At 40.4% G+C, this 254,695-nt stretch overlaps 5 protein-coding genes and 1 long non-coding RNA gene across 13 annotated transcripts; 2 read left to right on the forward strand and 4 right to left on the reverse strand.

Moving 5' to 3' along the window:
• Positions 1-19,628: 19,628 nt before the first annotated feature.
• Positions 19,629-24,820, forward strand: MMP7 (matrix metallopeptidase 7). Its single transcript, XM_082056700.1, has 6 exons — positions 19,629-19,884; positions 20,414-20,637; positions 20,744-20,892; positions 22,482-22,607; positions 23,131-23,292; positions 24,578-24,820. Exons 1-6 carry the CDS (start codon positions 19,777-19,779, stop codon positions 24,598-24,600), a joined length of 792 nt encoding a protein of 263 aa, XP_081912826.1. The 5' UTR covers positions 19,629-19,776; the 3' UTR covers positions 24,601-24,820.
• A 17,422-nt stretch (positions 24,821-42,242) lies between these two features.
• On the forward strand, positions 42,243-62,711 carry TMEM123 (transmembrane protein 123). Its single transcript, XM_082063572.1, has 6 exons — positions 42,243-43,495; positions 49,652-49,708; positions 51,777-51,842; positions 56,153-56,338; positions 57,774-57,927; positions 60,502-62,711. Exons 1-6 carry the CDS (start codon positions 43,420-43,422, stop codon positions 60,524-60,526), a joined length of 564 nt encoding a protein of 187 aa, XP_081919698.1. The 5' UTR covers positions 42,243-43,419; the 3' UTR covers positions 60,527-62,711.
• Positions 62,712-69,497: 6,786 nt separating this feature from the next.
• On the reverse strand, positions 69,498-80,161 carry BIRC2 (baculoviral IAP repeat containing 2). The gene is made up of 9 exons (XM_082043697.1): positions 79,914-80,161; positions 76,248-78,340; positions 76,040-76,139; positions 74,746-74,824; positions 74,107-74,155; positions 72,865-73,107; positions 71,411-71,665; positions 71,210-71,251; positions 69,498-70,362 (listed from the first exon to the last, which is right to left on the reverse strand). The coding sequence occupies exons 2-9, from the start codon at positions 77,119-77,121 to the stop codon at positions 70,169-70,171; spliced, it is 1,836 nt and encodes a 611-aa protein (XP_081899823.1). The 5' UTR covers positions 77,122-78,340; positions 79,914-80,161; the 3' UTR covers positions 69,498-70,168.
• A 1,310-nt stretch (positions 80,162-81,471) lies between these two features.
• On the reverse strand, positions 81,472-97,638 carry LOC309443636. The gene is made up of 4 exons (XR_014184836.1): positions 97,438-97,638; positions 86,374-86,777; positions 82,726-82,876; positions 81,472-82,408 (listed from the first exon to the last, which is right to left on the reverse strand). It is a non-coding gene; the product is annotated as an uncharacterized lncRNA (long non-coding RNA).
• A 17,819-nt stretch (positions 97,639-115,457) lies between these two features.
• YAP1 (Yes1 associated transcriptional regulator) lies at positions 115,458-207,242 on the reverse strand. Of its 8 annotated transcripts, none has more exons than XM_082047344.1 (9): positions 206,371-207,240; positions 203,233-203,480; positions 158,802-158,917; positions 150,753-150,866; positions 136,708-136,889; positions 135,147-135,194; positions 124,521-124,651; positions 120,195-120,307; positions 115,458-119,567 (listed from the first exon to the last, which is right to left on the reverse strand). In XM_082047344.1, the coding sequence occupies exons 1-9, from the start codon at positions 206,686-206,688 to the stop codon at positions 119,329-119,331; spliced, it is 1,509 nt and encodes a 502-aa protein (XP_081903470.1). In that variant the 5' UTR covers positions 206,689-207,240; the 3' UTR covers positions 115,458-119,328. The 8 variants fall into 8 exon arrangements, with proteins under 8 accessions (XP_081903470.1, XP_081903469.1, XP_081903474.1 ...); XM_082047343.1 differs by having other exon boundaries at positions 136,696-136,889; XM_082047348.1 differs by lacking the exon at positions 150,753-150,866 and having other exon boundaries at positions 206,371-207,242.
• Positions 207,243-207,787: 545 nt separating this feature from the next.
• On the reverse strand, positions 207,788-229,830 carry CFAP300 (cilia and flagella associated protein 300). Its single transcript, XM_082047420.1, has 7 exons — positions 229,711-229,830; positions 229,186-229,267; positions 227,463-227,535; positions 221,524-221,690; positions 219,143-219,315; positions 212,535-212,601; positions 207,788-208,194 (listed from the first exon to the last, which is right to left on the reverse strand). The coding sequence occupies exons 1-7, from the start codon at positions 229,818-229,820 to the stop codon at positions 208,063-208,065; spliced, it is 804 nt and encodes a 267-aa protein (XP_081903546.1). The 5' UTR covers positions 229,821-229,830; the 3' UTR covers positions 207,788-208,062.
• Positions 229,831-254,695: the final 24,865 nt, after the last annotated feature.

Below are 254,695 nucleotides of genomic sequence, written 5' to 3' on the forward strand. Positions count from 1 at the left end.
AGGCAGTGGGGGAAACTGGTTGTAAGAGGGAATTTCTTTTAGAAGATACAAAGTTAGTAGGTCACTTTGCTTCTTTTTGTTAAACTCTGGACTGTATTTTGCTTAGTGTTGCAACACAAGTCTAAAGGAACCATGATTTTCCCTCAGTGAAAGTAGATGCAAACCTTTTCACAGCCTGGGAGGCACCAAAGTAGAAGTGGCAGGAACTCCAGGTCCAACAAGAGTTATGTGGGTTTCCAAAAAATGCTGAAGATTTTGTGGGCCAAATCCTGATCTCAGTGCCCTGTTTAAGCTGCAGGACTCTCCAGATAGCCCAAGTCAAGTTAGTGGGAAAGGGTGGAGTAAAAAGCTGTTTATTATCGGCAAGAGTCTATCATAGTTGTGAAGCAATGCCTGTAGTCCTTACTCAGACAAACGAGATGGAAGGAGAATTTGCCTACAGCAGGTGCAGGGGCCTGAACTAGCTGCCAGGAATCAGTCTGACTCCAGCAGGTCACTTTGCTTGACTAAAAATACAGTTGAAACCCACATAAGCCAGAGGCTATGGTTGGGTTACAGAAACGAAAAAGCAGAACAAGTAACAAATGTATCAGCTTCAGTCTGAACCACTGTGACTGTATGATGAGTATTTCTAATCATCCTTTTAAATGCCGTGGTCTGATTTTGGAATATCTATTGATAACTAGTATGCAATCTTTTTAATCATTATTTTCAGGATTAACCTTAGATACTATAGTAGCCTATAAGTAGCTGGGCCTTATTAACACAGGTTGGAGGTAAGATTTTCTCTTAATCTCTACCAGACTGGCTTCTGTGTCTTCTGACACCAATACATGCCTGCTTAGGGGCAGGCCAGGTCCTGCTGGTTCCCTCCTGTACTTGCAGTGTCCTCCAACTCCCTCCAGCGCTCGTATTGAGTAAGGATGCAGCATTGTGTCTTTCAGCAAGGGCTGGAGTGGTACTGGACGGGGCTGGATGCTCAGAAAGTGACAAAGATGAACAGTGTCAATGTGGAATCCTTGAGGCAAAGACATCGCAGTTCTCTTTCCTTTTGGTTTCACATGAATGTGAGGGTTTGCTGTTTGGTGTCCTTACACACTGGCTGCACAACTAATACTGATTCCATTGCTTTAGAGATGTAGAATGGTGACACAGCAGAAAGGTGTCTTCTCTTTGATAATACCTAGAGTACCTAACTTCAATGAAAAAAATATTTAAGAAATAGAGAATCTATTCAGCAAATTGAATATGGTATTGTACTTCTGCACTGTTACTATGATTGCCATAGTTATACTCACATAACCTAACATCTTTCAAAATCTTAAAGAAACATTAACAAATACATGTTCAAAATATACCTGCACATTAATGAAGTGTGAAAAAAGAAATAACCGTGGCATACAGATGATCACTACATAGCGTGTACCTATCCTAGCCTGAGAGCAGTTTGATGCTGTCGGGCCACCACCGTGCTGGTACAGCCAGCACAGCTCTCTGCTCAGGCCTCTCTCATTCCCCAGTGCATTTGGTTCTACTTGAACTATTTTCTCAGGAATCAACCTGAGCCTCACTTCCTGGTCCTGTACTGTGAAGGCACACAAGTTCCTTTTAACACATAATATTTGAATATATGTTTTGACTTTCAGAAGTGCTGGTCAGAAGAGAGATGATTAAGCTCTAATGAGGTCTCTGTTTACTTTGTCATTGTGAAGACTTAACATGATAACATCATTTAAAACATTCATAGTGTGACAGAAGTTGCAGTTAGGCTTTTATTTTATCAGAATGAACTGAAGAATAAAACAGCATAGGTTGCAATTCAAAGGCAAGGACACTTTTGCTCAGTTAGTGCATTGATATTATTATAATCCAAAGTATATGAAATAAATCTGACCCTTTTGCTTCTACAAATGCACCATTACCTTCAGACTGCAATTAATTCATATTAAGGGAAAGGGTAAAGAAGACATTTGTGTAATTCTATTTAAACAATATCTCAAGATAGATTACAGTTACACTTCAGGATCTGATGAAGGAGGGAAAATACTTGCAGCTTCCTTATGTCTACAGACAATTTCCTGCCCAAAAGGGAATTTCCAGTGTTGATTTCTAACTGGTTTGGATGTACTCAGTACTATTGGTATGAGGTTATAAACAAAGTAGAACTTGCTAGACCAGAGAATAAAATATTTGTATATCAATACTGACTTATTTTAACTTTCCTTATATGGAATGATGCAGACCTGCACCAGGAAGAGGGGAATCAAATAGCCAAAACATCTCTAAGGAATGCAGCTGACGAGGCACCTCTGAACTCTGCGCAACTGCGAAGTGGAGAGGCTGATATCAGAATAACCACTGTTTCTAAAGGTGTTTACTTTCCCTGTGTGTTTTTGTAAATCAACTGTTCAAAAGACATTTTGAAGTGAGAGGTTTCCTTCTAAGTGATAAGAATCTTCATGCTGTGTTACCTTCTGATGCAAGCACTGCTGAGGAAGGACATTTTGTTTCAGTCAGACAGGGCATAAGCTCCAAAAGAAGTTTAAGTGGCATCTGCAGCAAAATACCAGAGCCCAAATCTAAGTGATCTAAGAAAAAGCAGTGCACAAAAGTCCTTAAATGTACATGGTATGTTTCCATTACACAGGTACCTGAAGGTGCCTGGCATTCAGCATGAATTTCATCTGTGAGTCTTCAATGCACAGTAAATGGGCATTCCATTGAACCAAGCAATTCCTACTCCCCAGGCAGTGTCCCCAGCACTCCAGCTTGGATACTGCCTCTCTTCTGCCTCCAGCTGCTGGCATCTCTCCTGCTGCGTCCTGCAGAGCAGGGAGGTCTGCAGAACCAGGCAGGCGATGCTCTGCCCTAAGTCCTTCAGATACACAGCTCACCTTCCACCCACAACGGGGGAAGAGGACAATTCAGCCTTTGTGTGATATCATGACCTTAAAAGTGCAATTCTACTAGGATAGAAAGGAATCCTCACACAAAGGAGTAGATTAATGGAAAGACATTTAAATATGTTACCTAAGTCTTGGAACTCACACAGATAGTTTTCAATATTTAGAAATACATACACGCAATACCTGTGAAATAAAACCTTTTAAAGGATTAAATTCTTACCTAACCTCAGTCTTAGTCATCTCAATCCATTGTAGTTGTGTAAGAGTTTGGTGTCTAGTCTAGACTTCATCAATGGCCACTGGATTCAGAGGGTCCTTTATCCCACCTGTTGTGGCTCCTATATTGTGATAGGATTGTTTGTTTCTTGGAAATGACTCTCCCTTTATATTTGACCATACAAAGAACCTGACGAATGAGATATGATGGATTTCAGATGACTGAAGTCTAATGACCAAGATATTTCAATTACATGTTGTGGCACTTCCAGTAGGTTCCCTTCTCTTGAACCAATTGCATTGGTTTGAATGGCACCAGGTAATCAAAATGCACATTAAGGAAAAAAAGAAGAAAGTCCTTTTGCAAATATGATTTGGCATAAAGGGGTGAGAATGAGAGAGGGACACGACATGAGCATGCTAAATCATGGTGCATTCTTGCACTAGTTGATAGGAGACAGACACCTTAGGAGGATCTATTTACCTTTGCCCTTAGAAATTAATCCCTGTTCACTCTCTGTGTTGGGGGAAAGAAGTCTTTAATTAGCCCATATAATTTTAATTCTCTGCCACCCTAGATGTTGCTCAAACCTTAGCTGGAAATATAGCACATGTTAACTTAACACATACAAGGGATTTGGAAAAAAGAAAATTTAACAGAGAAGGAAAATCCAAAGGCCAAAGGCTTTGTCGTCTGAGTTCAAAATACAGTAGCTTCTGGTCAAACTGTTTACCTGAGTACAAGAACTACGAGCTAAAATCCAATATGCATTTTGCTACAACACGGGAACTTTTTCCCATTTGATGGATGTCATTTTGTGCTAGGTCATGTATAAGAATGTGGAAGAGAGGAAATAAGAGGTGATGCTCACCAAAATGAAGAGGAAATTTGGACAATGGCCTATGTCCCACAGCTCCATCCTCTACCTCCTAGCAGTGAAACCTTTCTGCTGATTTCCACGAGCTTTGGATGCTGCCCAAAGTAATGATGTGGCAAACCAGGAAGCATGAAAATCCAAACCTGCTTGTGTGCAGTAGCTACAAACCTGCCGCTCAGCAGGCACGTTCACATTGACCTTCAGTCAAAACTGATTTTTTTTTCACCAAGGATTTTGTATTTTGATACATGTCAAAGCATTGAAGAACAATCAGTTTAGAATAATCCTTTTAAGAAGGATTTTTTACCACATCTTTCCATTTTCTACTCAGGCCAGGAACAGATTTATCTGCATGGGAGGTTTAAAGGTTTAGGATTATTGCACATTTTCTCCCTAGTCATTCATTAGTCCCTCTCAGCTCCCCATCTATAGTGCTGCTACATCTGTCCAAAAATATACATTTCCTTTGGAGTGCTCACCACTGAAACATTCTTCCTCTCAAATCCTTTTCCAGATGTGTTCCAAATTTCAGGCCAAATCTGACTTTCCCCAATGAAATTACTGCAGGGCTGGTATCCCAGGAAACTGCAGTCAAAAACATAAAAGAATTCAAGGACAAAAGTTAATGAAATTCTTTGTGCTATAAAGAAATTCAAAATAGGCTAATATAACTATACCTTATAGTCTTAGACTCCTAGGTTCCACTTGTTTTGTGTATTACAAGCTATCACAGAAGGCAGAAATTAGTCACCTGTAATACAATATCTTATGAAAACCAAACTATACTTTCAAATCTGTTGTTAAGCTTAATGAGTTTATTTTTTATTAGGATGTGATCTGTTCAGCAGGGTAGGCTGGCTCATGAATTTGACCATTCTGTTGGACAATGGCACTCCAAGGATGCAGACTCTCGCATGTTCACAATATAGACATTTTTTTAGCTCAAAAGAATTCTACCTTCCCCGTGATGTCTGAAAGCCATCCAGCCCTTGAGCAGGTTGCACTGAAACAGTCCCCATGTGAATGGCTAAACTTCAGTCCTCCCCTGTAATATATCATAGCATAATAATATTAATTTTAGTCTAAAACAGGATGAACAATTTGCTGAGGCCTGGAGGGAATAGTATAATTATAGTTAAATGGAATATATGAGTGTCCTTTAACAATATTAATCCTCATTTCAAAACAAAACAAAACAAAACAAAACAAAAAACAAAACAAAACAAAACATAGAAGTATGCTTAACTAGAGAGGAAAACATATACGTCCTTTGGAAAATTAGCTCAAGAAGAGTATCTTTCATTGCATAACATTCTGGAAGAAATCCAATTATTTTGGAATATATTTAACATATTGAACCAAAATCCATAATGCAGAAGAATGAAGAACTTATATATAGCTATTTTTGCTCCAGCCAAAAAACAAATCCTGTTGTTATGACTGCTTGCACAGTGACCTTACTGAAATCCTTTCAGTTAAGTTCATACTCAGCTTTACAATAATACTTCCTTCTGCCTCCCCTTTAGTTGAGAATGGTTACTATGTACTGTTGGAAAGGGATAGTTCAATAAACTATGTTCAATAAACCGTATGATAAGCAATGTGGCATCTCTACAAGCTGAAAGTACTGAAATTTAAAAAGATCTACAAGAATAAAACTGTATTCTGCATTTGCTCCAAGTGCCTCAGGCTTGCAAAAATATGTGAGCTCTGGCCTATTCTTTTTTAATTTTTAAGACAAACCAGTGTTTTGTCAGTGGGTTTTCATCCCTATTTCAAAGGTTTTCACACCTCTGGGATCTGACTCTGGAGGTCACCTGTCCTGGGAGCCCCCAGCACTTCAGGGCTCTCTTTAACACAGCAGGAGAGTTCTCAGCAATACGTGAATGAAGTACCTAAACTAAAGAGTCCATTTAGTTTTAGACAGGAGTTTTAGAACAAAAATGAAATTAATTATATTAATATCCCTTTAGTGATTTGCTAATTAGTAATAGTGTGGAAATAGTTACAGATTGCTTACTTGAATCAGCTGTTTCCATGAGATTTTGGTCTGGTTCTTTCAAGTAAAAATAGATATACATATTTAATTTCAGTTTTGATGAAAATCACAAAGTATTGTAAAGTAAAGAAATACAAGAGATTTTCTCTGTGATTAAAAATGCAGAAAATGCAGGATTTGAAAGAAGAGGTAGGTGGAGAATGTAATGCTGAGCCAAAGGAAAAGGTTTAAATTTTTTCACATGTACACTTCACTTTGCACAATATACCGACTTTATGAGTCAGCTATCAACACTGCCTGTAAATTACTTCCATTATGCTTGAACCAAAATCATGGTTACTTTACAACAGCTGTAGAGTCATAAAATGACATGCAAAGCCTGCTGAGACCACTAACGTGCTGCAGTCATTACTACAGAGCAAGGAAAAACAGATGTTCCTCAGCCACTTCCATTGCCTTCATGTTGGCCTGTGGTCCAGACATTCAATGCTGGCCATGGCCCAGCATACTCATTATGTTCTTAACCTCAGCAATGTTCATAGTCTTACACATAGTTCATAGGAACTATAAGGAAACAAAATTAAATAAAGATTGGGTTTTTTTCTACATTTCATTTACCTTTTTTGTCACTCTCAAGAACATGCAAATAACTATAAATATGAAAAAGTCCTGCCTGGATGTTAAAGTCCAGAGGTATCAAAAGGACACTGTCAGCCTGCAGCTGTTGATCTGAACACTGAGCACTCCTTTGCATGCATGTTGCTTTGAGCATGTGTGTATTTTATCTAGGATTTTTGGTATACTAGCACCTGCTGCGCTGCAGGAAAATGATGCATATAACGTGTATTGGGTCAAACAAGACAGTACCAGAAAAGTCCTTCACTTGCTTTTATACCACAGGTCTAAAACTCAGATACTGGAATTCTGCTCCTGTCTTCCTAAAAACCACACGGCACTTAGAAATGCAGCTCCAGTTCTCCGAGGAGGGTGGTAAATAAATGAGTGATGACTTTTTAATCTCCTGTTCTTAGAAGTTTACTGCAATGCAGATTCTGAAGCCTCACCAAACAATGTTCTGTAGCTTCAACTACCCTGGTGTTGGAGCGTTTTTCCTACCTGCAAAGCTAAATCTGTTCACAGCAGACACTTCCTTCCCCTTTGCCACTATGACCCATGTAGCTGCGGGGTGGTATCACATCTTTCTTCCACCCTCTGTTCTCCAGACTCAGCAACCACATTGCCTTGAACTTCTGCAGAACTTATGTTTTAAATAAAACTCCTGTGGCTCAATTCTGTGCTCCATTCAGTTGGTTCACACCTTCCCAGAAGCGTGGTGCACGAAACTGGATGTGAAACCAGCACCTGTTGGAACTGAATGATAATTTCATTTGGTTTACTTTTTCAAAAGAACAAAACATTTTTTTTCACTCCCATTCAGCTTGTGACCAACAATTAACTAGTTCCTTGTCTTACATGGTAATGTGCAACGTTCAGCCACAACCGCACCACATGATTTTGATTCCTTTTAAACTGTACCCTGTTTTGCTGTGTCTTGGAGGTCAAATGATATGTTTCCAACTTGAATGTGTATCACAGTCTGGTTTAACGTGCACTTGCAAATTCCAGAAGGCCTCACTGTTTCTTTCTGTGATACCTGTACTTCACATGAAATGCTTTGTTAAAAAAGTCTATAGTTGATTTAGTTTCCTAACTCACAGTATTTAATTATTTTTTTGTGTCTGTTAATCATAATTTTTATTTTCCTAGTCCACTAGGAAGATGTATGTCTTTGTGTTTATTCCAAATAAGGACTTACTAAACAATAACTTACTAGGCAAAACTTCTACAAACCAGTTACTGCCCTCCCTAGTTTCTAGCTTCCTTTGGATTATTCTGTGTAGGATGCTCATATGAAAACCCTGTTCTCCACTCCATATAGAGGTTAGGGAACTCAAGTTTGCTTCTAATAAAATGAATGAGATACTAATATAAATCATTCCAATTTTTAAAATGTGGCCAGATGGAACTTGGCTAGGTTTATTGTCTTAAAATTTGATAGTATAGATAGGTCTAGTACCACATTTGTTCATTTTAAGCATTTTCCGTAATTCTCACAACAGGACATCAGCATCAGATAAGAGCAGCATTTAAATTCACAGCATCAAACTAAGCCAAAGCACTGCGAGAGGGAATGAATGGTACTACATTGACTTGTTAACAATAGCTTGTAACATAATCATAATTAAACATAACAATAATTTAACATAACTTATAGCATAACACTAATTAAACTATTAATGGTTTCTAGAGACAAAGTAATGTGCTTTTGCTGGTAGAAGACAATGTCTATTCAGGCAAATGCCTTCATGCAGGGCACCAGTGAGTGGTATCTTTTGCTTACTCCTAAATACAATGATTATTTGTTGCGCTGGGCCAAACATTATACCTTCTGGTGTTGGACTTAATAAGCCTTAACAAAACCCATTATGAACTCTGCTTATTCTCTTTGAAAACTTTCAGGGGTCTCCTTTGCTCAAGTCAGCACAAGACACCACAGAACATCTTTACAGAGGGATGTTCATGTCTTTTACAGCCCAGGAGGAGCAGACAACCCACATTCAGCCACCAGAATCTGCAGAAGTAGCTAGACCAGCAGTAGCCATCAGCTGCAGCAATGTTGCCTTTTGGAGAGTTCTCCTCAAGACCAGGCTCGGGTCTGGAGAAGCAGCAGGTTTGCAAAGCCCAGCACTTTGTGGGCACAAGCTGCTGGTGGTCAGTCATCCCACATCTCTTCACCAGCCTCCTATGGAGCCACACGTACCCCCTGGGCCAGACGCTGAACTGCTCCTCAGCTGGGAACTGTGCCTGTGCTCTCGTCATTGGCAACGAAGGCACACAGCAGGGCTGGACTTTTACAGAAGAATGTAATCCCCGCAGAGGAGGATTTTATTTATTACACATTTTATTATCCAGTGACAAATTTGGTGGCCTGCTACAAAAGGGGCCATGGGGTTGGTGGATAACAAAAGAGCAACTGATGTCATCTACCTGGAATTGTACAAAGCATTTGACAATGTCCCACATGACATCCTTATCTCCCAATTGGAGAAATGTGGATTTCATGGATGGACCACTCAGAGAATAAGGAATTGCCTGGATGGTTGCACTGAAAGAGTTGTGGTCAACAGCTCAATGTCCAAGTGGAGACCAGAGGTGAGTGGCGTTCCTCAGGGGTTGGTACTGGGACCAGTGCAGTTTGACATCTTTGTCAGCAGAAGTCCTAATCCAAATTGCCATATTCAATTGTGTTCTCTAGATCTGATACCACCTTGAGCTGAACGGGTGGTGTTTATGGCAAAGGGTGGTGTATCAGTACCAGCTAATAAAAAATATTAGGTTTGTTTAGTTCTCTATGCTTTGTGCTAGTTCTCCTGTTCAAGGGAGGCTCAGGAAAAGTGCCACAGATCAGTGTGTCTTTCTTTTGGAAAAAGGGTTCACAGAAAAGGGCCAGATGTGATAGCATCTTAGGCAAAGCTAGAGTTTGGGTTATACATGTATATATTCTTATCTCATGTTTGCTTTCTCTCCTGCTTTCTACTGCACTCTCTCTTCTACTTGTTATAAAATTCTTGCATGCCACTTCTGTCAGAACAGTAATGCCTTGGATCTCTTATTTTCTGTCACAGTGATTTCATACCAGCTATCTGCTAATGTAGGATTTTTTTTTTTTCAGTCCCACAGGGTTGTACTTTCTAATCATTAAAAGCTAATATAACTTTACTTGTTTTTTCCATGTTACATAAAAGAAATCCAGATGTTGGGAGAAGAGGCTGGGAGCTGTAAAGTAGCTGACTAAAGTTCTAGTTTCACACCACATCACCTCTCAGTACATCACAGTCTGCAGATTTAGCAGATCTAGCCCAGCTGAGTGATGTGGACCATTTGCCCATCCTCATCCACTCTAGAGCATAGTAATGACACTATAACTGTGCTCTATTTTCAAGGTAAGCATAAATTGAGAAAAAATAGATATAAATATTCAGAATGTTGTATTTAAAAACATAAACCTAAGAATTCTAGCAACATGCACCAAATGCCACCTTACCACAAGACAGCAATTGTGCTCCTTGTGAAACTAAAGTAGGTATGTGGTTTTGAGAAAGCAGGTCTCTCAAATCCTGTTTCTATGAATCCAGAGACTTTTCTGAATATCTGGCTATCTCAGTCATGCATTTGGGAGCAGTTTTAGCTGTCTGAGAGATTCATCTGACACTAGTTACTAACCTTGGTCTGAAATTTCAACTATCTGTAACAGTGAAATGAAAGCTGAATTTTATTTTCTTTGGTACTGTTCAAAAGACATTAGTGGCCGCAATGTGGCTTTGGCTGGTACAGATAAAGTAAGCAAACCTCTCCTCCCCCATGAAGAAGATACACTGTAGTCTCATTGTATGATGTTGGCTAGAAAATTGCTGAAAAAGATACACTCATATTCAAGTGGGTTGGCTTCTCACTTCACTGGGGAAGTGGGCATAGAGCTTCCCAATCTCTGCAAGAGATAGAACATCACGAGGCCTCCACACAATTAAATTGCTAAGTCAGTAAAGTTGCATGAGATTGCATCCCTAAAATGGAAACTGGCATGTTTCAAGCAGATTCATCATCATTAGGGAAGTTTTTCTTTCCACAATTAACCATGAAATTAAGTGTAGGTATATTCAAATATTTTCTCTCAACAATTTCTGCTCCTATGTAACTCCAACCATGAAAGTGTCACTATTCATGTGTATTCACTCGTGTATTCACTCCTTAGTGTATTCATTTACTGCTTGTTCACCATCTGAAAAAGTGCATTGCCATCCTGAAATATAGTCATGTCACACTTTGTTCCATTCATAGCATTAGTTCACCCATTTCACTTACCTGTATATATAGAGTTCCTAATTATAGAACATTTTTCTATGTTCTTCCTTTATACTTACTTTGCAAGTTAATGTTATGCTACTATAAATACTACATGGGGTGAACAGCCTGCTAGCATGTATGCACTCTATAAAAAATAAGTCAATAATCATGTCTTCTGATTTGACATCTGTTTCCCTCCAGTTTAAGACAAAGCTGCAAAGAAATTAGGCCACATAAATTGATAAAAATAATATGTAGAAGTAAAATAATTGTGGGAAATTCTTACTGCAATGGAGTCAAATTCTAGAGAGGTATAAAAGATGCTATAAGCTGTCAATCAGCATGAAAACAGTTGATTAAACATTCATCCAAATACTCATTTTTAGTGCGCAAGCATGCAAACTTTGCTTTTTATGCAACACCTACAAATTTGGCTTGGTGGACACCTATAGAGCTGTTTTATGATCTGCTGAAGTTTTTGATTGGCCAGGTATGGGCTGGGTTTTTTGAAACCTGGGGACAGGTATGGCAAACCAGGGCAGAATTTCCCAGATGCTGCCTCCTGCTCACAGCCTGAGTGAAAGTAGAGCAATACGAAGTTTTTATTTCTTTACAAGAAGCCATGATAATAAGGCAAGGAATGAAGACTGCTTATTCTACAAATACTGGTGTCAATGAAAGCGTGATGTGTTTGCTCTTTTAATATGTGGCACTATTGTCTGTAGTAGCCTCAGGAAAAGCCATCCCTGCTTGATAAGAACATTCACATTATTGAAATAACTACTTTTTTCCTCAGGATTTGGGAAGCTCTTGTAATCCACAGTGTAACAGCTGTAATAGCCAATACAGGCTAATGTCCTGCTGTGACCTACACAGAGAGCACATCCCAGGTGCAACACCTCTGGTGTTGCTGTACACAAGTGATGAAATTAAACTAATTGTAAACTACAGAAAAACAGCTGGATTGGAGTAATGTAAAATATGCTGGGCTTACTTTTTTTTTTCTCTTTGTCATGGTGCGGTCGCTGATCTGTTACTAGTGCAATGAAGTCAAACTCCTTGCCTTTGCAGAGCAATAAACGACAACTACCTCCAGAGCAAGCCAGAGTAACAGCAGGCTGGGGCACGTCATGCTCAGACGGGATGCTGTAACAAATTAATTCTATCTGTAAAGGGCAGCTTATTTATAGCAAAAAAAACACCCTAGGCTAGTTCCCTCCTTAGTTTCCATAAAAATTTAAACATGCATTATGTAAAAATGAGACACAGAGCCAGGATTGGGGAGAGTCTTTCTTTAATGTGTAACCTTCTTTCGTTACACATTAGTGTAACGGATCATAAAGGATTAAAATATACAAAAGCCTATTGTTCCTGACCTGTGATCAGTAATAATCACCTGGCAGTGACAATTGCCTCTGGAGAAAACGTAATGACATCAAGCTGGTTTTGAAGGGCCAGGACACTGGGTGTGCCTCGGGCAGTGTTTCATTCCAGAACAGGTGCGTGCTTCCAAAACCAGTTGCCCCACTATCTGCACTCATTGCACTTGGGTTCACACTGGGATCAGCTGGGCATGAGCAAACTGTGTCCCTTTCAGGCAGCACATAGCCAAAAAGCACAGCACCTCATGGAAAGATGCTTAGTCATCTGGGACAGACCTGGATTTGTCTGGAGGAGCCCTTTCCCACATGGGCCTTCACTCTCCACATCCACTTTACTCCTTAATATATACATAGACTTCGGTGTTTGGAAAGAGTCTAAGCAGACTTCTCACAGTGACAAAACTGTGATGTGAAATTCCCCTTTCCTTTATTTTTTTTCCCTGAAAGCTCTCTAACTGTAGTGGGTTGATCTTGGCGGGCTGCCCGGTGCCCACCCAGCCACTCCCTCACTCCCCCTCCTCACCAGGACATGGGGAGAAAACAAGATGTAAAAGCTCGTGGGTCAAGATAAGGACAGAGAGATTGCTTATGCATGATCATTATGGGCAAACTAGACTTAACTTGGTGAAAATCAGTTTAATTTATTGCCAGTTAATAACAGAGTAGGATAGTAAGAAATAAGAACAAAACTAAAACCACCTTCTCCTTATTCCTTTTTCCTCTCAGGCTGAATTTCACTCTTTCATTCCCAACTCCTCTACTCCCTTCCTGCCAGCCCCCAAGTGGCACTGAGGGGATGGAGGCTGGACTGAGTTCACAACACTTCTCTGCCGCTCCTTCCTCCTCGTGCACTTCTCTTGCTGCAGCATGGGGTCCCTCTCATGGGATAGAGTCCTTCATGAACTTCTCCAATGTGGGTCCTTCCCACAGGCTGCAGTTCTTCACAAACTGCTCCAGCATAGGTCCTTTCCACAGGGTGCAGTCCTCCAGGAAAAGACTGCTCCAGTGTGGGTCCCCTGCAGGGTCACAAGTCCTGCCAGAAAACCTGCTCCAGTGTGGGCTCCTCTCCCCACGCTGCAGCTCCTGCCAGGAGCCTGCTCCTGCATGGGTTCTTCATGGGGACACAGCTTCCTTCAGGGCATGTCCACCTGCTTCGGTGTGGGGTCCTCCATGGCTTGCAGAGTGGATATGTGCTCCACCATGGTCCATGGGCTGCAGGGACCTTCATCATCATGGTCCGCACCACAGGCTGCAGGGGAATCTCTGCTCTGGCACCTGGAGCACCTCCTGCCCTCCTTCACTGACCCTGGTGTCTGCAGAGCTGTTTCTCTCACAATTTCTCACTCTCTCCCAGATGCTGTGCAGTGTTCTTTACCCTTTCCTAAATATGCACCACCAGCATTGCTGATGGGCTCAGCTTTGGGCAGTGGCAGGTCTATTGGAGTCCGCTGGAACCAGCTGCATCTGACATGGGGGAAGCTCCTGGTGTCTTTTCACAGAGGCCACCTTTGCAGTACCCCCAGTACCAAAACCTTGCCACATAAACCCAGTACACTAACATCTGCCTCCCTCCTGGTTTAGATGTCTTGCATGCTTCCTGGTTGTGGCCTGTGGCCTCCTCAGGAGGGTAAGAACAAAAGAAAATTAATTTCTTGGAACAAAGGAAAATGAGAAGAAGGAGAGAGGAACAAAGACAGTACTTAGTTTGAATAATGTTTTGGTAAAATGGATGTAATTTAGAGAAGAGACCTTCTGAGAAAAAAAAAAAGCCAAATTTAAATGTAAAAAAGCAGACAGGAGGGAGAAGTAAAGTATTAGATCATTAAACAAATGAAAAATAAAAATTAAAAAAAAGGTAAGAGGATGTTCCCATGCTCTATGAATCTCTTCAAGGAAGAATTTCTATATTGTTTTCATGACACAAACATTTTTAATGGCAAATTTACTATCTTTAAATTATATATTCATCATAACAGAGTAAAGGGAACAGTTAAGAGGCCTTGTGGCTATATCCGATTGCATTTCTTTTTGCAGTTTTGTGGAAAAATCTGACATAAATGCATCACAGATGGGAGTCAGGAGTACTATTAAAACATGCAGTAACAATGTTTCTTTATAACTAAGGGTGATGGTCTGTGGGGTGGGAAATAGCACACTTCAGGTGTCTGTCACATAAATACCAACATCTGAACTGCTCAGCTAAGTGCTCCCCATGGCAGTGAGCGATCAATAGGCTGTTACAAGCCACAACTAACCCAGGTGACTTTAGGAACCTAGTTACATGCAACAAAGCCCAGCGCTATCCTTCGGTTTCAGAGAAACTGAGTGAAAAACAGTTACATGAGGTTTGGTTAAGCAACCCCTCAGGTTGGTGAGCAGCTGCGTGAATGAATGTTCTAAAGTCAGTGAGGGTTCTCTGTGACTCACTCCCTGCCACCCGAATGCAAGTGGTCTTTTTGTGGTTGTGCAGCTTTTTAATGGTTGTGCTGCTTTTTAATGGTGCCCAAGTTAAAACCCACCATGTTGGAAAACTCAGCGTAACTTGTTTCGTGTGAAACAGGCTGCAACTCTGCTCTAGGAGGGAAACGTTTGGTGAAATAACATCTCAGGGGTATAACCAAGTTTACCAACAAGGTGATGTAATTGTCTTTCTACTCAGTTACTGGAAATCAGACAGAGGAGTAGAAAATGACCCATCCCACACCCAGAGGACCTGTCTGACCAGGAGGCTATCAGCTTCCAGCCGTGAATCAGTGCTGTGAATCAGGAATAATTTGAATAGAGACAAGAACATGACCATACCTGACAACTTGTACGGAAATAATGGTGTAAAAAACAATTTACCTATGTTTTCACATATTACTAATTTCAGTTTTTTGCAGTCTTCCTAGCTGTATCTCAGCTCTCTCTAATATGCATGAGGTAAATCAAGCTTCTGCACTGGTCCTATATTGACTGCATTCAAATTTAACCTCACACCTTTTACACTAGAGCATAAAACCCTGGTGGTAAGTTTTTAATTCCTCTGGAATTGCTTTACTGCATCTCAGTTTACAATGTCTACCAGCTCTCTGGTGTTTCAGGGCTGTTTACTTTTTTGATAGAAATGGGATATTGCAAATCAGACTAAATGTAAAAGTTTGGTGAAAGTTATTTATACTCCTAGCACTTTTTCCAAAGACCTATACAAGCCCATGAGGCTCAGCATGGGTAAAGGTACCAGGCAAAGCCTTGCTGTGTCTGCCCTGCCTTTCAAACCCTCCCTCCATCACCACTGAAGTCCAAACTCACTGTGCTGTTCCAGCATGTACAGACATGTGCAGATCCTCAGGACGAGTCAGGAAAACCTTCAGACATTGACTGCTCCTTAGTTTGGGCTACATTTAGTGTGGACAGATCAAGCGCAGCATGCCTCCCCATGCTACCTGTGCACCCTGCCTGCCCTGGCAGCACCATGACATGACCAGTCTGGTTTAGATGGGACTCTGCTGCTTATCACAGAGCTTTGCTGCAGGATTACAGGCAGTCTGAGGTTGCCTTAGTCCAAGTACTAATTTAAAGGTTTCCTATACAAAGGGATACAGTTTTGTCAAGATAAGATGTACACAGGGCTTTAGATTGCATCTTGACTCAGTCCTTTAAAGACAGCATTGAGTCAGACTTAGAAATGATGGGGACAGCCAGCTGCAAAAAGGGAATTCACAAAGGAAAAGTGACTATAGGAGGTGATGCTCCTGCCCAGCAAGGTTTGGATCCTCACTGCAGTGACATGCAGCCGACTGACCTCCTGTGCTCTTCCCCAGCTCCTGTACAGGAGCTTCTGGAGGGAGGAAAGACTGCATGCACCTGAAGGTTATATCTTATGACTTCAACTTAAACTGAATAAAGCAAATTATTATATGGAAAAAGCTGACAGATCCATATGTGTCTGTTAGTGGGAGGAGACTCCTGATCATTGACCAAAGGAGCAATCAAATTAAAAAATTGATGATGTCAGAACTAACACAGGTAGGTAACATTTACAGGAACGCCATTTCCCTTGTGGCTTATTGCTCAATATTATTATTGTAAAAACTTATCTCTATATTTACATACTTTTCCACCATGATGTCCCAATTAAACTGTTGCAAATATAAAGTCATTAAATGCAAAGCAACTTTAGATACCGTAAGAAGATGGTAGATCCACAAGTTGAGATATGTTAAGTTTGATTGCTTAATTATTAGTAACTTAGAGGTGTTAGTTCTTGTCACGTTTTTTGTGCTGAACCTGAATATCTAATTCCTTCGTCGGGCTTTTCCTCTAATAAGTTGTGGGACCTGAGGTAGATCCTGCTTGGAAATATCTCAATGAGCCACGATCCAGCTGAACAGGGGGGACTGGACTGCACTGCATCTCTCCAGGGATGGGCGGATGCAGCACCACAGGGCCCTGGCAGGACCTCCATGCCCATAAGAATCCACGGCTATCCGGTTTTGTAGGACCTTAAATACAATATTGCATAATTCACAAGCGACCCAAACAAAACATTTCACAGGAATTTTTGGCTGTTCTTTTTGCTTGATATTTACTGTCCTGAGTAGATCACATCCAGCAGCTAATCACCCACATAGCTGCTCACTCAGTCTCCATCCACAGTGGGATGGGTTGAGAGATTAGGAAGTGCAAAGCAGACTCATGGACTGAGATACAGACAGTTTGATGAGTGAAAGGAGACAGGCGGGAGGGAAGTGATGCAAAGGCTCACCACCTCCTGCAAGCAGATTGATATCCAGCCAGTTTCCAGGCAATGACTACCTTGGAAGAAAACCCTCACTCCACCTTCTTCTGCTGCTAGCCCAGTTTTATTGCCAGGCATGACGTTATATCATATGGAATATTCCTTTAGAGAATTTGGGTCACCTGTCCCAGCTGTGTCTCCTCCCAGACTCCTGCCCACCCATCTGCTTCCATGCACAGTGGAGGCAGAGCGTGAAACAGAGAAAGCCTTGATGCTGTGCAAACACTGTTCATCGATACCCAAAACACTGGTGTATTATCAGCACTGGTTCAGCCACAAATCCAAACACAGCACCATAGGGGTTGCTATGAAGAAAGTTAAGTCCATCCCAGCTAGACCCAGTACATTCACAAAGACATTTGAGCAGCTTCACTGTTGGCTGCATTCAGGTTGAGCAGAATCCAGCTGAGCCTTCTGTCTAAGTCAAATGACCACAAAACTGTGATCTTTCACCATTGAATCATTCAGTTCTACTTCACTTTTTCATCCCACTCATGTCCAAAAGAGGCTCAGGTTTTAGTTTCTATACATGTATTTTCCTCTAGACCACAAAAGTTCGGATGCCCATCAATGAGTTCCACATAGGACAGTTTCATGAAGCATCCTTGTTCACAACAGGGTTACTTACCTCAATAAATGTCACAGTGTCAGCATTGTGAGTCTTCTTAACAGATTTTTACACCATGGAGCACTTTCTTCTGACCTCTTTGAACATTCTCTACACAGGCCATACTTTAGCACAGGTTCTCTGCTGAATGTAAATGATATGACTATCAAGAAACTATTTATTCTGACTCCCAACAGTTTTGTCACTCCAGATCAAAAGATGAAGTTTTCAAACTTCACATAGCTAAATCTAAAAATCAGCATCCGTTTCTTTTTGCTATGGTTCTTACTAGCATTAGATTGACTCCTGATGATTTTGAGCCCAAAGAAATGAAAAGTCTTTTCACTGACAGTTTTCTATTTCAATTCAAGCCCAACATTTCTCAAAACCCTCTGTCTTTTTTGGAAAAGGATGCCTGCTCTTTCTCAGCAAGCTCTCGTGTTTAAATTCTCCTTTTCAGCTTTGCCCATAGCCTGGTCATACATGTGAGTTGCTCAATAGTTTGTCAACTGGAATGGGGCTCTGGAGGCTTTCACGTTCCTCTTGTGTGCATGGGGAAATAATCAGTACCACATGCTAGAGTCATGGAGTTCAAAGTGGTTCAAACACATCCTAATCTCCTGCTACCCAGACCCTGCTCCAGATCCTACTTGACTTACACAGTCAGACATTAAGTCAGTTCTTGAGGAAGAAAAAGATGAACCTGCTCCTAATAATAAAACAGCTTCGTAAATGGGTAGATTTCCTGTAAGCCTACCAAAATGTACAGAAATTATCACATGAGGGGTACTTGGGCTGTTTTCAGTATTAGGTGGAAGCCTCATTCCTTTAGCAACCATTTCAGGCATCATTGTGTAATGTAGTCCTCTCCTAAATAATTCAGCAGTGTTTTGGTATACATTGTCTTTTTCTGAAATGAAAGTCTTTCTCCTCACATCAGTCAGAAGTACACTGGACTTCAGTCAGTAACCCACAAATTCTTCCATACATACTCATCTGTACCCATACCAGCTGTCCTACTGTGAGAAACAGTAGTGGTCATTTCCTATTATGTGCCTTTCCTTTTGGATTAGAGGCAATACAGTCACAAAACTGCAAAAGCTGAAAAAAAACACAAGCCAGCCTGTGGACTGGTGTTTCCAGTCCTCAACTTCCAGTGGGATTTGGTGGAGTGACCTGAAACCAATGTTGGTCTCAGTGGACAAGGGAGGCTGTGGCTGCCCTGCTCAACTCTGGTTTTCTCTGCCAGTGCTTCAGGGACTCCACTACATTGCACTGGTACAGCCAGAGGTAGAAGATACCTCCACATTCGTTAGGGTAAGCTCCTCTCTTTTTTCTGGAAGGCTTCCACCTATTCTTGTAAATTATATTTTATATCTGGTTCTCCAATGTACAGAGACTCTCCTGAAAGGCCATCTCATTTAGGAGGGAAAGTACAAAGTCTTCCCACAGCCTCCCATTTGTGGAGAGCACATTGAAAGAGCTCTCTTCTGATCTCTGTAAAAACAGCAGAAACCTCTCTAACTTCACTGAACTGGATTTCTTGCAGCATAGGGTACCTCACAAGATAATTTGAATTAGAAATATTACCTAGACAGTGTTGTGTATGCTTCCTGAGAAATGCCAGTAGATTCAGTGAGACAGAGCTCCCATCCATCTCATCTCTGCCTCCACATCAACTAATACAGGCAGGCTGGCTGACCAAAAGGCTGTTGCAAAATGTCTTTGTGTATAAGGAAACTGGGGGAACTGCACTAAGAAGTGATTATACAGTAACTGTACTGATGAAATTACAGAAAGTGAACTTCCCTATGACCCTGTGGTTTCTCTACTGGAATAATATGAAAAAAAAAGAGAGCCAAAGCTGGTTGCTAGCTGTGACATGACATCAACAGGGAAGTCAAAGGAAAGATTTGTTTAATGTGCTTTCATTTACTTCTTAGAATCATGATGACATTACATTAACACCACCAAAAAGTGAGTCACGTACGTAACTGCCGCCTGGAGCTATCAGGATCTATAAAAGCATCTAAGCTCTGATCTTGGGAGACAGAAGGTCAAACACTTTCTGCTGTAGTAAAGCTCCTTGGCAAGCTGGGCACTATGCAATACCTCCTACTTTGTGCTGCCATCCTCCTACCAGAGAGCCTTGCATTTCCAACACCACGTAAGTCAGAAACATGGAGCAGCACAGGCTTTGAGAATGTCAAGGTATGTTACCAGGGGGACAACATAACTGCATTATGAATAACCTGATTTTTTATTTGGCTGCCACTTTCCTTTTCTATCATCTGTTTATATTATCTTCTTATCTTACATTAGCACAATAGTTTTTGCAGAGGGGGCATAAAACAATTTAAACTTGCTGATTAGCTTGGACACCCTCTTACAAAAGAGACAAAGTTACAAGTGGTAAATAAAGGAGAGCATGTCATTTTTAAAACATCAAAAAACATTATGTATACTACGTTGGAAGGCTGTGGATTTGAAGGCTCATTAAATTGTGCTTACTTAAAAGGACTGCTTGCTTACAGTGCTTCATTGCTATTGCAATTCTTTTTATATATATGCTAATCTATACTACAGAGAACAGCATTTGGTAAACTGAAATGGGAAGAAAAAATACATCTAAAGCTAGCCATGACTGCAGGATGACGAAACAATTCAATCAAATGAAAAATGCAATGACTAAACATCGCAGATATACATATTAATTTTTATTTTCCTTTTCTTTTTCCAGGCATATCTTGACAAATTCTTTCCTCTTTTTACAAAAACAAAACATCTCAGCTTAGAAGAGAGGATTAAAGAAATGCAGAGGTTTTTCCACCTGACTGTAACTGGAAAACTAGATGCAGAAACAGAAGCAACAATAAAACGGCCCAGATGTGGAATGCCTGATATAGCAGAATATGCGACATTTTCTGGAAGTCCAAGATGGAAAAAGACACTTTTGACTTACAAGTAAGTGATGTTTAAACCTTTATGGGGGAAAGGGTTGCTTTGTATTTAACTTTGTGGGTTTCCTTCACAACCCAAATGACAATAATCTGTTTCCTTTTGCTGTCAGGATTGTCAATTATACACCTGATCTATCCCAAAAGAGAGTGGATGATGCAATTAGAAGGGCTTTTATGGTCTGGAGTGATGTGACTCCATTGCAGTTCAAAAAAGTATTCTATGGACACGCAGACATTGTGATTGGATTTGCACGTCGTGGTGAGAATACCTGCCATTTTTAAAATGCAATTTTCCATATTTGACTTAAAGCACACATTTTTATAGCCATCAGTTTAAGAAAGAACACAGAATTTGGAATTATTCTGAAGTCCGCATAAATTTCATCTTCTCTTTATCATTACACCGAATTTATATATTATGATCTGGTTTTACTCCTGTGAAACTGTAAGAAAATCCTTTCAGAGTTACAGCTCTGAAATGGAGGGAGAATTTAGTTCCAGAATGAGACACCTAAATTTAGATGTTCAGGGCTCCGTCTGCCTTGACAAACAGTACAAACTAATAGGAACAGATCTGTAGAGCAAAACAGCTGGTTCTGAAGATCCACAGATCCAGGCAGGTTCAGGCAGGTTTACTTTGGTCTAGGTCTAGTCTGGTTCCCTGGACTGAACAGTCTTTGGCAGCTGGGATGCATTAGGTTTGGCCATAGAAAACATCTTCTGGTTGATTTTCTTCTAGAAGGTGGCCCACTAGTGCACTCCAAGATTGCATCCAAGTTGAAACCACAGCACGATAAATGCTTGTGATCCAGACTAATAACATAAATGTAGACATAGCTTTTCCTTGTGCCTGGAACCTAAACTTACTCAACTTGGCCAAACTAAAAGCCTGCTTCAAAGTTAGCTGACTTGTTCTCTCAATCCATTTACAATATTTGCTAGATCTCCACTCACTCTAAGTGAAGATCAGACACCTGGCTTACAAGTAGATGACTGCATATGAAAATCAAAATGTTCCAAGCTCATGCTTCACTGGTGGGAAGCATATTATGTTGTCATGAAGAGTCGACTAATGTGCAGGTCAAAGCGAGGATTCTGCAAGCTGGAATGGATTTTAATCCTCCATCTTGCACCAGGACTAGGTCTCTTCTGCCTGCATTAGTCCTGCCCCAAGGTCCTTCCACATGGTCTGAAGGAAAGGACACAGAATGGCATCTGAGTCCCCAAATACTCCTCTATTAAGTCAGAGGCTCACTAAGGGGTAGGGGGAAATTTTCAGAGGTGGTACAAATATACCATCCTACAGCTCTTGCACTTTAGGTAAGAAACATTAACATTCCAGGTGCACTGTGACAGAAGTAGCTAATAGACTGTACCCCAAGGCTGGGGACAAATGAACTCAGCTCTTCAGGAACATCGTTATCCATCCCAAATCACTGTCTTTCACCAAAATCAGTATAAATGAAACTGTCTACGACTAATGTTGCCCAGCACTTTCCAACACTGAAAACATTCAGGTGCTTATAATGTTGTCAAGCACTAATGATTCTGAAATAATCCCTGATTACTTCCTCAGAAACACATTTCTGACAAAGGCCCAGAAAAAATGTTAAGCTCTTTCTGAACCATGCAGCAGCCTGATTATCAAATAGAAGTTTTGCACTTAGGTCATTAATTTGGAAAGTGCTTCATAAACCTCGCTTCTTGTTTTTACAGCCTTGCTGCTATCATAGGTGGGTTTTTCTGCTAATGAACAAAACTAACACAAACAAGCAAAATGCTTCAATTTGCTGAATTTAAACATTAAACTAATGCCATCTGATGACATTTATTTCTTTCCAAATACAGCACATGGTGATGGACATCCTTTTGATGGAAGAGGTAACACACTAGCTCATGCGTTTGCACCTGGAGAAGGGCTTGGTGGAGATACCCATTTTGATGATGATGAAATATGGTCAGAGACCAATCGAGGTAAAACCCACACGTGTGTACGAAGGGGAAAAGCAAATATTGTACATTAGAAGATCACAGCCATAGGAAATGCTTTCCATAACTTTTCATGCTTCAGTACCATTTCAGTACCAACATTTCTGTTATTTTCAACTACCTAAGTAGTTGTGCTTCGTTATCATTAGCAGCTACATAATGCTTTTTCTATCCATATTTTAAATCACTTTTCAGAAGCTAAACAAGGATTATGACCTTCAGTTTTCTACATAAATTGTGAAAAGGTAAAATGACTTGCTTGTAGGAATAAAGTTGACTAAAGGCAAAGTTGGAAAGACTCAGGACCTCCAGATGCATATGCAAGGGATCAGTAATGTTTTTATTAAAACATTATAGTTACATAAGAAAGTTCAGTAATAACCAATCAAAACTCTGAGGTTTATTACACGGGAATGAAAGATATAAATTCTCCTGATACTTTGATTCTTTGCATGCTAAAAATAAATGCTATATCTTTAACATAAATTTCAATACTTCTGTTCTGCAGAAGTTAATTTGTTCCTTGTTGCTGCTCATGAATTTGGCCATTCCTTGGGACTTGATCATTCAAACGTCCGTGGAGCTCTGATGTACCCCATCTATTCATATGTGAACCCAGCAACCTTCAAACTTTCAGAAGATGATAAACGAGGAATTCAGAAGTTATACGGTAAATTCATTATGAGATTTGATTTTCAAGATAAAACCTAGTGGGGTACAGGCTTCACTACTCTCCCTGATTGCAATGGCACTTGGGTCACAACAACCCCAGGCAGTGCTACAGGCTCAGGGAAGAGTGGCTGGAAAGTGCCTGGCAGAGAAGGATCTGGGGGTGTTGATTGACAGCAGCTGAACATGAGCCAGCAGTGTGCCCAGGTGGCCAAAAAGGCCAACAGCATCCTGGCTTGTATCAGGAATAGTGTTGCCAGCAGGACCAGGGCAGTGATTATTCACACTGTACTTGGTGCCAATGAGGCCCCACCTTGAATCCTGTGTTCAGTTTTGGGCCTCTCATCACAAGAAGGACATTCAGATACAAGAGAGAGAGAGTGCAGAGGAGGTGATGAAGCTGGTGAGGGGTCTGGAGCACAAGTCTGATGAGAAGCAGCTGAGGGAGCTCGGGCTGTTCAGCCTGGAGAAAAGGAGGCTGAGGGGAGACCTTCTCACTCTCTACAACTACCAGAAAGGAGGTTGTAGCATGGAGGGTGTTGGTCTCTTCTCCCAAGTAGCAAGTGATAGGACAAGAGGAAATGTCCTCAAGTTGTGCCAGGGGAGGTTTAGGTTGGATATTAGGAAAAATTTCTTCACAAAAAGGATTGTCAGGCATTGCAACAGGCTGCCCAGGGAAGTGGTGGAGTCACCATCCCTGGAGGTGTTTAAAAGGCGTTTAGATGACGTTCTTAGGGACATGGTTTAGTGCTAGAGTCAGATTATGGTTGGACTTGATGATCCTGAGGGTCTCTTCAAATCAAAATTATTCTACGATTCTATTCTATGATTCTATATTACTGCAAAGAAAAAAAGGAGACAAACTTGGGAAAATCACATTCCTGTATAGTTTGTCCACTATGTTCCTTCTGTAGTGTGTCTCCACTGCAAACAAGAGGTGACAAAGCAGCAGTGCAGTGCTCTGGCACATGGTCTTCCTGCACAACTACATAGGGCCAAACCAAACCCATGGACCTTGCTCTGCAATTGAGCTGTTTCAGCGAGTGGGGCTACCGGCATGGACATGAGAGATACTCTGCCACTGACCGAGTCAATGGGACAGGTCAGTGAAAACAGAAACTACTCAGCAGGAGGAGTGGAGCATAACCAGAACTGACCCCACGGAGTAAACTTTGCCAGGTTTTCTTTTCTTTAGGCATGCTAGAGGAACGCTAGGAATAAAACACAGTTATCTGCATTGTCCATTTCCAGTACAGACCCTTATGTTTTGTGTTTCTTTCCCACAGGGAAAAAGTCATCAAACTCTTGAAGGAAGTCCTTGAGAAAGACCAAAGAATTCACATCTGGTTGTTTTGGTGTTCCAAAACAATTTTAATCCTCTGTCTAACTATAGTGGTAAACTCCTGGACTGCACTTTCTCTCCCTGAAATTTTATATTGATTTATTTGCACTTTATACAATTTCACTTAACAATAAAAAAAAAAAAAAAAAATCACCAAACTTTTCTAATGTGCTTTTTTCTTCTGGTATTTCACTGGGGGATTAAATAACCCCTGCATGTGTGATAGACAGAGAGACAAACATTTTTTCAAATAGAGGCATATGTACCTAAAGAGCCTATGTGCATTTCCCACTGGAGATACAAACTCTGTTCCTGTCTCATTATCAGTTCCTGTGAATGTCCTTGCCCTTCACAGTACTTACTGCTGCCTCCTCAGAATCAGTATGCTCCCCACACGGCTCACATGTGGAGGAGAAAGTCTGACAGTTCTTCCTTCAGCATGGGCTGGGATGTTTTCCCAAAGGGAACAGCTTTTCAACTTTGCGTCCTCCCTGGCTTGCCAGAGAGACAGGTTTAAGTAGTGGACTTGGATTCCTCCTTTGGAAGACTTATCCCACATTACCAGAAAACAACCACAGACAGGCATAATCCCAGAAAAGCTAGGATGACATCTGGGCTGCTGGAGCTGGTCAGTTGTCCTGGGGGCCTGCGCTGCTCCCTGCTGCAGTGTGGGATGCGGGATGCCTGTCTGCCTGCCATAACCAAGGAGCTGACACAGGAAAACACATCCACGTCGCTTGGTTCCAGGAGAAAATAGCCTTGCCTTCCTGGCTCCCTGAGCAAAACATCACCTGAGAAATTTCAAAGCCTCCACTGGGCTTAGACCTTCGAGAGGCTGGGAAGGATGTGATGATTTGTGTGTGATTATTTTGCACACAGGCAGTGGTTTACAAACAGTGGAGCTTTTTTGCATATTTAACAGGAAAAACTCTTATGGGATCAGTGATTTCTCCATTAGGAGGTTTTTATGCTGCCTGATGAGAAGAGAGGCTTCTTCTACCTCAACACATTTGCCAAATGTACACAAAGGTCTAGTCTCTCAAAAGCTTGACAGCATTTCCCGGTCTTTACTCAAAAGCCTTTTCCAGTTCCAGAACTGCTGCCTGGTGATGCAAGGACTCTGAGTCTACAGACAACTGGGAAAAAGTTTTGCCCAGTCCCAGGTTTGGTGCAGGACATCTGAGAAAAGGAAATCTAATGATCGCTAATGTGAGACAAAAGGAACTGGTGGCATGTTCTGCAATTCAAGGGCTGGGAAGGAACAGAGGAGATTTTAATCTACCTGTACTCAGAAAAATTGTGTCCTGTTCTCTCAGCCACCAAACAGACACATTTCCTAGGACAGCGTCTAAACACTAATACCCTTCCCAGGGCAGGCCTAATTTCTAGCCAAGTTTCTGGGCATCATCTGACCTCTGGGTTTTGCTGCTCCTGGCTTCCTGGAGCTGGAAGGGATGTGAAACAAGTTGTAAGGAATGAAGGTCAATCCTTCTCTGTCACGTTGGGAGACTACCTTTTCATGCTTTCCTTCTGGTCTCTTCTGGTCACTTCCTTCCTAGCTGACACTTTATCTTCAAGGTACTGCAGCAGAAAAGGGATCTTCGTCATCCATGGGATTGCCACTGCTCTGTGACTGCCTTGGAATTGCGGACAGCAACCCTCCAGCTACCTCCTCCAGAAAGACAGGGTGCAACCAGCTGAAGAGTGGAGGAGAGAGAATTAGAGCTTCTGACCTCCCAGACAGACAGCAGTTTATTCCATAAAAAAGAATTCCTGTTAGTCCAGTCCATCTAACGTAATATCTGCTGCAAAAAGCAGCAACCAGATGGTTGGATGGCTGAAATAAGTCCCTGAGTGAGACACCCAGAGTGCCAAGGATAGGGATAGGATATGAAGCATGGTTCCTTCCAGTGCTTCCCCCTCAGAAAGATTTCTCACCTCTGGTAAGACAGAAGTTTGAAACACTCCCATCAGTTACTAGCCATTTCTTCCACATAAGGCTCAAAGATGAAGAAGCAGCTAGTGCCAAGTGGTTATTGCTCTGATGGCACAGGTGTCTTGAGGTACAAGAAAAACAGGAAGTCCCAGAATAAAGGGTCAGATCCCAGACTGCATTGAAGACTACAAAGAACGGGATAACTGAGTTCCACGGTGTATGTGGATGCTCAAACAGCTTGAGTCAACCTGGAGCATCCTGGAAAGATGCAGTGTTGACAAAAAGCACCCTGTGCTCTTGGCCAAAGTCCCCACAGGGAATACAGCACAAAAGAGAGACACATCACACTCTTTATGGAGCTCAAGTCACTCACTAGTACTTCTTAAAGAGAAAACAGACATAGAAAATATCATCAGAGGAAAGACTGTGCAAAAAGAACCATTTCTAGGAATGCATGGGACAATCCATGTACCATGCTGGAGGACAACTGAGGAAAGCATGAGAACAAATGACTGGAAATAGCAGATCTATTTTCTAGTGATGAACTGGGACAAATGGGATAAAACTCCAGAGGTGTATTCCTCAGAAGACTATCCTGATGATGGGGCACAACTAGGAGACAGCCTCTAGTGAGCACAGGAGATGACTGGTCGGCAGCGAGGCCAGCACAAGGAGGGAGTGAGGCAGCCTCGTGTCTTGAAGGAGGCATCTCCAAGAGGCAGCAGCACTCAGCCGGCATCTCCACAGCATATGAAATAAAGTAGGAGCAGGCCTTTTGTCCTCAGACAGGGCAATGGTACCACTGACGGGCTGTCAGCAGCATCTTACGTCCTGCCAAGCTCCTGTTGGGCTCCCCCTCGTGTACAGGACCGCTCGCTTGGGGAAAGCCGCTCGCCACTGGCACAGCTCCCCCTGCTTACTATAATATATGTGAACTATGCAATATCTGCCTCCACCTAGTGGTACAGCTCGGCAAACCGCGCTGGCTTTACGCCCTGTTGTAAAGCACATCTCACCTGTCCACAAGCCCACAGCAGTTATTACTGTACCTCCCACCATTAGGGAGGGACAAGAGCAAATCTAGCAAGTGTGGTGCTGCCTCTTCCTTCTTCACTTTATTCTATTGCATTCTGTGTAAGTTTTTACATGCTCTCTCTGGGAGACACCTGAGGACATCTAAGTGCATCACGTCACTTAAATAACATCAGCTCTCTCCTCTTTAATCCAGAAGAAATTGGTAATCACATGGTATTTTGTTTTGGTAGGGCTTTGAATTCTTGCTTGCTTGTACTACTGCTCTTTTCAATAAAAATATATTTAAATGCCACTTTGCTGTTCCAGATAGTACAGCAAGCAGCAAATAAACTCCCAAATGCATCAACATTTCTGGTGGGTCCTTTGACCATAGACATATAAATGATAAGCTTTACTCCTGGTTTCAAAAATTCATGGTTACTACCCTAGAGAAGCTATTATTAGGACTTACCCAGTTATTCAGGTATCCTGAACCTACTCCATCAAACACAGAGTGATATTCTAAGCAGTCAAAGTCACTATATTTGTGACAGAATTGTGCACAAGAGGTGCACAGGACTTGTAGGAAAATTTTAGTTTCAATTCACACTACACTATTGATTCTACTTCATCTGTTGTCTAATAAAAGTTTAAGACAAAATACACGTTTGGATAATTTTAGTTGCACTATTCATTAATTTTTCCTTCTTTTTAGAAGTGCTTTTAAATATAATTGACTTGTATCAATTTATATCTCCATATAGATGTATGTACAGAGCTTATGCTCTAGCTCTTTTTCATTATCCAAATGAAAAAAAGTGATGAAGATTGTTATTTCCTGAGCCATCAGAAATATTGCAGGAAATCCCCATCTCTTCTCATCAGCCAAATATAGTAGAAACAGCATTTTACTCAAAACACTAGCTATTTCTACGGTTTAAATACATACCATTTTGAGGTGCACAGGGACTTACCAACTCCCTTTTTCACTGCTTTTTCCTTTCAGGTCAACCTCTTTACATAACATCCCTCCTTCTTTTTAGATATTTTTTGATATTTTGTAAATTACTGTGTCCACATTGTCTCCTGTTCTCCTTGGTGACTGTAATAGCATTTGGCTATGCTGGGGTAATGCACATTCCAACACGATCTCAGTCCTTTGTTTCAGTCTCCCATTTCTGCTGCCCAACTCAGGAGAATCATCTTTAATCCAGAGCTTCTCAGTGAAATGCGTGGCATGATGTCCTTGGGATTAATTTCTTCTAGAATCCTGGAAATGAAAACATTTAATTATACAGATAAAGCCAGGAAGAAGGTTATACTGGGCATAAAGATGCTTTCACTTATATTTTAATTTATTCATTTACCCAACAAACAGCTCACCAAAAAAAGAAACAATAGTAAAAGCGTACAGAGACAGTGCATCAGGAATGAAGTGAGATGGCTATTTTGACACTGCAAGGATGGATAAGGTAAGAAATACACCTTCGTTCTGAGTTTTCAGCTACAGGAAAATGGTCCTTCAACACATGAAGAGACAGTAAGTCCTGCTCTGAAGTTTATACAGCAGCCTGTAACTCTTCATTTTCTGTATCTCCATGTCTGAGATCAAAGGCATTAAAAATAGAGGTCATGCCACGAACAGTACATGCTCCTAGAAATTGTTTTGTTTTGCAAGGAGGTATTTCTGCACATTCTGTGTTAACAGTGACATTTGGTGGAGCTTGTTTGATTTCACCACGTGAGAATCCACTCCTGGTGCTGTAATAGTTGTAACCTTTCACTTCCAAAGGGGCCATCATTCTTGAGGAAATTCCTTTTATTTTACAGTTTAGGTACTTAAAGTTTCTATAGTTCAAATACTGTCAGACAAATTCATGGCGAAAGAAAAAAAAAGCTATTGAATGGTTCCTCTTGGACTTCCTGACCTAAAAATCACTAAAAGCTAGCATGTTTTTCTTGGGAATTACTACCGCATGTTTATCCTATTATTATGTTCTTGTCCAGGTGGTCCTTATGGGAGACCAAACACTGAGCTACACAGGCATTTTTTTGATCCAGTATAGCCATCCTTATGTTTGACTTTTTTTTTTTCCTTTCTTTGGATATATTCTTAAATCCAACCCACTTTTACAATCTTTGCAATCTGCCCAAGTGCTCTCTCTTACACTTCTTTTACAAGGTTATTCTGCCAACCACATCTTCACCTGGCTATTTAATGACTATCTCACCACTTTCTGAGTATTTCTCTTTCTCATTTGTATACAGTTCCATCCAGGGCCCATTTTCCATCTCGGATGAATAATAAAAACATGTATTTGCCTTTAATGGCTGCTGTTCCTAAGAGAAACAAGGGTACTGCCCTTAGCACCCTGTTACCTGTAATGAAAACTCAGCCATGGGGCAGCTGAGCTCCCACCCCAGCTCTGCACAGCAACTTGGCTGCGCACAAAGGCTCCTGTGGTTTCAGCTTTTAATTCTATAACGGGGCTTAATTGTTAAGTCTAGAGGAGAGCCAGTGATACGTGGTGTTAACGGGGGAATAAGATCTCTGGCGAATAAATTTAATGACATCAGCAGCAATTCCAGCCTTAGCAACGTATATTAAAGCTGCCACAGGAAAAAAACTCACAGATATATCATGGGAAAGAGCTGATGAGCTGCAAAAGTATGAAGTATGGCCTGTCACAGTACCTTCCTCTTGGCTTCTCCTTGATAGTGTTAACTGGAAATTTCATCCAATTTGAAGATGCTTTTTCTTCTGTTTTTTATAAAATTATATCTTCAACAAAACCCACCTCAAACAGGATGTTCTTAATAGTATCATAATTATGTTTTCAGTTTCAGCAATGTCAATCTGAAGTAGCTCCACTGACGTCAATGGAGTTATTTTGGATTTATCTATAAGACTAAAAATGTTAGCAAAGGACTAGAGAAAATATTTTCTGTTTTGATTATTGTTACAGCAGGAACGACCACAAGCCAGAGAACCACAGATAATCACTGTTTGTTGGAAAAGACTAAGGAAAATTATCTGGGGGCAGAAATTGTTACTGTTTTCTGTCAGCCCTAAAAATAATGTTCACAGACAATAAAACAAGAAGAATAGAGAAAAGCAGCAGGCTGCTCAGGAATATAGGACAGGGAAGCACATCCACATTAGAAAACAGAAAACAGCAGAGGCCTTCAGCTTGGCCACAAGAATGGATCTGACCGAGCTAATATACGAGCTCATCAACAACCTTTTTAATTTGTAGAACAGATATATTCCAGCAGTCATTTATAATGTCAAATAAAAAGGTGAAAAAAAAAAACAGAAAACCCTCATCAACCCCTCCTGCTCCTTTCTCAGACATCCTTATATATTTACATAAGGATTGCGCTAAACCTCACACTGCAAGATCACGTGTAACTAATTATCCACCAAGAATTCTAAGTCCTTTTCAGAATCACTGTCCCACTAACTAGGGACATCATCCTGCTCTAAAGGGCAAAAGTGATCTGTGGTATTATGATGGGCTTTCTCTAGATGGAGCTTTGCACTCAAAGCAGAGATATCCAGGAGCAAAGTGACACCGTGCCAAAAAAACACTTTGCATTCAGTGCCAATCTAGACAGTTCAGACATGAATTACAGAATACAGTGTATTGCTAAAAGCATTTGCCCATTTCATTAACTGCTGTTTGTGCAAAAATTCTAAAGATAAATTGGAGTCTCTAATGTTAGGTATCTTTTATTTTCAATTACATGACAGTGTCGTGGTGGCATTCCTGATTACATACTACTTCTCACAAATAATCACTCAGAGTTCAACCATTAATCTGAAATCAATGGTTACCTGATAAACAAACAATTTATTCTTTATGAAAATGAGTTTTGCAAAAGATCAATCACAGTGTTCTTGTCATTTGTGATTGGATGTGGGGCAGGAAGAGCCCAAACCAGGACTTTTCCATCTTCCCTTGAAGGGAATCAGCCAAATGACACAAAAAGCTAGAAATCAGTAGAGGTAAACTCTAACACAAAAATAATAAATAGAATAAATAAAGAGTGCATTTAAAGAATGAAACCAAGGATGCACTCTTTCTCTATTTGGTACTTTCTGGAGAAGTTAATTTCATCCTAATGCAGACTTCCAGCAGAAATCATATATTCACTGTTTACTGATGTCTAGAAATAGCTGAAATGAATTCTACCCCTCCAGTCCCAGAATTTTAGGTGGATTCTTGAGTTGAACACACTCCGCGTTGTTATCTTCAGGCATCACTAAAATTTATTTCTTCTACTGAAAAAAAGACTGGGTTTAGGTTGTTCCTAAGTGTTTCTCACACTGAGTTGTTTTGCTGTGGCCCTGCACTCCTCCTTGTCTGCTTGACTGAACTAACACTCTTAGACTTACTCCAAGTGTAGTCTCACATCCTTTACAAAATTTGCAATATTCAGCATTTATACAGTAAACTGAAAATAATTTACAGCTGAGTTGAGTTGGGATATATCAGTGCATAGTAACATAAGAACACGGTAAGATGGTAACATTTCTATCTTCCCCTTTTGAAGTGATAGAAACAACTCCGCAGTCTCCCCAGAACCTTTTCCATAGAGCTACCAATGGTCAAAAAATGGAGATAGAAACTGCTGGAATCTAAGTAGGGGTGAGAAGTGACAGAGCAGAGAGGAAGATCAAGAATCTTCATACTGTCAGTATGGAACGAATAACCTAGATTTATAATCAAGCACTCCAATAAAATGGAGCCTAGAATAACTCAAAATAGTCATTCCCTTAGATAAGAAGTGTCACGAAGAGACAGACTGTCACCTGGGGCTGATCCATAGGGGAATGTGAGCCACCAAGCAGCAACAAAGATCATCGCCCCAGGAAACCTTCTCCACATCCTAAAGCTAATGAGTGCCAGTAATACAAGATCTCTTTCATCATATTAGACAAGGAATCTCAGAAATCCTGGTCCTGCTAAGTGTGAGATGGGAAATCCTACAGTTAGACAGAAAAAAAGAAAATAAGCTGCTGTTGAAAACGTACATTGAGAATGTTCTCATTAAAATAATAATCTATAACTAGCAGAGCCTTTCTTTGTCATGATGGTTACAACAACAACTCAGAGCAGTTAAGGACAAAAGGGAAAATTATGGCAAAATATATTAAAAGACTGCCAGGTGTTGCTTTAACACTCCCAATGAGATTGTATTTTTTAATACTTGTGGAAAAATGCAGTATGAACTGACAGTGCTTTAAAAATCAACAGTAGAAAACTATATTAGAATGGTGCCTTTTTGTTAATTTGGCTTATCAGAAACATTTTTGACTCAAGCTTCCTTTAATATTTCCTAAAGGTTCTGAATATGAATGGAAAGAGCAGTAGAAGAGGTCAAGAAATAATCATGGTAAAGAAATGGTGTAACTTTTTTTTTCTCAAGTCATATTGTTTTCTTCATTCCTACTTTCAGGGCCAGAAATGGGAATCAGGATTGCTTCTTTGCATAAAAAGATTTAAGATTTTACCTCCTGGGAATGAGAATTTAGGTAATAATTTGAGCAGAAGTCAAAATGCTGGAATAGCACTAGTATCAGCACGATACTCTTTTAAATATGCCTTAGCTTTGCAAATAAAACTCAACCACCTAGACTTCTCTTTGAAATAATTTTCCAAACCATTAGATGATTATCTAGTCCTGATGTAAAAAGATCCCACTTTTATTTAGCAGTGAGTAAAATATCTTATAATAATAAGGAAGATACCAGTTTTTATAAGAGGCCAGAATAACCAAGAACAAAATCACTTCTCTTACTTGTGTTTGCTATGGCTACAAAGCAAAATGCTGCTATCATATCACTATTGGGCTAGTTCAAACAGCTCAGAGTTCACACACATTGCAAAACATGTTCAAGATGATAGGTAAATGTTGGTCAGTAATTTCAACTGGGCTATTTGCTCCCACAGCACATTTTCTACAGCATAGAAACACTTTGCATGTAGAACACCTTGCACATCCTCTGTATATGTGTATGTAAGCTGAGGAACGTGGCCACTTATTTAGAAGCCTCTGCCAACTGTGTGCATCTTTGCTGCCTGCTAGGTCAGTTCAATCATTTTTCCATGTCCTCTCTGACCCTCAAGCATTAGAAAAAGTCCCCACAAATTCCACCCCCCCATTACATTGCCCATCTTCATATTTTGGCCTAATGTTGGATTTTGGCAAAAACACTCTGCAGTGCTTAGGCATCCTGCATACCTGTCACTTAAAGCACTAATCCTAACCTTTGCATGCTGTCTTCTTCAGATTTTTATTGCCCTGTTATCTCTTAGCTTTAATTTCTGTTGTAAAACTTTCAGTTGTTAACTGTGTTTTCATCATGCTTATACAATATCTCAAATGACTGGCCGTCAGTTCTGTTTGTTCAGCCTCTTGGTTACTACAGAAGAGGCAGCAATATAAAATAAAATTCTCCCCTTTCCCCTACTTAACCACATGCTAGAACTTGTGAACACTTATATAAGTAGTAATCAGATTTCTGTTTTTATCTCAGGTACAAATGCTACAGACCTTAGATATCTTAATCAAAGCACCACAAGCAACAATCACTAGCAGTTTAGATGACAGCCAGGCAGTTGTCCTAGGTAGTACCTTAGCACTAGTTTATCTAACAGCCTAAAAAATCATCTAGCATGAACTTCATTGTGAATATCCTGGAAGCTCTTTGAATGAGCCCTGCTAGCTCCTGCACAAAGATGCTTTTCCCCCTTTGAAGGTGTACCCTCTTCATCACCAGCAGGCCTGATGTTGTATAAATGGACCCATGATCAAAAAACCCAACATTCTGATGGTGACACCAGGCTCAGAGCCAGATATTGACCTGCTGGGTCTTCCTGTATCTTCCCTCATCGTACCCTGCAATTTGAGGGATAGAGGAGAACACGGCTTGTGTCCCTATCAATCACCCTCGGGCTTCCTGCTACAACTTCATCACTGCCTATCTGAAAAATCAATAAGGATAATAATATGAGAGTCATAGCAGAGCAGGAAGTTTTCTCTTCAGTGAAAGAAAACATTTGCTTTTGTAGACAGGAAAGAACTGGGTTTTCTCTGCAATTTAAGTGATCTAATACAGGGGCAAGACAGTTGGTCTTTAAAGCTCATTATTTTATTCTATTTACTCACTTTAAGAAAGAAAGGATTGAGAAATGCATGGCACAAGGCTTAATTAAACCTATTATGTGTCTGTCATGATAACAGCATGGAAAGAAATCCGAACACTGTTTCAACTCTCGCTTTACAAATTCTCATGTCTAACAACAACGAAGAGTTCAAGCATGTACTTAATTTTAAGCACTTACATCATCCCTACAAAACTTCAAAAGGATCATGCAAATATTTTAAGATGAAATGTTTTGTCAGACTAGGGCCAAAGCTCTTAGCATCTTGCATCATTGAACTTAGTTGTATAAGATAAATGTTTCCATAAACAACAAATAATTATTAAAACAGCTAAAATTTAAATAACTTGTTTTTTTCCAAAGCTAAAATTAAACAAAAAGTTACAATTTGACTCACAGTTTCATTTTTTTACCATTTTCAAGTTAAAAAATGCACATTTTGCAGTTTAAAACTCTTCCTGAATCTCTTAATATAAGAAAGGACTAGATTTGCAGAAATAGATATGTGCAAGTGGTTGGAAACTTTATGTGTAAAACTGTGGCCCGCATGTTTAATCCAAGTCCTACATTCACTAAAGAGAGGATCTAATGCTAAGAAAGATGTCACCACCTTTCCTTGTGGAACTGTCCCACCTTGCACAAATATGGAGTCAACGAGATGGGAGGCAGAGTCTCCACATCCACACTAGAAGTTAGATCCCTTCCAACCATAAGATAAAATAACATCCTCAATCTTCATTTACCTGAAAGTATCAGTTGAGTGTGACACAAATTCATATTCACCTCGGGTTCACTGAACAATATTCCTCAATTAATAAACTATTTGTGAATAAAATACAACTAGTCGTATATACAACGAACTTTCCCTGCCATATACATCTGGTTTGCAGGTGTATCTTAAGCAGGTATTTCCCCCAAACAGCAACTTGGAATTATGCAGAAAATTATCCAAAACTTTTACAGTGCTAATTGCTAGTGTAGCTATTTTGGACCAATGTAGTAACAGCTGTGATGGTTTCAGAGCAAAGCAAAGCCCAACTTAGGCAGTTTTACAGGATGATCACGGACATTTTTAAAAATGAGAGTATGACTGGTTGCATTCTGATTTCTTTTCCCACTTCAGCTTGTTCTAATCTTTCTTTTATAGTTTTTAACACTGTTTAGCTTTGTGTGGTTTAGAAGGAAACGTGGCTATTGTAATGCGATCGCGCATTTTGATATACTGTATATTCTGGAACTAACATGAGAAATCAAGGTTTTTCTCATGTATAGAGGGCTGTAATTCAATCAACTATTTACAAATTAATTTTTATTAGAAAATTATAGAGTAAAGCCAACAATACGCCCCAGGCTCTCACTTTTCTTGTCATTTCTTTCAGCTGGAGGTCAAGTGGCCACCTGTTAGCCATGCTCCTGAAAAGGGAAAAGAAATCTGATGATCAGAGCCCTAAAACAAACTGTGATACCAGTTGTCACATTCTCTAACCAAGTATTTCTCTCAGGATATTTGTCTTGTCTGTAGCACAATTTTGTCAGAGCTAAATCATCTTCTCTGAGCTAAATAATTGTTTTCAGTGTGTCGGTAACATGCAGCAACAAGACCACTGTTGCAACGCTTAGAGGTCAAACATACTACCCCGGGATGAGGAAATTTTTTATAAACCTCAGTATTGCTTCCCTTACGGTGAGGTTTACATACATAAAGCACTAAAACGGGTTGATTGCCTTCCTGTACAGTGCTGAAGGGAAGTCAAGGTTGGAGGTAGAATATCTTAAATTCTGGGCCTGTCTCTCATGCTAGTATGTCTGGAAAAGAGCATGCGACATGTAGATCACATACATTTACTCAGGATCATGAACTGTTGATAACTTCTGGGGAGTGTGTTGTAGTGAAGAATTTCAAAAGCTATTAGATTTTCAGTTTCTATCCTGCTCACTAACAGCTACCAAAAACATCTCGGTCTCATCATGTATGAACACAGATATGCATAAACATGGACATAAAACATATACACAAATACCAAACCCTGCTCACACACACATAGTTGTGTAACAGATGCAGAGCATCCTGCAGATATAGAAGCAGTTTATCCCACTCTGTGCCTAAGTCTGAAGTTCTTTGTGTCCTGCTCAGTGTGGCAAAATGGTATCTGTTACAGGAAACTAGCAATGAGTGAATATATGACTGAAGAGTATCCAAGTACATAATTAAAAGACAGCATCTGGGATCACATACTGGAGTCACTTTCCCTATTAGTTGCTTCAATTTCTTTTCAAAGTCAAAAGTCCACAGAAAACCACTCTTTCCCACTAAGCATTTTATTTCTGATCCTGAGATCCTCACACAATAAAGTCAGTGGACAGTCTCACTTTTGTGTAACATATTCAAATTACAACTCAGAGCCTTATCAAGCAATGAAATGGTCTCATCTGCACTTGTAAAAAAATGTTACACACATGCAAGAACAACACCACCATTGAAGAACACTCTCTGCTTAATGTATCAACAAATGTGTTGGTGGTTAAACACTGATACTGTCCAGAATCCTTCATTTCACTGGGGTCGTTGATGATCAAACCTCCTCCCATGAAAATGTAGCGATAAGCACTTTCAATGTTGATTTCAGTTCCATTTCAAAGCCATCTTAGGAATAAAAGAAAGCAGCTCCTTGAGCTTTTTATACCCTCAGTAAGTGTGCAGATGACACCTAGTCAGGTGGGAGTGTTGATCTGCTGGAGGGTAAGAAGGCCATACAGAGGGATCTGAACCAGCTGGATCATTGGGCTGAGGCCAGCTGTCTGAGGTTTAACAAGGCCAAGTGCCAGGTCCTGCACTTGGGTCACAACAACCCCAGGCAAGAGTGGCTGGAAAGTGCCTGGCAGAGAGGGATCTGGGGGTGTTGACTGACAGCAGCTGAACATGAGCCAGCAGTGTGCCCAGGTGGCCAAAAAGGCCAACAGCATCCTGGCTTTTATCAGGAATAGTGTGGCGAGTAGGACCAGGGCAGTGATTATTCACACTGTACTCAGTGCCGATGAGGCCCCACCTTGAATCCTGCGTTCAGTTTTGGGCCCCTCATCACAAGAAGGACATTGAGGTGCTGGAAAGAGTGCAGAGCAGGGTGATGAAGCTGGTGAGGGGCCTGGAGCACAAGTCTGATGAGGAGCAGCTGAGGGAACTGGGGCTGTTCAGCCTGGAGAAAAGGAGGCTGAGGGGAGACCTTATCACTGTCTACAACTACCTGAAAGGAGGTTGTAGCATGGAAAGCGTTGGTCTCTTCTGCCAAGTGGCAAGTGATAGGACAAGAGGAAATGTCCTCAAGTTGTGCCAGGGGAGGTTTAGATTTGATTTAGGTAAAAAGTCTGCATGGAAAGGGTTGTCAGGCTTTGGAACAGGCTGCCCAGGGAAGTGGTGGAGTCACCATCCCTAGAGGTGTTTAAAAGATGTATAGATTATGTTCTTAGGGACATGGTTTAGTGCCAGAGTTAGGTTATGGTTGGACTTGATGATCTTAAGGGTCTCTTCCAATCAAAATGATTCTATGATTCTACAGTTCTAATATACCAGACTGCGGTGGGGTTCATATCTATTGCTATGAGCTCCCTCTCTTTCTCTCTGCATAGACATACAAGTCTGAATCAAATCACAGGAGCCAGCTGGGGTCAGCCTTCATTGAAACTAGGACAGACGTGTCCAAGTGCTACCTGCCAAATGCTGGAGGAAGCAACATTGTCCATGCCAAATATATAAATATCCCTGTCTAGGACAGTGTAAAATGGACAGACAACTTCACCAAGGGCTGTGCCATTAAGGTCCTGTAATGGATTTTGTCAGAAGAGTTGTTTCTTTATCCCATCAAACTGGCCAGGCTCCAAAATCACTTCTGGATCACTGAAATTCACCTGAAGTTCCAGTTAGGTTATTTTGGTTTTTGGCTTGTTTTGTTTGCTTGATTTTATTTTTTCCTAGTTTACACCATTACGAACAATTTAGTGTCACTTCTGTAAGGCAGCTGTATGGCACTCAGCCAACAACCTCCTCTTTTTGTCACAGCACAACAGCAAGACATTAGCCGTCTCACTGAGCATCCTAAACTCCCACTCACTAAAGTACCTGTGCACTTTCACTGGAAACTGAGTAGTCAAAAAGTCCGCTACACTTAATTCACTTAATTTTCATGAAGCGCCTTCATGTGTGTGGAAAAACTGCTGTATAAAAGGAAAGCATTCTATTTTTACAATTTAAATTACCCATTCAAATCAGGTCAATTATGACTGGAAGTTTTTTTTTACTTCTGATAACCACTACACTATGTGAGAAGCAGGTAGTTGTTGCAGTCAGTTTCGTATTCATCAAGTGCAAGGCAACAGGGAAAGGCAGCTAAGGACTAGGCAGGTACGCTTCCCATGTTCCTGACCATACATAGCCCAGACTCCTGAGCACACTCCATAGCAGGCCTGATCTTCCACTAGGTCCCTGGCTGAACAGGTGCTCTCCTCAGGACCTGCATACGAAACCGTGTGCCAGGCACAGCAGCCGCAGAAATACACCACTATGGAGTTAGAGTACAGAATTCACTATAGGAGTTAGTCTCGTACAGCTTATAGAACAGAAAAGTCATCAGGAGGTTCACACAGAGAGTACAATACAGTGATAAAAAATATGGTGCATGGATTGGAAAATTTAAAGCTGTTCAGGAATAGAAAGTTCATAGAGTTAAAAGCTTTTCAAACAACAGATCTTTCTGACTGAAATACTTGAATTATGGTGGATTTTCATTCAGTTATTCACTTCTGGGCCAAAGAAATGCCAGTATTCATTCACAGGGTGCTGTTGCTTAACAAAAATACGGCTAATCCTGGTAGTGCCAACATAATTTAAAACTTAATTCCTTACTCTTTAAAAAGTATGCATGTAGAAATACAAACAAATGCAGATTTGCTAATGTGCCTGATGAAGTAGATTGCCAGTTTGGTGAACCTTGGTTCTTATCTGTCCTTCTACAGAGCTCAAGTGTTAACTTTGCATTGCGAAGAAGCATGAATTAAAGCTACCCTTGCCAGTATTTCAGCAAAACATGTTGCATGTCCCTGTCTTTTTCTGATGAGAAATACTTTGCTGTTAGCTAACAGTGTTGCTTTAACTCTGATGTCTAAGAATATAAAAATGACATGACTTGTAAAGCAAGGTGTCATCTATAATTTTTGGTATAAGACATGCTGAGTGGATCGAGAGAGGTCCTCCTTCCCCTCTACTCTGCCCTGGTGAGACCCCATCTGGAATATTGTGTCCAGTTCTGGGCCCCTCAGTTCAAGAAGGACAGGGAACTGCTGAAGAGGGTCCAGCGTAGGGCAGCGAAGATGATTAAGGGAGTGGAGCATCTCCCGTGTGAGGAAAGGCTGAGGGAGCTGGGGCTCTTTAGTTTGGAGAAGAGGAGACTGAGGGGTGACCTTATTAATGTTTATAAATATATAAAGGGTGAGTGCCATGAGGATGGAGCCAGGCTCTTCTTGGTGGCAAACAATGATAGGACAAGGGGTAATGGGATCAAACTGGAACACAAGAGGTTCCACTTAAATTTGAGAAAAAACTTCTTCTCAGTGAGGGTGACAGAGCACTGGAACAGGCTGCCCAGGGAGGTTGTGGAGTCTCCTTCTCTGGAGACATTCAAAACCCGCCTGGACATGTTCCTGTGCGACCTCACCCAAGCGTTCCTGCTCCAGCAGGGGGATTGGACTGGATGATCTTTTGAGGTCCCTTCCAATCCCAAACATACTGGGATACTGTGATAAAAACTTTTTTCAAGTTGGATCCATACATGGCAGACAACAAGCTAGGTACAGGCAGGAATGGCTGTTCTGGGTGTAACCTAAATTAACGTGCCTAAGACACCTTAAGAGAGGAAGACAGCTGATAAAGTATGTCCACTAGAAGGGATCACAGCTTACAGAAGTGAACATCTGTGGAACAATGGGTTAATAGTTGATGAGCTGTATGGAAAACTACAGCGGTCATAGAACTTTCACTGAGTAAATACTGAGTCTGTTTTCAATACAGAGTGCAATTGGTATTTCTGTTTCCCAGGGTTGCCTTTACAGGTCCTTCCTGAGGATCAGGTTCCACATGTGAATAAAGAGAAGTTTTCTTATTCCAGTTGGGTGTTTCTGTTTTTTGTTGATCATCTTTGTGAGTTAACCCTGCCCTGGAGCTGTTGAATAAGACATCTCCTTGTTTCCACTGGGTGTTTCTGTTGTTTATTGGTCATCCTTGGGAATTAACTCTGCTCTGGAGCTGTTTCGGAGCCACTTCTCACTGTTCCCAGCTGGACTTCCTGCATCAGGCTCACCACCTTGACTTGTCTGAGACTGCTGGCGGACTCTGCCACCATCACCACTTCATGCTGCTCAGGTCCTGGGGGACTGTGCCCCGGTGGGCGAGCTCCTGTGGTCACCCTCAGCACCCAGCTCATCTGCACTGTGGAGCAGCTACATTCTTGCTGCTCCCATACAAAATAGGTAAAAAAAGAAGAAAAAAAAAAAACTCTCCAAACTTATTTTTCTGTAGAAATCCATACAGGAAATAATTAATTACATCATATATCAAAAGAAGATGATAACTTTCATTAAATTTTCCCAGATTGTTTCCTTCTCAGCATACAAACAACTCCCAGCCACCTCCAGACACATTGCCAGAAATTCTCCTCCCACAGAACTAGAAACAACAAATGGAACAAGATCTCAGCAAAGCAATCAACACAAGACCTTACAACACTGTTCCCTTTACGCAGTATAAGAGCCTGTACTATTTTGCAACACGTCTCAATTCCTACTAACTCATTACTTCTACGGGAGTTACATAGCTAATGCCCACAAGTCTTTGTCTTCTCCTTGTTCCATGTAACTTAACTACTCTTTTCCTGCAGATACACAAGTTGAGCAATGTTAAATAGGCTATTCCAAAATAAATTGCTTTCAGTCTGTTCTAAGCCTGATGTTCACTGAAGTTGTGCAAAAGCTGAAGGACTTACATAATTAATATCTTTATCTTCTAAATACATGTTAGCTTAATAAAAAATATTCTTTCTCCCTATAAGCTTTGCCTCTATAACCAAATGGAGGCCCTTATACTTAGTAACATATGGATTATTAGTATTTCTAAGCTTCACGGGACTTAGGCTTGCTGCAGATATTACTCCCACTGCCATCAAGAAAGAAAAGCTTTGAAGGATCATATCAGAAAATTCACAGGAAAAAGATGCACGTTGCTTTTCAGGTACCTTAGTTATAAGAACTACACAAGAAACAACACAGAACAAAGGCATAAGAAAATGTCAGAAGTATAACACAAGAACCTAATTTCAGAAAATGCAAACTATGGGGCCTAATTAGGCTAGAACAACAACAAAATCTTTATTCAGCATTTTAGTTTATCACTCGCTTGCTGAGACTTACAGAGCAAATGCGTGTAAACGGATAATTCTGTCATGAGGGAAGGGAACCAGGTTTCACACAGTACCCAAGCACAGTCTCCCAGGCTGCCCATGCGTGCCTGGGCCAGCCATGTTCCCTCTGGCTCAGACGCATCGCTTGATGTGGAAACATCAGTGCCCTGCAGCAACTTAAATGCAGTGATACAGGTTACATATTCTGCTGTGGCTTTGATGAGGATCCCACAGTTATCCACATTACAAGTATTTTTCTCTAATTTATTAGAAAGGAGTACTTATTTTCCGTTCCTTTGATAAATAATTTTCTAGTTGCTTTCATGCTTAAGAAAATATTAATAAATTCCCTTTGAAAAATAATTTTCAAACATCAACTTTATACCAGAAGTACCCAAGAAAAATGTGAAAGACTTGAACACGGTTGTTACCTTTCACTTTTCCCTAGTAGCTTTGTAGTTTATTTCACAATTAACGACATATAAAACTCTTCTAAGCGCACAGGGAAATTTCAGAATACCTCTACAGCGTTAGCTCTGGTGATTTAGCATAAAACACAACCAGACTGTATGATAATCAGCAACACTTAAGCAGAAAGTGAACATCACGATAGTTAAGAGCCTCCAGCATCATGTAACACAGACGTGCAGGGCGAGCTGCAGTCACAGGCAGCGCACCGGTAACCCGGCGTTGTTCAGGTGTTAACGAGGGGGATAATCCCGCGCTGTCGAGGCTCTGGTGGGAGATATTAAAAAGCTCTTCGGGAAACGTGCTGTCTCACACTAATGACCATGAGCGTTGTTTGCGGGCAGCGCTCCCGGGGCTCGGTCCCGTCTCCGCGGGTGCTCATGAACCCACCGGGGCGCCACTCGGGCACCACCCCCGTCGGCGCGTCGTGAAGCGCGGACTTCTCTGCTTACCGGTCCCTCCGCACGGACACCGCGACACGGTGCTGCCTGGCCTGCTGCAACACCGCCGGGAGAGAGGGGACCCCGGAGGGACACGCCGCGGACGACCACACCGAGACCCGGTCGCGGGTGCCCGGGCGGGCCCCGGCGTGCGCTGAGGGGGCGGTGCCGCGGGGCGGGGATCACGGTTGCGCCCGTAGGCGGGACCGGCAGCGGCCGCCTCCGTGCAGGACGCGCCCCTGTCCCGCCCCGCCGCGCCGGCCCGGGCAGCAGCGCCGAGCGTGTGCTCCGTGCCCGGCGGCTCCTGCGCGGCCATGCGGCTCCTCTCCGGCGCTCCCTGCGCGCTGCAGGCGGCAGCGCTGCTGCTACTGCTGTTCGTCCCCGACTCCCGTGAGTAGCGGCCGCGGGGGGACGGGCGGGCTGGACGGGCACAGCGGGCGGCGGCGCTGCCGCTGCTCCTCTCCGCCGGCACGGGGACCGCAGGCGGTCGGTCCGCTGGCTGCTGCGGCATCCCCGCCGGGCGGACCCGGGACTCGCCGTGGGGCTGGGAGCGGGGTCGGAGGTGCGGGCTGCGCCCTCGCTGCCCCGCCGGATGCCTCTTCGCTCGGGTTTCCAGCTGCGAGGAAGTTGGGAGGTTCGTTGGGTTTCTTTCTTTCCCTCTTTGAAACAAGAGCTGAGGTTGCGCCGTGCACATGGCCGGTTTCTCTAGAGCGGACCTGAGAAGCTTAATATTCAGGATGTTTTTGACGTAGAAACAATAATACTTGGAAAAAGAAAGTTTTGGAGTGTGCATGTGAATGCTTGCACACAACGGAGGGGTGCACAGACACGCCCCGCGGCCGCCCCGCGCACCCCGAAGTTCACCCGTGGCCCCTGTGCCGTGTCCCAGCGGTGCGGGCCCGCAGATGTGCCCCGAGCCCCCCGAGTGTCGCAGAGCGGGGACCGGCCCCGTCGGTGTCCGGACGAGCAGGTCACGGAGAAGCCGGGGAAGCCACGGGACCCCAGACAGGGTCAGACTGGATGGAAATGCTTTCCTTACCTTTCTTGATGCCGTTCTCCGAGGCGTGCTGTAATTGTGGCGTGTGGCTTTTAATAGCTTTGGGGTCATCGTGGTTTTGCTGTTGGGACAGATGGCGTGTTTTGTCACAGTTCTGTCAGGGATTTGCAGCAATGCCTCTTTCTAGTGACTGATACACAGCCTCCTGTTTTCTTGTGCTTTAACTCATGATAGTAGAAGAGCAGATTGCGGGGATAGTCATCAACATGCACTCAAATAAAATGAGAAATACAAAAGTCTCAGATGCCAGAGTTGCCTTTTCAGAAGAGCGAACTGACCCATACAACACCCCGCAATTTTCCAAAGTAAAGAAGCCAAAAGACAGGTACCAAAATTAATCTGTCATGAATAACATTGAGGAATATCAGTCAATGTTAATACAGTGTTAATATGCTATTGTTTAATCTGGTGAAACTATAATATACATTGATACCAAAAAAAAAAAAAAAAGTAAAATTAGGGATGTAAACAGCTTTATAATTGCCCTTCCAAAAAACACAAGCTTTTTCTGAAGAAGTTTACATATAACCTGTTTACTGCTTTATGGCCTCCATTTTACAACAATAGGCTGCCATTTCACTTGATATAAGATTGGCCTGATCTGTCTTTTATCGTGCTACTTCCTGAGTGTACATGCTGGTTTAACTCAGTCTCCAGTCAGCGCTGCCTCCTGGGGCAGGCATGATCTCATCTAACTTTTGACAGTCAAATATAGATCTTGCTTTATATATGAATTTATTGTCTAGACCCCATTTATAATATGTTGAGAGCAGTTCTGCCCTTTTAAGGCTCAGTCTAATGTATCTGTTGAAGTACCTTTTTTTTTTCTGCCCGCTTACTCGGAAACTTCCAGAAACTACTATTGAGATTTGTGTTGGTTTCAGCAAAAGTTTGTGGTTCACTAATGAACACTACAGGAGAAAGTGTGAAACACATCAAATACAATGATTTGCAAAAAGGGAAAGTGGCAGTAGCTTTGTCCTCACTCCAGCCATGATTTTGGGGCAGGCTGGTTATTTCAATATAATGCTGTTCTTTTACTCTGCTGGAGAATTAGTTTCTATGTGTTGGTCAAATCAGTGGCAGAAACATCACCAAAATGTTATTGTTTAGGAAAACTCCAGTGTAAAATCCATCTGCCTTCCTGATACCCAAGTGAGTAAGGAGAATCCATGGTCCCTGGCAGGATGCTGCTCCCAGCCCTTCCTGCTCTGTTAAGATAGCTACCAGCGTCTGCCAGGAGCTCACCTGGCTGTAAACTACTCACAGTACAAAAAGTGAGCATCAACAGCAGTCTCCAGACCTGAAAATGGGCATGGTGTTCTGATTTCAGTGTATCTCCTTCTCTTAGATTCTTGGATGATGGCAAAAGGTGTAGTATATTTTCAATCTCCAGTTGACAAGGATTGGGCAACGAAGATGATTAAGGGAGTGGAGCATCTCCCTTATGAGGAAGGGCTGAGGGAGCTGGGGCTCTTTAGCTTGGAGAAGAGGAGACTTGAGGGGTGATCTCATTAATGTTTACAGATATAAAAAGGGTGAGTGTCAGGAGGATGGAGCCAGGCTCTTCTTGGTGACAACCAATGATAGGACAAGGGCTAATGGGTTCAAACTGGAACACAAAAGGTTCCACTTAAATTTGAGAAGAAAATTCTTCTCAGTGAGGGTGACAGAACACTGGAACAGGCTGCCCAGGGAGGTTGTGGAGTCTCCTACTCTGGAGACATTCAAAACCCGCCTGGACGCCTTCCTGTGTAACCTCATCTGGGTGTTCCTGCTCCGGCAGGGGGATTGGACTGGATGATCTTTCGAGGTCCCTTCCAATCCCTAACGTTCTGTGAGTCTGTGAAAATCAGTTACTTGGGTCCATGTTATTTCCTTAAGCATATATGCAACAGTGGTTATGCTTTCCTTTGCAAGATTGTGAGGTAATTTCACAATACTAAGGCATGAGGACCTGTCCGAAAGGTTGCTGAGATAATCCTGCCTGACCTCTGTCAGGATGAAGCAATAGCCTTCTCGGTAGCTCAAGAATGTCACTTGAAAAATAGGCCCCCAAATGAATCATTGTACCAAAGGGAAAAGAAATATAATGTTTATAGATAGCAGGGGTTTGAATTTATAGTTTGTCAAAATTGCCTGGCAAATATTACAAAATGTTTGGGATCAGGCGGTTGTTTTTGTTTTAATTTTCCAGAATTTGAGTTTCATGCATTTCAACTGAGAAGAACTAGTATCCTGATGGTGGAGACTATCTAGGGAATGGTTATATTCATGTTGCTTCTCTAACATCTCTGTTGTAACTATTCCAGCACCTCAACTGTCAGCTCAGTTGGGTTGCTTAGAGGTTACTGTTCTGATGGACTGTGCATTGTCAGTGCATCTGTATTTTTTGCTTTTTAAACCAGCAAAAGTGGAATGGGGACATAAAACTCTCCTGCTTTCCTGCTATGCCTCAAACTTGAAAGGAGAAGATGCCAGACATAATTTTTATATAACTTTTGAAATGTCCCCGAAATGGATGTGTAAATGTGAGTTTATGTACCAACATCTTTCTGCAGCATAAGGTTTAGTTAGACTAGGCATAAAACCTCTGAGTCCTTAGTTCATCTTATACATGATTGTGGGAGTGGGCAGGTTGACCTTTGTCACACACAGGGAACTGAATGAGCAGTGCCAATCACCCGTATATCGTTCTTCTACCAGACTTCTTCTACAGAGAATAGTAATTTGGTGCATGCCTGAGCTGGAGACTACAGATTCCTAATGTTAAGGTTCATGGGTCTTATCCACTGTGTTGATTTTTGCAACATCTGGCAAAATCAGGTCCATTTAAAAATCTGATCCTATTCGTTTTCAACAAGTAGCAGAGCTACCCCCGTCACCTACCCTGCATCTACTTCTGTATTTAGCACAAACACTGATACTCACCTCCTGTGGCTGAACGGCACTTCTGGAAGCAGAATTCCAGCTATAAAGCTGGAGGAACTGGCCTGATTTTGCCGTTTTGAAAGTTTGCTTATCCGAATTGTCTCCAACTCATGACTTCTTACACACTGTAGCAACAAAACCGCGAGAGGCCCCGGAAGCGCAGGGGGTACCGGGCGGCGCCGTGGTGTTCCGCAGGATGCTCAGCTGCCTCCAGCCACCCACCAGCCACAGGCAGCGCTGGTTTTAGCTGCATCCGCACCTGACCTTAAGCAGGGGAAAACAGAGTCAGCTGAAAAAATGTTGTTGATCCCCTTTCCCTGCCCTTTACCAGTATTTGGTTCTTCAGTGCATTGTTTTGAGTTGGGTATTTCCTTGGTTGAGTTCTGTATCGTCATGAAAAATGAAGGTGGAGACACTTCCCCCCACATCACCTTCTCTGGGTCACAGCGGGAACAAGCATCGGCGCAGAGTTTGTCCACTCAAAACTTTTAGGCCCAACACTGCAACTAATCCCATGGCCCAAGTTGCTTTACCTCTGCTGTTGCACCGACCCTTCCACGCTGCAGCTGGCTGCTGCTCCCCCCTTGCTGCCTGCACGTGTGTCCCTTGCATAGCTGCTCTCTGGGGAACCCCTGAACCCCTCCCCGTTTGCTTTGGGCCAGTTTCACTGTGCGGTCCGTGGTCTCGAATGAGAGTCTCATCGCTGCATAAAAACACCTGCTGCTTTTCCCTTTGGCTTAAGCCAGGAGTCCCTCCTGCTTCCCTGACTGAAGTATCTTGCTGTCCCTGCAGTGATCCACGTGCCTTCAGATCCACAGCTGCAGGCTGATGTTTGGGATCAGGCGGTTGTTTTTGTTTTAATTTTCCAGAATTTGAGTTTCATGCATTTCAACTGAGAAGAACAAGTATCCTGATGGTGGAGACTATCTAGGGAATGGTTATATTCATGTTGCTTCTCTAACATCTCTGTTGTAACTATTCCAGCACCTCAACTGTCAGCTCAGTTTGAGAACAGATTGAGAATAGTATCATTTTAAGCTTTTCTTTTTCTCACCTGCCCCATTCCCATGTGGCTTACATTTATGAAGTACCCCATATTAGGATGTATTTGTATTTTGGAGCCACTGCTTGTGATCTAAATTAAGAAACTTATCAATGTTTGGGGTTTTGGGGATCTTTTTTGAGGGGGGGGAAATAAACTTGTACCTTTTAAGCTGGATGAGGTCCTTGACATCTTCGAAGACGTGCAGCCCAAGCTCATCTGAACTAGGACTAATAGAGTCCTGTCTTTCGTTCCACCTCTGGTTCCTGCCTCTTTCTTTCGTCTCATCCCACAGGGAGTCCTTTCTGCTGGTTGAGGCAGCAAAAACATCATGTGCTGTTGGGGAAGAGGGTAATGAAAGTTTTCCTTTGGCTTTGCTTCCTCAACTGCATCATTGTTAAATGTGGGGGGACTAGCTCTGGTGTCGACCACTCTCTGCAGGATTGGGTCCTTCCTGGGGAAGCTTGGTTTAGCTGTTTCCCATCCTCCTTTTTTGTTTGTTTTCCCTCCATTTCCTAATAAAACAGTCTTAACATATATCGCCTGCTGCCCTCAATCTTGATATTGCAGGGGTAAGATACAGTGAGTGGTTTTGTCATTTGTATTTGGAAACTTTACCATTCAGAGATCTTCACTAAGGTTTTGTAACTACTAGGAAAATACCCTATTTCTGTTACACTTAGTTCAGGTTACTCACTTGCCTTTAGCAGAATATTGTCACAAGTGACAAAGTACAAGTTACAAAACTAAACTGTCCTTGGCAAAGGCAGATTCCACAACTGACCCTTTTGCATGTATGTGAATGCCAGACTGTTCAGTCTGTGTGGTTTATCTTTGCATTTTACTACTTTTTTGTAGGCCAGGCCTGAGGACAGAGTATTCAGGCCTCAATTAGTCTTTAAGATGTGATGATTATTTAGCAGTGGTGTGATCCTTTTCTGTCCCACTCCCCACCTGCCAAATGCTCACTGGATGCATTAACATGCTCATAGTTCCAAACTGAGCAATGTATCTTCTCAGTGCAGCTTATTGCCTTAACCATGCTGTCCATGCAGGGGCAGAATAAGTGCTCATCTGCCCTCAAGGGCCTGGCAGACTTCAGAGGAAAATATTTATGTGAGAAGTTCTTTTCTTTCTGCTGTACATGGTGCAGGTCATATGTTACTACTGAAGGAAGGTGCCTGATTTTCTGCGTCTTTTTTTCAGTCTTCTTCATCTCAAGGAAGAAGAGAACTTGGGAAGTGATGATGGGGAAGATAAAACTGAGGATGGGACGGAGTTCCAGTTCATTTGATAGTTGGGTAGTGCAAACGTCATTTTTAATGTGCTAAGAGCAGGCTGTTGTGGCCCTGTGCTTTTATATCATCATTATACCTAACTCCTGTCCATGGTAGTTCAGTCATTTAGATGCCCAAAGCAAGTGACAGATGCTGCACTAATTTATTTTTTTTTGCTTCTTAGTAATCAAGCACCTAAAACTATCTTATTCTTCTTGTTTTTTATGTGGGAAATGAAGAGACAGACAACTCCAGCAGTCCTGCACCCTTTACTATGACTCCAGGCCTAAAGCAAGGTAATACTCTTGGCATTTCTGTTGCTGTTCCTCAGTAGCATTGAGAAAAGTAATATGTATTATTGTATGCCTTACAATCTCTAATAGTTTGCTCTTTGTTTTATTTTATTGAATTGTGAACAGCTGTAGGGCAGGAGGTACTCTGAAATATCTAGAAATTCCTGACAACATGAATTTACAGTTACAAAGAGAACCACCAGCTCAATAAGTCTGCTAGACTAAAATTCAGTGCTCTTGAGAAAAAGGCAAGGCACTTTTAAATTTGATTTTTAGTGTCAAAATGGATTCTAGGTCCACCACGCTTCAGCGCATTGCTAAAGTACATGTTTATTTCATGATATAATCCCATTTTGACTGTGTTAATCTATATACCTTTAAGCATGTGCCATGCCTGGAGTCCTTTTTGACCTATACTACTTCACTCATATAATTTGCTGTTGTCCAACAAGTGGGATGTATAGCTAGTACTCTCCTCACTGGCTCACTCTGTCTTGTGTTGGTTGCATCACTGACTCACACCCAAATTCCAGGCAGTGTACGTGGCTTCTTCTCACCTGTATGAGCATGCAGTCCATGCCAAGATGTGTTCCCAGGGCTGCAGATACGAGCACTCAGAACTTGGGGGAAACCCGGAGCTGTGTTCTGGTTACAGTGTTGGGCCAGTGTGGGAAAGGTTTAGCCCCAGGCATATCTATGGCTTACACTGGTATCAAAGTCAACTTATCCAAGAATGAATGTGTTTGTAATTGTACAATCACAGGCTGTTTCTCAAAGGCAATTAAATCTGCCACTTAATATCGCAGGTATGTCAGTGTAAGGGTTGTGCGTGCAGTACTCAATGGTGGGGCTAGTTTGCTATGACTATACCAAGGAAAAGGCAAAGTAATTCCCTTTGTAATTTTTTTTTTTTTTTCTCCCTTTTTGGTAGATAGTATGAAGGTGTAAATTTGTTACCTTTGTTCTTAAATTAGGGCTCGCTTGTAACATGTAGGCAATTGCAAAGAAGGTTGGCAAAACTGTTCTAGACTAGACTTTTCCACTGGTAAGAACAGCAGATCTGTTCAAAGAAAATAAGCCTACTCCTTGATTCTGGTAGCTGTGTTGCTGTTCTTGTTATCTCTGAGGTTATGCGCTTTGTTTTCAAGCCATGCTGAAAAGTGATAGAGCTGCTGCAAGGCGCATAGCCCTAGCAATGTGGGAGGATGCTGTGAAAGATCAGTTACTTCTGAGAAAAGAATGATCACAGAATGGGCATAGAGAACAGTGCAGAATGAAGGGAGGGAAGTATGTTGGTTTCCAGGAACCAGAGTTACTGAACAGCCCAGGAGATCTTTGACAGGAGGAAAAGACCATTAACCTGTAAGAAACATTGGGGAGCGATGCAGCAGTGAGGACAGAAGTGAGAGCGGGAGGGTGCTTGAGAAGCTAAAAGTAACAAGAGAGCTGGAAAAGAAAGTGAAAGAAAGGAGGGAAGGACATTAAGACTGAAACGTAGTTTCTAGTTTAAGTCTTTGGAAACAGGTGCATTCTTAGGACCCTTTTGTGTAGAGAGAGCACAAGCCCACAGAAGGATGTTTCATGGGGTATTGGTCTACTTGACATGACTACAGTATGTTCCAGGCATGAGCCCAGTTTGCAACACAGGCAGCAAAATTAAAGATTGAGGGATAGGAAATGGAACTGAAATAGACAAATAAAAGCTAGAAAGAACCCACCCAGCGCTAAGTCGGCCAAGAAGGTCAGTGACAGTATGGCTGATACAGCAACTGAAATATAAGGGTGACATAGAGGTAGAAGATAGCAAAAAAAGATGTAAAGAATTCAGACTCAGACCATTTGGGCACTGCTGTGCTTACAGTCTGTGTTCTTGCTGCACTGAGATCTGGAAGCATTTTGCAGAGCCGTAAAACCATCTGCTTTGGGATGGAATACTCTCTGTTCTATTCTCACCTTTAGCCTGAAAACATAGATACTCTGAGGAGAGTATTGTGTTGTGGGTACTATAATTGTAGTATGTTAACATGAAAATGAATAATATTTCTTTTCCTGTTTTCTTTTTTCCACTAAGAAAATAGCACTTCATCTGCTTCTACTGTTACATCATCCACACAATCTACGACAACATCTACAGCAGGTATGTATCTGCTCCAAACCTACCCCAGATCATACCAAATTCTAAATTAATATCCATCAAAAGTGGATATTTGAGAGAGGCATTATAATTTTAGTCCGGGAGGCAACATGTAAAACAACTCTGAAATGAAGCTATACTTTTTTTAAAAGTAGCATGCTTCATCAGTAGAAGCAATAACATTTACTGTGCCATTGAAAAGCAGGAATAAAACTTGAAGGGAGAATTGAAATAAGCTGGTCTTTTTAGTGTTCTTTGTTTGTCTCTAAGCAAACTTATTCCATTTTCATGGAGTAAAGGTTTATAGGTTGTTGTGCAAACAATGCATCTCTCCTTAATGTTATTTCACAGTAAACAGATTTAGGGCATAATGAAGTCCTGGGTGCTTGAGTTTCAAGAGTGAGACTCTGCTTCCTTTTAGATAAGAATCATGGCACCTTATACCATAGAAAATAGTCCTTATAGAGCTTATGGCACAAAAGAGTGGCGTTCAAGCAAGACACGACTGGCAGATCTGGGACAATCTGTTGCGGGTACTCTTGCATTGTTCTAGCACTATTGTCTTTCCTTCACAACTTGGAAGAAGAACTGTAGGTAAGAATGATTTCCCAAGGTAGCACTGTTGCAGTTGCGATGCTCCAACAGAAGTAACATGTTTACAAAACACAGCTTTGTAGAAAGAAGAAATAGCTGTATTAGACCAACTGGTAGAGTTTGAAAGCAGCTATTTAACCTGGGACAGAAACAAACAGTTTGTCCGCTTGGATTTGCAGTGCTTGAACCATTGGCTATGTCCATGTGAGATAATTTTTAAAAAGAAATTTAAAAAATATTTTCTGGAAGAACTTGTGCAGCCATATTTCACCACATCCATAAAGACTGGGTAAGAATTAATGTCATGCAGTTGTTCAGTCTGCGATGGACAGATAGAGGGTTGTACCTGAGAGAAGAAAAGCTGGTTCCATCCATCAACTGTGTCCCTTATGTGCTGAGAGCCAAGTGAAAGCAGGGCAGAGAGATTGTTCCCACCTTAAGATATTTTGTATATTTGTGGAGTTTTATGCTGATCATAAGGTCCCAGCTATGTTGTTCCATTTCCAGTGCAACTCTCGCTTTGTGTCTCTGTAATCTACCATGCTCAGAAGTTGCTTGTTATTCATTTAAGAATAAAATACTCAGCAGGAAAAAAAAAAAAAAAAAATCATTGTAAAGAGGCTGTAAAGCTGCCTTTGGTGCAGCTTCTCATTCCATTGCTTGCAATGTACCAGTTTAAGCATGTCTAACCTGGAAAGTGGAGAGGTTTTTGTAATCCCCGTGTTGCCTTAGGGCCTTTGCGGGGTTTTAAGCACAGGTGTTTCTCCAGCCCTGCCCATGGTCTGAGCCTTGCAGAGGTCTGAGCCCTTTGCTGTTAGGCACAGCACCAGCCTAACACGCAGCTCTGCTGTGCTTCACACAGTTTATTATTTACATCCTTTTCTTTTTTCCTTTTTTTTTTTCTTCCCCTGTTAGAAACTTCTTAGATTTTAATACAATATTTGTCCATTTTGATTATCTGTCTCAGCTTCTTCAGAATAGTGTAAGTGTACTTAATATTCCTTTAAGTCTCTGCCTTTTTTTGTTTTCTTTTCTTAGAAGCTTTTCATGGCAGAAGCAAAAGTCTGTTTCATTAAGCCATTTTCCATGCAAAGGAGAGTATTTATTTATTTTAGGAAGAACATTCAATAATAATTATTTTGTATGTTAGTAGGGTGCTTACGCAATTTCAGTTGTTGTAATTTGATTGGTGGATATAGCATAGCTATTTAATGTTTAAACGCACATAGCATACAAAATAAAATTCGTGTTTCTTTTAAAAATAAAACATCATAAATCTGAACTGTATTACTGCCATGCATCCCTTTTAAATAATAAAAATTAACCCAGACAGTTTGGGTTTGTTTAGCATAATGCCTGAGAAGCCCAGCTGGTCTTTTAGGGGGAAAGTAATTAGGCAAATAAAAGGTAAAAGGACAGATGTTGCCAGCAACTGTTCTTTCATCTTAACTCTGTTGGTAAAATAGTACAGGTAAGATTTTTCACAGACACAGCAGAACAGATTGGCGCCCATCTGCTGTCAGCCTCCCGTATTCTCCAGCTGCCTCAGCCTCCCACTGATGGGTTGAAATGACCGATGCTAAATACATCATGAAAGATAAATCTGTAGGACATTAACCAGATTTGACTCCTAATATTACATCACCAAGTGCTGTAATCTTGATAAAGTAAGAAAAAAGGATCACTAGTAGGAAAGAGAGGGGGAAAACTAATGTGCAGGTTTGCTGAAATTCCTCATGGTGGCTGCTCGGATATTTTTTGTGCTGACTCAGGTTTTCTGTAGGTTAATGTAATGCACATGGAATAACTGCCATCTTTGTGTAACATTGTTTAATAATTTTACACATGGAACAATTAGCCATTATATTGCTCAGAAACACAAGCCAGTTTGACACTCAGAAATCATGGCTAAAAACCAACCAAACAAAAAACCCCATAGAAAACTCACTGGCTGGCATTTGCGTTAGATTTGTCTTTCTTCTGGTATCTTTTATATTAGGAATGCAGTTACCAGGTGTGGTCTCATGTCACATAACTGTAGATGGTTTCCATATAGACATTTCCTACAATGAGGAAACATTTGATATTTATAGATCATTGTGCCTTTGGGGAGTTTACCTGTCAGTATTAAAATGTGCCCTGAATTTTATCTGATGTATTTTACACATGCTTCATAGAGGAACTGAATTTCCTAGTTGTAACAAGGTAAGTACATTAATATAGTACTCCAACTGTTCCATCTCAATGAATGCTCATTTCAAAGTGTTTCCGAGGGTTACGGCACAATACAATTATAACATCAAAGAACAGGAAACTAAATAACATTTACTATGGGGACTGTATTGGGCTGTTTCAGTAGTTTTAAATGTCTCTTTAAAGTATTGTCTAAGGCAGTTCCTTTTGGGATGCTTACATTGTTGTATTGTTGGGTTTTTAAGGTTTTTGTTGTTAACACTTGTATGGGAAGCAATGATACTTAAGTCTTAGCAAAGACACCATTCTGTGTGTAGCTACTCACATTTTTAACCCACTTACAGGAAGTTTATTTTATAGAAGCATTTTACATGCTGTATAAAAGAAGCAGGAATTGAATATCAGGTTTTCTGTGGAATTAAAATGAAACTACCTATTCTTCAGTTGTTCTAGTTTTAGACAATTTTCAAGAAAACATTAGACAGTTGAATGTCCATAATGAAAAGCTTTTGTGGTATTTAATATGAACCCACCTTGTGGGAGGGTCTAGAAATAATACAGAAGTAGACAGCTGCAAAGGGAGATCTTTTTCTCCCTGAAATTCCTTCATACATAAAAGATATTTGCCTCACCTTGTCTTAGAGAAATGTGTCGCTGCATGACAGGCTGCTTTCTTGTTAGTTCCTTCTTGCAAAAATAAGTAATTATTTTTAAGATCATTCTAGCTGGCTGCCTTGTAAGGTTCTAAGGGTTTTGCTATAAATATCAATCTCTATTATTCTTGAATTTTGCTTCATGGTATTTTTATTCTGAACAGTTCATTAATGCTTTCTGAGGAGGGAAGGGGAAGTGTTAAGTAAAAGCAGAGTAAAAGTTAAAGATATTAGGTGTCAATTAAACTTGTGAAACAGCATTCCAGTCTTTGTTTTAACCTTGGCAAGACAGCTCACCACTAAATGATACAAGCCAGTAGACAGACTTAGTTGAACTTCTATCACGTGGAAAACTTTTTGAACCTTAATTTTAACATATGTACAGAATTCTCTCTGTTAAGTTTAACATACAAGCAACCTTAGTAAAGCATTGAAAAGCAAATTAAAGATTAAATCATTACTAAAATGGGGAGGGCATTTTCATGCAAAATCTGTTATTATCAGAAAAGCCTGGTTATCTGACAAGTTGTGTGCTTCAAACGGAAAGTCACTCTTGATCCAGAATTTTATCACATTTTAAAATACTGTAAGTTAGGCGTGATTCTATGCTCCTTCTAAAAATTATTAGATATTATCCAGGTTTTCTGTATAGCCTTTTATTAAAACCATTCCTGATTATGAGCCCCAGACATCAGAAGTTGAGCCTTTCTGAAGGAAATGCATCATAGGAGAAGGATCTGTGTGCAAGTGGCATTTTCATTGTTACTCTGTCATTCTGTTTGGGCATGATAAATGGTATCTCATTCAGTGAGTATACAGTTTATTATTTTTATGTTCTTTTTCTGTGTGATATCACAAATAAATATTTCGCAGCTGTGTCCACCAGTACTACTCATCTGACCAGTCCCAGCCAGCCCACCAACACCACTACGCCTGTCACGACTCAGCCCACCAAAACAAGCCAGACAACAAGATCCACCACAGCTTCCTCAGTCACATCATCACAGCGCAATATTACAGTGGTGACCACTTCCAAGACTTCTTTCACTTCCGTTACAGGTGAGTTCACCTTTCAAGAAGGTTATAAAGGCTTGTATAGGTGGTGACATGTGTCGTACGATTGTAGAATTGTTAGTTTTACAGTAGTACGGTAGTACAACAAAGAAAGAAGATGTCTGCGTACTGAAACTAAAGTAAGGTGGGGTTTTATTATTAAGTTGGCTACAATAATGTTGCTCTGAGTGCTCTGCTGACTTCACTTAACCTGAGAGACCTGGCATATTTAGGACAAAAAAAAAAGCAAGTTGTCTGAACCAGCAGCCACCAGCAAGGAAATCAGCAATGTCAGGAGAAAGCCACACTATTGAATACAGCTTCTGTATTTGTTCAGCTCTCCTTCTGCAGCTGAACTTGAGCTCATCTCCACTTTTTGACAGCTGACCCGTAGCTCAGAATATGTCTACTGGCTTCACAGAACGACTGAGTTCTGTTAACTACATTTGTAGCAATGTAATTAATTTTATCACTAATGGAGGATAGAATATGGCTATGAATGAGTCACACTTTATGTAACAGTTGTCAAATACAGTTTGACAGTACCCTTTAATACAAAACCAGCAAGTGCAGAATTCAGTATGTCTTTGTGGTTAGCTGCTTGTTGACACCACTTCATGCTTGCACTTGTAAACGTATCCGGGTTGCTCACATGTCAGTGAAGTAGGTGAACCTGTCATCAGCAGAACTTTTAGTTGACCACATAACACTCCCTGTGGCAAGTACAAACAGAGATGGGCACAGAGATGGGTCTTTTGGTGGGAGCTTATAGCAGATAAAACCAGTTTTCACAGGGAAACTGCTCTGGCTTATTTGAGGTCATGTTATCTCTGACGGTCTTTGTGTTGGGCTGCAGAGCTGTTCTCAGCTTGGAGGGTGAGGGTACAATGCCATGAGACAAAGTAAAGCAATTCAACAGCTCTTCATCACCAAAAGTATTTTACTCCTGCCACGTAACTATACTGACTGACCTGGTGGTTGCTGGACTCCTGTGCAGGATGACTCTGTGCTCATCTCGCCAAAAACCACCTCCTTTTTGGCTGGATTACTTTCATGCCAGCTTAGTGAGTTAAATTGGATCATGGAGGGTATGAAAAACACTAGAACTGGCCTAAGAAGGGCAGGAGCTGCATGTGTGGAAGGAGGGGAGAGCCAGGGGAAAAGGTGGGGGAAAGAGGGAGCTGGGGAGGAGAAGGGACAGTCAGTCTTTCAGAGGCAGCGAGCAGCTGGATCAGCTGCTCCTGCGCCGCCAGAATCTGGCACCTAAGAGTGGAGCTCTAGGTTTCAGTGTGCTTGGCCGACATCTTCTGAGCTGATCTATGTTAAATTTGCCCAGCTGTGTCTTTAGATGACATGTCAATGGGGAGGGCAGGATAAAGGCGAGTCCCTCAGAACACAATTTTGCGAGCTCTATAAAAAGTGCCTTTTGTTTTCTTTTCAGCCACATCAAAATCTGAGGCTGTCATAACCAAAACCTCCAGGTTCGATCTGGGCAGTTTTGTAGGTGGCATTGTGCTGACACTTGGACTCCTAGTTATTCTCTACTTCGGATGCAAAACCTATCACTCCAGAAGAGGCATTCAGTACAGAACCATGTAAGTTCCCAAGGGATTGTCTCTTGACAGTGTATTATTTTCTTGAGGGAAGCAAGGACAAACAAAACAAGGAGAATGAACTCTGATATATACATTTGTTTAATGTGCATTATATTATTAAGAGATTTAACTGTGATATTTTGTCTTTCACCACTTTAGCTATTCCTTATTATGGCTGTCTTCTGTGTGGGCTTTTCTCTGATATATTATATAAAATTATTGTGTTTTTTTTAAAGGATCATTGTCCTTTAGCTATTCCGTGAATAGCTAATGTTTCCTTGAAAACATTTCCTTGAAATGTTTGCTGCAATTTGCAAAAATTCTGTTTTTTCCTGGCACTTTCTCCTAGGCTCTGTTTGGTTATTCACTGTTTGGCATTTTCCTCCCCTTTGCCATTAATTTTTTTGTAGTAGCTCTATTTTCCATTACCTATATGATGTCTTGCTGGAACTCTGTTAACATGTCTCTTTTGTATCACCTTTTATGTACCTTCAAGTCTAGTTTGAGCAGCCAGTTTTAAATCCAGATTTCTAATATTCCACATTCTTAAGTCAGCACTATTGAATTGATTCATTTATTTCTTGTCAGAGAAAACATTCAAAGGCAAAATGGCCATGATTCACATTTTTTAAAGCACAGTGTTTGACTGGTGTCAATCTATGAACTCAGACTTTTGCCCTACCTTGCAATTTGGGCAGGCCAACTGGCTGAGTTCTAATATTTAATTTTCTGCATTATCTTGTCTCAACTCCGGAAACGTGTCTATAAAATTGTATGTGCTTAACCTGCTATAAGTACCTCTCACAAGTCCAGGAAATGAGAAGTAGAATTCATTTAACCAAATGCTGGCATCTGCATCTGAACTACTCATCTCATTCATATTACCTTGAAGTAGGGTAAATCTGTCAGAAGAATGAGCCTATCCGTGCATTTTTATATTCACTGTGAGGGCAGCTAAGAATCCTAGATAAAGAAGTCTGTGCTGTGGATATCACAGTATCACACAGTATGTTTGGGATTGGAAGGGACCTCAAAAGATCATCTAGTCCAATCCCCCTGCTGGAGCAGGAACGCCTGGGTGAGGTCGCACAGGAACATGTCCAGGCGGGTTTTGAATGTCTCCAGAGAAGGAGACTCCACAACCTCCCTGGGCAGCCTGTTCCAGTGTCTGTCACCCTTACTGAGAAGAAGTTTTTTCTCAAATTTAAGTGGAACCTCTTGTGTTCCAGCTTGATCCCATTACCCCTTGTCCTATTATTGTTTGCCACCGAGAAGAGCCTGGCTCCATCCTCATGGCACTCACTCTTTATATATTTATAAACATTAATAAGGTCCCCCCTTAGTCTCCTCTTCTCCAAACTAAAGAGACCCAGCTCCCTCAGCCTTTCCTCATAAGGGAGATGCTCCACTCCCTTAATCATCTTCGTTGCCCTACGCTGGACCCTCTCCAGCAGTTCCCTGTCCTTCTTGAACTGAGGGGCCCAGAACTGGACACAATATTCCAGATGTGGTCTCACCAGGGCAGAGTAGAGCGGAAGGAGAACCTCTCTCAACCTACTAACCACCCCCCTTGTACAGGTACACCCCCCTTGAAAGGTACAGGCTGGTTCCCACCTCAGGTTACTTGTTTACTCTGTGTACACCAGTGACCTTGGAGCTGCTGGTATTTTCCCTGTGGAGTGTAGGTGCTGTACAGTAAATACAAGCCTATTGAGAGTAAAGTTGCTTTTCTTCATTATAATTTTAAGACCCTTTAGAAGTTTTCTGTGGACTTCAGACTGTCTGTAGACTACCAGTTCAAAAACACTGATTGAAACAGATTCTTTGCCACCAGCTTCTTCCGGGCAACTGATCTCCGTCCTTTATGATATTGGACTGGGGGACAGAAGGTACTAAGTCCAGTCTGGTCTTGGGTATGGTTCTTCTTGGTGGAGCTACTCTTTTCCTCTCGTTTGCAGCATTCATTTCTTTCATTCCATATCATCCATCTCAGTTGTGGAGCTTCATAGAATCATAGAATGATTCTAAGCTTGTTTTAAGTGAGCTGATGTTCTTAGACTTGTTGGAATGTTAGTGTTTGGCATTGTGTTTTCTCTCTGACTCCTGCTTGCTGTTAATGGAATTCAACCAGTCCCTGCTTGCACATGTTTACTCACAGTAGTGTCTGAATGGATATTCTAGAATTCAGGTCAACAGTATCTTTAAAACAAAGGAAACCTGTTGCTGAGCTTGTAAACTGGCTTTGATTCACTGTAACTACTGGATATAGGTAAGATAGATAGGATAAAAATGCCTAAGCAATAGCCGATCTAAAAATATGTACTTGAATGAAATGTGAAAGCCAAAAGGTTAATAAGGCTGGTGAGGCTGGAGGAGTGTTGACAAAATGAAATTGTTCTGCTAACTTCAGGCTCAGCTGAGAGGACTGCAATTCCCAGTTCAATGTGCCCTTACCCTGCCCAGCAAGATGGATTTGGTTCACAAAATAACCTTCTCGGCAGCAGCTGGGTGGCTGTTTGTCATGTCGACTGTTGCTTGTACTGCAGAACATTAATGACTGTGTTTCTGTTACAGTGATGAACATGATGCTATCATTTAAAGAGACTTCAGAGAAGACAGTGTTGGAAATGCATCCTATCGCAACTGTTGTAACTTCTGAAAGAATTCCTTTCATAAAGATGATCACAGTCTCTAAACCTGTCTTGGGTATGATGCTGCAAAATGTTGAGAAGCTCTTTAAACATCCTGGGTTTTTTTGCATTGGCTTTCATAAGAAGAGGAACCCAGCACTTTGTAGAGACAGTATTTTCTTTTTTCCAGTATTTGTAACCAAATTTAAAGAAATACACCTATTGAGTCATTTTAAGGTACACACAGAAGTCTCTGAAATAACTGATTACTAGCACGGTGGGTAGCATCATTGCAAGTCTAAGTTCAATTATTTCTCACATATTGCATAAATCCATTGTGTTCCATAATGGACATAGTAGGTTAAACAGGATGTTTTTGAGACCAGGCATAGGTTTTTTCAAGTAATTTTTTCCCTAATATTTTGTATTAAATTGTATTTATTTTGAAATTTGCTGTGAACTTTAGTTTAGAAATTTTGGATTTTGAACCATTCAGTTAATTTTATTAGGCTGTAAAGGGACATGGTTTGCTAACTGTATAGAAGGTGATAATGAGCAGTTTTAACTTCAGTCATTAGCTCACCAGTGACCTGCACAGACTTCCCTAAACAGGCTGTACCATGAGATGAGCTGCATGAACAGACAGGAGATACCCATCCACAACCCTCTTCTATAAATGGGTCCTTACAAGAAAACAGACTATGCGATCCATAGTTGCTTTTTTCTAGCATGTCCTTATGAAGCATGTGAATTGAATGTGTCATCATAAATGTGATAAGATAGGAACATTGCTTCTAAAAATTGGCTGTTAAAGTTGAATGTAGCAATCACTTCACTCTTAGTTTTTATTACCATGAAGCTGTATGCAATGTTTTAGCAGCATTTAATAAACATTGAAAATTACATAGAGAAGTGGAAAATTTGCAAGACAGCATTTTAGAAGAACATAGTCTGCATTTTTGCAGCTATTTTCAGAATTGGTACTGCTGGACATGTATACAGAGGTCTGGTCAAAAGCCCACTGGAGGCAAAAGGGCATCTCTCAGAAGGCCTTTTGATTAAACTGAAAGAGGGTAGATTTAGATTAGATATAAGGAAGAAATTCTTCCCCATGAGGGTGGTAAAACACTGGAACAGGCTGCCCAGAGAAGTTGTGGATGCCCTGAAGCGTTCAAGGCCAGGCTGGATGGGGCTTTGGGCAGCCTGGTCTAGTGGAAGGTGTCCCTGCCCATGGCAGAGGGGTTGGAACTTTAAGGTCCCATCCAACAAAAACAAGTTCATGATTAAAGCCCAAATACACTGGGGGTCCTGTGCAAGATGGTTGATGCTGCTCCCATATCACTTCTGCGTTTACACTGAGGTAAACCTGCTGACTTCTGTAGATGGGCTCCTGATTTACACTGGTGCAAGGAAAACTATAGCAAGGATCAAGGTCAAGAAATACAGGCCCATATCTTCTTACATCACTGAACAGTCATTCAGTCCTGCTCACGCTCCACTTGTAGACCTCTCCATGGTGAAGAGGGTCGAGGTGGTGGGACTTGACCGTCTTGGTTGCTGCTGGCATGATTCTGTCACTCAGGGCACACACAGGAGGTGGAGACAGCTGAGGAAGGTCACAATGGGAACTACATGTAGGGCAGGTCTGTCAGGGCCGGGGAGCAATGCATCGGGGTAATGACTGCAGCTCTGGCATGGGTTCATTGTTTTGTTGAGCAATAGTTTGTTCTGCCATGCAATGTTAAAATGCCCACGTGGATGTTTTTTCATTTTTCACGTGGAGCAGTAAAACTGTTGTGTCTGAGGCACAGCCGACTCCAGCAAACCATGGCAAACGCACAGTCCTTAATAGCACCAGCCATGCACCTGAAATGGGGTAGCAGGGCTGTTTTGGTTTTGCTAAGACTGAGGTACAGGGGGGAGGCGTGATTTGAAGTAACTTTTGTGATTCTTCTTAAATGCATTGTTTTGTAGAAAACCTCTGGTTTTGACTTGAAGACTTTGGAAACAATACTTTCATAGAATTGCAATTCCTTACTTTGTTAATTCCTTACTTCCTTAATTTCTAAGACAGTTAAGTGCAACTCAATTATTGGGATTGTCTCACCTCTGTTGTACAGATGAATAAATAAAATTCAATCTTTGGAGTTACTATATTAATTTCAGATGGATTTTTATTTTATTAGGTTTCGTAATTCCCTCAACCCTTTCACACATTCATAACCATTGAATAAAAGGTGTTTGCTATATCTGCTTTTCAATGCTAGAATACCAGACCTAGTGCATTTGTAATCAGTTGTAATGTATTTTCTAATGTCGTTACTACCATAAAGCAACATTATGTGCTTAAGTTTTCGGAGATGTCAGTGCAAACCTGACCTCCTTTCAGGTGTTTGGATACTAGAAAAAGTGAGGTGTAATTGATAAATTGTACCTTTACCTTTACATTTGCTTTCCAACAGTAAGTGAAAATCCCAGCTTTAAGTTACACGTATATGAAGAGGGATGAACATGACAGCTTTTCAGTGTATCGTACCACTACTAAATACATATTTAGGCTTCATTCCTGGAGGTCACTGTACAGTATTGGAACAAGCAGTGAACCTGAATTTAGCCATGTTCTGCACATGAAGAGGAGTTGGCTATATTAAAAACTGAAATAGTAATTTAGTGTTCAAAAATTAACTAACAACTGGCATTTCTAGTTTCTGTAAGGAAAGAGTATTTGAGAGTTTGCCACAGGAATCTACCCAATTTTATACCAATATGAGGCATAAAGCTGAAGTAGGAGCAAAAGACAGAAACAGGTCTTTTGTCTCATAGACTGAATTCTGGGGAATAGAATGTAGAATAGAAGAGTTGGAAAGGACCTACAATGCTCATCTAGTCCAACTGCCTGACTGACAGGCATTGTCCAAGTGCCTGTTAACAGGCTTGTGGCACTGACCACCTTTCTAAGCAGCCTGTTGCAGCATTTGACCACCCTCTCTGTAAAGAGGTGCTTCCTAAATATAATCCTTTCCTTATAAATGTCTCTTCCCACTCACTTATTTGGTTACCAGTTATTCTAAATTCAGTCATAATTTTATGATCTGTTTATATTCACTGTATGCAATAAATTTTTAGCATAAATATCTCCTTCCCTCCTATAGGTATGCTTATGCAACAGTCATTCAGCTGTTCCTTGACTGAATTTATTAACATTATAAAGATGATTCAACTGTTTATAGCTCACCCACTCAACAGGACTGCATATATTTTCTTACTCTTACTGTTGGCTGAGCAATGCAGTCCATAGTTTTGTCTTGCTTAGGAACCCCTCTGGTGACACATCACAGAACTGCATTTATAGCATCATGTTTTAAGCCCATCATCAACATTTGAGTGATTACAGCTCTTTCACACAACCCCTATACTTAATATTAATCCACAAAATCAATGGGTTTGTGCTTCATATTAAAATTTATTTCATTAGTACTGCAGGCCCGGGACATCACCCAATGCCTACGGCACAGCAGTAACTTAGGTCAGATACCATTAATGTTACTTTTGCCCTTCAAACACATCAAGATCAAATGTAAGACCACACATCAGGACTGCAGCACTCTGCCTTCCTCCCGCCTCAAAGGCCTTTCCTTTTTATAGAATCATAGGATCATTTTGGTTGGAAGAGACCCTCAAGGTCGTCAAGTCCAACCATAACCTAAATCTAGTGCTAAACCACATCCCTAAGATCCTTGTCTATGCATCTTTTAAACACCCCCAGGGATGGTGACTCCACCACTTCCCTGGGCAGCCTGTTCAATGCCTGACAACCTCTTCTGTGAAGAAATGTTTCCTAATATCCAATCTGAACATCCTCTGGCACAACCTGAGGCCATTTCCTCTCATCCTATCACTTGTTACTTGGGAGAAGAGACCAACACCCTCCATGCTACAACCTCCTTTCAGGCAGTTGCAGACAGTGATAAGGTCTCCCCTCAGCCTCCTTTTCTTCAGGCTGAACATCCCCAGCTCCCTCAGCCGCTCCTCATATGACTTGTACGCAACTGCCGTTTAGCCTGTATTCTAGTACAGAAGTACAGCCCTTCCAGTTTAATTGTTTTGATGGGGCCCTGCATCAAAGGCTTCAAAGCAGTCCAGAAGTGCTGCTGTTTCATTAAAAAAAAAAAAAAAAAAAAAAAAGACAATATTGCCAAAAGCAAAGTGGAATGGCATCAGACTGAAAATTGCCTGGATAACTCAAGGGGTTAAGAATCTAGCTGTGATACGGAAGCAGACAGAATGAGAACAGACCTGTGCAGAATGTAAACATGTTCTGTAGACAACGCTGAAGGAATCCTGATGGGTGCATGACTGACAGGAAAGTTAAATGAATTTAGGAATCTGCATTTGACAGCTCTCGCACACAACACAGACACAGAGACTGGCAGTTCCCGGTGTTGATCCTGCAGCGTCTAAGCTTTGGCTTGAATGAGAATTTCATGTTGGCTTCACTATAAACACACTACTTTGAAGACAGGGTGAATGATGAATTTTTTTCACCCCTATACTTCACAATCTCCAGTTTAGAAACTCCGAAAACTGAAAGAATAAAAGGGACTCCAAATTCTGGAGACTCTTAAGTGTCCTTTTAGAATACCACAAGGAGATACATTTTCACTCTGAAAAAATCAAAATTTTGTCTGTTAGTTGTTCTGACCTTCTCCAAAAGTTTAAAGCAGTTTGGAAACCACGGTTGTTAAACCTGGCCAGCACTGAGGTGATGGGTGCTTTAAAGTGCTGGAAGAAAAAATGTGTAACTGTTCCCTTGACAGGGTTCATAAAGAAAAGCAACGAGTGTCTGTGCAGATGGAGTGCTCTCTTCTTTGGATTGTTGCATTTAAGACAATCTTTTCTAAAGACTTTATTCTTCCCTTACACTTGAAGCTCTCCATTGGGCAAGTCACAACTCAGTATCCTATGATCCCTAAGTATTGAATATTTCATTTCTCTAGTTACCAAAATAATAGGGCATCAGTAAGTCAAGCTATACGGATCCAAACGAAAGATATTTTTGTTCTGACCAAGTCTACACCCTCTAACACGTGAGCTTAGAAGCCTTTGGCAAGTTCTCCAGCTTTTCCGTAAAAGGTTTCAGCAGGCCAACACTAACGTGAAGGCCACTGCTAGGACATTGCTCATTGTGCAAACAATTTCCTGCTGTGTTCCAGCATATTTTGATCTCTTCAAAGAGGGAAAAAAAAACCCTCACCTGTTTGTTTTTTTAAAATAGCACAGCAGGATCCGCTGCCTGGAGTTCTCCCCTTCCTTACACAGGGTGTATGTGATACCCCAAACTCTCAGGCTTAGAGGGGCCCCTGCCAGCAGCCATCAGTGAGAAAGCTGGGCTGGGGCATCAGTAATCCTTGTGAACACTCTCTCAATTAAAATAAAAGAAACAAAGGACTGGTGATTTAGCATTTAAGTTTAGTTTACTCCCTGCACTAGTAACCTCCAGAGCAAACAGTTGCATGTTAAGTAGTTCAACAGAACAGAGAATACCTTTTTGTGTTCAGAATTCACCTCCAGCCTGGCCTCACATACCTGAGGTTGGGTCACCTTAGGAATAACTAACAGCAAGAAAGCTGAAATTTGCAAATTCAGTCCACCTGCAACATTAAACACAAAACCACATACCCCAGCCTCACTACATGACAGTTGCCACAGCCCAGAATTGAAGGCAGATGAATTCATTGTTTACAATTTCATTTGCTTCTCTTCTTCTGGTGTCTTGTGAGGATTACAGTGAAGAACCAAGTTCTGACATGGTGGCACTATGCTGTTTCTGAACAACCACTAACTCTTAGTCACGAAAACCAGTAACATAAAGATTTTTCTTGTATATCATGCTAATGGAGTTCTTAGATATTTCGTAAGTGGCCACTCACAGAACACTGCTCTGTTACAATGACTGGTGGCAGTGTGATCACTTGTGGATGCCAAGACTGCACGCTGTCTTCAGTTTGAAGAGCACTGGGGTTCTTGGTCAGTGCTCAAAAGCAAACAGAAGAGAAAGAGATGCATTCAGTTAAAAAAGGAAGACACATTAAAAAAAAAAATGCAGGAAACTGCTAAATAATTACAATAAAGCTTCATGGCACTTGCTGCAGTAAACATACAGCTGCTACTTGGGAAGCCGTCAGTATCTTTCAGTATCTCAAACCAGTATCAGAAAGTGCAACTGTTCCAGGTTAGATCCTTTGCAGATGGGATAAACTTCCTTCAAGTGGAGAAATTGCTCATTTATAGAAGCTGGTTTATTGCCTCCTGTTGTCATCTTACAGCAAGGCTGACACTGAACTGCAATGATACCAAAGTTCCCATGATCTACACCTCGAGGCCGCGCACACCCACTGTGCCGGGTCTGGGCGAGCTGCAGCCGGGCAGCGCTGACGTCTGGGAACCTGAGCTGCTGCATCAGCAGCGCTGCGCAGGAAGCTGGGGGTGGGGAGGCTGTTTATGCTGTTTAACCCAGTCAAAGCTCTGGAAAATGCGTTCAAAGAAGGAAGTGGACACAGAACAAAGTGTGAACACAGTCAGCTGGTTCACAAGTAACAGAAGTCACTTGATCTCCAAATATAACGCTTCGCAGGCAATGCTGTCCATGGTTTAACATTTTGCGAGGTTTCTGTTTGCCATGTGCTGCAGACAACTAGTTTTATTATATTACAGCTTTCTTGGACTAGCACTGAGGAGAGCGTAACTGCTCGCATGTGCAGCATTGTAGATCAGGGCAACCACAACCACTATAGTGGGGCATAGTGGAAAGCCATAACTGAGACGAGACTTCCTGCCAGAATTAGGTCAGAGATTTTACCCAGTAGCTTCTAGACCAAGTTCTATTTCACAGAATCACAGAATGTTAGGGATTGGAGGGGACTCTGAAAGATCAGAAAGCAGCTGAGTTGCGTTGCCCAGCTGGAGGCAGCCAGTGTTGTCTGAAGTTGCCCAGGACATTCAAAACACCAACCAGGGCTGACAGGTGTGTTGCAGGTCCCAAGATACCCCCAGGCATCACAAATGACACTGAAGCCCTGTATAACCTGTCATCCGATCTAACTGCTATGTTAAAAAGCCCCTAGCCCCCTATGGTTCTGAAGAAAAATACATAATTGCTTAAAAAGCCTGCCCACTACTGTGTTTTCCCTCGCCTCTTCCCTGTTCTGAAATAGGGCTTACACAGTACACTGCCACTCTCTTCAGGTGAGCCTGACCTCTCCAGCTTCCCCTGCAGATTGATCTTAATCTGTAGAAAATATATTTGGTTCTAATACTGCTAATTTCTGTGTCTGAACATCAAATTTCAAGTCATGTACTTTGTTCCTTAAGAAGCTTTCATAATCTTTGACAACTTCTTGAGTTGTTACAAAAAAGAACCTTTCAAAACCATAAAGGCAGAAGTATGTTAATCAAAGCTGTTAAAACTACATGCTAGGTGTGAAACATTCACATTTTAAACATCAAAATTAAAGGGAAGAGATGTACATGTAATAAAGGTGGACAAAAGTCCACATTTAAAAGAATTACAGCAAGCCAATCTACAGTTAAATAATCCTATGTACTGCAAGGAACGTATACCAAAGCATTAATGCAATTATGGTGCCAGGATTGAACAGTGTCGCAGGAATTATGAAAGAATGGATGAAACCAAACATCAGTGTTGCTGAATTCACACTATCAATGTTTACCGACAAACCAATCCAGGTTCTGACACCCCTCCCTTGACCCCCTCACCGCTCCCCCAGACAGCAAAGCAAGACTTCTGCAAAATTAGTATATCCAGAGTTATTTCAAAAGGGATTCCAGCCCAGGAGGTGCTGCGCAGAGATACAGGGCAAAGAGAAACAGATGGTAACTAGAATGTACCTGCTTTTGCACAGTTGTGCTCACTGAATTTAGCCATCGGTACTACTACTGGAAACATCCTGAATCTGCAAACAAATCAGCCTCAGTCACACAAATAAATAAAAGTACATGTTTTGGCCCTTTTTAGCTAGTCAAAACTTTGATCCAATGTTGCAACCACAATTCTGCTGGAAGTATAACATGCTGTTCATTCTACACCATCTAAATTCCAAACTCAGTGGACAGATTTCCCAAGATGGCAGGCGATTGTAGCAGGAGACCCAGAGGCTTCTTCACAGACTTAGAGGGAACATACAGCACCTGTAAGTATGACTGACTATTTACTTGCTAGGGACAAACATTTCCCCCACTTAATACAAGCTTTGCTCTAAACACTGGGCAACCATTATACAGGGTAAGTCACAAGCTATTCTTCTTCATGTATACACTTCACCACTCCAGGGTGCTCTCTTTTTAGAAGAGATAACTCACGTAGTATAGCTACAGTCACATGTAAAGTGATGAAAGTCAGTTAAATCCACACAGCTTGCAAATATTTGCAACCTAAAACTTCAAGAAATTATATTCTCACCACAAAACCATCTTTTTGCTGGCAGGTCTTAAGACTGAGAGGTATCTACTATGCAAGGGATCCAAAGCTGAAAGGAATAAACTGAGAGTCAACCAGTAAGGAAACAGGAGTCTCCAGACTACCTGTTTACAAAACAAGACTCCAGAGGGAGCTGCAAGATCCTACTATTCAATTGCACAATCACTACAAGTCCCAAAGAGAAAAGTAGCTTTTACATTTTAAACCCTAGCATAAAAGCTGTATTGCTGTATGGCTTCCCTCTGCCACATCTAAGGTCATGAGGACCATTCCTGGCCAGGATTTCTATCCTTCCAGAAAATCAAAACAGAAGGAAGCATCAGACGCTGTTAGAGGTTTTTTGGAGGTTTGTTTTTAAAATAATGTTAATGTTCCCTACTTTACCAGAGGGAATCATGAACCAGCACAGAACCTCACTTCCCTGTTCAAAAAAATGAATGAGAGAGACACAGAATTAAGTTTTATTGTACTTTTATAGGCAACCAACCAACCTCAAACCTTTGTCAGAAGACAGAATTCCAGTCACTGCAGTCTGCAGAGAAAAGGCAACAATGGCAACAGAGTAAACAAGCACTCACTTGAGAAATATTTTAATTCAGTCTTCATATAGACTATTATTAATACACACTACACAAGTATCTAGACACAAACAAAACTTTTAAAAAGTCCTCCTGTTCCTGCAACAGTTGGCCTCTTCTCAATTCCACAAAAAAGCCAAAACAAAACCAAAATAGTAGCTGAAGGTAATTAATATTAAATATAAATAAACAGCACTCTCAATGTATTTCCTTACTTCCACATGGAGGAAACTCATGAGAAGAGTTATGCCGAACTCCATTTTAGGAACTCAACCAGAAAGTTTTTTATTCAAAGTGACACAAGGGCATACTAGTGAAACTGCTTTCCTTACTTAGAAAACTACAAAAACCTCAACATAGTATTGAGTTAGTTTTATCAACAGAAATAGTCTTTGGCAAGGAAAATCTAGCATATGGTGTTAGGTAGTGGATTAATCATCTTCTGCATCACAATTTTCCATTCTTAAGACACTGCCGGCTTAAGCCTCAGCAGTCAGATGATGACAGAAACAAAGACATTTTGCAAGTTTCCCTCTTTACGAAAGAAATGTACGAACTGTGCCCTTTATTGTCCCCCTGCAAATCGGGCACTTTCTGAGGGAGGGTGCACATTCTTTGCATACCACTAAGTGACCACATGGAATAAAAACAATAGAAACTTCTTTGTCCATGCAAACTTTACATGTTCTTTCCTCTTGCAGTCTTCTTAATTGTTCTTCCATAGGTAAACCTGGAAAACAATATTTAACTTTTAAAGATGCCTGAATGCATGCATTCTGATTAGAAAACAGCCATGTTCCATTTCACCCTGTATTTCCCTATCTGTATTCACTAAATATAGATGGCAGTGAGAAAATAAGTACATTTTCCAGAGCTCAGAAAGTGGCATGCAAGGCACCAGTCTGTACTTTCCACTTCTGTGAGATGACAAACAGCTCAGAGATTGGAGGCCAACTGCAGTTCCTCAAGACAAACCAATGTTTACATTTTAGCAAATACTGCACTTTTCTTGCTTGGATATTGGAAGCACAGAGCACAGCCTGACTGCTGGAAATAAGCTATAGTCAGGCTTGTATACTTTTCTGCAGTCTATTAACATATTAAACTACAGAACTGAGAACCAGCGCAAACTCAATCTCATGTCTGACAAGTTTTTATCTACCCAGCTGTTGATGAGTTCAAGCTAGACCTTAGGACACTTATAACCCACTCTGACAAAGGAGAGATGATGCTGTGGAATGCTAAACTACTATTTACTGTCCAGTCTTCAGCAAATGCCTGAGTGAGAGCTTGTGACCAGATCAAATCCAGTGTGTGCTTGAATTGTCAAGCTCCAGAAAGCTCTGCCTCATATAGTGAAGCACATGTCAGGATATAGTTTACAGCTGACAGATTTGCTCGCAAGTCTGCACATGCACTTCACTTAACTTTTTCAGGTAAGTCCCTCTTACCAAAGCAGAAGTAGGGAGAGAGTAAAGCATAAAACCTATTTCTTAACCAAAGTAATTTTCTTTTTTATGATGTTAGCCTTTTGCCCCACAATACCCTTTAAAGTAAGAAGGCAGAGTTTATGGTACCTGAAACATCTTCTGTGGGAACATACTTCATGTTCTTCTCCACTAAAATAAGAGAAAAAAATCCTAGTCATTTGACTGATCTATATTCAAATGGCATCTGAGTTTTCTTCATCTTTAGGTTCCTATGACAGCACTGGTTAAACTTCTAAAAATTTATAGCCTTTAAGGGAAGAAAAAAAAAAAAAAAAAAAAGAGACATACCAAATAAGTCTTTGTACAGGACAGGGTCACAATCTCGTAGACAGTTTCTGAATATGCTGGCTGCTTCATTTCCCTTCACTAAAACTGTATCTATCAGCTCCCTTGCTTGCAATGGTGTCTGAGTCTTCTGCTTAATAACATCATGCTCCAGTTCTGTTATCACTTTAGCAGATAGTAAACTCCCCAGGATTGGAAGGACACATGTTAAACGTTGGAATAAAGCCATTCGATTCTTTCGGATTAAGGACAAATCATCTGGAATGCAAAGAGGATTAGATGTTTGTTAGGAATACACTACTCCAAGTTTTTGTGCTTAAAAACAATTGATTCATTCTTTAAACTCTACTTGAAGCGTTCACTTACTACACAGCATTAATAAAGGCCTTCAGTAAGTTTTAGTGGTATGCACATAAAGAACAGACTCAAGAAAACCAGAACATAAACAGCTTCTGCGCTGAAGCCTTTTCACCAATGAAAACTCCTGCTCCCATCTCTAGGTTAAATATTCTGAGGGGATCTTGTCTAACTTCACACTAGCAAGGCTTACGTTCTCTGCAGAACTGCAAAGAAAAAACAAAGACTCTGCACAACACCAATGCTGACAACCAGCAGGTTAACTTTAGTCAGCGAGGGTCAAAATCATGTCTGAAATGTGGGCAGAATCAAGATTTTCTAAGAAGTGTCCAACAGAATTACAATATGTGCAAGAAAAACAGAAGTAGAGCACAAACAGACTTGGGAGATTTTTTTTTAAAATAGTCTATCACAAACAACAATAAAAAGTAATTTGCATTAAGATTTAATGGCTGAATCCATGTTTTGACAGAACATACAAGTAGGGAAGAAGCAGTCTTAATTCAATTTATAATCGAGAAGTTTCATTACTGCTTCACAGACTCAAAAATAGGATTGTTTTAGGCTTCAAATTTTACCCAGTATTAAAACAATAGGAAATGTTAAAGACATCAAATAAACACTGTTAAATAGCTGACCTGCATGGTTGAGCCAGACACAGAAAAGCAGATCTTTGGCCATCTTACAGAATCTAAATTTGTAAAAGTTTATGGCCTCTTCTGGGAGGTGGATATGGTGGCTCACTGATTCAAGTAGCTAAAAGAGCAGGCAAATATGGAAAAAAAAAAACAGAGTGTGCCAAATAAAGTATTTTTGTTCAGTCTATTTTGATAACAGCAATATGAAGGCACACAAATTTTAAAAATATGGCTTTGTTCCTGTGGGGAGAATCAGGTGATTCCGAACCCTTGACACCTGTATGAACCTGTTTGTGAAAGGGAACTAAATTCCCAGACTGCTACTTCTATAGAGATATCCTGACAATGCTTTTACAGAAGCTGAACGTCATAGCAATTAAACTAAATCACTAAGTGTATAAAAGCAATTATAAAACCTACACATAATACAAACCACTGCTTTTATTCACGCCTTATGCATACCTGATGCCACTTCTTCAAATTGTCTCTCTTTCTCTTCTTCCCTCTTCTCATCTTCAGCAGTGAGCAGATCAGCCACAAGATCATTAACAGTCTTGTAGTTTTCTCCAGTGGCCAAGATTTTACTTTGCACTGTTTGCTTTATTAGCCTTCTACTGAATCCCATCTCCAAGGCAGCTTTAACCACAGGCGTGTTCATCATGATTGCATCTTCTGAATGACTCTCTCCAGGCTCAAAACGGATAACTAATCAAAGAGGAAAATCACCATGTATAATATAAGTCAAATACCTATACAACTCAGAAGTTGGGCACATCGACATTACCTACACATGCATGTATATACATGAATACCTAGCATTAAAGTTTCAATGGTTAAATAGACCTTTTCAAAAAAGTAGTTAGTTTTAAAAACAGAAGCCAGTTACTTAGATTCAATTGGTAAAAACTTCAGTCCATGTCAGGCCTTCACTAAAATCTAGAATAATCTAGAGAAACCACAGAGAACTCCATTATGTCTTAGCAGCTTTTTTTACACTTAGTAATTTCTAACTTCAGCCTTGAAAAATGTCTTGGGAAGGGAAGAAGATCAAAATTCACAGTTTCTAGTACAAACAATTGCTTTGTTCCAGCTCTTGATCAGTATTTTCCATTCAACTTACTAAACACCAGACACGTGGGATTCTGACTCACTGTCCTCAACCAGCAGGGACCATGACAGTGTAACCCACTCATCCCAAGTGTCTTTCTGAGCTCAGAAAAACTTCACTTCATAAGCTCGTCCTACCCTCTCCCTGAGCAGCACTGCTCAACTCAAAGCATTCACCTAGCTATGTGCCTAAAAGTGGAGTTGCATCACTGCGTAGTCATGACACCCTCTAGCAACTGTTCTGCCAAGTTCAATACCATAGGTCATTTTAACAAATGCCAAATCAACTTGTTTTGTTTAACCCAACCACAAAACTAGAAACCACAAATGCAGATGCCAAATATTCAAAACCAAAAATCTTCATATGATCTGCTAATATGGAAACTGGGAAAATGAAAGAGCAGAACTCTTAAAGGTGTTTCCTCGAAGTTTGTCCGTATAATGCCAAAACTACCTAACTTCTATCATTAGTTAGAAAATCCTTAAAATATTGTTGTTTCCAAGAAAAATCTAAGACTTATTCAACAAATTAGCTTTGGATAGCAAATCATTAAGTTTGCAAAATACAAGTTTAAGAACATGCTTTAATATACATACTTGGGGGATCCATATTTTCATCAACAGGCATATCAGAGGTTGACAAGAGCTGAGGAACAAAAGAAAACTACATTAGTTTCAAAGTACTGCATTTCCCCCTGCATGCCTCTCTAACACACTCTTCCCTCACCAACCATGTTAAGCTCTTTATCTGAATGGCACCCATTACATATTTTACATGCAGTTACATGTCTGCAAATTTGTGCAACTCTGTAACCAATAAACAGTTAGTGCTGACCACTTCCATGGAGAAAAATTTGGCTTACTCTTGCCAGAAAAGTTACGGACAGAAATAATTCAGGCTATCCATGACTCATTTCTGAAATAACAATTACTGATCTACATTATTCACTGAAATATACATAATCAGAATTTCCCTCTCCTGACATGAAGGAGCTTATTTTACTGCCCTATAACACTTTCCATAAGTAACTGGTATATGTTAAACTCTATTAGTCCAAGTCCATTAGCCATGGTTCAGCACTGGTTTCATTTCTATGCTCATGAATGGCATTTATTGTGTTAGAAACCCAGCAGAAATACATGCAGAAATGAGGCAGAAGGATGGACTGAACTCCCAAAAAGAACATAGCACTCTGCAACAAGGGAAAAACAAAGTTATAGAAGAGTAAAGTTTACCTGTTCAAGAAGATGGGGGAACCTGGCCTGAATTTGACTTACAAACTCTCCTCCTTTTACACGAAGCAGATACTCGCACCTGAAATATTGACAAAAGTGTACTAAATCATACCTTCTACTTGTCAAATTAAAAAAAATACAGAAGAATGAAACAGTTTACAATAACACACCATAACTTAAATACATGTTTCTCTTTCTTCAGAAGGGAAGGTTCTCTTAAATGGAAGTTTGATGTAGCCCAGGGGCCTAGACACTTCGATAAAGCTTTACCATGATGTTCAGCAGTCAGGAGGTTTACACATATAAATGCAGCAGTTCTAAATTCTACTAGCACTTCTAATGAAAATGGCATGTCATGAGAAATGATACCCTCTCAGCATCACTACAAACTGCAGTGATAAACTGTTTCCATCTTGCATCTCACCATTGTCATCTTCTACTCAAATCATTCAAAATAAGTTAACAAAATTGAACACCACTATCAAAGCCAGATCTGCTTCATTAATGCAGAGTTTTCTCTCTTAAGTACATTTTCTGGAAAGCATAACACCAAAGGGAAAAAAGGTATCATTTAACTCTACACACATCATGTAGTCCAACAGTACCTAATATATTGCCCATGAAAAAGACTAGCTGGAGATCTATGATGTGAAGAATTACTATTAGCTTTCCTGAAACTAAGTGAAGCTATTTCTGTCATTGATGGAGATTTCGACAAACACAGATAGCAATGAGGTATGCAATTGCCATTTCATTATGGGGGACATTTAAAGAAGTTACTTCTGTCATTTTTCCAAGAGATGTGTTAAACAACCGCTGAAACCCTCTTCACAAGCCTTTCCACACCTAAGAAACTAAACCACACCTGCTGAAAAACTGGTTCAAGAGCATTCAGTGTGGGCACAGAACTAGACCAAGGCAGCCAGATATTCCTTCTACTTCATTTCTCAGCAGCTTTTTCTCTCCTCAGTCTGCTTTCTGACTGCTTCTCTCAGGGAAGTATGCTCATTAACAATGCAGCCTCACTCGCTAATAGCAATTCGGGGATGCACACAGCTTTCGAGTATGAAACAGAAGGCATTAAATATCATGCTTAATGAAGGAATATTTTAATTAAAGCCACCTTAGCTCTTCAGAGCTTTTAAATAGAGGTACATGAAATACATCTAAATGAAAGAGTGAGTTTGTACATCATATGGTGAAGTTAAACAAAACCATTAAGTGCAATATATATCTGTCAAAATTAGAAGTATTTAAGGATGTATATGAATTATGATAAAGATTTGCAAGCTACCTTGGAAACCACTTTGCATGCTCAATCCATGGATCATCTCCAGATTCCCAGCACCTCAACCCACCATCACAGCAAAAACACTTGACATCATCATTGCGTCCTTTAAAAAAAACAAGGCAAAATATTTAGCAAACACTCACACAACTTACTTTGAAGTAAATGCTGACATAGCACTATGAATAAAACTGGAGATGTCTGTTTTTCTTACCTACATAGTAAAAGCCAGCATCTGCAAGCTGTTCAGGCTGAACTGGAATTCTAGTTGGCCAATTTATGAATGTTTTAACACGTGCTTCATGGGTTTGCATGCTCACATTTGAGACATTGAAACATGGTTGGTCACGGGTAAGGTTTTCCACAAAAGGGCAGTTAGGAAAGTGTCTCCGATGCTCTGACACAGCATTGTCTTTTGGTTCCCAGTTACTCAGCCGACCACCACAGGTGAAACAAGCAACTTTGTCTGCTGTCCCCAAGTAATAAAGTCCAGCCTTTGCCAGATCAGTAGGTGACAGAAACGTCAGTGGCCACGAGTGAAATGTGCGTAGTCTAGCATCTTCTGTACTCATAGAAGGATTGTGAAGCTTAGGTCTCAAGAATGAAAGGTCTTCAGCTGCCCTAGTAGTTACTGGGTCTTGAGGAAAACTGGAATACGAGCCACTGAAATAACCAACTTGATCTAAACTTGGAGGAAGTGTTACGGAATGCAGAGCTGGTGAGAGACTGTTTGCGACCAGAGGTGAAAAGGCCGAATGAGAGGACAGTCCAAGGTTGTTAACTGAAAGCATGTTTTGAACAAAACTGCAGCTAGGATACAGCTGTTTATGTTTTTCCATAGCATTATCTCCTGGTTGCCAGGTGTCCAATGTTAAGCCACAACTGAAGCACTTCACTTTATCTTGCACACCAGTGTAATAAAACCCAGCCCGGGCAAGACTCCGTTCTGACACTGGCACGTTAACAGGGAAAGTAGAAAATGTCGACATTCTGTAGAGTTCACAGGATAAATCATACTTCAGCTCACCACAGAAAGCACTCTGCTTCATGATGCTAGCCAAGAAAGGGCTGTTCTCCATTATGTTCATAATGGACTACTTTTGGATGAATGGGACAAGTCTTCCTCTGGGAGGTAGTTGTGTGCATTAAAGGCAATTTGGAATAACCCCTGCCTGTACAAAAGTAAGAACCTGAAAATGAAATACTTTAATGTGCAACTTTGAATTCATATGTGAATAGAATCAGCCTCAGGATCAACAGCCTTTAAACATTTGAGAAGTTCTTGTACTTAAGTTTATGCAACTGCTTTCAGGACAAAAGCTGCCCCATCCCAGTTTTACAATTGAAGGAAGCATGTAAAAAAGGACTTTCCCTTGAATCATATTGGCATCACATGCTTTTCCTTGTACTGTACATCTGGGAGAGCAGCATCAATTTGACAGGCTAGTGGAGGTGGGATCCAGAGGGGAAAAATCTCAAATGGGCTTATCAAAATCCTTTGTCAATAAAGAAACTAAAATGGGGGGCAACTAAAACCACATCATTTTCAACCAGAATATATGTTAAGTGATTTAAGAACTATTTCACCCTAGACAGCTGACAAATATGCAGCTTATACACATGTAAAGATTTTAGTTTGCAAACCTCAGTAGGAGGCTGAAAATAATGGTTTATCAAGCTCAAAGGGCATTTTAAAAAAAGAGCCTCTGAACTAACATTACTGAACTGATCTGATCTACTTGCTACCACTAGACTTCCAAAAACACCCTCAACTTCTGCATATTGTTGTAATAATTGTAAAGACTAAAGAAGTTAGTGTTTACTCAACTCCACATATATTGAGTATTGACCTATAAACAAATACACTGTCTCTGACAAGGAGGAACTGTCTTAATTAACAAGACTGGAATAGCCCTAGGCTTTTCTGTCTATAACATTGTCAGCACAGACTGAACAGAGCATTTCGATTTTAACCTGGTGCCTTAGTTACAAGTATAGAGTTATTAAATTTAACATAAATGAATTTCCTTTTGTCGGGACTTTCTAATGTTTTATACTGTTGAATTAAGTTTTTTCTGTATGCCATGTTTATGGCATACAGAAGCAAACAAAATCCTTAGATTAAAAAAAAAAAAGAGAAAATTTGATGCCTTAGTTTCTTTATTCGTGCACAGAACTACCTCCCAGAGTTCAGACTGAAGTCCCTTTTAAGGTGCCTACGCCTCCATGTTGATACTGACTGTTCGCAAGAAGAAATTGTAAGAATCTACAGTTTTAATCATTTAATTCTTTTAGGCAGAACAAAACCTGTAAGGAAGAAAGACAGGAATGTTTCAAAATATACAAAATTAGGTGCATGTTACGGCTATACGAACAGAAACTGCACAAACTGAAACACTAAAATCTCAATGTAAGCTTTTTGTAATGTTAGCTAGAAAGTTCTGGGAGTCAACTTTACATACTGTCACATGGACTGGATTTCACACACTTCATTTCCCTGTTACTGACACATATGCAAAACTGTTTAATCTACAAGCAGAACTTTTTTTGGCAGATGGATCAATCAGGCTGCTTGACCACAAGCTGTATAACTAAAGGTAAGATCTTGTACTAAAGAAGTTACATCCATTTAAATTGATTTAAGCCTGCAGGTTTTCAAACAACAAAGATCCTGTTTTGTTACACTGACTTAAATACTTGAAGTACAGGACACCAGCAAAACTGAACTTCATCAGAAATTCCAGGTAAGGGAAAAGACAAAGTTCAAAAGTTTTTAAATATATAAACTTTTATTTATTCACACTTACATATATAGCGTTCTATTTTACAGTATCAGTTCCTAAAAAGTCCCTCTACGAGAGACTCAAAACAGATATCCTTGTCGTGATGACACAGCATTAGAAAAATCAGCTACTGATTTTTCACAGCTACTGAAAAATCAGCAGAGCATTTCCTACTCAACAGCTCTTAGAAGATTTGCTCTTGATCTGGTCACACTATTACTACTGCTAGCTTCTTAAGCACTGCAGACATGAGTTACAAACACCTTACACCAACCCACTCCTTTAACACAGATGGTGAGACTAAGCTATCACATGAACCATGCCAGTCTGAGAAGTTAAGCCAGTTGACATACTGGAAAAAGAGCAAATGCTAAAAATATCAGAGCAAACTGCGATCCTGGTAATCCTAAAACATTCAGGATCAGCTAAACCTCAGATCCTGTGGTCATTTTCTGCCACTTTTCTAATATTATCCTCCACTACAGCCCTGAGTATCCTTGATTTCCAGTCACCTAACTGTTCTGAATCTCATGGGTTTTTCTTCCATTATCCTGCAGCGACATTAAGCTTAAGTCCAGAATAGTGACACTTAAAGTAGAGCAAACTCAAAGCTCTTGTGTCACAACCCAGGCAAAACAAGTTTACTTTCTGAGCACCCGTCGCTAAGTTTCCAGATCTCGAGCACCGAAATGCGCGGGTCCCACACCCCCGGCGACAGCCCCGCGTCCCCCCGCAGCCCCCGCGCTCCCCGCCCGGCTCGGCGGGGCCTCACTCCACCCCACAGCACCGCGGGCTGCCCGGCCCTGCTCCGTGACCCAGCAGGGCCGCCCCGCTCCCCTCCAGCGCGGAGGGCAAGGCCCGCGCGGGGCAGGACAGGCCCCTCAGCCCCCCGGGTCTCCCCTGCCGCCGGTCGAGCCCACCAGCCACTGGCCGGCGACGCGAGGCCGGTGACAGGTGCAGCCACCGCCTGACACGGCGCATCCCCGCCCGCCGGCCCCTCAGCCGTGCGCCGAGCCTCGACGCGGCTCTCGCAGGAGCACCTCCCGACAGGGCCCCAGCAGGCCGCGGCCCGGCCCCCGCCGCACCCCCGTACTCACGGCCTCCGGTCGGGCCCCCCGCAGCGGGCGGGCCTGGTGCGCACCCCCGCCTATATACGGTGTTTGGGAGGGGGGCGGCGGGGGAAGGTGTTTGTGGCTGGTATGGCGTCTGCCCTGGAAACTCCGAGGGGAGGCGCCGCACCGGGAAAGCCCCGGCGCCCCGGGCGCATGTGCGGCCTGGCGGTGCAGGCGGGGCCTGCCGTGCTGCGCCTGGCCCGCGGGGAGGGGGGGCTGCCGGCCGGGCCGTCCCGGCCCCTCCGGAGTGAGCGCCTTCATGTGGCAGGAGGAGCGTTCCCGTGGGCTGCCTGTGCCCCTCGGCCCCCGCGGCTCCTTCGTGCGGGCTGGCCGCCCCCTCGCTCGTTCCAGTAGCTGCGCTGCGGGGTGAGCGCGGCCGCGGCGGCAGCGGGGACGTTCGGTACTTTCCTGCCGGCCGGGGAAACCCGCCAGATGAGCAGCTTCTCCGGGGAACGGCCCGGCGGGGATTTCCAGCCCCTGCTCCGCGCCGGCGGGACGGGGAAGGGCCGGAGGGACCTGCGGGACCCGGCGCTGACAGGAGCCGCACGGCTGCCGCAGCACGGCCCTTCTCTGGCTGTGTGAGCTCGGCCGCGCTGCCCCCCGCCATGGGCCGCGCTGCCCCCCGCCATGGGCCGCGCTGCCCCCCGCCATGGGCCGCAGCCGCTCCTGCACGTCTGTCCTGAGGGGGTGGCGAGCAGGGGACTTGCTGCAACCCCCACGGTTCTACCTTTTCTCCTCGACACCAGGGTCAAACAGGGTTGTTTGGCCACATCTTCTAATATAGGCAGCTCTGCAGACTGCAAGAGGGGAAACAGAACTGGTGAAATACTTAAGTCATTAAAGTCACAGGGGAAGAACAGGAGGGAGGTGAAATAGAATATAAATTTCCACCGGAGGGGCTTAAGACAGTATGTCTGCATACAGAAACCTGAAAAACTTCCACAGCAGGTACCAGAGCAGTGACCCAAGCTCAAAATCTCCCAGTCATGGTCTGGCATTTTCTATAAGGAAACAGCAGATAGAAGATTTACAAAAAAGCCCCGTTTTGTGGTGACGGAATGGTAGTAGAGTGTGTGCACAACTGAGAACTGAAGAGTAAAAATAAAGGAAGTGTAACTGAACAGAGCATTATGACACTACTGGGTAATTTTCCGTGACAGAGTTCCAGTAAGATGAATTTGCAATAGACTCATTCTTTTCTAAAACTGTTTCCAATTTCCTGTCATATGGGGTGACATTTGTCATATATAACAATACTATCTGACAAATCTCAAGCATCTAGCTGCTGTGACAGCTAGTATACTATAGCTACTACTGTAACAATACTTAACTTGGCATAATCATAGATACAGAAATGTTTGCTGTTTCGGCAGTTGCACAAAAAAAAGGTTAAAAACTTCTTTTAAGAGGTTAAAATGGTTATCATGTCACTGATGTGTCATCTATGGAAGCTGCTGAAATGAAGAAGACAAGGCTACAAGTTCAAAAATTGAGTTGGCTCTCCAAATACCTTATGGAAAGACTAATGGGATGTGGCGTTTAGAGTTTTATTCAATACAGGGAACTGTTTAATGTCACATAAGGAACTGAGCTCTGTCTGTGTACATTTGTGTTGCTTTAATTGCAACTGCTCAAAGATTTACTTTCACAGAGCAAGGTGGGGATGCTCCCAGTTTGCAAACTTCAAGCAGGGCTCCCCAAATTGAAGTTTCATTGAATCTATTGTAACAGATTCTTGACTTTTTACCATGTGTTCTCCCAGCGCTAATTAATCCAGTGTTCCTCCTTAACTCTCCACAGCCCGCGTGGCTCCCTCCCTTGTGCCATTCCACCCCCAGCCATGGATCTGCCCTTTGCCCCTCTGTACCCTTCTCCTCCCAATCTCGCTGTATAAACTGCTCTTTCCTCCCCTCCCAGGCCTCAAGGCAGCAGTTTCAGGCCCTCCCTTTTATGCTTGGCAAGAGCTCATGTCGCAATGAGGAGGAAGGGAGGGGAAGGAACAAAAAGCAGGCTAAAATATTTGTAATAGCGGAAAAAGAGGTGTAGCTGCCCTGAGCTGCCAGGCTCTTTCTGCTTGCGTTGTCTCTACGAGTATAGTGACAGCTCCTCCCGTTCTCCATTCCCAGCAATTCCTTTGTTTTTCAGAGAAAGATAAGAGGGAACTTTCCCCACCTACTTAGCTGCAATGGTGGATAGTAATTTCCCCAAAGGACATGAAGTAAGAACGTAACTAAAGGTTTCTCCTTAGGATGGAAATTCCTGAGGAATCAGGCATTATCATCAGCATCCTGAGCCTGGCTTCTGCCTGGGACCAAAGTAACTCACCAGAGACAGAGAGGACAGCAGTGGTGCTTAAGTCCTACCCTAGCTAAATACAGGCTTTGGCTTTAGTTCTCAGGCTGTGTCACATCACGGTGGGACTGATCCTTATTCCAGCCCTTTGACCTGCTGCAGCAAGCTTCCAGGATCACAGTCTTGACCTAAAAAACAGTAGGACCGATAAACTGAAACAAGGCACTCTAGTTTGCAGACCCTGGCTCTGGAGAGGGGGAAAGAGGCTGCATTCAGATAAAGCTGTCCTCAACCCCAGGAAACTGCTTTCTTAATGAGTCCCGTCTAATCATGGGGGTCAAAGTGCTCATAAAAGTGTGGCTGCCACATTACCAGTGCTTACAGAAATAAACCTAGTGGCAGTGTTGACTGAAACAGCAAAAGCAATAGAGCAGATTTCTGGAGGTGGAGCGGCCCTGCAGTGTGAGGGCATTATTAACACCAACATCCACAGCCCTGGACGTACCTGATGTGACTGCGTGCCCAGAAGTCTTCTCCCAGAGGCCTGGTGAATGTCAGTCTCCCCATGCTGTCATCCTTCTCTGATGCCTTCTCTCAGTTACTGTCTTCCACAGAATTAAAACATCTGGCTTTAATAGTGCCTCTGTAACACACCCCTAAACATCCATGAAGCATAGAGGTAGAGACAAAGCACTGTTACTTGCCTTTCCATTGCTACTGCACTTCTCTGACATAAATATACTGTTACCTAGTTACTCACCACCATAAGTGACTGTCAGAATAGCTCACTTTTTATTTCAACCTCACTAATTACGTGCACACAACTTTAACAACCTGAGTTGCACAAATATTATCCATAACTTTTATCTTAGATGTTTTTTTGAGATAAAACCAGCTCAAAGTAGCAAATTCATCACATCAGTGCTACCAAGGAAAAGAGACAACATATTCTGCAGTTTCAGTAGTACTGCTCTGTCTTTAATCCTAGCCAAGAACATAACCTGTAGTTGTATTTCAGGGACAAAGATTAGGTTAGGTGAAGAAAAAGTATTCCCTAGAACATGAAATGTGTTACTTCAGCTGAATCTATAGCCTGTCTGGCTGTTGATATATAGAAATAATAGAAACTATCTTAGTTCCAAGCTGCTTTTGGGAGTGAGAAACAAGGCACTTCTGCAAGGCCTCACAAAGCTTCATCAGGGAGCGACGCAACTTGGCTAGTGAAGTGAGAGGTGGAAGGAAAATCCTGTATCCTCTCTCCTACAAATCTAAACCCACCTATAAAACCTGTATTCAGAAATAAAAATGGTTATCACTGGCTAGTGCCCACATTTTTCAGCTTCCCAAAGGTATCAAATGCCTCCATGGAACACGATCTACTTGTTTGGAACTTAGGAGCATTAGCTTCATTGCGAGCATCAACCCCTTTTCCAGCAGTAAAGAGGTAGGTTTTGTCTGTTAAACTGATCTAAAATGGCAATTAGCATTCCACAAAAAAACACTGACCAAATTCTATTTGGAAAATATGGCTCATTGACTGCTTCAGGACATAAGAGGAGGATAATAATGAGAGAAATAGGGGGGAAAAAAAAAGATACTAAGGAAAACGTAGGAAAAGCCATCTCGAGACAGAAAATATGAACTGTAGACAAATTTTTACTATCTATTTAATTTATAAATGAAGTCAAGTCCCAAGAGAAGAGTAGTTCTGACATCTTGTAAACTTGAGATCAGGCAAACTATGTTTTGATAATCTAGGTGGATGCAAACTGCCCACTTTGTTTTGACTAAACACAGGAACAGGGCACCTACCTCTAGAGCAGCAATAACTATTACTTCTTCTGATTTTTTTAAATTAAACTTTTAAAATTGCATTTGGGCATATAGAAAAAAAAAGAGAGTAAAAAGCTCACAAGGGATAACTATCACATCTAGACATAAAAGGCATCTATGACTCGTTGTAATAACCCAAAATGTTCAAGAAAAAACAGAAAATAATAAAATAAATAGGGAAAAAGAAAAAAAAACACCAAACCCAGAGCATACATCTTGCTGCTCCTTTACTGAAGGTCAGTACATTCACAATCTGGAAAGTTTCCATTCCCTGTGCACCCAGACAGAGTTTTGTTTTCCACACCCTCCTACACAAAGGATCACAAGTACAAATGTTAAAGTTTACCTAGATCACTTGCGGGTTTTCTTTTCTCACATTTAGTGCTCAGATAAATTCTCCCATAGCCATAAATAGTTTCAAGAACATATCAAAACCACACTAAGTAAGTTGAGGTTTTCAAGTCAATCAGAAACTCATTGTTATTTACTTGGAGAATAAAAAAGAGTTGGAATGAGTTGCAGGAAGATCTTGGTAAATGTTGAGTGCAATTCCATTTTTAGATTTGAGAATTTGCTCACTTTTCTATTTTTTATTATCTGCTTCTAGGAAGACAATTTTGTTTTCCTGATGGTATAATAAACATATCAGCAGGAGATAGGAATGTGAAGAATGCCAAAGCAGAGATGATTGGACTAAAATAAGCCATATTTAGGTTTGAAGAGGACCACCTACATATCAAGGAAATCAAAAGGTTGCTATTCAGCTGCATCAAATTCTGTACATTGAAAGCTCCACATTCCTGGTTATTCCAAAGGAGTTGTCTTTCTAAGTATCAGGTTGTCTGCTTTGACTCCAAGTTACTTCCTGCTGTCATAGTAGGAAAATTTCTCTAGATCTTCTTTCCCTCATTTATTCCCCATCATCCCTCTGCAAATTTTAGATCCTTCCTAAGGTGTTTAGTGTGAGTAGAACTAGCTGTGGCTACACCCATTCTTGAGGGATCTTCTATGTCAGTACTTGTTCCATTGAAAGAGAATCAGATGTGACACTGTTTGGTTTCCTGAGAATTAATTATACTGGAGGTTTACTACTAAGACTACTGTTAGGAAGCTGTTTGTGGATTACGCTGCATGTGACTGTTATCGCACTTTACCGAGGAACTGGTCATTGCCGTGATAAAGAGTTTCATTTAAAATGCTAACTACTTCAGAAATTAAATCGCCCATTCAGAGGTTTTAGATATGAGGTGAAGTTTCCCAAAGTACCTACAACACAGTTTCAAACGGCACGTAAGCACATGGGAATTCACTAAGTTTCAAAACCCGCGTGCGAAGAGGAGAGTAAGTCTTATGTTGCCAAATGCAAAACAAGCCCCTAATTGCAGAAGCAAAACCGGTAATCTGAGCTCTGTGCCCGAGTTCCCAGTGCAGCTCATGGGGAATCGATCTGTGGTTTACAGCAAAACTGAAAAAGCCATAAATCAACTCTGCTTCAACAATGATGGCACAAACATTTGTAGCAGACACAGGATTCAGTGACAGGAGCGGGGGCTGCTGAGGTTAATCCCGCTGCCAAATGGTAGTAAAACTGCAGCCTGAGAGAAGCTGGGCTTTTCCTTTAGCGTTCTGCTGTGCAATACTGTGTTTCTTAAGAATATTTTGAGAAATAAGAAGAATTGTAGTTGTACTGAAAATCCTTTGTCTTTTTAGCACTTACAGGAGTAAAGAAATTAAAAGTAATCTAATGTGCACTACTGAAAAAAAGTTTCCTTTAGACTTTATGTTAAATTTGGAATATTTTCATGAGAGAATATTAGAAGAAAAAACATGGTGAGAACGGGAAGAAGGGTGATGAGCCTTTGATAAGGAGTTAAGCTAGTATTTTTTGGATAGCAGCTACAAATTGAATATTAACCCACTCACCCATACCCATTGGATACACGTAATGAAGGAGTGGAAGGAGAGAGACTGGAGGAAGAGACAAGAAGTGCTGAGTGAATATGAATTGCTATTTAGTGAAAAGGTTAGAAGACTGGGTTTCCAGTGACTGGAGTTTACTGTCAAATTTTGACAAATTTGCTGTTAAATCAGTAAAACAATTGAAAAGTTATTGGGGTATAGTGGACAGACTGATACTTTCTTATAAAAAAAAATGATTGCATGAAAGAGATGCCAAAATCAGGCTAAGAAACACACATTAGATGTCATACTGGATACTCCGTTTTTTTTTAGTGGAGTAGGAAGGAAAATTGCTTCTTTCTTGGCACACTCATTCAGAGGGACCTTTACCTTAGACTTGGAAAACAAAGAATATACTGACCTGCTTTAATTCAGCATCAGCCAGTGTCTGCACTGACCTGAAATCCATCTATCCCAGTACCAGCCAGCCCAGGTAGAAGATAATGTGTTCATGCAATGGAAGCCATCTGGATCTCTAACACAACAATCTGGGCATATTATCTGTCTGAAGTTCAGTGTTAGTAATAGTGATAATCCAAAAGGTGTTTGCATCCAAAGAGAAACATTCTTGGGCCAGAAACTGAAAGTGCCAGCGAGCAGAGCTGGCTTGGGAGCAGGAGCTGGACACTGAGTTCATCACGGTGCTTCTGAGATAGAGGACACGGCGGCCTTGGAGGGGCAAAGGGTCCTTTGTGACTGTGTTGAGTAACTTCCTCAAAGAGAGACCATTTTCAGCTGGAAAGGCACTGACTGTCCTAAAGATCACTGGGATCAAAGAATATTAAGAGAAGGGACAAAATAAGATTCTCTTGCTCCTCCATTATGTGAAACTAAAGACACACCGCATTGCTAATGCACAAAAGGAATGAGAGCGTGTTTTCAACAGAAAGGAAAACCTGGTAAAATATGCTTGTACAGCATCTGGAAAATGAGGCCCCAACCTCCGAGGCTTTAAGAATTCATTCATTACTTTAGAAGACATTAATGTCATAAGTAGGCATGAGACAGATTTTGTCCTGTTCTGAAAGTAAGGCACATACTTAAAAAGGACAAGACCACCAGTTCTGAGATTCAAGGTGCTGTACCCTCTTCAGGCCTGGGTAATTAGTGGAGATTAAATTACCAGTTGAGGGCCCACACAGATGAAGTCTGTGTGTCTCGATATGAAATGTTTCAGAGCCTTAAGCATATAGCATCGTTTCTAGCACCATCTGCATGTTGAGAAGTGCAAACACAAGGGTCGGAATAAACTACCAACGTGTTGGGGTTTGATACTGGGCTTCTTGCCACTTCCTTATGACTTCCTTAGTTTTATTTTAGAAAGGGTTAACTTTCATCCTATTTTTTAAGCTCTTCCTAGTGGTTTTGAATGGATATCTAACTATGAACCTGGTCTGTGTCTGAGCTTTGTCAAACACATGCTGTAGGTCTCCAGAATTCTGCCTCCTTCACTTTGTCACTTAGTTGTAAGCATAACACAAGCTACTATGAGAACTTATCCAAAATTAAGCAGGTTATCTTCCTCTGAAAGAATATACAACAGTCTGGCATCGACCCAGGACTGTAGGAGATTTTCTGTTTTCTGCAGCTCTGTTTTTCTTACTTGGAAACAATAGTGGTATTCATGCCTCGGCAGTTCATGAGGTTACCGCCTCTGAAGCTGCGTTTCCCAATATGCAGCGATCACTATAAGAGATGCAGAATACTTCAAACCTTTGCACATTCAGTGTTACCACAGCGATCTCCCTTCCGCTGGCTCCTATAGACTAATTTAAAAATTAATTTGTTTTCAAGTGAAACTTTGCATGTACATGTGAAGCTGCTTAATCCTGCATTCAGACACGTAGGCCAAGACTCTGTATATTGAAATACATATACATTGCGAGTGCTATTCTCTTGTTTCTGGCCTTTGAAATTGCTCTTTCCCGCTCCAGTCAGTTCCTTTCTAGCCAATGCTAATCTTCTGCACACAGAAAATGAGCACATTTGTACAATATTCTGTTTTTCAGATGTTGTTTTGTCCCTTTACACAAGAGTGCTCTTCTGCTGACAAGTTGTCAGCTACATCGTTTGCAGGTTGTCAGGCCTCCCACATCACAGTATATTTGCCCAGCCCCAGCAAGAATTACTCAGGCTTTTTCATAGAGAAAGATAAGCTACAAGATTCATTGGAAACCAATTTCTTCTATTCAGTAAATATCAGAACAAAAGACAAGCCTCTGCAAAGCAAAGCATGTTTGTCTTCTGTAATATAACACCATGACAGGCACTACGGAAAGCTATAGAAGGCAGACATGCTACAACAGCGCTGAAAACAAAAAGAGCTGCTGACCAGCAAAACTCATAGGAAACACCAGAAAAGGGTGCAGAATTTGAGTGTCAGGCAAGAGAAGGCCAAAGGTTACAATAATGCAATTAGCAAGAGAGAATCATGTAGTAAAATGTAGAAGAGGTGTAGAGATAGACCTATATATCTGAGCTGGTCAGTCTTTATAGTCAAATTTGGATGTTTGTTATTGAATCCTGAAACAGGCATTTAAAATGGATTACATGCACCTCCCTGAATTGCCTTTTTCTCTCTGTTAATCACTAAGGAGGCGAGAGTGTTAAGTCACTAGTGAGCCTGTTCCAAGGCTATGAGGACAGGTAACAGAAAACAAATCAGTTTTTAATCTCACATTTCTGTAACATCACAGGAGTCTAACGTAACTGAGTGTGTGAGGGAAAATGGTAAGCAAGTTAACGCGTGCTCCAGATCTACATGCTTTTCAGTGCATGGTTTATGTATCAGAGGCAGGAACCCAACAGTTCGTCCCATGAAGCAGACCCGTGCTCTGGCTGGGACATCCTGCTGCTGTTCCTGGGAGCAGCAAAAGGTGCAAGAAATTCTACAGCAGGAAGTTATGGGTGAACACAGCAGAGCTTCAGATATGCTTGTCTTTTTGTTTCTGTCCATTTTCACTTTCGTTTCATTGAGGACAGGATTTGATAGAACTGCAGAGAAATGAAACTGAAATGTTCCCTTCTGGGGCTTGGGATCACAACCCATAAGCTTTTTTTTAAAAAAATGCACTGCTTTGGGGTGTTGGTGGGTTTTTTGGTTTGGTTCGGTTTGTTTTTTTTTTTTTTAGAAGATAATCAGGAAAGGGTCATTGTTTTACTGGAATAATTACACAGAACAAACTGTGACAATAACATATTCCTAGTAGGACACAAAAATCTATCTGTAGATGTCCCCTTGGCAGGCCTGAGCTCATAAAACACCAGTCCCGAAGGCCCAGGCTGGGCAGCCACATGTCCCAATCCCAAAGAGCCTCTTCCCAGCAGTGAGCACCTTCTCTTGGGCTGCGCTGCTCCTCCCTGCGGCTCAGGGCACCGCGGTCCCCACCTCCGCTTCTGAGCATGAAAATCCAGGTACCCACCAGTCACGGCAGCTGCATCTCACACGTCAGCAGCAGTTCTGCCATCTTATCCTCATTCTGTACATCCAACAATTCAAATGCAGTGGATGCCTGTGGCCTGATGGGTAGAGTGGGCACAGTGACAAACCGGTCATGGGGAGGCTGGTCCTGCAGAAGCGCACAGCACTGTGTCTCACACATCAGGATTTTGGAAAGCTGAGCAGTCTATGAGTGGGTTCAGACACACAGAAACTTTTAACTTTTGACACACTTACCAAGTGCCAAATTTCACAAGACAAGTAGTCCAGCTAATCAAAATGATCTGGCTGTTCCCACTGAGGGCTGCGTTTTCCAGAGTGTGATCTATCACGCAGCATGACAGTGGGATTCTATTGCCAAAGAGGCTTCAGTGGCATTCTCAGTGAGGTTTCAGATTGCTTTCTGGGGAAAAAGCCTGCCGGGGGAGCAGGAAATTTGGCAGGATTCCCCTTGGAGTTTGTGTGAATGATCTTTGAGGCTGAAGGGATGTGAGAATTCGGGGATTGAGATGGATCTCCCCAGGCTGTGGAGCCAAGGACTGGGAAGACAGAGGCACACCACCTCTGTAGAGCCACAGTGTTTCTGTGGTGATCATCTGCTTTTCCAGCAGCAGTGTATTCAGCAGGGAAAGTCCATTCCTGTGGTTCCTCAGGGTAGCTACAGTCATCATAAGCACTACAGAGCACACACCTCTGTGGAAAGCTGCTGCAAAGACACAGTGAGACACTTGCTCTTTTGCCTTCCCCTTGGCGTTCCCCTTATCCCTGAATCCCTCAACCCGTCACCTCCTTCACCCAGCCACCACAGAGCCCACAAGGCCATGCTTCCCTCATCTGTGCCGGACCAGGGAGCCGCAAGTAGCTGTCTCTGTCCCTGAAAGAGGAGAAGCCAGGATTCAGGTAAATCCATATTGCCTGGGCAGCCTGTGGACTGGAAGAGGTCCAGCCCTGGCAAGCACAGGCACTGCCTGAGTCAGTGTCACCTGCACACATCCGGTGTGGCGCTGGGTGCAGAGGACAGCTGGGTCATGTCCCTGGCATGTGGCCACACTCCTGAAGCATGAGCTGTTTCCTGGGCTCTTCACACAGAATTTAAACAGATAAGAGGTCTGTGCACATGAGCAGGTCATAAACTGTGAATTAAGCCATCAACCCCCAACACTGTTTCTTGTCACAGGAAGTTAATAAACTAAAGATTGGTATGAAGAGAGAAAACAAAGTACAGTGTTGCTTCCAAGGATTTAACTGCCCGTGTGCCAGTGAGTGCTGGAAATGCCTAGAGTGTTTTTATAAAGCCAGAGTTCAAAGATACAGTTGCAACTGTCCACACAGAGTTATATTACAAGAATTAATACAATAAATGTAATAAAATCACATACTATATTGGTTTTTCTCATCATAGAATCATAGAATAGTTTGCTTGGAAGGGACCTTCAAAGCTTATCTAGTCCAACCCCTGCCATGAGCAGGGACATCTTCGACCAGATCAGGTTGCTCAGAGCCCCGTCCAGCCGGGCCTGGGATGTCTCCAGGGATGGGGCGTCTACCACCTCTCTGGGCAACCTGGGCCGGTGTTTTACCACACTCATTGTAAAAAAACTTCTTCAGTTCTAACTGATTTTTAACTTCAGAGAACCCTCCCCTTCAAACATACTGAGCCACGTGGCATTTTGTGCATGTTGACTCTGACAGTCAGGGTTAGGAAACTTTTCTGGCTACTCAAATCCTGATCCTTCGTGCTTTGTGCCACTCCACATGGGCTCTGCTCTGGATGCTTAGGCTTGGGTTCATCTCACCTGCCTGTAAATACCCAGGGGCAGCACACAAGGCAATTCAGATTTGGGGCAGGCTGAATTCCCATCCAGGTGCCTGAGTCCTGACCTAGAAGCCTGGACACAGCACTGGCATTCAAGTAAATGTAAAAGCTCAACCCGTTGTTCTAAAGACCCTTTCAGTGAGGTTGGCACCACTGCATCCCTTGTCCAAGCTGCCCCATGGGCAGTTACTCTGCCCAGAGAAGGGGAGAGAACCCCAACAGCCAGTTCATCTGGAACTGGAGGTACTTTCATACCACTCCAAACACACAGCCTTTCCCAGCAGGACATCTCCTTTAGTGATACACACTAGCTTAAAAGTAATTGAACCCGTAGAGAGTTGTGTGTTTCAGATTAAACTTTAGGGTTTTTTTCACCCATCTTTTTCTTATCAGTTGTTTGACAGAAAAAAAGTATTTTTCCAACAGACCTTGCCTAGCAGTGTCAATTCTTCTCAGTCAGCAATTGTTGAAAACAAAAGTAGTTTTGGTAGTGATGTTACCCCCTTCACTTTTTCTCTGAAAACAGCACAGAATCCTGAATTAATTAAATTATAATCAACATTAGAGAAAAATATCATGGGCTTGCTAATCTTTCCCTATGAAATTAGGCACGACAAGTCTTTTGTGTGGCTTATCTCTATTCCATTGGAATTGAAGAGCCAAGGTACACAGCAGAGAGCTGGGGAGCTAATTAGGTTTCCTGATTGTTGGCTTTGCAGAGGTAGTTCTTTAAACCAGTGACATGAACATCCCCCAAAGAGCACAGACATGGTCTGCCTGACACAGGCAGTGAGAAAATGCCCAAAAAGGGCTGGTGTTGTTTTAGCACCACCGAGTGGACAAATAAGGGAAAAAAAAGCTTTTTTTTGAGCCTGGATGCGCGGGTGTCCTGAGCAGGCCCAGGTCCCACCCTGGAGCCCCAAACTCCTCATCACCACCCATGTTCTTGTTGACAGGTATCTCAGGAAGCTTTCATACACCTTGTCAGGAAATCAAGCTTTATTGTCACACTGCACAGGGACTCAGAGGCTAGAAATTCACTCCAGAAAACATTAGATCTGTCAATACGAATGTAATATCTGTAACAAATGTAACTGTAACATAAAACCCAAACAAAATCTGTAATTTGTAATACAGAATTTCAGTTGCCTCAGCAATAACTCAGACACTTATCAGTATTTTCTGCCAGTTCTCTGCCTCCCTTGAAATCAATGCCCTGTTGGGTTCCCTAAATCACAGGAAAAAAACCCCAAATCTTTAATGTAGTGTTTCAGTGTTTCTTATAGCCCAACTGTTCTGTGGGGCTTTTGAACAGTAACTCTTGTGGGTGGCTGGATTTGAACAGCTTTTGATGCCGTTCACAGAAGATATATGATATGTAGCAGCTGTAGCTACATAAGCACTGTTTTCCCCAGCACCAGATAAGATAGTTTGTTGAACTAGGTAAAAGGACGGTCACTCCCCAGCTATATTCTCTATACTTTACTGGCATACTTCTGCCTAAGATTGGGCCACCTCTGTCATCTGTGACTTAGCTGTTATGGATCTATTATTTGGATTACACTGCAGCATAGAGAGCCCTTTGTGCTGCTCCACAAATGCACATGCCATCTCTGTACTGAAGAATTTACCGTCAACAGAGATAAGCTGGGGAGAAGAGGACAGCACAGGCCGCTGCCACAGCAGCTCTGCAGCAGGGCCACTGCCATGGCCTGCGCCCTGCACGGGGCCTTGGTGTCCTCACACACCAAGCTGGTGGAAAGCGGGCAGAGATGGCTCCTTTCCAAAAGAGGATCTGCGTGCTGGTGTAGGAGACCAGGAGAAATACATCCTATAAAAGATGTAAACTTGGATGACTGCTGATTGTCACTTGGGATCCCTGACAGCACCTCTGTAGCCAACAGAGCTTTCCTGGAACCAGCACAGGGTGGACTACACACACCCTTTCTGCAGATTCCACGTTTAACAGCGTGTTTGCTGCTTGCTTATCACATACAGCCTGCTTAATATAGAATGTCCTGAGTTGGAAGGGACCCACAAGGATCACAGAGTCCAGCTCCTGTCCCTGCTCATGACAACCCCACAGTTCACACCGTGTGTCTGAGGGTGTTGTCCAGTCTCTTCTTGAACACTGTCAGGCTTGGGGCCGTGACACCTCCCTGGGGAGCCTGTTCCAGTGTCCAGCACCCTCTGGGTGAAGAACCTTTTCCTAATGTCCAACCTAAACCTCCCCTGGCACATCTTCCTGCCATTCCCTCAGGTTCTGTTATTGGTCGCCAAAGAGCAGAGATCAGCAACTGCCCCTCCTCCTCCCCTTCCTTGTGAGGAAGCTGTAGACCTTGATGAAGTCTCCCTTCAGTCCCTTTCAGAATGAAGGAGGAAAAAGTCCCTTTCAGAGAATCAAAGGCTACTAATACTAGTTATTGCTAACCTTTGTTCTGTGTTTCTCTTCCTTCACCCCACCCACACGCCTCTGAAGGTCGAGGGAATGCTCAGAGCCAGGTCTGGTAGTAGCTTTCTCAGCAGAGCACCTAAGTCCAAAATAGTGCAGTCACCAAGGACAACTAATCATGGGTCTAAAGAAAGCAAGAACGAGCCTGGCTACCATTTTGCTTGTTATTTAGCCTAATATTTTCAAAATTTATCTTGGAGGCCTGAATTCCAGTCCCTGCCCTCATGACCATTTCTGTTGTACCTGATGGTTGTTCCTGTGTTTGATATTAAGCTGGTCTGGAAGAACTCACCTCCTGCCTGCCACTCATCTACACCTGCCGAGGCACTCACGTCTTCAGCCCAGCACTCTCTGGTCCTTGGCTGCTCCATAGCCCAAGCATTGATAGCAATATTGGTAAATGATGGTGTTATTCCAAGTTATCTATAACCTGACATGTTGGTTGTACTGGTTTAACCCTCTAGAGTAAGGAGGGAATTCACAACAGGTCCCCCACATCCTGGGCACATGAGGTGTGCAGCCAGTTAATTAGATCATGTGGGCCAGTGTGATGGCCCAGGTGCCGGGGCTGGGTCACCTCCTTCAGCTGGTGGCACGGATTTGCAGTCACTAGAGCACAACCTCTTGCTTGTACATGGGCAGTGCAGCAATTCTTGGGACTGAAGACCTAAACACATAGGGACACAGAAATTACTCAAAACCAATAGGGATATGGAATAAGCTGGTTAGATCCCATACAATATGCCCTGTCACAACTTCTACCACCTTACCTCTTCTAAAATGAGTTTGAGTCTTTCTTCCATAAAATAAATGAATTGCAAAGACAGCTGGGTGCAAGGGAAGCCTCTGAGCTCTGGACCCTAAGTGAAGCAAGGCAATGAAAGCCCTGAAAGGCAAAATTTTAATCTCTGCTTGTCCACAAACTTCTTGCTGGTTCAGTCTTAGTAGCTTCCCACATAACATCTTAGTATCAGGTAGCTCTTGCTTTACATGTTTGTCGTTTGGATCCCTTTGAGATCACCTGAGTCCTCCTCAATTTTGCATGCAGGAAAGGTGAGTGCCTAACAGAGGGTACAGTGTCCATTCCACACAGGAAGCTCCTTAAAGTCCAGCTTTGCAACCTTCAACTTGTAAGCACATAAATAATATTTTACATCTGGTTCTCAGCATCTGGCAGATGTATTACCAAGCTTGTTTAGAAAGTACATTTGATCCCAGTTCTGGCCAGAGCAGAACGTCTGCATTTCGTCTCTCCTCATCCTGCGTTGCCCAGCTGTTTGTGTACCAGCTTTCCGTGTAAACAAACCTGCTCCTGCCTGATTCATTCAACAGTTTCACAAGCCGGAATTTGTGACCTTGCCATTCTCAGGCTTCCCTCAGGCTGATTAAAGGAGAGCTTTACTACCCCACAGCTGTCCCAGTACCTCACAGTAATGGGAAAAAGGATACAGAAATGTAGGACCACGTATTCATTTGAATACAATGAAGATATTGTTCCAGCTCGTCCAGCTGTGGCAATGATATTAAGGAAACCGAAGAGGTTGTGCTATGATTTTCTTACTAGGAGTACAAAGGGTCTAAAAAGTGCAGATACGGTGTATTGCTCGAGTCTCTTTTACCCCTCTTGCCATGGGGCTGGCTCAAGCCCTCGGGCTGACTTACCCTCTGCAGTGCTTTTCAGAGATGTAGCAATGTGTTTTATTTCCCAGCGGAACTTCGATGGAAATACAGCCTGGAGAGCTAAACCCGGCTGGCTCAGCAGCACCCACTGTCTCCCTGCCCTGTCCCTGCCTCTGGCCTCTGGTTTGTCACCCTGTCCCCTCCTGACACTCTCTGGGCTCTGATCCTCCCCAGAGAAGCAATTAACCATTCTCCTTCTGAGCTGTTTTCTCACAAGCACCATTGAATAATTGAGTAACAGAAAGCAGACATGGAAATGAAACAGGACGAGACCCAGCCGAGAGCTCCCCACAACCCTGCACATCACACCACATCCCCCGAGCCCACGGTGCCACCTACCAGACCACCCAATTTCATGTGCATTCTCCAGAAGACAGTGAATGAAGAAACCAGAAAGGTAAAGCGTGTAAAGAGATAAAGAAAAATGTGAATTTCCTGCAATTCTGATCATTCTCAGTCGCCTTTCTGATGACGTCTGCAAACATCTCCGGAGCAGGATTCCACAGCTGTGCAAAGGCAAACACCTCCTCAGCGCAGTGTGCTCCCTTTGCTCCAAGACAGTGGAGAAAGAGATTTTTCACTAACAGAAAACCCAGGCAATTGCATTGATTAGTAGACTGCAAGTTAGTTTAAGAGCTAATTGTGTAAGCAAGCCTGCTGTTGAAATGCGAAACACTATTTTCAAAACAAATGTTTCTTTTTAACATCTGCAGCTGGTGGAACAGTTCTCATCCCAGTGAGGAAAACGTTTTCCTGTTGGGTAGTAGAGATGTCTATCAGTATGACTGTGATTAAATGCTGGTATTACCCAACAGTTGGGTAATTCCTCATCACAGGGATTCATCACCATCAAGAAGGCACTAACTATTTAGGTGACTTTAAGTGCTCACAAGTTACACCTGTAGTTAACTTTGGTCTGAAGCATTACAGACATAAAACCTGGGAGCTCATAACTGGGCCATCAGTGTGTGAAGTACCTAGAGGTACCATAAAATTGTGCCTGGGTACTGCTTTTCCAATAAGATTATAGTCTAGTTGAGAAACCATCAATCCAGGGAAGCCCCACAGCCTGTGTTATGCAAGATGTCAGATTAGATAACAAACCTGTCTCCTGGATTTACAGCTGTGAAAGGGCTGAATCCTCCCTACAACTGGGCAGAGTTTTAACCCCTTGGTAATCCAAGCAAGAGCTGGCTGAGCCAGCTGACATGGGGATAGTTTATCCTGTGTGGCTGGTGAGCCACATACTCTCCTAAGTGTGTCATTCATATCTACTAGCTTATTTTTAATGTTATATCTGGAGATTGCATGAATGAATCTATAAATGAGATTCAGTGTCCACAGATGGAGGTTATAGACTAGTTTTTTTTTTTCTTTTTTTGGTTGGCTTTATCTAAAGCTCATTCTTATGCTAAATTGTAAGTTAATGCTTCTTTCTTGCTTCTCACATGGAGATTTCTTTCAGCATCAGCATTTAAAAAAATAAAATAAGCATCTATCAATACTTCTGATTTTGGGACCAGACTAGATTTTACTAATGGTGTCTTTTGAAGATGGAGCTAATCTAATCTAAGATACCCACAGCTTTTTCCCACTGATTTTTTGCCTCCTTCTAATTTAAATAATGCTTCATGGTCAGGAAATAGCTTTACATAAATTGCCCAGTGAAAGTCAGTATCAGAAATGTTAATGTATCCACAATCACATGTATTTGTAGATTTTTCCTCCTTTTTATAATTCTTTTTAAAATAAACCTCAAAGATTCTGAGTAAGCCATTTCAGAGATAAATACTAGCAGAATAAGGAGAAAAGTAAAAGCAAAGTCAAGGGATCCCAGATATGTATTTAACCGAAAGCTGATGTTAGAGAGTTGATAGAAGAATACAGGAACACTGTTCCAGATGGCAGGAACTGCAGAGGAGGAAGAGCACGACTGCGAGAAGCAACGAAGGGAAGCTGATGATAGATGAAGTAGGATGAGAAACAGACACTCAGAGGCATGCATCCAATTCTTCAGTTTATGTAAAATTATCTTTACCATTTATGCACTTCCCTCCTTTTCTGAGTGATGCACATTGCCGATGGAGTTGGTAGCGCTGCTTGTAATTACCACCGCCTGACAGTTCTCATTATAAGATCCTGCTTTTGGTTGCTCATAAGTTTGTTAGATGTTACTCATCGAGGCTGAAATGTCTTCTGCCAACACTTGGCCTCAGGCTGATTCTTTCCCCCTCCATTTTCTTTTAGGGGGAGGAAAGGGAAGGGCAGTTTCAGTAAAAATGGTTCTGTGGTTTTCAGGGCAAGATTGGGCAACTGTTTATTTGAGCAAGAGCTTGAAATTTGGCAAAAGAGGGGGGAGGTCACCCTGATGCCAGAAGACGTAGCCAAGTTATAAATGTGTTTTGAGAGTCTCAGCTCATGTACTTTAGCAGAGACTTGTCAGCTTGGCAGATGAATTTGCAAAGGGCTGTGTCAGCACAGGGCACACTGCTCCCCTGCCAGCTCCCAGGCCCGGGCAGGACTGTCCCCGGCAGGCAGGACTGTCCCTGGCAGGCAAGACTGTCCCTGGTAGGCAGGACTGTCCCCGGCGGGCAAGACTGTCCCTGATAGGCAAGACTGTCCCCGGCAGGCAGGACTGTCCCCGGCAGGCAGGACTGTCCCTGGTAGGCAGGACTGTCCCCGGCGGGCAAGACTGTCCCTGATAGGCAAGACTGTCCCCAGCAGGCAGGACTGTCCCTGGTAGGCAGGACTGTCCCCGGCGGGCAGGACTGGACTGTCGCCGGTGGGCAGCGGCGCCGGACGCTGCCGGCACCCGGTGCTGCCGCTGCCAGGGGGCTCGGGGCTGGGGGTGCATGTGGGCAGGGAATGGGGCTGAGCCAGCAAGGTGAAAGGGCACTTGGTTACAAACTGGGGAGAATAAAACTGGGATGACATGAGGAACTGGAAAGGTAAATGCTAGCGCCCCAACCTGGCAAGGAGCCCAGGACTTGAAGCGGGGTGACTGGCAGGACAAGAGGAGCAGGGTGCTAAGGAGGAGGAGGAAGTAGAATGGAAAGAAGAATGAAGAAAAATATAATGGTGATTGCTACCACATCCTTTCCAGAGCCCAGAGAAGAGCTGAGGTCACCCCCTTCTTCTTTTACCAGCAGAAATCTGAACTTTGACTGGCACGTGCAGTTATTCCTACTTGCAGGGGCTTCCTGCCCTGCCTGAAAGCCTATCACTCCTGTGCCTTGGTTGTGTCAAAGGCTTCGATCCTCCAGGCAGGAGGTGCACTGGCAGTTCTCCTCGGTGGAGCACCTCAGCTTGGGATCAGGGCTGACTCCTCTGTCATCTGTCATGCAGACCCTCCGCTAATGCTGCGGGAGAGATGAGAAGCGAGACGTGGTGCGCGGCCAGACGAGCTGTCTGTGCTCCCTTCCTTGCTGCTTGGGGGGAAGAAAGAGCAGCTGTTGCCAGGCTGGGCTGCAGGGGGATGATAAAAGGCCCTGATACGATGTGTTGCTGCAGGCTCTGAAGCATAACACAGAGCAGTTACAGAGGAAGAACTTGAAGAAAGGTGAGAAGGAATGGCCACTAACCATACCCGTACTCGTATGTCCTAATGATCTGTTTATTCCCCAGCCAAGTAAACAGCCAGTCTCCCCTCACACACCCACCAGCTGCTCACCCCAATATTTTCAATCCCCACATAACTAAACCTCTGCCGCAGTGATACCAGCGTGTCCTCATTCTGCACCCAGTACCATTGAGAGCTGGAGAGGAACTTTTTACATAGGTGTGTAGTGATAGGACAAGCGGTAATGGCTTTAAACTGATGGAGGGTAGATTTAGATTAGGTGAGGAATAAATTCTTCACAATGAGGGCGGTGAGGCATTGGAACAGGTTTCTCAGAGAAGCTGTGGATGCTCCATCCCTGAAAGTGTTCAAGGCCAGGTTGGACGGGGCTTTGAGCAACCTGGTCTAGTGGAAGGTGTTTCTTCTCGTTACAGGGTGTTTGGAACTAGATGATTTTTAAGGTCTCTTCCAACCCAAACCATTGCCCCCAGTGACTGTTATCCCTCAGGCCTCTTAGCCCCAGCATCATCAGAATATCCCAGCATCCTTCTGATAACTCAACCCCAGTGACAGCACCCTGGAGCCCCTCTAGTTCTTGCATTAAACCCTGTTATTCTGTGGCCTCTACACCCTTACGCTCCTGTCATCTCCACCTGCCTCCTTCTCTCCATGTGAGGGGACCTGGACACAGACCTCACCAGCAAAATAGCACAATGCTTTCTTGTCTCTTCTAGATACAGTTGACTCATTCCTGAGAGTTGGGCTTCCTCCCAGCTGACCTTAAACACGCACATCCAACCAAGTGAGCATCAGTTTCCTCCACAGTGAATGGAGATAATTGGACACTGTTAGTACACCATTGATCTAACTCAGTTTAGACGTTTACTTTTGCTGCCCCAAAAGCACCATTATCTCTCTGATCACTGTAAGTGGAGACAGGATTAGCTCGGTTTAGATATTTCCCATGTTGACTTGTATAGTGTGTTGAGATGATTGCACCCCAAACAACATTGTGTGATTACCCTTAATTCATGCTCAGCAATGATCTTTATTTTCCTTCAAAACAGCATTTCAAGTTTCCAGGCGAGTGTCCTGTGTTATGAGTTTGCCCAGCGAGGACGGGTGGCTCAGCAGCCATCAGCACACAACCATACCATACCGTACCATACCGTACCGTGCCATACCGTACCGTACCGTGCCATACCATACTGTACCATACCGTACCATACCACACCACCTAGTGGTAAGAGTTTGGATGTCAAAGCATGGTGTAGAAAAAATTCATAACACAGTTGGGCACAGAAATGCCAGGACATTAAGTGTTATTGAAAAGCAGGAATAAAGGAAAGTTCCAGGAATAATTTTTCCATCATTTCCGTTGTTCACACAAAGTGCTGTTTTCAGCTGGGCATTGTTTAGAATACATTTAAGTGATATCTGTTGTTAAGATCAGTATGTTCCAGTTTGATCAGCTTGACCAGAATGGGTTGAAAATTATAGAGACTGGAGAATGGAGGACATTACAACATTACGCACTGGAGAAATCCAGGGTGGGCTCATGTCTGGAAATCTCTGTGCAGTTTTCTCCATTGAGAATGATAGTGTAGAAATGGGAAGGCCCCAAGGAGGTCTACAAAGGCATAGAGGTTTGGAACCAATTTCACACAGGGAGAACTTGAACAAGCTACATTTTTTCATCTCAAAAATAGAGAGGACTAAAGAGAAAAAGATGAAAGATAAATAGGAAGAAAGTCAACAGGAAACTAGTCCTCACTCTCTCTTCTGTTACAAAAATCAGATGACATGAAATGAAATTAGCAGGGACCAAGTTCAAGACAAGTAAGATACAATGGCTGTTTGCACAACCATTAATTGGGCAAAGAACAGCGTAACTCTGCCATATCACATAGTGAATACTGAAATGCTTACCACCTGTCAGGAGAGCATTCAGGGCTTCTACACCCTACTCACAGAGTGCAGCCTGTGATGATACTTCTGCACTCCGGACTTCAAACAGATCTGCACACACGTGCATCGTCCTGTGCTCACAGCTCTCTGCTGTTGGCCGTGGCTGGCAACGGGGCAGCTGCCTTGGCAGAGCTTTGCTCCAGGAAGCGGAGATGTTCCTAGGGAAACAAATAATGCGTAAGTACGAAACAAAATTCAGAAACAAAAATACAGTGTGCAAAGATAGAGGTAAATATATCTAAGATATTTTTCAGTTGATCCTGAAGAGTTGTTTTTGAAGTTTTACAGTAGAAAAACTAAAAATGATTTTTTTTCTTGTTTATTGAAATAAGAAAATCTGAAGTTACAGCCTCTTTCAAAAATTAATCTTGGCTGCGAGCTCCTTTTACATAGTATAGGTTTGTTGCTCATTCACTGAATATTTTCATTATGTGCTTCTGTAGGAAAGATGATTTGTAGCCATATTTATTTGAAGACTATATTACAAAGAATAGGAATAAATAATGTATATGAGAAGGCAGGGTAGGATTGCCTGGCAGCCTTCAACCTGTCATTCCCACGACCGCTAACTTGGCAACCTTAACATAGCTCTTTGTGTGGGACAAATTATAAACCAAATAAACCCAAGGTAAGGCTTTCATTGCCTACATGGTACCGAATGTATTTATTTTTCAATTCCATCCAAGTCCCAAGTGCTGTCAGAGTGCTGAAGTTTCAGTCAATATGTTTTTTCATACTGCAAATCTTCTTTGTTTAGTTTAAAATGGAGCTGTCCCATCTCTTGTGATCACCGGAGCAGTGTTTTTCACAAAAATATCAACAACCATTTAAACTTTTCAATGTCTCCTCAAAATTACCACCGGGAGATGAGGCTGTTGAGGTGCACTGAGGCTGACAGAGGACCTTGAACACAAGACCTATGGGGAGAGGCTGAGGGAGCTGGGGTTGTTTAGTCTGGAGAAGAGGAGGCTTAGAGGTGACCTCATCACTCTCTATAACTACCTGAAGGGAAGTTATAGCCAGGTGGGGATTGGTCTCTTCTCTCAGGCAGTCAGCAATAGGACAAGGGGGCATGGGCTTAAACTCTGCCAGGCGAAATTTAGGCTGGATATGAGAAAGGAATTATTTCCAGAGAGAGTGGTCAGGCATTGGAATGGCCTGCCCAGGGAGGTGGTGGACTCGCCGTCCCTGGAGGTTTTTAAACTGAGATTGGACATGGCACTTAGTGCCATGATCTAATAAATGGACTAGAGTTGGACCAAGGGTTGGACTCGATGATCTCTGAGGTCTTTTCCAACCCAGTCGACTCTGTGATTCTGATTCTTGTCTCCTGAGCCATTCTCTTTCAGCCTGGTGCTTTAGCAGGTGACATGGTGCCCAAGGAGAGCAGCAATGAGCACATCATGTAGCCAAGAGCCTGAAGGTCCCTGTGCAAAAGCATCACCTGAACGCCAGGGCTCTGCAGGTTTCCCTCACGTCCATCTCCAGCAACACCAAGCACGGTCACTCTTCATGGCATCTCAGCATCGACTCGTAACAGAGGAACATTACTGCTCAGCGCACATCACCTGTCTTGCAAGGTGCTTTTAAAGGCTTTTTCTCCCCTTAGTACATGGGCAGGCAGTGGTTGGCCTGGGAGCTGGGAGGGGAGTGGGTCTCCTAATCCTCTCCAGCCATTCATTCCCTCCTTCTTCTTCATATACAAGTAAACAGAGGGAGGGAAGGAGAAAACTGAGCCCGCTCCTGGGGCTGCAGCAGCTGAAAATCCAGTTTAACCTGCTAGAGAGATTTCTTCTTTATTTGCTACTACTGAAAAACAAAACAATTACCAAGGATTTGGTAAATCTATAATTAAAAAAAAAAAGCCTTCTCTTTACATCACTACAAATGACACATCCTTTTGCTATTTCAACACAAGTGGCATGGACGTTTTAACAGTTAAAAAAGCTAAAGCAACCACATTAAATTTTTAAGTATGTATCGTGAATAAAATAAAAGTAGTTTACAATGGTAGAATCCTTCCAAAGCAAACACAACCTAAAAATAATGAACCTAAGGTTAAATTTAACAGAAATCAAATATATTAAGATCCAGGAAATCTTAAACTAAAAACAAACAAACAAACAAAAAACCCAAAATACACACAAAACCAACACTTCGCTCTGACTCTTTAGAAAGTTATTTCAGGATCATGAACACTATTTAGATTTATACTGAGCTGGGATTTTTTTAATGTCTTATCTATGTATTTTCTTCTGTTTGAGAATCTGACCTTTACAAGTGTGTAACACTGGGCATTCATGAAGCAATTAAGTATTTAGAAATTAATATTCCCAACTGACTGTTATTGCTAGATTATTTTTTAGGAGGCAAAGGACTGAGGACAAACAAAATTCTTCAATTTAAGACATAATCAATTCAAAAGTTGAGCACTGCTCTGCATAAGAGAATTTTGGTCAAATAATGACATTTTTAAACAGAACTGAGAAACATATACTGCCTTTTTCTTAATACTTGGTAAAAATATCACTTAAGCACACAATTAAATGTAATATTTCATGAGAATCTCTTCTGGTTTTCAAAACATCAGCAAGAGGATATTCAGGTTGTACATTTTGGGTCCACGCTGAATGTATTTTCATAATTAGTGTTGTTGCTACCAACACTCCTCCGAAAAGCCCTGAAGTTTCTGAACTGCTGTTGGGGTATCTTATTCACCTGAGGGTCCATAGTTTGGTGGATGCATCATCTAACACTGCTGCGTAGGATGCATTTCCTTTTTTATGTAAGCAGCTGGTGCAAACTCCATCTCTTTAAATATTAGTTGTCAAGTGTTTTCTTCTTTCCTGGGAGACAGTTTTATTTATCTCAGTTTTCCATAAAAATGGGTTGAGGGAGCCATGCTGTTTGGGAGAAGGAGGGGAAAGGCTACTGTTTAGCATAGGACTGACTGCATCCATTTCTAATTTATTTGGTTTGGAAAAATTACCAGAGCTAGGCCAGAAAAACAGTGGGAAGAGCCAAAAAAGCACAAAACAACAAAAAAAAAGTTATAAGTTTTAGAGTGTTCATTTATTGCGAAGGAGAAGAGATGAAGTCCTAGCTTCTTCTGTCCAGCAGGGAGCAACTGAGATTATCCCAGCCGGTAACAGCGCAGTTCACCCCCAGTCTGGTGTTTATGAACTGTCTCCCCAGCCATCTATGAACTTAAAAGCTGCTACTCACACAAATGCCACAAAATAATGCAAATCAGCTTCAGCTGGAGAGCAACCACTCTCGTAGCCAGTTTCTTCAGCACTGATGTCATAAGGACCATGTCACCAGCAGGAGTTAGCTGGTAATTTCTCCAAACACGTCAAGTCTGTCCGCACACGCTTCTTTTCAGACCTTCCTATAACTATATGGGTATCTTAAAAAAACCAAAAAGTTCACTTGCCCAGACATAGCCCTGCCACAGAAGACCAGCTTTTTAATCATAGATTCATAGACCTTTAAAATCAAGTCCAGCCATTAACCTCACACTGTCAAGTCCACCACTAAACCACGTCCCTAAGAACCTCATCTATGCATTTTTAAACATCTTCAGGGATGGTGACTCCACCACTTCCCTGGGCAGCCTGTTCCAATGCCTGACAACCCTTTAGATGAAGAAATGTTTCCTAATATCCAGTCTAAAGCTTCCCTGATACAACTTGAGGCCATTTCCTCTTGTCCTATCACTTGTTACTTGGGAGAAGAGACCAACCCCCTCCATGCTACAACCTCCTTTCACGTAGTTGTAGACAGTGATAAGGTCTCCCCTCAGCCTCCTTTTCTCCAGGCTGAACAGCCCCAGTTCCCCCAGCTGCTCCTCATCAGACTTGCGCTGCAGACCCTTCATCAGTTTCACTGCCCTTCTCTGGGGGCACCCCTGTTGTTATTTGATTTAATGGGTTAATCCCATCAGCACAGGATCTTTCAGACACCTGAGTTTCCAAGGACTTTCTCAGACAAGGATGCTGGGACCTGAGTCACCGAATCACTGGTGGGACTGGGGATCCCAGGTTTTACATGTAGTCCCTTATGTTTTTGGGGGTCTCCGCTGAGAGGAGTACAAGGCACAGAGGCTGTTGGAGTATCTGGCTCCCTGGTAGGAACACGGGTGGTTCAAAGCATTCAGCTTACTTTTCAGTTCCTCCCAGATCTTCTAAGGCAAAGGAGGAATTTACACTGCAAAGGGAAGGTTAAAAACATAGAAGTATTCATCAAGCAAAACTGGGCTCAGTTTGTTGGAGGTCCCATACACAGATCTGTGATTTACTTTAGGCTGGAAGCAACGTTTAGAGTTCCCTGTCACAGCTCTTAATTATGTTGTGCAGAGCTCAAGCTTATTTAAAATTGTAGCAGACAAGTATAATTTGCGTGTTTACGATCAGGGTGATTCACTCAGCCACACGAAAACCTGTGGCCTGCGCTGGCATGGGGACAGCTTGAGTTCTGCTGAGAGGGGCTCTGCTGCTATCAACTTCACCTATTCTCTTACGTTATTTAAAGCCCAAACCAAGGAGCAATCTGAAGGTAATAGACTTAAGTGAATTCCTACTATGAATCAGGGAAAACAAAATCCAACAAAATGAAGAAATCGCTTTTAGAGGCTGCACCTCCTACTGCCCCCTCAGCTACGCTCCAAAGTAATTTTTTTTCCCCAGACAGAAAAATAAAATACGATCTAAACCAATAATTGCATTATTAATTTGCAGTTTATGGTATAGCAACAGCTATCCAAAAGGATGCTGGCTTAGCTGGCTCTATGCTTGCTTTTATCTGTCCATATTCTGGAAGGATGCACTTAATTCAGTGTTCTTTAAGTGTTAAGTATGATCATGCTTTGAAAATTGGCCTACGCCCTGGGAACGGGATTTCAGTAAATTTCTGACACCTGGCCATCACACCCTCCACTGAAGAATCACGGCAAAGATAATGTAATGATACTTTTGGAAATGATGTAGAGACTCCACACACCTACCGAATGGATGAATCAAGCAACTTACCTTTCAGCAAAATCATTTTAAGGCCGCTTTACAGGATTAGTAAAACTCATGGGAAATAACAGATGAATGACTGTGCTCTCATTGAAGTAATTGTACGGGGCATGACTACACGCTTGCTTACACCTTCACGGTCATTTTCTTCAGTACTGAGACTGACTTACAGATTTCTGTGTCCCTCATCTCAACAAATTAACTGTACCCGTTTCACAGGTGAGGAGGTTTGCCTAAGTCTGGGCTCTGTGACAGTTCAGGGTTTGGCTCGTGATCCTGTGCGATACCCCCACCCATCCACTCACCAGTGACTCTGTCACTAGTCAGAAGTATCAAGCGACCGAGTTTGCTGCTTGCCTTTCCACGCAAAGCGAACCAGAAAAGCTTGCTTGTATAAAAGTGACTGTATTTTCAATCTCTTTATTTTCAGTATCAAGGAATGGAGAGAATCCGTGCATTTTGTAGATCAGGCGTCTTGTTTGCTGGCATCAGGTGCAGGCCGGGCACCACACAGTTAACAACCTCAGCGGGACGGTGTGCTGAGGAGCTCTCTGCTAACCGGGCTCAAATACTTCTTGAAGAGAACAAAGTGTTCCCATCCCTCTATCCAAAAATAGAAGAGGGAGAGACAATACTTCTGCAGGCATGTGCCAAAATGATAAGGGAGACGAACAAAAGCCACTCCCAGCTCCACAGCTCTCGTCTAAGCTACCAAAACGCTGCTTCGCCTGCTCCAGCGCTGACATCGCTGATCCCAAACTCCCCAAAGTCCCACCCCATCAAGCTGGGGAGGAGAGAGGCAGCAATGCCGTCTTCTCTGCGTTTTAAAATCATTCAAGGGGGAAAAAAGAACGCTAGTGAACTTCTGAAGGAAGCGACAAACTCTTTGATGGTATCGCGAACCGGCATGCCTGGGCTCGAAACTCCACCTCTTGCATGTTGTTCAATGTAGATTTAGTTCACTAAAGTACATCTTCAGGGAGGGGCTGTCTCCTGAAAGCTTCAAGATATATTGCTTCCTGTCTCCCTAATCAGCTGTGCAACAGGGTAAATTTAGAAACAAAAGGCAGCGCAGCAGGGCTGGCAAATGGGTTTAGTGCACATTAAAACCTGTTTTGGAAAAGTTAGAACAAGTCGTGCATGTCTCCAGCTCAGGCAGAACGAGCTGGCTCTGAGCAAAATAATAAAGGACTTGCATACATTTAGCACCTTTCATCCTGAGAGAGCCTGAAATATTTTACATAATCGGGGTTATCATCGCCTACCCAGCTATGAAACAGGCACCTGTGGAAGGCAGGTGGCACGAGCCAGATGGGGCTCAAGCGTTTTAAAGAGGCAAGTGAAGACTATCATCTCCTCTACTCAAACACGCAGGAGGAATTTAGGTGGGCACATGAATTAGCCAGATTGGAATTTAGCCAGGATAGCAGCGTATGAAATAGTCCTTGCTTGGCAGTAAGTACAGTGAACTATTTAATGACTCTGAGCCAAACACAGAGCATTTTATCTTAACTTAGTGAAATTGCTTCGGAGTCCCAAACAGATTTATATTAAAAAAATCTCTTTCAAGTCTCATTAAGCTTATTTATTTAAGGGCAGAATTGCAAACAGCAGAAATTCGACTACGAGGAAGACTTTCCTCAGCAGGAAAAAAATATATATATTGTAAAGAGAAAGTTTTGAGGTGAAGGGGGTGGGAAATGTGCCACTCCCTTACGGGAAATATATACTAGTAAACAAATGATGTATAAGTCTGCAGGCCATCATTTTTACCACAGTGCTCTGCACCAGAGAACGTGCAAGAGACTGTTCCATTAGAAAAGACCACACACTTCTTCGGCTGGATTTTTTCCCCTCTTACCCAGTTTGATGCTTTTGTTTTTGCCAAGACTGGTATCTGGGCTTAGCTTCAAGATCATCAGTAGTTCCCTTAGAGTTTCAGCCAAAAATACATCTTTTCTACAAAGGCTGGATGATTTTCAGGATGATTTTACTTCTCCGCAGGAGGTTTTTCTCCTACTAAGTGGGAGCTGTGCTCAATCTATTGTATCTTGGCCACACTCAAACTCAACTAGCTGGCTTAATTCACAGACTAATTGAACACACGCAGTACATTTAGTTAGAAGACAGATAGCACTAACGTGTCCTTTACCACACTGGAAACGTTTTGTCCAGTTCATTAAAGCAGTTGAGCTTAATTAAAACAGGTAAATATTTTCAATATGAGAAAAGAGCAGGTACTAAAGGACTTCTTAAGCAAAGAACGAACCAGCGTTTGGAAACCAAACCTGGACAAACATATACAGCAAGTTTGTTTGTTTTGTTGCTTTTTCCATTTTTACACCGTTAGTGTGATCATCCGTTGTCAGGAATTACCAGATGAAGTGGTACAGTCAAAACCGCACCTTTCTGAGGTGTTTACCTTAGCTAACAACAAATTACAAGGGCAACAAGGGTTACCAGTTGAAGCACAGATGGAAGGGGTCAGCTGCTCTGAATCTCTAGGATTCTCTAACTCTCTAATCTCTAGGATTTTCTAACTAGTGCTTTAGGTCTAACAGGCCCAAATTCTTTGAGATGGTGCCCAGGAGTGGATCTCAGTGGTCGGCAAGACCACCAAGCCACTCAGCTCTGTCCCATCCGTGAGATGGTCATCTAACTTCATCTTTGAATTCTTCCATGACACAGCTACTACAACCTCCACAGGCACCCAACAAAGCACCCAGGAGAGCAAAAGGTTTTCCTAACCTAGGTTTACCTACTGCGGTGTAACCTGATGACTTCTTGTCCTGCACACCATGGATAATACATTCCTAGTAGCAGTTGCTTTCTGCTTGAGGATCAGCTTCAACTATTTAACCAGTTTTTCTCTTGATAAACAGCCGAGCTACCATACTCTTCTTCTGGCATGTCCCTCATCATCAGCACTCTCCTCTGCAGTGTCCTCAGTCCATGTCTTTCATCAATTGCTGTGCCCCAAAAGCTGCCCAGCTTCCACTGCTCACTGATACAAACCGACACAGAATTACTTTGTTGTATTCACATTTGTGCATCTCATGAGCTTATGCATTTTTATAACAGCAAAAAATGGACATATTAATCAATTTTCTTAAGTTCTCCTGAATCATAAAAGCAATTTTATCTACTCCGCAACCAGCTCCTGTTCTTCACTTCTCGTAGTTGACTGTTTCTGCCTGAGTGCATACTCATGTGCCTGTTTTTATTGGTTTGCCCTTGCTTTTTCTTCAAACACTACACTGGTTTTGTCTTACAGCACACTCACAGCCCCTCCAAATTTTGTATGTTTATTCTAACTACAATTCACAAACACATGCAAATGTATTAATATATATAAATGCATATCATGCAAACATCCCTGATCAGATCTGAGTATTTGAGTAGCATGGAAATTATATTGTACATTTTCACAAATGGCACAATGGAAAAAAAAGAAAAAAACCCTAACAGACTAATAGAGTGGCCACTGGAGTCAGTGCTAGAAGCAGCTAGAGCACTCAGTTTTGGCTGTTATGGGATATAAAAATCTCTTCATTCCAGTAGCAGACTTGGTCCTACGCAAGCACAACATACAATCCAAAGAGCTGATTCAAAACCTAAGGTCAAAGACTTCTGACTTCAAAAGCACCCTGAACTGGAATTGGCTTCAAATGCCCAGATACCAGCTCGTCATCTTATGTTCCAGTGCTACTGTTCTACCAAAGAAATAGCTAGCAACAAAGTCATAGCACAGAAATAGTTACACTCGAGTGCAGAATAAATCCACATGTTAACACGTTTGCAAACAGTCTAGGCCCACCCATGGAGGCAGCTTAAATCCTCAAAAACAAAAGAAACCCCAGCAACTGTCATGGGATCCTGGGGATGAAGAAGTAATCCAAAAACATCTTAATCTCTGCTTAAAAGAATAACTCCAGCAAGTAGCACAGTATGTGCTGTGTATCAGTGCAACATGGCATTCAGTTGTATCAGGCACCATTAGGAGTTTAATTGCTGCGTGACTAAACATTTTGCTCTGTAATATACCAGATCTCTATCTCCTTAGTCACACATACCCACCTTTGTGTGTGCACATACATGACTATGCAGTTACAGAATGTGCACGTACTACGATTCAGCGTGGATTCTGCATTAAACTTGAAGGTAAACTTCAGCATAGACAAATCTTACCTGAAGCCAACCTCCCTTCTGGCCCAGCTGAAACGCAACAGAAACACTCACAGGAGAGGAGGGACTGTCGGACTGGCAGCCCATCTCCTCTTACCCATCCCCTTTAGTTCTGGCATTTTTTGGTGTGGTTTTGTGTGTGTGTGCAAGGTGCCTTTATGTCTCAAAAAGCTGAACTAACTCACACATGGTGTGCTACGACTACGCAAGATTGGTTTCTTGAGAGGCAGCACATATACATTCACATTCTTTTGTTCTTCATTTTGGTTTTCTGATTGAAATGGTCCTACATCACACCTAAACCCCTGTAGATTTAAAAATAAACAACCATGCAGACTTTATAACTGGGATGGCACTTTTTTTTTTCCTTATGAGCCCAGAGTAAATATCATAATGCTTATGAGAACCCCAGTTATCTTTAGGCAGGAAATTAGTGTTTATATATAGCGTGTCTATATGCAGACACACACACAAATGCATGCAGCGTTACCCTTATGCATATATATATATATATGTATATATATGATGATGCAAGATTTTCCACCCTCCCACTCATAATCAGACTCAACACGAGGAAGAAATTTTCTACAACGCAGGTGGTGAAACCCTGGCCCAGGTTGCCCAGAGAGGTGGTGGATGCCCCGTCCCTGGAGACATCCCAGGCCAGGCTGGACGGGGCTCTGAGCAACCTGATCTGGGTGAAGATGTCCCTGCTCAGTGCAGGGGGGTTGGACTAGATGAGCTTTGAAGGTCCCTTCCAACCCAAACTATTCTATGATTCTGTGATAATTAATCAACATAATTTTACACCTAAAAGATTACTTTGGCTTCCCAGAAAGAAAACCAGATAAAGCTCAATAGGAAAGTTGAATCTGAAAAATAGCTAAAAACCTGTGAACACATATGCAGGCACGTCGCAAGAAGAGCCAGAGGCCACAAATGCATTGCAAAGAGCAAGTTTTATTTTAGTTACCTCTCTACTGGGGGATCTCCAAAGTGGCACCTAAGCTCCCAAGTGTCAGGTAACACAGGCGGGGACGCAGGCGCTGGTCAGTTCAGCCCTGCTGGAAGATCACCGGGCCTGCTGAGCTCGCCTGTATTTCAAGGCTTCAGGCAGGCGCAGCCTCCCGCTCTTTCTCACAACAAAGCAGGAATCTCAGACATGGTGATAAGGTGCCCAGAGCTTCTCACAGGCCTATGTTATCTAACACAAAGGTTCTACTCATCAAGCTCACAAGGTCAGCAAAACAATTAGTGCAATGCATGTGCCTTTTCTACTAACAGCTGCAAGTCACTTGAGCGTATTTACATTTAACTAACCTCCTTGCCAAATCTTCCACTACATTCCCATACAAACCCTAAGGACTTAGGCACAGAAGTTTTCAGAGAAGGAAGAACTAGTGCACATTAATCTGTCAGTGGCAACCATACACTCTTGTCTTCCACCAAACATCAGGTAACGCAAGTTATGTGGTGAGCAGAGGGTGCCTTGAGTCAGCTCACTCTTCCTATTGAGTGTCTACATGCCAGTAAAAATTATCATTTGCTGTACATTAATGTACTACCTTTCTGTAATGCATATGTGGGCTTCAGCTAGTAGAATCAGATGCGCACCTTATACTACATTGCAAAAATTACATTCCTGCGTGGTGAGGTGACTCAGTAAAAGACCCCCAGAATAGCAGAGTTTGAGAACTAATTAATAGGAAGCAGTTAAATAATGCTTTACCCTCAAAGCATTTTGCAGACATTAACCGTCCAGTTCTCCCAGGACATAAGTAAAACGGTGCCACACAGCTTTCCTGGGAAATGGCAAAACACCTCGCTTGAAGGCGACACAGAAAGTCGGCTGTGCCACTGCAAGGGGGGACAGTGCTCGTCACCCAGGGCAGTGCCCGCCCGCTGGGGTGTCCCTGCCTGCGTTTGAAAAAACACCTTTATCCTTTGTTTCAGTTGTCACCAATGCACTCACTTCAATAACGTGGTGATCTGTTAGATGGCAGCCACATTGAAAATAAAGTGCAAGCAAATGTGAAGCCGGTTACCACAAAGAGACAAGTCTACCAAACGTCTTTGTTAGAAGCCAGACATCTCCAGAAGCAGCCGAGAGACTCCGGCCTCACAGCAGCCGTACAGACCGGCCTCTGTCCTCTGCTCACGGATCTCACCACCCTTCACTACTGCATTTTCAAGGTGACGATAAAAGCAAAATCCACACACCACAACAGTAAACTTCACCGACAGAGATCACAGTTGTAAGGAACCTGAGCCTTATTCCAGCCATGCAGTTTCATGTAAAACCAGCTTATTTTCTGAGTCAGGGCCAGCACGCAGGTAAGAGGAACTCATATACTGATATTACTGTTTGGCTGACAGGTTTTCTAACATTCTTGCCACTAAGCTGCAAGAAGAAATTTCTGTTTCTCAGTGATCTGTTGGTGCATTTCACATTCAGATAATTCTGAGAGGAATCCATATCTGTATAAGGATTTCCAGATTTAATTCATCAAGTGCCTCTAAGGACTGAGCTAAATGCCTGGGGGTTAAACTCCTTGCTACTTGAATAAGAATGCTGAGAATGCAGAGAGGAATGATCTACCTCTCTCTTGCTATTTTGAACTGGAACCAGGTACATGTTTCAATGTCTAACAATAAACATGCTTTTAGGGAAAACTCTGGGGTATTTCTCCTTGTAAGCTCAGCTTTCCCTTGAACATTTCTTCATGCTCAAAAGGCTATTTTAATCTTGCACTCAAGGAAGATCTTGAAAGGCCATTAACAGGAACAAAGACCTTTAAAAGGAGAGTCATGTCTTAAGTGAAAACCCAAAATTAAGATATAGAGAAAGCCACAGTTTTACATACCAGTGTATATAAATCTAGAAGCCAGGGCTTTAAAGCAGCTGTTCAGAGGTACCTGGGATGAAGGTGGTGGCAGGTCCAGGCTGCAGCAGCAGCGGAACTTCAAGTTGTCACCTTTCGCAGACACTGAACCTGTTCTGAGCAGCTGTCTGAATCTCTCCTGCACCAAGCACAAGGCTGCCACACTGGCTTGGCCTTTGCCAGCAACTTCTTGGACTAAGCAGCCGTCCACAGCCCCTGCAGACCAGATAACACAGGTCTAACTGAAGGCATCTCACAGTTCCTACCATTTGCTGTGAGATATCACCACTTGAATCATGCAGTTTCTTAGAAGTGTGGGTCTGGGGTTTAGTCGTACACCCACACAACCAGTATCTTATTTTAACTGTGGACTCTGAAAGCTCAGAACTACAGCCAGACCTCTCTGAAGCCTCTGGGTCATGCTTCTTCAACAGCAGATGATGGGTATGAAAGGATTATATCACCTGGTGAAGTCTGAAAAGGGTCACTTGTCAGTCAACGGAGCTGAGACAATTGTATTTGCATGCCTAACAGTGAAACTATGAATGAAACACTGAATAAAACTGTCAGCTTAAGAAAAAATAAACCCAGCAGGCCGGGTGGCACAGGGCAGTGGCTGCAGAAATCAAAGTAATGCAACAGAAAAGCTGAACTTCTCCCGTGTCGGGGACCTACCATCCTTCAGAAAATTGTGTTTGCCAATAACCATCCTGTGACAGCAGCTGTGTGGCTTGTTTGCAGTCAGACGGTGATTCCTGCACAATATCACAGACTGTAAACAGGACAGCAGCTGAATTCTGGAGAGGAGGAACTCTGCTCTCCTTCGGGGACCAACAGCACCTAGTGCTGCTGCCCCTCTTCAGGGCAAGCAAAAGTCGCAGATGGTAAATAAGACAAATAATTTAAAACACACTAGAGTAGCTCGGAAATAACATATAAGGGAGGAGAAAGGGCATTTCAGGCATTTCAATTTTTATGTACCTCAATTTTGTTGCTGCATAACATTGAAGAACTATTGGGCTGCTCTAGATTCTCCCCTCTGCCCCCTTTTTTTAATTCACTTGCTAATAACAAGACAGAAAAATCCAATAAAATTACTTTGCCTTACATGTTCTAATACAAGCCAGTTTAATATAGAAAACACTATAATCAGAGTGACTAACTTCATTATCATATAGAGAAAATAATACCTGTCAATAACAGCCTACATCTGTAGCACTCACTGTTACAACTGCTGCGTTAAAGAGAGAGGAGTTATGTCAGAAGTAAAAATGGTGAGTTTTCTACAAAATCCATTAGGCAGATTTGTCAGATGTATTCGTATTTATATGTTTCTTATTCAACATGCTTCCTCAATTTTTTTTTTTCTTTAAACATACTGCCTTTTTTGTTTAAGAGCCATTAAGTACTGGATATGGTCGCTGGTACAAAGCTCTACCCTATTTCTAAAGACAATGTGGTACCTCAATGTTGGTTTTACCGTTTCACATCAACCAAGATTTCCCATGCTGCACAGATGTCATCCTATTTTGATGACATCGAAATTCTGAGGTGCGGATAACTATTGTTAGCAATAAAAAGGGGTGACAAGGGGCAAGACGCACATCCTTACTCTTCAACAGGAACATATAAACTACAGGTGCTGATGCTGTAAATAAAATTGATGGCCCCGCTTTATCTCCAAATGCATCTTCAGAACAGGAGAAGCTAAATGATAGCCTGACCCCAAATAATTATTTTGTTAACGACCCTAGGTGAAAAATGCTTTTTTAACTGGTAACTTGCACATTAGCATGGGGACGACTCAAAGCTTCCCTGGGAGAACTCTGTTTCTAGCTCTCTGAAACTAATAGTTCTTATTTTTAACTAAGTGTTGAAAATATTTCAAAAAGATTCGCCAAGCGAGCCTGAACACCTGGACCAGATCTCCTGCTGTGCTGTAACGGTCTATTTAGGGCTGCCTCAGAAGGTCACTCGTACTTCAACTACTGCTACATGTCACCACCTCATAAATGGGAGAGTGATACCAGCAAATGGAAGCGGTGCCTTGTCCCGCGCTGGCCTTCTGCCTCCAGGTGCAAGGTGTGATGTTAGGTTTAAATTTAAAGGATCTGAGTGACTAATCCTGACTATGAACTCAGGAGCAAAAGATAAACTGATAGAAGCATCGAGCCCTGGACCTGTAACTAAGAAAACATACAACTGCAATGAGTTTTACAGGGTTGAGACGTTTCAGTGCTGAACAGTAGTAACTCTGGAACTGCTAAAATGCAACTAGTGTATTACTTGAGCCATCACCAATGGCATTACGTTAAAAACACACCTTTCAGAATTTGTTTTACAGAAGGTCAAAATTAATGAATCCTGTCAGATTTCTTAAGCTAAAACCTTCAGACACTTTCAAGGTATGCCACTGTGTATTTCACAATTCATAAGTCAAAACTTGAAAATGAAAATAGTGTGTCTTTATTGATATTCTGCCACAAATTATTGTATAAACTTAGTTAGCCAAAAATGTATTTGCTACATGGGAAGATCCTGAACAATGCAAGCATATCTGCAAAAAGTGATGCTTTCTTAGAGCAAGTAACAGATGTTCTGTTACCAGCTCTCACTATAGTGCCATGCACAATTAAAATATTGTTTTACACGAACTGTACAAGGCTCAGTAGAGTCACTGTCTCTTGGTTACTGCAAACACATAGAGATGCATACGGTCACTTTACGCCTTCACTGACTTCAGTGGGACTCCTCTGTCTCTCAGGTGAGCTTGTACACAACGTTTGCAGGAGTGGAGTTTGTGACTACAAAAGCTGTGACAAGGGGGACGAGAACAGACATGCTACAACAGCAATTCCAACAATTCAAGGCATCCATGTTACTGAAGGAAACCAGTATCTTTACATACTACTGAATGTTAAAAACAAACAAAGATGTTTAAGCACAAAGTATATATTTATACCAAATAAAACAACTGAAAAAGTATTACATAAAGAAAAATAATGTAACAGATTGTACTTAGGTACCTAACTTACAGTCATGCTCATATCTAAAAGTAACATTGGTAACTAATATATATAATTTTTGACAAGGGTGCATTTAAGAGTTCTCTAACACACAACATTCTAAATGTGGAGAGTATTTTTTCCAAGATACAGAAAACAAATTATTTTACACAGGCACACCTGTTAATTTGTATAAAAAAAAACATGCTTGTAAGTGAAAAGGTCACTTTAGTACTAATTTACCAGATGTGTGAAAGCTATGTAGTGTTAATCACGTTGAAATAGTCTCTTCTCCTTTTGCATTGGTGAGCGCCAACACTGAATGGTACAACATTTGATCCGTATGGTTGCTGACGCTGCAGCCTGTTTCCAAGCAGCAGCCCGGCCCGGGTGCTGAGCAGCACACAACTGTCCAGCCCCATCTGTCTGCATGTAGTGTATTTATAACTAAAAGCTATTACAATTATTACAATGATTTCTGTTTCAATATATACATCAGTATAAAATACTACCCCAAACGCTTTTGCATTTCAAACAATTTTAACCACTTCATCAAACAATGCATTTGCAGAATTAAAAAAAAAAATTTCCAAATTAATGGTGATTGCCAACAGTACAGCATCTCTATGGTATGTTTCCTAATAAATGAGAGAACGGAAATGTATTAAAATCAGTAATTAAAATAAGTATCACAAAATGTAATTCATGTTAGAGCAGTTCAAGAATTCCCAGTTTGTCAGTATCTACCCTAAGCAGTGCTACCCAAATACAGTATAAACCATGTAGTGTTTCTACAATGAGAAGAAAACATTCAAATATTAAAGCTGTGACAAACACACAAAAGCAAGGAAAGAAAATTTGTTCTGTACTCATCCCTGTTGTAGCAAGGTACAGCATGTCAGGGGTTTGCACTCAGTGCATCGGGTGTGCTGTCACGCCTGGATACAACCGCGGAAGAACTACACTGCAATCAGCTCAGAATTTCCTTGCTGTTGTGGTTTTATGTCAGACCATTCAAGTTAGAACAACTTAGTGTCTTCTTTTCCTGAAGGGAAGAAGGGAGAAGAATTCATAATGAAATTGTAAAAATGCTACTAAAAATCCCTATCTTGGACACAATATACCGCTTTAGGAGCTACTGTGTCATTGCACAATATAAGTGGCCTATTAATCGTGGAATTATTGGTGTAGCAGAATATATTTGTTATTATGGATATGTTCTGAAAATTGATATTTTAAAACCTGCCTGTATTCCATAACAAGCCACCAAAAAAATTGTGTATTTCAAACACTAATATCCTTACATAAAGTAGTAAATGTGCATTTATAGTGGCAAATTTCAGATCTCTGCCTCTGCTGCTTCAGTTTTTAAAATGAGACTTGGTTCAGAGTTTTCATTCTTTATCCTAAAACAAAACTATTTCTGAAGAATAAAAAAATCCAAATGATAAAAATAATAACAATAATATGGGTTTTTTCCATTTTGCTGATTCATTCCTAACTTGAAAAATAATCAATGTCTTTAAAAAACCCACAAAAAATCCTCCAAAAATCTCTCCCCAGGAGAAGTCCCTGCTAGCTGAGATTTTTTTTCAAAACCAAGTTTCACACTTACAGTGTCTTTATAGTCATGTTATACACCCTTGAAAATAAAGGCTCACGTTGAGAATGGTGACAGGCCCTTCATTATAGAGGTGTTAACTGGTGACACTATTTTTCATCAGAGCCTGACAAAACTTCATAGCTTATACTGAAAGTTTGATTCATGCTCATTTTGTTCATTTAAAAATACTCTTTGGAAACTGTGTCAACTCCTGCAGACAACTTAGCGATACACCTTTTCCTGTTAAAATACAGATAATTCATAGTCACCTCTACCCCATGCTAAGCTCTACTACTAATATACACTTCATTACCTGCTCATGTCACCATCTAACACATATCTTTACATTCTTCTACGTATAGTGTCCAGGGCTTATTTTTCACCAAACAGAACTTGATAACTATTATACTTATGAGTTTTTTCTTGAGGATTTTTTTTGGTGTTCTAGCCTTTTCATTGCAACTTATAGCAGTATTAATAGTTCAGACTTTTTCCATGTTAACTTAAGAGAAACTTTTCAAAAGCTTTTTTTTTCCCGTTAAGGATTTTAAAATCAAAACTTGCTTAGTTATCAAAACTGAAAACCAGAAGAGAGATTAAATGCATCTGTCATTTTCAAATGGTTTCTGCTACTTTAAAATGCATTTAACAATTGTCCATATGACAGCTAGGATTCTAAATTTTACATTGCTGCAATCGGATTCTAATTCAAAATCTTGCAAATAAACATGAAAAATAAGCCACTGGTCATGAATTCTAAGGATTACATTCAAAGCTAGCCTTTAAAAAAATAAAAAAGTTACAGGCAAAACATACTGGTTTATGTACTCACTAGCTTATCAGGCTACAATAGGCATGTTTTAAGTATAAAAAAGCAGACAATTCAGATTTAAATAAGACTATGTGAAATCAAAAAAAAACCCCTTAGATTTCACTATTGTTTTTAAAAAAAAGAACACCTATAATTACCTCCCATCCTACAGCTACAGTTAAACCAACTAACAAAAATAATCAAACTATTTTTGACAAACAAAAGTTAGGCTAGAATATGTGGCAACAAAGTTCATATATGTTTCTATGTAAAATGACTCATGATTTACTATAACATAAAATATGAACAAGAGCACTTTGTGACTAATGAAAGAGCTACTAGTAGAAACACTTAATGCCAAACAGTCTTCAGCCCTCCTTTAAGTCATTTCTCCAAATCCGTATTGACTTCTTTTGACCAGATACATCATTTTTGGCTTGTCACCTCAGTATGTCGTGTTTTACCACTTGCCACAGGCAGCAGGAGACAACTAGCTGAGCAAACTACAAGCAGTGACATGCAGAAATTAACTCTCAAATCTGAGTATTTAGATAAAATGATATGCAAGCGCACACTAGGACAAAAGGAATGGCATTCGTCATCCAAGTAGGCTCATCATCCCTCCCCACCCCCCTTGAACAGTAGTTGCAACAGCAATAGAAAAAGATCAAGATGTCTGTTCTTCAGAGTCAACTGTGGAAAAAAGTCAGCAATATATAACAGCAGCGATGGACAAGGAAGAGCAAAATGAAATAATCTTGTTGAATATTTGTTCATTTACTTTTTCTGAACACAAGCCAAAGTGTGCCACACTGGCTTGTTCTGAACTTCAGATACAGATGTCCTATTCTCCTTAGATCCTTCACAGATTTAGAATTCAGTCTCCCTGAGGCCCCTATAACCAAGTAAGAAAACTCTCTTTATCTAGCTTGGTGGCTGCCAAGACAGATTCCATGTCATTAAGGATGTCAGAGCTCAAAGCCTCTTGCAGACTTGGCATCAGTTCTTCTCCTTCTATATTCATCCCATCTCCTTCCAGTGTCCCAAGGTCCACATTTGTCCCTGGAATGGCTTCAAGGTAGTCTGGGAAACGGTTCTGATGGGACGGTATGTTACTTTGGCTGATACTGTCACCTAGTTATAACACAAAGCAAGACAGATATTCAATATGCTTGAAGTACCAAATCCACATTTTACCAGGACAACTGGTTAAAGGTTAATTCTGAATCTCTTGCATCACACAAGCAACATGATTCATAGAAATCCATTACAAAACCCGAGGATGATTTGACTGCATGCAGAAGTACAAAAAGCATGCCTTCATTTCAAACTTTTCACCTACTGACCCATATCTCCGCAGATATTTGATGTCATTTAGTGTATTTTAATTTTTAGGCTTACAAGACAATACTGAGTCAAATATTGCTTTGGAGCAATATTAGCAACAGTGGGTGAGGTACTATTCTTAGCTCTGAACAAACAACATTACTTAAAAAAGCAAAGGGACACTCAAATTCCATATAACAACAGGAGTGATGCTATATATGAGCAAGCCCCCATCCTCCCAACAGAGTTGATTTCAAGTATGCTTTGCACAAATCTAACTATAATATCTCTATTACAGAAACAGAAGGTAGAACAACAATGTGAAAAGTATTACAGTTTCTCAGAGTTTCTTCTTTTCATTGCAAAGTAGCTGAGCATTTGATGGACACGAGTATACTTGGAAAACGTGCACTAAGGATGTAAACAGAAACAAACCTGTATCCATCTCATCAACGCTGTTCAGGAAGTCATCGGGGGTTCTGGGTACGCTATAGCTGCTCATGCTGAGTCCACTGTCTGTGCTTTCATCTCTGGAGTGATATGTTCCACTGTAATAGAAGGGATGAAAAAATGAGGGTGGGATACTGAAGAAGTTCAAATAAATGCTTGTTTTTGAACCAATTCACAGGCTTTGAAAACATCGCTGTCACGAGAAATGCTCTAATAAAAATCTGAAACCTTTGTGAGACACCCAGGTTTTATTTTATGCAGACCTTTTCCAGTTAAAACTATATTATTTAGATTCAAATTAACTTGATGAGAGCATACTTAAGCAGCTTAAAAACTGCCTACCCGTGTTCTGTGTTGTTTTAAACTTTTCACACATACTTATAGCTAAAAAAAATTAGAAGCATGTCAGAGATAGTCTCTAAAGATTATAAAAATGATAATGGCGTACCCTTTCACACTTCTATAAGGATCAGAAAAACATTTCCAAACATTTCTCCTCATTTCATCAACCACTGAAGTCTACTTTTAGGTCACTACTGTTACAGATCTGAGCTATAGTTGGAACTACCCTATAGCCGGAGCTGTGGCCCGTGGGAGGAGCCCAAGCAGGTTTGCTGGCAGGAGCCACGGCCTACATGAGCAGCTGTGGAAACAGACCATTCCCTGCCCCCACTACCTCTCTTAATATACAGACTTTGCAAAATATTTTCAAAATCTGTATTTCTTCAGGCTGTGGTAGCATTCACTGAGAATCCTTGCTGATTTTCCAGCTTGAATGCTGAATGAAGATCAACTTGACTTACTGTTCAAATTTGCACTTGAAGACAAACTGATCCTTCAAAACAGTGTGCTCATGAAATACATAGCAAATGCCTTTTTGTCAAGTATGAAGAACCAAACTGATGATGGCTGAACAGCTATTCAACATCAGATGCAAATAGAATGCCATCAATTAGGTCTCACAAAGACATCTTTGCCATCCAAGAAAGACACGACATTTCTTTATAGTTAAATCATAAATATTTATCTTCTTCTAGATTGATTTTAAAATAGTATCACCACACATGTGACAACAATCCTAATAATTACGCTATTTAAAACTTCTGTGAAAAAAATGCCGGTTTACTTTGTGGGACAATATGCAAAAACCAGAGCTGAGACTACACTGAACTAAATCACTCTAGTTGAGAAGGCTTTTTGGCTGCTGCTCTCACACTTGGAATGTCCAGCTCTTCTCTTCAAATCATTCCTTAAGACACATTTCCTCCTTTCTTCAACATGGATTTCTTCATCTGGTAGTCACATCACCCAAAATTACTGCATGCAATTGAATTGCATTACCCAAAATAGAGCGGATGCTTCTTCAACAACTACTTGTTAAAATATGTGTATACAAAAGAAGAAATCCTTATTTAGGAGTTAAACAGAGAATTACCATCACTACCAATATAAATCTAATAGAGAAAAATATATAAACAGAGTGGCAAACCAAAAGGTGAAATAACTTACTAAAGTCTGCATTGCTGCATGTCCCATTTAAAAAATAAAACATAGCACAACGATGGTAAGTACTGAAGACAGCAAGCAGAAGATTGACTATGTAAATGAAAACACCACTGCACTTTTTCCTCAAATTGCTCCAATGTAGCATTGTTTTCCAAGACTTTTTGGATGTTCTGATTATGTAGTGGAAAATACTTGCTATGTGAACTCCAGATATCTAACTTTGGTACCTAAAGTTAGGAGGACTGTCTCACCAGGAACTTTATATATTCTATAAAACCAGAAAGAAGCATTTCTTTAAGTCTGAACTTTAACATAAAGGACATAAAGGAGATCTTTATGGCAAAACTATTGGACTGCTGTATCTAATTCAGAAATAGCAAAGTGCCCTCTTTTATAGGCTGTTTAACACATGCCAGAATTAAATGCAGTGATGTACATAAAATTACCTAGAAGGGGACAAAGCTCAGATCAAAGTGGAAAGTAAGATATTCTGAACTCAAGTGAGGTACAGATTTGCCTGAAGCAAGTGCTACAAAAAAGTACAGTTAAACCTATTTGCAATGGAGCAAACAGTAACTTTTTGTATTTTACTGTAAACAGCCCTTGCTAATTCTCAACCTGCCAAAAATTACAACCATGAATTTGTCCTTTCTAGCTTTTTTCCTGTTTCTAATTAAGGGTAAAGATGCATCATTTCATGTGTGTAGATACACAAAGGACAAACTGCATTAGCCCACTGCCATGGCCATTTGAAACCTGAAGATGCGTTTCTTTCAGGTCAGAAAACAGGTTTTGAAGATGGGAGAATACCACACCACTTATAAGAACAGATTTCAAAATCTATCTGTGCTAAACATATGATGGCAAGAGTATTCTAAGCTATGGTGTTATTATAACACATCAAGGCCATTTTCTATCGACATAAGCTTCTCATGGGACAGCAGGTCAGTTTTAAGATTTCTTGTCCTTATTCCTTGGGACAGAGCCAGCACAGTTAAGACTCATACCAGATTCCAGCATGAATTCCATGGAGGAAAATCCCTCCCTCTAACAAAAAAACTTTTCTAATCAGATTTGTCTGTGTAGGAGATAAGTCTTCCTGAAGGGCTGGCCCAAGACATGGAAACACCACTTACATCCTTAGGAAGTTTATATATATACACACACACACATATATATGTAAAAAGCACTGTGTACCTTGAAAGCACAGACAATACTTCATGCAGAGGGAGAAAAAGTCTAAGAGCAACAGATGTTATTTACATCACCTAAACTATATGAATGACAACAGGTTCCACTGGCAAGATGGTGCAAGAACATACCCTTCACATCCACTGAACTTTACTAATTTTGAGAAATACAGTGAGGATAAGTATATGAAATGATGGAGAAGTCTGCTGGAAAAGGCAGAAAATGAAACAAATGTAGGCTAAGCTGATGGAATATCAATAACTGGAAAAGTTACATACAACACCAGTACATCTTTATGGATGAAGAACCTAAGTGTAAGAGATCAGCAACATCAAGTTTTTTAAAAGAATATGGGAAAGGATTTATAATTGCAGCAAAGGTTTACAAAGATTTTAACGGTTTTCAGTATCTAGAATTACAGCAGGTATTTAAACTTGCCCTACTCCACAATCATGCCAGTTTTGACATGATGTGGACTTCTTACTTGATGAGCACGTTTGAAACTGTATTGGTGGCAAAAACCATGGAAGTTAAGACTTACACTGAAAGAATCAAGATTAATTTTATGGGGTTTTCTACAAGTATATAGTGTATCATTAAAGAAGAAGATGAGTGTGTTGTAATACTTCATGAGCACTTAGAGTAAGCATCCTAAAGTTAGACTAACATTTCAAGGTAAGGCAGAAAAGTAGTGATGAATTCTGACAGAATAATTTTTTCTCTTTTATGGTAGGGGATACTGATTTGATATCAGCCTAGAATGCTGATGTCATGAAGTTCTTCCAATGAAGAACTACAAAATTAACTCCTCCGACTTAAGATCAACTACTTAATACTACTAAAATTAGAAGATTTTTACTCTGTTAATTGTAAGTTTCTGTGGCTTGGAGATTTGACTGTTTTACTGTTTTCACCTTGTCTTTCCACCACGCTAAGCAAAAAATACAGATATGACTTCTTTCAAGATGCAGCAGTTTCTCCAAAGTTATAATGGTTTATGTGAAGCATTTGCAAGCTGAAATTAGAACAGTATTTCCAACAAAACAAACACTCCAACTCAGAGGGATTAAGGAAAACATTATATGAAAAAGACCGGTCTAAACTGCAAAATTCTAAATCTTGAATGAAAAGACTCACTTTAAAACTAATACAGCATTTAAAATGAAACATGCCACTATTTGCAGACCTAACATTAACAGAGTAAAAATACTGTGAAATTAAATACCTGAAGTGGAGGGGAGGGGTGAATGGAGAAACCTTAAAATGAACCTCAAGGTGTAGTCCTGAATGGGCCTCACAGTCCATTTGATCTCATAGAAAGCTATTCACAAATTCTTCTGAGTCAGTGATTTGAAATGACTGTTAGTCAACAGATTATGCAGAGGCAAACATGTTATGACTTTGAATAAAAACCTTCCTACAAGTCTGAACAGACTACTTCCTCCCACAGGAGACAGCTTTTAATCCTCAACTTTTACTAGACTTGCCATTTAAGGAAAGATTCATTTACAGCTGTGGCTTTTGGCACAGACAGATGTTCAAAATAAACTATTACATGTACCAAACAGAATTTTAAATCAGTTTCTTCCCCCTCTAGTAGCTACCCCTACAAACCTGTTAAGAAAGGGATCAGAACTATTTGTGGTCATTGTTCTCAGTTCCTGAGACATTCCAGGAGATGACACGGGATTTTGAGATCCACCATCTTGTTCCATTGTGGGAAGCTGGCTACGGAGAGCCAATTCCTACAACAGGGGAGGGGGAGAAAGAAAGATCTTGTTAGGCATTTGAATGCACTTTTCAGACACATGAACACGTAACATTACAGGTAATTGATGCTTTTGCTGTTTCCAGTTACAAGATTTAAATGAAATTAAGTTTCTGAAGACAAAGCAAGAATTTTTACTGGCTTCAGTGACAATGAATTTTCCACCAGCCAGGCCCAGTACTACAGAGACTTCACTGTAAATGTATTTATGGATATAAATATCTGTATGTTTACATAAATCTTTTCTAGTTTGCTTCAATATCCTTTTGCTAATTCTGTTCTTAAGACCAAAAAAAGAATTGTTAACATTATCTGACCCCTAAGATACATCTGTCTAGCTCTGCTGATCAGCACTTTTTCCCCATTTCTTTTAAGTTCTGTATAAGTCCCTGGTTTCCTTTTCACCTTGCTGCTTCATTCAGCAAAGTGTCAAGTCTTTCCCTACAAGTTCGCATTCACTCTTCCTGTTTGAGTCATGTATTTTGAAATTTCCGATAGATCAGATGAGCGATTTGTCTCACACGTAAATCTTAAGGCTCTTCAAATCCCCAGTAATTCCTTAGTAAAACTAAGACACCGCACTTCTGAAATGACAAACCTAGATTACATTCATATTTTACGCATCTGCCTGTGTACCAACTTGATCAATCCATCCATAAAGCTTGTCATTACTATTTAATGAAAATAAGTTTTAACATGAAATACAGAAAATTAAAGGTGGGTGGAAATAAGCAGCATTTTATGTAATTTCCAGTGCTTCCTCTCTCCCTTTTTAAACATGAGTTACACATGTGAAAAATACAATAATTTGTTCAAGCAACTCTCTTAAAACATCATCAGTGGCTCACCAAGTCTGTGCTCTGTTAATGTTGAGACTGGTAACGAAATCTACTGCCTCTTGTTACCATTATTAGCAGTACGTGATTTCCAGGCTGTGCCTGGGAAGCTCATCTCAGGCAAAACAAATCTTGTCAGTCTTGACAATACTCAATAATTGTCACTTGTATAATATGAGGTCTTCATCCATTCTCAGTTATGAGCCTAAGGACTACTGTAGACTTTTAATATACAAAAAACAATCCTTTTCCAATTCTTTTTCAAAGTTATTTTCTTTTAAAAAATATCTAAGGTTATTTTATTTTACAGCAGATTGCACCGTATCTTGAATGCTTCCCTATCACCTGGTTTTTTTCCTTTTCTAATCAGCATATGCTTCACTCCCATTCCTGTGGATTATTATGCTGCATATTCCTTTAATACCGTTTTTAGTACTGTCTTGTACTACAAGGTTTTCTCATTCCAGTTGATTAGACCTTTGCAGAAAGAGCACAAACATACCACTGGTTTTTGTGTTGGTCACACCCAACTGCCTGCTCCAAGTAAATCCAGTCCTCTGCTCACCGCCACTCGCTTGGCCACTGTTCTAATAAACAGTAATAATACTGCTCCCCATTTTCAGATCACAGGATTATAGGCACCTTTTAATCATTTCTATAGGCTTATCCACATGATTTTCATTTGCTTATGTAATAGAACTAAGGGCAAAGACTATATAACGAGGGCTTACCCCACAGATAAGTTTACAAACTTCTGTCAGTTGCATCAGCCTTCATGCAAGGCGGCTGATACACATGCAGGAGAAAACAAAACAAATGCAATAGGGAGGAAAAAAAAGAGAATAAAAATCCCTCTGGGTCCCCTGTTGAAAAGCCAAAAAAAAAAAAAAAAAAAAACCAAAAACCACCAATTTCTCTTCCATACGTGAAGAAAATAACCAATGTGGAAGAATGGGAGTTACCTTTGTATTTTCTAAATTCTTAGAAAGTAGGTGAGATTCAAGTTTCATCACTTTATGAATATAAGTAAGTATGTAAGTATAGTAAAGATAAATGTAGCTCAGATACTAGCCAGCTAAATAAGAAAAATCACACTTCACTGAAGGCCCATTCAAAAGAAATGTATTAAACCAGGAAAGAGAATTTTATTTTGCCTATTCTTTGGCATGCAAAACACAGTGAAAAAGGGTATTTTTAATATTAGTACTACTTTGATCCTTGTTTCAACAACAACAGTGCTAAAAGTGCAAAGCGACAGCTATTTGTAACTATTCGTATGTAGCATTAATGATCGTTATTCAAGAGGCAGAACTACAGCACCTCCCCCTAGAAAGAATGTTATTTCATTACTCATTCAGGTAATAAATTCATGTCAATCTGGAAGTCTGAAAGAAAAGGAATTACCAAAAGAGACAAGCTATTCAGAAACAAATAGAGAGCAATTTTTAACCATTCCATAAGATAAACAAAGGTTTTACAAACCCTACAGAGTGTATTAAGACTATTTTTCCCAAAAGGTGCATGTAATGGAAACTAAAATTGTGTTGCTTGAAGAATGATCCTTTTGTTTCTTCTTCCTTAGAAAACTCATTGTCAATAAAAACATTATGTGCTTTCTATACTTAAAAAAGAATGTATGGGAGTGTACAAGCCTCTCCCAGCTCCAAAGAGAGCAATGTGAACTCTAGGTTTTTAGTTCACTCTTTAAAATATATCCTTTATTAGAAGTATTTAAAGTCTGGAGGCAAAAATAAAACCATGACAAAATCCTGGCTTAGACTGCTGTAAGTTGATCTTATCCTATTTTTGCATGTCACATTTTTTTTTAAGTATCTCTGGGAAAATAAAAGCTTAGCATTCCTATTGTTAACACAAAAGCTGAATTTTGGTATTTTGGTTATTGCATAAATGACCAAAATGGTCTGTCATCTCCTTAAGCAAAGGAATTTTTAAAATAAAGTCAGCAGTGTGTAAGTTATCTGCCTGGCCGTTGTTGTTTGTTTGTTTGTTTTTTATGATTGCATATACATTAAGTTTTACACGAAGTTCCAGTTCATTCATACCATGGCCAAATTAACTCTATAAAATTACTCTCTGCAGAACATTTTTATCTTCATCGTGCTGTTGAGGAAAGGTTAAAAGTCTCCATCGTGCAACTCACGTATCATATTCTTACTGTGTTAAGCATAAGATATGCTACTCAACTTAAAAAAAATAAATAAGGATATATCAGTTCAATTGGTAAATTTACTTTATAAAGGGCCAATTGTAACATTTCTGCCCCCAAACACTGCTCAACTATCCCACAATCCACAGGCTACGCCACGATGCGAGAGAAGTGTGAGGGCGAAGAGACCACGACACTTACGGGCAGTTTCAGCACCAGTTATTTCTTCAGATTAAGTATCTACCTGCTTGTTTGAAGGCCAGAAAGTTAGAGCATATGTACAAAACGCACAGCGAAAACACACGGACAGACGAAGACAAACGAATTCAGCAATGAGGAGTTGTGCAATTAGTGAAGAGTAATGGAGAAACATATAAATCATTCTGTGTGGCAATCATGAAAACCAGCAAAATTAAATTAAGAGGTGATGCTGATAGAGTGATAATTAATAATATTGTATACATTTCGCAAAAATCACAGTGCTATGCAGAGCACTGCAAGCACAGATAAGGCAGCATAAATTTGAAAAGACATTTGTTGGTAAAGTCCGGCTTCTTGTCTGGTTTTGCAGCCCTTTGCTGAGCCACCGTTTCATCCTCCTCTCGCTGCCCCTGGCCCAGCCCGGGGTCTCAGAGCACCATCGGGCAGGTACGTGCCCCGACCAGCCCCTCCACCAATTCGTGTTTGGTTCCAGCAAACGCTGCTCTTCACGGCCATCTCGTACTCAGGACAACGTGACTCGCACCTTCTGCTGACCGGTTGCTTTGGCAGCGCTCCTGTGATTAAGATTTGCAAACACAAGCAGCAGCAAGGACTCGGAAATGTGCTGCAGTGAGCTACAGCTCGTACAGACACGATGTGTCCAGAAGCAATTGAGGGCATAACAAACAGACAAAGGCAAGGAGTGCAGATCTCATTTACTCTCTAGACTTTTAGAGTATCTATCTATAAGGATCTACATTCACAAACGAGCAATAAAATTATTTTGTTAATCTGTAAAGCTCAGGTGCTGCAACTGGCATCACAGCTTCTGAATTCTCTAATTACTCATATAATACAAGTATCTTTCCTACTGTGTGTCTTCTACCTATCTATGCTCAGCATTTCCCACTTTAACCAAGTGTGAAACAAATTCTACACCTCTTGCCAGACAAACTAACGTTTCACTTAGGTCTATGGTTTTCAATAAGAAATGAAGCTATACTATTTCAGAAGCCAAGGAATATTTAAAGCACTTAGTTCCCAAGATGACTGATCATCATCAGTGTTACGGTTGCAGCAAAACTGGTTGAATTCCACATTTTTTATATTTTGATGGGAGCCAACATACCCTTCACACTCCCCAAATCCAGCCAAACAGGTCTCCCTCTCAATAGCGCTTCCTACTGATGTCCAATCAAGCAGTCTTTAAAGTACTACCTTAGTGCACTGCTCATCAGAAATACCAAAGACTTAAATAATAATTAGGTCAAGCAACATCCCTACAACTTCTACAGAAAATCCAACTCTGAGCTGAAATTCCTGATGCTTTGACAAAACTTTGTGTTTTATTTAGCAGTGTTTAGAAGCAGCAGAGTTTGTTGGTCAGGGCAGAGGAATTTGCGTCTCAATTTCTTAATCACCGAGGGTCACAACCCACGGGTAATTCCAAAGTGACTTTTTACTTATTGCTATGGATGGCGCCTCTGACTACATTTTCTTACCCTTTCATTCAGCAGGAATTCGCATTTGTATGGTCACACGCTAAGACAAGTCAGAAAACAGACCTAGCTGAAAAGTAATTTGTCTGATCGATCAGGTGTCTGATGTGTCTTGCAGTGTAGCCACACTGATGCTTCGGCTACTGGATTATGAAAAAACATTAGACACATCCTGCTGCCTTATAAATAAGGCAATCTCTGCCAAGACAGCTGAGTTTAATGTCTCAAACTGCTGCAGTTCAGTTTGCCAGAGCATATCTACCAGACTCTCAGTCAGAGGTCATTTTATTAAGAGCAAATATTCTCCTTAAAAAAAATACCACACACCTGCCCAGCTGCAGTCGTCAGCCCCAGCTCCGGACGGCCCTAGAGAGATAGCTATGTTTTCTGAATTAATTTCTAAAGTCATGGCACTGCACACGTGTGCTGCCTTACCTGTGAGCCTCATGGTGCTCGACAACAAAGCTCTGTGCAACTGATGCAGAGTAAACAGCAGGTACTTGGGAGATTATCTGAACTAACTTTTAGCTACCTAAAATCCAAATGCTTTCCTTCCTTTTCCTTTTTTTAGAGAAGTGATTGTGCCACTGTACTCAACACTGGTGAGGCCTCACCTTGAATCCTGTGTTCAGTTTTGGGTCCCTCATCATAAGACAGACATTGAGGTGCTGGAGAGAGTTCAGAGAAGGGCAATGAAGCTGGTGAGGGGTCTGGAGCTCAAGTTACACCACGGGAGGTTTATTTTGGATATCAGGAAAAAATTCTTCCTGGAAAGGGTTGTCAGGCATTGAACAGGCTGCCCAGGGAAGTGGTGGAGTCACCATCCCTGGAGGTGTTTAAAAGGCGTTTAGATGAGGTTCTTAGAGACGCGGTTTAGAGCCAGAGTTAGGTTATGGTTGGCCTCGATGATCCTGAGGGTCTCTTCCAACTGAAATGATTCTATGATTCTAAACAGATGCCTATAGAGGCAATGTGCTAAAATTTATTTTTATGTGCCAAATTTACTGCCACAGACTAAAGTCAGCTCATTAATTACAAAGATTTCTGGAAGGTTGTCCAGTGAATAACAATGGTTTGTTACCTAATGAAGTAAAATATTCCTGCTAGCAATAATATATCAACAGTTCACTGAAAACTGAGATAAATGCATACAAAATCACTTCATTTTCTGCCTACTTGGAATCTTCAAGTTACTTACAATATCATATATGCTGCTCAGCTCCTTTATCTGTGTGACAGTTCTCCAGCAATATTTTGTTATTGATTTTGGAGAATAAGAAATCAAACCCAATTTCTGTTCATTTTGCAAAAGAAACACCTAGCAGAAAACTTAAACCACGAGGCACAAAGCAAAATTTAGTATTAGTAATAAGAGTTAAGTCACTAAAACACTGCAAAAAAAATTTTACTTCAACTAAAATAAGAAGTTTGGGGTATTATTTGTGACTATTGATTAAAAAATAAACCAGAAGTAAAAATTTTAAACAGGAAGAAAACTTTGCTGGAAGGACTCTTCACTGTGTCTTAGCGAGTCATCCTCAAAACTTCTCACATAATGGATCTTTTCAGAATAAGAGATATCACAGACCATCTCCTCTATCAAATATCAAGCAGTAGGCTTCAGGAGAACGAGAGATTCAAGGGACAACACTGGGATTCACTAAGAAACTAAAATAACCCACCATTTCCACAAAGATCTGAACAAAAGTATATCTTGTTATTAAAGACATATTACAGGCAAGAGAAGGAGAGAACAGGAACAAATCGAAACCTAAGTCCTCAGTAAAACTTCCAGTTTCGCTAATTTCATGGAAGTTCAATAGTACAGAATTCGAGACTGGACTTGTTTCTAGAAAACATCACAAATTTGAGAGTAACACAGCTTTGTATTGGTGTACATGCAAAGTGAAGGAAGAAAACTTTTTTTGAAAAATAGTAATAGTGTCCTAAGAAATTAATGATTTCCTGGAACACTGGAAATCTTCTTGACTAAGCTGATGAAAGGTGTCAAACACCAACCAAGATGAACATTCTTTAAAAAAAAGGAGTCATAGGAAACAAACAATATGTCAAACACTGTAACTATTCAGTACTGCAAGAGCTTATATTTTATGAATAAGAGCAAATATATTAAAAACCAAAAAACCAAAACCAAGCGATTGAGCAAACAAGGACAGACTGGTCATGTCTTTGCAGATTCTGCACCGAGTATGGGAATTTCCAGAATGTCAAAAGTTGATAAGAAGTAAGTCTGGGACAACAGGACAGAGAATATGAGAGGTACCTCATAAAGGATAAAGGATGACAGAATGGCAACGATGAGCAGGGAGCACATTCCAGGTGTGCAGAACCACCAAGAAAGCAGCACAGAGACGAGAAAGGTAAGGGGGAAAGCACAAGGGAGCAGCGTGGCAAGGAAGCAGAGCTGCATCTCATTCCCAGACAGGGACCTCCATGCAGCGCTAGAAACAAGCAGCAGATACAGAATGAGCAAGCACACGCAGAAGAACCTACCACATAAATGGCTGTGTAATATGCTGATCTTACTAGCAAATACCCTAATATTAGCAGCAAATAAGAATCTTCCAGTCTTAGCATAAGAAAGTAGTCTGCACAACATTCAAGAATAATGTCTTCAGAGCCTCAACATTATTTGCCTTAATGTCTCTTCATTGTATACTGGAAGGTGGGAAATCTGTCACCTAACATGTAGCCCGTTTTATCATTCATGCAGAAGTTGACTGACATCTATTTTAGGTGAGACGTTGACAAGCAGATGTTAAACTGCAGGAAAATGGAAGGAGAGCTACTGGGGATGGAGAGGAAGTCAAGTCACTCAACCTCTTAACTAAGACAGGGAGGCATCTGTCAGGTGTTCACAGAAACTGATGATGATGAGGGTAAGTAACTGGACAGATGCTTGGTGTTTTCAAATTCCCTGGATGTATCCATAGCTCTTGTTTACACACTGTAAATATGGAAGCAGTCATTTTTGTTTCAAAAACCTTTGACATTTTTAGAATTACAATAAAACAAATCCTCATTTAAACAAGAAGAGTGTTTTACAGTACTTGCAACAGAAGATATAGCTGAGCAATTTCAGTCTTTCCAGGAGGTATTCAAATACTAAGGCCTCCATACATAACACTTGGAGTGTTCGTGTCACTAGAGGATACCACAGTATCATGGCAGAGAGATAAAATATTCACTGAGCACCAAAAAAACCTGACCAAAGACATCAATACAACCATGACACTGTTTCCAGGGTATGTGGACAAAAATGCCAGGAAAGAAAAGGAGGTTGAGCTGAATGGAGGATGTTGGACTAGACTTCCACCAGCCCCTTCCAACCTCTGATTCTGCGATTAAGAAAAGCTCAGAGATCCGGTTAAAAGTTAAGGAACATTTCTCAGGTTCTTTTATCCCTATAAGAAAGACACTTCATTAGAGGCCATCTTCAAGAATGCTTGTGTCATATCATTTCCTTACAAAGACTTTGACAATCTCAGATAGACTTAGTCTTCCAGAACTAAGATCGCTGAACATATGAAGGTTTTATTTTCAGTATTCCTTAAAAGAACATCTAAAATTTATCAAGATAAGCTATTATTCTTCTCCCAGGCACAGCTTTATCATCATGAAAGCAAATAATTCCTCTAAACTTCATTAATTTTATTCACAAAGAAAGGATCTGTCAGAAAGAAAAAGCTGACCAAAAAGATTTGCATCGTTTCTACGGATTTTTCACAGATTCACTAGGTTGACTATGAGCTGATAGGATGTACAAATTGGGACTTCAGTAATGGCATCATTGGAGAAGACAGACAACATTTGCTTCTTCAGTACAAGGCCTCGAGAAGTATTTGGAGAACAATTTCCAGAAGCAGTTCTCTAAGCACCTTCTTCCACATGTGGCTGCTCACCACATTATTGAAGTGACACACAAAACCACAAAAAGTACACGTAGATGATACAACACGAACAATCTAGTACTATGGAACTTCTAAGTTGACAGGATAGCCTATTTTTGTATCCGCCAGATCCCTCAGACAGTTTGACTCATCAGCAAGTGCAGACTAATAAAACTGAACCCAGGCAGGTGAGTACCCAGGTAAGCCTGGTAAACAGTTTAAATGTGACTGGAAACCTGACTTTTGCATAAATGCTTTCATCATTTCCTGTCCCAAACAAAGCAGAATGACCACTACATACACATTTAATGAATTATCAGTAAGGTCCCTTTGAGGTTTTTTTCAGTTTTTTACTGTTTTAAGCCAGAATTTTATAAGATCAGATTTTTGGAACTTCTCAAAGTATGAAACTGACCCCAGTGTTCTCCATTTGCTGCATGTTTCTGAGTTTGCAACAGGAAGAAGTTACTGTGGAAGAGCGAACAATTCTATGACAGGGCTTCAGGCACACAAGAAAACACAGAATACACTTCTGGCATTCAGTAAGGAAAACATCCCTTCTGAATAACCTCATTGTGGCAGCAGATAAGGTGTTTCCAACTGATGTGGAGGAGTGTGCTGCTCTGTTTATTCCCTTGTATACCAGGAATATTTTTCTCCTGCATAGTAGGATCTAATATTGTTCGACAAGATCATTATGTGGTTCCCGCTCTGTAACTGAATCAATTTATTAATTTCAATTAAAATGCTTCCGCTTCAGAGCGGCACTAATATTGCCAAACAAGAACATATTTTTTTTCCAGGGTATCAGTACTGTTTCTAAGGTCTGAGGTTCCTATTTTAAAGATTATATTCTCAGGGGAACTAGTAGCATACAAATTCTGCAGTACTCTTCAGAATGCAACAGTACACCAGTACTCATGGCTTCCAAACACAAGATACTTTCTTTTATTCTGTTTTTCTTGCCTAGTGCATATCATGTTTTTTCTTAGAAACACAAAGTTTCTTAGAAACACAAAATACAAGCCAATAGAAATATTATGCTAAGAACCAGTAGATTAAGAATACTGTTAGCAACAGCAAGCAAGAAGCTCTCTGAATAGATCCATAAATCCACCCTTTCAGAGATTCATTCCATATTAGACTTTTTAAGAGCCTAAAAGAAGTCCGCATTAAACTTTATTATGCTTCACATTTTGACCAATTTCCTTTTGGTCTTGAGAAACTTTTCAGAACTGTTGTTTCCTATACAGAAAATACATCTTTGCAGGAGCCTGTTAAATGTCAAAATGGACTGATTACATATTATATCCCCACAGCAGCTATTTTGTTAGTCTAATCTATTATAAACTATTATGTTACACACTATATGCTTAAAAATCATAAATATTTCAAGTGACTTTTTATTAACTGATTACAGATATCCTTCTTTAAGATCATACCTGTTTAAACAAACTGATAAGAACATTCATATGAACAGTACTTAGAAGTCACAAACTACTACCTTAGATACAATGGGAGGTTTGATTTAAATACGCATCTTGATGACACCAGGACTGGAACTACAATATCCTCAAGAATGCTAAACAAGAAGGTTTTTTCAACGCAGAAAAAATGTGCAATGAATTCCTCATTTGCTCTTAAATATTGATATAAAGTTGGGGTAATGCAGCACTCTTAAAAACAACATTAGGTTTGTGACCAGAAAAGTGGTTCCAAAATGTGTATGGCAGAGCTCGGTTTTGTTTGTTTGTTTTTCTTTTCTTGAATGCCTTCAAAAAGCAAAAAGTTCCCCTACTAGTCTAATTTAATGCTTTCATTTTTTCTAATTATGCTGAAACATCAGTTAAGAGCCTACCTGATGTTTTGGAGAATTTGCTGTGCTGGGATTGATATTCCGCAATGCCTAAGAGTAAAAATAAGATGGATAAAAATTACTTTAGCTGCATGGTTTGCCTCTGCAGACTGTCTTATAAACACCATCTTGTAGTATCAAGCCCCCAAGACAGGCCAGATGAGACAGGATAAGGGAGTTAAGATACTATGAAAATCACGACACAGTGAAACAGAACTCACAGATTTACCAAGGATGTGTATTTGACAGACAAGCTTAACGACCAGGGAGAACACCACCAAGGAAATTGTCTGTCACCTGGTCCCAAGTTAGTCAGGTTCTCAATGACAACTGAGGCAAGAAGACGATTAGAAGGCCTACCTAGAAGCATGCTAGCACAGGGTAAAATGTTTGTTGGTGGATTAATTGCAAAGCAGGAACAGCAGAAGCCCAGGTGCTTAAGCGGAGAGAGAGTCCTGATGCCACCTTCGCAAAGTATTCTTACCTAGAGTACTATATAAAAAGTAATGGCTGTAAAGATGACCCATCTTACACCAAGAGATGCTGAAGATTCCTACAGAACAGTCCTTGACTACAAAGGGGATAATGGGAGTCAGATTTCAGGACAGAGGTGATGAAGAAAGAGAAAAGCTGTCTTTGAGGACAGAAAGATACTATCCTCTCCTGACACAAGGCCCATCACCCAAAGTGAAAAGGGAACAGGGTAAGATTTTTAGAAGGTTTTCCTCAAAGAAAAGATTAGTGCTTTCTCTGGCAGTGCCAAAAAGAACCAAAGAACACCCTAAGTATCTAGCACAGATGGTAGTAACTCTTAAAACATTCAGATGGAAAAATTGAAGCAGCAGGCTTAAGAGTCAAAAAGATGTTGAACCCAAATTCAAAATCCAGATATTCCAGTGTCCAGTCCTACACTTTAACATTTGCTACAGCTATATTCATATAGTAGCAAAATACTGAAAGGAACAACTTGCAGCCTAATTATGAAGCTTGAAATTCTTCAGCATAAGAAAACCACAAGTTGAAAATGCAGCACGACTTGTTCGTTGTTCAGTTGTTCCATGCTCCACTCCACTGTTCAACAGATAACGTGTCTCCTCAGTGTATCCTTTAGGAACTTCACAAGTATCTTGAAATCCTACAGACCGTGACTGGTTCTAAAAGTGAAAGACTTTCCTCCACTTAAAAGGGAGAATTAAAGTAGCTGTGGGAACCAACTTCTTGTCTTTTTGCGTGACTCAGAACTCAATGAATAAGAAATAAGTTCTCAAGAGGAATATCCAATCAGATCAACAGTCCATGATGTCATCCTAATCGTAAAGAAGCCTCTTTGTGAGTTTTATTAGAGAGAGGAATGAGGGAGGAAAGCCAAATCCTTCAGTCTGATAAATCAGATGTTTTCGCTACCAAGCTGATATCGGTAACAGAATGAATTTAGGCTTTTTTAGTTTCAAAGCTTTTTGTACAGTCACCGGTTTTTAGGACTTACTGGAACAACAACTTAGCCAAAACAAAACACAACATACAAAAGAAATAGTGGAAGTAGGTGTCTAACCTGTGGCCTCACCTGCCGAAGCAGTTCTTGGTGCTTCAGTCTCAGCCTTTCCTTCTCCATCTGCAGCTGCTGAAGTCTCATCTGCTGTTGCTGATTGGAGCTGCTCCCACCCATCAGACCACCCTGGGGACTCTGGGGAGCCAGAGGGGGTGGCTGCTTCACTGGAGCACTTTGGCTGATTCGCTGATTCATGGCTAAGGAACCAAAACAATACACATTTAAAAATGAAATTCAAACAAATACACACAAGGTAAGTGTTATCCTTAGAAGGCATATATTAAAACCTTCAAAAAATTACAAGCCAAGGCAGTATAAAACACGCAGCTACACTGATGTGCACAATATGAAATGTATGCTCTGTTATTCCTGTGAAGTCAATGAAAGAATCTCATGTTCAAGAACACATACTTGTTCCAGAAGCTTATGAAAACAGTTAAACGTGTAAGTTGGTGGTATTAAAATATTTCAAGTTTAATTAGAAGGATCTCTCTTTCTTCTTAATAAACTATTCTCAATTTAGACACAAATAATACAAAATCACTTTTCTTATTCATGTGAAATCTGAGAATCAATAAACTCAAAAACACATAGAATGACAAAGCAGGTCATCTCGCTTATAACAATCTACATTTGGTTAAAGGCTACCGGTCTTCCCATTGTGGTGCAGGTCACGCAACAATCCTGTCACATCAAGTTTTGAGTGTCACAGGCTCCATTTAGGGCAGCTTGACTTGCAAAATTAGAGCTGGTACAGAAATGGCAGACAAATTATACAGCCAAAAATGCTGCCATCAACATCGGAAATATTTTACTAGTGCTTTGTTAGCTTTTACCCCAACAGAAGTATATGATACATCTTTGCTGAGGCGTGGAGAAGAAAGCGTCATCACCCTGTGTGCCTAATGCACAACGAGAACCCATCTTCCCTTCCCCCATAAAAGCAACACCCAAGACAATCTTATTTTATAAAATCATGCATGACTAGGATGCATCTACCTGACAGGCCTGACTGTTCCCCAACATGAGACCAGCATGGTTAAAGTCAACAGAGACACTGGAGTTCCCATAGTGAAAGGGAGGGCTGGGAAAGGCTGAATGGATTACAAGGGCACTATTTTCAGAGGCTTTCAGTTTCGGAATTAGCTCCCCATCTTGTTGTCTGGAGCATCCTGAATCTATCAGCATTCACAGTATGCTGCCAAATGCATTTGCTGAAGCAGCGATGGGAGAGTGGCAGGGATTTTTTTTTTTTTTTTTTTTCCTGGGAATGAAGATTATGGTTTATGGGAACAAAGAAGAAAAAAAAAAAGGAGTGAGCTTCTTATAGGATGACGGGCTGATTTGGTGCAAAGAAAATCACCCGTTGTATTAGTTCAAATTAATACTTTCATCATGCGTAGAGGATTCCTGGAACACTAACACTTTAGCTATCACACAAAAGGAGAATTATGTCATAAAGTATCTGTATCATCTATTCTCTGAAAAGCCCTTCCATCTCCACTGTCTTTCAAATGTTCACCTTGAGGTAAAGTAGTGCTTTTCTTCTGTTCCAAGAAAGCCTAAATATATTTATCTCATAACAGCACTAAAAATGGCTGGTGCTTCACAGCCTTGCTCCCTTTTCACCTTGCCACAGCTCATCTTTCCACTGAGAGGTAACATACGAAGAAGAAACACCATATGCTCACTGGAGTTAGAATAGAAAACAAACAAGTCAAAAGCAGTTACAGACTCAACTCTCTAGTCTACCCTTTCAACTACTCCATACGTCCTGCACAGAGTCAACAGCCTAATTGGACAGGTGGGTCCCATTTTCATGAGTCACGTCAAAACAGGATGAAGCATCAAACAACTTGAAGTAATTTGAAATAGTCTTTTATATAGTTACTCATGAGAGAGCTTCATACATACAATTACAAATAAGATAAAACTTGCTGTAGTGGTAAGTGAACAGGTGAAGTAGGAATAGAAACTGAATCCCAATACCAAATAGAAACAGGGTGAATAAAAAGGACTGGAGGTTCAACTCCAACCTGCAAGTCCCATCCTGACCCAGCGGGGCAAAAATGGTGAGAAGATGACACTGCTGTGGATTAAAGCTTAAAATCAAACAGCTGATCGTAGAATCACAGAACAGTTTGGGTCGGAAGGGACCTTCAAAGCTCATCTGGTCCAACCTCCTGCCATGAGCAGGAACCTCTTCAACCAGATCAGGTTGCTCAGAGCCCCGTCCAGCCTGGCCTGGGATGTCTCCAGGGATGGGGTATCTACCACCTCTCTGGGAAACTCAGGCTAGGGTTTTACCACCCCCATCACAAAAAAATTTCTTCCTCATGTCTAGCCTGAATCTCCCTCTTCTAGTTTAAAACCATCACCCCTTGTCCTGTCACAAGAGGCCCTGCTAAAGTCTGTTCCCATCTTTCTTACAGGCCCCTTCTAAGTACTGAAAGGCCACAATAAGGTGATGTGAGCAGTGATCTGTAGTGACAAGCTCCAGGGCCTCCACTGGACAACCTCTGCTGGCAGACTGACAGCCATTAGATTACCTGCATTTATGGAACCAGGTGGAGCTGAAGGTAGAGAGGGCAATGCAAAAAGGCAGCGGCCCAGCCAGACGTGACACTGCTGGACTGGGGAACATATCTCCTGCTTTATCTCTTTTTACCCAGAATCCTATTAAGGCTGTAACCAGGACCATACATTTTGCTTTTATTATCTCACCCTCTTTCACCTTAAAAGCAGACAATGAAGGAGTTACTAGGGGACAACAGAAACAACCACCTTCTCCTGCTGCTGGCTAATTCTGCAACTCAAGCAGAAGGCTGTGCTACCCTTCTGAAGTTCCAGGGCCCAAACCCTGCTATTAAACAAGACGGAAGGTTACTTACAGTGGAAAGTAAAAAAGGACAAAGGTTAGAAAATTATCAACACCTGCAAGAAACACAGCTAAGTTAAAAGCAAAATATCTAGCTTGTAAAAACTAAGTACCCAAAGCTGAAGAATGTCAATTTCTTTAGGTTAAAAAGGCCACATTTGTGGTCTAGTCTCCAATTGTACAATCATGGTTTTGGAGTCCCTGTCTCAGCAGCTCAGAGCCAAGTTACATTGCAGACAACCTCGTAGACATTGAACAATTTCTAACCTTAGTTAAACACTTAAGTGCAATATCACTAATACACTTTCATATTATTAACATATTATGAATTTGTTTTTCCTGCATGCACCATACAAGTAATACTTTCCTAGGCCCCTTTTCCACTACTATGCAGCTTTGAAAATACTTTCCCTCTCATGCCAAGTTCCTTATATTTTATATACCTGTAACTTTCTGACAGTTGCTTTTATTATCCCCATTCTCTCTGATCAGTTTGCTCTGCTCTTCCCATCTCCCGACTTAGCAATTAAAACTGTAAGAAACAAGTAATGTTTGTCTGATGTTTTCCATGTCATTCCACCAAACTAGATCCCTCTAAAATGACTTCTAATGTCCATTTTGAAAGCAATGTTTCTAACTGAAAGTGTATCTAAAACAGGAATATTGTAAGATATTGAGACTTCAGTGCATACTTAACATTCACTAATGAGTATAGGGGGGGAAATTTAATTATATGGTTTGGTAACTCTTCAGAAACTGAACCAAAAAATCTAGTTTCTAAATTCTTATTCAGGAATCCATTTAAAGGATTTTTCTGAGCATTTTTACTATTTCATGAATGCAAGTGCAAAAGACTTCAAACAAGATTTTAAACTGTCCTCAAAACAGATCATGGAGATGCTTTTCATGTAAGGAAACTCCTTCTAACTGTGAAATTAAACTAGAAGTTTGCACATTCAAAGATGATGTTGCTAACTGAATTCTACTGATTGAACAACATCCCCAAGTAAAGAACCAATGAAAAAAAAACCCAACAGTATAACACTGAATGATTTTCAGCCATCTTGGCTGATTATACAAGTGTGCTATCTTCAAGGGAAGCAGAAAAATGACATTTTCTATATTTTCCAACACAACATTTAATGAAAAGAGGGAAAACACATCTTGTTTCGAGTGACAGGAAAAAAAAAGAGGATTTTAAAGTTTTATTCTCAATTCTCCATTACTTTAATGAGGACATGATGACAGAAATCTGCACTCTAAAGAATATGCTTATCAGTGTGATCTCAGATAAGCGTATTTTATTTTTCCCCACACCTCATGAGTTTGTGATGATCCTGACATGCACAGCTCCTTTAAAGCACTTTGAATTCAAAGGCAAAGAGCTTCATTTACCTATTAGAGTTGTTACTTATCAGTTTTCTGATGCATCCCGTGCTTTACCTTCCACGGGTATGGAAAGCGTTTAAATAAGGGGCTCTGCACCCACACAGAGGAGGCTGCAGAGACCTCACAGGCAGAGAAGGAACAAACACGTCTTTGTTTCTAGAAGAGGGGATTTGAGGGAGGAGGAGGAGGGGCAGACAAGTTAAAAAACACGGGCAACTTAACACAGTAAAAAAAGATCTTGCCGTCCTATAATATGGCTTAGCTTCACAATCTGCAGAGTACGGTCAATTATAATAGCTGCAATATGCCTTTGAGAATAAAGAATTGGTGGTCTTCAAATATTACATATTGAATTTTCTACTGTCCAAACTCAAGAGCAAAATCCCCGTTTTGTACTGTAGCAGGTAACAGTTTCTGAAAAAGGTTTAGACTGATGTCTAAAAAATAGTTTAGACTGCCATAAGGTAAAAACAAAGGAAAAAACCAACTAACAACAAGCCAGCCATGGGTGCTGGAGAGAAAAGTCCAGCAGATTGTTAACAGCTCAAACATCCAAGGCGAATTCCCTGCCAGGATGCGATGGGCGCAGGGCAGCTCTCCCTGCACAGAGCCGCAGAGCAGCACTCCAGTGAGCAACAGACACAGCTCCATGTCTGACAGTTCTGCAGTCATCATTTCAGCCTTCAAAACTAATTCTAATCTGCAAATTTATATATGTTATTTTTATGTTCAAACTACAACAAAAAAGCTCAGGATCTGAACATACTTACTTACTTACTGCTTGAACTTACTGCTCTTAATAATAACAATCAATGTTTTCACCGAGGGTATTGAAAAAGAATACTTGTTCCCTTCAGCTTCATTTGTAAACTAGTCGGTTTTTGTGCACCATTTTTGGCTATGGCCAGGTTTTTGAATGGTGCCTGTTTGCAGCACTGCAACAAAGGCAAAAATCCTCTTTGATTAAATTGAAAAGAGCTGTGAAGAAAAAAAAAAATTACCAGCACGATTTGAAAGAATGAGTCTCGGAAGTAATAAAAACTTGTTCCAAGTGGCTTTTTTAGAGAGACTTGGTACAACAATTTGTTGTTTAATCAGGATACAAGTCATGCTTCTGGAGTGCATTCTTTATAATGCATTGCTATATTACTTTAACAAAATCCCAGATGCAGTTTAATAATGCTGCTGCTATAAAACAACCTAAAAATTAGGACAATAAATATTCCATTGGTTTCAGCCTCTGGTTACTCTGAGAATCCTGGAGCTTAAAAGTGAGGGGGAAACCTGAAACAGACTGTTCCCTGGGCTCATTTCGCTGTCCTAAGTGTACAAACCAATCTTAGCATCTTAAATCAGGTAAAAGAAATATTCACATGCTCCTGACCTGGACTCTTGGTTAAAACAAGATATATCCAATGATTACAGAAGCATGTCCAAACTACAGATTGATTACTCTGCATTTCTCAATTACTTGATTGCAAATGAAATTAATATTTTTCTTTTTGTTATTCTATCACTATGGTACCTATTGGTTCAAGCAACATAAATTAAACAGTTCTTTGCTGTCTTTGATAAAGCTGTCATTGCTTTTAGTAGTTGCTCTGTATCCTAAAATGCAAAGGCGCAATAGCTGGATTGATTGACCACCACTAAGACTCTATATCGTCCCCAGACAGACACTTAACACGTCGGAAATTAAACTGGAATAAAATTCTGTTGCAGTTGTTCATGGATCTGACTTTTGTCTTCATACAAGTCAATAGCAATATTTGGAAAGCATTTTCGCTCAAAGTGAGCCAGTTTCAGAAGAACTGAAATATTCTGGCCAGCCAGAAAAGCAAATAGAAATGAGATTCAGCAGTAATGTAGCTATAAAAGAAACTTCTGCTCAGTGCATGTATATAAAACAATGCATGTTCCAATCTTTAAAGATAAACCAAATTTAATTTTGGAAGTCTAAACATTTTCTTAAATATTTAACTTTATTTTTAAATCTTCATACAGAATGGAACTGACAGCGTAAGTCTTAGTACTACAGGAGAACTATGTAGCTCACACTGCATAGGACAGATTATAAGAAGAAACCTCAATTAATGTAATCTAAGTTTAAATTGTATCTATGAAACACCGAAGACTACAGAAAGAGCAGGACTCTGAGCTCATCAAGGCGCCATGTCTGTCCACCCAGTATCTGGCAAAATACATTTAATCAAAGCTAGTCCACATTTTAGACCAAAGTTTAATCAGTAAACACTGTACATAAGGGTATTAGCTGCAAACAGTGTCACTGCTTCATCACCCCATAATACTTCCTGGGTTAATTAGGCCCAAACACAAGCTTCTGTATAATTTCTTATAAAATAATACAAAAGCTTTTTTTTTTTTTTTAATGCATTTTCAATTTCAATTAAATTTTTTTCAATTTATTTTGAGGGAACAAACCTTGTCTATATACATGTGCACATCTGCATTTTTTTTTAGTCTGTCATAAGCCCTTTAGAAATGATCAAATAGGAATTACAAAAAACAAAAATAAAATCAACGGTATATTGCAAGCAACAGAGCAAAATTGTCTTCCTATATAGGCAACTGAAATCGAGGCTTGACATGACTGATTTAGATTATATATTACTAGATATACAGTGTATAATTATTGCGTGTACACCTATGTTTAGATTACAGATAATTAACTATTTATTCAAAATTACGCACCTTCAATTTTTAACGTAGTACGCCCATTAACAGAGACATGCAAACCGTGGTGTTAGAAGGTTATGGTGGAAAAAATAACCCTATTAGGAGCGCAGTTTTCTTTCGGTCATAGCTGTTCTAGCACAACACTGGAAGAACACGTTGTTTTTACTGGCATAAAGACACCACTACCCACAAATCTCCTGTCTTGAACGGGATTAAATTATTCTGAAAACAAAACAAAACCCAAAACAGGTATAAACTTACACAAACCTACTGCCTTGACGAACTCTTAGTAAAAGTGTTTTTTCCCCTTTTTATAAGCATATACACACTCTACATCGAGCAGATAACTGCATCCTTACACAATACTTATGGACAGATCTAATGATTTCTTCAGTGAATGCTGTATAGTAAAGAGGTCTAAATACATCCTTCTTTCGAGCAAAACAAGATTTCACTGTCTGATATTTATACCTTAAGGGCAGCATCCCCTATTACAAAAGGATGCCCACCAAGGAAATTTCATCTGCCTTTGCAGTTTCGCAATGAGCTCACCCTGACACAAGTCAGTGGTTCACTGAAAAAAGATGCTGCTCCACCTACACACATACCCAAATACAGAAGTCTCTTCCCCATCCTGAGTGATCTCCTGAAACTGTTCTGGAAAAACAGAGACAGGTAAATGAAAAATCCAGTACCAAGAGACCTTTCAGATAAGTCAAATCCGCTTTGGTTTAGGGAGCATGTAAAGAGGATATGCCATTGAATCTGGAGATCAAAACCAACTGTGATTCATGTCCTGCTTTTGTGCAAAAATGGAAGGCAGATCTGGAACTTAACACCATCTGAAATGCCATTGTGGCCAGACACAAGGCCTGGGCTTTTTTTTTGACCAGACAAAGGTCAAAAAACCCCATTTTCCAGTCTTGGGTTCTAGTTCTATCTTTTTCACAAATCTGCTTCTGGCAAGGCTCCTACAAGTTAATTTGAAAGAACTCAAATTAAACAAAGTGCTAGATAGGTATGGGATAAGAAAACAACACTATGGAATGCTGCCTTTTCACTTCCAATACTTAAAAATTAGCAGACTCTCTGAAGCTGAAGCTTTTAAGTGCATTTCAAGTTTGTTGTAAGGTTGGCATCATTGTTGTTGTGTTTTGTTGTTGTTCTTAATGGAAATAATAAATACATGTTTCAGTGAAGTCTACAGGTGCATTTTACTTTAGTATTTCTAAACCCTTTTCATTATTTCAAAGGTAAAATTATCTTAACATTACAAAATAAAGGAAGTAGAAAATCCTGATGTGCATCCTCTATACTCCTACTTCACTTTTATTTATTTATTTATTTATTCACTTATCACTTTTATTCCTTTTCCTGCTTGTGTAGTTGAAGCAGCTACTGTGCACAGAGCCCCTGTGGCAATTTCCATAGTGAATGAAACCCAGTCTTGCCTTGCTTTCCCGCTCATCCAAAACTCACACAGAACTTAAAAAAAAAAAAGTTAATATAATCTCTAAGTGGGAGTCATAAAAATCAAGTCATGGCAAAGATTTCAATCTGAGGTCACATCTTTCACTTCATATCCCATATGGCAGCTCCGACACTTGAAAGAACAAAGGGAAAAATGCCAGGTGTGTATAGCACTGGTATGATCACTAGTAACAAACCTGTAAAACTGAAGTCTGGAATAAAATAGCAAGAAAGCTGGAACAGTATCTTGTTTTACTCCAATTCCTGCAGACAGACTTTTCTGACTACTCTAATGGAGTACTTTGGTTTAAACACAAGACTTACATTAACCCAACAGACACACAGACATCAATCGGCTGCCAGTTTCTGGTATTTTCCCACTTCCAGTCCACTGTGCCTTCCCCGAATTTAACAAATCAAGTATCCTCAAAAGGCAAGTTATTTTAAGTTGCATTTCAAAAACAAGTCATATCATCTGCAAACTTAAATAAGAGTCAAAATCCCTTTAATGGTATTTGATACAAAAGCCAATTCTTGGAAACTTGTAGCAATAAAGCTGAACAATTCCAAACTTCAATTGGTTCTAGGAAATTTAATTTTATAGCAAAAGCAGATGTTCTTCTACTTCACTAACTGCAGCCACTTAGAATGCATAGCTGACCTGTTTCCTACCCAGACAGTCTTTGACTATCAAGAAAACATATTAACTTATCTGTAAGGCTTAAGAAAACCAGTAAGATTTGTGAAGAATGACCAATGGACAGTAGCAGAAACTGGTAAAGCATAAAACAGTTGAAAACACACAAGGCTCAACGTGACAGTTCAATTCTTGTAAAGAATAACCTTAAGAAATTAAAAAGTAATTTGAAGTCCCTTATTCCAAGGTCTGCAAAGGCACTAAGAAGGTAGGACAGCATGTTTGTACCAGATGCTCCGCTAGACAAAGGATCCTGCTGACACAGGCCTAAGGATCCCCCCATTCCCTGTGCATGAGAAGACCCTCCTTTCATACTTAGTTCTTTCCTAGATTTTAAAGTCTGTGAATTATTCTAATGCAAAACTATTCTAAAGTCAAATATGTAAACTTGGAGGATCAATATCTGAGGCACAACAAGACTTCACTGTCATTTAAGTTGTGTAGCTGAAGACCTCAAAGCCACTATAAAGATGTTAGATCTGAGTCGTGGAAGAAAGTTTTTATCTTCAACTTGGAGCACTCAGGTTTTAGACCCAGTCTACACCACAGCTGGGTATCCTAACAGGGACCCTTATCTGATGCATTAGTCTTAAAAGTCTGCTCCAAGAAAGAATCCATATTAAAAGCCTCCTTTTATTTTTTGTCTAAAAGCAAGAATGCAATACCCAAATTCCCGTTACCAGGTCAGTCAGTAGGTGTGCTGCCTAAAACAATTTCTTCAAACTGATCTTCCTTCCTCTTTCTTTTCTAGCCACATTCATGGAAAATTCCCAGAACTACTTACAGACAAAAAACCAAACCAAGGTATATGCACACCTACTAGAGAAAATAAAGATGAATGCAAAGCTTCCATCTGATGAGGAACAGACAGAGACTTAAGGGCTGTCTCCCTGGAAGCTGGGAAGTCAGAAGCAATAATGACAAAGACCCTTCAAACCTTCTGTTTCTGAACACTGGAACAGAAGAGTATGTTTGCACATACCATTCAACCGTTTCAATGGCTCTTCAGATTGGTGGAAGTGGCACTATCAAGGAAGAAATTAATTTCTCCTTCGTTTTCAAGCAATATTAGTATCACCGTAATAATCAAAAGATGAATTCACGTAGCATTGCTTGCGAAAGTGTTAGCAGTCGAAAGATAGTGAAAACCAAGCCCTTTTATTAAAACACAGTGAGAGAAAAGCATATGGTGATCCTCGGGGTGGAGGGAGAACCACAAAAAAACCCCCAAACCAACAGGATTTTCAGCCTATATTAAGCACTGAAAGGTAAACTTCTGAGTCATTCACATGCTATTTAGGGGCACAGCACGTATTTGTTGAGGATCTCCACATGATAAATAAATGCAAGACTCAGTAATTTAGCTCTGTCAAACAGATTTTCTTCTTTCCTGGAGTGACTTAAGGAGGTCACAAGTGAGAAAGCAACAGGAATAAGATTCTGTATTTTCTTGGCTCAAATGGTGAAAACATAAACCACAATACAACGCGCACAATTTAAGATTTCAAGGAAAACTCCGTCAAGCTCCACAGCAGCTAGCAGCTTGTCTCTATTTGCCGTCACTCTAGATCAGAAGAGTCCACATGCCTCTTTTTTTTTTTTCCTTTCCTGCCCCTTTCAGTTACACTTGAGCTCTTTGACTGAAAAGGTCTGGAACAGATTAAAAGTCCAACCACAAAATAAAGAGCCTTGGCATGTACTCAAGCCTGTCTGGGATACACATACGCAGTGGGCCCAAAAAGGGAAGCTATGCAGCAAGAAACCCTTATGCAGCCTTTTTGACATTTCTAACTGCTTTCAGTTTAAATGCACAGCTTTAACAATCGATGAAGCCTCAGTATGCACAGGGTACGTAGCTTTTGCCCTTACAGTTAGACCATACTAGTTACAGAAGTACAACAGTTCTGAGAAAAAAAGACTCATCTCACTCATAACCCCTGTCATTTCCACATCTTTTTAATTCCAGCTCATCATTGGAAACTATAAAGTAATACGAAGAAAAGAAAAATACATACCCTGAAAGATTACTTCAGTAAATATAATTGACCTGCCCCTTTTAACTGCAAAAGGCAACACTGGTTTTCCAAATGACTGCTTCCTTTTCAGCCTTATTCACATATTAAGTAATTGTGAGGTTGCAAATTACCCACACACTCCTCTTGCAACAGGCAAACAGGTCTGCAGCTCTGGCTGGTGCTAAAGCCAGCATGGACATCTGCCAGGGCTGACAACCTTCAATATACGCCCCACCTTTGGGCTCGAGCTGCACAGTGGTTCGACCTGTCTACAAACTGGTGAGCAGTTTATAAACAAAGTGTGACAACCTGGTGTTCTGCGTAAGAGCAAAGACATGTTTTGTTTGCCTACAAAACAAAAATGCCAAAATTTCTAACAGCCGTTTCGGAAAAACAAAACAGAACAAGCGGCTGTTGAGTTCCGCAGCTCTGTGTTTACATGGCATTCATGGAGTTAATGCCTCTCCCAAAAGGGGCCCACAGTTGTTGTTAGGTCAACCCCTGTAAAGCTTCAAAGGCTTTGTATCCCCTCAGCCTGACCTACTCAGTGATCTGCACACTGTTTTCATTTAGTTGCACCAAGTCCAAAACTAAAGCCTGAAAACCACAATGATCTCTTCTTTTTTTTTTTTTCACTTCTACTGTTTTTTCCATGGCTCTGGAAAAATAACTGAAATCCAAAGGAGCTGAAAATAGCAAGTTATTGGGAAAACAAATCAAGGGCAAATTAATACAGCTAATAAAGCTTTCACACACGGGTCATGGCTTTATACAGAAACTGAAGTTGTAATGTCACCTTAAATACATTAGAACAATCACTTGGACAATCTAAAACTAGTTTGGAGTCTCTTAATATTATATGCTATTGCTATTCATAGTCACCAGTGCCAATATTTTATTGCAATGTTTGCAGTTCTGCCTTTCATATAGCTCAAAACCACTACAAAACACGAGATACAGTTCTATTTTGTTATATTTTTACATTAGATCTTGTGATCACTGATTTCACAGTATCACAGTATCACAGTATGTTTGGGATTGGAGGGGACCTCAAAAGATCATCTAGTCCAATCCCCCCCTGCTGGAGCAGGAACACCTAGGTGAGGTCGCACAGGAACATGTCCAGGCGGGTTTTGAATGTCTCCAGAGAAGGAGACTCCACCACTTCCCTGGGCAGCCTGTTCCAGTGCTCTGTCACCCTTACTGAGAAGAAGTTTCTTCTCAAATTTAAGTGGAACCTCTTGTGTTCCAGCTTGATCCCATTACCCCTTGTCCTATCATTGTTTGCCACCGAGAAGAGCCTGGCTCCATCCCCATGGCACTCACCCTTTATATATTTATAAACATTAATAAGGTCCCCCCTTAGTCTCCTCTTCTCCAAACTAAAGAGACCCAGCTCCCTCAGCCTTTCTTCATAAGGGAGGTGCTCCACTCCCTTAATCATCTTGGTTGCCCTACGCTGGACCCTCTCCAGCAGTTCCCTGTCCTTCTTGAACTGAGGGGCCCAGAACTGGACACAATATTCCAGATGTGGTCTCACCAGGGCGGAGTAGAGGGGAAGGAGGACCTCTCTCGATCTACTAACCACCCCCCTTCTAATACACCCCAGGATGCCATTGGCCTTCCTGGCCACAAGGGCACAGTGCTGGCTCATGGTCATCCTGTTGTCCACCAGGACCCCCAGGTCCCTTTCCCCTACACTGCTCTCTAATATGTAATCTCCCAACCTATACTGGAACCTGGGGTTGTTCCTGCCCAGGTGCAGGACTCTACACTTGCCCTTGTTAAATTTCATTAGGTTATTCCCCGCCCAACTCTCCAGCCTGTCCAGGTCCCGCTGGATGGCAGCACAGCCCTCCGGCGTGTCAGCCACTCCTCCCAGCTTGGTGTCATCAGCAAACTTGCTGATAGTACACTCAATTCCCTCGTCCAAATCGTTAATGAATATATTGAATAATATTGGCCCCAGCACTGACCCCTGAGGCACTCCACTAGATACTGGCCTCCAACTAGACTCCGCACCATTGACTACCACTCTCTGGCTTCTCTCCCTAAGCCAGTTTGCAACCCACCTCACTACTCTATTGTCTAGACCACACCTCCTCAACTTAGCTGTGAGGATGCTGTGGGAGACTGTGTCAAAGGCTTTACTGAAGTCAAGGTAGACCACATCCACCGCTCTGCCATCATCCATCCACCTTGTTACATTCTCATAAAAGGCTATGAGGTTGGTCAAGCATGACCTACCCTTGGTAAAGCCATGCTGACTGCCCCTAATAACCCTCTTATCCTTGATATGCCTTGAGATGGCACCAAGGACAAGCTGTTCCATTACTTTAAGTTACTATTTCTGTTTCCAATATTACATAGTCTTTACCCCACAGATAGATTATTAAAATAGAAACAATAAACCTAATACTTTCTCTCCGTATCGTTTAGAACGTACAGTTTTGTCATGATCATCACTGTGACAAGCTGGAATTATAAGCTGGTATAGGTTTCAAGTGTATTTAAGCAGCATTAATTATCATTTGACAATGCCTTCCTTAGGAAAGTGCGAAGGAAAGTAAATATTTGTTTGGGAATTTAAAGATTCTTCTGTTGTAAAGTTTTGCAGTTTTAAAGGGAAGAGTGAGCTTGGCTGAAACTGTCTCTAGATTTCTGAACGCCATCAATTTTTGGAACTGTATGGATCACATGGCAAAATCCCAACCCCTCGCATTCAAAACTTCAGTGGCAAATACTTCTACAGGTTATATGCTAATCCTTTAAATAATTATTTAAATAAGGTCTCTATAATTCAAATTAAAATATATTTTAATTGTACTACAAAAAGTGTTCAAAATATGCCTGCAAAATTAAAGCTGATTGAACTGAAGCGGATCAAAAATTCTGAAGCGAGATGAACTTTTACCAAAGCGTGGGTCAAGCCTTGGGTCTAGCCAAGATGTGGTCTTGTTCTTATGGTTTATGTAGTAAATTTCTCCATCCTGGGTCATAGCTTGTTCCCATCCATCGGGGAGTGGGCCTGCAATATAGAAGGAAGGAGTTGATGGCGGGCTCTTGTTTGCTCCAGCTGAAATTGATCTAAAAAAAATTCCAACATTTTACATATATAACAGTACATGAAACAGAGGAGTTTCAAGCTCATGTCTAACATTTCTGGGATAAGGGCAAAGAAGTGGTGGGTGGGAAATCAAAGAACAGAAAGCACTTCTATAATTTTGCTTCAGGATTTGGCGTTTAATTTTATAACTTGTTTGCATCTTTTCATATGCTTTTGACACTTTCTTTTGCTATAGCGCTATAGTACGAAACCAGCAATAAGTCAAGCCTGCCAGAATGAAACCAGCATGAGCACCAGGAAAAAGAATGAAAGCAGAGATATTCTACCTTTCACAGGCAAGTTCATCTGGTGATTAAGGCCCAGCAGCAGCAACCAGGTAACACAAGGTACTGAAACACTCCTTTGCCTTTCACAAACAATTCAAAAAGTGACAAAACTAATTTTCCATTTATCTCATACCGTAACTTTCTGTGAAAGCATTAAAGGCTTAAGCAAGCAAAAACACAGACCTGAAGAACAGGAGGCGAACAAGCAACGAAAAAGCAAAGGTAAGAGCACACCAGGAGCAGACACAGACACGGTGCCACAGCAGCAGCGCTACGGCCCTGCGAGCGGGGGGCACAGGCGGGGACACCAGCACTCAGGGAACAGTAAAAGGGAGGGAGGTGATGGTGTTCTGGACTCCAGAGCCAGTGTCTGAACACAAAGTCTTGAGGTGTGTTTCCCTCATGTTCCAAACAGTGGCTTTCAAGAAAACCACCTTTTGTCACTATACAGTTCATAAACCACTCATTCCCACCCCTATAGGATCATGTACTTTCATCTGTATTTTGCTTACACAGAAAACTATACTTAAAGTTAAATTCATCTGATCTTACCTGGCAGATGCTTTACAAATGTACCTTTTAAAATTCTTATACTCACGTAGGCATGGACTTTTAAAGATGTCTCAATTAGATTCAGGAAGATCTTACTTGTATTTCTTTACATCTAAGTAAAATCCTAAGATGATATGGCAAAAGATCCACTACAAATGTTAAGAATGTAAAAGAAATTAGAGCAAGACCTGCTGCAGGAAGCCATCAAATTTCAACCTCTTCTTCCACTCTTCCTCAGCATAATACACTAGCAAAAGCCATCTGGCTGTTAGAGTTGGACTAACAGACCATTCTGTATGATGTAAGATACATCATATGTAAGTATGTGTAAACATCATAATTTCACATGAGATTCAGATATACCCCTGAAAATGTGTGTATATCTGATAAATGCCTGAAGTACCTACTGTATCCGTGTTCCAACTACCTTAGCTCTTTGCCTGTCATTTTGTCCTAAAGTCACGCTTCCGTTGAAGAATTTGTTGTCTAAAGCTGGAGGGGGCAGGACAGATTTGTTTCCTTCATCTCAGAAGATTTTCTTGGAGCAATGTCAAAAAGAGTAAAATAACCATTCGATTGCATTCCACTAATATCCCAAGGCACAACCAGGACAAGAATTTCTTGCTGTGGTCTATGAAGATCCCCTGCAAACTACATTTCTAATTTAAACTCTTTCATTTTGGCTCCAAAAGCTATGCCTTTTTCTAGCAACCTCACTACTCCACCATTAGAGATACAGGTTTTCACATGAGGAAAAACAGTGATACAACCATTTGACATTTCCTTCCCAACATCAACACTCACAAGCTTTAAATGCTGTATATAAGTAACAAGAGTACCTCAGCTTTTATCAGAGGCTAGCAAACAGAACAGGCAAGAAAGAGCAACAACACTGCAAAACATTCATAAACGCTAACATATTCACGGTGTAACAGGACTTTGATGCTGAAGTGAAAGCTCAAGTGCACAGAACCCTGTACTTTGTTACCATATTTAAAGACCAGCCAGCTGATCAGTGAGATGCTGTTTTATAAAACTGGGACACAGGAGCACATTGACATGCCCCACATCACCCAAGTGTAGAAGTCAACAAAGAACCAAGAATGTTCCTTGGCTTCTCAGCCCACACCCTGGCTGTGTGGGCAGACCTTCACTACTGTTCTCCTCAGAGTCCTGAGCCACACATCCCTCAGAGACGAAACTCAGCAAGAAATTCTCTTTTGAACTGCAAAGCCCAAAAACCCAGCTGGCTCTAGGAAAAACAGAACTAGCCTTGGGGTGACAGTCCTGCTGAACATTCAGTAAAGTGTATACCGGTCCAGCATGTTCCTGTGTAGTAAATAAGAAAAAGAGCCTTTGAAGCAGGATGCCAGGAGCTGAGCCGTCCACCTACCTGGTAGAAGAACATGCTTATTAGATTCAGTGATCTGATGAGTACTAGCTTACTAGAGACAAAGCTGGGCAAGGTTCTCTTTCTAAATGAAATGCACAGCTGTGGACAGGGCAGGAAAGGTCTGTTTGCTTACCTGGCTATCACAGTAACAAGTCTTCCTTGCCAAGTGCCATCGATGGCTGCAGAAACAGAACTCTTCTCTCTAGAAACTTTTGGCGTTAATCATGATGTTGCTTTCTTCCCTGACCAGAAAAGTGTTCTGGTGTTTCTGCTGTCTCATCTATGTGTTGAAATGGTAGTTCGAAAATCAATTAGTACTGCTTTCTGTAATTCCTGTTTGGTTTTGTGAGCAGCTGTGAAACCAGAAGTCTCTCAAGTCTGATTTTGTAACTGGCTGTCCAACAAACTCTGTGTTACAGGTAATGGAGTAAAAATGGAAAACCATGGTGAAGAATAGCAGACATATTCACTCAGAGCATCTAGGAAAATTTCTGTGCAATTACATGTCTTTTTTCCCCAAAAAGGCTCAACAGGAAAAGAATTCCCAACATTAGCTTATGTTTTTAAGTGACTTAATTTATGTTGCTGCTCTTCAGACCTTCTCACTAAAATTTTTTTTAGTTACTGCAGCCCATGCTGTACAAAAACAGCCATGCTGGGTCCAACCAAAAGTCCATTTAGCCCAAGCACCTGGCTGGGGGTGATGGACAGATCTTATTGCTGAAAGCAGTCTGTTTAGTGACTGTCACACTCTATAAACTTTTAAATAAAGCACTGAATACACACATAGACCCAAGAAGTATGGTGGCTATGAATAGTCAGTTGGCCTCCAAGTACCTCAGGTGCCACCTCTTGAGCCAGATTCTCTCTACTTACTGGGTGCCAAAGGATCTCCCTTTCAAGTACTTTTACAGTCTCCCCTTGAAACCTTTGTAAACATTTAGTACCAACAATATCCCTTTGACCTGGTCTCCTACTAGTTCTGTTTGATGCCTCCTAGTCGACTGAACACAATCACAACCACAAGCTCACAATTCTTTGAAATTATCTGCACAGGGAAAAACAATCCTTCTAGGGAACTCATCATTTACTGTGGTACTTTTAAAGGCAAGGTTATCACAAAATTAGATTCCAATTTCCAAATGTAAGCCTTCCTTACAGAACTACTCATAAGGCCTACCTCTGTAACTAAATATTTATATAATGCTGTAACTCAACATAAATAAGTGTAATTTAAAAGTCTGTGTGTGTGCCTCTATTTGGTGCATGCCTCCATTTTTTTGAGTTTTTACTTCTCGATATATCATTTTTGCCATCAAATGCAGAGTCTTGAATGCAAAGCAGAGCTCACTGCTGGCAGCTAGAAAGCAACAGAAAGAGTAACAAAAGCAAAAACATAGTACAGATTCAAGCTATGCTGGGATACAAAGTAAATCTTGCAAGTCCCTGCAGTTTCTAATATTTAATTGTGAAACAAATCTAAATACAGCTGTATTTTATCACAGAGTTAATGGATACTGGAGGGCATCTGTATCTAGATATTGAAAGAATATACATGGACAATCTAGGAACTGGACCATCTATTTTCAACAGCAGGAATCACCTTCACATAATGCAAACAGTCATCTTTAAAAACCTTCCTGATCTTTCTCTGGGAAAGATGAAATTTTTCCCTTCAATCACTGTCACTGTGATTCCAAAATTTTTAAAATAGTATCAAAGTCTACAAAATTTACCCAAAGCCATAGAATAGAATCATAGAATCATAGAATCATTGTGGTTGGAAGAGAACTTCAAAATCATCGAGTCTAACCATTAACCCAACTCTGGCACTAAAACACATCCTTCAGATCCTTGTCTATGCATCTTTTAAACAAGTCCAGAGCTGGTGACTCCACCACTTCCCTGGGCAGTCCCAATGCTTCACAACCCTTTCCAAGAAGAAATTTTTCCTAATACCCTATTTAAACCTTCCCTGGTGCAACTTGAGACCATTTCCTCTCATCCTGTCATTTGTTACTTGGGAGAAGAGACCAACACCCTCCATGCTAAAACCTCCTTTCAGGTAGTTGCAGAGAGCAAGAGTCCACCTTTATTATGTTGAATTCATAAAACTTCCAAAGAGTTACTATTAAAAAAGGGGCAATTTACGCTGATGAAGCAAGAAATAAGCACCACTGTCATGCTGATACTTAGAAATTCGAGTTTCCTAATAGATCATATGTAGTGTTGACTGTATGCAAAGAAGGATTTATAGTATGACTGGTTACATAGAAATCTGCAACTGAACTGACCAAGAATCTAACAGAAGAGCTAGAAGTTGTTTTAGTTATTGGCATATTCCTCCCTTTTCCCCCATCCCCCAAGGGGGAAAAAAACCTCAATGGTTAGGAATTCAAGTGTCCATTTTCCTACCAACCTTTAACATGGCACTACAGCCTTACCTAAGAGGCAACAGAATTAATACTAAGTCTACAAACTTTGACCAGGAAGCTCTATTCAAAACTTCAATGTAAGAGGGAACACGAAAGAAGACACAGACAGGTCATCTGCTCCAGAGTGAATTATCTTATATCTATGTGCAAGCAGAAGAGTTAAAGTAAGCAGAGCTGTCAAGCGTGGTTCAGGAATGGAAGTATATAAATACAATTATTCCCCCAACTGTTATATCAACTGTAACTGTATAAAAACCAGACATTGTCTACTTTCAAGTTTATAACTTTACCTCAGTAAGAAATGTATAGGACAGGCTCCTCAGAAGAACAACATACTCTTTATTACTACCTTATCTTTTTTTTTTTTTTTAAAGCAAGACAGAAGAACATAGTTTTTCCTGTAACACCTTTAGAGAAAAATAGTTAGAAACACACACACAATCAGAACAGTCAAAATTGATTTTTATATATATGTTGCATATTTAGAAATAACAGGTTATTTCCTTTCCATTATTGATGTGAAGATGCAATCCTGCTTCACAGAGGATTAACCAACAAATGCCATCTGTGTCTCTGTACACGTATGACCCAAACTACTTTAGTTGATTACATGCAGCAAGCTAAGTTCAGCAAGACTGAGGGAAAAAAAAAAATAAAAATCAAAGAACCAACACAAGTGGGGCGATAGAAATTCCTCACTTTTCACATTCTGATGCCCTCCTGTAAAGGAGTTACGCCAAACAACACTCGAAAGAGTTCATTCACTAAATCATCCTAGGAACAGAAGAAGCTGGTTCAGATGCCTATTAATTTCCTTTAAGAAACGTAACTTGCCGCAAGATACCTGGATCCTCATCCAGGCATAGCTGCTTCAAGAGGTGGGTTTTCTTAAGAAAAAACACCTAAAAATCTCAACCTCATACTAAATTACATCCTCTCTGTTTTTCTTTTAAATAATCTTTTGACTTGCCTTCACCATTACCACACCCTCTAGTTTTGCTTTCTTCCCGTTTTCCCTGGCTTTCACTTATTCTATCTACACAGAAAAGACAACAGGTTTACCTTCAATATGCAGACAGCAGCTTTCTGTTCTCTGTCGCCCTTTTTGCTTTGTTTTCCTGTTTCCACTTCAAGCTAATGGCTAGAATTCTAACTCTGGCCAAACAGCTAAAGCTTCTAATGGCTTTCAACACAAGTCCTAAAAATCTTCTCTTACATTTTACCACAAAACTTCATTCTCAAGGTCCTATGGCAGACTGTAATTAAATAAACTAAAAGTTGGACACTAACTTCTGATTAAGGGCTAGAATTAATGAGCACTATACAAGGATGCACTGTACAGAAAGGAAAACATTCTCCCTTGTGGAATTTCAGACTTTTTTTTTGCAAGTCAGTGACCTCCAGCTGTCACAATACTTACACTTGGCTTTTCCCAGTATCTTTCATGAAAGGCTCGCAAAGCACTCATGCATGTTTCATCGCCAGCAATAGTTCATGACAGCAAATTTGTCTTAAAAATCTCAACTTTATTTCACTGTTCTTGAGGATGAATATCCAAATTAGAATATGAAGTAGTCTTATATTTAAGACATTACCAATCATGATTTGAGTTCCACTGTGCTGAAGTGGTACGTAGGTACTTGATTTTTCCATTTCCCTCAAAGATTCTTTACGAGGCCACCAAGGAAGCAGAAGTTCCCATAAACTCAGTAGTAACAAGTAACAGAACCAGATAGAAGAGACTTCAGTAAAAACAAATATACAATCATAATTTAAAGTTAATACATAAAGATTTGCCAAATCAGGTATCGGAAACAGAATCACATCCAATAAATGCAGGGTCAGTATTATTTAATTAAAACCAGACTTTTGTTAAATGCAATTAAGTTAAGGGCAAGCAGGTGCACCCAAAGAGCCAGTTCCAAGTCATATTACCTCAACTGATTAAAGCTTTAAAAAAGCAATGCCACAAACACATAACTCAGCATACACAGGAGTTCAGATTTCTTCATGCACTTTATCAAATTCAGAGCACTGGGGTGAAATTTCATTGGTAAAATTAAATGTTAGATGAATTTGTATTCAAACAAGTGCTTTCTCAAGATGCAAGACAAGCCACTTAAAATCTCAACTCTATTGCATGAGTAACAATATTTATGCGGGATAACTTGCTCACACACATCAGTGAATTACATGTAAATACTTGATTAATCCTTGTACAATGATTGCTAGATTCTCTTTTAGATTTTTACCCCTCAGAGCTAACCAGTTTATTTTTTTGCTAATGACCCTTCATTTCTTTCCCAGTACACAAAATGAAACCTACTTCACTGTCAATAATTCTTCCTGCTAATTCTTGGTACAACTGAAAGTTTGAGGAGTTAACTTAAAGCACAGAATTTATGTCAATATTCAAACAATAAGCAGCTAGTTTTAGCACAAGTAAGACAAGCCGAAAGGCAAGCTAGACCAAGGGAACTGTTTCCTTTCTCCTATTCCCTTTTCTTCAGAGGAGTCTCCGCAAAAACATGTCATCTCTATTGCCGCAGGTTTCTGGGGATATCTTTTCAGAAAAAACTATATTGTATTTTCACATCACAGCCCGAGACCTTAATTGATTTGAATCATGGCTACTTGAACAGGACTCTCATTTGTTTCAGAATAATCCAACGTCGTGGCCTAGCCAGCAAAAAGTTTGATTAGCTTCCCCTCTAATACTGAGTCATGAACAGCAGAGTTTGGTCATGCCTTCTAATCTCTTGTATTGACTACAGCATGAATTGCAGCATGAAACAAAGTTGTCTAAACGGACAACAAAAAGCAGCACCAGAGAATAACCTCTGTGAAATACAGGAACAGCAGACATACACAAAATACAATCAGACTGTGACAAAATAAATAAAACATGAACTTCAGCGACAGACAGAAGGTGACAAAGCACAGGGAAGAGCGCAGCAGACTAGCGTGGCACTGCGTTCAGCTGCTTGCTCTCTGCACCACCAGGACAACAGAGCTCTGAAAGCACACAGCAGATTCTACAGCAAGAACAAACACACTTTACTGCTGTCCTGTTTACACCAGGATAACTAGAAGGACAATTGTGAGATTTGGACTCCCTCTCCCCCGTTAAAATATCTCGTGGTTATCTTCATTGGTATGACTTATTTTCATAAATACAAATTTTGCTTACCTGATGCTGAGTTCATAATGTTCTGCTGCACAGAAGGACTGGTGGGAGCTGTAACGTTCATCTGGGAAAGCATGGCCTTCCTAGGGTCTTGCCATGTTGTCGTTTGATCAATGTGACTAAGACAAAACAAAGCAAGAGTTAGGACAACCACATATTCACAACAATGACCGGCTAGCACAGAAAGTTTTAACAACAAAAGGTTAAGCCTGCCAACAACAGCCACATTCAAAACCAAGCAAGAGCTGTTTGGATTCTTTCCAAGCATCAGGGTATGCCAGATTATCAAACTTTCCTCTGGCCACCACCACTTTCCCAACAAACAGCTGTAGCAATTAGAGCTGGAGCAATGGTGAGATAAGGCTCAACATGAATATTGTAATCTAGACCATAACTATAAACAAAATTTTCTCTTCCTTTGCTAGCTGATTAGTTACTTGAAGTCACATTTAAAAATGCCAGAGTCTTTCAGGCCAAGCCAGTTATGTCTGGAATCTCAAGCACAGTCCGGTAACTTGGTATGGTGAGTTCATATTCAGCGCCTTGGAGTTGCGATGAACTGGCTGGTGAGTAATCGTTAGTCTTCCCGAACTGTCTGTGCACTGACCACATCCTCACATTATTTCATGGACTGCTCCCCTCACCACTGACAACTGTACCATCTTCTCTCCATGGTAATTTAAGTAACCAGTCACTAGAGCGGTAATATCAGTGATGTGCAGCTGCCTCTCAACTTCATGTGAAAAGCTGAGGGCAGCTGGACTGTCAAGTAGCTCCACCAGCCCTCTGCAGAGCCTAACTACAAAACTTCAGGAGCTTAGATTTATCGGTCTTGAAAAAACTGGAAAGTACAAGCAGCACTGTCATTCACAAAAGTATTCAATTCACTGAAAATACAAAAGTGCAATGAATGATTACTTCACCTTCTGAGTATGTGATTAGCATGCTTTGCTAATGAATAACAAATGCAAGCTAATCATAGCAAGCACCAACTGTATCTTGATGCCATTAAGCAACGCTGCTCCAAGTAGTACATGTGGACAAAAATAAGACTAATAATACACACTGAACTTTGACAACAAAGCTTGTTATTGATTCACTTAGAAGTGGTAACAATTAAAGCTCATGTTCAAATAGTATTGTTATCAATTAGAATCCAACGCATCACTAACTTAGTACCATTCTTTCCTTATATTAATAATCATTAAAAGATTACTTTTTTCTGGATTACATGGAATGCCCATTTTAATTTACTTCAGCAGAATCACATTTAAAGCTGCAATATAAATTCTTCTGGTGATCTCTGTTCAAAACTATGAACTCCAACTCATACCTCTGCTTTGTATCCATGTCTTTCATTGTGTTTTTTATGTATCTTGTTGGATCAACGTGTATCTGTACTAAAATATCAATCATGCTGTAAGTTTTCCATCTTTTTATTACGATTAAATAATAATTGTGCAGCAATTGTTCCTAATTCACAGCTTATTTCGTTGGGGTTTGTTTGTTTGTTTGTTTAAGTATATTTGAGTTTAGGAGCTGGTACTGTGTTATTTCAGACATTCTAAAGGCATAAATAATACAGATTGGGTCACCTCAAGATCAGCATCTTTGTGGACACTGACATCTGACCTTGTCACCCTGCTCTCCATCAATAAGAACGGGACCTAAATCCACACCATTAGGATATAATTCATTTGATCATTTCAAGGAACATACTGAAGGTGAATCAGGCCTATTTTCTCCTTGAAGAAGAGAACCTAAGTTAACCAGGTCAAACACCCTGACATTAGAAGAGATGAATCCTAACTTTGTTTACCTATTTGCATGACCACAACATCCAAAAGCTCTGGTCATAAATTAAGACCTAATCATAGGTCAAACTGGACAAACAAAACAGCATAGTATTTTCTCCCTGCCATAAGCAACTAATTGCTATGCCTAGAAACTTACCAACGAAACCCTTGACTCCGATTAATAAAACTGGGCTTCACTGAATTAATAAACATTTTGACATGTTCTTTGGTGTTCAAAAAGTTGGTATTTTCCCCAAAATACTAAATTTTGTAACTACCTCATCATTCAAACAAGTGAGAATGAATAGATGCAAATTGAGAAGATCATAAAATGGGGTAGTAGTCTCCAAGATAATTACTTATGGAGAATTATGTATCACATTCTAATCATTGAAGGGACTGTGGTGTTATAAGGTAGAAGGTATCAGAGTGACTTTTTTAAAAGGCTTTAAGTTATGTATATTTTACCCTCTCTAAACATGCACACAAATAGTTCCAGGTCACAGAGTTACAGACATGCTGTAGCAGGGTCACAAAATAGGCAGGAAAGTTATCTGTACAAAAATATAATAGTAAACAAAGCTGTACTTTGTGCACATGTGGCAACTACTACCAGTTTTCCCTTGTGTACAGGAAACCCCTCATTACTAGAGTGTCAATTAAAATGGTGTCCCTGCCACGTTAGTTTCCATAAGACAGCTCATTTAACACAGGTACTATTAAGCACACTGTGTCTTTGGTTCACCTCTTTTCCAGTGTTCAGCTCCACTGAGAAACATGCCACATGCAGCAAGACTTCTTTATTTCATTTTAGCCTATTTATTTACAAAACAGGGCACAACATAGTAAAGACTGCCCTATATAATATATACTGGACTACACATAAATCTCCATACTGGAGAACTAATTTTTTTCACTTTTCTGCTAGTCAATTTTGCAAAGCAAGGAAAGCAGGTAAAGATAATACAGATGTAAAAACACTGCACAGTAATGCTTCACAGACTCTGTGTTTAAAGTACAGTACCAGCATGTGCTACTCCTCCCCTCTATTTCTGATTTGTTATATTTGCTCAACTCAGTTCTGGGAACAGTAGAAACGGGGAAAACAAAACTGCACCCATGATAACACATTCATTTATTTCTATTTAACTCCTATAAAAATGCATGTAGCACTATGAACTTAAATCTACGTAAGGCACATATTTTTTAGCGTTTGTTTTTGTATGCTATTGGAATGTAGAGTAAGAAACAGAGGAAGAAAGTTGCCTCACCACATTACAGAACCATTTTTGCAGTTAACTGTAGGAGCACACTGAAACAACATTCAGCAACTTTTCCAAATCTATCTGAATACGGGATAGATGAATGGACTGTGGAAGAAGCAATTTTAAAAGCACCTCCAGTTCTGAGCACAGGGACAGCACTATGGGTTCCTCAAGAATGCTTAAGCCTGCCCTGCAGAGTACGGCTCCCATTGACAGGGAGTTGTTAACATAAATAGCTATTCTAGGCAGCAGCAGCTTCCAGCTTTTCCCCAGCTGAGTATCGCTTGAGAGAAGTCAGCATGTTCCTTACTTTACCAACTCAACTCCAACCAGCCATCGTCTTAGAACAAAGAGCCACAGAATAAAATTCTCAGTGTAAGCAGGCTGGTGCCATTAAAATCATACTAATCATAAGCAGTATGATTAGATTACTAGCTCAGTAAGACAAGCTCTTTGTCACCCCTCCCTCAGCTCTGTGCTCCTGACCTACATATTAATTTCCCTCAACACCTTTCTCTTCAGCCTCCCTCAAACCACAGCCCTTACACAGATCTCACCTGCTCCACGTCCTGCATTTCTGAACACCATGTACTAAGAAATCACCCAAAACATGTCACAACAGATCAGTTCCTTGCCACAACTTCCAGATCATGCTCATCAGCTTACAGAATACAAAGCAGGCAAACCTCCACTCACACAGATGAAAGGTTAAATAAATCCTAGTGCTCCAAGAAGGAACATAGGTCTTCATTTTCTTCAATATCTGCAGCATGTGCACCAGAGTAACCTACTATAAACACTATGTATTTCTCATTATCAGTTTAAGTATGGAAACAGGACATTCTCCACAGGTAGAGATCTTTCGCCCTGTTTTGAGTAGTAGTGCAGGAATGGTGTAAGTGGGCATCACAGGAATTCTGACACCAACACCGCAATATCTTTCCCCACACTTTTCCATAGTAGCTGCATTCCATGACAACTGCCCAGTCCTTACACTTAGTATCTTAGTATCTTCTATTTTACATGACTTGGGGCACATCATGATAAAACGCTACTATCATCCTCAAAAAAAAAATATAGCAAATTACATCAAATCAATGAAACCCATACCTTAGTCATTATATTTATTACAGTACTATTAAGTGAAACTTAAATTCCACCTACTCATGAACAAGAACCACAGTTCTGAATTGTGTGCATAGAACAAAATGAGTAAACAATCTTGGAATTAAAACCACCATCTCTAGGACAATCAAGGAACATAAGACATTTTACTACATAGAATAAATTCTGGAATCCAACATCTAGCTATCTGGTACTATCTATTATTGTTCATTGATGTCTAGGTGATGCAAATCCTTGTAGAATCAGACAAATGCTGTATAAACTAAGGAAATCAACTTCGACTGTACCATTAGGTACCATATAGGTCTATGGTAACAGGCCTTAGAAAAACAAAGCTAAAACACCCTGAACATGCTAAATATTTCTTAGCAAACTTATATCAATTCTTGTATCAAGGAGTGACTGTCCCAAGCCACACCACCCCACAGCAAAAAGCGCTTTCAAAGTGCTCTGCAGTACGAAGAGAATCAAGATGTGTCTCCCCACCCACCCCAAGTTTCACAGTCATATACAAATTATTTACACATTGACAAGAACAACTCTAAAGAAAATAAAAATGTTCTCATTTTATGCACTCAAAGAGCACTTCTTTAGTTACTAAGAACTGGAATTTCTAACTGAAAGAAATCTTTATTGCCATTAAACACTATCACATGCCAGAAGATTTGTCAGATTCAATTTCTAACCTAATTTTAAAGAGCTGGTAGTTTGTGGTTGGTGGTTGTTGTTTTTGTGTTGCTGTTGTTGTTGGAGGAGGGGGTTGGTTGGTTGTTTTTTAAACTACATTGGAAAAGCAGCAGGAAATCCAGAGGCAAAAAGAAAAAAAAATGCATTTGTAACTTTTTAATCGAAAACAAGCTTCAGATGCTAACGGATTAATAAAATTAAATCATTCCTAAAAGGAGAGAACTGATCTGCCTTTGCACAAGGTGTGATACACCTCCTCATTTGTACTCCCGTTGCTGCACTGAAGACATGAACTGTATTACTGAAAGCCATAGCAGAAATCGGCATACAAAGGACACTCACAAAGTGACTTAAATCCTTTGAGAAAGGCTTAGCTGGGAGCCCTTCAGTTTTGATATTCTGTAGTATTTATTGCAACTGCGGTGCCCCTGTTGGTAGGTAAGCTTGTCAAGGTTATGCTGAGGACTCCACTCATAGAACAGAATTCTCAGTCATTACAAAAACCATGATGCTTTCTTCCTCCTTTTTTTTTGCCTTTAGCATAAAGACACCTTATATATGCTGCACATCTGCTGTGTCATTTGTAGTGAGAACTTTCACAAGAAAGATCTTCTCAGAAGAGATACTATCATCATAAGCAGGTCAGCAATTACCAGGTTATTTTGTTAAATGGGTGACATAAATGTACTATCAGGAAGCAAAAGATAGTGAACAGATAATTTAAGCTTCAGTACCAGATGAACATACTATATAAAATGTCTGCAACAACAAAAACTTGAAGAAATCTCATCTACACATAAAAGAATACAAATAAGGCAGAATAAATCACCTGTCATTTCCCTTTATGTTCGGACATGATTCTTCATAATAGAATATTTGAAAAAAAGAGTCACAAAAGTTTAGAAAGACGAGTTGTTCTTCAGTATAAAGCATCGCCATAAAAAACTACATAAGCACCTCTCAATAAAGTAAAGCTTGTGTTTTACAATGTAGATAAGCTTTATGTTTCACTTCTGTGAAAAAATTTTTTCCAGTCTCTAATGAAGTTAGAGATGACTAACTTGGATTTTGGTTTTCAGATTTTTGGGACTAATTTAGGAATTCACTGGAAAACCTATTTTATCAAAAGCAAAACACAAACACACACCACTGACCACATCACGACACACTTACCAAGTTTTGACTTGGCGTTGTACACCTCTAATATTGGGGATGTGTAGGAAAGTCTTTGTGTAACACAAGCAAGCGCACAAATGATGCTAAACCTAATAATCTTCTAAACTTGGTGTGAAATTTTGACCTTTAATTATATCCCAAACATGAACTGCTCCATCAACAAGTATGTCATATATGATTCTGTTCTACCTTAAATGACTGAGCTACAGATCCTATTCTTTCATTTTTCCTTTGTCTTCCTAACCAGCTGGTTTCCCCAATTCATATAATGCATAACTTTCTGAAAAGTTTTCCCTTTTTACTTCTTTTCATCTGCAAACTTTAAAGACTAGATGAATCATGACCAGAGTAAGTTTCTCCTCATAAATGCCATTACTGAATTATTCTAGAGCTATCACCAGGACACTTTAGTACATTGGGACTTGATATATAAACTGAAAATTAGAGGTGACGTGTGGAGAAAGTATTTCTGCTCTTGAAACTACCATAAATTGTCTAAAAACCAAACAAAACCACCACAAAACAATAACAACAACAAAAATTCAGGCTAATGTTTTTGCCAAATCTTATATAAAGTGCATAGGCAGTGTAAGCTACCTGCACTATATCCACCCACGTATCATTCTAGCAGGCAGAGAAGAAACCAGAATACCTACCTTCTGCAGAGGCCGAACCCCTACAGGAGAACCAGAAACGTGGTGGTGTGACCATAGGGCAGTTACAAAAGCACCTACTAAAGAACGGAGCTAGATGGAAATCCCTGAAAAGGCTGGCAATAGCTAGAAGGCCAATGTCAGTCTAACATGGCAGGTGGGCTGGGGGACCCCACAGGTGAATTTTCCACAGTTCAGTTTAGATATGGGATGAAAGAAAAAGTTCAGAGTAGAAACAGCCTTGGCATGAACTGCTCCAATTACCACTCTCAAAAACTGGAGTGTAGCACACAGAGATTTCTGAGTTATGGCTGATGATGTTCTTAGGATATTACACACAATGGGGTGGATTCAGCCTTGCCTGAGGATAGAAGCTGTGACATTCTTTGTGCACCCTTTTTTCTAGACTATTCAGGCCATTTCAAGAACTGGAAAAGACTAAAACATGAAACCAAGTCTTCAGCAACATGGGCCATTTTTAATTAGGTGTTGCTGACTTTAAAGTGAAGTACATTTCTTTGCCAATGGTGTAACAAAGTTACAGATTTATACCTTAATAGCATTAATACATTGTTTGAGATGACACAAATTTTGATTCCAAGCAGCAACAGCAGAGAAAAAAGCCTGAAGGGGAATAAGACAGCTCTGTTAGCCAGTATCTGTACCCCCAGTTCAGTCCTCCATGAACACTTCCCTACATTTGCACCATTATTAGACAAGAAGACACACTTAAAATGGCCCAAGATCTTTTAAGGACTTTTCAACTGTCTTTGTAAATAACATATCCAACAAAAAGAAAAGCTGTTGGTGACACAGCAACGAAAATCTCACCTGCTGAGAGATGATATTCTACACATTGCTTGGGAACGCACTGTGTTTCCACTTGTCCCCTCCATATTAACTTGCAATATTTCCCTAGGTTTCAGGATTATTATAGCCTAATATATATAAAAGCACATAGCAGTAAAATTCACAGCCTCTCAAACTGTTTCCCAAAAATATCAGAAAAATAACGCCTAACATTTGTAGCACAGTTTGTCTCTTAAGGACAGTCATGTTCTCCAGCCATGGCCTAATTGCTTCAAAGAAACAGAAACATACATAAAAGTTTCTGAATACTGCTGCAACACATTCTATGGTTGTATTTTTTAATTTTCCATATTCTTTCTTCTGCTTGATAGGTCTTTATGCATTAACTAAACAAAGCTGGTGTTGGACATCACCAGCTACTGATGATGTCCTCACCAAACCATACCCCACAGGCACACGATGACACAGAGCACACTGGCGATGTGACAACAGCTTGCAAAAGCACACCTTAAAATCTACATGCAGCTGCAGTGTGTCTCCATGTGTTGTGCCACAGCTGTGATTTCATTAACTTTGAGAAAGAACACAAGGAAAATATATGAGAATGGTGTGCATGAACATCCTGTTGGCCAGGTGGGAAGAGAGTCTGGCAGAGCTTTAGCCCCTTAATTGAAGTCTGAACTAGAACCATATAAGCTATCCCACATAATCACAGTCTTAGGCAGCACTAATTCATTCAGCAATTTAACCATTTGAATCTGAACTAGAACAAAGCAGTAAGAGGAACTGAAATGCCTTAAATGTCTCTGACTAAAGTCTAATTGGTGCAGAAATAGATTTTGCACTAAGAATCAGGCAAGTTCTTCTACAAATCCCTCTGGAATTTATTCCTAAAGCAGTTGCAGCTTGCAAGTCACTAAGAGCTACCAGAAATTCTGGAAAGCACGGCCCATAAAGCCATGGACACTGACACACGAAATAATTTTTACAGATACATAAAATATAGCATTTAAGGCAATCAAAGGCAGCCTTCATTAGCACTGGCCTGCATGCAGACAGTGCACAATGCATACATCAAGAACTTAATACTAAGCTTACTGTTCTGATTCTAAACACCTTGCTGGTTTGGAGTTGCAGAACAGCACTGCCCGTCTTGGCAAAGTGCTCGGAAAGGTCCCCACTCCAGAGTGTATTGTGCTGAAATGGATGGCGGGCAGCAGGCACTCGGAACCACACATGCATGACTAATACAAGAGATGAAGACATGATATGATATTCAAAGGTTTGCCGGGGTACTACCACTTTGCTTATGATGTACTCTTTAAACATGTGCCACTTGTCAAAGGAGAAATTGAAGTAATAACATGCTTATTTTGCATTTATTATTCTTTTTCCTCCTGTTCGTCTTCCCACCCTTCACTCAAGGACCTGCTCTTAAAAAACAGGGCTAGTATCACAACACTGAGCAGTATTTAAATTGATTCTCAAAAATATGGCTCCTGGATTCCTCTGTGGATTTCCCAAATAAAATAAAATAATTCTCCAAGTTTAAAAACAACAACAACAAAAGAGAGTATGAGAGCATTTTCATTTCCAGAGTCCTTTTCATTACTCTGAAAACTGTAAGAAACAGCAGTGTTGCAGAGACCAAGAAGAAAAGTTCTTGCTCTTAGAGTCCTTGTACCAGTTCAATCCTTCCCCAAACTCTGTAATGGACTAAATGCTGTGATCACTTTTCTATACTACCAGGTTTATTTAATTTTAAGCTTGTTCTCTTGGTTCCACAGCTGAAAAAGCTGCTGTATTTAATTAAAGCCTCCCCCTTCTCTTCACCCTGCCCCCAAAGTTGACAAGTTTGCTTCCCTGTCACTCAGTATCTTCAGAATTCAGCTTTTTTTCTCTCCTTAATTTTAAATGAAAGAGATAAAGATATTTTACCAAGGAGGGCAAATCTAAAGGAAGAACTGTTTCTACTGCTATTTCACATGACACTACTGCATTTGTTTAACTTTCGCCCCTGCTTAGCAAACACAGTAGACCTTCTCAAATGCAACCATTCTCTCTTCTCTAACACTGAAGATTAAACAACACTAACTTTCACATTATTAAGAGAAGGGCAGATGATTTTCTGAAGTGATGGGCCATGGAATCCTTTATCACTTTCTTGCCCTTTTATCTCTGAGATTCTATCTCGTTTCTCTCTCCCTAGTTAGCTCTTAAAAGGAGACAAAGGAAGCAAGAGAGAAATCAAATGCTTTCTTGCATGAACAGGAGCCAGGCAATTTTACAGCCCTTTTTATATACCCTGGTTTTGGTTGCCTGAAGGTTTTCAAGTCAGAGGGGCCTGCCTAAGCATGCTGCAATAAAAGCTGATATAGCCAGCTGCCTTAGTATCTGAAGGGGGTTCCTAGCAATCCTGTTGAGTAACCCTGAGGCTAACCACCACCAAGGAAAACAAAATATTAAGATAAAAAGATGCTTTAGGTTGTTTCCTTATTGCTCTAAGTAGGAAGTCTCAGAGGGCAGTTCAGACTGGTTCCTTGAGTGTTCAGGCAATGATCACTCCCAGATGGCCTTGACAGGACAGGCTGAAGCTAAGAAATCATTAGGTAGGACCTACTGGAAATGAGAGCATAGTTTTCTGCTACAAGGAGTAAGTGAACCTGTTTTTCTTGCCATTAAAATCATCAATATTGATAACTATTTTAATGTATGCTTCAGAACTGACACTTCTCACCTTAAATCAATCAGCTGTTTAGATGCTCTCAGTTTTAGTTATACAGTCTTCTCCCTCATTTGAGAGACTGTAGCTTAACCAAAAACCAAATCACCTACTTCCTTTCCTTATACATAAATGTCTTCTCTCCTTTTTTTACACTTCCACTTCCTGTATTACAGCTTTTTTCATCCCTTTTTAAACTCCTCCTTATGAACACATCTCAGGAAAAGCTTTTTACTTTTACAATTCAGACACACACTACGTGCTGCTGAGATTGGAGGCAATTATTCCTGTCCCTGACGACTTCGCAGATTGCCATAAAACAAAGACCAAAATCTTCCAACAACAAGTTGCTGCCTGAGTCAGTACTTGCAAGCAACCTGCTCAGCCCACTCTGGGCAATCTTGCATGCCGTCTTTTTTGCCAGCAAATTATTCTTTATCTCCCCCCACGCTTCAGCCCCCCGGAGACAGGTTTCACACGTTGCATTGCACCACAAGCAACAGATTTCTCGGCACCCAGATACAGCACGTTGTCTAAAGGCTACGCTTTGAAAAGTTATTCTTATTTACCCATTTAACTTGAGTGGCAAAGTCAATAGATCGTAAAAGCAGGAAACGAGATTAAGCCACTTAGATTATATAATTAAAAATGACAAATGTAATAATTAAAGGTATAGTATACTTAAATATAATAACTACTGTATTTATTTTTTTAAAGTGACCTGAAAATGTTTTCAACCTGAGGATTTTCAGGTTTCAGGTTCTACATTTCTCTTCACCAGCCAGAGTTTTAAGAGCATCAGTCTAAAAAGTATTTCAGAAGCCAATTGTTAAATAAATAATGCAAAATAAACCTAATTTTGAACTCAAATTTCATTGCAAGTTTCAGAAGTTATCAAATGGAAATTCATTTCTATTTTGTTTTACTATTAAGAATTTGAGGAAGTAACAGACAAAATTAAAGTGTGACAGTGAAATCACCGGCAGCAAAACAAACTCTACTTTCTATAAATAACAAATAAAGACCCATCTATTATTTAAAAGAGGTCCTAAGTTTTGATTTATTTCATTAAATCAATACAATAAATATCAATGCGTCAGCTTTTATGTACTTGATTTGCTTTCTGAGTATCTTTTGGTATAGAGGGAATTTAAAATAGTGACTATGTGTTAAGCACAGGACTTTGTTTAAAAGCACATCACTTAAATTACTAACAGTTGTTGAAGTACAAATTTCATTTAGAGATACGTAACAGCTTAGTCTTTGCCAAAATCAGTGACTACCATGTTTTATCAATAAACAATGAAGTATGTATTTAGAAACTGCCCTATCCTGAGATGTAAAACAGATCACTAAATAAAAATCACAGATCTCAAAGTTGCACTACAGTTCAGCAGATTTATAATAAGAGCTAAAGATTCCAATTAATCCTAAATAACTTATAATTATCACCTTAACTTAGTATAAGTTAATTCAAAATTTAGAATCCCTGTAGTCTTCATCTCCTACTAATCAAAATCTGCCGGGGGGGAGGTATTGCTGCAGTGGGAGAAGGGCGAAGAACTTTATATTATCGGCATACTTTTTTTTGAAAAACATGTCCTCATAAAATATATGTCTAGCATTTAAAATCCAAGCTTGCTAGTAGCAGGCCTCGCTAATAAAATAAAAATATGAATACATTCAACCCACACGAGATCAGAACACCGGTCACACCAGAAGTTAGTTGTGTGTCTATTGATGGCTAACACCACCATTATAATCAAGCTCTTTCCAGCATAGTCCCTCCAGCTCAGACTTCCTCAACCCAACCTTTACACTGGAACAGTATGGGGTTTATTTTCCTTTTAGGAATTGAGGCCAGCTCTTAACACAGGAACTTGCTCACCCTGTTTGCTGACGGTCAGTCAGCACTTCCCTGTGACCCATCCCTTTCCTCCAGTCCCTTTCAGTTCCACATGCTGCCATTATCAACTTCCAGCTTTTCCTTTTTTGCCTGCAAAACTCACAAACCATCTCAGAGATTCCCTTGATGGCGAACAAGCTTTTTTCAATCAGTATTAAGTCAGTCTGAACTCCTGGACAAACCGAGCTCTTTGAATCTCTTTTAGAAGACAGGTTTTCTATAGCCAGACATCGTCTTACCACCATTCTTCAGGGTTTTGCCCATCAACCAGGCAGCCAAAAACTGTTTTAAACCCTTCAATTTAAACACAATTGTAAGCACAAGCTCTGAAGGTTGTTTAGATTTTTTGTGTTTGCTTGAGTTTGGCTCACTCAGCAGCTCACGTATAAAGTTCCAGAGACAAAACATATTTGTTTCATAACCTGTGTTTGGAAGATACGCTCCTACTGACCTCAGAAGTGCCAATATGTACACAGCTGAGTAACAGGACACAGCTCTTATGAATTTCAAGCAGTAAATTGCAGAACAGAGTTAATGGAACAATATACATCCCAATTACACGACAACTTCTCACAATGAGGGCCCTTACATAGGCTACCCCATGTACCCCTGCTGGGACAAGCTGTGGGAACTGCAATCGAACACACAGCTATGACATGGCTCCATCACAGGGACTCCCTGTCACTGCAAACTGCAGAACATATCCGCTCTTGCTCTTTAAACTCAGTAAACTAGATTGTAATCTTCAGATCAGAAGGAGATGCAAATCAGTACCTGCAGGCAAAAAAAAAAAAATAGGAGGATATATAGAGAGGAGAATGAAGCTCCCAATTCCTTTTCTAATTAGTATTCTTTCATAGTCATCCACAATTAACCTGCTAAAACCTAACGCTGAGCTAATATAATCCCTTTGGTCTGCCCTGCTCCAGTAATTTCCAGTGTTCTCATAAAATGTCTGATCTGTATTTTGTTATCCAAATCAATTGCTTCTAGTCATCACGTACTGAGAGCTTTTAAAAAAATTCATCATTTTTTCACATGAATTTTGTATTAAGAATTACAGAAGAAGGAAACAAATCGCTCTGCTCTTCAGCTCTCAGTTTCTTAGTTTTGAACTCAGAGGCTTGAATAAACCAAAAAAAGTAAACATTTACCTGGCTAATGCTTTCTGAGCTGTGGTTTAACACTTTATACCTCCAGGTACCTACCCAGCAACTTCCTTCCAGCATTTATCACTCAAAGTTCAGTAGCAAACATGCACTGTTTAGTGTTATCTTCAAGATTCATTCTGCAATCACATTATATCACTACACAGGTCATAACTGTCAACTTTATCTCAAAACCTTTTAAAAGTAAACTGTACATTAAGAAGAAATAAATCTATTTCTAGATACAGTGACTCTAGTTCTAAAAATTGGCACATTACACCTTCTAGTCATTCTTCTCTGATACCTTGTTATCCTTTTAATATATTTTCAGAAACCTACTTCTTCAGAAAATTGTTACAAAATATTTATGTTCAAATGAGTATTGAAAAGGACTGTTACAGATCTGACAATGACATGTTCTTCTCTACAAGAAGCCTACTTACATTTTCATGTATATCAAGAAGAACAAAATACAACAGCATTAAAAGGGCAGAGAATATGCTGCAGAAGACAGACTAAACATCCAGTATGAAACTGAGAAAGTGGAGTTGAGTGGCTCTATTTCTTAGTCCCCAATCCTCTTCATCTCTCTGACTTTACTACTTATATTCTGAGCTCTTCAGGATTAAAGGAACCTTGATTGCCCTAGTCCTGTAATCTGGTGTTCTACCTGGTACTTCACGGAGTATGGGTACTCTACTACAGGGAACAGCTGCTTGGACAGCAAACATCATTCAGGCAGCCCAATACCACCTTCAGAGAGGAGGAGGAGGAGGAGGAGAAGGACCTGGAGGCTCAGCACACTGCTGCTTCACAGAACCAGCCAGGAACTGCTCTTTGCTGATTTTGTCAATGCTATCAACACAAGGGGTTGTAGGCAGATGTTGGGTTTGTCCCTTAAATAAAGTAACTGCAGTGAGGCCATATCACACTCTCGGTACACACAAGACAAATGGATCTGCTGATGGAGCCACTCTGCTACACTTTAGAAATAAGGGACTTCAAGCAAATCAGTTCTCCAGACGCCTTTATCAGATGCCAAGTATCATATCTGAACAATCACTGTATATGTTGGAGTAACAGCTATCCTGCAGGTAAAAGCTGCTGAAGAAGAGTTTGCACAAAATAAATCATATCCACAGAAAATTAATGTGCATCCTATCCAGAACTGTGCAGAACTGTGTTTAGTTACTGAAAACTTGTAGCTATTACGTGAGACAATGGAACTCACTAAAATTTCTGCATTTTCATAAAATTGAAGGGCACTACTCCAAAACAACGCAGATCTGAAAACACAGCTTACCTGGCTCCATAGCTGTGGAGCTGATTATTTATTTTCAGTCACGTAAGAGAGAAGAAAAATCACTGTGAAACACTTCAACAAAGCACTAGGGGTGATTAATTAGGGAGTGGCAGAGGAAAGGATGAAACATGAAAAGAAAGTGAATAGCTCAAGTCTAAAAGAGGAAACATGACTTGCAGAGGAATCTGGCAATCCGGTAATATCAACATCTCCTAAGGAGCCAAGCTTCATGAAGAGAAGCTGAAGTAGCCAGGGAAGGAGTCTGAAATCTGCAAGTTTACAAACCACAGGAAGAATTCTTGCCTAGAATGAACCAACTGTGAGTTCACTGGACAGAAATATATCAGTCTGGGAGATTAAACTTGGAGGCAGACTCACAGGAATGGAAGGAAGTACTGAATAAAATCAGTATGAACCCCCTCCTACTTTGAGGCAGAGGAAGAACACAGAACACTTCAGCTCAGGTGGAAGAATTAAGTCAATTTACTGAGCAGAAAACTATCACAGAGGAGGAACACAACTTATCAAGAGAGACTAGGAACTGTAACAGAAGGATACAGCTGTATTTGAACATCAGCAGCTGAAGAACAGTAAAAAAAGAACACAATGAAGGAGAAAAGCAGCTAAAAGCTCATACAATTTTTTCCAGTATAAGAACAGATTTGTTTGTTTCTAAATCCATACAAGTCAAAATAAAACTTTACATACTTGCAAAGCAAAACAACTGTTCCTTCTATATAGCATCTGAAATGCATTGTAGGCATCAACTGACAAGCAGAAAAAAAAAAATCATCAAAAGCAGCAAAACACTAAGTTTTACAGTGAGAAATACAGGCCAGCTGCATAGAAGAAATGTCCACCTCTCAATGCTAGAATTATTTAAAGTGTTGTGCAGTTGCCTTCCTATCTCTTGAAAATCTTGCCCCCTCCTCCCCCCACCTCAAAAAAAGGAAAATCTCCCTCACTCTCACATTGCAAATTAGATTAAACACTTTGACTTCACCGTAACTGATAACAACCAAGATTTCCCCTTAGTTTTGAAAGGAAGGATTTTCTAAAATCGCGCAAATATCCCAAGACCCTATAGAAATGTGCATTTATTCCATGTAAGGTGGTAACGCTGCTCTCAGTGCAGAGAAAGCCAGCACTGACTTAGCAGTTTTGTGCACAAAGCTGCCCATTTGCTCCTTGCTCCCCTTGTTTTTGCTTTGCTGATCAAAGGAGTTGCCAAGTTTTTTCTTTACCATTACAAGGCAGGAAAAATGGCTCTCCTCGGAGAGGCCCCTTGTGAGGGTCACAGAGGTCACTCCACAAGCCCTGGAGCCTGTTCTGGTGCTGGAGGGCTTGGCTGCCTTCCCTGCACTTACCCTGCATTTCCCCTCCTTCACAATAGTGCACTGGTTATGGAAACTAAATATGAAAGAACGTGGTGGGGGAGGCAAGAATTTCTATGGAGATGCAGTTCAAAAACACTCCAAGTTTTGCTTGTTTGAGCAGCCTGAAAAATCTAGCATTCTAGACCATTACATTTCCTTCTGGAAAAAAACCTCAATTTCAGCATACACTCTCCTATTAAAAATTCAAAAGGGAAAAAAAAAAAAGTTTGTTTTTTCTTAGAATACAAACCAATGCACACTGGTCTGCCTTGGTTTGGAAGAAGTTATTTCTTAAGGTGTTTACTTGCCCCATCCCTGGATTTAATCAACTGGAATCCACAGGTTACACCCTCTTAATGAAGACTGATATGAAGCCAACTAATCAGGACTCAGATCTGTAGCACCTTCCAGCTCCTGAGCAGTATCACACCAGAAACATTTTAAAAATCTTACAGAATATATGAAAGCTTATTTATAAGCAGACCCCAATTACTTTTAGGTTCTAAAGTTAATTACTTAAGATATCTTGGAATACGCAGCAAAACAATCATTATGTTTCAGATGGTTGATTAAATACACTCCCCATTTTCTATAAATTGAAACCTGCCAATCCACAGAGAGCCACAACTATTTAGGTTTTTCTTCAAGATAAAAAATTTAACCTGTGGTGCATACTCTGAAAGCCCTAGCCACTTCAAAGCACCTACTCCTAGGAAACAGATTCAATGTTACTTTAAGTAGGGGAAAGCAGCATAAATTTTGTATATTGAAGAAGGAGGTTTTTGAGGCTTCATATTTTGGAGGCCTAATTTCACATCACTTTACAAATAAAAGTTTCTCAGCGTTGCTCAAAAGTTTTCTTACCACCCTGAAAGTCAAGCCAGGCTCTTTCCTCTCTGTACAACTGTAGGTGTCAAGTTCTGCCTCCAGTGCCATCACCCATATGTTTGGACAAGTGAAACCCATTAAAACTTAGCCATCAGTGTGTTTGATGCTGAACCCACCTCTGCAGCTGTTCTGAGTTCATTGTGTTACCAGGAGTCAAAAGTACTTCCAGAAGTAGTCAAGTTGTACAGACTCACTAACTAGATATTTCAATCTATTTAAGTACTCAAGATTTGACAATGCCCAGTAACAGAGAAGCTGTTTCTTCCTAGGAGGAATTAAAAGGCTGCTTCTTCCCATCCAGTCACCTTTGCTCCCAAAAGGAAACCCTGTCTATTTGGAGACAGCAATAAATGACTGACAATGCCAGAATTCTAAAGAAACTAAGCTGAAAACACTAAAATACATCATTGAAGAAAAAATAGCGTAAGTCATACAAAAGCATAGAATTATAAGGGGGATTTTTTGACCCAGTTACTTTGATCTATTCACCTATGAAAATATATACCAAAAAGTCCAGAATCCTCAAGGGTTCTCCAGAACTGCTTTACCTACAAGTCCAGATTCAAATGCAGAAGCATCGGGAGGGCAGGGAAAAATCCACACAACAGCCATACCATAACAAAAGCAAAAAGTATATAGGGAGGAGCCACACCTGATCATCATTAATATTTGAGACACTTGTACAAAACACAATACCAAATTCCTCTCTTCCTCTTTTGCAGGAGAGCTTTTATGACCAACACGTGCCTTTTTTTTTTTTTTTTAGCTGGTGTAATAAGAGACAGCACTTCTGTCTGAAAACCTCACCAAACCTCTCAAGCTTCTTTGGAGGTGGTCACAGAGGCCAGCACACCTAACGCCTACCAGGCCTCCTCAGCCCCTGTACCAAAGCCAGCTTGCAGAAGACACTGTCACCAGATCACCTAAAATATTCACAGTGCCAACAGATCACATATCTTTCAAACTTGCCACAATGATAAAACCCAAGAGGAGAAAGAATTGAGTCAAAAGTCAATAACACATACTACAGGGTGTTTCAAAAAGATGGACCCAATTTGAAATCGTTATGTCTTTGAAACTGGATCCATCTTTTTGCAACACCATGTATTTTGGTGGCAGGCACATCTTTGACCACATCAGTATGGGACAAAAATTCTTAACCTTCTTGCTGATGTTGCTACGCAGACAAAAAGTCTCCCATGGTATATGCTGTGCAGATTAAGGCACTTCTGGCCTTGCCTTTCTTACCCAGTTGATAGAAGGCAACAAACTTCCTTTAGCTGTCACCTACTGAATCCACACGAGGGGGCTCTGCTGATGTAACCACATATTCTGAGAGGTTGTTACTTCAAAACTATTAACTCACTCCTATTGAAGGAATTAAATTCAGTATCTTGAAAAGCTGGAGAAACATCACCTTACTGCAGCTCCTGTACTCTTACACACACCACAGCTAAGGGGCATGAAAAAACAAAAACTAAACAAATACTTAAAATATCCAAGGGTATCAAAACCAACAGAAGACACTAATAAATGAAAAAAAAAACACCCTCTGTAAGCAGCAGGACCAAGACTCCACCCAAACCTGTAACATGAGAGAAGGCTAAAGTTCAGGACTATGGTTTTGTAAGTTTTTATGTTAAAAGTTCAGATTGCTGTAATTCTTTAATGATGAAACAACTGGGCCAAGGAACAGACACACTGTAACCAGTCACTTCTTTCTGCTGTATGTAATGCAGGAGGAACTTCCAAGACAGCTTTAGAAACCAAACCCCTTCAAAAAGATATTTTAAAGAAAATTCTGAGTAATTCCTGGATACAAGACTCAATATAAGAATCATTCAAGTGGCTATAGTACGAAGTGCCCTACATCAGTCCCAAAACTGTATAGGAGAAAGATGTCCAGAGCTGCTGCCTTTCTTTTGAGCAAGTTAAAATTACAGGAAAATTGCTAAAAAAGAGCTGAACACCTTTCTCAAGATTTGAATTGAAAGGAGTTTCATGTATGTCAAAAAGCTTAAACATTTCATTATGTACCTCAGTCTCTCTTAGTTTTATGAGTTATGATGTAACCAAGCGGTCGAAAAGCTCCTAATTTCTAAATTAACAAAAAATTACATTAATTGATGACACAGACCATGACAGGAAAAGAATGAGAACAAAAACAAGGATGCAGATCAAAATCAGCCAGTTTTATACTTCAGATGACTCAACCCATCAAATATCACATTTGACCTCCAAAGTTAGCTTAAACTATGACAGGCTTTATTTTTTGTATTCGGCCTATAAACACCTGTAAACTTAACATTCTGTTGTTTGAAAGTAGCCAGTATTTCTTGGAAATTTCAATTCTGACATCATGTAAAAACATAACTCCTACAATGTTTACACCAGAACAACGGAATCAAAGCAATCTTACCACACTTTGAATGTTCATGCGTACACCCATGCAGGTAAACCTGTTCAACTAAAACCAAAACTGCAAAATGCTTTATTCCTAATGTTTTACATATAAAGTTAAAGGAGAACATAGAGGTTTTTCCCATAGGAAAGGGAAGCAGGACTGAGGACCCAACGAAAACGCATGTGACAAAATGCTTGTTACAAGGTAGCTTAGACCAGTGGTTTCCCAACTTTTTTGACCACGAACCCTACCAGTAAAAGATTTGAGTATGCACCCCCAATGTAAATGCATAATTTATTAGGTACATTGTATAACATAAACAAAACCCAGAAAACTAAAAAGTATGAGCTATAGATAAAATACATTAAAAAAAAAGATATAGATATAGATATAGATATAGATATAGATATAGATATAGATATAGATATAGATATAGATATAGATATAGATATAGATATAGATATAGATATAGATATAGATATAGATATAGATATAGATATAGATATATAAACACAGAACATTTTCTTCCCTCACCCCAAAGCACTAAGGACTAAGACAGTCCTGGAACTGCAGGCACTCGACGGTGGAAACCACCAGCTTAGACTGTCTAAAAGGTAAATGTCATCCCTCTGGAAGACATTCCATTTCAAAACTTGGAATGTGATTTCCCCTAATGTAGCCAAAAAAACAACTAAATATTTTTTAAAGTAAATTATGCCAGCTGACCACACTGTTCTTATATGTCTGTTGTACAACTATGGGAAAGGCTAACGAGAGCTATACTTTAAATCAAGGCTAAAACATACATGATTTGTTTGTAATAGACTTTTATTTTTAGCAGGGATCACACCTGTTAAATTCCACCAAAAGCTGTTGGGACTTCTTCTAGTGGTACAGGGAGGAGACACAGCAAGTTGACAGCATTTAACACTGCAAAATATTTTACAAGAGATAATATAGTTTAATTTTTCCAACTGGGAAATCCATTTAGGCACATTACAAATACTACCTGAAATAAGGAGTACACTGAAAGCTACTGGAATGTCTGTTGCCTATTTTTATAAATGCAAAGAGAAATGTGACTTGGAGTTCATGCTGAATTAGATCCAGTCCTAACAGTTCTCCACCAAATACATACAACAGGATTGAGAGAGGAGGTGAAAGGAGGAAAAAAAAGGGTTTTCTAGTACAAAACCAAATCCAAAGGCAGAAGACAAAACAAAATCACAGCCAGCAATGAAGCCAGGCCTGTCACAGGCACAAGCTACTACAAAGACCAGGTTTCCTCCACTCGCTGCTTGCTGCAGAGAAATCCTTTCATTTGCCACAATTTTAACATCACTGATCTAAAGGGCAACCAGACAGCCATTGATCACTTTGGAAAACTACCACTTCGGAGGATGCTGACCTTAGCCTGAGAGATGGTCTATTAAGAAAACAAAGCTATGACAATCTATACAGGTCTTATTTCTTCTAAGTGTTATTACTTTTTGCTAGAATAAACAATTAGGTATTCAGAATGTGTTTGAGCTAATGAGAAGTGGGACAGGTTGGAAGTTTAGCACTCTTTTAAGGATTTTTGAGTCATTGGGCCACAAGGTTCCATTTCTACCTTCACCTTATTTCGATCCAAGAGCACCCCCCCAAGCACATAGCAGTAGCACCCCACGACAGTCATCAGGGCTCAAATTCTGCAACAGTGCAGTTGACTCAAAAAAACCTGGTAAAGTGGCAAGGGAAATTATGGCCCACTTAGTAAGCCTACATTTGTTATGTGAAAGTGCTATTTATAATGTCACATTGCTGGAACTTGTTCCCAAGCTAGCTAAACCTACATGCTTAATTGACTCAATAGACAATGCTGCATTGTCAAGACTAATCTTTTCCTACAGGCTACAGTTTCTAAACCATGAAAGCTTTTATATATTTTAATTTTCTTAGCAGTTCCACAACCAGAAAACTTCAAAATATACACACACACACACACAGAGTATGTATTTGGGTAGCTTCTATACTGACTACCACTAAAATTCACATATCCATATGCAAACTGAGTCATAAGAAAGTCCAAGCACTTCAAAGAACATGGGAGCCAGTGGGTTCTTTAAGTTCCTATTTCAGACATCCAAGACAGAAGGGACTAAGGAAAAAAACGCTTAGAAACAGATTCACGTCACCAATACACACCATGTGATCCATGGAGCAGCAGTTCTCACATCACACTCGATTTTGACTAAGCCACCTAATAATGTATTTGTTTCAAGTTACTCCCCGAGAGTAAGGTTTTTGGGAAGAAAGAAATCTACTTCTAATTAAAGTCTGAGAAGCTGTCAATTAAGAACTAATTTAAACAAAGATTACCTTGTTCCTACGGTCAGGCTGAACTGCCAGCTCCTGCAGACTACCTTTTATTCATATGGATGAAAAATGCTTTCAAGAGAAAAAGCAGGTTTAGGAAGAAGAAATAATGGAACAGAAGATATGAACTTTTGCACAGTAAACAAGTTTCATGAAGTAATTCAGCAGTGAAAGGGAACTTAAGTTTTTCAACATTTGTATACCAACTATCAAAATAACTGTTCGATTTTAGGAATCAAAGTGATTCAATTACTATTTATTTAAAAAAGCAAACTGGCTCAGTCACTTGTATAACAGGCTTCAGAAAGCTGAAGTTCAATATCTTCAGACCCATCTACTAATTTTTTTTTTTTTAATACTCCTCCTGCCTCCCATAAAATTGATGAAAAAAACACCTTAGCGAACAACACTACTAAATCTCAGAAGCTCTTGAGTAGCTTTAGGAAAAAAATAACAAATAAAGAAGAAAAATAATTAAACTATAGCTTCTCAAACTATTGTCAGATGTAAGCAACTAGCAGAACTGAAGTCTTCATAATACAACCAAGCAACTCTGGTAAGGACACTTGAGTTCTTTAAGAAGCTGCAAGCCACCTGTGATGCTGATCTAAATGCCTATAATCCACACAACTAAATATACCCCAACAGTTACCAAAAATACAGACTACAAGTCAAGCTCAACATTAAACACATCCATATACAGATTCTGTACAGACTGATTGTTTAATGAGTCTACAATTTCAATTTTTATAGCTAAAATAATGAAGACTGTATTTGAACTCACTCTTTTTGGGGCTAATATCTGGACAAGATAGCACTCAACAACTGTGCTCCCCTTCAAAATGGCCATGTCTCACTGTAAAGACAGCCTTCAAAAGCATGGAGTCAAGTACATGCAACATTTCTTGGATCCAGCAGTATGAAGGACATTGCTGAGCATATTGCAACCAGCGCACTGCTGGTAAAACCTGTTTCAGATAGTCTGCCATATCTCTTGCTTCATTAACTCAAGTTGAAAATAACCTTCTAAAACAAAGGAGGGTCAAATTAATGACCATCACATAGTTTCTCCATAAAGCAACTCTCCCTACTAGTTTTCCATAGTAAGCAGCCATCAGGTTTATACTGTAGGAGGATAAAACAGCTTTGCAAAAACAATGTATTACTCCCTTTAATAACATGCTGAAGGGCATCAGGTCCCATTTGTTTAACTTTTTCCTGATCTTCACAAAAACACCATTATTCAACCTGACTGCAAAAATTAAAATAAGAAGTTGTAGATGGAAAACTACTAAATTACTTAAAGCATAAAAAACTGACTCCAAAAAGCCAAGCCGTGTTGGAAATATGTTCTTTCAATTGCCACAGGGTCTAATCATATTTTGACAAGACTGCAATTACACTTCTGTTACAAGAACAGATCTTGTTCTCCATGACTTGCCAGGATAACACTGCTTTTAATTAATGCTTTTGTTGTGAAGCATACCCTCAGGCAGTAATCAGTTCTATAATAATTTCAGTATGTAGCATGTATTTCTCCACACCATTTATTCAAAATTTCTCATCATTCGGCCTCACAGATAATGCCCAAGTCTTACTTGCCAGAATTCTTCAAAACATGGCTGAACACAGCTGTGCCTAGGAAGACACTGTTAAAACATGTCTTCATATGATTGTTTTCCTTTGCTTCCCTCCAGAAGAAAGGAACATCACATGCCTATCAGACTGGCACAACCACAAGAGAACAAATTTCCTTTTAAACATCAGTCCCAGTTTCACTTTCCGGAATCGGCACCTGCATCTTTTTTCTTTTCAAAGAGTTGATACGTGCTTTTAGTGTTTCATCTTTCTGAGTTATAACCATTGCCAAAGCGCCACAAGGTGCTGATCTTCAATTATGTTTACTGATCACTACTAGATCTGGGTAAAGAAATACAAGTGCAGCCTTTATTCTTACACCATACTGCATAACCCACCTCTCAGATTTGAAAAGTCGCGCTAAATAAAGTTAGAAACCAGAGCTTCAGTAAACAGGTCATTACTGAAGCTGCAGAAATCTAAACACATATTTATCTGAAGCCTGAGACAAGTAAAGTACTGTGTGGGAAATGTTATGAAATCCCTGTCAAGAAAACCAGGCCTCCAATTTAACCCACTGGCTCTCTCTACCGCAAACAGCTGTGAAGTAACTAACTCGTTTTTGGTTTAAATGTTATTAATTAATAAAACACGACTAATTAACACCACAAGAAGGTCGGAAGTTTCAAACTAATACTTATATGTGAATTAAAATCAACTTTATAATGTGTTTGGGTAGATAGCACTGACTTTGGAAAGTAAAGTCAATAAGCAAGCTGCTACCTTTATAGACTGCAGGAACCCATTTTTATCTGCCACATTTTCTCTGACCGTATAAAAATATTTAAATCTCACTTCCACTGGAGTATTCATGCTTTCTTTTTTCCTTCTTTTAAATATCATTTCCATTTATTTTCCATTATTCCTTTGTTTCTCTAAAACAAATCCAATATTCTGCCCGATCTCTCAAAAAAATTATTTCAGAATCCTATCACCATTTCATGGAGAAACAATATTCAGTTTCTCCTGCACCATCTTCGCAAGATTTCACTGAAAGCAAACATTTAAACAGAACAGTATTTGGTAAGAATAAATGTATGTATTGTCAACAGTGAAATTCATGGATTACATTACTGGCCTTAATCAAGAAGGTCAAACTAGACGATAGCCACATCTACTGTTTCCAATGTCTCTTGCATTTGCTGGAAGGTGCATCTTTCTAAAACAACACCACTTGAGTTTTTCAGCCAGGTTGGACTTGTTTGTGCAGCCTAAAATCTGATGTACTAGTAAAAACAACAGCAGGTTGAACTTCAAGTTGTGTGATTTTGAGTCGCAAAAGCAACCAGTGGAAGAGCTCTAAGGCTTGCAACAACACAGAAAATGTATTTAGTATGAACTCTAAGCAGCTTAACTGACATATGACCACTCACACACACAATGGAGCTGTGTATATGTCATTATTCTTAGAATCAAACCTACAGCAACTTTGAGCTTCTGCAATCTTAACCGCCAGTTTCTTCTACAGCGCTGACATATTTGCCCAGCAACTAACTACTGATGGACTTGATCAGAGAGGTCAAAGCCAAAACAGAAATAAAGATCTTAAGCACACAGGCTTTCCTTATAAGAAGTAGTTGAATTGGCACAATCAAGAGAAATCCACTGTTTGCCTCTCAACAGCATGCTATAAGCACTAATTAAACAAATTATCCTTTCGACCCTCCCCATTTTCTTTAAGAAGCCAAACTGCATCATTCAGTTCCAAATATGTTTCTCAGAATGAAGAAAAATATAACCTTGGAATGAAAATGGATTCAACAAACAGAAGCATAGTGAATAAAGAGTTAAAATACTAGACTTCCATTAAACAATTGTAATATTATTATTCCAAATAATTCAGTAAAGTATTCAACCTCTAAAAACCTGAAAATTGGTTTCAATCAGCTGTACAATCAAAAAGCTTGTATCCTGATACAGAACAATATTACAAAAGGAAATTAAAAGTCACCAATTTTGACTGTCTTTGTTACTGTTGTTACTGGGTGACATTACCACCAGTAGCACATCTTGTGCTACTAGAGTGAAAAAATAGATCGCAACCTGAAGTATGAAAAAAAGCACGAAACTCATGATGGAGACTTCTTCTGTCACTTTATGATTTTTGTCACATTGGCTGGGCTGTGTAAAGTCACTCTTTAAAGACTATTAAAAAATATCACATGAAATAACTTCCAACACAAACATTTCCAGAATCAGAACTACAACCTTAGATCTCAGGCACAGCTGATAATTTCTACTTTGAAAGAACAGAAATTTCATGCTATACAAAGTTCTTGACTGGATTTACTCAAAATATCTAATGCTACCATAGCTTTTCACTCCAAGGATGTGTCAGTCATTGAAGTTCTATATTTAACACTGAGAATTTTAATGGTATTTATTTCTTAAAACACATTTTTGTGTTATAATTCTGACTTCTGATTAGAATAAAATTGTATACCTTTGGATTTATGTATCCGATTTTATACATATGGGTGAATAAAAGGTTCACAAATGAGTTGAATACAACTTTCTGTAACAAATACATATGCTGAAACTATTTGCTCTATCATTATATAATAAGAAAGTTAATTAAAGCAGTCAAAGTTTACTTTAGTTTTGCACAGCACAGCAGTTAAACCAAGCTGGTCAACTGGAAGAGCAAGTTGTAAATCAAAAAGGAGCTGTGTGTAGCAAGGAACAACTTCATTTTTCATTCTGGTGTTTGAGATGAACCATAACTGCAGTAACTATTTACATAAGGAACTGAGGAGATTTTTTTTTAAAGCCTTGAACTTTAGAAAGTTTGTAAAATACTAATTTATTCATACTTTCAAACATCTAGTAGAATATCTGAAGACAGACAATGGTATAGGCTTCAATTCTTTGTTAGTATCAGTTCCTCCAAGAATAAACCATGACAAATTCCTTGACTAGCAGACCTGCACCTACATGTTTCTTGTTTTCTTGTTTCCCCACATCAACTCCTGTTGGTCAGACACGCAGTGTTCTTCATCATCCTGCTTTGCCTATGGCAAACAAACCAGCCACCTGTATTTCCTGAGCAAAAAACACAGCTCAAAACAAGCCTAAGCCTCCTCCTAGGCTTCTGTATCAAGCATAACTTGACTACAGATAATCAAGCAGTAGCATACTAGTTTTGTCACTAAAAAGCATAATACACTGTGCTTCAACACAAGAAAGAAATTAAGAAATGCCAATTCTGCAGTATTTTTCAGTTCCTCTCTATTTCAGTCTGCTATAAGCCCTCCATCACATTACCTGCTGTATGAATTTGTACCTTGCTCTACACTTCAATGTTGCTGGCAGCTGTGCTTTAAGAACTTGCAAGCTGTTCACAACAACAAAACCACCCAAAAAAAACGTGGTGTGGATACAGTTATGAACAAAATTATGTGATTACCCCTGTGTTAGCAAAGCTTGTACTTTTGATTATTTATTTTATTGATGTAGATCATCAGAGATTTTTGCTTGCACAGGTGTATTTACAAAACTTCTGAGGACAGACAAGTACTTATTCTGATTTTACCTGTGCCAGTAAAAGTCAGAGTCACAACAAACCATCTAATTAAGAGTTATACTGCATAAGTACACTAGTTCTGGTGTTAGATATCCCACTTTAAAACAGAACAACTCAGAATATTTACCAATTCCCCACTTTAGATCTAAAACACTCTGCTTTAGTAAAAGCATTTTTCCCCATTTTATATCTAGCATCCTTTGATCAAACGGTTACTGAGAATAGTTTCGTGGGAACATTAAAAGTCACTCACAGGTCAGCCATGAGGTTCATAACAGAATTTGGATTCAAGAAAGACAAGAATAAATGTTATGCCTTATTACTTACATGAGGTGAGCTCAGTATGTTTTTCTTGTAGTAACTTCTGAATACCAGATGTACAAAATTTACATTGTTAATAAACGAAATTTACTAGATTTATTACACTGTTAATAAACTAAAATTAATATTCTGACCCCTCATTAAAAGTTGTCTACACTAAGGTGTTGATTTTGTGCAGTTTTTAAAGTCTGTTAAAGGCCTGAACAGGCTGAAACTCTGTCAAATGCCTGTAAGCTTAAAAGTTGCACACTTATATGCAGCGACAATAATCCAGGCTGTCTTCCTCTCAACACTCTGCCCAAAAGCCACAGTATATCCAATCTTCCAGTTCAGCTAGAGGTTTTTTGATCTGATAAATTACAAGGGGAAAAAAAAGATTCTATATAAAGGCAACAAAATTTCATTTCAAAACAGCATTATTAGCATATTGTCCACGATAGCATAACACATATTGGCTAACAGCTCAATGATTGCTTTTTTATTTAAAAAAAAATAAAAAATAAAACCCCCTAACCAAAAAAACACCCAAAAACAACTTCAAGAAAAGCAACCACAAGACTACCACACACACACCTTGCTGACTCCAGTCCAATGTAGTTTACACATATTGTTAGAACTTTTTAAACTAAGCTCAGACCTTGGAGTATCAGCTACAGAATGCATACCAGACCACAGCTGAGTACTACAGCATTAAAATGTGTGTGTATGTGTGTGTGTGTGTGTGTATATATATATATACACACATATATATATAAAAACAGCATTAGATATATTACATATATATATATGACAGCATTAAAGTATATCATTTTTTAATGTTTAGGCTTTTTGGTTTTGTTATGTGTAGGTTTTCTTCTTTTATTTTTTTTTTAATATGTTTCTTGCCAGTCCTAAGTAACTAAGATGTGCATTGGTAGAATTGGAAAAACCATTGTGCTACTCTGGTTCAGATTCTGTGCAACAGACACATTGTAACTCTACATGCATGTCTGCAGTAAAACTTCTTCAGTTTTCATTTACAAGCCAGACAAACACCAATTCTTTTTAATATATTTTTTTTTATCCATATATTTCATTAAGAACTGCTTTCCTCCATTATTTTATTTGCTGGTTTTTACGTTTTTAAGCTTCATATTAATGCATGGTTTTATTACTAAAAAAACAAACAAAAAACCACAACAACCACCACCCCCTCAAAAAAAACCCTCCAAACCAATGATTTGTTGCAGAAACTTATCTATACCATTTTCAGTCTTCCGTCATCTATGCACCACATATTCCTAGCAGAAGACTGAAATTTTCTGTTAAAGACACTGAAACAGGTGTAATCTGAAACGTGGTGTAAGATTGTCTTTCAATATAAACAGCACGGGAACACAAATTCCACAACAGAAGATGCCAATCACATATCTCCAGGAGTTCAAACACAAGTTTTCTCTGCATAGTTACTTATTGGTTTTTGGTTTTAATCAAATGTCTCAAAATACAATTCTGAGACTGAAATTTCATACGCTTTTAAAGCTAATTTTCTTGAGGACTGAAGTTAATCAGCTCTCCCAATTTTAGAATAGGAGTAGCTAGTTGAGATTTGCCATTGCTGCTAGGGTATGGGTAGAGATTAACTGAAAACCAACAGGATCCCTTTTTTGGAGGTTCATAACAGAATTTGTATTCAAGAAAGACAAGAATAAATATTATGCCTTATTACTGGCTTACTCTTGGAATGACAGTGTTTATTATCCACAGTGAATTTGTTTGCAAGTAGCAACAGAAGAATGTGTCTTAGAAATTTGAGTCAAGAATTTAAAAGTAACATTTCAATAAAGCTTTTTAAAAATATCTACATCGTCTCTTCTGTAAATGCAGTTTTATCATTCAACTCAGCCACTATAAGGTTGATCAAAATATTATTTAAGTCACAGGGTAAAAAAATAATAAAAACAGGTTTCAGTTAAATCTAAAACATATTTATTGCAGTCAATACAAGTGGACCAAATCCTGTCTGAAGCTGCCCAGGATACAGCAGTATAGAATCCACCTATTTGTCAATAAGAAATGGTAAACAATACGATGTTGTATTGCAGAGAAGATTATTGACACAGTAGTTCTAAAAAATAAGCAACTCAAAAAAGGAAACAAACAAACAAAAAACCCACCAAAAAAAAAAAAATCCTCAGACAACCAACAAGCCCCTCCTCCAAACACACAAACACATTCAATACATCCCAAAGAGCAAATCAAAACTGGTTCAATAGCTCCAAAATTTCATTTTACCTTCTAGGAAACTATCACTACAGACGTGGATGGATAAATAAATAAATGATATACTACAGTTCTGATAAATCACCAACACTGTACAAATTATTTTTAGAAGCTCTAATAACATAAAATATTTGGGTTTATAATACTAAATAGTAGATTAACAATAATAAAATCCATCCCCAATACTGTACAGTGTAGTGGCTTGTTTTGACTAAACCACCAACGTCAGATGGAATGACCCCCCATGCATGCCTCTGCAGCGGCATCACTGACTCAAGGCTTAATTTACTCTCATGCAGCATTTATCTCCACTGCCTCCTCTAAGCAGTCACACCATGGACTCAACCATAGGGCTGATCCACTTAAAAAACAAACAAACAAAAACAATATCACTGCAGAAAAAACAAATTAGTATATGACTCATGCCATAACTACGCTTGCCTTCACTCTCCAAACCCAGCTTATCCTCATGTAAGAACATCTTTTACCGTATTATGCTCTGCTGCCCTCCCACCAGTTTCCTTATTCCCATGTCATGTGCCATGACAAGTGCCATGCCCTACAACTGACTTGCAGGGAAGAATTAAAGAGTAACTGTAACAATAAGAACCAGGGAGTAGGACCCAAAATAGACCAAGTATCCATTGCTGATGAAATTATCTTGTCTGTGTATAAATCTGGCTACCTTGCGTTATATGCCCACTACTGGAATCACCCATGAATTTAGCATTTTAAGACTTCTATTCAAAATTAAAGACACACTTTCCCAATGGAAATGTTTTTCTCTGTTCTGTCTAGTTCTTCCATCTCTGTTCTATCTGTCTTGCAGAAACCCATAATTACAGAACACCAAGAGTACAAATACAGAGGATGATTTATTTCATAGACAAGCAGCAATTTCTTCTATTTTGAGGAGAATTCCCTGGTGTTATGACTTAACACACAGCATACAGATCATTTAAGAAGCCATGACATGTGCTAGCTTAAATGTGATTACTATATTGCACAGCCAGTTACCTGTCAAAGCTTCAAGCAAATTAAAAGGAGTTGCATAAATATGATCAGTATAGTAAGCAACAACCTAGAAAGCTGATGTACGCCAACCAGGCACTCCAGGAAGGTAAGCCCCCACATGAATTACTGGACACATACAAGACTGTAGAGTATAGCACAGTCATTTGGACAACTTACTTGATGTAAGAATAGACATGAGATTTCACCACACTGACTATCTTACACATATGAAAAAGACTTGGCCACTTTCTTAATTCCTCCTTTTTTTTTTTTTTTTTAATATTCAAAAAATCCTACCTAAAGCAAGCTGTTTCATTTATTTGCCTTGTAGAGAAATGCCAGCACATTTTAAAAGTCATTCGGTATGAGCTGTCCATGAGAAGCTACACTAGATGTTTTGCTCTGCTGCAGAGAACCATTTTCTGAAGCAGCGTATTAACAGGAAAAAGTAAAGTTGTGGGATCTCCATCCTTGAAGGTTTTCCAGACTTGGCTGAACAATCACTTCTGATGTAATTCAGCTTTAGCAACATTCATGCTTTGAGAAGAAGGTTGGATGGATGACCAACCTCCACTAAATACTAGATTCATGTCCTGGGCTTGGCTTGGATAGAGTTGATTTTCACAGGAAGCTGGGAGGGGACACAGCCAGGACAGCTGACCCAAACTAGCCAAAGGGATATTCCACACCATATGACATCATGCTCAGCATGTGAACTGGTGGAGCTGGTTGGGGGAAGGTACTGCTGCTCAAGAGCAGGCTGGGCATTGTTTTTCCGGGTGGTGAGCAATTGCATTGTGTATCCCTAGCTTTGTATATTCTTTTATTGTTATTACTGTTATTGCTTATCTCTTCCTTTGCTTTTCTGTTGAACTGTTTTTAACCCAACCCACAAGTTTTACCTTTTTGTTCTGACTCTCCTCACCAGCCCACTGAGGGGGCGGGATGAGGGAGCAAGCGGCCCCATGGTACACAGTTGCATCTGGGGCTAATCCACAGTTGTTGGCTAGATAATAATTAAGACTCTAACGCTGTGTTTGCAAAATTTGAAAACAAACAAACAAACACAACAACCAAGAAACAACCAACCAACAACAAAACACAAACATGTCTAGATCACCTGGCAAATTCACGGCTTTTTGAATATTCCAGTCAACTTAAAATCCTAACAATCCTCAAGCTCCTACAGAGAATTAATCAGCCTTAACTGCTGGGCAAAGAAAGCTGCCATCTGAATCACTCAAGTTTTTTTTAGACTTGGACAACTGTCCCTTATTATCCAATTATTTACTGATTAACACATTTGAAACAATATATTCATTATCACTAAATCAGTTACATCTGGTTGAAAAATCTTAAAAACCTCACAAATTTAGAGAGTTAAATACTTTTCTTTTGGTTACTGAACTGTCGTGATAGTTAGACATACTGCACGACAGAAAAATACGGTGTAAGCACCTGGTATGGAGATACTAGGAAGGCAGGCATGGTATTGACAGAAGCTATTTTGTAACTAAATTTAGAAGAAGAATATGAAATAAGAGTTCCAAAACAATGCTGAGATCAACATTCTTTCAGCACTGTTGGAATTGAGTATATGAAGAAACATAACCAATCTTCCAAATACCCTGGCATTACTTCTCTAATGACATATCCATTCAATTAAAAACCTACGCACACGTGTAGTGTCAGCCACAAGATATTTTATTCTAAAAATGAATGTCACTTCGACTTTTTTTTAATAATGGACATAAGCATCATTTTATCACACCAGAATACTTCCATTTTGTTGGAGCAGCTCCCAGACATAAGGGCGAAGGCAAGTGCAGACAACCTTTCTCTTTCAAAGTGAATGCACCAACAGAAGTATTTGCATCCCAAAATTCATACAAAAGACTCCATTTCTGGAGACACAGCAAACATTGCAGGCATTAAGTTCCAGAAACGGATGACTGCAAGTCCTTATTAGGAAGTGCAAGTGTTGTTTTCTTTAAACAAAGAAAAAGCAGCTATAGGATATGTCCTGATATAACATGAACAAACAATTACCAGAAAGAAATTTAAAGAACAATTGAACAGGAGGTAGAAATCACCAGCTTTTACAACACAGGTAGGCCTTTGGTCAGCTTCCACAGGGGGCCTACACAGTGCAATCTATGAAAGAAAAAGAGAAAAAGCAGTGGCATCACAAAGTTTATCTCAGCAACACAAATTTGCCCTTGGTCAACCACTAACTGAAAAAAAAAAAAAAGTGCATGAAAGGACAAGCAGCAGAAGGAACACACTGTGGTTTTTTTTCTTATATGAAAGTTTTGGTATGGTGGATGTTGTAAAACATTCAAACCTTTCATCTGAAAAATAACAAAAATTGGAAAAGGCTTACAGAAGGGCTGAAGAGATCACTGAAAAAAGCTTCTAACGCAGGAACACCCAGCAGGTTAGGTAAGAGTCTTCAAGTTTCAAAAGAGATAATTTCCAGAGGAAATGGTATTAATCTCAAACAAAACAAATATGCATCAACTGTTCATTTTCACTTCCAAAATAAGAACTGGTCACCCCTTGAATGCAGCTGATGGCAGCCAAGCTTAAAACAGAACAAGGCGTTTCTTCATGCAGTGGACCGCCAGCCAGCGAGACTCCTTGTCAAAGCACACAGTGGACGCTAAAAGCCTCAAAGTTTCTGTGGCCTCAAGGGGAGGCAGCACAAGTCTTGGAGGACATTTGGAAGCTGGGAAAGTTCTCAGAGAGAGTATCACACATGGTGCCCTGTTCTTAGTCCTTCCAAGAAATCTGCTCATGGCCACTGCTGGCAACAACATTCTGATGCAGACAGGCACTTGGTTTGAATCAATGCAGAGAGTTTAAAGAGACGCTGCTAACAAGCTCTCTTGCCAGAGCAAAGTTGGCAGGGCCCAGCAGTTGCCAGGTTTTAAAACTGAACATCTTATCAAGAACAGCAGATGAAGACTCCAGGAAAACAGTACAGCTACTTCTACTGCCTCCCTACTGCCAGTATTCTTAATTTGTGTCTCCACTTCAACCACACATCATCTTCTGGATTTTTTCCTTCCGCTTATAAGAATACCTTAGCTACTACACAAAAAGATACTTACATGAAACAACACATCATCATCATCATCTGATTCTGCAGTTCAGCCTCGTTATGTCCACCAAAACCCAATACTGGCTCTGCAGGATCCACTGGAGGGGTAATAGCTGGGAAATTCTCAGCTGATCTAAAACACTGGGCAGGAGCATGAGCTAAACAGTCTAATAGCTTTGACCAATACATGTTTTTTCTTTAGTAGAAATGCTGCCTTGAATGGTATGCAAGTGCTATATTAACCAAAATGAAAAGCTATTCATCTTAATGAAGTGCAAATGAAAGTACTGTTTCACGAATCAAAATGCAACTGCACCAGATGCTACTGCACTGAAGCCTGTATATCTTTGTTTAATATAACTTCTTCTTGGACTCGGTTTGATAAAGTAATTGCATGCAAGAATTTGCACCCTATTTATTTTTCTGCAGCTTGCAAAACAGACAAAAGATTTTCAGCTGGAAGAGCAGAACAGCATCCTATACAATAAAAGAACACGTGCACCTTCTTCTACAGAAGGTGTATTTTGCAGTTTGGCTACCTGAACATGCATATCTACCTAGAGATGGTAGGTGGGGCTGGAATATTTTAATGAACAGTGGGTGTGTAACTGACTGGTTAGTATTCTAAACTCTCATAACTTCGTATCACAACTGCAGGTAAGGGCAATAATGATCAAATATATTTATCTGTAGAAACTGGATAGAAGCTAGCTATTTCAGCTAGTTAAGTAAAACCATCCTGCATTAGCAAAATTGCAAGTTTGCTTCTATCTTTCATATCAAGAATTTTATAAAGCTATAGGCAAATTATGTGCAGATCCTGGCAAAGAAAGAACCATCGACACCAGAATCTCCTGTATTTCAAATAAATTCCATACAAATGAACTTGTTCTGCATGTACAAAACAAGAGTTCAATGGCTTATTGTGAGGGTAAAAGACTTCTTCCCATAAATGTATTTATGTAAAACTTATGCACTACAAAAGTCAGCAATTTTCACTTCATTGCAACTCCCTCAACTATTTGGTCAGTTAGCTGCTACCTTGGCTTAAGAAAGCACTTAAAATCCTCCCCCTTCGGTTTTGCAGAGCAAGCGTTTGAGGTCATTTTAAAAGGGCAAAGCTTGGCACAGACCAGGGTCTACACTCCTACTCCAACAGGACTTCGAAGTGGAGGAGACAAAGTTCACATGCAATCTCCAAGCTGCTCTCCACCACAGCGTAAACAGGATTCAAACTGTAGCCCTGAGCAAAAGTCACACAAATGAAAGGAAAAAAAAAAAAAAGTCCCCTTCTGCTTCCCCCCTCCCTATTACAGCGCAACCTTAAAACCAGAAGTTGGACAATGGGTACCACAATTACGAAACTGAATTAAGAGTCATTTTTCCTGGAGACATTACCATGTACAACTGACATTTAATTCATTAAGAAAACAATGAACTGTCCAAGTTCCTCAAGAAATCTCTAGAATACAAAGCTGATCACATCAAGACCCATCTAACTGTAATAAAAAACGGGCATAAATTTGAATTGCAAACTATTTTTTTAAATAATATAATTAAGACTTCCTTTGACCTTGTTAACAGGGATGCTAAAATGTTATTTCTTAACTTACTGTTTATGCTAAGGTCTGTTTCACATTTTCTCTTCCTTCTGCCTAGACAGTGACTAAATTATTAGGATATTGTGAAATATGCAATAGATTTTTTCCAGTTATTAGTCATTATGGTAAAAAAACCAACAACAAACAACAGCAACAACAGAAAAGCCCCACACACACAAAAACAACCACACGGAAAAAATCCCACCACACACCAACCCAAACCAAAAGCCCACAAGCATTCAGATTATAACATTTCTCCTAATACTACGAATCTGAAAGTTCTTATCTTGCTTTTTTGGTTCAAATTACTTGGTAATTATTTGGTCCCGATATCTTGGGCCTGCTTTAGAATAGTTTCAGAATAAGATTCCTGTAAAAGGTGAAAACCTGAAAGACCAGTTATGAAAGGGAATACTTACTTCAGTCCAATGTTAAACTCACTGGCTAGAAGAGTTTAAGTGACATACACAGATGGAAATGAAGTGTGCGTGTGTTTAGGGAGAGAAAGTAGGAAAATGAAACACAGCTCTTTGCTGATGCTAACATACCTATAATTATGTCAACAGCAGCACAACAAAAAGCTCTCAAAAATCTATCCATACAAGAACTAGAACATAGGCAATTCTTCTGTGAAAACAGCTGGTTTCAGCTAAAGCAAGTATTTAAAACTTATTATTGTTAAATTAGTATAATTCATCCTGACCTAAAGACCAGTACAGAAGTCAATAGACACCTAAACTCCAATTAAAGCAGAGTATTACTTTTTTTCTACGAACATGTTTTTTCATATGTATACAAAAATGGCCTACACAGTTTAACATAGAACATCCAAGTCCTTTCACCTTCTAACAACCTTTTATACTCCAGATTACATCTTTTTAAGTACATCTCATTTCATATCCTTAACTTGTGCAAAACTGGTTAATCTGACAAAGGTTTTGTGAATCCCTACAGAATGCGTGCATTGGATATTTAGGTCTACCAACTATATTAACTGTATCATCACCACAGTAAATACCAAAAGAAATTTCTCTTTTATTCCATTTTGCACCATTCTGAAGAGACTATATAAATATTGGAATTAAAGTAATTGCAGAAGACCTGCCAACCAAGCTTTTCAGATAGGAACAGCAAATCAAAACGTAAATTTGAAAAGTGAGAACCTACAAGAAAATATAACTGAGTTACACTTCTTTCCTTTACCCAAATAATTCCATTTTGCCTATACAACCTATACTTGTTTGCTTTCAGATAATGTTTTATTACATCATCAATGTCTAATTTTACACCATAACCAGAAAATGTGAAAAGTTTACTTAGCATTTAAATTTAAATTTATTTAAATAAATTTGTGTAGTGCAGACAGACTTCCAGCAAAGCTCTCCATAAATCAGAATCCACTGGAGATAAACAGTAAATGACCTTTACTTGACTCTCCTATAAAAAAGTTCAGCAGAAAAAATGGCTTCACAGCCTCAATGTAATAATCAATAACTAAACCACTAACACTGGTCTAAGTTACCAAACAGCATGCCAGAGACTCAAGAAAAGCATCTGGTCTTTCAGTATGACACAGCAAAATCTCATTAGTGAAATTAAAGCAAAGTCCAAGACTGTTTTCAAGACAGCTTTGTCTCTGTAGCAACTGGCATGACTGACAGGTAATATACTGGTAAAAGTCTTACTTTACAAGGCAGCTTTACATTATTATCTTGACTTAACCAGCAATTTAGAAAACCTAGCAATACTTGTCTGAAGCACAGCCTGAAGTAACTTAGTTAAAGCCAAATAAAACACCAACACAGTGAATCCCAGAAAACAGACTCCAGAAGTACGTCAGAAGGCCATGAAACAGCAACACAGCCTAGTCACACCTTTCAAAAATTTTTGCCCTCCAAGCAAAACTCCAATTTTATTTACCAAAAAATAGCTATTAAGTACCATTTTCATAATAAAGACAAGTTTCCCCACGCTCTACATCCCTACTTAAATGTTTAACAAATACAGTTTACCTGGTAAATTCCTCAATAGAGCCTTACATCAAAATGAGGTTTAGCGAGCTGTTCCTAAGTCCTGCAATTACATGGCATCTATCTGTTACATTCCAATACACAGCCTCCTCCCAAGAATTTTGTTTCACATTATTCAAACCCTCAGGCTGTCAAATTTCCCCCCCTAGAAAATTCTGTCTTTATCTTGGGTCAACTACAGGGTATCCTGGCCATGTCCAAGGGCCACCAGCTGGGGGACTGACACTCACAGACATCTGGAAATCTCCTGCACTCAACCAAGTAACATTTTCTTTGGAATTTACAAGAAAAATGGAATAATTTCAATATTATGGTTTACGTAATCATGCACAGCTTGTTGGGGGGTGGAGAGAAGAAAAAAGAAAAAAAAAACCCACACCTTAAAAGAGCAGATAATGTTTATAGAAATAGTGAAAGACTGTGAGTTCCACCATTACTGAGTTTTACCATGTATATATGTTTGGACTGTACAAAAAATAAATGCAAATACATTGAAATTAATAAAAATACAAAGACACAAAATGAATAGGAGAGCTGAGTAGCTATCAGTTTCAAAAGTTTAAACTAAATCAAATTACATCATCTGAATTTGTTCCCAGCCACGAAGATAAACACACGCAGTGGTCTGGCCACATATAAAAAGAAGAGAAACATCTCTAGTTTTGGCTGACAACTCTCTATAGCTGTTTAACTATATTTTTATTTTTTTCTTTCGTGGCTGTGGGGGGAGGTGTCTAGTCTTAATCTAGAGCCTGATAGAAATTGCTTGTAGTTAATATCAGACTAGTTTTAACAGTTCGTCTTGTTTCTCAACCCAAGTAACACATCTTGCTCTCCTGGGCGTCATCCAGTAACCGCGTATGTCTGATATGTTAAAACGTTTCTTTGGGACCAAATAAACTAGGACTTCTGCTTTAATTTTACATGTGGGCCAGCTCAGGTCCTGCAATTAAATATTTCAGCATTCCCAGTGCTAACTAGTTACTTTCTCTGAAAGTCTACTTTAAAAATGGATAAACTCAGTGAAAAATCCATTTTGCTTGCTCTGTGTCAGCTTTTAAAAATTTGCAGCTGTTGTGCCAAAATTGCAGAGGGAAAAGGGGCAAACTACAAATGCAGATTTTATATTTGGAATTTTAAAGCTACTGATTTTTTTCATTTACAGAAGTGGAAAGATAAGAGAGTAAGAGAGAAATCTAGTAAAAGTAGGTATGATTTTACCGACATATGCCACTGATCAGCTCAATTGCATTTACCCATTAGAAATATTTTTTGCAAAAAGCAGTGGGATAGCGCCTGTCACTTTCATGGGAACTTTCAAATTAACATCCTCATATTATTTTACTGTTTTCTATCAAGTGGGAATTTCCATTATGTGACTGATGGGTTACAGATTACCCTATGCTACAAACCAGATGACTACTACAAAAATTCTCAACTGTAATTCTTTGCCATCTTCAACATACAGAAGTAGACAGGCAAAAGGATAAGAGAGTCCAGAAGACACTCATCTTGATTTATCTCAATTTCTTGTTTATCTTTAGAAGAGGTCAAGACCTGAGAAAACAGAAGTGGTTCCATAGTGGTGTAAAGGCTCCCACAGAGTGACTCTACTACTTTTAACCAAATAAAACCTGACAAATGTTTAACAAGCAGGACACCTTTTTTAAACATTAAATTCTGATTAAACCTGTATCAGAAGGCTCTTCTCATTACTGATGAAAGAGACTAAGATTTCTCATTATAAAAGATGAGTTAATAAAGATCTCTGTCATAACTACAACTTTTAACATAATGCAGTTTTCTGAGTGCAGTATGATAACACTGATCTCAAATTTGATTCAGGAGACAGGAAAGCATTGCTATGAAACAGTATCAGGCATTTAAAGCAAACTAAAACAACACCAGTGTTCTTAACAGCTAGACCAGAAGTAAATTTACCAATTCCATAAGGGAATTTGAAAGGTTTAGTTTTATACATTTGCTACTTGAAACAACCATATTTTTCCTCCTTAATGAACACTGTGTTAATATGACCTTATTTTTTCGAGTATGCCATTGCTTTCTCTGTCTACTGCATGTATACTCAGATCCTATTATAGATTTGTAATAATTATATTCACATTATATTCTCTACAATTGGCACAGGCTCCCCTACAGTATTACAAGATCTCAGTAGATGTTTATTCCCATACTTCTTAGAGTGTATGGAAATATTTCAATAGGCACCAGATCATATACTATAAGCACAAAGATTAGTTTTATGGGAGATACACTGAAAGGCAAAACCTGCGGGAGGAAGAAAGGTACACATCAACAGCCAACTTCAAAAAAATCCTCAAGAGATAATTTTTAACTTACATCTAACTGTCGAGATCCTATATTTTTCCCCAGTTCTATATTCTTCTGAAGACAGTAAATGCCAATACGCTTACAAATAAAAGGAAAATATATGAGTGAAAACCTCAGGGTACATATCTGGTTAACCTGAAATCACATCTACTAAACTGGTTTTGGAATAGTCTTATAAAATTACCTTGTATGGTGGGGTACCAAATGCATGAATATCATCATTTGCAATTTTTCTTAAGCAAAACAAAACTAAACATTAGAAAAGTGCTGTGTGCCATTGCTCTCACTGGTGCCCACCCACCAAGCTGCCTGCAAGTTCTCTATATTACAAGGGCTGAAGATGAACTTTCATCCTCCTCCGAGCTCTGTCTCAGTGCTAACACAACTAGGGCAGGTTTGCCCTTGTTCTTCCTCCACCCTTTCAAAGATACAGGAATCTTCAGTACAACTGCAAATTCAAAATCATTTCTATCATTGTTCTCTCACAGGACTCTTCAAGTAAAAGGTAGAAGGAGAGATATACACTTCATAGTACCATGTCTTCCAAGACCAAAAGAGAAAACCAACCCAAACTTAAGTTGCCAAAAACATACCACAGTATATTTTACTTTAGAAATATTTTAACTAATATTTCTTTCCTCCAGTTACATTCTGAAACTAACAGTGCCCATTTACCCCTACACAGATTTCATGTCATACTTTGTACATCATCGATCTTATTAATATTTTCATAATCAGTCAGAAATCAATATAAAAATGAAATTAGTTTGATGCACTGCAAATATAATTTAGCAAACAGAAAAATCTTCAACTGCTTTTTAGTATAAAAAGCATGGAAAATAAAAAAGTGGACAAACCCACAAAAAGCAGCGGTTGTAGTTGGGGTTTCCAACAATACGGCCCTTAAACACATGAACTCACATTAACTGAAGATTCTGAATATGCATTTCCTGAGTAAATTAAGGTAATCAATAAAATATGTGACTGTGGCAGTAGTTTTTTCCAATAAACATCTTCTGCCCCAGAAGACTACAACTACTTTAGCGGGCTGGGGAAAAGAAGAGATGAAACTGGTGTAGTGGGCAGTTCCAGACAAGGGTAAAATGAGATATGAGAGAAATTTAACAGCATTGCTGGATATTTTTCATGTGTGACATGAGGAAAAAAAAGGTGCATAGCAACAAACTTCCCTGTTATCTTAAAACAATTCGGTTTCACAATATCCACAGCCATACCTCTGTATAGAGCACATAAGAAATGTGTAACAGCAATCTATTTTTAAGCTTTCTGCCAGATGGGTAAACACCTCAAGCACACCCACAGATACTAATGAAAACCACCTTGGCCTCCTTCAGGAAGTCATTCAACACTTCGCAGAAAAAAAATAGGAAGTTGTTGATAAACCGCTTGCAAGAACTACTTCCTGTAGGAAAAATAATTACAAGACTTGTTTGCTGGACGATCAGTTAACTTCTCTTCACATTATGAAATGAGAAGAGGTATTACACAAGCTTTGTAAGAACTAAAAGCGTAACACTGAGTTAAAATGATACAAGAGTAATGCTAAAACTGAGCTAAACTTTCTGCACGTTGCTGTCTGCTCTCCCATGGCACATCATCTTTTGCCTCAACAGCGATCCCCCGTCTTTCCCCATAGTTCACCGAAATGTCAACCAGCAGCTGGCCAGCAGGAAGCGGTTACAAAGTGATGCCGTTGACATCGCCACACAAACCAAGCGAGCCTTTCTTACTGCACGCTGAAGAACGAGCTCCAGCACACCGCACAGAAACGCTGCGATGACTCAGGCCTGACCACTTACTAAGCAGACAAGTCTGAACTTATGAGTTCTATTTAGGAAGCAGTTTCAGTAAAAATTAGTTTTACCAGCTGTATAGTGAGTGTGTCTTAACTCACTGGCCCAAATCATCTGCATTTTCACTAATGGAGGACTATACTCAGGAGCCCTCCTCGTAACAGCGAGATGAACACTAATGAGTGGATATCTGGAAAATCCTATGTTGGGCATTCATACATAAAGGGGTCTATCTATCTAGATGACAGACTGATTTACAAGAGCAGCTCTGCTTCAGACCCTATGCTACCACTCTCACCCTCTTTTAATATGTACGGATACATGTGTGGTGTGTATATAAAATACCTGGCCAAATAACTGTGTGCATGTATCTATATATATAGATAGGCAAGTATTTTCTCTCCCTTACACACTATTTTTATTTCTCTGCGCAAACTACTATGCTTGCAGTGCTTGATCCATTCATTAGTGGAAGTGACTATATTCCAGGCTGTATTAAATATGGTACTTAATTTTATATTATTCCATTTGCACTGCAGTATATTATGATAACTATAACCATAAGGCTTACTGACATCTGGAAAAAAATCTAATACTGTTACCTATTCTGCAAAGATCTTTCTAGAGCCTGAATACCAGGCTCTTCATGGATTCACTACAGAACAGAGCAAATGGAAACAAAGAGTGATGCAGCCAATCCAGCAAAAAAGTGGAATACTTGGAAGAGACACTAAAATCTGCATATGCTAGAAGGAACCATGTTAAATGTATTTAGTATCAGAAATCTTAGGACTCACACCTCAAGCAAATATTTAAGGTATAACTAGACAAAATGTGAGTTTTAACAGGCATGTAGCTAAGAGAGAAAACTTCTCACTCAACACTAAAAAAACTTCTCAAATACAAACCTGCTACTCAAAAATAACACTTACATTTCTTTGGATTTCTTAAACATACAAAAGCAGCATTTTGACAGTACTTAAAATGTTTTTCAGAAATCTTCATAAACTCAAACGAAGTTGGCGCAGACAGTACTAAACATTTTAGGAACAAGAAATGTTCTTCAAGTGTGAACGGAGCCTTCAGAACTGTCCTCATTAGACTCTCCCATACCACAGCACCACCCAAGGAAAGCCAAAAGAAAACAGCCCATTAAGCTGTTTAAAATCTCCCAAGGTCAGCATGTGACCCAGCAGGGAGAGGTTCAAAAAGTACAGCCTTTATTTTTCTTCCTAACAACCTGGTTTGTTTCCACTCCTTTCCCCTTCAAGACACATCCTTCACAGCTAGCAGCTCTTTCAATCATTTACTTTGGATGTCTGCTTGAGAACAAACGATCTTGCTCATGCAGATGAGTTTGCCAGACTTGTGTGTACTTTCCAGTCTCAGGCTCTTTATTGTTCTTGCTGAAACCTGACCCTTTGAAATGGATACCAGGACACCAAGAAAGGACAAAAAAACTTGCAGAAATAAAAAGGAAAAGATATTTTGTGGTAATAATGAAACTGCAGAAAAGCTTTCCAAGAACAAATCTTTCACTCCCATTTCACCCAAATGAGCATCATTCTAAAAAAATCAATTATAAGAGCGTGAAGATATTTTGCATCTCTTAAACTGTTCTATTTACTGAAAAATTGACAGCATTATCGAAAACACTTGTTATAAAACTTAAAAATCAAATATCTATTTTTCAAGCTTCGTATGCTGCTCTTTAAGAGCTCTCACTAGCACAGTCAAAACAAAGTTTGCTTTTCATTTCAAAACTCAGTCTGTGCTCTCTTCAAGGTCCAATGAGCAACTGTAGCATAAACTTCCACTGTTCCAAAAATATTTTATAGGTGCCCCCTGAAGAGTTCACATTCTAGAATATGCTGATTTGTTAAACTTCACCAAAGAAAACCTCACATCTCCAAGATCTATAGCTAATGCTCATTTTTGCATTCCTAATATAGACTTATTGTTTTCAAAAAGTAACCTTCTGGCTCAGATAACGTCACACAACTGCTGTAACCTCTTTTTGGTCAAAAAACCCATGATGCTAATTTCACTGTATGGAAACACCATTGCTACAGAAACAAGAAACAGTTTTAAGACATTCTGCAAGTTCCATTTTCCTTGCAGACTATGTAAATTGATTTTTGAAGCTACAAACTCTATTATTTCAATCAAATGCACAAATTAATGACAATGTTTTAGCAAGAAAAGTAGGGATAAAGAAGTTTTACTTGGCTGAAACAAGTTCTACATAAATAACATACCGCGTTGCCTCTCCCTTCTCCTGGCCCCGAAAATGACATACAATGGGTTATTTAGAGACTTGCAGTTAAATAAAATGCTCAAAATATAGTCAAAACATTTGAGGGCCAGTTATGTGCCTTGGTGGTCACACTTTCTGAAAGAATGACAAGCTCCTGCTGTTTTAGAAAACTACACAGCATAAAGGAAAATGCTCCCTGATGGATTAGGTGTCAGATGGCTGGCATGTTTAACCTCTCTTCAGTTACAGAAAAGGTGATACTAATTCCACTGTGTGAAAAAGCTACAGCTGTAGGAACAAGAAACAATGTTAGAAGTTCTGCAATTTCCCTTTCACTGCAGGGAATGTAGATGAGTTAAGAGGTACAGACCCAAATACTGCAATCAAACACATATATTAATTTCCCTCATGAGTAGAGAGTAGGCAAAAATGCTCTGACTGCATACTTACACCATTATACTTTTTCAAAAAATAAGAAGTCCTGATATAGTCTCACTACAATAGTTCCTAAAGTTACTCTTTTACATCTGTATCATAAAAACAAGGTAAAATGTATTTTGACCTGCATGAGAACTCTGGCAAGATTCAGTAGATCTAAAAGTCATATTGTTTGAAAATCACTATGTGCATTTCACTGATTTTTAGCATACAATTTAATGGATATCATTCTTCAACTAAGATTAAAATAGGATAAATACTAACAGAGTACCATACAGTTTTCAGAAACAGCAGAGAGTTGATAAGGGAGAAATACTGAGGTAGCAGGAACTCCTACTTAAAAACAGAAGCATAATTTTAAAAACAGGTATTTTAAACACAACAAACCTTACTAAAACTCAAAGACTGTTAAAAATCCAACAACAACACAGAGACAAAACAAACTGAAAACAACTTTTACTTACTTAAGAAAGTATCTCTGTCCAGATGGTGTCTTAGCCATCTCCCAACCTGGTGGCAAAGGCACATCATCAGGGATCTCAAATGAAGACTGGCGGAGATGCTGAGAAGATGGAGCTCCAGGTCCTGTCACTACTCCAGAGGGTGTAAGTGTCCCTGGAGAAACAGCTCCCAGCTGCAGTGACGCTGGAGAGGAATGAGCTCGAACATGCTGAGGGGTCAGGGCTCCTGCTGTCCCTGCATCAGTGCTGGCCTGCCAGGAGTGAAATTATTCCCATTAAGATTCTTTTATTTCAGCAGAAATGCACCTGTCAGAAGACATTTCACTTTAAATAAATCTTTCAGAAGAAATTCATAAGTTAGTCATTGTGAAGTTCTGCTTATTTTCCAGTTATTGCCGTGCAAGTGAGCCACCAAGTAGGTCAGTTAAATAGCACCACAACACCCCTCATATAAGTCAAGAAATATAAACTGTAAGTATGTGCTAAGTGCCTTTAGTTTTATTTTGAAAACTAAAGTTCTTTTACTCCTTGGTGCAGGGTTAGGAAAAAAAAAAAAACACGTGCCTGCAGTCAGCAGACCTCATACAGCATATTGCACAGGTCACTACTGGACTGCATCCGTCCATTAGCATCCCACCATTTTCTGCTGGAGTTAATTTCTCACTTTTCTTTTGAAATGGGGGTCTGGGGATGTAAGGATACCCACACATACACCCTCTGCAGAATGACAAATGATTACACAAGGAGAAAAGCAACAAAGCAATGCCAACCAACAGCAACGAGCTCCAGGGGAGGAAGCCTCCTGAACTCAACCATAAAACAAACCAAAAATCAAAACCAAAAAATCTTTACAACAAGATTGAACACTCAATTTCCTAACCTGCACACAAACCACACTTAAGAGTACTGGGAGCTTATAAAGAGTCTGCCCATGCTTTATCTAAAGCAAAGCTTCAGCAAACTGTTGAACCAGTCAATCAGAAATGACTCACAAAACCATTCATCAGAGTTACCAGTCTTAAGTACACAGAACTTCCTTGCCAATAGTAAATACGTGTCCACCATGAAACAGAAAAGGCACCTCTGAAAACCAGACTGACTTTTAAAAATATATTTACCGATTAATTGATTCAGTAGGTACACCAGAAAAACATGGACACCTATAATAAGAGGCACGTAGCAGCCCTTGCCACACCTCTCTACAAAGAGTATTGCACCATACGTGAGGCCTCACTTATATACTTCTATGGAGACTGACAGTTTTGTTTCACTACATCTGTGTGGGAGCACTTGCAAAGTTTCATATATTAAATGGAAAACAAAGTACCTTACATTTACACTGAAGTAAAATACACAAGTTGCAAATCAACTGAATTTGAGGGATATTGATTCTTGAGAACTGGGAAGAATTACATAAATCTAAAGACCTTTTCTGTGGAAAATAATATATTTATGGCACAACTATATAAAAAGGAAGATGAAAACAGTCTTATTTTAAAAGTCCAAGATCAAAGCAAACGATTCTCTGGCTTCGGCTGGATTTCAAGTTTATGGAACCACCAACTGGCACAAGGAACAGTGATCCAACTAAATAAGCATTACAGATGAAGAGTAACATACACAAACAAGATAACGCTAAGCTTAAAGGTACAAGTTGTATGAATTTCACACACGTTAAGTGCATTTCAAACACGGTAACTATTTAACTGCAGTTACTGTATTTAACAAGACACAGCACCAAATGTTAGCTGGATGTATACCAGTTCACATTTGAGCACAATGGAACCGCGGTAAGATTTGCACAGTTTAGAAAAAAACTATCCGTAAGAACCTTATTTCTCGCTGGATTTCAGTGTGACATTAAAGGTCTGCAAGTCAGGAGCAAAACTACAGAAGCAACTCAGCCCCACCCCTTTCTATTTTCTTTTCAGTCTTGCAATGTGAAGGCCAGACTGATTTTTTGAGTATTTGGAAAGTGAATTAACTCCCGGGCTGAGCGAGTACTTGCCAAGGTTCAGCCTGGAGTGAACTTCTGAAGCCAAGTTATAAATCCTTCAAAACGGACGTTTAATAATGGAAATGTTGACAGACCCTTAACAACAGGAGTACCAGGCACCAGTGCACAGAGCAAGTTTCACTCCTACTGACTGCACAGATAAAGTGACAATAGCCAATAATAAAACCTACTTTATAGCTTAGCAACGAAGTTCATTACTTAATAAAACACTCGAGTAGGCACAGGCACCTTCCAAAAAGTTGGTAACAGCAGCCTAAACATTAACTTCCAGTCGCATTCGCACCAACACTTAGGTCTTGGCACACAAGTCACTCTGCTGAGAGCCCGAGCGCTCCCGGAGGCCCCGGGCCGGCCCTGGACAGCCGCACCCCGCGGGTCCCGGGGCGGCGGCACCTCGGCGGCCCCTCCGCGCCGTGGGACGTGAAGGGCCGCTCGGGAATTAACTCTGAAATGCGAGGGGGGGGCGGGGGGCGCCGATCCCACTGGAACAGCGCGGTGATGAAATGGTGGAAGAGCCACATCCATGTTGTGGGATGGGACGGGACGGGATGGGGGGTGGGGAGTTTGGCACAACCTCGTTACCCCCTCAGCAGACGGGCAGCTCCAGGAGGATTAGACCCTAAAGAGAACTCCGCCCGGTATCCCAAGAAAAACGCTTTCACGCAACTTTTAAGTGCTCCCCCCGCCACCACCGCTGCCTGCCCGGCCAAGCCGAGAAAGCGGCCGCGGGTCTCGCCCAGGAGCGGATGTGGAGCCCGAGGCCCCGCCGGGGACAAGGGCCGGCCGGCCTCCCGCCGCGGCGCTGGCTCCCTCAGCTCCCGGAGAAGAGGGGCCTCCCGGTGCCCCCGCCCCCGGGGGAGAACAACTACGGGGGGAAGGGAGGAGGAGGCGGGCGGCCTCCCCACAAGGCGAGGGAGGAAGAAAGGCACCGAACTCCCCGGCAGCCCCGGCCGGGCGCCCCCCGCCCCGCTCAGCCCCGCGGAGGGCGGATTCCCGCCCCGGCCCCCTCCCCCACACGCCTCCCCCGGGAGGAGCTCGGCGGCGGCGGCGGGGAGGGAGGGCGAGCGCCCGGCTGGGCCGCCCCCCGCTCCCGCCCGCGCGGCCCGCCGCCCCCTCCCCCTCACCTGGCGGGAGTGGGCCTTGGGCTCGGGCGGCTTGAAGAAGGAGTCGGGCAGCTTCCGAAGCCGCATGGGCAGCGTGTGCGGCACGTTGGCGCCCTTGGGGTTCATCACGGCGTTGAAGAGCGCCTCCAAGTCGGTCTCCGAGTCGCCCCGCACATGGACGATCTGGTGCCCCGCCGGAGGGGGCCCCGCGCCCGGGGGCTGCGCCGCGCCGGCCGGGGCCCCCGACACCGCGCCCGGGGGCGGCTGCTGCGGCTGCTGCGAGGCCGGGGGCTGCGCTGCCTGCGACGGCTGCTGCGGTTGAGGCTGCCCGGGATCCATGGCTCCGTCGGGACCCCCCGGCACTTCCCTGGCGGGGTTCTGCGGCTCAGAGCCCGGGTTCCCAGCCCCGCATGCCCCGCTCCCCGGACCGCAGCTCGTCCTGCTGTTGCCGGTTCTTCTCACTTCTCGGCAGGGAAACCGACCCGGCCGCAGCAACTGGCAAAACAACTCTGACCGTGTGGCGCTTCCCTGAGCCCGGCCCAGCCCGGCCGGCGCCTCGTCCCGGCGGCGGAAACTAACTCACACAACACTCCAAACAAAAGTTCGGAGTTACGCCCGCCCGAATCACTCTCCGCCGCCGGCTCCGCCCCTCCTGAGCCCGCCCGCACCGTATCCGACCGAAGCAGCCTGTGCCGCGCAGCTCTCCTGTGAGCGCCCGCCCGCACCGCCTCTTCCTCGAGGGGCGCCCGGCGCGAGGGGCGCTGTCCGGCCGCCCCCGGCTCCCCGCCGCGCTACGGACCGCAGTCGCCTCACGCCTCGGCTCGCCGGCCGCCCCACTGCCCCTCCTTGCGCAGCCGTCCGCACCTCTCCCAACTCCCGCCCGCCCGGCCTCGGCTGCCAGGGAGCGGTGCCGCCAACCAGAACTTTTTTCTCCTTCCCGAACTTCTATCCCAACTTCCAGGCGGCCGCGCTCCCCTCCCCCCCCGGCCCGGAAGGGGGCGCCCCCGCGGGATCCGCCGCCGGGCAGGGCTGCGCCTCACTCGCGTCCCGCCCGCGGGGCGTGAGGGGGGATCGGCCCGGGACACCTCCCTCCGGCCAGCGCCCTCCCGCAGCGAGGGCGGCCGAAGCGGGGAGGCGGTGGGGCCCGGCTCTACGCGGCGTGAGGAGGAGGCCGGGCCCGGCCTGTCGGCCCCCGCCTCACCTGACGGTGGCGGGGCGGGCGCGCCCCGGGCGGCACCGGCCTGCAGGCCTCCCGGGGCTGTCACCGCCGGGACGAAGCGGGTTCGGGGGAGAGGGCTGGAGCTCGGCCGGTCGGTCGGTCGGCGCGGGGCCTGACCCACTTTGTACCAATTCCACAAAGATTTCATTGACTCGAGAGCCTGCCCCTGCACTTTCCATGTTGTGGATCTGAAAAGCTGGTTCGTAAAGGGATGAGACATCAGAGAAACAACCTTTTATTAGATAAAACGGGTGAGGGAAGAGAGGACAAAACTGCCAGGAAAACAGCTTCAATCAGTATGCTTTTTCAATACAGAAAAGTTACACAAAACTTCTGTTGCTACCCCCGTCGCAACATCTACGTGACCGTGTGGCCATTCCGAGCGTGTGATGGAGCAGCACGTCCTTCCTGAGCGAACCGGGAAACTTAAACCTGAGTCCGTCCACAGAGCAGGGCACCTCCATTTTAGAACTGGAGAAGAGCCAGGCTGGTAACTAGTTACTAAATAAGCCTCCACCAAAGCAGTGATAGAGAGTGTGCACGTGTCGCTTGCAGGGATCCACAATCAAGTAAGCGAAAGTCTGTTCGTGGCTTTTGCTCGATGGGTAGCACAGACCATGATTATCCTGAGAGGAAGTAAAAAAACCCCAGTATTAGAGGCAACATGGATACCCATGAGAGAAGTAATAAAATCTGAATGAAATGCATCATTTTGTTCCAATGGTATCATTTTATTTCATGGCAAAACAGAACGAATGCGTCATAGTTCATTTGAGCAGCATTATGTCTCCATGAGGATCCTGACACTACAAAATGCACAGTAGTTCTGTCTGAATAGTTCCAATAACCTTGAGGTAAATGTAATATTAATATAAAGTGTAAAGTTAAACATATGTGTTTACATAGTTAGAGCGTAAAATACAGATGATAAAATATACAGGGGTCCAATAATTTCCTTTGAAACAAAATCATTTAGGGATTCTATATTAATACATAAAGCTGTTCTATCAGTAATTCTTTTTCACTTAACCTTTGCTAATGCATCTGTTCAGTTTTAAATACTTGCATTTAAGGAAAACCCTAATTACAACTCTTATTAACAACTTCAGCTGTTACTGAAAACAGTTTGTGTGCTGATCCTCAGGAAGTGTTTGAGGGCAATCTGGGCACCTAGCCCCAAAATCCTCATTCTGAAAGAACAGGCTCAGCTAAGAACCAACACAAGAACAGGGCTCTTCAATTTGACATCCTGTGTCTGCACATGTCAATAAATCTTCAGTGTTGTCAGAGCAGTGCAGCTCGACACACGCTTCAAATCCAGAAGGGATCCAGATACTAGATGGAGTGTTGATTTATATCTACATCAACAAATACATAGCTGATACCTCCTTTCTTTTAAAACATAAAACAGTTTCCTCCCACTCCCCAACAATTTATACAACAGTTGAAGAGATTTAGGTTCTGTCCCATTATTTTTTCCTGAGGGAAATTGCTATATTGCATATATTGTCCATTTTCTCCAGGAAAATTTTAAACTCCTGGACTACAGACTACTCCAGGTTAGAGGCACATCTCTCACATTCTTTTGTTGAAGCTGTCTTCCTTTGCATAAAATAATCCATCTTTTTTTTTTGGACCAGGGAAACAAAAAACCCTGTCACCTCTCAGTGGTTAAAGCAGATCAGAAGGAAAAGGTCTGGGTTCCAATTTCTACCCCGAGGACCATTTGCGAATTTATCCAGTAGCTGCTGCTAGTGTCCCATTTTCTCCTGTTATTTCAAAGAGGATGAACACCATATCATATATTCTGTCTCTTCCTTTGAGGGATTGTTCCAGATCATAAATCTTAAATTAAGATAAGCACCACCGTAAAAGCATTAAGACAGGTAGAGTTTGTTAATGTTTATTCACAGCATTTTCCAAAGGTAGCCAAATGCCACAAGCTAAAAATAGCATTCTGATTTTAAGCAACGCAGCATACAAGTTCTGTAGGTCCAATATTAAGATGCCGAGCTCTCTTCAGGTGTGTTTTAGGGATACATGTGTAACAAACACTGGATTTGCAATTACAGCAAGGAGAGCAAGCTTTAAGATTTTCCAGTACTCAGCATCAAAAAGCTTTTGGAATTTGATCCAAAAATAACTTAAGCTCATGCACAAAACCAAAAAAAAAGCAAGAGAAGACCGTCATCAAGATGTGATTGCTGGTTAAACTTATTTTCCCATTGTTACTGGAGATCCCACTCCAGCAGTCCTTATGGAATCAACCAATGTCATTTAAGGTTTTGCCTGTGCAAAGGCAGTGTTAGCTTGCTAAAAATTTGTTCAAGAACTCAAGAACAAAATGGAGTTAAGTTCTGGAGATGAGGCACTTCAAGAAACTCCAGAACACACGAAACCTGGTATCAGGAAAATAATAAATATAATCTAATTAAATGAAAAGGGTTCTTAAATTCATTTTCATTGGTATAAGCGGTCTTGAAAACACTAAAATACTCGAGCATAAAGGCTCTGGAATTTGCACAGACGTACTCTGGTTTTTAGAGCAATAGGGTCCATGTACATGAATTAGGAATCATACAAATTCCATCAGCAGTGTGGGCTTCAGTTCAGATATGCAAGGGGTTTAAGAATTGATTTACTGATGTTAGAGTAGCATTATTTTATTTTTTCTTTGTAGGAACACATGTAATCAGCTGATGATCCAAGAGTCCATATGCACAGAATAATGCATAGTGTAATACAGAAATAAAGATACTGATGAAACTCTCAAACCTACATCATTTAAACAACATTTTAAAAAATAGGTTTTGCATAAACTATGTATTACACTGATTTCTAACACTGCCAGATTTAGGGTTCAGGTAAATAAACTTCTAAAATACCAGTTGGCATCCAAATACTTCAGCTGTAACAATGTTTCATTATGTGCAAGCCCCAGAGTTCTCAAGGGTATTTGGAGTTCCACAGACTACTTGGTCACAAGATTTAAAATTATTTCTCTTGTAATGCCCAGATCCATTGAATTTTGATCTTAAACAGATCTACAGACATTTACAACTACACCTTAATACCTTGCAATATTTACATCTCTGATAGTGTGCTTTTTTAGATACTGTTTCCAAAACCAGGGTTTCTTACCCACAGCTTAAAAACCGAACAAAAAGGAAATGATGGTGTTACGTAAAGTTCTTAATTCCTGATGCCGTTTGTACTTGTGCAAATATACAAATATATTTATTTGTCCATTGATTAATCCAGCTTGCAAAAGTGAGCATTCTTCCAGCTTCTCAGCTTCGCATCACTTTTACCATAACAGCTTTTTCTGTTTTGTTTTGTTACTTTATATCAGGCTAAGAGGGTATGTCTGTTTCTTTCAGATACAAACCAAGAAAACATGGCTTTACAGTTGTCAGCGCAACATTCAGATTATAACACACCCTACAGTTATTTACCAAATGAACTCAGAAACTAAATCTACTGCAGTAGTTATCTCCTTGAGAGAAACTTTTCATCACAAGCACAAGACATTTATGTTCCAGTACATGCCCTTCATGTAATTTCCAAGTAGAGTTTAAAGAGTACTAGACATAGCCATTTAAATCTTTCTCTATTCTGAGATAATATTCTTCAGGATGTTCTTAAATGGAAACCAGAATTTCAGAACTTTCCTTCACCTCACAGGTTTTCAGAATGTGCAGCAAAGCCCAATTTTCCCTCAAGGCTACAGGGAGGATAGCATGCTGTGTATTTATGCTGGAGTTTGTTTTGTCTGTCCATTTTTTTTGTTTTCAAAAAAGTTGCTGAAGTTTGTGGGTTTTTTTGTTTTGGTTTGTTTTTTTGTGTGTGGGTGTTTTTTTTTTTGTTTGTTTGTTTGTTTTGTTTTTTTTAAAAAACTTGTTATTAAATGTGTGGCAGAGACAGTTATGGGAGTTGTTAAATATCATGCATCTACCTAAACATAGAAATCTGCAAAGCTTACATCAACACATTTGATTTAGAGACAGGGAGGAAACAGTGATAACAGAAGAACACCAAGTTACCAGGTTTTTGCTTTTCTATTTTATTTTTATTACAGTCTGCAGCCTCGTAGAAAGGTAAATTTTGATACACCCATAAAGTGCTTATTTTCAAAACCTTTCAAAAGCCTTTTATGAATCACTCATAGTACTTAGATGATGACCCACAGATGAACAACAGAGCTATTGGCAACCTACAGGGAAGTTTGTGCAGTCTGAAATGACATCAGCCAGTTCTTTTGAAAGCGAGAACATTATCTGACATTTAATTATTACATATTCTGGTTACTCAAGAAGAATTTGTAGCAGTTCATCCTACTCTAACAATTAAATGACAGATATGCTGAATCTCGTAAACATGCAGACAGTTCTCGAACTTATCTTGATGGTAAATGTATGATTTTGCAAGAGAAACAGATAGGAGTGATACTTGGCAAGGGAGGGGAAAAGCAGCTAGCAGTCATCTCACCCCCCAGCCTCGTTGTGCACTAAACTTCTTGCAGTCTTTACAGAAACAGATGCAATACAAACTGTTCAGAAAGCTCCAGCAACATTGCTGAAAACAGAACTATACAAAGTCAAGAGGGGATTCTTAAACCTCCATGCTATCTCAGGTAGATCAAGCCCCAGAATTATTCAGACCCAAATACATACGTCTTTTTTGTAAACTAGTTTCTAGATGACTACTACGATTTCCAGTGTAATCCAGTAAACCTGTTGTTAGTGAGCCAACTTTAGTTGGTGGTTGCTGATGAAGAGTTAGTAAAGAGGACAAGAAAGGATGAGATCAGGGAAAGAGTTCATATTAAAAAATGGCAACAACTATAGAAAAATAACCCTTTAAAATGGAATATTATGCTTCCTTTGTGTAAATGTCAATTCACTATTTTCATGTTATTCATGTTACTTCCAATAAATTCCTGTACCAAAAAAATATTCATACTTACATATGCAGACACCCTGAAGACTGTAGAAATAATATGTATTTCTTTTGTTTCAGGATCCTTTCGAACACTGAAATACAAGGGAATAACACATACATACGTTATGAGAATACTTAATTTAATAAACAAATTTTTAACATGAGCACCATGTTTTCACTCAAATATTATCAAGTTCAAATTAATAGTTAAAAATTGAACTCAACCACATTGACCATGAAAAGGTACATTGGCCATTGTTAGAGAATATGAATATTAAGACGTACTGAAAACTGTTGAATGTATCTAGTCATATGAGTTGGTTTCACTGTTTTCAGGTACTAAATCAGAGCAATATTACCCAGGCCTACATGACTCCAATATAAAGTTTGCATTTTGATATCTATGAAAAGTTATTCAGCTAAACATTTTGTAAAAAACTTTTCACATATTATTTGAGAAAAAAAACTGTGAACTGCATCTTAATACAGACCATAGAAGCAGCAGCAGTACTGGTAAAGAAATGCAGACTTTAGCTAATTTTTAATGAATATAATTATAGTTCAGGTTCATTTTTCCTCCTTTGGGTCGTTGTATATATAGATAGCTATGCAACTGAGGATGGTATTAGTTCTGGATTTTTGTATTTGTAGACTGTGTTTGTTGTGAAGACTGCCATTGCTTCCATTATAATTACTAATAACACTAAGTATTTTCGAAGTATCACTTTTTCTCAGGTCTGCTTTAAGTTATACTTACATTTCTTCATAAATTAGGTCATGTCACTTCTATTAATTTCTGTAATTTCACAGATTCCTAATTACATTAACTCACTGAAGAGCCGTTGACCCTCATAAATCCCATACTCATACAGTTCCACGAAATTCATAGCTCAAAACCTGCCTTGTCATAGACAGGTTCTGTTCCTGGGAAAGGTCTCAATGTAGCCAGGTTGCTGGAAGATGTGTGTCCAACACAAGCCCAGCTGTGCACTGCACCAGCTCCAAGCTGTCTGTGACAGCAATGCCCCTATTACTGCTGCTTTTGCAGAGCTTCTTTTTGTAAGAACAAACCCCAAATCAACCCAACATTCTCTTTGTTGATTCAATCTCTCCATCCAATAAAAGAAATTGAGTCTCCAATTAACTGATTTCATCTGTAAAGTAATGACACAGTTGTATATGAACTAAGTCTATACTGTGAAGTTGGTCTTTCCTGTGGTGAGTCAGTAATGAGGCTTTCCTGGAATATTTTTTTGGAACTGACATGTTGATATACTCAACAGGGGATTAAGGCGGCATTGCTGAAACCCCAGTTGGCCCCAGTTGTCTGCTTCACCACCCCTCTGGAAACGACTGCCTTCGCAACCGGGATCAGCTCAGCTGGTTCATGACTCAGCTCCTGCACCACTGCAGTTTACAGACCAGCACATTAAGATAAACTAAACTAGATGTGGGTTTATGGTAACGTACCAGGCTGTAAACTGCAGCAGTTCAGGAACTGTTTAACTGTCTCTGCTGAAAGAGTGACAGCTTTCAGAACAAGGCAGAGAAGGTCAGTAGGAGCAGCACTTTCTACCTTACATCAACACCCTCAAAAGCTGCAGTTGTGTTCTGGCTTCACATTCCTGTGTATGAAAACAATAACTTTTCATTTCTGGTTTCTTAGTTTTTCTGTGATTTATATCTAGGATACCAAAGTAAGGGGTGACAGAAAATAAAGCTTCCTCTTTATTCCACTCCCTTCAGAAATTTTCCCCTTGTCCTTAGCTTCCTGTAAGCCATTTTTCAGAGTGTTTATTTCTAGTACTTTTCTTCATTTCTAAAGCAAAATAATATATCTGCCAAAATCAGATGGGATTCATCCCTTCCTGACTTGAAAGAAACCGGGAATTTGCCTTTGACAATTTCATTTGCTCTTTTTTTTTTTTTCCCCCAAAAAAAAGGTTTTAGAAAAAAACTACCTTGTCTTCTTGAAGATGATAGTACTTCCTTACAAACAGTCCTAATACCCCCCTTTCTTCTTTCAAACTGTTAACTTCTAAACTGTTTATTGAATATGGTAGTTCCTTCATCGTTTTAATGTGCATCTGTACTCTTTTCATGAAGAGCAAAGTTTCTTATCATCTCTCAATTCACTTTGGGTTCTGTTTATATCCTAACCTTACTAGCAATATTTTATTAATCTTTCCAAATATTAAAAGAACAATTCAGGGCTTTCATATAAATTCATTTATTATGGGGGAAATGTCATGGAGATGTCACAGAAGGAAGAAGACAACAATGACTATAAGAGACTACAGTGGCTGTTGCCATGGAGAGACACTGTCAGGGTTAAGTACAGACAAGATTTATCAACAAAGATTCAGAGGTTATATGTATTGAGAAGTTATATGTATTCTTCATTGAACCAAAAATTCTACAACAAGGATTTTGAAATTATTTGGATTACACAGCATGACGCCATGCTAACATTTTGGATGGATTTAACTGGTCACAGACTAATTACTGCTGGATTAGTAAAAGACAACAAGTTGTATATGAATTCATTAGGAAGTAATTAGTAATCTTTTCTACAAAGGAGAAAATGTCTGCCATTAAATAGTTGTATTTGGAATTCCCTAGTTGTGCTTGTAAAATATCTAGAGTGGTTAATTTCAAAAGATTATTGCATTCTCTCATAATAAAGCAATGTACATGGAAATGCTGTAATAAAATGAAATCTCAAACCATTTGGAACTACTTTGACTGCCAGTGCCCTGGAGCTAGAACTCAGGAAAGGCTACAAAAAAGGCTGTAAGAAAGAGAAGTGGGAAAAAGCTCATAATAGGTTTGCCACTCTGGCACTAGAGACACTTTGTATAACTCTTCATGCCGAGGCTCTTTTCCATGAGAAAAACTGTTACAGGACCAAGCAGTGGTGATTTATATCTCTACAAGCACGTCCTGGTGGACAGCAGGATGACCATGAGTCAGCACTGTGCCCTTGTGGCCAGGAAGGCCAATGGCATCCTGGGGTGTATGAGAAGGGGGGTGGTTAGTAGGTTGAGAGAGGTTCTTCTTTCCCTCTACTCTGCCCTGGTGAGACCACATCTGGAATATTGTGTCCAGTTCTGGGCCCCTCAGTTCAAGGACAGGGAACTGCTGGAGAGAGTCCAGAGCAGGGCAACAAAGATGATTAAGGGAGTGGAGCATCTCCCGTATGAGGAAAGGCTGAGGGAGCTGGGTCTCTTTAGTTTGGAGGAGACTGAGGGGTGACCTCATTAATGTTTATAAATATGTAAAGGGTGAGTGTCAGGAGGATGGAGCCAGGCTCTTCTTGGTGACAACCAATGATAGGACAAGGGGCAATGGGTCTAAACTGGAACACAGGAGGTTCCACTTAAATATGAGAAGAAACTTCTTCACAGTGAGGGTGACAGACACTGGAACAGGCTGCCCAGGGGGGTTGTGGAGTCTCCTTCTCTGGAGACATTCAAAACCTGCCTGGACGCCTTCCTGTGTAACCTCATCTGGGTGTTCCTGCTCCGGCAAGGGGATTGGACTAGATGATCTTTTGAGGTCCTTTCCAATCCCTGACATTCTGTGATTCTGTAACGATTAGTCTAAGTTCATCTGTAGGGGCTAATTTTTTAATGCCTATCACCTAGCAGCTAATAATTAATGTACTAATCATTTGTTTTTCACCCAGCTTTCTGAGCCCTCAAGACATAAAAATGAAAGCTTAAGAAGAATACATTTACAGAATTTTTAATCCCACAAAAAGTTTTTAGTATCATGTTATAAAGAGTAGAAAGTATCAATGAGACTGCAATCCAAGATAAAAAGAAACCAGACGGAGGACAGGAGTCTAGAAAAGAATAATTTAAATAATAGTTGGTTTTCAACAGGTATTTGAAGGTGAACTGTTTGGTAAACAGTTTTCATTGCTTTATTTTCTGGTGCAATTTATGCAAAAATGAAGTAACACAGTGTACAACATGGACTAGAATTTGAAATTAAGTCAAGACTGTGACCTGAGTGTCCCTCTTCAGAGCTGCATTGCTTATCCTTTCACTGGCTTTTTCTCTCTTAAGAAGATGGCAATAAAACAGCAACACCATTTTCAAGAAACTGGGGGCAGGGAGAAATGAGGCAAAGCAGGAGATAACCATGATCATGAAGGAGGAGAGAAAGTCTGAAATGTCAAGATCAAAAGCTTTTTTCATGGGACCAACTGAGAACTTAATATCAAAGAAGCAAGATAAAAGATTTAGTTAAATTGTGAGTTTCTTTTTCAGCTGCTAGTCAGTGTTAATGCCAGCTCCACTGGCAGTGAGAAACCAGCAGACATTTATAGGCATGGAAATTGAGAGACATGTGGTAGATAAATATTGAGGAACAGTTATGTCACATGAACTGTGTAGATGTACTTGAAAACTTTGAAGGATACAAAGCAAGCTGTCAACTGGAAAAACAAAACAACAAACAAAAACCCCCCACCCAAACACCAAAAAACAAAGGAATGGATTTGAAAAGCTTTCTGTGATATTGTATAAAGGAAAGAAGTAGCATACAAGAGAAAAACAAAATCACAAAAATATATGAAGGGCCAATAGGGAACAGGTTGAGGGTATAGAAAAAGCAAACCTTGAAAGCAGGATGAAATTGTGAGGAAGATTTTGGCAGCTGCTTTTTTTTTTTTTTTTTTTAAATTAACAAGAACTACTTGACATCCTTATCATGTTTTACAGCAGGAGAAGGAAAAAGAAGGGGAAAGGTTTAAGGAAACAGGAAGGTAAAGAAAAGGAGTGGCTTAGAACAAAACTTGAACCTGTTAGAAAACAACAACAATGGGAAGCAATGAAGTGAAGGAACTGATTGGATTTGTGCTTTGTCCTAGGTCAGTTCAATAACACAAGAGCAGAAGCAGCTGTGGTCAATGCAGAGTCAACTAAAGCCAAGGATTAGGGTAGCAAACAGCTTGCTTCAAGTGCAGAGCGAACGATTTAAAAGAAAGAGGAGGGTAGAGCTGAAGCACTGATAGAACCTTTTACATCATACTCTGTTTCTAAAGAACCCACTTGATTTCCATCTATGTATGATATGAAAATATCAAAACTAATTACACTAAATGGAAAGCTTTGGTGACTAACCACAATATTCAAATTAATAAATACAGCAATCCAAGTTTGCTATTTCTAAAAAAACTTATTGGAAAACTGATAATGCTCAATTTCTCTGTTTCAGTGTTTTCTCTGAAAGTATAAACTGTTTTACTCCTATTCAAATAATATATTTTAGGTGAACCTGGGAAACAGCCTATGACTAAATCAACTTGGACCCTGAAAAGTACTGACCACTGTGAAATCTGAAAGCTGCTTAGAAGTTATTAAAGTTTTGTAAGCTTCTTTGGTTAAGTATTAAAAAAAAAAAAAACACCAAAAATCCCCCAAATATTTTAAATATTTTGTTTGAGTACAGCAAGCTATACACAAGTGCTACAGAAGTGAAGAAATACTCAGGTGATCAAGAATCACTGGGTCTAATCCTTTCAGTGTATCTTTGTTGAGATATATAAATTTTACTCTTAAGTTTAACCAAAAATATTTTAAGAACAGACTTAATGGCAAATACATCTTACATGACTTTTTTCCTAATATGCTTTTGTATAATCTTAAAATAGGAGATGAAATAACAGTTGGTTATCACAGCATTCCAAATAGAGCTGAGAAGGAAGAAAAATACCAATCTGTACACTAAGCAATTTGAAGCCTCTCTAGTGTACATTTGGGTGCGTGACTTAGTATCTTCTCTATGAGATTTCTTGTACGAGCTCACATGTCAAAGGTCTGCAATTGTTTTCCATTGTTTAGGTTAATATTGTTCTTTATACTATCCCACAAATACTTAGTGGCAAAGTGTAATATAATATAAAATTTTAGTAATCTCATTTATGATCTTCATATTCCCATTAGTTTAGCTAGGAATGAGTCTTTGCATAACCAACAACTACATTCCATTTCCCACTGGCCAGGAAATAAGAAATTTTGTCAATCAGAGAATCAGCATATGGACATATCAAAACCAGGAAAAAAATTGCCCTTTTTTTTTTTCTCTGAGTTAGAACCTCTGATCAATCACCTCTAATCTCAAGAAAAAAAAATACAAAGTTCCAAACAATTCCATGCAGCAGACCTGTCAAAAAATGTGTGTCAACTTAAATATTTCAGTTTTTAAATCCTAAGCCAAAAGCAGCTTGAAAGTAGTCCAAGACTATACATCCAACACTTAATTGTTTATATTTTGTCAATGGCAGTGGGAACATATTCTGGTTCCAGTGCCATGTCATGTTTTCCATTACAGAAACAAAAATCTTTAAAATGGGAGTGAATTACAAAACATCGACGCTCATATATGTAATATTTTAAAAGTTTTTATGTGGGATAGATGCCATTAAGATTACCTATATTTTGTTATTGTACTACTTCCATTGTTACCTGTTTTTTTGATAGTTGAACACAAATAAGCTTGTAGATTGATTAAATAACAGCTCCATGTTTGAAGCAATAATGCACAATAAATTTAAACAAATTGACACAAAGTATCTATGCATAGCACATACATATACAATTGTATAAAACAGAAATCGCTTACCTCACCAAGTCTTTATATAAAGCTTTTGTAGTTTCTAAGTATGGGTCAACTACATCCTCAAACTGGCAAAGAGTCCCTCCAATGCAAAGATGCTTAAAAAGACAGAACAGAAATTCCTGGCGGTCCAATTGACTGAATAAGTCATAATGGTCTGAATCTTCCAGAAGCAAGACCTTGTGGAACAAGAAAATAACAAAGTAGTCAAATGGAGGAAAATATCTTATTTAAGATTAAGTTTATAAACAGTGCAACTACTTTGCTGTATGTCACACAGAGTTTATGTCCATATAAAATACATGAACTGGGGATGGAAATAAGTAAGTACTTCTCTCTAAATCCTTCTTCCAATGACGCAATTACATACAAAATTTATAGATACTATATAAAGAAGAATCACTGTCAGATCTGTGTCCACAAGACATAAGGGAAGATTTTTGAAGAGTCTTGTTATTCACTGGTTACTTGCCCATCACACTTACAAAACAATCAATAATCTGAATATATTCTAGCTATATTTGGTATGTCAATCAATGCCAATTAGTTTGTCTTTGGTAACTTTGCCTGCATTTGCTTTTTTTTACTCTAAGTTTACACAGGTATCTCACATTAGTGAAGGAATCCCAAGGATCTCCCAGAGAAGATCACTCAAAGTCACACCATTCTTCACTGCAGACGCTAGGGAGCCTTTATCTGTAGCCTGGATAAACCAGACGTGCTATCCAGCTGCCTCCAAGCATAATACGTGAACACAGAGGACTTGCTGGGTCAGTCCCAACACTGCCCACTGTAAGGGTGGACAGGAATTATAACTCAGTATGGCTACAAGATGTTTGAGTCACAGCAGCCAAACTGCAGTTACCAACCCAGGCAAACTGGGCAAAGCTAGACATGAGCTTCCTGCTCTCTGGCCCTTTTTATAACATCACTACACAACCTGAGTGAAGAAGGATCTGGGCAGCAGCTGCTAATATGGATCCCAATCCCCTTCTTGGTTGAAGCAAGTGAAGGTGTGGCAGGTAGGGCAGACACCTGGAGTTTTGCAGGTTGAAGGCCACTCCTGACACCAGGAGACAGGCAGTTTGCTGCCCCCTACAGACTGCCCTCCTGGGGCGCTGACTGGTTTAATGTCAGTTCCTGGAAGCTTTTCACTCTTCGTTCTTTCTGCCATGTTCTGTCTTACAAGTAGGAATCACGTTCATTTCAAACAAATGTGAATCCTTCAACTAGTAAATGCAGACACACACATCCCTTCCAAGGGAAGGAAAATGGAAAGAGACTGAAACTCCAATGATAGCTTATTTTAAATGTTGCCTCTAACTTTCCTACATCCAATATACTTACTTTTCAGAAAACATTTCACACATACCCAACTTATAAATAAATACAAAGTATTTTGAATTGCTAGGCTACAAACCACAGCTGAAATTCAAACATGAGCTTGAGTTCTCTCCTTTTCCCAGAACTTTACAAGACAGACCAGTATTTCAGGCCACATCCCATAACCAGTGTCACTGGTTCAAATACGTTGCCTTCAAAGGCTTTGCCAAGTGAAAATGAGTGCAACTCTATAATTATTAAGTACTTATGGTGATTATATATACAAGGAAGAGCAAAATCCAGTTCTCCCACACCATGCTAATGCTAAACAAACGTAAGTAAAAAAAAAAATTGTTTAGGTTATGAAGTCAAAAGAAACGCAGTGAAGACATCTGTTGATTAAGAAGGTGTCACTGTTAGATTCTTTTTCAGAATAATCTGCACTCTAACACATCCACTGGAGTATAACAAACAGTCTTTACCTTGCAGGCCTGTTTGGGAGTTATATTTAGTCCTTTTCCAGTGGTACACTGAAAAATAATTTCCCTTCTCGTAGTTTCCTCTCCTTCGTTTCAGTGAAAATATATGAGGATGCTTTTACTTAAACACCTTCACATATGATACGGTCAGCATTCCGGCCAGGAACACTTCAGGATGTAGCTACAAGTACGTTCCATTTAATCCACTACCCGGAAGATTGTGGGGACCCACAGCTCTGAGTTTCATGGAATGTGTCCATTAGCACCACTTGTCTTCCCCTCCTGGGCAAATGAGCAGCTGTATTTCCCCTGCCCCCACCAAGCACTGGCTGCTTGAGACAAGAGTGGGCAGAAGAATGTTTTACTTTTCTCTCCCACCCAAAAGGGAAAGAGGATCCACCTAGAAAACAGCCACTGATTTCACACATTCAGGCACTGCAGTGCCTCGGTCTTTTCTATCACATGATTATCAATGCCCATTTTTAGCATGGAAAGTATGCATTGTCAGAAACAAACAAACAAAGAAAAAAGCCAACCATTAAAAATATGTCTTTATGGTAAGAAATTATTCATTGCTATACTGACCTTCCTTAATTCATCAGAGATGAGAATATCATCGTAATAGTCATCATAACATTTCACAATGTCTCCGGTTTCTCTAACAACTCCTTCAGAGTATAGGCGATCGAAAAATGACATGGAAGTCTGTGTACAGGGAACCACTGTAGCTTCAATATCTATCACTTTGGAACCTGGAATATATAGGAAGACTTCAAGTCTCTTGCTATAAATAAAATAGGAGAATTTCCATGTACTAAGGGTTTTACAATAATTCATAATTTGATACAGTGTGGAAATATTAATCTTCTCTAAATGGTTGTGTGAGGCATATTCTTTAAAAAAATACAGATCGCATAAGTATGACTCAATCATACAGTCCCTTCAAAATAAAAGAAAGATAAGAAAGAAACAAGCACAAAGAAAACATTAAATTCATCTGAATACTACCTTCTATAAAGGCTCATGTGTTTGCTCCCTCTGTTGGCAATGTTATCAGTTGAAACAAGTAATACATGACACACCATGTGAAACTCAAAGTCACATTAGGTCACACCCTTAGAAAATCATATTCCACAGCTTAAGCCTTGAAGAGTCTGCGGACAAAGACCAAATCTGGCATGATGAAGTACAAAAGTCAATAGCTGCTAGCAGCACCCCACAAAGTGAAAACCAAACTGAACACAGTTCAGACAAATCTTTGTTTTGTTAAGTATTATATCTGATGTTCTTGAAAAATTATTTTGGAGCTGTAAGCTTTACTAACCAGCTATTTCAGGAGATGAAAAAGGTACTATCAGCAGTTCCTGTATGAATCAGGAGTATTATCTCTGTAATAATTAAGTGCACTTTATATATATATATATCCAAGAGATGATCCTGTTGCTCATGGAGATCTATTGCCATTTGAGATACCCTACAGCTTTTTACTTAGTGAGGTATCATTCCATAAGGGCACATATCTTCTCTCTATACAGTGTTACATCTACAAATCTGTTTGCATGGTGTTAGATAACTTACAGCATCTCAGATAGCATTAGAATCCATGTTTAAGAAGCTTTGGACTCAGTCCAGTTCTGTCTGCTCTCTATAGTCCAAGTGTTCAGACCAAATGTTACACCATGTTCTCATCTCCAAGTCCCCCTGAATACCCTTCAAAGTGCTTCTGAACTAGAGAGGGGAGGAGGCCACGAGTGAGCATGAACAGAGCGAACAAGCAACACCAGGGCAAAGTGTCTCGGCAGAGATCATATTCTCAGCATTCCAGCTTCCTATGACTTTACTCTTATCTTTTCTCCTCTGCAGGTTCCCCTTGATGGGAGACTGGTCAACAACATCACAATATCAAAAGGCTTCTGCCCACACAATTAAAGATAAAATTAAGTGGTGTCCTGACAAACTGACCTACAGGATCACTGAAGACTAGCATTTAGGAGATGTCCAAATTTCACTCTAGGTGACAGTACTTCAGGAATAGAAACATGCCAAAAAGGGATGTATGAGCCATGATGCTTCCAAGAGCACCTATCAGTTCATTCTGATCCTAATCTTTGCAAACATAGCATAACCTAAAATTTCTCTTGCTGCCACACTTCCATAAAGTCTTTGGGACTTCTCCCATATATTATTACACAGAGATTATTTATTCATAGGTGAATTTGGTTTGGCATTTTGGTATCTAACTCCATGTAAACAGTACCACCTACCTGATCAACACTAATAAAAACATTAAAGAGAAGTTACAAGTTGATGGCTTGGAAGTGTGTCTACTTAAGGTAAAAATACTGGAATGAAATCTTATAATTATTTTATTGGGCCAATGTGATGTAAAGAAAATCAGCTATAAAGAAAATCCTGGCGTTTAATTGCTTCGCTTCACATCTACAGATGTGGTTATAAAAAAGGGTACCTTTTATTAAAGAAAAAAGGTTAAGGACATTCTTCTACCTGTCCACATAGTGACTATAAAAAAATAATCAAATTATGTAACCAAAATCATAAGTCAAAAAAACCCATGACTTACAGCCTCGTAAACTAAGGAAAAAACAAAACAAAAAACAAACACAAAAACAAATAAAAAAAACCCTCACAAAAAACAAAACAAAACAAAGAAACAAAAACCAAAAACAACAGAACAAAACCAAACCCTATAACTGATGCTTATTTATGTACGCTTCCTGCCCGCCCCCCTGTCATGAGACTCTTCTAATTGTCTAGCTTCCTTTCCAAGGGATAGAATTTTTATTTCATAAGAGATTTAAAAAGAGCTAAATCAGCCTCTAACGTAGAAATTATTTTGTAAAGACCTATGATTCAAAAACGGAGTCCAGACTAATAAAAATCAGATGTCAAATGACTTGAGAAAAAAGAGACATCTTACATTTTCCTGGTTATTGAGCTCAAAGTGTAAGAAATTGAGCTATTTATAGGCCTTTGAATTGTTAGGATTTTATTGTGGGAGGGGGAGGAAAGGAGACACACTTCTGCTCTGAAGCAAGATTTTATGAAAACTCTCATCAGGAAAAAGAAATCAAGAGCTTTGTAATCTATTCAGTAGTTCAGAAAACCAAACTATAAATGGAAAAGTTTAAATATAGTGGAAGCTCCTATTCTCCACTTGAGTAGTGAGATTTGAAATTGGAGATTCAGAATTTCCTGGAAAAGAGTGACCAGTTTTAATAACACTGTAAAAGTGAGCAATAAAATAGGAAGAAGAAATGCCCTCACAACTCTGCAATTGGAAAACAAGGAGCTGAGAAGTACTGAAGCAGATTAAGCTTCTTATAGCAGCCAGCTCTGGAATATCTATAAAGTGCTGCCAATATACTTTTAAATTAAAACCTTGCATATCTACTATGAGGCACATAAGCCCCAGCTTAGGTATATTTAGAATTCCTTCAAAGTTTAAGAAAGATTGTTATCGCAGGAAAATCTCTTGTAACTTACTATTTACAAAACAGTTTATATATAATGTACATAATACAAGTTCAGTGCTCTGTACTAAAAAGATGGTATTTCAAAAGTAAAAGGTGCAAGCTGATGATTTATAGGTTCAAATGATATCTAATTTTTTTTCAAATGATAACCTGTGACAGTAGCCTAAAAAATTGCTAAGATTACCTTCCAGATTTTAAAACTCCATTCCAAAGACAGCAATTGTTAGAGCTTCATGTACATACAGCAAGTCAAAAGTCTTTCTTAGGCATATGCTAAATTTTTATTTACAAAAAAAAAAGACAGTAATCGTATCCCTTTGAAGATAACTTTTCAAGTGTTAATTGAGCTTAAGCAGATATACTCCTGCTTCCCCAAGACTGATGACAGGTGCAAAACCAGCAATGTGTCCAAGGAAAAACTACTATTTAGCTTTCAATGCAGCTATTTAAAAATACAAGACTCAAGACATAAGTTGGTATGCATCAAGTTTGTTCCTTTTGTTGCTTCTAGTTAAGAAATATGAGAGTAAGAGATGAAGAGAGGACTTAAAGCATGTGTCAGAACTATCAGGTACTCTGCCATGCAGCCAGGGAAAGAGGAAAAAAATAACCCTACTACAACACAAAAAAGAGAGTGATGTGAGAATAGGTAGTTAAGTATCTATCTGATCAAATGAAGCAGACTAGAGAATAACCTTGTGCATTATTTACCTAAAATGTTATATTTTAACTAATTTTAAAGCTGAAGCCCTTGAGACAATGTACTATTGTGGGATCCTACCAGGAATCTCAGCAAGTAGGGGAGCTGGGGAGAGAGGAACATGTCGCATTCCTCGGGGACCGCATGTTTTATACCACCTTTTGATCTAACAGATGGAGACTGAGAACTGTAAGGTCTGATAACATTAAGGTGCAGACAAAAAGCAGTCAAGAGAAGAAAAAAATGAGATTAGACACAGGAGAAAAAAGTAATAAATAACTTTTAGAAACAGATTTTAGGAAAAGGAGACAGACGAGTAACAGAGAGGAGGTAGAAATAAATATGAAAGTGAAACCACACCCATTGAAATAAAAAGAAAAAGAGTTCTTAGTGAGAAGATAAAAGGGGACCACAGCTTGGAAAAGGACAAAAGGATTGTGAAAACAAACACTCTCGTAAAGTAATATTATATTGATGTTTTATATAATGCTGACACCTTTCTGTGGGTCTGTGAATACTTTCTGCCCAAGCTCACGGTGAGGAGGAGAAGGGAGGTTCCTAAGAACCTACCTAAGCCCCACTTACATTATGCATCCAAAAATATCTCCCCCCCTGCTAAAGAACCCTTACATTTTTGTTTGCAAGGCAATAAATACAGGATTTGAATCAATCCAGATTATGTCATTTTCTAAAAAGCAAAGTAAGCCCATTTCCAGTATTTTCTCTTAAGAACAGGAACTTGTTTCTAAAATAGTTACTCCACAGTGACAAGTAAATGGTATATCTGGATTCATATATGGGCATGTCTGAAGAAGAAAATACTAGAAGATTATTTTTTACCTCCTCCCACACAAAACTAATTCTTACTATATTTTCAAAAAATGCACATGAAGACTAAGTATAGAAAAATGTGCCAACATTCCTCACCAAAAATAGGCAAAGAATGGGAAGATGAAATTTTAAGAGCAAATGGGGTATACCAGCTGTTCAGGATTTAGCAAAGGAACCCTTCTAGTCCTCAGAACAAAACGTGTTGCTTCTGTGCTGTGGACGATTGAGCAGAATCAGGAGCTAAGCTGGGATACTTGGCGAGTGACCCTGCACTCCTAACAGGAGGTATGTAACCTACTGACCTTCGCTACAGGGACTGGCAAGTCATGGGCTAGACAGATAGCCTAAAAAATTTCTTGCCTAAAGCAGGAGAAGGCTTACCCATGGTTTGAAATATATTTATTTTCTTCTTGCTTGCCAGAGTGAAAAAGAGGTACCTGAAGAGGAACATGATATATTTTTTGCATGTTATATATTTCAATTGTTTTAATAGCTGGATACAGTGTTTGGAAAATGGATTTTGCTGACAAAAAAGGTGGTAATGTCTAGTGTCATTGCATATAGTGGGGAAAACCTATGCCAGTTCCAGAGAGTTGAAATGGAGAAGTTAGAAAATTCCCAAAGCTCCATTAAATATTTATACACAGTGAAGTACTTGCAGACAAACCAGAAGAACTGAGAACTTACCACTACCCCATTTTAAAGTATTCACAAAGTAATCACTTTGGCAATATCAGAGTTCACATTATACATAAAATCCCATTACATTGTCACATGCAATTTCCATGAAATTTTGTGTGTCAGTTACATAATCAAAAATACAATTTCAAAGTGGTGCCATAAAATCATGTGCTGTTTGCTTTTAGTCTTTTATCTCCATCTACAGACATAATGGAGTGTTATAAGCAGTTAAAGATATGTCAACAAAGTAGAAGTCAACCTTGTGCGGTGACTGCAACCGGAGCAACCTCTCATATGGCTCTTTCTACACCCCAATCACTTCTGCTGGGCAGATGGCACAGTCGCACAAGCTCAGGGGTGTGCTCTTTCTCATCTTCTGCTCTCTCAACTTGCATTTGTAACACAGCAATAATCAGAGCTGTCCTAAATAAGGTGGTTGCACCTACAGAAGAGTGTCTTTCTCCAGATATTATCTGCATAAGGTAATATTGTAATTCCACAATTAATGCAGTTGGTTATGTCTGGACACATGACCAGGTCAACTGGATGTCACAGACCGTTTAAAAACACTTCTAGTACCTTGATTTATAGATCGATCCAGAGGCCAAAGGAAAAATAAAAGGTGCAAAATGTGACAATTTAATAACAAACTGGGTGAGAATATTTTCTTATTATTTAGTAAAATAAGTCATTCTTTAAGATATTTCACCACATGAAGATACATGTATATGAACTGTCATTACTACAAAATGGTAAATTAGGTTAAAATTGTTACAATACAGACTTTTAAATTTAAGATGAATTTATTCTAAATTTACCCAATGTAGTCCATTGTCCTGAAGCTGAGAGCAACCTTAAACTGGAGTTCACATTTTGATCATTAAAAAATGCCTGTAATATTCAAATAAAAGAATACAAGTTAACAAAATGAAATAGGAATCATCATTTATAGTGCTTTGGATACTTTCAAAGCAAATTATAAGGATCCAGTTAGTAAGTAGTTTCTGTATGATCTTTCAGTTTGGATGCTAAATATCGCACCACCAAATACAGGGGTTTGGAAGTTTGTGTAGCAAGTATCTTTTATACATTCAAGATATCTTCATGTACATATTTATACAGGCAGTATTAAGGTTTTACCATAGAGCACTTTTCAGATCAAGAACACGCAAAAAAAAAGTTGTATTAAAACCTTGGGGGTGCAGAAAATGGAAGAAGAGATGAAATAATTCTATCTCTGTATGCAATGTTGTTGAAGTAAAAAATGAAATGCTAAGTATGATTGTAAAATTTGCATTTTGTAAATAAATTTGAAGCTTGGAGAAGTGTAGAGACACACAAAAAACATTAAACAGATACAGAAGAAATCCATAGGTTATTGAAGGGATGGAGAAGATCCACAGTAAGTTTTGAAGTACTCAATCTTACTGATTTATGAATTAAAAAAAAGGAGACACGCATAGTAATGTTGGTAGCTGACAAGTTTAAGTAGATAAGCCAATTAAGAAAACTCACACTTATGTATGTGCATACAAGAAGAGGCAATAATCATTGGCGAAGCTGCTAAGAAAATGATGGGTTTTCAGTATCTGTGTCACCAAATCTTTTTACCACCTCTCTGGGATACAGAGAGATCAGACTATATAATGTAATGGTCCCTTTGTTCTCAATTAATTCACAGTTACTCAGAGTTCATAACGTCATATTTTTGTTTTTAACTGAAAAAAGACAAGCATTGAAAGGATAAATGCATACCTTGTAAACTTCAATCATTTGAGATGTTTATCAGTAGGAAATGAAATATTGGTTTATTTCTGTGTGAATTTCTTTAAAACATAAGGAGGCTGAATTCTTTATCCAGATAACAATATAAAGTAGACATACAGTAAATCAAAGAGTTGTTTTTAAAACAAAAGATGTAAACCACACTGCTTTTAAAACCACAGATGACTATTTTTTTTCCTGTCTGCAAATAGATGAACAGATTTGACTTTGCAGACAACAAAAGCGAAGGACACAAAATAAGTAAGAGAACTGAGTCTCAAAAAGCTGATAGCTCCAAATTGCTGTATAAAGCAATGGTACTCAATTAATTTTTAAATCTTGAATTTTCAGATCTGTGGTTCATATGCACGTCTAATTGCTTGGTGTATTTACTGTGACAAAGCAGTAATAGCTGTGAGCAAGGGTACTGGCTGCATTTACACCATCTGAAGTCTCCCCTTGGGTGGACTTCCCAGCATTAAATGTGGTGGCCAAGATCAGCATCCAGTTCAGATTCCGATTCTTGGGAACCTGGGATGACTAAATTGTTGCCTCTTAAAAAAGAGTAACATTAGCACAGATTAAAATATTTTTACTTGACAGTTAACCCACAAAGTAAGACTTCACCACCACAACTAAATCACCTACTTTCAAAGAGACAGTGAGAAGGCAAATAGCATGTTAATACTGCTACGAAGTTTGCCATCATGCAGTTTTCCAATAGCTACAATTTAATGGAAAAAAAATAAACTTAAAATATAAAGGACTTAGAACTACCATAACAAATTCATCCTTTTGATAGGGCTTAAACGGCTGGTCAAAACCGAACGCTTGTGCTGTGATCCTGCCTTGCATGGACCTGAAATGGAGAAATGAGATTAAATATTCTGCAGACATACTAGGTACTTATTAACTCTGCAAATGTGCCTAGGTACACTACATGAAGCTCTCTTCTGACTGATCTACGTTTTTGTTGGTGGTGGTTTTTTTTTTTTGTCCTCAGCCGCCTCCAAGGAGGGCTGGGGGCGGCACAACCGCTGCTCAAGCAGCATCAGAACGACGCTGCGAATCTGAAATGGATCCAGGCTAATTCTGGAAGACAAGGATAAGCGCCTTGCACCCCAGAACAAGCGGTTACGTGCCTCAGAAATACTGAGGAGACTTCCCGCTAACGGCGCGGGGGGAGAGGGGAGAGAGATGCCGGCCCGCGGCCGCCCCGAGCGGAGCCCTGAAGGCGATGACGGCCCCGGCCCCGCCCCGCCTGCCTCTCCCTCCCGCCACCCCTCCGGCTCCCCCTCCCACCATTTGAGGAGTCGGTCCCCGATCTCCCTGTCCTCCAGGAAGGAGAAGGTTTTCTGGGGCAAGGCGCGGAAAGCGAAGGCCTGGCCGCAGCGCCGGTCCCCGGCGGACATCTTCCCTGCCGGTTGCTGTGGAAACGGGGCCGCGCGGGCCGGGCCGCAAGACACGCCCGTGCCCTTTCTGACAGGATTTCTTTGATTTTTACCTATAAAATCCCCTAATTATACATAGGTCTTCGCCCCCTCCCCTCTGCTCGTGTCTTTGCAGCAGGAAAACTCTTCCAGGCTTGTCAAAGGAGAGCCGAGCAGACCGGCTCCAAAGGCAGCAACCACCATTGCTGGCTTAATCAACACCACCTCGAATAACGTGATGCCAGAACCACCTATGAAAAGCACAAAGTTATGAATTACAAAGCTCTAATGAATCAGGGCTGCTTCTTGCTTCCCAGGGTGTTGAGCCATTGGGGAGCAGCAAGGCCCTGCTTTCAGGCTTTTCCCAGTGGAAAATTCAAGGGAAGTACATTGTTACTTAAGGAAGTAAAAGTCCAGTAAAGCAAGTGACACCTTGCAAAATGTGGGGAATTTCCTGCCCTTTGCAAGGAAAGCAATGAGACTTGAAGGCCACGACACATCTCACGCTATATCCTTTAGCAATCCACCCCCTCCTCCAGAACCAGTTCTCACTTTGCTGAGAAAATCCAAAAATGTCATTTTCCCATTAATCTGCTGGTTGGACTAAACAGCAGACCCATTTCTAAGAAGTTTAGCAGTGGTTTTGTTTGTTTCTAGTTACAAAAACCCTCCAACCAAACAAACAACAACAACAAAAATAAGCTGAATCACATTTGGTTTGATTAGAAAGCAGAATAGAAAGATGCAGTGTGCCACGGCGGTGGGGAGCAAAGCTGAAAGTGCTGACATGCACCTGGACCTGCACTCCTTGTTCTCATCAGCCTCTGAAAGACATCCTACAGATTTAACTTGTCAGACGTGTTCATCAAACAGCCTGGTACCAAAGGAATCCAGAAGAAATAGGTATCGTGAGCCTGTTAAGAAGCTCTGTTTTAGCATAGTTTCAGTAGAATTCATTGCTCGCTACATACGCACTAAAAATTTTAAAAGAGTTCTTACACCAGTGGGCTGCAGTTCAGCAGATCAGATTATTGTGTAGCACCTGTGTGACATTTAAGGAGCCGTTCCCCTGTTTCTTCTCCATTCTGTTTTCTCCAGGTGTTTTCCCACACACTTCCATTTTTTGTCCAAAAAAATTTTACTTGCACCTAAACAACAATAGAAAATAAAGTTACGCTATATTTCAAGATGTTTAAATGGTAGAGACAGTTCAAGACAGGATAAAGAAAAAGTGTGCCTTTCTTCTTAGTATTTAAATGCAACTTAAAAAGGAGACACCTGAAACAAATTATTGTAGCCTTATTCTCAGCACATCTCTACCTACTCAGCACAACCCCATCTGTTAAATTCCTCTTGCCACTGGTATTACTAGCCAGAGATTAAATAGCCAGAGTGAAAGAACTGGTTTGGGCAGGGAGTGATGCGTAGCAACAACTAACAAACACATAAATTCTCAGTTTCAAGTTGTGCGGACTCAAATACAGGATTAAAAAAAAATAGTGAAACTTCAGGTCTTTTGCAGCAAAAATTCCTACTGACTTCAGTGAGGATTTTCTCTGATTAAAACTGTTGAATCAACAAGCATACACTTAAATCCCACTGAAATCTAGAGCGTTTAAATGCTTTGATGAATCAGGAGTAAGGAAATGAGTAAGGACTTCAGGACTGGCTCAGGAGGATCAGGACAGGAAGCTCTTAACTATGGAATTAACTTCTTTAATGTTGTGCCATCTACCTATCAGAGTTTTATAATTCAACATTTCCAGTTTTAAGCAATTTACAATAATAAAAGTTAAACTGGGACTTTCAGTTTAAACACTGACCTCATTATCCACTGATGTCATTCACAACAGCCTAAAGTAGAAATTCAGGCACAGTACTCTTTTAAACACAGTACTCTTTTAAGGATTTTATGGCCTCACAGAAGATATTCAGAGGGTGGAAAATATATTTTCCTTCAGCAGAATGAAGACTTGTAAGTACATATTATTAAGCAATAGTAGTCCCTCACTTTTGACCAGACTAATTTTCAGCATTGTTTATTTTTCATGTATTTACTTATATGTGATTTTGAAGAGTTTAACAGTCCTGAATAAATTGTGGGCCTTAAGTGCTGAGCAAACAAACCAGCCTTTCCATAGCAAACAAAAACTAAATTACAGAGGACCAGCCCTGTTGCACCTTTGCAAAGTGCATCAGTCTCTAAGGCAAAGGTCAGCTAGTGAGGGAGCAGCAGCCGGTTCCAAGGGGGAACCTGAAGAGCAGCTCCTCCCTCCCTCCTGCAGAGATCTTCAGCATTGCTGAGAGATACTTAAGCCATATGAATTAGCCAAATGGAGGAGGAAAGGTATAATTATCATATACATCTGTGAAATAAGTTAGTCTTTCCAGTGTTAAAATACTGTAGGAAAAGTCTGATGGGGAGTAAATTAAAGATCCTGCATCTTGTCTGTAATGAGGACTAGACCCTCCCAGGACAGAAAGCTCTGTACGCTATGGTGAAACTCAGATCCCACTAATGATTTACGGGGTATCCATGTCCAATTCTAGGCCCTTGTACTGATAAAGGACTTCAGGTTCAGGTCTGCGAGAGAGACAGAAACCAATTAGAAGCCAATTAAAAGTATCTCTAAATTAGTAAATAGGAAAGAGTGTGGCATATCTGAATTCCCCCTTTTTCTCCCCTCCCACCGCAAGTGTTGTCCTTCAGTAACCCAAGGCTGCAAGGCAGGAGTCCTTGTCTGCTCCGGAGCTGGGCTCTGGATCCTCAGGGAAAGACAGGGATCAACGCCTCTGCTTGCAGAGAACTACCAGAGGTTTTATTTTAAAACACAACCGAAGGGCTCATGATGGCCACCTTCATACCATGCAACTTGAACCCAGGAAGATGGTGATTGGGATTTTAGCCTCTTTTGGCATGAGAAAGTCCAAGCTCACAGCTTTTACATCTAAAATGCCTCAACTACTAGGGCTGGTGTCATGTCCCCTGAGTAAATCCAACGGTGTTCCAGCAAGCTTATTTCTGGATCACGGTGTTAGGACCCTGTAGAGACTCAGAAAATACTTTTTCCCAGTGATGTGGCTTCCTGCAGTCAGATCTTGCTCTGCTGTGACCTTAAATCAGGCAGCTGGGAGAAGAGCTGGGTGGGACAGAGCTGCAAGGCACCTCGGTGGGAGCCTCATCCTCTTGGCTTGGGAGCTGTGCTTCAGCCCCAGCTGTTGTCTCTGCTCCTAGCTGGAGCAGTGTGGACAACATGTCTGTGCCTGGCCATGGCTTCCATCGATCCTGAGCCTGACCTCAGACTCAGCCTGTCACATCCCTACAGACTGACCTGGTGATCTGGACTTGTGGCTGAATGTGGTTGCTGTCACCAGACCTGTTCTGCTGTTCTGGCTGGGGTGCTGTGGGACGGGACCGTGTCAGGGAGGCCACTGCCCTGCCGCCTGGCTGTCACCCTCGGCTCCTAGCTCACCCCATCTTACAGAGCAGCCCCCCACTTGCTGCTGCCTGACACACGGTGTGTGGTAGAAAGACAGTTGTGTTTATGCTGGGTTTGTCCATGTTGCCTGTTTCAGTTTAATCAACTCAATATATCCGAGTGACTGTTTCATTAACAACCTCTGCCTCTGAAGGACGTGTCATATATGGCTTTATATGTGAGCTACAGCCTATCATGAGGTTTTGTTCAAAAAGTGATTCCAAGACAGATAATTTACAATTTGAATAATAAAAAGTATTTGGAGATTTGTAGTAAAGAAAGTGTGTGAGGTTAAACGCTAAAAGTGAGTTTGGGCATCAAAACAAGTATTACAAAGCTTAAACTTTCTTTGGTCCTCGAAAAAGAAACATGAGCTGTCTGGAGATGCACAGTAAGAATTAGAATGAGTCCCAGGAAACTCAACACAGCATGCCTGACACCATCCAGGCTTATCTGAGAGGGAAACAAAGAGGATTTGTGCACTTAAGTCTCATCTCTCTGTTACAATTTACATATTTCCCTGGAGATTCACTGCCTTAAATCTTTCCTTCGAAGGCTGGTATCTAAACACCCTCTCTCTAAATTAGATATAGGTTGCTGTTTCTTTTAAATCCGTGAGAAAAAGGTTACTGAGCTGCTGTTCCTCTCTCCAAGCAATACCTGTGTTGTTCATATACACTAGTAGTGCCTGAGAAGCCCAGTTTCAATTTCACCCTGCACTTTGAGAGTTCAGCAATATACTCCCTTTCTTCTAAGACTGCAATACAAAAACAGGCAGCTTACATAATACATAGCTCTCGTATGCAGTTTACATACAAAAGCTTACAAGGCATCTGGATAATCGTATATCAGAAACTGTTTCTCTGTTGTAGAAAATAAAGTTTTACTATAGTAGTTGGAGAACATAAACATGAATTTGTTTCTATAACTTCTTGGCTAGGGCCTTTAGGAGAAATGGCAACTCTGGGGTCTGTTCAAGTGCCAAAGACTGTTTATTACTTTAATCCAGTGACTGCCTGCCTAATACGAAATATTGAAATAATCTTGGATTTAGGCGTTCAAATGCTTCGGCAATCCAATTTTAAATGTTTTTTATTGATTCTGACTAATGGCGGGGGGGAGGGTTTGTTTTCCTTATTATTTCTAGACACTCGTGTAGACATACTGCAAGGTGTTCTGTTAGTGACCCAGCACAGAACTAAATTTTGCCTATAGACATGTGTTTGACTTCACTGATTTCTGATGCTCACATCTCTTGTGCTGAAAACAAATTCCTTTAAAGTGTAATGGTTCCTTTCCCTTCTACATGCATGAGTACAGCAGCACCAGGCTACAGGATGGGCTGTTTTTCTCTAGACAGTGGTCAAGGTATTTTTAAGAATGACTGACGTTCTAGATGCTTGAACTTGGTGTTTTCTACCATTTAAGATCCCTTAAGGGACTGGAACATCTTAATGGGGCTGTCAGATATGACACAACACCTAGAGGACACCTGTGCTCCTCCAGACTGATAGCTGGGGGTCAGGTGGACATTTCAAATGACACTATACCTGGACATGAGAGCTAAGACCTGGACGTGTGTTTCAGCTTGACAGACTTAATTTTAGGTGTCTACCTGTAGATGTTTACAGGTCATCTAGGCTTCCATTATCATCAGGGGAGATCAAGATCTCAATTTAGTTGCACAGAGAGGCATTTCAGACCCCCAAGGTACCTTTCAGATTGCCCCAGATACCCCTTTTCTGATTTTGTGGAACAGCAGCTGGAGGCTGGGTCTACATAATGATGTATCTGCCAGCTCCATAAAGGTGAGACTCTGCTTTGTCTCAGGTGGAACTAGGTGGCTGTATGCAGACATCTGAATTGAGTCCCAACTCAGTACTGTCTTTAGAGTCAGCAAATTTATTCAGTTGATGAGATGTCTACCATAAGGTGAGCTCGAATCATTCTAAACTCCATACTTGAAATCTGTTGAGTGTATGGTTGCATGTATACCTAATGTCATGTTACACGTATACATCTACCCATCATGCACCTAAAATTAGGGTTCAGGGATGAATTCCAGCTGTGGAGGTGCTGGCTGAGTGGCTGGGAAAGAACAGCTGTCCCTTCTATTGTACATTTACTTACTATCCCTTTTAGTTCTGTCCACCTTATTCTCCACCTATACTCTTGATAAAATATCTAAGACTATTATCTTCCCCACCAGTATTTTGTACATCTCAGTTTAGCCCCACCTTTAGTACCCACGAGCAAATTACAGCCATCTCCAGGACCCCATTTCCAGTGCACCTTTCATCACTCTCTTCCACCAGTTGTACCCAATTGTCTCCCACCACATTGTACCCAACCTTGGGTTCTTTGTCCCCTCTCCTCCCACTGACCCCAGGGATCTGTGCATCCTGTGCTGCTCTCTGTGCCATAAGGCTTGTGTCTCACTCACAGCTCCCTCACTGTACATACCAAGGCCAGACAGTGACTTTAGTTAAAAATAGTGAGCAGAAATATCACCACTATCTTTTTCACAAGTTTTTCTTCTCTGAAATGGCTATATACAATATTATTACTAAATTTAAAAGGATTTACGTATTTTATATCGGACTACTGAATTAGAGACAAGTTATAAGCACATCATGAATGTATACTCCTTGAGTGTTTATTCTGTTATTCATCTTGAAATTCCTTGGCTCTGCTTATCAAATGGAATTTTATAGGGTTACCATTTTGAGGTTATCAAACACAAAATTCAGCCAGTACTGAGGGTTTTACAGGGAGTGATACAGCATTTGAGGAGTTTATAAAAGGTTTCAGTAAGGAAAAAGGACAGCTTCATTTCAGAAGGAAACTGAGTGCAGTTTTCCAGCAGGATATATTTACCAAAAATATTGTTAGGGTGACTTTGGAGGAGTGTGTCTGTGTTGAAATTATCTATCAACATGCCTGGTCTTGCCCACGATATTGACTTGAACACTGAGACGGATCCACCGGTGACAAATCTCAAGGTAGCCTGACGTGAATGGTTTGCAATAAGTGCATTTGGGACCCACAAAGACCTTGATTTCTCTTCTGCAGTGCATGTGAACTGAGTGTTTACAAACATGTCTCATGTGTGCAAGCGACCCAGCAACATACTTTGCTTTGAAATATTCACCCAGTGAAAAATCAGAGTGGTCTCAGCTTTTACAAAAGTCAAAGGCTATGAAGGGTTAGGCCTAAATGCATTTTTTTTTCTCATCTAGAGGGTGGAGTTAAGGCAATGGGTAAGCTATAAACATGTAGAATTTGGGATGCAGTACAGCTGCCTAACAAGACCTCTGTCTTTGACATTAAATTCAGTCTTTTTTCAGGGCTGGCAGGCAAAGCAAGTTCTATTGCTCTCTTAAAAGCTGGATAAGAGGTCATGTGACTTTTGCTTTCATAAAAATAGCTTTTATTGCAAAATCCAGTTTCCTTTGTCTGGTGTTTATACTGTTTAAACAAAGTTTATGAAGCATTATAAAATAAGGTACCCAAACATTGTCTTCCATTCAGTCTGACAAGCATCCTTCATTGCATAATCATGAATCTTAACCTAGGCCAGCTGAGAGGCTGGCAATCTAAACCCTGAACCAGTCTGGAAGGGTGGAGAAATTACTCTGTTTTCAAATTTGTTTACTAAAATGAGGTCTTTGCTGAACTGCAATATTTGTTCTTTGACCTTTATAAAGTGCCTTATGCTTGGTGTTTGGGGGTTTATTTTAAACCATTTTAAACCAGATTTTTTCATTCTGTTGTTTTCAATCATGTAAGGAAATCTAGTCTATTTTTCTAGAAAGGGAAGGAAAAGATGGGCTCCATTCTTCATTTCCTCTTTTGGACCATGTAGAACCGAAGTTCATTCCCAATGCGACCACAAAGCTTCAACTGCAATTTAAGCAAGTAATTTAGCATTAGACCCACAAAGGACATAGAAGGTAGTGTTGTTGGGCTGAGATATCTGTTGAGATCCAGATTCTTAGTTACATGTCTGGGATACCATTTCAAAATGTGAATAGTTACAGAGATCCTGCCACAAGCCCCACTCTAAGCAAAAAGATACCTACACTAGTTGTCAGGAAACAGTATCTGACAAAAGGACAAGTTCCATGTGAATTATGAGAACTGAGGTGTGCTCTTGAAGTGTCCCTGATTTCAGTTGAATACTCTGGCCACTAATTCTATGATCATTTTTATGCTATTCAGCCCAACAAGTATTACACTTGTATCTGAAGAGAGACAGTTTCAACAGCAAGACTGATGGAGATCTGTCCTCTACTGCCTTCTGATATGGAAGTTATAAAAGGTGATACATGAATACATATTTCCCTTATGGATAAAATTCAGCTTTACCCACACAGAAGAAAGGATAAGGGCAACACAGCTACTGGCTCTCTGGTTTTGTGTGGCATTCTGTTGACCAGGACAGCTCTGGGGATGCTTATTGAATTGGGCTTGGGAGGTCACGTAAAAATGTCTATGCTTTGAATCCTGATGCTACTTAGGTGTAGGACAGGTGTTCCACAAAGTCAAGAGTAAGGTCATTGTAAGCTTATCCACAAAAAACAGAGGAAATATCAAGAAAAGGTTTTTGGGGGAATTTTTTTTAAATTTTCTTTGAAATTTTCCAACTGACTGTTTTGCTGTTTTCCTCACAACTATGACTTCCACAGAATCCAATAGATTATCAGCCAAGACATTTATTTACGAATGTCATGCCACTACCTCCTGTTACAGAAAAAGCAGAGTAAGAGAGGTGTTTCATGCAATTTGACCTACTCAAAGTGAGATTAAATTTCTGCCAGAAAGCTGGTGATAATGGGTTCCTTGCTAAGCAACAGGCACTATGACTGTCCTTGTTCACCTCTGCAAATTCAACTCTTGGACAGAAAAACTTGTCTAGGGACCTAGGGATAATAAGTACCTGGAAGCAGATTGCCACCCATGTAAACGTCTGAAGCAAAAGGTCCTTGTTATTCCACTCCAACTAAGAGACAGGCTACAGCAATCTGAACTGATAGATGAGTGGGGGTAGCTTTTCAAGGATATCTATTTTGGGTGCATTGAGGCAGCACAGCCTGAAGTCAACAAATATAGGGTCAAATTAGGAAATGCTGGTGTTGTCAAAACAAAAACCATCACCCAGTTTCAACAAAAGCTTGACATTTCTACATTTCCTACAGAAGAAACAGGAAATAGGTTTGAAAATAGGTGACCATTTTGGTTTGAGTTCCAGGAATTCAGTGGTTAATTCTCACTTGTTGGTGAGTGTGGGGCTGTTTGTCAGTGTTGGTGAAGTCTCCAGGGGTTCTAGCAGTCTGGAAAACCCCATAGATTCTCGGAGGCCAGAGCTGAAAGTCTAAAACTTGGGTTCCACAGCTAATTATGGAGGTCACCAAGCATACAGGCTTCTTTCTTAGTGCCAGGGTGAAGCCCCTCATTAGAGTTAGAAATTTTACGCTTTGAGAACAACAATGTAGAGTCTAGAAATCCAGATTTACCTGCACGATATATCTGTCTTGAATTCACAGGCCAGGGAAGATCAGGCTCCTGATTATCCTGCCAAGCAGTGGGTTTTTTTTGCTGCAGAAAACTAGCAGGGTTTTTATTCAGAATTCCACATGAGTTTTGGTAAAGTTCATTTTGATTCATACAAACTGGGATTATCTCATGAAAGCCTGCTTATCCAAAACCTCCAGTTATAAAACAGAATGAAATAACACATCACAGAATGTGATTGCTATGTTATCTTTGCAAACTCCTTCTCCTGGATCAGTCGGTGTTTTTCTGCTCTGTTTTCTATTCTAAGCTGCTGTGTGATTTGCTGTTCAGTGTTAAATACTGATCTCCTGACAGTGATATGCCTCAGAATCCACGTTGAAGGAAGCAATTCCTCTCCCCAGATGCATGTCTCCCCAGACTGCAAGGAGAGCGTGGAGCTCTTGTCATGGGTATGAAATGTGTGGCCTAAATCTTGTGCATGTCCTCTGGCAGGAAACCAAATCAGAGTGCTCACCACTTTGTCTACAGGCCAGTAGATAGGAAGATATGTACACTAGTTTGCTTCCATAATTTATTTGGTGAGAATAAATTTGCACCTGCAAAACAATTGAACAAGAAGGTTGCTGTAGATCCACAGTGAGTACAGCAGGATCGTGTACTTTGCAAGTGCAAAAAATTTTTCTAGAATCTCTCCTTATATTGCCTTCCCTACCAGGTGTTTCCATCTCCTTTCAGTCCTTGGGTCTTATAAAACAAGCTGTATAATTAGAACGTCAGCATCAATCCCGTTTTCCCTTTGACTCCATTCTGAAAGAATCAGTATAAAAGAGATGAGCTTACTTTTGCCTTCCAAATGAGTGCGTATGGCCAGACACTAAAGCAATATTGTCATGATGAGGAAATGACAAGCCCATGCCAAGATACAGGCCAGGTAAGTCTCACTTGTTTGTTATTCTGCACAGTATCATTTGAATAAAATTATATGCAAATGCTTTCTTAAAGTGTTTCCAAGGGTATATACCTTTTCCTTGGAATAACAAGATGCCAAATTGCGCCACAAACTATGAAAATTGATGGAAACCAATCAGTTCCATCACCTACAAAACTGACTATTTTCCTTCCTGCTTTCCTTCAGCTGACATAATGAAGAATGGATAATCTGCTTTCATTCCCTTGCAATGAGTCTGGCAGAGAAGTGGCAACATTTTATTTTTTATTTTAATACTTTCTGTATTTCAATGTCTAAATTAAAATTCTACTTGCTAGAGCTTGGGCTAGTGATTGCTACAGGTTTCAACTTAAAATCTTCAAAATCAGAAGTCCTGACAGAAGGATGTGAGGGCTTTTTCTTCTGAAGGATGCATGATTTACAGTTCTCGGTTGGGCTCCCAGGGGGAATGATGTGATCTCTGCCATTTTCTCTAAACTTGCAGTTGTCTTCCTAATCATGTTGTAGTTCATCTGAGGAATATTTAGACTAGAGTGGTAAATGTTTGGGTATTAAGGCCCTCTTAGAAAAAAAAAAATGGATCAGGGAAGCAACATTTAGAGAAATTATTTATATAAAAATAGACCAAGTGATCCTTGCCAAATATAGACTAGTTGTGCCAGACATCTGCATACAATAAAAGAGTTTGTAATCTGAAGGAGAGGTGTTAAGGATTTTCAAGCCTGTACCCAAGACATAACAAGTAGGGAAAGGATAAGGTGCTCTTAATAAACCCATCACTTCCTTCAGAGTTTACAAAATCATCTTTTGAAAGCATTCAGAATGGTACACAATCTGATGCTTTATAATTCCATCTAGAAATCTCAATACATTTCAGAAAGAAATACAAAGATTTTTCCAAAAGACTCTGGCAACAGAACTTACTATGCCTGACAAACCTGGAACCGGCTGTAAGATTTTTGTTTGTCAGTTGGTTTGTTTGTTTTGTTTTGTTTTGTTTTGTTTTTGTTTTTTTTTTTTTTTAAAGGTAAATATACGTTAATTCATAAACAAGCTTTGCTACTGTGGCTTAGTTCGTTTGGTTGGTTGGCTGTTTTTGGCTGTATTGTTTTTGGGTTTGGTTATTGTTGTTTGTTGTTTTTGTTTGTTTGTTTTCTTTTTTTGCTAGCCATTTCTCTTCTGCATTTTAGGTGTCTGAAAATGTTTCAGATGCTATTCCCACTACAGCTATTGAGTTCTGCCATTTAATTCAACAGCAGAAGGACTGGAGTCATACATATTATTCATATGTGAATATCTTGAGAGGTAAACATATAACTTTTGGTGGATAATTTATTTTTCAATCTTAATACGTAGTTTTAAAGAACATACTTTTAAAAGTTAGTTTTAGAACACACACTGAGTGTTAATAAGGGAACAGTAGAGTGTTCAATGAATAAACAAAGGGTCTCAGGAAGCAATTTTTTATACTTATGTATTTTAACCCTTTTATTTCTCATAACTGATCAGTGATGCCAAATATCCCAGGAACTGTAACTCTGGCAAATCATCTGGCTATAAATTTGATTAAGTTGGAAGCACTGAAGGTTGTGTTAGATGTGTAAGGTGGCTCCCGCATAGAAGTATTCAGATGTTAGCAGAAAACTTCAAATGCACTGGCATCTAGTTCCCTAAGGAAATTGAAAACATAGTCAGTGTTAACTTATCCCCATTCATTATGCGGCTAGCAAGCAACTTTAAAGGTTGGCAAGCTCTACTTCTTCCCCTCTGGGGAAAAATAAACATAAAACTAAAGTAAGTGTCCTTCCTAGGATCCTGTTTATTTTGAATGTCTTCCTTATTCCAGACTTTTATTTTACCAAAATCAACATGTTGGCTGCGTCCTAGTGAAGCATTGATAGTAAACCTGAGCACTCCTTGCAACATTATCAGCAGAGACAGATTTCTCAAACTCTCATCCTATCATTGGACAAAAGCCCTGAGCTAGAAAATACAACAGCTTGATTTGTGGGAAAGGTGGTATTAAGAGCCCCAAATTGGCATTAAATGGAATCAGAATTGTTTGCTCCTTTTCATCTCATTGAACATACAGACTGTTTGGCTGTGTTTATATTGCTGAGTTGATTCAAGCCCTGAGGCTGAATAGGACTGACTGGCCTGTGTCCACACTCCAAAGGGTCAACTCCCTCTACAACTGATGTCTCCAAAACAGCGTCAAGGAGAGCACTGAGCTGTGTGACAATAAATGTGGATGCCTGAGCTTGTTCTTTGGTCCTCTTTGCTTTAGCAGTATAGATACACCCTAAAGAAAAAATACCCAGTTGCTGTGAAAACTTAGAAACAAGGGACCAGACCAACAGTGATGATGAATCCATTAGATGTGTGAGTCTACAGGGGTACATGTCACAGCCTCAGAAAAGGGCTCCTCCATAGGATTCTCAGTAATATTTGTGTCTGGAGAAGCAAAGCAGAGACCTACTTCTCGAGACCATAGTCACAGCAGCCATGGCTCATGAAGAACTCTGCTGCAGCCTTGTTTACAAGGATCACTTGCCTGCACCCAAGAGCTGGTTACCCCTCCTGCGCATATGTACACACGCATATACATATGGGAGACAAAATTCATGTGCATAAACATAGATATACAGATAGACATATGAAATACGACCAGCATTGCTCTCCAGTGCTCACCAGCTTGTGCTATGGCACTCAGTTTTAAATTGCTGCTAAGAAATCTTCCTAACAATGGAACCATTGTTCTGGGTATGGTCCTTTTAAGATGTTGCCCTGGGCTGCTCTTGGGAAGCTGCTTCCCAGGCTGCCAGGTGTGTCTTTTTGTTGTGTAGCAGCAAGGGTGGTTTAGGACATGAGGCCGTCGAGAGGCCTGTTGAAATACTGGTTAGCCTGGGAGAAGCCAAATTCAACATGAGTCACACTCCTACTGTATCTTCATGCAGTGTGAGGCTGGGACATGGGCACACACCACCCCTCTGCCTCTGCCTAGCTCCTCCCAGCCCAGAAACAACTGAGCCTGCTCCAGAATGGAGCTTGAGGGTGAACTAACACTTAGGCAGCGTGGACATTCGGGAGATAAGAGTCAGGCACAAAACTGCAGCAGACACCAACAAGGCAGTATAGATGTACTTTTTGGTTACTAAACTTGAAATAGCCTTTTTTTCCTGTGTGTTAAATCTTCCACCTAGAGTAACTCAAACCCTTATAGCAGAGTTGGTGTGGTTGAATTGGGAAAATTATTTAGGTAACATTGAAAAATCTGCCTTCATAAATTGAGTCTAGAGACTAGGAAGGTGTAATATCAAAATTCCTCTCCAGTTTAATGTTTAGCTACTGCAATATATTGTTTTGCCTTGGCACACTCACAATGTGATGTGATATTGAAAATAGAGCAAATTGTCCAATATTGATGGCCAGATTATCTTTGTTGAAGTTAAACCTAGGCACAGAAACATATGATCTGCCTGCCTGATGGAAACCATAACCCACATTCAGTATGTCTGAGCCAATATATTTTATTAGACTCTCAAACCTCCTCTATAGCTACACTGGAAACATAAGTAATGCAGGGGATGGGTTCAGACACTGAGTTGTTAATGGTCTGTACATTTTAACTGGTGGCACAGTCCCTGGCATGGTACGGCCTGTACCAGCTAGGACTATCCTAGGCAATGTCCAAGCCCAGGTCAGTCCTGGGACTCTTCCCAAATGCAATACGGACAAAGCCACCTGCTCTATGTGCAAACAGAGTTCAGCTGTGTGGTTGCAAGCTGTAGCATACCACTTGCTTTTGGAGCTAGAGAATCATCTCTGGCCCATTTTGTCTACTGATAGAGATACAGTGAAACTGATCTGTGCAGGGTCAGCTTAGCTTCTGTACACTCAATGTACTGGTTGCACTGGACTCATTAGGAATTAGGGTGCAGAGATATCAAGCTTCCTCAGTTTAGGTTTGGAAATGTATTTTTTTTCATTTACTGATGGAATCCTGTTACTCAGATAAAGGAGAATTGACTGCAAGTGAACAAAGTTGTATCTGCAGGGGCATGACTAATGTGTCCAGGATATGCCACAGGATGAACTGGTGATGATCAGGTTCTCATGTTGTACATCTTTTGGTAGCTAACTTCGGTAATCTCAGTTTGAGATCTAGTTAAAAACAAAACAAAACAAACCCCTTCTTTCCTCCCCCCAACACAAAACAAAAGAACCCCTCCAAAACAACCAACAAACCAGTATGCCAAGAGAAAAAGTGAAGAAAATAAGTCAATAGACCTCTTCTGGACCTGTCTACAACAGTATTTGTGTCATCTGCCTTCTACACAGTTGTTGCGTCTGAGCCAGTCCCTAAGCTCTCTCTCTCAAGTCATTCGAGGCAAACAGGTGCTGTTAGGGACTAATTCATCTGACCTGTTTAACATATATATAGTGACAGATAAATCGTACCTTAACATTGTCTGTTTCTCTCCAGTTGTTACAAAGGAAGCACGTGACAATTATCTCACACATAACTTCTATATGTCTACAAAACTTCTAATTCCTCAGTCTACAGTGGTACCTACAATTCTTTTTCACATTTTCTTCAACCTTTCTGAATAAATACATACATAACAGCAGTGGGCAATCAAGAGGTAACTTTTGGGTTCCGTCCAGTCACCCCATGGTGGCCAAGTGATTAAGAGTAGGGACACAGACCCCAGTGGGGTGTTGGTGACACACGGTGGCCCGGGGGACAGCTTGAGGACCTCTTCAGCACACAGCAACCACAGGGGCCTTGGTCTTGGTGGGACTTGCACTCTGCTACAGCTGCACATTTACAGCATGTTAAACCTCTGGCTACGCAGCTGCCAAAGGAAACGTGAGTGGCCACAGAACTTACGTTCTTTGTAGGAAATGAATAAGCACAAAAGAGCCATCTGATACTCCACACGCTTATGTGTGAGTACTGACTTATTAAGGACAAAAGAGATCTGAGGAACAGGAAGAGATGTGAAATCTGGTACTGCAACTTTTTAAAGTATGTTAATAATTCCATCTTCCCTAACCCTTCAGTTTTTCTCTTCCCCCCAAAAAAAATCAGAGTAACTTTTAGACTTATTGGCTTAAATATACTTTGCATTTAATAGTACCAGAAGGATATTAAAATGCTATATTAATTATGGGCCAGATGTTGCATGCAGTACCAAACTAAATTGATTGAACTGTTCAGGACTGTAAGAGCCGTGCCATGAAGTTATGTGTTAGTAGTCAGCTCTCAGGGGAAGGATAATACAGCTGACAGCTACGTACCACTGAAAGAGAACTTTGACCCAGGCAGACAGGAAAAATCTTTATGCTTTTAAGAATTATTTTATTTTTAAAAGTCTCTTCTATATGACTTCTGGAAAGGATTTACACTTTGGTATTCAGGACCTGAGCAAGGCATTTCCATTGGATTCACCTTGGTCTGCTGCACTGTGCTCTGTACATGTATTGCTCTTTTTGCAGAAAGGTTCTCTTCAAATGATGTGTTTGTATTTGGTTTATATTTCATACCTGAGATTTTAAAATTTGCTAGAAAAATGTGGACACCCAATTTCCATTAAAAAGAATGGGAAGTTTGAACCATGACCCTTCAGATGCCACCAAAAGCTTCTGGCACTACCTTTAAAAGCCTTGGGCTATTATAACATTGCCCAAAAAATTATTCCTTTCAGTACACTGAATACTTTATGTCACCTTCTCTCCTTCCAAAACGAAAAAACAAAAGCATTTCTTTTAATGATTTCATGGCAACGTATTTGTCTTGAATTTGTATTTTTATCAATAAAACAGTAGTCAGATTAAAGTCCAGCTCTGGAGCCCTCAGTACAGAACAGGCATAGACCTGTTGGAGAGGGGCCAGAGGAGCCACAGAAATGATCAGAGGCTGGAACAGCTCTGCTGTGAGGACAGGCTGAGAGAGCTGGGGTTGTTCAGCCTGGAGAAGAGGAGGCTCTGGGGAGACCTTATTGTGGTTTTTCAGTACTTAAAAGCGGCCTATAGCAAAGATGAGGACAGACTTTTTGGAAGGGCCTGTTACGACAGGACAACGGGTGATGGTTTTAAACTAAAGGAGGGGAGATTCATACTCAACATGAGAAAAAAATATTTTCCAGTCAGGGTGGTGAAACACTGGCCCAGGTTGTCCAGAGAGGTGGTAGATGCCCCATCCTTGGAGACATCCCAGGCCAGGCTGGACAGGGCTCTGAGCAACCTGATCTGGTTGAAGATGTCCCTGCTCATGATAGGGGGTTGGACTAGGTGAACTTTGAAGGTCCCTTACAACCCAAACTATTCTATGATTCCACAGAGACTAGTACCACTTCCTTCAGAACTGCCTAGGTCTGACGTTCAAAAGACAATTAATCTCCTCCTATATATTCTATATTCCTACCTCCATGCAGCAAGCCACAAAACTCAAGCTTTTTCTTGGTGTCTCATTTTGTAGAAGACACCAGTATAAAAATAAGAAGGTAGTGACATTATTAGCAACATATAATATATGTAACTCTATGTGTACAACATAGTATATGCACTACAATACTTATATATATTTTCATGTAATAAAATATATTACCTATTTTTATGTAATAAAATAAGAATATTGCACAGTAGCTTTTATATTGCTCCATCTCCCTGTTTGTGTACTTTGATCCCAAATTGTTTAAAAATATTTGAGTAACAGATCCTTAGTTATCATCACTCTGAGTTACTGGAAATACCAGACCCCAAAATGGCATCTGATCTATTTTACCTGATTTGTTCTCAAATGTAGTCATACATAACAAATGGCTGTTTAGATTCAGTATCTTCCAATAATCTCCTTCATCTAACCTTTTCAACAAGAGACTTTGTCATGTATTTAGTTTATTTTAAAAAGTGACCAATAGGGAACTTGAAAAGTACTTTCCTGGAACAGCCTGTCTGTGTAAATGATGCGAGCTGAAAAGATTACTTGCCAATAGAGGTGAAAGAATCTTAGTTTTTACTGCTTTTGTTGGAATAACTGAGCCCATATAGGACCTTAGAAAACAGACCCTTGAGACCTGCACAGAGACAGTACTGCTGTTCCTTCATGCTGTTCTGGTGTTGGGTTGGAAGCACGAGGGTATTCTTCTGTATGGGGTCTCTGTTTCTCCACTAATGACAGACGCACAACAACTTAGAACTGATCTCAAAGGTTTTGTACAAGATGAAGAATGGAGACGAGACACTCCTGAAACAATTTCAGCACACCTTTCTGTACATTATTCAGGCAATGTTTGTCCTGGTGGTGTTCTCATTTAGGTTGCTATCTGCAATATTATTATATTCGTTCAGAATCTCTCAAACAATATGTAACCCATAACATTCTCAGTAATCAGGTGACAGAAGAGATGAGACTGAGTCCCCTATAAATGCCAGTAAAAAATAACACAAAACTTGGGACAATACGCTCTCTCCATGTGTGAAGAACACGTTACATTCGACCCTATGTGGTGAATAAAGTAATACATTTAGATCACAGCTGTGCTGGAGGCAGTGCAGTAGATCTGGCTGTTGAAATGACCCGGAGTGCTTGAATGGCTTCCAGCAAGCTCTGCACCTTAGAGTGACTATAAGTTCTCTGAAGGATATTAACATCTGGGCACATTCAGAATGACATGCACATATCTAGGTGGATAAATAAGATCAGGACAATGGTCCAGTACCTAATCCATACCCAAAGTTGGGTTCCTGCCCGCACTCAGAAATGCTATTACCTCAGGTTAACAGACTACCTGAACATCAGTCCCAGGTCTAAGGCATTTGAGAGCCCAAATCCACATGTTCGTGAGTATATGTGCTCTAAAAAATTAGGTACCATTAAAGCACAGCGAACAGATGCGGGTAACATGAAGCACACATCAGAGCAAGGTAAGGGGTGAGGAGGTGTCCCTGGTTGCCTTTGTGTAGGGGTCTATTGGTCAGCGCAGTCTCTCGGACAGTGAGTTTGGCATAATTATTTCCTCCTACTGATAATAGCCTTCCTTTCAAGTTACCTTTTCCAAAATCTAAGTGTGTGGATCTAATAATGTGGGTTTCTTATCATTTTGATGGAGTGTGTGAATACAAAATATGATTTAAGAATCCACCAGGTGATTCCAAAGTGCGGCCAGAAGCTTTTGCATGGTGTCCTCCTGCACAACCCCAGCCCTGTTTTTCTCACTCCGGGGTTATGTCCTCAGGAACATGAACAGTGCAGATTTTTGAGGCAAGACTGGGTCATCCTGCTGTAGGGACTGCAATAAGAAGGTGTGAATGGTGCTAAGAAAGCTTTCCAAGAAGAGAAACACAGAGGTTTTGGTTGCAAAGATTTAACATTTAAAGGTTCATTGCTGTGAGTATTGCCTTGTCAGATGTTGCACTTTGACAGAGCTTTAGTAGCTGGAGTAGAACAAGCTCTCTGGCTTGTCTCTTCCAGCTCTTCATACTAAAGGAAGCGTAAAATGCTAGAAATCAATCACATTTGGATAGGAAACTCGTGAAGGAGAACTTCCTTGATGGAAAATAAGATTTATGGAAGTGTGGCTATTGTGGGAGATAAAGAATAGTTAATAAATTTTGGGGAAAAAAAGAAGGAACACTTGAGATTTTTCTGTCACTTAACACCAAATGTTCTGCCAAAGGAAAAAAGGTACGGATTAAGCCAAAGATTGCCAAAGTTAGTTAAAGCTTATCATGCATATATTGCCTAGAAAATGTCATCCATTGCTGTCCTAATTATTCCATATTTGGGCTGTCTGGCATTCAGTGACAAGTCGTTAACAAGACAGAAAAGCTGTTATTGCAGTGCAGTCTGAGCTCTTCTGGAAAAAGTTTGCAAAACAATGGATAGGACAGAAAAATGAGCAAGATGCTCCTATTTCCCCAGGCTCATAAGAGAGGAAAGGTACATGATATGAAGCTGAGAGAACCTGAATCCATATCAAAATCTGTTTAAAAAATGAAGGTTAAAAATACTGTGCAACTCTTTTCTACAGCAGTGAGGCCAGGGGCTGATTGAGAGGATGTTGCATTATTTCTTTTAATCTCTACTAGGAGTTCAGGCAGAAGAGACCAAAAGGAAGGTCTAGCTACAGTCCCACAACAGGGTGTAAGGACGATCTCTGTTGCTAATTGAACAGACTCAGCTGTTGTACCTTTACTGGGGAGAACTGTATCCTGTTTTCACAGTACAAGTTGTATGTATCACATCCATTGCTGCCCATCTCTGCAACCCCCACTCTCCCCTATGCCCCTGCGCTGTGCAGCGTTTCTCTCTTTCCACACATGATGTGGCTGATCCATGTGCTTTGCAACAGTAGGTGCTGTTTAGCGGCGGTTTTCCATGATGTGGAGCTGGTTGCCATCTGAAGATTTGTCTGATGTGTTTCTGCTGCCCTGTCTCCTCATCTGCTCTCAGCTGTTTGATACATGTAAACTGGCCATTGAACTGGGGTTTGAGTGGCGTCTCATCTGACATGTGCATCAGCTGTCTGGGAGAACAAAGCTTGTGGGGCTGTTACTGCAGCACTCGATATGTGACAGGACTGTGAATAATGGGCTAAGGGCACTGTGTGATTATTTATACCAGCAACAGCAATGAAAGTCAGGGCAGTTGGAACTGGGAAGTCACATGCCTTGATAACGATAAGCTGCCTGTGTTTCACAGGAGCATGAGAAAGTGGTGATGACAGCTGGGTGGCACCTGGTTACTCTGAAGCCAGATGCCTCCTGTATTCCAGATACACTGTTCTTTAATCTCCTGAGAGCCGTGCTGGATTTTGCTGCGCTCTGTGCGACTCCATCTCTTGCCGTGACGCTCCGAGACAGGCTCCTGCTGAGGCAGCAGAATTGGTCTGCAGGATTATTCAGAGCTGCGTTGCCAACACACGCGGCAGGCCCAGTCTGCTCTCTAGCGCGGTGAGACTGGAAAGGGACCTCCCTTTTTTACTGGTGGTCAGGCCAAGTTGCCCGGCAGCATTATTGAAACATTAATTAAAGTGCTATGCATCCTCTTCTGCGTGCACAATGACTGCTTGTCTGTCAGCGGAGAGCAGGTTCCAGGCCATGTCTTTACGACCTTTCATTCAGCATAGAGGCTCTGAGGGTGGCAGGAGGGAAAGTAGTTCTCGGGATATTACTGTTGTTCCACCTATTAATGGTTCATCTGCACTGAAAGAACATTCTTGCGGTGATTATGTATGATTTGCAAATAATAAGCTATCTTAGACTGACACAACTGTGAACATAAATATGTGAAAAGGCATTTTAAGCCGCGTCTCCACAAATCTTTATGTGTAATAAGCTTGAGTGTGGCGTTTGATCCAGTAATAATTCTGAGACTTATTAAGGCCAGAAACATAAGCCATAGTAAGTGCAGATTGAGACCACTCTATATTTGATTAGCTATTTTCCTGAGAACTTTCTGACCTAAGTGTGTGACAGAGGCTTTCTTTTTTAAATAACTTTATGAATGTTTGCTGGCATGGCAAACCAAAAGAACATGATACAATAGCCTCTTGGTATAAATCTCTGTTAATGAGATCAGGACTAGAAACCTCATTGTTCAGCTCACATTCTGTCTGAACGCAATCTGCTTCTCAAATTATAAATCAAGGGCAAGACACTGTACCATTGTGTAACCCTACACCCTGGCTCTGGAATGTTTCCTAGTCACAAGAGGATTGTCATCATTTCATTTACAAGACAACTATCAAACAGGCTTCGGCCATATTTGGTCTACAACCCCCCCTCAAATGAAGACAACCCCCCGCACCCCCTTGCAGCAGGGTATTTTTGTAGCAACAACACAGAATCATGTATTATAGTGTGCCACATCCTGAAATCTAAAAACAACAGGGTTATTATGTCTATCACTCTTATAAGCAGTGCTAATTACTAAGGATTCAGAATTTGTTTATATATGCCCTATATGTTCATCCTTCTAGAAAACAAACACACATGTGTAATAAGATCACTGAATTGGAAGGCTTAGTTGTGCCTGCAAAGGCGTATTGTGTGTGCAAAGCCTCTGCGTCCCACAAGACCCTGCAGCACATTCTGCTTCAGAAAGCGGATCCCTTCTGACCATCTCAGCCGGAGAGAGGGACTCCATCCCAGGGTGTGGGTGGTGCGGTAATTTTGAGAGATCTGAAGGACATAATTACTTTCACATTTTCACCCAGCTTTCTAACAATCCGAAGAAAAAAAGCAGGGAGGGGAAAATCTTATTGTATTTTTTACTGGCTTAGGAGCTGTATGGAAATCCCAAGCTCACTCTTCAGCTCCACCAAATTCAGGGCATTATACACTTAACCTAAACGCACAGTCTTTCTGGTCAGCCAAGTCACCTTTTGTTCCTGGTAGGACTCAGCCTACGGGAAGGCTCTGCAGGAACAGGGCAGGTTCACCCTTAGCAACTTGTGGTCTGTCTCCCCAGCTCTGTCTGCTGTTAAGAGCAATATGATGGAAGACGTGTAAATACTCATCCTTCCCCCTGTACCCCTGACAGCTGAAACCTCCCCGTGCTGGTCTTAACTGCGGAGAACATCCGTGTTGGTACGGCCACAGCAGCTGTGTGAAGCAGCGCTCTACAGCTCTGCTCCCCAGATGGAGACTGTGGGCACGGGCTGATGGGAAACACAGAGGTAAGTGTAGTAACGTGAGTAACCAAGAGCAAATAAGCCCATCAAGCCAACCATGTGGTCTCTAAAGGCCATGTTCTCTGGTAATAGCTGAGAACAGAGTTCAAACCTTTTGAATAGATCGTGCACATAATTTTTGATTTTAATTAGAAGGCTAAGCTGAGAAATCAGAAGGGGAAATAATTACCACTTGCAAGAAATTACCAAAATATTTAAATAGACACAAGACTACACTTTTCAAATAGCTTTTGACTAATCTGATAAAGCTTATCTTGCAGTGAGAAGTCAGAATTGTAAATATAAACAGAAATATTTTAACTTTACTGATTTGTTTGTTTGTTTGACCAAAACTCTTTATAAGAGCATTTCCTTCTTTAGAAATACGTTTTCATTTATTTCAGTTTGCTTAATGGCACAGTCCTTCAATGACCATCAAGTAACAGACACTGGTCCCTTCTATTGGCATTTTTACCTAACTGCACAATGGGACAACCTTCAAGAGATTCAGCATCTTTTAGAGTCCTATCCCAGCACCAGCAGGAAAGATTAAATGTGAAGAAACATTGCTGAAAATGCGACCAAAGGCATATGAAAATGGTTCTCTTTTTCTCCTCTCCTCTCCTCTCCTCTCCTCTCCTCTCCTCTCCTCTCCTCTCCTCTCCTCTCCTCTCCTCTCCTCTCCTCTCCTCTCCTCTCCTCTCCTCTCCTCTCCTCTCCTCTCCTCTCCTCTCCTCTCCTCTCCTCTCCTCCCATCTTTTTCTCTTTTTCTTTTTCTTTTTCTTTTTCTTTTTCTTTTTCTTTTTCTTTTTCTTTTTCTTTTTCTTTTTCTTTTTCTTTTTCTTTTTCTTTTTCTTTTTCTTTTTCTTTTTCTTTTTCTTTTTTTCTTTTCCTTTTCCTTTTTCTTTTTTTCTTTTTCTTTCTTGTTCTTTTTCTTTCCTTTTTTCCCCCTTCCCCCCCTTTTTTTTCTTCTTTTTCTTTTTCTTTTTCTTTTTCTTTTTCTTTTTCTTTTTCTTTTTCTTTTTCTTTTTCTTTTTCTTTTTCTTTTTCTTTTTCTTTTTCTTTTTCTTTTTCTTTTTCTTTTTCTTTTTCTTTTTCTTTTTCTTTTTTCTTTTTCTTTTCCTTTTTTTTTTTTTTATTCCTGCCACTAAAAGAGCATGAACTATTGGTTACAGATTAAACAAAAATGTTGAACAATTCCTTCCTTCTCTAAACAAAGTTAATATTACCAATAATAGAGACTATATATGTAGATTTGTGCACCCACGGCCACTTCTGTCACCTGGATCATTGCCACCATTGTTGCTGGCTTAGGATTTATATTCAATATTGAAGGAATCCTGCAACTACTATTTGAAACACAATTCCAAAACCATTGTGGAGTCATCTCTAGTTATATGGGGTCAAATATGCTCTGGGTGAATTCTCTCTCAGAAAAGTAGTGGTGTTAGAGCAGGAATACTTATGAGCCAGACTATCATGGATAGTATGATGAGGATGATTAAAGGTTATGGAACCTTCTGTCTACTTGATCAAGCAGATTTAAGTATTTCAGTGTATTTGATGACAAGTAAGTCTGATTATTCCACCACCACCAACCACATTTTAGATGTTGCTCCCTGTATTCACTTTGCCCATATGTTGCTGATTTTTCTAATGTGCATTGTCATTCCTGTTTTGTCTGCAGAATTTGACAGCATAGGTCAGGTTTTCCTCAGTAGGAGTTTTACCACGGCTTCTGTCACACAACTCAAGACTTGTGTGCTAAATACTGGCCTAATACGAGTTTCAGGAGTGTCTTTTAGTCCCAAATGCTTTGAGGTACCCTCAGTCCCAGTAGCCGGTGGTTATACAGAATGTACGTGCCCACTGCTGCAATTTTACACAAAAGTTGGCTGCCCCCAAACACTGTCATGAAGTAAAGGTTTACTTGTGCCCTTTCTGGCTGCAAAGCATAGTGTTCAGAATGTTTGAAGCATGGAGTACAGCTGTTAATAGTGGTGCTGCAAGGGCTTTCATCCCTTCACAAGGCTGCAGTTCTGTTTTCCCCTGAATCCAGTATCTACAGAAAATACTTTTTCCCCATGAAAGCAAATTGGCAATGAACTGGAGGAGGAAGGTCTCTGGTATCTCCCCATCCTGCTCTTCCCTCCCATTACCACTGCAGTTCTTCCCACCACCAAGACCCTGTCAACCAGCACAGGCAAGGACCCCGGCTGGCAGAAGGATCCAGAAGAGGATGGAGAATCAGAGTCTTGCCCAGAAACCCTGGGCTGCTGTGGCAGCTCCAGCTGTAGCCCAGAAGGCCCTGTCTCCCCAACTGTCCCCACTGGCACTGAGGACATGGCAGAGTCTCCATGGGGCTGAAGTTTCACCCACAGAACCCTCATGCCTGTCCCTGCTTCCCCAGTGCCAACAGTGGGCAGGGGTCTATCCCACCCTGACCAGGGGCCTCAGACCCATTGCCTCCTCCACCTTAAAGGTGGCTGTCAGCCTGTGGTGCCCTCCCTGACGTGGAGGTAGATAATGTTCTCCTTGGCAGCGGAGGGTGCTGCATAGGAGGTGCAGGAAAGAGTGGACCTTGGCAGGGGTGTTCTCACATCCTGCAAACCCCTGTTGGGGTGTAAAGATTGTGTCAATCTCAGCCCCCGTCTTCTAACCCTGGCCTTCTCCTGGCCATGTCTGCACTGGGGAGGCCATTGGCAATGGCCTCCTCTGCTCTGCTCCGATGCTGTTTGCAGCCCACTTGGGACGTTCTCCCTGGCTGGTGCCTTGTATTAGCAGATGGGTTGAAGACAATGCTGTGTCTACATCACTATTGTGACTTTTCCTGAGTACAGCTGGAATGGGTTTGTCACTACACACCCCATACAGCCACAGAGGGGTTGTGGAGATGCCATCTCATGCTGAAGTTTTGCCTTCGTTTGGCCCTGGAGCCTTACTGCTTGTTTGCAGGCCTTGGGTTTGTTCAGTGTTCATCACAATCATGTTTACCAGGGCACTGCAATAATGTAGGTAAAATATTATACAAAAATAATTTCTCTTATCAATCCATGATTTATAGATGGGCCAATTTACTGAGTGTTGCAGCTCAGGTAGCAAATTAAACTAAGAAGGAAGCTGAGTGTAAAGCAACAGCAAATTTCCTTCTAAGAAGAGGAACATATTTGCTTTCTTGAAATGTGGAAGTTTAGTCCTATGAATGAAAAATTCATTTTGTGCTCTAGCTTT

The sequence above is a fragment of the Streptopelia decaocto genome (genome assembly GCF_964273445.1).
Source record: "Streptopelia decaocto genome assembly, chromosome: 1".
NCBI lineage: Eukaryota > Metazoa > Chordata > Aves > Columbiformes > Columbidae > Streptopelia > Streptopelia decaocto.

Coding starts and splice junctions, on each gene's coding strand:
- MMP7 (XM_082056700.1), top strand. CDS start 19,777: ATGCAATACCTCCTACTTTGTGCTGCCATCCTCCTACCAGAGAGCCTT. Junction 19,885..20,413: donor CAGGCTTTGAGAATGTCAAG/GTATGTTACCAG, acceptor TTCTTTTTCCAG/GCATATCTTGACAAATTCTT. Junction 23,293..24,577: donor AGGAATTCAGAAGTTATACG/GTAAATTCATTA, acceptor TCTTTCCCACAG/GGAAAAAGTCATCAAACTCT.
- CFAP300 (XM_082047420.1), bottom strand. CDS start 229,820: ATGTCCGCCGGGGACCGGCGCTGCGGCCAGGCCTTCGCTTTCCGCGCC. Junction 221,691..227,462: donor AGGACAATGGACTACATTGG/GTAAATTTAGAA, acceptor TATATATTCCAG/GTTCCAAAGTGATAGATATT. Junction 212,602..219,142: donor TTATATAAAGACTTGGTGAG/GTAAGCGATTTC, acceptor CTTGTATTTCAG/TGTTCGAAAGGATCCTGAAA.
- BIRC2 (XM_082043697.1), bottom strand. CDS start 77,121: ATGAACATAATGGAGAACAGCCCTTTCTTGGCTAGCATCATGAAGCAG. Junction 76,140..76,247: donor TGCTGGCTTTTACTATGTAG/GTAAGAAAAACA, acceptor TTTTTTTTAAAG/GACGCAATGATGATGTCAAG. Junction 74,825..76,039: donor CATGCAAAGTGGTTTCCAAG/GTAGCTTGCAAA, acceptor TCAATATTTCAG/GTGCGAGTATCTGCTTCGTG.
- YAP1 (XM_082047343.1), bottom strand. CDS start 206,688: ATGGATCCCGGGCAGCCTCAACCGCAGCAGCCGTCGCAGGCAGCGCAG. Junction 158,918..203,232: donor GGACAGAGATACTTTCTTAA/GTAAGTAAAAGT, acceptor GTTTTGTCTTAG/TCACATTGATCAAACGACAA. Junction 150,867..158,801: donor CATTATGAACTCAGCATCAG/GTAAGCAAAATT, acceptor TCTATATTGCAG/GCCCACTCCCCGATGGATGG.
- TMEM123 (XM_082063572.1), top strand. CDS start 43,420: ATGCGGCTCCTCTCCGGCGCTCCCTGCGCGCTGCAGGCGGCAGCGCTG. Junction 43,496..49,651: donor GCTGTTCGTCCCCGACTCCC/GTGAGTAGCGGC, acceptor TGGGAAATGAAG/AGACAGACAACTCCAGCAGT. Junction 56,339..57,773: donor TTCTTTCACTTCCGTTACAG/GTGAGTTCACCT, acceptor TTTTCTTTTCAG/CCACATCAAAATCTGAGGCT.